At 36.5% G+C, this 288,358-nt stretch overlaps 3 protein-coding genes and 1 long non-coding RNA gene across 26 annotated transcripts; 3 read left to right on the top strand and 1 right to left on the bottom strand.

Moving 5' to 3' along the window:
- The first annotated feature begins 40,865 nt into the window (after nt 1-40,865).
- Nucleotides 40,866-42,786, top strand: LOC137488229 (uncharacterized). Its single transcript, XR_015515204.1, has 4 exons — nt 40,866-40,947; nt 41,620-41,677; nt 41,793-41,855; nt 41,969-42,786. It is a non-coding gene; the product is annotated as an uncharacterized LOC137488229 (long non-coding RNA).
- Nucleotides 42,787-86,166: 43,380 nt separating this feature from the next.
- On the top strand, nt 86,167-205,329 carry dmxl2 (Dmx-like 2). 11 transcript variants are annotated; one of them, NM_001441446.1, is given in 46 exon segments: nt 86,167-86,576; nt 106,745-106,870; nt 109,029-109,100; nt 109,367-109,445; nt 111,410-111,557; nt 111,990-112,056; nt 113,442-113,614; nt 116,683-116,860; nt 119,228-119,402; nt 121,304-121,507; nt 121,908-122,170; nt 124,385-125,090; nt 128,065-128,186; nt 128,306-128,395; nt 130,524-130,635; nt 130,721-130,840; nt 133,348-133,578; nt 135,211-136,905; nt 143,247-143,357; nt 144,013-144,182; nt 147,236-147,333; nt 147,468-147,633; nt 149,703-149,967; nt 151,420-152,183; nt 155,492-155,782; nt 155,889-156,080; nt 157,698-157,774; nt 157,884-158,014; nt 160,105-160,353; nt 162,733-162,783; nt 171,944-172,137; nt 172,306-172,439; nt 177,056-177,141; nt 177,235-177,436; nt 179,157-179,274; nt 181,652-181,717; nt 182,139-182,225; nt 184,438-184,559; nt 184,645-184,783; nt 190,208-190,268; nt 192,040-192,167; nt 194,827-194,904; nt 197,663-197,754; nt 197,839-197,891; nt 200,617-200,834; nt 203,723-205,329. In NM_001441446.1, coding segments are annotated over 46 exon segments (9,201 nt in total). In that variant the 5' UTR covers nt 86,167-86,489; the 3' UTR covers nt 203,933-205,329.
- On the bottom strand, nt 205,079-225,028 carry gldn (gliomedin). 3 transcript variants are annotated; one of them, XR_015514438.1, is made up of 11 exons: nt 224,294-225,028; nt 222,397-222,448; nt 222,281-222,307; nt 221,931-222,029; nt 220,079-220,189; nt 219,497-219,625; nt 217,181-217,246; nt 216,970-217,095; nt 215,045-215,195; nt 208,009-212,891; nt 205,079-207,345 (listed from the first exon to the last, which is right to left on the bottom strand). XR_015514438.1 is itself a non-coding variant. In XM_087292618.1 (10 exons), the coding sequence occupies exons 1-10, from the start codon at nt 224,741-224,743 to the stop codon at nt 212,408-212,410; spliced, it is 1,695 nt and encodes a 564-aa protein (XP_087148744.1). In that variant the 5' UTR covers nt 224,744-225,028; the 3' UTR covers nt 205,368-212,407.
- cyp19a1a (cytochrome P450, family 19, subfamily A, polypeptide 1a) lies at nt 224,610-254,025 on the top strand. 11 transcript variants are annotated; one of them, XM_087291518.1, is made up of 11 exons: nt 224,610-225,097; nt 238,000-238,184; nt 238,313-238,510; nt 242,644-242,794; nt 243,718-243,872; nt 245,875-246,051; nt 248,051-248,165; nt 250,134-250,245; nt 250,429-250,591; nt 252,997-253,238; nt 253,571-254,024. In XM_087291518.1, the coding sequence occupies exons 3-11, from the start codon at nt 238,336-238,338 to the stop codon at nt 253,802-253,804; spliced, it is 1,524 nt and encodes a 507-aa protein (XP_087147644.1). In that variant the 5' UTR covers nt 224,610-225,097; nt 238,000-238,184; nt 238,313-238,335; the 3' UTR covers nt 253,805-254,024.
- The last annotated feature ends 34,333 nt before the right edge of the window (nt 254,026-288,358 follow it).

Genomic DNA, 288,358 nt, shown 5'->3' with positions numbered 1-288,358 from the left:
GAAGTTCTCTGTTCATTCTAGTACACTCTCTGCCAAGAGCTGGCGGGTGAGCATGAACCCCAGGTGAGAGTATAGTGCATGTCAGACAGTTCATCTGCTGGATGATCTCATCTCAATATAGTTGTTAAATGTGATATTGAATTCATCTTGTTGTTTGAATGCATCTTGTTGAGTGCAAAGATAAGCTAATATATTAATTTATGTAACCACGTACACTGATTCTGCACATTGACTTGCTTACCTTTATCATATAAATGTATTGTACGTTATACTGTTATAATGGCCATTATTGATTATTAAAACTGATATTCTGCAAAAGAGACGGGGTAAAGTTTGTTCTTTTCAAAGAAAATGAAAGGAAACAGTTATATTTAGGCCCTGTTTTGTTTTAAATATGCAGAGTGAAGAGGATGCTCATATAAATATGCAGCTACACGAGGCTGTTTGGTGTCTGTTAATCATAATATCAAAATGAAACAAATTTGAATTATATTGTGTTTTGATTGTTTAGATAGTGAAACAGCAAGCAGGATGAGGTGAATTAGGTTATAAAGTACACTGTTCCCTTTGAAGATTTACCCATGCATTAGCAGGCAGTTTTTGTTATGTTTTTTATTGAATATAGGCTGAGTGAATAGTGTATTGAATGAGCTAAATTGCCTGTAGTGTATGAATGTGTGAATGAGTTTGTATGGGTGATTTCCAATATTGGATTGTGGCTGGAAAGGCATCTGCTGCATAAAACATGCTGGAATAGTTGGCAGTTCATTCCACTGCAGCAACCCTTGATAAATAAGGGACTTATGCGAAGAAAAATAAATGAATGAATAGTGTATTTTTTAGAACTCAACAAATATCTTTATGGACAGTATACAGAAATTAAATTGAGATTAAAGTCTGTATTTATTTATTTCATATATATGGCTTTTGTGTTTTATAAAATATGAGTTGATAAAAATATTGGACGTGCATAGATAGATAGCATTTTGATTGAATGTAGTGGGCCGCTCTGGCCCAAAATGCCAGGGCCGTTTTTTTGCCCCAGTCCAGCCCTGTATATATATATATATATATATATATATATATATATATATATATATATATATATATATATATATATATATATATATATATATATATATATATATATATATATATATATATATATACTGTATATATATATACTGTATGTATGTATATATATATATATATATATATATATATATATATATATATATATATATATATATATATATATATATATATATATATAAATAAACCATAATATTACATCACAAATTAATGCATAATGTGACCAAGTATTCCTGTTTTTCTGACAACATTTGTAGTGTTTGGTTGACTCATGCTTATTTCAAGTACTGCATGCAATGGTCACATTTATCATTGTCCAGGTATTTAATAAGTTGATTTTGTACCTGGTTTTTCCTTGCATGTCTTTCAGACATTTAATCATTGGTCATTGTCGATTTATGAATTTTGTTATAACTTAAATGGAGTTTCAAGAGTTCACACTTAGCTGATAATTGATTATAAGGATTGTTTGGCATGCTGTCCCGGGAGAGAGCCTTGAGCTCTTAAGATCCTCGAGCCCGGGGCTCCCTCCTGTTTGCAAGGCGAGAGGGGAGTTTGAGCTCAGGTAAATCTTGAGAACTCCTCTGTTGTAGTAGCTGATGAAGAGATAGTGATTGCTCTTGAGAGATAACTACTAGGAGCATGTCTATGGTGCCGATTTAGATAAGTCAATTAACAGTTGCGTGTTTTTGGATGGTGGGAGGAAACCGGGGAACCTGGGGGAAACCCACGTGAGCACAGGGAGAACATGTAAACTCCGCACAAAAACGTCAACTGGCTTGGGAAGGACTAGAACCAGTGACATTCTTGCTGTGAGGCAACAGTGCTAACCACTGGGCCACCGTGTCACCCATCTAGGAAAGGAGGAGGAGTAGAGGTGGAAGGGGGGATTCTTCAAAACGAAGATGGCTGTCATATGGAACTTAGGGTATTTATAGTATATAGCTTAGGAATCCTCTGATTAGTGAATCATAAATTGAATAATGCTGGACTGGCTGCAAGCAATCATAAGCACGTGATCCTCTCGAAATTAGTTTATGAATAAACTTCACTTAATAGCAATTAATCTAGTTTAAGAATCACCCGATAAGCATTTGGAAAACTGAAAAATATTTTAATGTCATTTTAGTAAACATGCATGTTGTGTTTTTGAATTTTGTCATGAAAAATGTTTTTTTTTAATCATTATTATTAAAGGGCTCCTATTTTTACCTCTTTTACAAGATGAATGATAAGTGGCTCTAGAATGTGTCTGTAAAGTTTCAGCTCATAATCCCCATCAGATCCTTCATTATACAATGCTGAAAATGCCAATTTGGGGGTCAGAGGATAGGGTAGCTTTTCACAGGCATTTTTGTAGCCTGTCCCTTTAAATGCAAATGAGCTGGTTCTCCCTGCCCATATATGTCAATACCGCCGTCACATGTGTACAGTGCTCCCAGGACTAATGTCATTCAACTGCACTAGTGAAGACCAAAGCCAAAAACTTTTGTGCTAAACAAGGAACATTATTAATGATAATAGATAAACACAAACTCTTTATCGGCGATGCCCATGCAGTCACTTATCCATCAATAGAGAAAAGTGATGTAAAATTATAATTTTCGTAATCTAAAAAATATTTGCATACTGACCACCGGGGAAAACTCCCCATCATAGATATATCTATATATGTGTATAAATCTCTGGCTCTGGATGGCCATTCCTCCACTGCACCTTGGTCCTGTATTTATTGCCTACCGCAGATAAGACAAAAAACAGAATCCCAAAAAATAAAGCGAACGAGTTCATAACGTGACGAGAATGCGGTGAAATCCGAAAACGGGTTCAAATTCAGACGAGGGCTTTTCTTTTTCTGGACAGCTTTTGTAAATCGTCGCTTGGGTTTAGGGAAGAAGGAGGAGGAGGAGGGTGGCTGGGTCGGCCGATTGGTCAGCTGCCCAGTCAATTGTTCAGTCAGTCAGTCGTACAGATAGTCACTCGACAGCGGCCTCTGGCGGCTTTTTACGTGAGAACAGCACGGGCGCGAACGGCGCGCACTAGCGAGAGGCATTAGAGATGCGAAAAAGCATGCACAGCGGCCTCTCGTGGATTCGCGAAAACAAAAACTGCACAAATACGTACCTCCCAGGGCTACGTTTCCAGAATGAGCCTGGGTTGGATCTATTTTAACGTAAGGAAATTTTTAAAAAGCCACTTCTTGCGTTTTTATTACACTAATATGACGGTGTACAAATTATACCTACACAGAGTTCTGTCCAAAAAGCTTCCAAAAATGCATCATAGGTGCGCTTTTAGTAAATTAACTATGTGCATAATTATAAAAATTTTAATTATAAAAATTAAAGTCAACTTAACAGTTTCAAGTTACACAGGGTGACTCACTTTTAATTAAAGTCAATCTGTCACTTTTTAGGCATGGGGTATACTCAATTTATAAGGTAATAATTGCATTTTAATAATAATTTGCCTTTATTGTCAATGTGCACTTTTTAAAATAGAGATTTGAAATGTTTTACAACTAAAGTTTGAAGTACACGTCGAGTGCACATTTAATATAATTGACACTTTTCTTTTATTTTCCTACAAAGGGGTGTAGGATCATATTATCTCCTTCTTTCTCTCTCCTGTCTGGGTTAGCTCTGAAAGGCTCTCGTGTGTCATGTCAGATTTGCTGTGTGGATGTGAAGGACTAATGCTTTGGTCAAAAGGTGGGGACCTCATCCTGACCTCTGGAGGCCCGTCTCAATGAAATCTCTCAGGACAACTTAATATGACTGAAAGCTGCTCGCTGACAGGATAGAAACTACCATAGACACTTTTGAAAAAAAATATCATAGTTGTTTTTTGTATGCAAGCACTATTTTCTTATACTGGTTTGAACATAACCCTAATTTCAAACAAGAATTTGTGTTATTTTTGTATTTTCTTTGGATGGTGCTTAACAAGTGCATAGAAATACCCTGGAAACCAACTGTAGCACATTGTCATATGGTTGAAGAGTTTTTCAAAGGCAAAACTACTGTCTTTATTACTTAAATAAATTATAATTTGTTTGTTATGTTGCACTGGCCACTTTATTAGGTACACCTTACAAGTACCGGGTTGGACCCGCTTTTGCCTTCATAACTGCTTTGATCCTTCATGGCATAGATTCAACAAGGTACTGGAAATATTTCTCAGAGCTTCTGGTCCACACTGACAGGATCGCATCACACGATTGCTGCAGATTTGTCGGCTGCACATCCATATTGCGACTCTCCTGTTATATCACATCCCAAAGGTGCTCTATTGGATTGAGGTCTGGTGACTGTGGAGGCCATTTGAGTACTGTGAACTCATTGTCTCTTTTTCGGACCGTTATCTGTAAACCCTAGAGATGGTTGTGCATGGGAATCCTAGTGGATCTGCAGTTTCAAAGTCACTTAAATCACCTTTCTTCCCCATTCTGATGCTCTGTTTGAACTGCAGCAGATTGTCTTGACCATGTCTACATGCCTAAATGCATTGAGTTGCTGCCATGTGATTGGCTGATTATAAATTTCCATTAACAAGCAGTTGGTGTACCTAATAAAGTGGCCGGTAAGGTAGGCAAACATAGTAATGTGTGTTTGACAATTTTTATTTCTTAGCTGAAAGTAGACTGAGGTAAATGCAGGCCACAATTAAATTTAAATGAAGCTTCTGTTTGAATACAGCTAAATCTCTTTCTCTCTCAATTTTTCATTACCAGCTAACTGTATTTTGCCAAATAACTCCAAATAAAGTGTTTTTGACTTAGCTCAAGACAAAGAAAAATCGAATACTAAATTAAGTTACACCGCACAATAATTCAGCTAAATAACAATGATAAAACATTTGACATAAATAAAGATGAAAATCGGCGTCTCTCTCTGTTTCTGTCTCTTGTTTGCCCAGAGGTGGGTCAGATGATGGATGATCTTTCAGCAGTCTTTCTTTTAATCAATGCACACTCGCTGTCTGAGTGGTCTGTAATGACAGACAGCCTCGCACACACATACATAGTCGTCATACGCAGCCGCTGGAATGCATTAGAGGTTTTAACCTGGACCCCTGTGAAAGTGGAGAGGTCGACAAGTCTTGACAGGAGAATAAGATAATTAGCAGTGAGGGCTGCAACTTCAGACAATAACATTATACAGGCGAAAGCCAGAGAGTACATTACTGGTATATAAATTCTCAGGATTGTGTTTATCAAATTATAAATAAATAAATGAACAAACAAATAAAAATGTGTGTGTTAATTAACTTTTTTTCATTAGTGGAGCAGAAATCTTATTCATTTGTAATTTATAAAATGCTAGTCAATGACTATCTGCGCATTAAGTGGCATAACAACAAAGGCAAATAAAAATAGCTGTGGGTCTTGATAAGAGTGGAAGTTGCTGAGAATTTATTTTCAGTATGCTGGATGTCCTTTTTATTTAATTTAATCCCTAGTAGCAAATTTACTGTCAAAGGGGCTAATGCCGAATACCCAAGCAAATTGTCAGATCTTAATTGAAGATTACCAAAACAAACATTTTTTTTGTGTGTGTAATTACTTGCGCTGATTAATTGTGAGTTATGAATAATGAAAAATGAATAAACTTCACTTAATAGCAATTAACGTTAAATTAAACGTTTACTTAAAATAAGTGAGTAAACCCATTTTAATTTGGAACTTTAAGTTGATATGACTTATGCACATATTTAATTTTTTTTCAAACTTGAAAGGCAACAGGTACCCACTTTTTAAAATAAAGCCTAAAAATTCAAAAAATAGGTTTACTCACTAATATAAAGTTAAGTCAACTAATCATTTTTACAGTGCACAAATGTTTGGCTTGAGAGCTTTTTTTTTTTCATTTTCCTTTTGTATAAGTTGGTTATGCAAAAACATCACAAACACACACACCAACAAAAAAACTGCATAGTTCATAAGTAGCTTGTGCACCAGCTGTGCTCAACAGATCAACACTATTGAAAATAAACGATAAAGTATTTCTGTCCGCAAAATCTCCCTGAAATTTCGTTTGCAACCACAGCTTTAGCTTTAAATGCGTATTGATGATTTTCTGATGAATAAGCCAGTAAAAGGGTTTGTTTCCCCAGTTGTTCCTCGTGTTCTGAGTCAGCTGAGGCCAGATCAATGGCGCTCAGCAGCACTTAGAGAGATGCAGCCCTCCTAACATGAGCCGACCGGAGGAAAGATTGATCATGGTCATTTATCCGAGCGGAGGCGTGTCGTCCCACCGGCCTTCACGTTTAACATCCTCTGTGCTGCTTTAAACTGGCCAGTTGCCATGGTAGCTAATGAGGAGCCGACTGATGAAGTGGAGCAGTCGCCGCCGCAGATTCTTTACCAGGGTAAGATAAAGCTAATGCTGTTAGCATCGAAACTGCAGGCTGAGCCCACTCATCAAACAGACATTCCCAACTTTCTCTCGCTCTAATCCAAAATGAGGAATGAAAATGTCTTTATGTGGTTTATGGCTGTAAAGTTCCCACTCGAACCCTGCTGTTCTGTACACTTTAAAATAACCCTTTATAAACCCCAATGAAATCTGTTTTATTTATTTTTTTCAGTCACAAGTACAGTTCTCACTATTATACTACACTGTAAAAAGACAGCAAATATTTTTATGCTGCTTATTTTAACATGTTAATCAGGTGTGTATACAAAGTTTAACTTCATAATTTACGTCACTTTGATTGATGTGATTTGATATTGATACTAGAAAATAATTTAAATTAACTAAAACATTAAAGGCAGCAGGATTTTTTATAGTCTATATACTGTACTATTAACTAACCTTTGACTTGACCTCCTAATTCACTGCTTATTAATAGTTATTATTGAAGCAATAGTAATGTAGGTTTAGTTATAAGATCATGCAGTATATATCATGCAGACTATATACTTTATAAATACTGATAAACACCCGACCTCTTAGTAAAAATAGTACTTAAAAGTTTATTTTTAAATTCCTATTTATATATTTTTATATATTTAACTGAACTTAAAGTTAAAATAGTTAAAAGTTAAAATATATTTTTATGCTTTAATTTATGAACTACTTTGATGTCAATTTATGAAGAATTTAAACATTTAAATATTAGGAATGTTGCAATGTTTCGTGTTTTCCACAAACTAAACTACTAACTAAAATTAAAGTTTTATTTGAAACTTTTATTTTGACAGGCTCATTATATAACAGTAGCTTCCCTCCCCTAGTATTCATTCATTCTTTCATTCATTCATTCATTCATTCATTCATTCATTCATTCATTCATTCATTCATTTTCTTTCGCTTCTTGAGAGCCTTGCTTTTTGGCTCAGCCTCTTCTTCACCACAGCGTGGTACATCGACCACATTACTGCTGCTGCTACACCGATCCGAGGCTGCTACTGTCCATCAGTGGTCGCATTTCAGTCACAGACGCTTTGAGAGCCTTCATGACTGAATGAATGAAATATCTGTTTTCCTCAAAGGCTACAGGTTAAATGACCAAAACAAAGACAGACGTTCTGGCACGCAATTCACATTTTCAAAGCAGAATATCTGACTTCAGCATTGTTTTTCAGATAAACAAGAATGTTCACTTAGCATGTTTCTTAAATATCTTATTGTAATATCTTATAAATATATTATTGTAAAGCATCCTGTAGACAATATGAATTTAAAAGAGAGAAGTCATTTATGCTGAGCACTACACAAAATATGTGCTTTTCCTTTTTTTAGTTTTTTAGAAAAAAACCTTCTGTTAATTGACCTGTTTTGTTCTATCACACTCACTTTTTCATTAAACTTTTTTTTTAAATGTGGCTCCCTATGTTTCGAGCAGAATCACATACTCTCTGATGTTAAATGAACATTATTAATAACCTTGATGGGAACTGCACCTTCACAATATAGTGTGTCTGTTCAGATCTCTAATTAATCGGGTACTTTAAGTAGGACTAGCTGCTTTTAGTCGAGCTATTATCGGTATTATTTCCATAAAGAGGCACATTAAGCCAGTCATTGTCCAGCTCTAATCAGAAGAGTGAACGGAACTATAATTAATGTAATTATTTTAGCCACTTGTCATTATTTGCTTTGAGAGCTTTTATGTTCTGTTTCATTCTCCTCAATGTAAACAGTTTGCTTTTAATGGAATATCTTTGTCTGTTGTGCTGCAGATGCAAGATCTGGAAGTTAAATAAAGCCTGTTTTAAATTACATATAGGACAATTTAGGAACTTGAGATTGTACAGATTTTACTGCAAAAAATGACACAAATATTAAACATCTTTATTTCGTTAACAAGTATAAAGCCTAATAAGACACTTTTGTCATTACCTTGTTAGAAGTGCAAACGTTGCTAATATAAATTAAGGTTTTGTGTTCGCAAATCACTGTAAAAAAACAACATGGCAAAAAGACATGACAAACAAAAGTTTATTATTATTATTGTTATTATTTTAACTAATTAACTAGTTTATCCAATTTCAACAAATTTTTTTTTACTTTTATAAGGTTCAACAAAATATTTTTAGTCAGTCTGACTAATGTGTCACAATCAGGAGCAAGACGAGGGACAACAAGGGTAAGGATCCAATTGCTGGTTTAATAAGATTATTTGTTAAGGCAAACCGGAGTAGCTGCTACATAAAGGATAATCCAAAAACATAGACAAAACAGGCATAAGGTAGGGATGGCTGACCTGAAACTGATGCTTTGACAGTGTCGAGATCTCAAAGCGCAAGTCTTTCGAAGAACTGCACAAAAGCATGTTCCGAATCACCCAGATCACTTGACTAAGGTGATTCGAAAAACTCTTGTTATGTGACTAAAGAGATTCAAAGCATCGGTCATTTCACAAGTGTTTCGAAACCTGACGAATCTGAGTTTGACTGACAGGGTCGGAGAAAAATCTCTGTCTTATGTAGGCTAATGGACAACGCAAGTGCACAGAGGAACTGTGCTGCAAATGGCCCAAGTTCGAATCTCAACTTGTACAAATACTCTGAAATTCTAACTTGATGTATTTTAATAATGTAACTTTTTTATGACCAAAACAAGACATATTTATTCACAGTGTTCATTCAGATGTCAGACCAATGTTAAAACAAAACATGTTACACGAACAGAGCATTTAAAAATTAGCATATTTAGCGGCATCACCCTGGATTCAAACCCGGTGCCTCTGCATGTTATTCAGGAATTCTAACCGCTTCAATAAATCACTTGAAACCTCGACTTGAAACCTGACTCGACTTGAAACCTATTGTATAGAACAATACAATAAAAAATGACCACTAGGTGTCACTGTAGAGACAGGTTTCAAAACATTTCCATGCTTTGACACATTCGCGTCAAATGTTTCAGTGTTTCATGAAGCCTCGCTTTGCCCACCACTAGCATAAGGTCAAAATAGGCGGCAAAAGGATCAAACGGTAAACAATGCCAAGGTCAAAGATACTAAGGATGGCTGGCGTAAAACTAACGTTTCGACACAGTGTCGAGATCCCGAAGCGCAAAAAACACTGCACCGAAGCAAAATTCGAAACACCCAGGTCACGTTACTAAAGTGTTTCGAAACACCTGGTCACATGACTAAAGCAATTCAAAGCATTGATCATTTCAGAAGTATTACGAGACCTGGCTAATCTGCATTTGTCTCATAAAGCCTAGTGGACCATGCGTGTGCATGTTGTTACTGTGCTTCAAATACCTTTGGGTTCAAATCTTTACTTGTACAAATACTCTGAAATCATGATTTTATGTATTTTAATAATGTTACTGTTTTATGGTGTAGTCTAGATAGGATACAGCTGCGGATATGCCATAAATTTAGCATAATTTTTGTAACACTGTACAACAATAATTAATATTTTTACAGTACTGTGATAGTTGGGTTTAGTGTTACTGTAGACGTTAATAAAATAAAATTGGAAATTTAATGAATAATATAAATATTTCTTGTTTACTTCTGGCCACAACCGTGTCTGATCTAGCAACAGCCCTGTTTTATGACCACAACAAGACATATTTATTCACAAAGTGTTTATTCAGATGTCAGACCAATGTTGAAACAAAACGATACAAGAACAAAGCATTTCAAACTGATATTAAGCATTTCGAAATAGCTGTATAAGCCTGGATTCAAACCCACTATCCCTGCATAGTGGTCAAGAACCCTCACCGCTCCACTAAATCACTTAAGGTCTACAAAGTGGGGTTTAATACCTGAATTTGCAAACTATTCTTTGCTGAAGCTATTCCAGTGCAATTCATAAAAATGACCACTAGGTGTAACTGTAGAGATGGGTTTCGAAATGTTTCGAAGCTTCAACACATTTACTTCGACTGTTTCAGTATTTCATGAAACCTCGCTTTTCCCACTACTAAAAAATACAAACAGGCCAAGCAAATAAATGTCAGGACAATGCAACATACATGCATGATGGACATATAAATTGTCTGAATGATCAGTGATCACAAGTCTCAGCAGTGTGTGTCTCATCAGCTGTAATCAGCAACTGGTGTGTTCGACATGGCCTGGTGGGATTTGTAGTTCCATAAGACATGTAGATCGCTAGCGATCTGTCAGGAGTGGATCCCTGTTGATTAAGACAGTTAGTTGGAATAACTCAAAATATAATTTGATTCAACTAAACAATTAAAGGCAATTGTATTTTTTTACAGTGCATGTTTTTCTTTATGTCAATGCGATTTTTAAAATGTATTTAGGCCTTTGTTTGAAATATCTAACTTTCTAAGAATGAATTGTGTAGTTTCCCAAGAAATATTAAGTGAATTTGTGTAAATCCTACTGATTATTTGGGGTTGCTAGCAGGGACGGACTTAGTGATTAGGGGGCCCTAGCATTTGTGAAAAATAAACTGAATGTAAAAAAAAAAAAATGCCAGGCACACATATATATATATATATATATATATATATATATATATATATATATATATATATATATATATATATATATATATATATATATATATAAAAGATGCACAGTAATCTGTCCTGGCTAAAGGTCTCAGATCATCAGGTAACTACACATAAATGGTTAATCTCCCATTAAAGCCATGTTATTGTAAAAATTGATAATTAAACCATATTAACAAAAATAACTGTAAGCAAAAGCAAGCAGGTAAAAAAAAAAAAAACTGTTTAACGAAAGGATGGTCACACGGACATAGTTAATGTTAGGCCTGTTAATAATCTGGTAAAAAATAATTGAAATAAAAGCAGTGACCGCTGCTGCTTATATATATAGGGAGCGTGCGTGTAATACATGTACAACAGCCGTGCGCAGCACATTACCCATACGCACGAGTAATCATCCTCTCATTCGGTATTTACCTGCGTTCTTTTGCTCGTGTGAAGTTATTTTTGTTAGTCATACTGCTTCTCGATTCTAAGATCACATTTGCACGAATATTGTGACATCTTTATTGTAGAACCCTGCTTTTAAGAAAACTACAATTTAAAAATTATTTTCAACCAGCCAAAGTGGTCAATGGGAGTGTCTGTCTTACCCACCACAGCAGAAATCTACCCGCATTTGGCAGGTTGGCTGGTGTTAAGGTCAAGCCCTGTATATATGTATATAATTATAAACAAAGAATATGTTGTTAATTTAAAAAGATAATCACTCAACTAAAGCTAAACTGTTAATTAAGTAGTTCCTGCAGTTAAGGTCTACTGAATCTCTGCTATAAATAGCTGGCACTGAATGTGTGCAATTGACTTCATCCAAATGACCTCATAAAGATAATAAAATCACCTTTGCTGGCTTGCGTCTGGATAAATCAGCTGTAATTGGAGAGAACTTCCCTCACAAACCATCTGGAATGACCAGAGCAGATAGACGATGTTTGCTGTTGTGTATTATGTTGTATTCATTTAGAGGCCTTTGTGTAACATGCTCTGTTGACAACGCTGTGTTCTCTCTGTGCTTCACATCATGCAAACAGATAAGAGACCGGCTTTGCTATTGTTCTATTGTTCACCGCAAAAGCAGTTTAAGTCACGTTGTCTTTGATAAAACTTCAAAGAAGACATCATCCCCATCAAAGAGAGTGGTACGATCCGCCCTGACCTCCTCTCCATGTGAGCTGACCCCACGGAAGACAAAATCCCACCTCCAGACGGGGGGCACTGTTGCGCCTGGCATTTCCTGAACCCTCTCTGTCAGCAGAAACGATGGAAAATTGAAGCTAAATGTCAGATTTTTTTCTAGTGGAGAAAAGGCTACGATTTGCTTCATCAATGAAGTAGGCCATGGCTTGCGTGAGGGACCAGATCTCGTTCTGAATGTCACCGTCTACAGCTTTAATCTTTGGGGGAAGAAGTAGTACAGTGACTAGACAGACTCTGACTAGACTGTCTGACTTTTATCTAGCCAACACACCTTCACATATACATAAAATAAATAGTATTAACTGCTATTGGCCAGAGGGCTAATTAAAAAAAAAATATATATATATTCTCCATTCAAATCTTAAATGTAATGTTCACATTAAACTGAAACGCAAACAAATCTATGCCCACAATCAATTCAAACATCTTTTTCTATATGTTTTGAATTATAATACACATTGAGAGATGTTTTTGTCCAGAAAAAAAAGGTTGTTGTTTTTTTTAAGACCTTTTAAAGTCTTCATTCACCCAAAACAAATGAAATCATGCAAGAGAACCAACATAAATGTAAACCAAATGAAGTGGTTCGAGAGCTGGACCATTCATTCATTTATTCATTCATTCATTCGTTCGTTTTCTTTTCAGCTTAGTCTTACCACAGCGGAATGAACCGCCAACTTATCCAGCATATGTTTTATGCAGCGGATGCCCTTCCAGCTGCAACCCATCTCTGGGAAACATCTATACACACCATTCACCCATTCACACTCATACACTACGGACAATTTAGCCTACCTAATTCACCTGTACCGCATGTCTCTGGACACCCAGAGGAAGCACCCAGAGGAAACCCACGCGAATGTACGGAGAACATGAAAACTCCACACAGAAATGCCAACTGACCCAGCCGCGGCTTGAAACAGCGACCTTCTTGCTGTGAGGCGACAGCACTACCTACTGCACCAACGCGTTGCCCAGAGCTGGACCGAGTCCTCTTTATTTCTATAACACTTTTACAATGTCAGTTGTCAAAGCAGCTTAACGCAGATTAAGAAAAGAGAATAAAAAGCCAGGGTGAGTAGGTAGTGCTGGAAGGGCATCCACTGCGTAAAAACTTGCTGGTTAAGTTGGCGATTCATTCCGCTGTGGCGACCCCAGATGAATAAAGGGACTAAGCCGAAAAGAAAATGAATGTATGAATGAAAAAAAAGCCACAGCAATAATTCAAATTGTGGAACATTTAAGCATATCAGGCAGGCAGAAGAGTAGTGGTAGAATTCTGGTGTAGGTCTTGTTAAGTTAAAACTAATTCCCTATCCAGTATAAAGCTGAACTGAAGCCGTGGCCTAATGGTCAGAGAATTGGACTTGCAATCCAAAGGTCACAGGTACAAGCAGGGATTGTTGGTGGATATTCTCACCTCAATGCCACAGCTGAGATGATTCCCTTGAGCATGGCACGGAACCCCCAACTGCTCCCTGGGTGTGTGTTCATGGTTGTAAGTGCCTTTTCACCCAGCGACTACAACAGGGAAGTACTCTCAGTTAGGACTCACAAGTAAGTTTTATCTCTTTGAAGACAAGGAATAAGACGGAGCGAGACCGGAGTAAGAATCCAAGAGCACAGATAAACCGATCTCAATCAATGAAACCCATTCAATTTTCCAACAAGGCGTAGCAGGAGCAGGGAAGCCCGGCTGCAACTCGGAATAGTCAGCTAACCTGTCTAAATTTCACCCCACATCCACCACTGCACACACACTTTAATGGAAATCGTCGACTGAAGCCCATACAGTGCTATAGGGTTACTTCCACAAGTATCAGGGCTCACATCTGCAAGTTCTCACACACCCACTTGTGTCTATTACTGTGAAGCAAACTTGCCACAAAGTAGACAATACCAGCACCACTCTAATCCGACTCAACAAACAAAAAGGTAACAAAAAGGAGCATGCCATAGAAAGGGGAATGCCTGGAAGAGAAGAGTGCAAAATTAACAGGACACCATACCCATCATAATAGTGCTTAAATAGCGCTCGCACTTCATTGGTCTACCAATCACACGCCAACCAAACCCCAAAATATTCACCTTGCCACACAAATTTTATTGCTGAAGTTTAGTTCAGGGGTGTGTTTCTGAAAACCATTAACCAAGAAATCATTGAAAATCATTAGCCAAGTAGGGTCGCAAGTGTCCTTGTTACAATTATAGTTGCACATATAGCATCGATTAGATACTTTGGTGGACTGTTAAGAGAAAGGCCCAGGTGGTGATGATAAGACAAGAGACCCTGGTGAAGCAATTGTGGTGGAGTAAAGAAAGTGACAACTAATGATTTATGTTGGGGAATTTCTCCTCCCAACATTTATGTTTGTATTCAACAAGGGTGTCATAAATTTTGTCCACAACTGCGTGATTGTACACAGTGGCATCCCAACCTATGCATAAAGTATAACATGTACAGTAAATATACCGATTGTAAAAACTATGACTGTTTTGTTAACATACAGCTTACTGTGCAGCACACAGATTCTATCATATTTTCTTGTTCTTTATGCTTTTTTGTTTGTTTTCAGTGGATGATAGCACAAACTATATTTTCTTGTCATCTGTCTTTGTCTGACGCTAATGAAATGGTCTGCTGATTCATATTCCCTTTTCATGCTCCTAGAGCATTTTAATTAGGTTTTTCTTTGGGCTTCATTTTTTTCAGTGCCTTGATTGGATGGTCTGAGTGATGTTTGTGCTAGATTCATCAGGGGACTGGTGTTTGTTTAAAAACAGATTTAGTCAGTTTATAGCTGAGCCAGGCTCCTTTTTTAGGATGTTCTGATTGCAGCATTTTTAAAGAAAACCTGTCCATTTATTTAGGATGTTTCCATGCTGGCCCCTGCAAAAAACAATGCATATAAAGTTTTTTTGAACATTAATTTTGGATAGAAACATGCGTAAGCAAATACATAACGTAACTGTTTAATATGTTAAAGACAATGATGTCAGGACTAGCAAACTGCAATCAAGTGCTGTTTTTTTTTTTATAAAACTACAGTAATGTGAAAAAAATAAGTGCATCAGTTGAACAAATGAATTCGGACCATCTGAGAGATGAGTTGAAGGTGGAGTAAGAAAAAAAAATAGAACACTAAAAACTGGACTGATATCAAAAGTTAAAGGTGCAGTGTAAGTTTGACACCCAGGGGTTGAACTAGGTATTGCACACCTGGTTCAAAACACACACAAACGCAAGTTGCCAGATTGACGACATCAACAGCAGTGTGCCTGCCTGACTGTCAACCCTAACAGCTGATTTAAGGTTGATTTAAACCGTGTTCTAAATAAAAGCAATGGCGCACAATAGAAGGCTTCCATATTAAAAGGAGTTTTTGATCTAACCAACACCTGATATTTACAACAGAAAACCAAGACAGTGATCTCCTTAGGTACACCTCATGAGCTTTATTCAGTGTTAAATGCTAATAATGTGAGTTTGAATGCCATTTAACTAGACCTTATTACCCATACTACTAAAATCAGCAGTAGATAGTTTACCTCAGATCTTAAAAAATAAAATTAACTGATTGAAATTGAATTTTAGACCTGTTACAAATGTTACAAGTGCAAACCAACACATATCTGATTCAGCATGTATGTATAATAATGTAAAAGAGGTTTAATATGTATTAATTAGATTATAAACTTTCCCATTTCGTTGGCGTGCAGTGAGTGTACTATTATGTGCTTTTGAATGGCTGTATTTAAATTTCTGTTGTGTTTCGTCCAATAAAAACAGCCAAATTGCTTATAGCCGCACATCTCGTCATGTAGCGTGTTGTCATGACACAGGATTACTATGTAACCTGCTCACCTAATGTTTACGTTTGTAATATTTTTATTATTAGTAACGTTTTAAAATAAGGTTCATTAGTTAATGCATTTACTAACATGGACTAATAAAAAACAACGCATGTACAGAATTTATTAATCATAATTGAACATTTACTAATGCATTATTGATATCCAAGTCCATGCATGTTAACATTAGTAAATGCACCATGAGTTAACATGAACTAACAATGAACAACTGTATTTTCATTAACTAACGTTAACTAACATAAACAAATACAGTAGTAGATGTATTGTTCATTATTTGTTCATGTTAGTAAATGCATTAATTAACATTAACTAATGAACCTTATTGTAAAGTGTGACCATACTATTTGCTAATTAATAATCACCGCATGTGGAACTCTGAATCTGCGTCTCATTTCAGAGTCTGCTACTGTCCACCAGAGATCACATTTCGCACACTTTGAAAGCCTTCCTGACTGAATTAATCAAATACTCTGCACCAAGACAACCCTGGGAGCTGAAATATAATGGGCTACACTGGCATTGGACTGGTTGGACCAAAACAAATACATTCCGGCACGTAACAAACATTTTTAAAGCAGAATATCTGACTTTAGCATTGTTTTATAGATAAGCATGTTCACTTAGCATCTTACTTAAATATTTGCAAACATATTATGTAATTTTTATGCTTTAGAAGAGTCAAGAACGTACATACAGCACCTTTAAACACATGGACTGAACACATTCCCTTAGACACAGATAGAAAGCTACAAAGGTCCTGATTTGCACATACAGAATTTAAAAAAAAAGGCATTTATAATACTAAATTTAATTATTTGATTGGTTAATTGATTGATTGATCATTTCTGATTGACCTTCAACACTAAATTAAAGGTTTTGACTAATTTCAGAATTTTTTTAAATCAGTAAATACCTTGTTTGTTCAGTCTATCTACTTAAAAAGCATCTGGCTTTGCAGTTCTGCGAAACAGAGGTCTGTTTTTTGCCCCTTGTTTGTTAATGTGCCTTATTTTCCAATTTGCACTGAATAAAAGTCATTAGCAGGATGAGCATTAGCGCTAGTCCTAAATGATTGACAAGCCTGCTGTTTATACTCCGATATGAACGAGAGAGGATACAATTATGAAGTTAGTTTTTTTTGTGCAGCACTCATCTCTATGTGAGCGTGTTGTTTTTAATTAGCAGGTATGGCAATCTGAGCCTTATCTGGCCAGCAGAGACATTAGCAGTGACGTCAGCTGAGTGTAGTCATTAACATTCACTCAACAGCTGTCAGCCGTGCCAGAGGAAGAAACAAACTCCAAACAAATGTATTTTTTTATAGTGTGATATAGTTTGTGAGAGCATTTAGAGAAGAAGATAAAAGCTGCGTTCACATCGTCTTGTAATTACTGTAATTTCAGGAAGACAGCACATGACGTTTTACTCAGAGCTGTTCATGTTTTTTTGGATAATTTACTAGTCAGAGTTTTGTAATTATAATAAATATAATGACATAAATGTAGTGATTACTAAGGCCAGATGGAATCCGCGGACGTTTTTTGCTATTTCTGCTGAGAATGTTGGTAAAGGTCTGCAGATTTCTGATTATTTTTTTTACTTTTATTTAATGTTTAAAATGCAAATCCAATTTGATTCACTTTATTTGGTAAATAAAGCAAGTTTGTCATATAATATATCTAGAAAAGACAGAAAATATTACTTTGCAAACTGCATTGTACATAAATCAGATAAACATTTTCACATTAGTCAATAATATTATTGCAATTAAGTAAAAAACTGAATATATCTAGATTTACTCACATTTACTCATGTAAATGAACAGAATTAATGATGGGCTAAAAATCTGCGGAATTCTGCGCGCCGGATTCCGGGTGGGCCTAGTGATTACTTTAGTATTTTAACTGGCAGCTTCTTTTCATAAATGCTGATTGCTGGCATTACTCACTTCGGTCATGTTTTATTCTTGTTTTGTGGCAGAGTTCATGCACTACTCATGTCTTGTCAATAACATGTCTCTTGTCTTCGTTCTGAATGTGCGGTCTTGGATGAGTAACACATTCTTGTCTTTGTAGCGAGCAAGTGCGCGCTCCCGAGGAGAGCTGTTTCGTTCTTAGCTCTTCAGTCAAGTTCGTTCTTGTTTCAGTTGGTGCTGGGATCGAAACACGCATGCCGCAAGTGTGTGTACAGTAGGTGTTTTATTTATTATGTCTTGTGTTCAGTCTTGTGTTGGTGTTGTGTAGAGGTTGTGGTTTTGTGTTCTCATCATAATACTTTCATCGTAATCATATTTTGTCTTTATTTCTATAGCGCTTTACAATATAGATTGTGTCAAAGTAGCTTAACATTGAAGTTCTAGTAAATTTAAATGGTGTCAGTCCAGTTTTCAGAGTTAAAGTTCAGTTTAGTTCAGTTCAGTGTGGTTTAATTTTCACTGCTGAAAGTCCAAACACTGAAGAGTAAATCCATCAAGTTGATATGGATTTAGCGTGGAACAAACTTCCCAAATTGACCAAAGTGAAAGAAAAAACCTTGAGAGAAACCAGGCTCAGTTGGGCATGACCAATTCTCCTCTGGTCAAACTTCTTGTGCAAAGCTGCAGTCTAGATGTCGGAGGTTGAAGAGCCCTGGACAATCCAATGTGAAAGTGAGAAGCTGAAGTTGTGAGTAGGTCACCAGCTGGTGTTCAGACTGGCCCACGGGCTCAGACTTGTCTCCTACTGGCTCTTTTCAGGAATCAGTCTCATGCTCTCCACTCCTCCATGACCAACAAAGCACCTGCTCAGGATACGGCCTGGTCCAGGATAATGGAAACCTCGGGAACAAAAAAAAAAAAAAACAGACTAACACATGAGTAGGTTGAAGTTCAAATTATATTGTGTCTTAGTAAGTGTTCCTGGCTTCTGTTGCCCTGAATAAAGCTGCGGTCACAATGGGCTTTTTCTCCCATAGACTTCCATTTCACTTTCATACGCACGCGAATGCGTCAGACCGGAAACGCAGAGTCTTGCGTCAAATTTCACAGGTTGCTGCGGTGCAAAGTTCAAGCTTGGTGAACTCTGATCTGCGAAATTGCATCACTTGACTGCATGAGACCAATCGAGGATCAAAACATGACCTCTCTGGACACAAATTTAGAACATGGAGAAATCCCTAACTCTGACTGGTTTCTTCTGTATCTGTTTTACTTATATCTGTGAGACTAGATTCATTTATTGGCTAACATTGTTCCTAATGTATGTAATCTGACCTTCCACCAAGTTACCTTTACATGGACACACACACACACACACACACACACACACACACACACACACACACACCTAACAGTACCTGACTATATTGTTTTTTTTTTGTTTTTTTTTGTTTTTTTATTGTTGTTTTGTTATGGTTTTTTGTTGATGTTTTTTGTATTTGTATGATCCCAATTTATGTACCTTTTTGCATATTCTAAAAAAAAAAAAAAAAAAAAACATGGAGAAATCGCTCGCTTTTTTAAATGTTGCATAAGCTTGTTTAATCTCGCCCCTTTTCGCAGCACGCTAGTGTGATTGCAGCTTAATGCATAGTAGCAATTCTTAAGAGGATTTGGATTTTAAAAGCATTTGTGTTTACACATAGCTTGTGTCTCTTTGTGCCATGGGCTTTCCTGTCTATTGTCCCTCCCATCTTGTTAACCTATTATTCGTTAATTCTGTTGACCTGTTTGTTTCTTAATTAGTTCTCCTTATATATCTCTCATGTCTGGTGTCCTGTGCCAGTTTGTCATCATTCTTCCTGAGTTTCTAGTCTTGTTGTGTCTTGTCCAGTCCTGATCTGCCCTGCCAGTCCAGTCAAGTTTTGTTTTTTTTTTTATGTTTTTTTCCCCCTCTGGGTTGTTTTTGCTGTAATTAGTTTTTTTTTTTTTAATTAATAACCCCCTCTTTATTTATGCTGCACTTGAGCCCTCTTCTTCTCCCTATCCCAACCTTGACAAATGCTACATGACCATTGAACATATTCTCTTGTGCAGCTAAACTCTTCAACTAAAATTGTAATATAATATAATATAGGGGTGAGGTGACACGGTGGCGCTGTAAATAGTGCTGTCGCCTCACAGCAGGAAGGTCGCTGGTTCAAGCCTCGGCTGCGCCAGTTGGAATTTCTGTGTGGAGTTTGGTTGTCTCCCCACATTTGCGTGGGTTTCCTCCGGTGCAAAGACATGTGGTACAGGCAATGTGGGTAAACTAAATTGTCAGTGGTGTATGAGTGTGAATGAGTGTGTATGGTTGTTTCCCACTGATGGGTTGCAGTTGGAAGGGCATCTGCTGCATAATAAAGCATATGCTGGATAATAAGTTGGTGGTTCAATCCACTGTGGCGACCCCAAATTAAAAAGGGTACTCAGTCAAAAAGAAAATGAATGAATGAATGATACAGGGGTAGCACAGTGACTCAGTGGTTAGCACTGTAGCCTCACAGCAAGAAGGTTGTTGGTTCGGGTCTCAGCTGGGCCAGTTGGCGTTTCTGTGTGGAGTTTACATATTCTCCCAGTGCTGGGTTTCCTCTGGGTGCTCCGGTTTCCCCCAAAGTTCAAAAACAATATGATAAATATAATGTAATATAATAAATATAATATAATGTAACATCATATAATAATAGTCACAGTTCAGTAGGTCCAGGAACTACAGTGTTCCTTTTGCCAAAAGCTGTGTGCTTGTGTTTTTAAAAGTGCAGGATGTCAATACAAAAAAAAAAAAACAGGGGTTATCTTCACCCCTCCTCTCTGTTCTTCCACCTTCATTAGAGGGTAATTAGATCAATGATTGTTTTTGTTCTTCTCTGCAGTGTCTACATGTCACCCGCCAGTCTGTCTTTCTCCAGAGCTCTGAGATCTGCTCTTTACCTGCCTCAGACACACACACACTAGCTTAAGAGAGGGAATGATTGCAAGGGGTAGAGAGCTGATGAAAGACGCACATCGGGGAGACAAAAGAGCGATCGATCCATCGTCTCCTTTCCGTTCTAGTGAATTCAGTCGCCTGGCGTCTCCAGATCTGATGAAGAGGAGACAAATGTCAAGACACAAAGCAAAACGTCCCCTGGGAGCCTGGAAACGCAAAGACATCCACCCTGTTCCCCATTTTCCCTCCTGACTCCTCATTTTAAACAGGAATTATGTATTGATTTGAAAGCCCAATGGAACCACAGCAAAGATACCCACTGACAAATGTAATCAAAACCCTCACTTTCCATTGCTAAATTACTGTTTCATAGACTATACAAACCTCCTTTATGATGAAATAATCACGATAAAGCACTTTTGTTGTTGCTCGAGAAGAGGCTTTGATTTGTAAATGAAAGAGATCTTTTATTTCTTAAATAGCAAAACAAATTCTGTTTACCCCTTTAAGGAACCAGGCAAGATGCTAATCTTGTGTAATGGAGAGTATTTGTCCATCGAGAGGAAAAATATTTGCATAAAATCATTTCCATATTTTCTTTTGTTTCCAAGGAATTTGCAGATTGGGATCGCTCTGTTGGTTTATCGCCTCTAATCTTTCAAACTCTGCTGTGTTTGCATGTTCTTTAGTCACAGAAATGTAAATTGCATATTTGCAGCTAAAAATGAATGAAAATGAAATATGGCAGTAGTAATCTGTACAGTCTCCTATGCAAATTATGAGAATATCAGAATTGATGAATGACATATCATTGTTTTTGTGTGCATTTTAGTGTATTTTGTGTTTGTGTTGTATCTCTCCTAATGAATTTGTTAAGAATATACTACTTTACTACAATAAAATGTACCATATTCTCTTATTTCTTACTAATTTAAAACAAAAATTAAACAATTATTATTTTAAATCTTGTTCTTATCAATATTCATTCATTCATTTTCTTTTTGGCTTTTATTATTAATTCAGGGTCACCACAGCGCATCCACATGTTTTACGCAGCGGATGCCCTTCCAGCTGCAACCCATCTCTGGGAAACATCCACACACACATTCACACACACACTATAGACAATTTAGCCAACCCAATTCACCTGCACCACATGTCTTTGGACTGTGGGGGAAACCGGAGCACCCGGAGGAAACCTACCTGAAAGCAGGGAGAACATGCAAACTCCACACAGAAACGGCAACTGAGCTGAGGTTCGAATCAGCGACCGAGCAACCTTCTTGCTGTGAGGCGACAGCACTACCTACTGCGCCACTGCCTCGCCCATAAATCCAGATCATCCACAGTTTAAAAATTTTATACTGTTTAGTATTCATCTTCCTGCATGTCCATTGAATGTAGATTAAGAATAACAATATAAGAGATACTCTTCTATACCTAGATCTTTGGTTAGACCAGGAGAGCCCAAACTCGATCCTGGAAGGTCAGTGTCTGCAGAGTTTAGCTCCAACTTATCTTACCAAACCTGCCAGAACATTTCTAGCAAGGCTACTAAGAGCTAGATTAGCTAGTCCAGGTGTATCTGATTAGGGTTTATTCTAAACCAGGGGTGTCCAAACTCATTCCTGGAGGACTGATGTCCTGCATATATTAGTTCCAACCCCCAATTAAATACACCTGAACCAGCTAACCAAGCTATTTAGGTATACTAGAAACTTCCATTCAGGTGTGTTGAAGGAAGATGGAGCTAAACTATACAGGATACCGGCCCTCCAGGACCAAGATTGGACACCACTGATCTTAACTATGCTGGACACTGGCTCTTCAGGACTGAGTTTGGCCACCCCTGGGTTAGACTTATAAGGTGGGAAAACCAACTGTTGAAGTAAATGAGGTTAAACAGAATTCCTTTTGGTCAGAAGGTGGTTATTGATGGCTCACTGGTGCTCCCATGCTTATCACCCAAAAGGTATTATTGAAAAAATTAACTTGAGGAATTCTCTCTATGATAATTAAGCTCTTTGTTAAAAAAACGAGCATAGAGCACAATTGTGAAATGAAGTGGAAGTTGGGTTGAGGCAGACTTTTTTTTACAACTATGTGTATTTGCAGCAGATCATATGCACCCTACTCTTAGCGTACGAACAGGCACAGCCATTTGAATCTTTTTGGCTCAAGACTTCTGGTCTCATTCACTTCCATTTATTTTTAAACGTTAAAAAGAGCTCCTTTTGCTGCTTGATGTTGCAAACTGATATTTTATTATCATATGATTCTGCTTTGTCTGTATAATCATGTAAACACTTGTTTGTAGAGCAAGTAGTTTGACTGTTTTCTGCCGGTTAGTATTCCAAGTCATTTCTCCCATAGGCAGCTGAATCGGAAGTTCTAAAACTTTTCTTCTCTGCAGGAAGGTAGATCTCCAGGAACAGGGTTTGGAACCCCTCTCCTATAGCATACATGACACATTCTACATATTAAATGTGCAAAAACATTTAACACTCTTCTTCTTGTTCACCTAAAATGGTAAATTATGTTATTAATTACCTCGTGTTGTTCCAATCCCCTAAGAACTTTGTTTATCTTTGGAACATTTACTTTTACTGTGCGACTTGTTAACTCGGGTATATCTGGGCAGCGTGTCTCTTGTCTCGTGTCAGTTCGTTATTTCTCTGCTGATCTTTCTGTTTGTGTTTAAGACTGGCGTGGAGTCCCTTTCTGAGACCTAGCTTCTCGGTTCCCTGTCTGTTTTCCTGATTCTCGATAGAGTCGGATACATAGCTTGTTTTTGTTTGTTTATTTTTCCAGTGTGGACTTTGTGATACTATATTGACTGCGTCAATAAAGTATTTTTACTTGCATTTGGGTCCTTCCATTACTTACACTCGATCACAACAGACCCTCCATAGACTAAACAGTCAGAAGGCATTAAAAGACTTGAAAGGAAACCAAAGGCACTGTCAAACTGTGACTTTATTCACCAATGTCTTCCATATCAAATCAGAGAGTGTGTTGACTATGCACTGCAGCTGGCAAACACTACGTTTGAATGTATCACTGGTGACTCTAATGTAATCGCAAAATGTCAAACTGCCCACAGCAATTGTGCACCCTGATTATCTGACAAGGGAGATAAAATATAGGTAAACAATGTCATATATACAGTCCATCTAAAATGGTTTTAAAGCTTTGTATGGTAGTTTATCAACTAAGGTCACATAAAATGTTTTGGCGATGTATTTGCTTCTTTTTTTTAACTATGAACATTTCAGGAACATTGCTGTCTAGGAAGAAACACAGAGCTTTTACATTTAATCTAAGATATCTTAATTTGTGTTTTGAAAGATGAAGGAAGGTCTCAGGTGATTGGAACTAAATGAAGGTGAGTATTTAATAGCAGAAACTGTATTTTCAGATGAACTAACCCTTTAACATCACAGTTGCAAATGCGTTGGTGATGCAAATGTATTCGTCATGACGGTACAGAAGACAGAACCAAAGTTGAAACAAGGTGTCAGGCATTTCATAAATCCTATTCCTGTGCTATATGGTAGAAATAGCAGTCGCAGAGAAAAATAGTGCCTCACATTCATGCTAACAAAGCAAAACGCATCTAAACTCACACACAATCTTACAGTTCTGGTTGAGTGCATCCAGAGAGAGAAGCACCAAAGTTTCTTCGGTGTTCCTTAAGGGTGAGTAGAGGTCATTCTCCTTAATCTAGTGTGACATGCTGCTTAATGGAGACGCCTGCCTCATGAATATGTAGATATATACCTGTGTGTGTGTGCGTGTGTTTGAGTGCTGTGTGCATGTAAATAACTTAGCATTATGTACCAGCTGGACACACACAAACACCCATGAGGACACAGGACCATCTCACGCAGATCAAAAACTAATAAGATGGCATCCCAACAGACCAACACATATGAGTCTTTAATTTCACACGTGTGTGCGCCTGTTTAAAATGATCGCTCGCGATTATCTATGGATTACGCACCAGTGCCCAGGACCACCAGAGAGGAAATCCAGAATACATTCATACTTTTGACAGACAGCAGCTGTGGTCCTGCATCACACTGAATATTAAGCATTAGAATGAAGCTTTTGTGTCATGATTACAGTAGCTGGGTTTCCTTCACCCTTGTGTTAATGCACCGCTTAGTATTGCATGAGAAATGAGTGATGAAAATAATATTCATTCATTTTCTTTTTGGCTTAGTCCCTTTATTAATCAGGGGTCGCCACAGCCGATTGAACTGCCAACTTATCCAGCATATGGATCAGATGCCCTTCCAGATGCAACCCATCACTGGGAAACACCCATACACTATCATTCACACACATACACTACAGACAATTTAGCTTACCCAATTCACCTGTAGCGCATGTCTTTGGACTTGTAGGGGAAACCGGAGCACCTGGGGGAAACCCACACAAACACAGGGAGAACATGCAAACTCCACACAGAAATGCCAACTGACCCAGCCGAGGCTCAAACCAGCAACCCTCTTGCTGTGAGGCGACAGTGCTACCCACTGCGCCACCGAAATATCACATTTTTAATTAAAATCTTCAAATTGCAAAGAAGCTTTTAGACTTTCTTGAGATACTTAATGCGAATAATGGAAGATAGAAAAGGATTGCTGAATAAACCATGATGTAGCATACACATGACTAATCTGCATGTTAAGATGTAACATATGGAATACTGTTTTAAATCCAAACTGCTACTCATTTGAGTTGAGAAATAATCACTTTTTTTGTGAACATCTTACAAAAAGCATGGCGTACACTACAGTCTCTGGATTTGCAGCATCATAGACCCCAATATTTTAGCAATGTTTAAAATGTACCACTTGCTGGCCATCTGATATTAAGCATGCATGTGTATTCTGTGATAGTGATTAATAATATATTACGGCACTTTGTGAGTGTTTTTTAGAAGCATTTGTTGAGCCTTCTCATATATACAGATAGAGCATTTAGAGGCTGAATATGCATAATGTGACATCCGACTTAACAACAGTATGTTTGCTTTGTTTTCTGTTGGTTACTAGTTTACCAAAACTGCTATCAGCCACTCTAACAACTTGAAATAAACACACCTAATTTGCATTTGGAATATTATTTTTTTTTTTGCCAACTTTTTTAATTTTTATTTCTTCATATTAGTATGAAATCCCAGCTAATAACACGAAGGCCCAATCCCCATTCTATTTATGTATCCCTACCCCTACCCTTTCCCCTTCCCCTTGGCCCTTGAAACAGAATGTGAAGGGGAAGGGCTTCAAAGTTTAACCTTAAGAAATGCAACACCACTATAGCACCTCCACACGTCATCATATGCTATCACAATCTCTTGTTTCATAGGATCGACGATGTCAACTGCTGTAGTTATTCCAGCTGCGTACTATTTGCATTCTTTTGGTATTTATCTTCAGGAAATCACTAAAGGCAACGATATCATGCTATCATAATCAAATAATGTGGCAATAAGATCGTAACTGTACTATGCATTTACATTGTGGCCATATTCATCAATGTAAACACACAAAAACAACATTAACATTATACCAGACACTGTAAAAAGGTCATTCCCAGCCACAACACTTTTCTGACAGGGTATTCGACTGGGTATTGAGATTGGGCCTTCTTCTTGAGGACTGGACAATCTTTAAAGTGTATACGTCTCTGAAAGGTTGCTGGAAGTCAGTCAAAAAGACTGATAAATATTTGATGTATGTACATATTTGTTTCTTTAGTTTTTTCTTCTTATTGCTGGATTTGATTGTGAACTAAGACGGATTGTTTTCCTCTCCATATGCATTAGACACCTTCTTAAAAGCCTCTCATACTTCTTAGAAAACATTGTTTAACTCTGAGTGTGCTCCACACAGGTGAATGGGCGTGGTAGACTACGTGTAGGACATACTCTCTTCTTCCTGTCTGCTCTGAGGGAATGGAAAATAAACTCTAATGTAAAAAATAAATTACTCTCTGACAATTTTTGTAAATTGCTTTAGATAAACGCACAATTTAAATGTGAAGTATATACTATTGTATTGGAGGCCAGCTAGCAAAGTCTTATTTCTGCTCTGAGCTGGGACCAAACTAGTGATTCTTTGCATGGGAGTCAGTTGCTCTAAGAAGGAGGCTAAAGACCATGGCCTGGGGGGTAACACGTGGGGGCTCGTCCGGGATGGAAGTGAGGTTTAGGGCGATGAGTGTAACGAAGGCCAGTTAAGGAAGTGCTTTGCGGGTAAACCTCACTCCTCTGACCTCAAAAGTTGCTTTAGCGACAGACGCTAGAGGCCTTGTCTATAGCCTCCTTGTTAGAGCAACTGACTCCCATGCAAACAATCACCGGATCAATCCTAGCTCAGAGCCGGGGTGGGTGCAGTAGAACCAGTGGGTTACACTGTTATATTACTTTTTGGGCCTCTCTGCTTACTTCCGCAGCACATTCAGCTTATAACCCATTCACAATCTCAACTATTTTCCCAAAACTGTTGTTTCATTGTGTCCAAATTTGCTATTTTAAGTCATTATATAAGGGATGGCCAACCCTGTTCCTGGAGAGCCACCTTCCTGCAGATTTCAGTTGCAACCCATATCAAACACACCTGCCTGTAATTATCACGTGGTGTTCAGGTCCTAATTAATTGGTTCAGGTGTGTTTGATATGGGTAGCAACTGAAATCTACAGGAAGGAGGCTCTCCAGGAACAGGGTTGGCCACCTCTGCACTATATCAACAATCAAGTAATATTGAGACTATTTGTTTTCAGTGATTGCTCTGCAGTAAAGCCATTCAACCAATTTGAAGTTTTGCTGATAATATTGTTTCATTCAATGTACATAGTAATTATGAGTGAATTATTTTGTCATTGTTATATTGCTAGTATGTACTGTAATTTCTATAAGTTGTATGTTTTTAGCTTGACTAGCTCTGTTTCCTTCTCTGAAAGGTACAATCCAAGCATCAACCATTTCTCTACCCCATGCTGAGAGCATCAAACTTTGATGGATTCTTCAGAGGAGCATTTTGTTAAGAAAAGCTGTCGATGAAATTTTAATCTTACAGCGTAAGAGTGTAGCTCGCAGAGAGAGAGAGATTCATTCTATAATAAAATGGTTGTGTCTGAACGCCTTTTAAAACACCGCTTCCGAGTTATAACATATAGGACTGAAATGAACACTTGCTATGTCAGTTGCACTTTTACCAGATATTCAGCAGCAGGATAAATGATTAAATGTGTGGTTGCCCAATGCATTTTTTATTCATGATATGAAATTATGTGCAGGCTTAGATGCTTATAAATGCATAGCATAGCTTAGGACGGGTCCTGACATGGAAGCTGCGAGTGAACACATGGTGGAGATGAAATGACATATACAGTATGTTCAAGCGCCGGGTGACTGTTTACCCTGACCTCGCATAAGACTTCAAACTATTGCTATGAATATTGCAGATGGGCTATTTTTCCATTTTCCACCTGGCTGCTTGACCCTGAGGAATAAGTACCAAAAAGTGCTTGATTCGGATGCTTTTTTTTTTTCTTTCATTCCATCTGAAACCTTTCTTCGTCAGACCTTGCTGTGCAGTTGTGCTTAATAATTCTGAGTGGTTGTTGCTGTGTCCATTTTTCCATCAGTGGCCTCCCAGAATTGCTTCAAACTCTCATGAAAAATATAAAGTGTAAAATCAAGGAGATGTTTTTTTTTTTTTTCTTTCCACTTAACGTATTGAAAATCGCATTGGTTTTTACATGTCTTCTGGATACGTATCAAGGTGTTCTTTGAAGTGTTGCTTTCCCGAAGTACATGTTTTATTATTAAAGCTATACCGTACACATTTGAAGCTTACAAAAGTGGTCAATATTTTACTAAAATATATATCTAGCATCACATGTCATCATATATGTTCTAATAAATTGTAAATTGAAAGGTCATTGCTTAGTACTAGGCATGGGCTGGTATAAGAGTTTGACGGTATGATAACCTTGGAAAAAAATATCACGGTTTCACGGTACCATGGTATTGTGATCACTGCTCACAAATATATTCTTTTTATATACAATTCTTTTTTATTCTTTTTTGAACACAATATATTTCATTTTGAGAAACATTTATATATTTTGGAGCAGTAAACATCAGTGTGAATAATTCAAATGAATCACTGACTTCTGTTGTCTTCATTAGTTTCAAAACACAGATTTCTTCACAATTTAAAATGGTATCTTTGGATATCTTTTCTGCTAGATATACTGATTTTCAAAAAAAAAAAAAAAAAAAACATTTTTAAAAATCTTTACATTTACTGTAAGACAGTATAGCAGAAAACTGGTGGTTTTAAAACCCTGGGCTCCAATACCCAGCACAATGCGACGCAAGGCATGATGCAAATGTTGTTTGCTAGTTTCAGCTTGACGCAAGTGTCATTTTGATGTTTTGCACCACGCTGTTTAAATAGCGAATGCTTTTGTACTCATATGCGCACCCATAGGCGTTCTGGTCTAAAAAAGAAGGTGTGTTAAGGCGCATTGCTGGTGCTTTGCTATTTTGAGGATTTAAAATAGACCGCTCAACAGACCAGCTTAGAGGAGGTCTAAAGTTCAGCAGAGCACGTCTGTTGTGCGCCTCGCTTAAACATTGCTTAATACACACAGGGTGTACAGCAATACACAAATATCTTTACAAATAAAAAAAGAATTAAAGGAATAAAATGTCACAAAAATTATTATTTTCTACATAAATATAAAAACAACTACCTTCATACCTTCTTCATCTCTGGGGGCTTTTTCAGTTTATTCATGACAACTTGCTTTTGTATAATATTATTATTATTATCTGTATTATTTATTATATGCATATTTATATTAGTTTTATTAAAAACAAGCTTAGATTTGTCCACTTGTCAGATTTTGGATCATATAGGCCGGGCATAGCATGTGTATTTGGATATAACTCAGTTTTTGGCCACACTTTGTTATTATTGTTCATTTATTTGTTTGCTGAAAATTAGAAGTGAATTTAGAAAAAGTTTTGAAACAAATATTTGTGCTTAACAAACATAATTAATTATGTATTAGCTAATGAATGCCTTTGCGTACAACACGTTTCCTTATCCACAGAAGAGAGTGAAAGTGAAAGTAAAGGAGGCTCATCTCTCATTCTCATGCTGTAGATGGTCTGTTTAACTGTTTTCTTGCTAGTGAAGCGCTTTGTTTTTCCACTTATAAAGTGTGTCTTAAAGGGAATGGGAGATGAGACTCTGATTGGTTTATTCTCAAAACACACCTATAACTTATTAAGAGAATAAGCTCAACCCTTTTAGACCATGTGCCACGGCGCAAAGTGGATTCTTCTTTCCTTAAAATAACAAAAGTGGATTCAGACACACCCTTAATGCTTTTGCACTTTGGATTCGCACCGAGATAGTTAAAATAGAGCCCCTTGACTTTTCCAATAACACTAAACCACAGTAAACATTGACAATGGTTATCATACCATGACTACATATTACTATTTAAAGTAGAGCTACACGATTAATCAAATGTGGTTTTCATGCACATTTTGTCAGTAAAGTAACAGGGTCTTAGTTCACCGACAAAAAACAAAAAAATTAAATTTTATTGGTGCAATCCTAAATTTGAAGATACTCATTCTGTGTTATCATCACTTCTTTGTAACCTATGGCTCTTTGTTGCTGCTACACCTGAAAATATCACATTTAATACCATGAGTTTATTTTAATCTCACTTCAAAATATCAGTCAAGTGTCTGAAATGAATCCTCTGAGTTTCTCTGTCGCAGATTCATCGTTTGAACCACACTAGTTTTAACGTAAAACACCCATTATGATGCTTTAAACTGGAAGGAGTTACAACTTCTTTAGAGAAGAACTCCATAATTTCTTTATGCAAATTCTATTGTTTTACCCAAAAACGCATTTAAAAAAAAACTCTAATATTAGTTTTGGTAAAAACATGCACTCGCTTTCCATATTAATTAGAATATCTGTAAATGGCACATATAGGGAGTATGTTTCCTTTACAAATATTATTGAGAATATTACATATCCTATTCTAAATCATAAAATCTTACAATCTTAAAAACTTTAAAAGCTAACATGTATTCTAATAGCATATATAAATCATATAAATAAAAAAATAAACAATTTAAAAAATATTAAGGCTATTTAATAAAAAAAAATAATTTAATATTTATTAGGAAATGAAAAAATCCAACTTTAATAATAATATTATTAATATTAATGATGATGATTATTATTATTATTAAGTAGGAAATTGTTTATTTATTTATTTATATATATTTTTTTAAGTCTAATTTTACAATTTGACACATGCAAACCACAGCAGAAATGTTCTAATCAACAGGCCCATGTCATATGCAGTACAGATACTTAATAAATAACCCACTATAATTTAAAATCATTAATGTATGCTGTGCTTTTTTTTTTTTTTTTTTTTTTTTTTTGCTTTGTTTTCACAAGCTTTGGAGACGTAACATAAATTCTGCTTTTAAATAAAAGATCACTTATAGCTTTCATCATGAGGCTGTGTTCAAAAAGACATCAATGTTTTCAAAGTGCACTGCGAAGGGAGCACAACTATAAATATGAAGTTTGCTTAAACTGAACTTTAAAAATACTTTGAAAGCAAATTACACCCAAGAGTGATGACTTTACTGCTTTTTTTATTTTTAATCATTCCAAGTTTAAATGTTAGAAGGTTCTAAATGAATAGGGCATAGGGGGGATAAGTGGGAATAGAACACAACCAAGAACCATGTTTCTAACTACAGCTATAGAGGTGGAATTGCAAGCATACAAGTTAGCGGCGCAGTTTGCGAATGTTCATTGGAACGATGGATTTGGGAAACGGCAAATCAACGAACTATGTTTGTAACGACGGAACTTCCGACCTTAGTTGAATAACAATGTTTTTTTGGGAAACGCACCTCTGATTGGATTTTCTCTGACCAGCTACAATCAATCATATCACGTGTTTGTCTCAAAATTAGTTGATAAAACGACACTTAGTTTAGCATATCCACTTTTTTATATACATAAACGAACAACAAATCAAAAAGGACAGATGGAGAACCAACAGATAGACAAGAGTAAAAAATAGGCAATGCTATTTTTGGAGGATCAAGTGTTGACGAAGCAGATGTGTCTTCAGCTGTTTCTTAAAAATGGCCAAAGACAGCAGCTCACAAGGAGTCAGGCAAGTGATTCCACCAGCAGGGAGCAATAAAGGTGAAAGTCCTTGCAATTGATTTTGTGCCCCTTTGGGACGAAACCACAAAGCGACATTCAGCAGCAGATCACATAAAGCCTGAAGTAGGGGGTTCAGGTGAAGGGGTGCAGAGCCAGTGGGTTGTATTTAAGCAAATGATAGCACCTTGAATCTGATGTGAGCCAGTGTGCATTAATGAATAAAGATGTGATTTTTTTGTTGTTTGTTTGTTTTTTTTTTTTTTTTTGGCTTGTTAAAGACCAGTCTTGCTGACGTATTTTGGGAAAAAAAGTATGGGAATTGTTTTCAATGTTTTATTACACACACACACACACACACACACACACACACACACACACACACACACACACACACACACACACACACACACACACACAAAAAATTAAGTGGAATAACAAAAATGTGTGGCACAGTGGCTTAGTGGTTAGCACTGTCGCCTCACAGCAAGAAGGTCACTGGTTCAAGTCCTGGCTAGGCCAGTTGGCATTTCTGCTTGGAGTTTGCATGTTCTTCTCATGTTCGCATGGGTTTCCTCCAGGTGCTCTGGTTTTCCTCACAGTCTAAAGACATGTGCTATTGGTGAATTGGGTAACAACTAAATTGGCCGTTGTGAATGAGTGTGTATGAGTGTTTCCTATTACTGGGTTGCAGCTGAAAGGGCATCCACTGTGTAAAACATATGTCGGAAAAGTTGGCAGTTCGTTCCACCATGGTGACCCCTGATAAATAAGAGACAAAGCCAAAGGAAAATTAATAAATGAAAAACAAAAATAGTATTTAATGATTGAAGAATTATGATATGTTAAAAAACACTACACTATAAAACCTTAAAATGTATAATATTTCTGTTATCATTTACCTATTACATATTATATAATAACAAGGGTACAAAAATTATCAAACAAAATGTATAACTTTATGGAAGGGCCTCACAAAGATAGCTGTACAGATATGTGTGTGTAGCCCCTGAGGGCTCACCCTGATCAGTGAGGGATGGTTAGACTGTTCTGAGAAATTATTCTCTCTCTCTCTCTCTCTCTCTCTCTCATGAATTACTCCTACATAACCGTTTCCAGCTGTATCTTTAAGTTTCCCACTATTTATTTACAACCACTAATTTAAATGCACTTTAGGATTCCACTGGGTCATGCGCTTTTATTGGCAGAGTCAGAGAGAATTAATGAAGCAATGTTGTGTAGGAACATATGGCTGTCTTTTAGTTTATGTCACCTAATGACTGTGCACAACCTGCGCATATGTCTTTGTGTTTCTTTGTCGGGCAAATTCAGAGATGACAAATTATTAATTCATTCATTCATTTCTTTGTGGGCTTAGTCACTTTATTAATCTGGGGTCGCCACAGTGGAATGAACCGCCAACTTATCCAGCACATTTTTACACAGCAGATGCCCTTTCAGCCGCAACCCCTCTCTGGGAACGCTTATAAATTAGAATTAGAATAATGATGTGTTAAACTTTGCATTTTTTCAAAGACAAATTACAACGTACTCAAAAAGAAAGATTTCTTCTTGAAAGATTTGTGTGTGTGTTTGTGCGTGTGTGTGTGTAAAAACCAAAGGGCTATACATATACATGTCATTTATGGTCATTAAGGTTTTATTGTTATTATTCTTATCCGGACGGAAACCACAATTTATGGCCCAATTTAAAAGCCTCATAAGGGATGATTGTTTCAACAATAACACTCCGTGAAACTGTGGCTCATAGTCTGTAGTGGTTGATTTAATAGAACTGCAGCAAATCCTGACTTCCGTTTTTTTTTTTTTTTTTAGGGCTTAGAAACAGGGTTTTGTTTGGAAGTAGTTATAAAAAGTGTAATTATATAGTGGGTTTTGGCTGGAGGCAGCAGGTTAATGTAAAGCAGAGAATGACCCTGACTTACCCAGCAATAAGTATTAACCCACCACCCAACCGCCCATCCATCCTCCAACCCAACTGCACCAATAAAACCCTCTAAAAATAGTCAGTGTGTGTGGGTCCACTGCAGTATTTATGTATGATTTTTTTAACCAACCCAATTTGAGTGCATGTGGTTGTGATCAAGAACAATTCATTGTGTGTGTGTGTTTACTACAATGTCAGTAGGGTTAAAATAATGGGCTCATGCAATATAATAAGTGAGAAACAGGGGTCATGAGAGGACTCAGAGTGTTGTGACCCAAGCAATGCGGTGTTTGCTCAGATTTGTGGAGTTTGTGCAAGTTAAGCAACAACATCAATATTGTTAGAATACCTTGGGTATGTCTACTGTGCATGTTTAAGAGTACAATTCACGCACAGTTGGGAAAAAATAGAGCATTCTGTATGCATATCCAGTGTAAAATAATAAAAAGAGGCAAATTCTCATTTTAAACAGCTAATTTGCTATTGGAAATATGTACACAAGTATTTTTTTTTTTTCAGATTATAACTTCTAATATTATATTAAAGGGCACTTATTTTACCCTTTTTACGAGATGTAAGATACGCCTTTGGTGTCTCCAGAAAGTGTCTGTAAAGTTTAATCTCAAAATACCTATCAGATAATTAATTATAGCCTCCAGAATCTGCCCATTTGGTGTCTGAGTATACCGTAGCTGTTTTTGTAGCCTGTGGCTTTAAATGCAAATGAGCTGCTTCTCCCTGCCCACTGTTCCCACATGTGTCTGCTTCACATCAGATAAACAGCAGTCAGTGACAAAGACAGACTCAGATATAGCTGAAATACAGCTCCTTAGTCAAAAATACTAATTAAGCTTATTTTATGTATTTGTGGTAGAGTTTATTCAAGCTTTTCTAAAATTATGAGTACCACACAAATGCTGTTTGCAGTACACACACATTTGTGTTTTTTCTGACATCATGCAGCCATTGTGATTATGTCGGTTAAGAATTTTACTGTCTAAATTACAAACACACTCTGCTTTGAATACTTTTTAAACTGAAAAAAAAAACATTAAAAAATCAATTGTAACATGTATTTTAATCCCAGATTATTTGCAAAAAAATGTTAAACATGTTATTATAGAAACATGGCGTCTGTCAATCAATTTAGTGGGCCAATTTACAGTTTACTCCTTCATCACATTGTGATGGGCCTCAAAATCACTGGGGTTTGGGTCCTATTTTAACATCAAATTTTTTTTATTTATTTATTTTTTTAAGAGACATGTTGGGTTGATATCACTCCAATATGACAGTGGACACACTAAATATTCACACACAGTTCTGTCCAAACAGCTTACAAAAGCTGATTTTCATTATAGGTGCCCTTTAAAATCAAAATAGCATCAAATAAAACTCAATTTAACAAACATGCTTACCAATTATGAGAAGGGTTCCATTGTGGCTGTCAGTTTATGTTATAATTGTACAACATATAGTAGCAGTAAAGTCTTTATAATCAGATTTTTTTTAATCCAGCTGCAACCCATCACTGGGAAACACCCATACACTCGCATTCACACTCATACACTACGGACAATTTAGCTTACCCAATTCACCTGTTCCACATGTCTTAGGACTGTGGGGGAAACCGGAGCACGCAGAGGGAAGCCACTTGAACGCGGGGAGAGCATGCAAACTCCACACAGAAATACCAACTGACCAGTGACCTTCTTGCTGTGCGGCGACAGCACTACCTATTGCGCCACCACATCGCCACATTTATGTTTATATTTATTATTTCTTATAGTGAATACCTTATTCGTTTCACATAAATAAAAGAAAACAAAAATCTTAAAAACAAATCTAAATATTCTGAATTTACCAAGTGACTCCCCAAAGAAAAACTGTATTAATTAAAACGATCTGCATCTGTTCTACATGAATGCAGAGTTGGCCTGAGGGTGGCGCCATGCTCACCCCTGAACCAACATCACACCTGTTTCAGCTTCATGGACACGATTAGCACTTGTCTTGTTTAATGCTTGAGCTCTCCTGAAGAATGTGAGTGATATTTTGGAACGCTCGATTCCTGTGTGTTAATGGCTTTAGAAAGGGGATTTATCTCAAACCATAACAGAGGCGTCGGATTGGATCTGCGTTTGGGAGAATCGTTTGATGTTCATTCTGCAGTGACACCAGGGATGAGGCTGTTCTCTCATCCATATCACCGCTGTGAGGTTTAAGACTGTGTCACACGCTATCAGAAGCTCTATAATTATCTGAAGAGTCTCTGATCCAAACGATGCCTCTCCGGGATCAATCCTCTCAAGAAACAAAAAAAAATGCTTTTTTATTCATTCTGCCTATTTTTTCATGATTTCCTCACTTTCTCTTATTGTGTGGAAGAGATTTGGCTATCAAGTAAAGAGACTTTTTTTATTCCTCTTGATACACCATTTCACAATGAAAAGTGAGATGAATAGAATGTAATCCAGGGTTTTCATTACAATACCTTTTGGGCTGCTTACAACAAACTGAGCAGTTTATATATATATATATATATATATATATATATATATATATATATATATATATATATATATATATATATATATATATATATATACAGATGCTTTTTTCAATTTTGAACACTTCTTGACAAATGTCCTCTTGACTTTTCAGTCATGTTAACTCTCAAGTATTTAAAACTATAGTCTAATATCTTTATATTTATAAACATAGCTCACAATTAAAACCTGTCAAGAAGAGGGAAGGCAACTTATCTACGAAACCCAGCAAAACAGAAAAGGCAGTTAAACAGAGCTACAAAGAGGAGGAACATGTGGCTAGTTCAGGTTCCTTGAAACCAGTGGGACTAGTGGCCTGGGTTGAACAGATTGTTAGGCCAGAGCAAGGGGTCAGAGTTTAGCGGTGGGTAAAGAAAGAGCAGTGGGTCAAGGTAAAGCAGGGAATCAGGGAAAATTTAGTCAAGCATCAATGCAGAAGGTAAAGTAAGAAGTCTAGATGGAAATTGGAGAAGGGAAACAAGGAAGAAACATTGAAGCAGGAAGCCCAAGTGGAAACAGTGGAGCAAGGAGCCCGAGAGGATACAGTGGAGCAGGGAGCCTGAGAGGATACAGTGGAGCAGGGAGCCTGAGAGGATACGGTGGAGCAGGAAGCTTGAGAGTATACAGTAGAGTAGGGAGCCCGAAAGGAAACAATAGAGCTTGGAGCTGGAGCAGGGAGCTGGGCTAGAGCCTGCAGATACTGAGGACAGGGTAGACCCGTGGAGCAAACGGTCAGGATGGAGCAGGAGCTGACCTGGCAATGTGACCAGACATCACGAGTATAGCCCATAAATGTGTCAAAAACATGATGGTCATGAGGCCATTTTAATTGTGCCATTGGAACAAATGTAATTTTTCATTAAAATGCCTCATTAAAAGTGTAATTATGCTGTATAAATAATTATAAAGAGCATCATTCAAATTTAATGGCACATTAATGACAAATTTAGCTTGTACCACTGTAGTTGAGGTCAAAAAATATAATAAATATATTAATAATGCTGTCATAAAATCCCTGACATATTTATTATGGCTTTATGACAATCATGTTTATGCCAGATTTATTACATGTTTTGTTTTCTTGGTTATGTCCAGCTGTCATGACAAAAATAAAAACAGCTTGTGATGTAGTTGTTCAAGTCAAGTTGTCACAACAATGTCATCTTTTTATTTAAAATTTTATAACTGCAAATGACAATTAACAACAGTTATAAGCATGCATGAAATCTCATTCACATTCATGTCATGTCATGTGATGATTATAAAGGTTTCATGACAGTCCTATGAAGCAGAGTGTTACCCTTTTATTTAACCTGTTCTATGTGATTTTGATTGTCTCTGTGTTCGGCTGATCTGTCTCAGTATTGATTCTCTGGTGTTTATCTCTCTGCGAGGTTCAGTCTGTCTATGTGATTGTTTGATATGAGCCATCTGACAGGTCCAGTTCAGTGTCACTGTTGAATTATAGAGCGGTGGAAAAAAACGTAGATATACCAGATCGGCTGGTTACTGACGGACAGTCGCCTTACACCCTGCCTGGCAAGATGGGATATTTGTCAGACTGACAGAAATATCACTATCAACTTTTCCTCATCATATCGATTCCATTACACATTACTGTGCTGTGTAACTCCATGGGGCCGACAGGTGTGAGCTCCAAACCGCATCATTGATTCTTGAGCTGTTTAGCCTGTGTTAAATATTTGATTTGAGTCAAAGCTTGAGATCCCATGGCCCAAAACCGGCTCTTAATGAGAGGGAATTATTCAAAAGCAACCGAGAAAAGAGCAGGTAGACAGTGAGATAGAGTGAGGGGCGATGCTGAAAGAATTGCCAGATGCGCACGATTCCTTGCATCATATTTTGTGTTTGTTTTTGGGTGAATGGAAAAATGGGTTTGACTCAAACTAAACATAACACAAGACCATTGTTTTTTTTCTGATATGATTGTTAAAACTGGACATAAAAGCCTATAAAAACCAATATGCGTACTTAAAAATGTGATTATATATTTTTGAATGATACACACTCCACAAATAAGTTCAAACTGTATGTCTCCTTTGAATTCTTTTAATTATAAATGTGTACCAACCACTAAGACTGTTGCATGTGTGCACTAAAGACTTTTTAACATGCATATTTACAGTACATACATTGAAAAATGTAATTCTGAAAAGCTTTTTTTTTTTTAAGTATGATATCCACATTTCAAAAACATTTCAAAGCTGCATTTTATGTATGTGTGTATTCCCTCCCACAGCCACCAGCAAAGGCAAGAGAAGACCATTTTGTTGGCAGCCACATCATCACAGATTGGACTCAACATCTGCACAGAGAAGACCAAGATTCTTAAGATCAACTCCAGCTGCAACAATCCAGTAACCCTGAATGGAAGTTACTGGAGGAGGTACACTCTTTTACCTACCTGGGCAGACCAGCAGGGTGGAACATATACAGACGTTAAGTCAAGAATCTGCAAAGCAAGAACCGTATTCACCCAAATCAAGAACATCTGAGCTTTAAGAGAACTTACTTTACATCCAAGACCCATCTGTTCAAGTCAGTATTGTTGTACAAGGTCGAAACCTGGAGGATAACCAAAACTACCACCCGAGTAATCCAGACATTCATCAACACTTGTCTCAAAAAGATTCTACACATTCGCTGGCCCGACTAGATTAGTAACACTGACCTATGGGGAAGGACCTGTCAACCCCCAATAGAAGCAGAGATCTGGCACACCCTACGCGAACCACCATCAAGCATCACCGCACAGGTTCTCATATGGAATCCTACTGGATTCTACTGGATGCTACTCACTGCACCACCGTCACTCCCCTCTTTTAAAAGATTGATTAAAATGCAAGTTTTATACATATAATAGCTGTATTAAAATTTGTATTATTTTTAGAGTATTATGTTGTTTGGTGTAATTTTGAAGTGTATTTTGGTGTAAACTTCCTCAAAATATATAATTGCATAATTACATGGTAATAACCCTGTAATAGCATGATAATAACAAAGCGACATGTTGAATTGAAATGTTCAGATTCAGTTATTTATAAAAAGTTATCCATCAGCTACGTCAAATTTGATTCGTTGAAAATATATTTATCACTGTTCTAAAAGTTTACATTCAATGTAAAAAAAAAAGCTTTGGCATTTTTATTATTATTTTTAATATTTGGGATATTGGAGTTATTTGGAAGTATATGTGTTTTTTTTTATATACACCATATTGCCATATTGGCAACGCAGTGGCGCAGTAGGTAGTGCTGTCGCCTCAGAGCAAGAAGGTTGCTAGTTCAAGCCTCGGCTGGGTCAGTTGGCATTTCTGTGTGGAGTTTACATGTACTTCCTGCGTTCGCGTGGGTTTCCTCCAGGTGCTCAGTTTTACCCAAGGTCCAAAGACATGTGGTACAGGTGAATTGGGTAGGCTAAATTGTCCGTAGTGTATGAGTGTGTATGGATGTTTCCCAGAGATGTGTTGCAGCTGGAAGGGCATCCCCTTCGTAAAACATATACTGGATAAGTTCACGATTCATTCCGCTGTGGCGACCCCAGATTAATAAAGGGACTAAGCCGAAAGAAAATGAATAAATGAATATTACCATATTATATACACTATATTTGGAGGGGTGGTGAATCATGCAATCTTTATTCAGATTTATTTACAGTGTTAGAGAGTGGAATTCTCAAGCAAATAATAGACCAGGGATATAAAACAATGTGCATGTGTGGCAAACAGTTTTGTTCTTCAAACAAATGGCAATTTAGAGTAGAACTGACAAAGTAAATAAGGTGTCATGATGCTTATCATGGAATACATATACAAATATTTCTAACCCGGGTTTATTATTGATATGTACCCCTATATACATTTTTGGAGATCACAAAACACATGCGTGGAGGTACATTTTTTTGCAGTTCTTGTTTTCGCAAATCCACCAGAGGCCACTGTGTTTGCTTTTTCAGATCTCAAACTTCTTATGTGAATGACATTCGTGCCTGTTGTTTTAGAGTAAATCCACCAGAGCATTGGAGTAATATCTGCACATGCGCAGTTTCAAAACAACACAGGAAGTAAGAAGATTCAAACCACAACGATCACTCTCTGCTCGGCGCCATATTATGGGAATCAAAAGATGAAGATTACAGTACAAATTGCGAACGTGCACAAAGCTTTCCCCAATGTGGACACACAGGTGAGATTTTTTTTTACTTTTTATGTATTTATACTGAGGCTGTGACAACATTTGAATCATAAATGTACTCTCTTGTAATACTCTGTTGTGTTTGTGTATAGTATTGCTATGAAATTGCCATGTTCCCTGTGTCTTTTCCACATTATAGACAGATAAATGTTTAGTTTGTTTTGCATTCCTGTGAAATTTTATACTTGGTATATATTAACTCCCCCAAAATAAAGTTGCAAACGTTGGTAGTAAGGAATAGTCATGTTAGAATAGTCTAAGCTTTTCACTCATCATAGCACACGTGCTGCTGATAATGTGACAATAAAAGTGATTTGATTTTTATTTGATTTGATAATCTTTATTTTAAATGAGTGTCAAGCGGTTTGTCGAGTTTGAATGCCAGTTTTGATAACTTACATAATATTAATTAAAATGTGGTGTTGGCACATTGTTATTTATTATTTAATTGTATTCAAGCCTGTTAACTTAAAAAAAAAATCTTGACAAGCATATGTGACACTTAAATAGGATGGCATCTAGCATGATGACATATTTAATGTAAGCTTATTTGTTTGGTCATCTAACACGTTTAAATTTTTAAGTTTAGTAGTTTGCTATTTATATTATTATATTTTATTATTTTAAATTTTTGCTCACTCACATCTATTTTCTCCCTCACAGGTTTACAGCTCAACCTCTAAAGTCCCATATCTGGCTGAGGAGACTGTGGATCATCCAGGTACTATGCCTTTAGATGCCTATACACACATTAAAATGATGTACAGTAAAAATTACAAGTAATTTTAACTACTAATTATTTAGTAAATTACTAATTGTCATTTCATGTTATTTAGAACATCACCAGTGGAAAAAAGGTGTGAATGCATCCTCAAAGCCCCTAAGTGAGGGAGTACATGGTAAGCTATTTTATTTTATTTTTTAAAACATTTTGTATTTTCCTCTTAAACCAATTCCTCCTTTCTCCTTTGATCTGTTGGTAAATTTTAATTTTTTTACCTGACTTTTTTAGGATGCTGGGCATGATGAAGCGCAAACCTTGATGTGCAACACCACCTTATGAATCTACAGTTACATTAACATTTAGCAGACTCTTTTGTCTAAAGTGACTTACAATTGAGGACACATTCAGCAAATCAACAAGAAGAGGCGATACACCCAAGATGTGCTAATTATACAAAAAATTTTAAGAATTAAGAATGCTTCTACATGTGGTTTGTCAAGCCCACACACCTGTGTGAAGCAAACTTCATGCACAATGTTTTGTTTTTTGTTTTTTAGATATAGGGAGTGGTTGTAAGAAAGTGTCTGGTGCAAATGTGCATAAATGGTGCAAGTGTCAGAGAGATGAATGTGTGTAGCTATTGCATGTTCTGTGATGGTTGGTCTAATTTATGGTGTAATGCTGATCGTGTTACTTTGCTTTAAAATGTTAATCTTTCTTTGAACAACTGAAGTGTTATCTGCTTTTTCAGTGTAAAGAAGGTACAGTATAGTTTACAAAAGAAGACTTAATTTTTCTAAGTATATTTTTGATAAATCATTTAAAGGCAGAATATTATTTTTGAATGTTTTTTGTAATATATGAAAAGTATTATTTTGAAAAGTGTATTTTATGATGTTTTTGTAAGCATATTTTTAAAATCATTTATTGTTTTCAATTTATTTCATACTTGTATTACTATTATTTTAATAGTATTAATATTTTAACTTATTGTAAAAAGTGAAGATACAGATAAAGACAGTATTTGGATTTTGACAATCATTTTATTGCTGGAAAATGTGTAAATCTGTAAAAATGCTATTGAATAAACTCAATGAAACGGAAAATGCTTTTTTATTTCGTTAAACATAACAATATCAATTTTAGAATAATTGAACTTAAATAACTACATTGATTAAAGCTAAATTACAAATGTTACGTTGATTGAACTAAACAACATTACATTACCTTTATGTAACTAACTTAAGTTCACTAAAATTAATATTCTTTCTTAAAGGTAACTTAACTCGGTTACGTGGAACCAGTGGACAAAAAAAAGTTAATTAACGCCAACATATCATTTTTTTGAGTGCTGTAAGCATTTGTTTAAAAAAAATAACAGCTATCATAACATTATTTATCAATATGTGGACCTTTTTAGAGTCTCGGAAGCTATGAAAATGAAAAGTGTAAAACAGGAAATACAATAGGACCATTGTTATTGTTTACATCCCTCACAATAGTCTAAGGTAAATTGGGTAAACTATATTGGCCGTAGTGTATGAGTGTGTTTGTGTGTGTGTAAATGTGAGAGTGTATGCGTGTTTCCCAGAGTTTTTTTTTTTTCTTACAACACAAGTTCAGCTTTTAACACCTATACTTTCACACACATTGAAGAAAGCGGTTTGTGTTGCATAAAGCAGTTTGTCTTTGTCGGACCGCCGCATTGATTTGCTTTGTTGAAGATGTGATTAGATAGATGTCCATAAACGCTGCCGTACACCGAGAAGGACATCAGATATCAGCCTCTCAGCTCATTTCCATATTAATACCCAAAAGCCGGGGGTCGTTTCCTCTGTACCTGCTTTAATGAGAGGTCAGTGAGGACACATTATCTTTGACAAAACCATACTGACATTTCCTCCTGTCTGCAAAAGCACTCGAGCAAAAGAGCTCTCGGAGAAACCCACGACTTTCCATTCATCTGAATTCAGAAGTGGCCTCTGCAATCCATCGTGAATGATAAATCTAATGGCACACATCATAAATATGTTTAATGTCTGGAGAGATTATGCAGCACGTCTGTATTAATGCAGTACAAGTTGACACGGTGTTACTCTTCTGTGGTTTGTGAGAGTCTGTGTGATGAAACGCAGGTCGTGTACAGACATCATTAAAATGTCATATTGACCACAGAGCTGGTTCTTACACACACACAAACACATAAAAGGTTTTTGTGTTTCTTCGAAATGAGCTGCAACAACATATATCTTGATTTTTGGGGGGTATAACTTAAGTGTTTTATGTTCGATCCACTTAAATTTGTAAAAAACAAACAATAAGTTAACTTAATTCTTTCATGTTGTCTCCAAACTAATCGAATAATTTGATTTAACAAATTTACAACATAGACTCTTTGTGAAAATGTACCCCTGTATACATTTCTGGAGAGTGCGAATTATGTAGTCAGAGCTATAAATAGCTGCATTTCGTCTTTAAAACGAATGCTACGGAGTGGTATGACACCCCCCAGAGCTTCTGTTTCTTTTTGCACTACAACCTAACTGTTTACCTCCATGTGGCGTTTCCAATGTTACCTGTTTGCCCAGTAGATTGCCACATACTTCGGCAGAATTTAGATGCAGAGGAGCTGACCACGAAGTCTGGTGAAGAATGGTTCCAGAAAGCAGGTAAAACAAAAACAAAAGGCAAAAAACTAAATAAACAAGTAAATAACAGGATGAGAATGCGGTAAAATCTGAAAATGTGGTAAAAACCAGGCAGTAGTGAGGGCTTTTGATTTTCTGGATTGCTTTTGAAAACACTGTTGGTTGAGTTTAGGCAAGGGGGTGGGTAATGGTATTGGTTGGTCAGTTAGTCAACTGACAGCGGCCTCTAGTGGATTTACGTGAGAACAGCAGGTGTGAATGGCACTTGCGAGAGAAATTTGAGATCTTAAAAAACAAACACAGCAGCCTTAGGTGGATTTGCAAAAACTGGAAAAAAAAAAAAAAAAACATATTTAATAATCTCCAGAAATGTATTCAGGGGTACATGTCAATAACGTACCTGAGTACAAATGTTCCATAAACATATTTTATAAATTTACTACTATAAATATGTAAAACAAAAATTGTTTAGTAATGTGCATTGCTACGAACTTAATTTGAACAACTTTAAAAGTTTACATGAACCGGAAGTTGCTGAGAGTTCAATCAGTATGTTGATGTACTTCCAACTGAAATATTGAAAAGGGGCAGGGCTTTCTTTATACACATCATTCCCTCATAGCAAACTATTGGTAAGAGAGGCTTGGTTAAGAACATTGTGCGTGAATCTGTCAAACTGACAAAAACAGATAAAGATGCAATGGCAAATGTTCAAATGTTTGTACAGATTAATAGTTCATCAAACGAGTAACAATGTTTGCTAGCAAAATTAACATTGTAAATTTTGATGAACAAATTTTTTAGTTTTAGTTTAAAATTTTTTAAATAGTTGTATCTCAGCCAAACAAACCCAACAATCCTAACAAACTATATCATACCTATTATCACACCTGTTTTTCCTGTGAGTCTCCCATATTTCACACACATCTACCGCCACCCTCCCGTTTTCTCATTACTTTTGAAAAATTCCTGTAATTCCACTTTGCAAACCACCATTGTTTTGGCGTGTTAGTTGCAGTGCACCAGAGGTGGGACCAAGTCATTGTTTGGCAAGTCACAAGTAAGTCTCAATTCATTGCCCTCAAGTCCCGAGTCAAGTCCCGAGTCAAGACAGGCAAGTCCCGAGTCAAGTCCCGAGTCAAAGGCAACAAGTCTCAAGTCAAGTCCAAAGTCCTGCAGTTTGATTTTCGAGTCTTTTCGAGTCTTTTTAACAGAAAAATAAAATATATACAGATTAGGTATGGTTGTAAGATCTGTATTAATTAAACAAACCTTTTTTTATTAAAGAACATTGCTTAGATATATAAAAATACAAATGCGATTTTCTGAAAAAGTACTGAACAGTGCTGCGCCTCGTCTCCACAGCATAATGCACAAGAACGAGTTCCACCAAAAAAAGACTCCATTTTGCCTCACATCACACAGAAATTGCAGGTCTACTGCTGTCTAATTCATTAAGTTTAGTTGTGCTATGTTATGTCTTCGGTGATCAACTTGTGATTAACCAAAATTACATAACCTCAATGTGGTAGCAGTAGACCAACTCCTGTATATGCTGCAAAGTTAAATTGAGTGAAATTGGAATTTTGTCAATTGAATCTGGTGTGTGCTAAAGAGATGGAGTTGCAAATCCGTCTAGCAGCAATGTAAAATGGTAGCACATATTGTTAATGAAGTAGGCTACTTCATACAAACAATAAAGTTGTTTTCTTCACATAACGTTGAAGAGCTTTGCTCTCTACCTTGTGTGATGCTCGTGCACGGATTTCCTCTGTTTGTGGACAAAACTGATTGCGAGTTCTCAAATTTTCTCTCGCTCTCAAATATGCACTGCTCACACACAAATTTTCTTGAGCGCTCTCAGAGATTATATGCAGACTCACAATTTGTGTCGTGTTCCCTCTTCCTTTCATGCTTTTTGATATGATTCATATTGCTGCACTGTTTAATAACAATAACCAAAATACTAAAATAGACTTATATATTAAATGTTTAATCTAATAAACCATAACATTTTTGGTTGTTTTATATGATGAGATATTTTCAGTTTCAAACACTTAAAGACAGAGAATAGACCAGTGGTGCCCCCCTGAAAATTTGCTTAAGGGGGGCCAGAAGAGGCCAGCTACGTCAGTGGCACCAATCAATCCACAATAATTTAGTGGCTGCTATTTATTTATTGAAATATTGCATTGTATTGCATTTATGTAAGTAGATTTAAATAAATAATGTCAACAGCAAAATCATATCGGGTTGGCCACAGGGGTGGCTAGAGTTTACACAGGGGTAACACCCCTTGTAAAGGGGTTTACACCACTATAAGGCACCCCTGGAATAGATGTTGGATGTAAAGAATACATTTTATTTTAAAAGCATTTAAACAAAAACTAATGCAAGCAGAAATGTAACTGTGATAAAAATAAGGAAACACTTGATAAGGTATTATAGCCTACTGTACTATTCACTCTTCAAATAAATCTCACTATCAATCTCATTTTATCATGGCAGCTAAAATAAAGTAAACTAGTGTCTGCTGGCTTCCACTTTACTGATGAGATTGTGGAGGACATTTTCCATGTCATCCTCTTCATTTTGAGGAAAGCTGTGCCACAGGGCCCCTGAACACGTATATTGGCATGTACTGTGTTTTGAACAGTAGCCTACTACAGTAAAGAACTTCAATTGATCAGTTGTGGTAATACTATAGTTGCTATGGTAACACAAGTGTAATATAAACAAATTACCCAGTGCTGTATTTTACAATATAGGGTATTTTATACTACAAATCACTACACTTTAATGTAGTAAAACTACACTTTGTATTATTTTATCTGTTCACTATTGGTAATACTACTGTATTATGAAGCATTAATTAACAAGTCGTAAATAATACTAGCCTAAAACATAAGTATAATACAAGTATACAACAAGTATAATACTCAAAAACACTAGAATTTATTAAAGAATTTACCTTAACCTTTTAGTTTTTTGTGTATTGTTAATAAATAGTAAAGCAAGAAAGAAACCATATCAACATTCTTGGAATAACCCTTCGCTAAGCTTCGCCCTCCTTAGTTACTGTTGCTACGCCTGTCAAGCTTTCATGCCTGGCACATCTCTTACAGTGTGTATGTGCTGGTGTCAGACATTCCCAAGGATTTAATTAGTCATTTTTGGCAAACAGGTGAGATATCTGAGAAAGCCAGACAAAAGAGGACTGCAGTATACATTACAGGGGTATATTCACAACATAATAGCAACTGATTAGAAAATAATTTGATCAAAATTGAAGCAAGGTTAGCCTAGCCACCTCATACGCTGAACATTCAACAGCATAGTTCATGCACAGCAGGAGAGGTGAAATTATAAAATAATCTAATAACCTAAGAAACTGATGGATTTGTGCCGAATATTAGCATCATTGACCCATAACAGTGTACAGTACCTATTACTGTCAGCATGTTTGTGTGCTCTTTATCCAGTTTTTATTCAAATTTGCAGTTAAGTGGAAGAAAAAAATTGAAATGCACATTAAAGTATAAATAACAGAAGTGAACAAATAGATTTTTCCTACCAGCAAATATTAGTGTATGTATTTATATGCGTTACAATAGCGAGGGTTTAAACTAAGCAGTGCTCACAGAGTTCAACGCTAAGGATTTTTTCTACTGGCCCAATCGGGCCAGTGGTTCTGATTTTTACTTGCCCAGCCCAAATTTTCACTGGCCCCACCAAAAAAAAAAAGAAGTTAATCGCTATTTGAATGTGCGTGTGTGTGTGTGTGTGTGTGTGTGTGTGTGTGTGTGTGTATACACACACACACACACACACACACACACAGTTGATTTCAGAATTATTAGTCCCCCTAAATTATTAACACCCCTGTTTATTTTTTTCCCCAATTTCTATTTAACAGAGAACAGATTTTCTCAGCACATTTCTAAACATAATAGTTTTAATAACTTATCTCTAATAACTGATTTATTTTATCTTTGTCATGATGACTGTAAATAATATTTTACTAGATATTCTTCAAGACACTTCTATACAGCTTAAAGTGACATTTAAAGGCTTAACTAGGGTAATTAGGTTAACTAGGCAGGTTAGGGTAATTAGGCAAGTTATTGTATAATGATGGTTTGTTCTGTAGACAGTCTGAAAAACAATTAGCTTAAGAGGCTAATAAATTTTTACCTTAAAATGGTTGAAAAAATGTTTTTATTCTAGCCTAAATAAAACAAATAAGATTTTGTTCAGAGGAAAAAATATTATCAGACAAAATATCAACATTTTTTTGCTTTGTTAAAAATCATTTAGGAAATATTTTAAAAAGAAAAAAACAAAAAACAAAAGGGGGCTAATAAATCTGTATATATATTTACGGTAATTTTTAAAATGTTTAAGGAAAACTATTCAGTTCATCAAGGCTATATTTATAAATGTAAAAAGGTGTAATTGTTAAATATTTATTAAAATTTTAAATAACTGCTTTGTTATTGTATTTAGTTTCAAATAAAATAATTACTCCAGACATTATTGATTTTATAACTATTACCATTAATAAATATAATAATAATTAATATTAGTGATTTCTGAAGGATCATGTGACTGGAGTAATGAAGCTGAAATCTCATCTTTAGAATCACTGGAATAAATGAATAAATTAAATGATAAACTACTTTTGAACAATTATTTTATAGTGCAACATTTCACAATTTGTATTTATGATGAAATAATTGCAGCCTTGGTGAGCAGAAGAAGCTTATTTTAACATATTTAATCACACTGACCCCAAACTTTTGTGTATTGTGTATAGAATATTTTATAAGTGAAAATGTGCACTTTAATTTTAACAACCCACAGATCGTCACCAAATACAAATCGAGGTCAGACTTTCTCATATATACAGAGCCTCATTTCAATTGTCAGGTAGAAATCGATCAATTGAATTAATCAATCTATTAAAGAAACGTTGACTATAATTCTGTATTTTAGGCTTAAATTATAGAGAGACATAGCAGATAAACCGATACTGCATCAGATCAATGTAAATCTTTCTTTCAAGCTGTCAGTGCGGAAATGAACAAAACAACAGGCCTAATACAACATTTTATACGATTAAAATATGGAAAAATTAACAGATAGTAATTTCGGTCAATTTTCCTGACGGATAAACCGAGATCAGGCTGGATAAACAGCTCTCGGTAATATTTCAGCATGCTTTCACTTTCGCATTTACCGGTAAGAATGACATCTCGCCCTGCTCATCATTCCCTCTTCATATAGCCGTATATATGGCTATTACACGATCATGATACACTGTGATATAGCCTGGGTCGTTAGTTCGTTGCATTGTTTTGTTTTCTCGCTACAATCGATACGCTCAATAGGACAGAGACCGCGTCTTATTCAGGCGATCTTGGACTGATTGATTTGGCGCGGAAGCGAGCGCAACTGCTGGATATATGCTAAAAAAACGCGCTAACGGGTGAAACGAGACAGCTTCCGAAACAAACGTCTATGTGTGAAAGCACCGTAAGATTGTATTTGCACACAATTGACAGACAGTCGCAGCACGCAGCTCTGGCTCGATCTGGCAGGCAAAAAGGCAGCAGCTGGCCCGATCGAGCCAGTAACATTTTGTTCACTGGCCCGAGTGTCTCGCACGCTGGCCCCGGGCTACGGGCAGTCCTTATTGTCGAGCCCTGGCTCATAATATCGAGTGGAAAAAAGAAAAAGACCGCTGGGAAGCATAACCTGCTTTGTTTTTTTGTTTTTTTTTTTGTTTTTTTTTAAAGAAACAGTTTAGATCTGTTTAGGATAAGAGGAATGTGAGTTGTTGCCACCTATCATTGAATGTGAATATCGAAAACAAAACCAACTTAGCTTAACTCCTTTACAGCCCCTCACACAGCTTGATCCACGCTGGCATTTCTCCTCTTGGGCTTTGGTTTTGAAAAGGGAAAAGATCCCACCACCCAGTCCAAACTTTTAGGATAGCGGGTGTCAGATTTGCACAATCCAATTGCGCAACGATTTGGCTTGTTTCCCTCGCTCGAAAGCTTGACAGAGCCTCTGCCCGTAGCTACGATTGGTAAGCCGCGATTGGTGGGTGGCGGTTTTTGGGCGTGGCTTAGCGAAGGGTCAGTTTAACAGGATCCCGTGAGAGCAAAAGCACTAAAGGTATGAGACGCCATCGTAAACAAAAGTCAAGCGAACGCAAAGAGACTGAATGCACGAGAGAGAGAGAGAGAGAGAGAGAGAGAGAGAGAGAGAGAGAGAGAGCGAGTATTGGCTCGATCTCAAGTTCAAATTCAAATTCTCTCTGCCTTCGCTTGACTTTTGTCCGCTCCGGCGCCTCATAGTAGTCACGTTGGATACTGTCGAATCAAAACAATCTACCGTGCTTCGATTGGACGTCATGCCGAAAGCGCGCATGCTCACACACGCGCGCGCGCATGCTGTCACACACACGCACACATAAACGGGGAGAGAGAGAGAGCGGTCCATGTCAACATACTTTTTTATCGTTGGGCGTTTCATGGGAAGCAGCAAGTCTTTACAAGTCAATAGGGGCAAGTCCTAGTCAAAGTCCAAGTCATTTATGTTCAAGTCCAAGTCGAGTTGCAAGTCTTTTTATATTTTGTCAAGTCGAGTCTAAAGTCATCAAATTCATGACTCGAGTCTGACTCGAGTCCAAGTCACATGACTCGAGTCCACACCTCTGCAGTGCACTATGCAATAAGCTATTGTAAACAAGCTAATGTAAACTAGATAAGTAATATTTTAATCACTAATATAGCAGATTCATGGAAAGTTACATCGGTAATAAGCTAACTAATTTAAACTTATTTATGAATGAGTCTGCATCAACTATACCAAAGAGAATCACCAAAGAGAACAAAGCACCCTGCTTACTGGAGTTCAAGATTAATTGAGCTGCAGCGACACACCTGACTCGTATCTGTAGCTGAGATGAACTGGGAAAGCAGGCAGTGGGCCAAACCACTATGAGGAAGGCAAAAGGAGACAGTTTCTAAATGCATTTTTGCGTTTGTTTTTGTTCTACTTACACAATTATTTTAAGTATACATAGCTATATTTTGTATCCCTGGAAGGGATTTACACCACATCCCCATGCTCCTCAACTTTGGTACAGCATCCAGTCCCCTACTGAAAAAAACTGCTTAAACCAGCCTAGGCTTGTTGGCTGGTTTTAGCTGGTCGACAAGCCTGGTTTAAGAGGGCCATTTCCAGGCTGGTTTCCAGTCATTTCCAGCCTGGGGCCTCATGTACGAAAACTTGCGTGGAAATCATACTAAAACATTGCGTACGCACAAAGCTGTAAATGTGCGTACGCAGAAAAAAAATTAAGATGTATGAAACACTGCGTACGCCGAATCCCACGCATATTCTTTTGTACATCTGAATGAACGTGAAACTGAGCGCAACATGCACGAGCACAAAACCCCTCCCTGCCTCCTCCCCCGTATGAATATGCTAATGACTTTACTTTGACAAAACCCAACGAAAAAGCAATGGCAAAAGCAAGTGAAAAGAGAAACTTTGAACAGAATGTGAATTGGAGGTGCTGCTTTCGGAGGTATACCGGAGAAAAGCGGTGTTATTTGCAAGTTTGTTCTCCGGAATTAACAACAAAAGAAAAAAATAGAGTGGGAGATTTTAGCTGATGCGGTTGACACAGTTGGGTCTGAACATCGCAGGAGTGAATTAGAAAAGAAATAGTGTGGTTTATATGTGTAAAATGTTGCAGAAACCTTAACAGTCTCAGTGGCGCAGCTCGTAAAACGCATGTCATCATGTTTTGACACGTTCAAGCATGAATTTGGTTCGAATCCAGCATCTTATGAACTCTTTCTTCTTTTTTTCCCCCGCTACATATCAGATTTTGCCAACTATTTATCAGGAGAAAAACAAGTAGGAATCATCAATAAGTTTGTGCATCATATTTTATTTGCACATTTATTGAATGGAAATGCTTCTGATTCACGCATCCAAATTCATCTTCAGATAGTGTCTTTATAACAATGTGCATGCGGTAGATAGCTCAGATTACATTGGGAAAATAGGCGACCGCTGCAAATTGTGCTTTAATGTTTGGCTGGTCATAACTGTATGGTATGGAAACCTTATATACCTGCTAGATGAACCCGTCTCATACAGCTGCCATTGCACGGCTCAAAGACACTTTGTAGAGTGCAATTTAACCTGCCTCTAGGAGTTGCCAATGAAAATAAAACCGACTAGCACAAAAAAATGTGCGTACGCCAGCCATAAAGCAGGCGTGGAGCAGCGCACATTCCCACGTTCAGTTCATCGTTAGTAAATCCAAACGTGAGCGATTCTGAGCGTGAAACCTGGCGTACGCAAAGTTTTTGTGCGTACGTAGCGTTGATACATGAGGCCCCTGGTCTGGGGGATGACCAGCTAAAACCAGTTTTGTCCAGCTTAAACCAGGCTGGTCAAGTTGGTTTTAGATAGATTCAGGCTGGAAATGGCTAGAAACCAGCCTTGAAATGGCCAAAATCCTTCTAAAACCTGGCTGGTCAACCAGCTAAAACCAGCCAACAAGCCTAGGCTTTCTTTTTTCAGTCTAAAAAACATCTTCACACTTTTGCTATAAAAACACTAATGCACCATGTGCATTACGGATGTAATCTCCGTAAAGTCAGCTCTTGTCAGAGCAATTGGAGCTGCAAATAATCAAATAATCCAGTTAGTGTGGTTTGTCTTATTAATAGTGTGTATATATATATATATATATATATATATATATATATATATATATATATATATATATATATATATATATATATATATATATATATATATATATATATATAATTATTTTATTTTTATTTTTTTGCATATAAACACGTCTGTGACAGTAGCTTTTTCACTGTGCTGACAGTTTATGTGCATCGTATTCTTCTGTTCTTCTGTTAGTGTATGTAAACGTCTTTTTGCAGTATTTGCACAGTTTGTCTGGGGCACTTCATCGCTGTCATTTTACTCTGCCGCTCCACCTCTTGCTCACCGCTTATGTGCAGGTAAAGCAAGATTGCGCCTGTAAACACAGCGCCCCCTCTGTTCAAAACATGTATCGGGATTCATTCAACATTTCAACTGGTATGAATCATCACATATTTTAATCGATTTTCAACCGGCTCACGGTGAATTGTTACATCCCTGCTTACTTATTGTTAATATTTTATTAACTTTTTATTTCAAGCCATTTTTCAGGTTTTCTTGAGTTGAAGGAAAGAGTCTCAGTCTATAGAAAAGGGCACCCAATTTGTTAAATTCAGCGCTAGATTTTTTTACATTATGGCAGTATAAATTTATAAAATTAGTTTTATAAACATGAATTTTCTTCTATTCGATGTAAATGCTTTGAAATGCTTTGAAATCTGGTAAATCTTTACATATTGTACAGTCAATCTTATTCTTACCAAGACCCTTCAGCTCAGAGAAGAAGCAATATTTAGGTGAGAGTAAATCTTTTGCGCAAGTTTTTTTTTTGTTTGTTTTCACAAAAACACTGTACGATCATGAGTTTATTAGAGATGAGAGATTGACAAGCTGTGTGAAATGAAGAGATGCGCACATTGAGCTCTTTATCTCTATGACAGAACTGTTATTGTGATGGATTTGCATGTGTGTGTGTGTGTGTGTGTGTGTGTGTGTGTGTGTGTGTGTGTGTGTGTGTGTGTGTGTGTGTTTTATTTATTTATTTACTCATTCTCCTCTCCAGTAGTTTGAAGGAAAGCAGAAGACCGGCAGAAATGAATAATGATACTGTCAAAACAATAAAAAAAGAGAAAATCCCCATCCAGCACCACCAATTCAGCGGCTGGGTTCAGTGTTTACAAACACACAATATCCACTATCAACAGATAGAAGAATATGAGCAGAGCAATTGATTATTATGGTCTACTTTTAGGACCTCAGAGGTTATTTTTACCCAGAAGAAGCGTGTTGAGCCGGATATAACCGAGCTGGAGGATTTTCATGTTATAAAGGACTCCCTCTTTATCTTATCAAGGCCAGACAGAATAAGCTGTGCTGTCTAAGTGTGTGTGCGTGTTGTATTACCCTCTGACAAATAGGTGCTAAATCACTCTATAAACTTTTGATTGGTTAATTAATTATCAAATAAACACATTAAATGATTGAACAAATGAACTAACCGAGCCTTTAATGAACAACAAGAGGTTATGATGAGCGCAGGTTTGGGTTTACAGTTTAATGTGTGTGTGTGCCAATTTAACCGTACCTAAAGGACACATTTGTAACCAGAATGTATTTCCTTTTTTTAAAGATATGCACCAATGCACTAATAGTAAATGTAGCATGAGGTAAATGTAGCATTAGCTGACACGTACACAATCTGTTTCATCCATTTCTGTTTGATCGAGACTTTAATATCAATATTTTTACATCTTACTTCCCTTCCTGATTTCCATATGCTTCTTGTGAGCAGGAATTACTATTATTGAATTATTTGTTTGTTTGTCCAGAAATCGTAAATTTGTCTCTTTTCATATATTGCAAATTGCTTTGATCAAAGTGTCTAATAAATAACTTAATATAAATTTATCGAGCTTAACAAAACACTAAAATCTCAGAATAATGTATGTAGCTCAGGGGCGTTGCTAAGATCGAAAGGGATAAGGGGCTTTTTTAAGACACTCTCTATACAACTTAAAGTGACATTTAAAGGCTTAACTAGGTTGATTAGGTTAACCAGGCAGGTTAGGGTAATTAGGCAAGGTATTGTATAACGATGGTTTGTTCTATAGACTATCGAAAAAATATAGCTTAAAGGGGCTAATCATTTCAACCTTAAAATGGCTTTAAAAACATTAAAAACTGCTTTTATTCTAGCTGAAATAAAACAAAAAGGACTTCCTCCAGAAGAAAAAATATTATCAGACATACTGTGAAAATTTCCTTGCTCTGTTAAACATCATTTGCAAAATTAAAAAAAAATATTAATAATCAAAGGAGGGCTAATAATTCTGACTTTAACTGTATATTGAGCTGCCCCAAAATATTATTCATTCATTCATTCATTCATTTTCTTTTCGGTTTAGTCCCTTTATTAACAAGTTGTCACCACAACAGAATGAACTTATGTTTTACAAAGCAGATGAACCAGTGACCTGTGAGGTGATAGCGCTACCCACTATGCCACCATGTCATCTCTGTTATTATTATTATTATTATTATTATTATATTATAACCTTTATTTTACCAGGAAAAAAGCACACTGAGATTAAAATCTTTTTTTACAAGAGCGTACAGTTCACATGGGTTTAATAAAAAATAACATAAAAGCAAAAATAACTATAATTTGTCCGTCAAAATGCACATACAGTGACAATTAAAACTAGTCAGAACATCTACAGTACATAAGTATAACAACACCATGAGCTAAAGAGCTAAACTCTCCCATTTGATTTATTTCATTCATACTCAAAGCTAGAGGGCGCACTTGCACAGATACTCCACAAACCAGATAAAAGGATTAATAAAACTAAACATGCACTGAATAGAAGCAATGTAAAAATGTACATCTTGACCATTAGAGAAGTTGTAATGGCTAACATACATCACATGTACATTTCTTGACCACATTACAGACTTGACGTCCTGTGGAAATTTCGTTTTTGGGCATGTTATTTCCTACCTGTACTCTTTCCTAATTTGTCTATGAAGTCTCTTGATCAACCCAAGGCGACCTTTTTGCTGTGAGGCGATTGTGCTAGCCACTGTGCCCATCTTATAACATAAAATAACAATTTCCGTGTCGTTTATTTATGATAAGAATTCTCATCAGTTCATATAGATGAGTTGTTGAGAATATAATGACATTGTTACAGACCATTTTGAGGGATGTAAACAAAAACAATGGTCCATACAACGCATTTCCTGTTCTACATTTTTCATTTCTATAGCTTCTAAGAATCCAAAAAGAGCCACATATTGATAAAAAAAATTATTTTAGCTGATTTAACTTGAAGTTATGATTCAATTGCCTCTTGTTGCAGTAATAAAATAGTTTGATAACAAGCAGGAAATGTCCATGGGCCAAATGACATGACCACATTGAAATGGTCTATTCATTCATTCATTCATTGAACTGCTAATGAACTGCCAGCTTATCCAGCACATGTTTACGCAGCGGATGCCCTTCCAGCTGCAACCCATTATTGGGAAATACTCATACACTCTTATTCACATTCATACACTGCGGACAATTTAAGCTTACCCAATTCACCTGGGGCTTCATTTATCAACGCTGTGTATGCACAAAAACTTTGCGTAGGCCAGATTTTACGCTCGCGTTTGGATTTACCAACAATGAAATGAACGTGAGAATGTGTCCATGCCAACTTCATGTCTGGTGTTCGTGCATTTCTTGCGTGTGTCTGTTTCATTTCCATTAGCAACTCCTAGAGGCAATAATGTTAAACTGCTCACTGCAAAGTATCTTTGAGCAGTGCAATGGCAGCTGTATCGGGATCATCCGCATAGCAGGTATATAAGGTTTCCATACCATGCAGTTGACCAGCAAAACATTAAAATGCAATTTGCAGCGGTCGCCGGTTTGCCCAATCTAATCAGAGCGATTGACTGCACGAACATTGCTATAAAGGCGCCATCTGAAGACGAATTTGCATACGTGAATCGGAAACATTTCCATTCAATAAATGTGCAAATAAAATATGATGCTCAAATGCTCTTAACATATTACACACACTTGTTAATGATTTCTGCTCGTCTTCCTCGTGATGAAGATTAGGCAAAATCTGATATGTAGTGGGGGCAAAAAGAAGAATGAGTTCATCAGATGCTAGATTTGAACCTGGTTTATGATCAATCGCGTCGAAACATGATGCCATGCGCTTTACAAGTTATGCCACTCACGCTGCTACAGACAGTACAAAAATTTTACACCTTTACATCGGACCATTTCTTTTTTAATTTTTACCATTTCTTTTTTAATTTACTCACAGTGCGATGTTCAGACCCCACTGCGTTAACCGCGTCAACTAAACTCATTCATTCATTAATTTTCTTGTCGGCTTAGTCCCTTTATTAATCCGGGGTCACCACAGCGGAATGAACTGCCAACTTATCCAGCAAGTTTTTACGCAGCAGATGCTCTTCCAGCTGCAACCCATTTCTGGGAAACATCCACACACACATTCACACACACACTCATACACTGCGGACAATTTAGCCTACTCAATTCACCTGTACCGCATGTCTTTGGACTGTGGGGGAAACCGGAGCACCCGGAGGAAACCCACTCGAATGCAAGGAGAACATGCAAACTCCACACAGAAATGCCAACTGAGTGGAGGCTCGAACCAGCGACCTTCTTGCTGTGAGGCGACAGCACTACCTACTGCAGCTACCACAGCTTTGCCGTCAGCTAAACTCTCCCACTCTATTTTTTTTTTCTTTTGTTATTAATTCCGGAGGACAAACTTGCAAATAACACCATTTTTCTCCGGTCTACCTCTGAAAGGAGCAACTCCAATTCACATTCTGTTTAAAGCTTCACTTCTTGCGTGCTTTTGCCATTGCTTTTTCGTTTGGTTTTGCCAAAGTAGAGTCATTACCATTTTTCTTAAAGGGAGGAGGCAAGGAGGGGTTTTGCGCTTGTGCACGTGCACTCATTTTTACGTTAATTCGGATGTATAAAGAGAATATGTGTGGAATTCTGCGTACGCAGTGTTTCATACCTCTGAATTTTTTACTGCGTACGCACATTTACAGCTTTGTGCATACGCAATGTTTTAGTATGAATTCAACACAAATCTTCTTACATGAGGCTCCTGAACCGCATGTCTTTGGACTGTGGGGGGAAACCGAAGCACCCTAAGGAAACCCATGCAAATGCGGGGAGAACATGCAAACTCTAAACAGAAATGCCAACTGACCTAGCCGAGGCTCGAACCAGCGACCTTCTTGCTGTGAGGCGACAGCACTACCTACTGCACCACTGCGTTGCCTGAAATGTTCCATTCACTCTTTTACTCCCTTTGTATGCAATAACAATATACTTTTTTTTTTTGCTGTTCAAAACATGCTGCCTTTTTTCTGTTGAACACAAAATTACAAATTTAGCAGAAATAATAGCATGAAAGAAAAGCTTAAAACATGCTGCAAACATCTTTTGTGTTTCACAGAAAAAAAAAGAAATAAAAAATGTATGGATTTGGAATAACATGAGGGTGAAGAAATGATTACAAGCATCTTTTATCCAATTTTTAGGGTGAATTAGTTTTATTCATTGAGAGTTTGTGTTGGGTTTTGCTGCCCTCTATCTGTTACCCATGCATGTTATTCTTTATTCAAAACAGCAGCTAAAGACACACAAAGTTGCACAATCCTTCACGGTTGGCATGGCATTTTTAAACTGGAGATCAATAAGGTGCCACCGGCTGCTGAAATGTAACTTTGGAAGGGAACCATTGCACATACCAATTACCAAAGGAGCCAATTCTGCCCTTTTTTCAGAAAATCCCTCCATCTCCACCTGAATTGCGGTGACAGGGCCTTTATTTCTTTTCAAGTCAAAACAAATTCCTGTGTCACCGCTTTGACTGTTATCACTGTAATATATTGCTGTTTAATGTTAATGTATGCGTTCCAACCCGCGGCTCTTACGGGGCCGTGGGGCCCCGTTTATCTCTGCTGTCTCTCTATTGCTATTGTGTGAATTCTGTGGGGCAGAGATAAGCCATCTTGTGGGTCTGTTGGTAAGATTTAGGGGCACACAATTCAACAGGAATGAGAGATCTAGCTGGTATTTAAAGACTGAAATGACACAGCTTACTGAAATGCCTTCACAGACTAAACAACCATAAAAAACAAACACAAACAGCTAAAATCAAACTACTGCAATGAACAAATCAATCATTTCAACAGGTAAGAACAGGACTATGAATTTAAAAAATCATTTCATTTCTGATCTTAAAAACAAAATAACAACTTTAAAATGCCTTGACCTAAAAATAAATAAACAATACATGTAATCTCAATTATAATCAACAACCAATACATACGCTGTCATACTGGCAACTCCTGTGTAAAAGCTGTGCACTTGTAATAGACCTAATATACAGTATGTACACTCACTGGCCACTTTATTAGGTACACTTGCTCGTTAACACAAATTTCTGACCAGCCAATGACATGGCAGCAAGTCAGTGCATTTAGGCATGTATACAGTCAAGACGATCTGCAGCAGTTCAAACAGAGCATCAGAATGGGGAAGAAAGGTGATTTAAGTTACTTTGAATGTGGCATGGTTGTTGGTGCCAGACGAGCTGGTCTGAGTATTTCAGAAACTGCTGATCTACTGGGATTTTCACGCAGAACCATCTCCAGGATTTACAAAGAATGGTCCGAAAAAGAGAAAAAAATCCAGTGATAGACAGTTTTGTAGGCACAAATGCCTTGTTGCTGTCAGAGGTCAGAGGAGAATGGCCATACTAGTTCGAGCAACAGTAACTCAAATAACCACTCGTTACAACCAAGATTTGCAGAAGAGCATCTCTGAAAACGTCAAACCTTGTGGCGGATGGGCTACAGCAGCAGAAGACCACACTGGTTCATCTCCTGTCAGCTAAGAACAGGAGACTGAGGCTACAATTCGCACAGTCTCACCAAAATTGAACAGAAGATTGGGAAAATGTTGCCTAGTTTGGTAAGTCTCGATTGGTGGGGTTAGAATTTGGTGTCAACAACATGAAAGCATGAAGCCTGCCTGCCTTGTATCAACGGTTTAAGCCGGTGATGGTGGTGTAATAGTGTGAGGGATATTTGCTTGGCACACTTTGGGCCTATTAGTACCAACTGAGCATTGTGTCAATGCCACAGCCTACCTGAGTATTGTTGCTGACCATGCCCATCCCTTTATGACCACAGTGTACCCATCTTCTGAAGGCTACTTCCAGCAGGATAATGCGCCATGTCAAAGTGTGAATCCTCTCAGACTGGTTTCTTGAACATGACAGTTCAGTGAACTCAAATGGCCTCCACAGACACCAGAGCTCAATGTGGAGGAACAGGAGACTCGCATCATGGATGTGCAGCTAATAAATCTGCATAACAAAATATAAAATAGTTTTAAAATAATATAAAAAAGTTTTAAAACATTTAATAAAGTCGATTTTTATAGTTTTTTGTAATACTGTTTTGAAATACCACATTTTTAGAAAGCAAATTTAGAAAATACTTTTTATGTTTATAATTTTGTTGTATTCAAGTTTTACTAATCTTTTTCTAGACTTTATTTCCATATTTTACACAAGGGCAGCTAAAAAAAAACTCCTCTAAGTGTTCAAGAAACTGCCACCAACAAAATGATGAGCATCACAAGTGTGTGTAGGTGCATGTGTTTCAGAGAACAGCATAGGCCTGCGTAAGGGGAAGAAATGCACAATAGCATATGGCAGGTTCATTTCCTCTTGTGTGTGCGTGCATGTGTTGGTGTGTGTGTGAGTGTGTGTGTGTTATAAATGGACAGATTGTGTCTACATAAAGCCACAGAGGATTCTGTAGTGGCCACGTTTCCTCTAAGTTTCAGGCAACAACATGCTATATTCACAACAACAAACAATCCGTTCATTAAGCACATATCATTTAATGAACCGAGCATTCATAAACAACTGTACATTCATCAACACTATAAACGGTAATAACCAACTGTGAGCACTCATTAATAACTGCAAAATACATCCATAACCATTTTTACATACACTATATATTGTGTAATAGAGAGAGAGAGAGAGAGAGAGAGAGAGAGAGAGAGAGAGAGAGAGAGAGAGAGAGAGAGAGATTCAAATTCATTGTTGAACTACATCTCATTGGTTACCTCTGTTTCGCAGGCTGAGAAATGTTGCTTAGATGGTGTAAGTTCGCCCTCTGGTGGTCTATTGGACATAAAACAACTTGGATCTGAACAAGGGTCAGTTCTTTTTTAAAGATTTGATGATCTGTATTATAAAAGTAAATTCGTGAGATATGCGTGGGATACTATTTTGGAGATTCTGAAATGTATAAACCGACCAATTGTTATATTTAATACTGTATGCATTGATTTAAATGTATATGTTTTAAAGTCGCCCTGGACCGCAAATTGAGATTTCATTTTTTAAGCTTTCTATTCATGTCTTTTGTTTAAGATAGGACAATCGAAATACAATTATTTAATCATCTGAAATGTGAGGGTTTAAATAAATCTATATATTCAGATTTTTTTTTAAGTTGTATAAATTAAATAGCAATGCATATTAGTTCTACTAATAAAAATGTATGTTTTGATAGATTCACAGAAAGAAATTTAGAAAATGTCTTCATGGAACGTGATCATTATTTTAATGATTTTTGGCGTAACATAAAAAGTGATTATTTTGATTTCTAAAATGCATTTTTGGTTATTTTCCAAAAAAAAATAAATAAATAAATATATATATATATATATATCAGTGCAACATATGGGTCATATATATATATATATATATATATATATATATATATATATATATATATATATATATATATATATATATATATATATCTTGGAAATTTAACATTCTATCTGCGTTCTGAATGATTTTGAGATAATGAGCTTTAAAGTATTTGCATTTCATAGCAAACAGTATGTGTGTACCATTTGTTTTTTAAATCAAAGCGTTAAAATGCAAACAACTTATAAAAAAAAACATCCCATAAAGTGAATATCTTGTCATTTAATAAGAATATGTCAATAACTCAATTTTGACAAAAATGTCAGAGAGAACTTTCTAGTGACTATATATATAGGCCTATTGAACGAGATATCTAAGCCTACTGAAAATACTGTCTGGAAATGTGTTATGTAATCATAACTATCAGTTTTCCCAAGCTGTTATTATTAGTTTAAATTTAATACATCGTGGGGTTTCAGGTTCTAGTGTTTGCACCATGGCACTGGTCCACAGAGAAACCTAAATAAAAAATAAGCAACATCTCACTCTATTTTCAGCAGCTTTTAACACGGTCTCCTCACTCAGAACCAGTGCTCTTAAAGACAAAACTAGGTCATATACCCTGAAAATGGATGACTTCCAACATATTATTTAACTGAGGAAAACAACGTAAGCAAAATCTTCCTTCTTCTTTTAGACAAACTTTGTTGTATTCCCAGTTCTGTTCCACCATATCCTAAATCTTCTGAGGTAATAGGTCATGTTTCAATCAAAAACTATAAGTTTAACTTTTAAAGGAATTTAAGCTTTATAAGCATATTCATGAATAAAGACAAGTTAACATCATTTATCTTGTCCACTTTTTACTAGTCAGAATTTATTTAGTCCATTTTAGACTTTGTTCTTATTTTGTGACTATGTCAACCAGCTTTCATTAAAGCATTAGTAGAGTTTTTAGGTCAGGATTAGATTTAGGTTAGTAGAATAGTATAGCTGGCAGCTGCAAAGTTACTTAGTAGAATGTTTGTTGGGGGACCATAAAAATAAAGTATTAGCAGACAATCTAAAGATGCTCCAATGAGTATTAGTTGACGTATAGTTGCAAAGTTACTTACAGTTAATATAAAGTCAAAGGTCTATCTAAATAAAATGTCTTTTCAATAAGGTGTGAATGCATCTTATGTTAGTGCCCACACCAACAGTAAAACTTTATTAGTTTTTATCATTTGTGGTGTTATTCACAGTGCAGCAAGACCAAGTATGGAAAAATAAGTCAAATTGTTGCAAATCATGTCATTTTTGAATTCATATTGATTAAAGACTTCAGTATGCTTCATTCATTCAATTCATTAATTCATTTTCATTCAGCTTAAGCAGCGATTTTGTGATTTTGTCTAAATAAAATCTTGACTGATTTTGTGATGGCATACAGTTGAACGGAAGCGCAACCCAGGTTACTGACAAATCAAAAGTTCTTTCGCATACTCCCGCATATACCATTATGTGCAAGATTACACGTTCCATCACGATCAATCATGCTGTGATGTCTACGACAAGCGTTATTTCCCAAAGAAGTCACAAGTGGTATAACAATATTTCTTATCTTAATTAAAAAAAGTTTTTTAATCTTATTTCAATCTCATTATATATACAGTCAATAAACGCAGGGGCACATCCAGACAACATAGCGAGAGTTCAGACAAAGGTTCAGTATAACAACTATCTATCCAAAACAGATCAAGATACACAGGGGCAAATCCAGAAGAAATGGTGAGAAGGCAGGCAAAAGTTCAAGGCAACAATAAGCAGTTCAAAACAGAGCAAGAGGGTAAAGACAGATAATGTAGTTGATCAAGTCAGGCAGGGTCACACAAAGGCAGGCAGTCATGAAAGTCTCTTGGAAATGCTTGGTAAGGCAGTTGAACTGGCAACAGGGTATATGCCGAAGCATGCTAATAGGACTTTTAATTTGCCAGTAACCTGGGTTAATCGTTTCCAGCGAACTGTATGCCATTGCAAAATCGGTGCGTTTAAGGTCTGTTTTCTTTAAAAATCAGCGATCTCCACTGGCTGAGTGATATCCGATATAAAGTGGGACTCAGATTGTACAAGAAGCACAGCATTAAATTACATTTTCCCCGCCATGTCTTTATAATATGAGCATTTATTTTACCCCAGTATATTCAATGGAGCTTCTGCGCTAACCTGCCGATTCTGACGGTTCTGCTGATTCAGTAGTCGGGCGAGGGCTCCCCCTGCTGGCATGGCACTACAGTTTCATATATAAGGCATACAAGATACTGGTGAACTACTATGCAGAATAAATAAACTAAAGCACTGGCAGGAAAAAAAAGGGGGAGAGAAGCTGAAAGTAACACAAATATGCTATATAATTACTATACAGAATATACAAACTCCCAGTGATGGGTTGCAGCTGGAAGGGCATTCACTATGTAAAACATATCCTGGATAAGTTGTGGTTCATTTCCCTGTGGCAACCCCAGATTAATAAAGGGACTACGCTGAAAATAAAATGAATGAATGAACGAATGAATGAATGAATAATTTTAATGTATCTTTTGTTGGTCACAGCGAAATAAACCACCAACTATTCCGGCATATGTTTTACACAGCGGATGCCCATCCTCAACCCAGTACCAGGAAACATTTATACACACTCATTCACAATTTACGGCCAAGTTAATTCATTCAATTCACCTATAGTGCATTTCTTTGGATTGTAGGGGAAATAAAAGCTCAAAGATGAAATCCACGCGAACACGGGAAAAATATACAAATTCAACACAGAAATGCAAACTTGGCCAGCCGGGACTTGAACCAGTGATCTTTCTGCTATGAGGTGACAGTGCTAACCACTGAGCCACAATACCGCCTTCAGTCAAAGTTCTTTTTATTGTTTAAGGACAAAAAAGTTTAAAAAGTATGAGTGCCAGTACACATTTCTTGAACACTCCAACACCTTTGTGCTGCAGTAGGCAGGTTTGTAAATGTGTCACTCTGCATGTGTGTACCCCTAAACACAATAACAACAACATTAACATCTGGCAAAAAGACTTCACTATGCGAAACATCATTGTGGCACTTCTATTTGGCTTAAACAGACACCAAATGGTACAACATGTAAACATATAAAAAATTTGGCATGACATGGTGTGCTTCTTTTTTGGTGTGAGACCCCAACTGAGTCCTTAAAATCTCTCTGTGAGTAATCGTACAGTTGTGGATACATCTGTAACAGCTTTGCTGCACAACTCTCTAAAGCAGCGGAGTCCAAACTTGGTCCTCGAGGGCCGGTGTCCTGCAAATTTTAATTCCAACCCCAATTAAACACACCTGAACCAGCTAATCAAGCTAGGTATACTAGAAACTTCCAGGCAGGTGTGTTAAGGTAAGTTAGAGCTAAACTATGCAGGACACCGGCCCTCCAGGACTGAGTTTGGACACCATTGCTCTAGAGTATTCATAAGGTTAGTGTTGTTGTTTTAAATGTTGTTCTACTGTCTGTCCACTGTGGAATGTGAAACAATATGGGGGAAAGGAATCAAACATCAAAGAAGGCGGAGTCCCAGAACACTTACACTGATTGCATAATCACCACTGATTAATGGTTACTCAAAGGTGTCAAAGGAGCCAAAACATACTCATGAACTCATGTTGTAAAGTTTGCTATGATTAGCACATGTATTAACTTATTATTAGTTCATAATAGTCATGTTTAGTTAATACATCATTATTCATGCACTGTTAGTGTAAAGTGTTACCGTTACAGCAAAATAAAACATAAATTAACTTGATCATGCAACTTCTGAATCTTTGTTTCAAGACATCAGTAAAACATAGACATAGTTTGAATTGGTTGTAGTGCATTTTGAGTGGTTGTGGCCTTGAAAGTTTAATCAGTGAAGTATTTCCTAATTCCTTGACATTTGACAGAGGACTTTTATCTTAGGTGAGCAATGGTCAAATTGCAGCACAGTTAAGGTGAAATAAGGTGCTATAAAATACAGCTCATGTTAGCTAGTACAAGGACTGTCAGTACTCTTTTCCACAAACCTGTAATGAGCAGCAGTCATAGCAAATCTCAGTAGATGAAGGCATCAGGCCAAATCCAGACAGAGACATGCAAGACTGGATATAGATTGCTAAGAAACTAGAAATCTTCTGCCATCTGTGCATGTCAACATGGAGCCTTTCAAGTGGCTGTTTAGAAATGCTCTTTATGGGCAAAAATCCACAAGAGCAGCAGTAGGGTTGTAAAAATCCTCTTTATTTTCTCAATTTCTCAAAATTTAAAGTATATATTCTGTAAAAATACAAAAGTATACAAAGGAAATATATTTACATGTGTTTTTATATTTCAGATGAAGCCAAAGTCATTCCACTAAGGTAACATGAAGACGAAAAGTGTTTAGTCCCATTAGCACAGTAATTTTCCCTTTATCAAGGAGGAATTCACGTTTAATAATCTAACAATCTATATTGTTTGCAAATATTTGAGAAATGTAGCAATTACAACTTGCTACGAGTTTTATTTATACTACTGACCTTCATACCATATAGAACGTACTTTTCTAGCAGCCGAGTAGTACATTTTGTCTTCCTGTTTTCCTTAGTGTAATGACTTTGGTTGAATTTGAAATTGCCTACTACTTAGTAGGTACTACATTTGATTTAGAACTCGTACATACTATATGTGGCCTTTTGTTATCATCACGTGATCTACCCTCATCAGTTGTGCAGCTTCACTCCCATTTATGAATTCTCTCATGTTACATCAAGGGATAGCGTAGTCTCCATCAAATGCACACTTCAGAATCTCGCCGGAAGTAGTAGATCAACCGTGAACTTCTCGCATACTGTTTTTCAAATTCTATAAATTCTGACATACTACTCGGCTTGCATACTGTTTTTAGCGTACTATATAGTCATACTATATAAGTATGTGATTTCGAACGCACCTAGAGAGACTGTTTTGGTTGTATTGGCTGCAGATGTTGTGTAATCAGAGTCTTGTTCATGAGTATCAGCTGTCAGGTGCAAAAGATTCTGGGATGTGTAGTCCGGGTGAACATTGGAGTAATTGAAGAGCCCTCTGATGGGTCTTGTGGTTACTATCATTGATAATCCTGACATTGATAACTGTTTTACTAAATCTGCATACAAAATACTTCATCACTAATATTATAGAGCTTCCCATTATTCTGATAATACACCACTGCAATGTAGTATTGTTTTTCTTTATTTATAATCATGAAAATGAACATTATCAACATTCAACTAAGATTATCCTAATATCTTAAAAGTGACAAATTGACTTTACTTAAATTTTTTTTACTTCATTTGTTTTATTATGCACATAGTTAATTCATTTAACTTTAAGGCAACTCGTTTACTAAATGATAAAGTTTACTTAAAAAAATAAAAATAAAGTCAACTTATCACTTTTTACAGTGAGTTCATTTTATTAAATGGGAAACATTTCTGGAAAATGAGCTCAAGGCTGCTAAAAAATGGAGATGACTGTGGACGTAGCTTGTGGGGAAGTTGGGTTAATGCATCTAAAAGATACCCAAACAAACAATATTGTCAAGCCCAAAGCTGCCCATAATTCAATCCCAGAGCCATAAGTAGATCTCTAGGTAAAAGATATGTAATCCATCTTGCTATTTACTGTAGATGCCCTGCAATTCAGATGTCATTCAGAATTATTCATTCCCTGTTTTGCTCACCTGTCATTTCCTCAGCTTGTTCTCCTCACCTCTTCAGGTTGTAGATGAATCTTTCTATAGTGTGCATATAGTGTGCTGGAGTAAACTTTGAAAGGTTGATGCACTGTACCCCATCATCTTCTTTTTGCTTCAACATGAAAAGAAAAGTCATAAAGGTTTAGAACCAAATGAGGGTGAGTGAATGAGTCCATTTTCATTTTATGAGGGGACTAGTCTTTTAATATTGACAGCAGGTGATAAATAATGTAGCATCTGCTGCACAATATGATATTTCAGACACAGCAGTCTAATAGCATGCTGCTAAGCTAATGACAATGTATAAAAGTGAGCAAAATATACACAGAAATGTACAGTTTCAATTAGATTAGGGTTATCAGATGTTGTTTTTATTGTCACAACTCCAACTGGAGCTATTTTATGTTCAAAATATCTAGAAAAAAATGCCAACATGTTGGTTGTCGATGCAGTCATGTAGTGCTAGTTTTCACCAACAGATGGAGCTGCAAGCTACACTGATTACTTGGTCTCCTTGCAAAACATGAGCTTAACATGTGGAGTATGTGGAACACATCACGTGAAACGCACATGGAAATGATTTTGCAATATTTTCATGTGAAACACTTGTGATTAGATGTTTCTCAGATGTTCTCATATGATTGCATAAGTGAGGATCATGTAATTGTTTTTCTCCAACTATCACACAAGGCTACTTTATCCATTAACAATATATATTTACATTGTTTATCAAAAGAAGTTCAGTTTCCCGCTGTAGTCACATACTAATTATTCATGTTTAATGTACCATGTTAAGAAATGCATTGATATATTGTTCGCTGATATCTATATAGTAGGTATTTGGCTTATGGGTGTGAAAAATCTATCTAGAAACTGTTTTACAGGCCCATTTATATTCCTAGAAATTTGCCCTAGAATACAAGCTCAGTTTTACCTTATTTGGAAGAATCTGTAATATTAATAAGCTGTGCTCTCACACTGTCGGATAATGTCTCCACTACAGTATTTGCACAGCGTGCTGCACTTTGAAGTACATACTGTATGTGAAAAATAATCATACTCCAGTGATATAATCATACAAGCTGAGATTCCTTGTCAAATGACAATTGTTTTAACTCAAGTGGAGAAGGGGTTGACATTAGGAGCAAGTGAGCTATAGGTACCACAACTAAGTCTGCTACTCTATGAATAAAATATAGACTATTCAATTAAAGCACTGTTTGCATGTCCACTATAATATAATATGAATAGTGTGCAAGATTTGTGTGAAGTACATTCTTGATTAATAGGATTGAATGATATATGTTAACATTTCAGCTTAGGCATCACGGTGGTGCAGCGGGTAGCATGATTGCCTCACAGCAAGAAGGTCGCTGGTTCATTCCTCGACTGGGTCAGTTGGCATTTCTGTGTGGAGTTTGCATGTTCTCCCTGAGTTGACGTGGGTTTCCTCCGGGTGCTCCTGTTTCCCCAACAGTCCAAGACATGCGCTATAGGTAAATTGGGTGACTTAAATTGGCCGTAGTAGTGTATGAGTGTGAATTTGAGCTGCACGATTCTGGCTAAAATGAGAATCGCGATTGTTTTGCCTAAAATAAAGGTCACGACTTTCTCACGATTCTGTAGATGTAAAAAAAAGGTTAATATGAGTGGGCTATTTGTATTGTTATTCTCAAACATGTGGTAAAACAGCATTAGGCTTTGTGTAGCAGTACTGTTGGTTAAAATGCTAAATTTTGTATAGACTTGGAATGGTGGACTTGAACAGACTTTAGATTTGTCCTTGTCATTATTGCTGATGGTAATTCTGTTGTTGAATTATTGTGTTTGAGACGTATGCTTACAATCTGTAATTTTCTGCTTAAAATCTGTCACTGACGTGATTTTCATGAATACAAAAGACTGGGTGGGTATTTTTGCATTTTGACAGGTTTTGGATACTTTTTGGGCAGAAATCAGTCAGCTACATTCATTCAGAGGCGCTCGCACGTCCGCCCTTTCTTCCTCCCTGTGGTAACAGCTGACGGTCAGCTCACTGACGGCCTCTGAATGTGACTTTGCGGTCGCAAATACATTACATGAAGACAGAAAAGACATTTTGAGGTGAATTATATCTTGTAAATACAGCATGTGACTCTATCAACACCTTTTGGAGGTGTCGACGTCGCTGAACAACGTATGTAAAACAATGTGAAGGCTTGTGCGGCCACCATTGCTTCTCACCTGATCTTGAAAATATGATTGACAGAATCGTAGAAATCCTGAATTCAGATCGTCTAGGGGGTCAAATCGAGATTGCGATCTTTTTATGATTAATCGTGCAGCTCTAGTGTGAATGAATGAGAGTGTATAATGTTTTATAGTGATGGGTTGCAGCTGAAAGGGCATCCCCTGCGTAAAACATATGCTGGATAAGTTGGAGGTTCATTCCGCTGTGGTGACCGCAGATTAATAAAGGGACTAAGCTGAATAGAAAATGAATGAATGAACATTTAAGCTAAATAATTACACTTCCACAATTCAATTTTTTGAAAGGTTACAGTTCAAATGCAAAGATTTTTGTTAAAATAATCTGTAGTTTGCTATTTGCAATAATTACTATGTACAATTCTATTGTCATTGTTGCAGAATCCAATAATACAGATTTATTCATAGTGTCACACTCACCAGCAATCTAGCCTGTGCAGATTACTGGAGAACTATACATCTGGCAATTTAATAAACTACACCTTCCATCATGCACCTCACACACACCAGTTCCTGATTCCCCCTGATTACACACACTTAGCTGTAAGCTCATGTTAGACTAATTAGATAGATTTAGATCAGAAAGGTTTTCTTGGCTATTTCTCAATTCCAAGAACGCTGAGAACAAATTTGCGTTCTTGTAGAGACTGGTCTTGCTAAGTTACCTCGGAAGAACAAACTCGGGAGACTGCGAGAACAGAGAACGCGCAATGTGAGAAATGAGAAGTTGTGTTTTCTCCTGGGTGTTCCTGATGGTCAAAAAACCTACACATGTTTTTAATGGAATATGATTTAAACTTTACAGCAATCATACGGTTTATTGTTTTTCCCCTTTTTACAATATATACTATGTATGAAATCTTTACAAATATACGTTGCACAATACAAATAAAACTAATTTTCATACGAATTTCAGAAAATACTAAACTTTGGCGGTTGATGATGATGTTACAGAAGGACGCAAGAACGCTGAAGAACACATATTTAGAAGCAGCCCTTGTCTTCTTGAGTTTTTGACCTTTGCTTGTTTTACTGTTTATGTTGTTATGCTGCATGTCCTGACCATTTGCCTGTACTCTGACCACGCTTTTGTGTTTTCTGCATGCTCCTGTCTGTCTCTGTTTTGACTTTTGCCTGCCTATTTAGATTAATAAAGCTGCACGTGGATCCTCACCTCCATTGTCCAGCGCCCCTCAGTTACAGAAGACTTACCACACAAATGATTCCAGCAAGAATATAGATTATGTGTCTCGACCAGGAAGACCAGTCAATTGAGGAATATGTGGAGGACTTTGTTCAGGTAGCGAACTTAACTGCTATGAATGATTTATGTTTAAATATCTTTTTCCAGGGTGGGCTGTCTAAACCATTATATTGCAACACACTGCTGCACAAACCCCACTGAACTTTGGAGCAGTATAAAGATTTAACACTGAAACTGTCGGGAACTGCATTCTCAGGTGGGGCTGTGGAAGAAAAAAACCCTAAATGTGTCTTTTAGGAGGGGATAGTTTGTGTTGGGGGGGCAAAGAAGAGAAAACTGCTCAGACCCTCCTTCACTACCAGAGCTGCCAGACCCTCCGTCAATGTCAGAGCCATTGATGCTGCTGCTAGATCCCTCTGAATCCTCTGAATGGCAGCGCCAGTTCCCTCTGAATTACCCGATTGGAAGGTGCTAAATCCTCTTGAAGTCCCTCAAATGGCAGGCGCCAGATCCTCCCAAATCCCACGAATGGCTACCAGAGCTGCCACTTGAGTCCCACGAATGGCTACCAGAGCCGTGTGACTTCCCAGTGCCGCGAGTACCATGTGACTTCCCAGTGCCACCAGAGCCATCTGACCTCCCAGAGCTGCTAAAGCCCTATGACTTGTAAGAGCTGCCAGAGCCACATGACTTCCCAGAGCCATCAGAGCCATGAGACTTATCAAAGCCTCCCTACCCACTGGGGTTTTCTGAACTGTCAGTGCCTATTGACCCTAAGCCTCCTGACCCACTGGCGTTGTCTGAACCGCTGGTGCATCCTGAACCTGAGCTTCCTAACCCACTGGGGTTGTCTTATCCGCCAGTCCCTCCTGACCCAAAACTTTCTGTCTCACTGAGCTTGTCTGTACTGCCAGTGCCTACTCAAATCTGCCGCAGCTCCATGCTCCAGGCCCTCCACATTTCCACTAGCCTATGCAGATTGCTAGAGAACTACACATCTGCCAATTTATTGAACTACAACTCCCATCATTTACCTCACAAACACCAGTTTCTGATGCCCCTGATTACACACACACAGCTGGAAGCTCATGATGGACTAATCAGATGGACCAAAAAAACAGCACACATACACATCATTGTTGAGTCTTGTTATACTGTAAGTGAGCATTACGATGTGGTTTCCTTGTCTTCTCTTGCCATGTTTTTACCTTTGTACTGTTTACTTTGTTTTGCCGCCTGTCCCGTCTGTATTCTGACCATGCTTTTGGATTAACTCATGCTCCTGTCTGTCCCTTTTTTGACCTTTGTCTGCCTGACTATTCTGATTAATAAAGCTGCATGTGGATCCTCATCTCCTCTAACATCAGTTAGAGAAGACTTATGTCTGAACCACCATTGCTTTCTGAACCAGAGCCTCCTAACCCACTGGGTTTGTTTGAACCCCCAGTGCCTCTGGAAATAGAGCTTACTGACAAACTCTGGTTATCTGAACCGTCACTGCCTCCTGAACATGAGCCTCTTGACCCACTGGGGTTGTCTTATCTGCCAGTCCCTCCTGACCCAGAACCTTCTGCCTCATTTGGGTTATCTGCCAGTGCCTGCTGAACCACAGCCCCCAAATCTGCCACAACTCCAGGTCCTCCGCATCTCCACACTACAGGTCCTCTGCAGTTCCACACTCCAGGCTCACCTCTGCTGCATGGACCCCCCCCCACTTTAAAGGGGAGGGGGTGGGCTCTGTCACGATCACCAGCAATCTAGCCTGTGCAGATTCCTTGTCTTGTCTTGTCGTGTTTTTTAAACCTTCGCTTTATTTTACTGTTTGCGTTGTTTTGCCCCTCCCAATCATTTGCCTGTATTTAGACCACGCTTTTGGATTATCTGCATGCTCCTGTCTGTTCCTGTTTTGACCTTTGCCTGCCTTACTATTCTGATTACGGATCACCTCTGTTGTACCCTGACTTCCTTGTTACACATAGTTTGACACCTATTCAAGAAAATACCTATTTCCACAGCTTTAATTTCTTTAACTTTTGCTATATTTACCATGTTGGTTTGTTTAATCATCAGAATATGATAACAGCTAACATAAAATCAAAACTCTTCTCAACTCCAGAATATTGGAGTTGTTTTAGTATTGCATTCTGGGAATAAAGCAAACTGACCAATCGTTTTTAAGCCAGTATACATTTTTCTGTCTTATTGTAACATCCTGTACATTTAAAGTCAACTTATTTTGCCTACAAAGTTTCCTTATTTCCTTTTTTAGCAGAGATAATAAGCCCTTACTCGGTTTGATTGCATGTCTAAGACGAGACATATGTTTCTAATCAAGTAGCACCAACAGGTTTGATTATAACCTGTAAATAATTCAGACTGTGTTATGGGAAACAAACAGCCGCCACAAAACCTCTAAGTTTAATGCAGTTCTTGGCCAAACTAGTTTACTGTAGACTTTCTAGCAGCGTTTATCACCCTTGTAGGGAGCATCAAGGGGTAAGAATTAGCCTTGCTTTGAGTACATATTCAACCATTAAAGTATTTATTGGGCATACGAATGCTGAATTCTCTGGCAGCCCATCTGTTTTCCCTTAAGCACTTCTAAAACGAGAGAGAGAGAGAGAGAGAGAGAGAGAGAGAGAGAGAGAGAGAGAGTCAGTCTTCATATTATTGCTCTTTTTTTATCTGACTGATGTGACCTGGGATTTGATGAGAGTTATGAGAGCAGGGTTTTCCTCATTTCTATGGAGTCAGATCAGTCTCAAAAATAATATGTTTACAAAATTAAATTCATACATGCACAACACAGTTCACATTTACGAAATAAAATTTGTACATTCAAAACACACTTCAAATGTAAAACACAATTTGTTAATTCACAAGTAAAATGCATAAATATTCGCGCAAATGAAGCGGATTTTTGTAGTTATGATTTGTGCTATAAATTTACAAATTGGATTTGTGTATTTATGTCTTGCATTTTTAATTAAGGGAAGCGCAGTGGGTAGCGCTGTCGCCCAAGAAACAACCCCTGCAATTCATCAAAATTCTGCTAGTCCTGGCTCCATAATAAAGCAAATTTCCATTGAGCCCACTGTTAAAAATGGCCAACTTTACAGCAGAAAAAAAAGGTTTACAGCCTGGTACAAAGAACGATTTTGGTTCATATACCTAATATTACCCTTCATGACAACTGTGAGGGGGTGAATTTTATTTATAACTCATCCGTTTAATTTATATTAAGTCTGCATAATTAAGGGCGGGGTCACTCGAGTCACTTAACCTCAGCTGATTCCGGCTGATTAGCTGCTGAACACGCCATATACATCGTATTTATGTTTTGTTTTATGTGGCTTTACACAGTCACTTGCCTTTTGGAACTATTTCATACAATTATAAGATGATATGGCATGCTGTGTGCACTTAATTGTGCTCACAAACCATTCAAGTGGCCTCCATTTCCCAGGTGAGTGAAATTATATACTTGTATACAAAATCTATAAATGTATTTGTTTTATTTAAAATAATTTATCAATCTGACAGATTGATTAGCTGTACGCTACAGAACAGTCATCTGAAATGTTGTCATACAGTTTTATGCCTGGAATTCATCAATAGCCTTGCATTTACTAACATATACTATATTTGAAGTTTTGGAAGTAACTCACATTTTCCTCCTGTAGAAAAACATCTTAAGAACAATGCTTAGTGGCTCAATGTAATACAACAGTGTGTTTAAAAGACTAAACACTTTATTGATATAGTGTTCAACCAAGCACATGTGGTCAGAACACAAACGAGTCGCAGGTATTAAGCTGCGGTCACACTGGGCTTTTCCTCCCATAGACTTTCATTCATTCACACGCGAATGTGTCAGACCGGAAATGCAGTATCATGCGTTAAGTTTCGTAGGTTGCTGCGGTGCAAAGTTCAAGCTTGGGGAACTCTGACCTGCGAAATCGCATCACTTGACTGCGTGAGACCAACCGAGGATCAAAACGTGACCTATCTGGGCAGAAATTTAAAACATGGAGCAATCGCTCACTTTTTTTAATGCTTAATTATCTTGTTTACCGCACAGCAGAATATAGCATACTCAAACTCTAATGTGACCGCAGCTTTAAGCGTTTCTCCCAAGAAAAGCCTGTCTGAGTTAAATGTTAGCAGGTGTCTGTAGCTTCACCTCTTTGCCCTTGTTTGGTATCCCCCGGTCGGTGCAATGATGCACAAACAAAATAGCGATGGTTGGCCACGCCTGCTCGTAGCTGCTTTAGCGTTCTTCACAAACCTCTGGGTGACGTAACAGATACTACGTCTGTATCTTTTACAGTCTATGCCTTTTGCCTTACAGCAAGAAGGTCGCTGTTTCAAGCCTCTGCTGGGTCAGTTGGCATTTCTATGTGGAGTTTGCATGTCCAAATTAATCGGATTTGTATACTTATGAATTGTGTTTTGAAATTTATGAATATGATTTGTGTATTTATAAATTATGTTGAAAATGCATGAATTGGATTTGTGTATTTAAGAATTGTGTTATAAATTTATGAATTGGATTTGTGTATTTATGAATTATGTTTCTAAATTAATGAACTGGATTTGTATGTTTATGGATTGTGTTTTTAGATTTGTGCAAAATTTAGAATTTTTTAATTATATTTGTGTATTTATAAGTTTTTGAAATGGATTCGTGTATTTCTGGGTTGTGTTTCGAAATTTACAAATTGATTTGTGTATTTATGAATTGTGACTGCATGGTGGCGCAGTGGGTAGCACGTTTATGTGTGGAGTTTGCATGTTCTCCCCATGTTTGCGTGGGTTTCCTCCAAGTGCACTGGTTTCCCCCATAAGTGCAAAGACGTGGTACAGTTGAATTGGAGAGGCTAAATTGTCCGTAGTGTGTGAATGAGTGTGCATGGATGTTTCCCAATGATGGGTTGCAGCTGGAAGAGCATCCGCTGCATGTACGTAACATATGCAGGATAAGTTGGCGGTTTATTCCGTTGCGGCGACCCCAGACTAATAAAGAGACTAAGCCGAAAAGAAAATGAATAAATTAGTATTTATAAATTGTGTTTAAATGTATGAATTGAATTTGAATATTTATGAATTGTGCTATAAATTTTACATATTAGATTTGTGTATTTATGAATTTACAAATAGGTTTTCGCACAGTGGCTTGGTGTTTAGCACTGTCGCCACACAGCAAGAAGGTCGCTGTTGGCATTTCTGTGTTGAATTTGTATGTTTTTTCCGTGACAGTGTGGGTTTACTCCAGGTGCTCCAGTTCCCCCACTGTTCAAGGACAGGTGATATTGGTCAATTGAATAAACTAAATTTGCAGTAGTATATGAGTGTATGTTGGTGCTTCCCTGTACTGGGTTGCAGCTGCAAGGGCATCCAATATGCTGGATAAGATGACCCTGAGGAATAAAGGGACTAAGCCGAAATGAGACTGATCTGGCTCCATACATTTCTGTCCCCAGCCTAACAGCACAGATCTAATTTGACCACAGGAAGGGGGGGATGATTCTGTTTTGTTGTGTTTATGACAGATGAGCAGGTGAGAGGGCAGGAAATAAATCGTCTAAATTAGAAAACAACTCAACAGGCAGAGCAAACACACACACACAAACACAGAGGGACGCGATGCAGAACATGGCTGGAATACAAAAGGGAATCAGGGCTCAAATAAAATCACAATAAGGGGACATGAGGATAGAAGACATAATAAAAGAAAACCATAAACCGTGTCCAAATGAAAGCATGCACAAGGAAACGTTGACTGCTCTGAGGTAATTGCACTTTTGTAGCTCTGGAGAGTCTGATCACTATGTTTTAATTTAAGTATCAGATTTTTTTTGTCTTATTCTAAAATTCTCTTTACCTTCCTTCCATCACCTTTACAATATTCAAACCTTTATGTGGTTCTTTCTTCTGTTGGACACAAACACAGTAATATATATACAGTTTAAGTCAGAATTATTAGCCCCCCTGTGATTTATTTTTTTAAATATTATTATTATTTTTTAATTATTAAATGATCCCAAATTATGTTCAACAGAGCAAGGACATTTTCACAGTATGTCTGACAAGGTTTTTTTCTTCTGGAGAAAGTCTTATTTGTTTTATTTCGGCTAGAATAAAAGCAGTTTTAATTTTTTTTATGAACCAGTTTAAGATCAAATTGATTAGCCACTAGTTAACCTAGTTAAGCATTTAAATGTCACTTTAAGCCGTATAGAAGTGTTTAAAATATCTAGTAAAGTATTATTTACTGTCATCATGGCAAAGATAAAATAAATCAGTTATTAGAAATGAGTTATTAAAACTATTATGCTAAATGTGTTGATATATATATATATATATATATATATATATATATATATATAATTAATATAAAATAAATAATATATAATAATATAATTATATTATAATATTATATTGTTATATTAATAATAATATAATAAATAATAACTGTAATATTGTATTTTATATTATTTGTTTTTCCTTCAATGGAAGTCCATGGTTACAGCTTTTAAAATAATATATATTCAAATTAGTTCATCTTTATTTCTATAGCGCTTTTACAATGTAGATTTGTGTCAAAGCAGCTTAACATAGATGTTCTAGTAAATTGAAACGATGTCAGTCCAGTTTTCAGGGTTGAAGTTCAGTTTAGTTTGTGTTAGTGTGGTTTAATTTTCACTGCTGAAAGTCCAAACACTGAAGAGCAAATCCATCGATGTGCATCAATCCACAAGTCCTAAACCAAACAAGCCAGTGGTGACAGCGGCGAGGAACAAAACTTCACCAATTGACAAAAGTGAAGGAAAAAAAAAAAACTTGAGAGAAACCAGGCTCAGTTGGGCATAACCATTTCTCCTCTGGCTAAACCTCTTATGCAGAGCTACAGTCTAGGTGCAGTAGGCTGGAGAACACTGGATGTCCATCGTGGAGAAGCTGCAGGTGTGAGTAGGTCACCGGTGGGTGTTCAGGCTGGCCCATTGGTCCTCGTGGTTAAACCTTATAGGGATGTTTTCACCCTGTAGTGCTGTTCAATCTTAATTTGGCAATTTCTTTTTCACTGTTTTTCAACAACTAGAATGATTTTTTGTTGACAAAACTTGCTTTGACACATATTTTGGGAACATTTATTGATTATTTTCAAAAACTCAATGCACTGTGGGCAAATGTACTGCCCTTTAGGCTATTTTAATAGCAATTTAATAAAAGCAGTATGAGGACTTTATGGTTGTTTATGAGCGTGAAAAGTGGCGGATCTGTTCAGCAAAATATTTGACTGTGTGTCACTGTATATCAAACAACTAAAACGATGTAACTAAAGAAATCTCCACTGTGCTAAACGAAAGCGCTATCTGAACAGCGCATCATTGATGACGCATGCGTGCTCAGGCCTTAATGTAATGTGAACCATCGGGGGAGACGGGAGGGGGGACAAGCGTGCTTCGGCCTGTTTCAAGGCAACTGTACATAGTATGAGTACGCCCTAAGTCTCTATTTCAGAGGTCGCCAAAACAGAATGAATCTCTAACTATTCCATCCAGTTCTAACCCCTGAGCTATACCAAGCCATCTAAATAAAACTCATTCAGACAGTAAAGCTTTTACACATGAAATAATAGGGTTTCATAATCACGTTTCAGAAAGATACCGTGTTAAAAAAACAATAAGGTCAAAAGATACAGTCATGTAGGGTGAAAATAGACCTGCACAGGAAAGTGAATGTCATGAAATGCCACTTCAGAACAAACAGATGAACAAAGTGTGAAATAAAACTAAGAGTGGCTGTTTGTGTGATGTGCCATCAAACCGCATTATGCTAAAACATGCTAGGTTTTCATCAACAGTCATCAGCAGTACGTTTTCATCAACCCAAAAAAAATAAATAATCCATTGTCTCATTGGAGCACCGAAAGCCAACCTCACAATCCCATCTGATTTCTGCCTTTGTGTGTGCACTGGGTGAGTAGATTAGATTAGATGACTTTAGTTTAGATGGGCTTCTCTACACCAACTGTACGAGATTAAATCAGGCTAGAGTTAATCAGTTATTCTCAGTCATACAGAGTTTATTTACCCCAATGCCTTCAGTAAAGACGACATCAGCTGACAGAAACAAGGATCTCAGTTCATAATGGTTTAAAGAAAAATTCCATAGTAGTCGTTGTGTTGTTTTACTCCCATTCATATATTATTTCCAGAAATGTATAAAGTACTAGAGACCCAAACTTAAGTAAAAGTACAAAAAAGTCAAAAAAGTGACTTGAGTAGAAGTTGAAGTGATCTTTAAGCACTATACTTAAGTGGAAGTACTAAAGTATTCAACATTTTTTGTACTTAAGTATGCAAGCAGTTTATTTCAAAATTTACTACTAAAATACTGAAAGTAAAAGTACAAGTGTTGTGTAATGTAGTTATCAACCCCAGGTATAGTATGATAAGTGTGAAAACGGGATTAACGATGACCCATGATTCCATTTATCTAGGGTTTAGGATAAACAAGGATTAGCAATTTCAAGTGTGAAACACCCTTGTGTGATTTTGAAAACACTGATAGGCTTAATAAAAGATTAATTGAGAAACCAAACCAGACATAGGTGAACACAATCAATTACCAATGAGTAACCAGGGGAAACATGACCTGAAGCTCTTTTCACATGCTATCAGAAGCTTTCCTCCATTTTGTGATTATGTAATAGTAGAATTTACTGCAAGCAATTGCCACAATTGTCGCAGATTTAGATTGTTATAATACAAATTGCGTTATACAGATGAAGTCAGAATTATTAGACCCCCTCTGATTTTTTCTTTTTTTAAATATTTCCCAAATGATGTTTACCAGAGCAAGGAAATTTTTACAGTATGTTTGATAATATTTTTTCTTCTAGAGAAAGTCTTGTTTTTTTTATTTTGGCTAGAAAACATTTTAAAGTCAAAATTATTAGCCCCTTTAAGCTTAAATTTATCCCGATAGTCTACAGAACAAACCATCGTTATACAATAACTTGCCTAATCACCCTAACCTGCCTACACTGCAAAAAATGCTATTCTTGTTTAGATTTTTTGTCTTGTTTCTAGTCTAAATATCTAAAATTTCTCATATCAAGAAGAATTTTCTTGACGAGCAAAACATATTGTCTTGTTTTGAGAAATAATATGCCAATATTAAATGAGTTTTTCCTTAAAACAAGCAAAATAATCTGCCAATGGGGTAAGCAAATTAATCTTGTTTTTTCTTTTGACGTAAGATTATTTTGCTTACCCCATTGGCAGATTATTTTGCTTGTTTTAAGGAAAAACTCACTTAATATTGGCATATTATTTCTCAAAACAAGAAAATATGTTGTGCTTGTGTAGAAAATTCTTCTTGATTTAGGAATTTTTAGATATTTGGACTAGAAACAAGACAAAAAATGTAAGTAAGAAAAGCATTTTTTGCAGTGTAGTTAACCTAGTTAAGCCTTTAAATGTCACTTTAAGCTGTATAGAAGTGTCTTAAAAAACATCTAGTAAAATATTATTTACTGTCATCATGGCAAAGATAAAATAAATCAGTTATTAGAGGTAAGTTATTAAAACTACTATGTTTAGAAATGTTGAAAAAAATCTCTCCATCAAACAGAAATGGGGGAAAAAATAAACAGGGGGGCTAATAATTCTGACTTACACTGTATTTTTGACAATATTTTCGAGAAAAAAAAATTGAGTAGTATTTTAAACATAACCCATTTTCTCTGTTCACTTTATCTTATGTTTTCAGATCATCCTAACATGCCTCTTTATGATTTTAAAGACATCCCATGTCGCTGTCACACAAACATTAGCCATTCATTTCAATTCGACATCTGTAAAAGTTCTGAAGTAAACTGATTTTCTGCATTGAATGGGCTCAATAAAGACTTCAGAAGATGAAAACTGTGCTTTTTCACACAAATACAGCCTGAAGTGCAACATGGCATTTACCAGCAATGGATTGTGAATAAGAATATAATTTAAAAGGAGAGAATGAGACGCTTATAAAATACTGCCATACCAGAGGACAAATGTGTGTGTGTGTGTGTGAGTGTGTAAAGGAATCCCCTGTGTCAAAAGACCAAGGGTGATGTTTGCTGTTGGCTGTAGCACATGACTGTCACTTCCTGTTAGTGTCATCCCAATGATTATATACTGTAAAACACACAGATCTACACGAGCTCACACATAAACATACAGCGCATCAGAACAGCCGATTTTCACACATCTATAAATAAGCTGCATTGGTGTTAAAACAATGTCCGTGTGTTGAACGATTGGTAAAATCTGATAATCCTTTATCATACAAGCTACTAGCAAACTAAGCTACATTCTTGCATTTGCAGATCCATTCACATCTTCCTGCACATCCCCACAAGTCAATGTTCAACCCAGATAAGCTATGGGTATAGTAGCTGTTTGGGCAGTGGAGTTTACGAGAGAGGATGTTTTGTTCGTGAGTGACCTCTGAACATACAATCTGGGACGCACACATGCAGACCACATGATCATGAGCCCCTGGTCAGTGAATCAGTAAAGACTGGACAAGTGTGTGTGTGTGGGTGTGTGTGTGTGATGCTCTAGCCTTTGCTGCAGGTGTTTTCCTGTCAGTGCATATGGACATTTACACAAAGCACAGATCAGAGACGGTTCCTATTAAAACCTGCTTAGTCACCGTGATGTCTTGTGTAACAAGTTTTTAATTAAATAAAATGAATATCATTTTGGGGGAAAAATTACACATTTGTTGTTATTGTTCTCATTCTCAATAATCAAAAAAGTCAAATACACTTATTACATATTTTGAATCATATAATATTTTGAATATCATACTATGGCAAGCCGTTTTGACATTTAATCTATAACCCGCACTAGTATCTATTTTCATGTTACTAGTGCTTATTTTTTAGATATCTTTTCCATTAAGTACAAGAACTTACTCATTAGATACTAGTGCTTATTTATTAGATACTAGTGCATATTGTTTAGATACTAGTGGTTTTTAAAAATATACTAGTGCTGATTTATTAGAGTTATTTTTATTAGATACTAGTGCTTATTTATTAGATACTAGTGCTTATTCTTTGGATGCTAGTGCCTATTCTTTAAACACTAGTGCTGACTCATTAGATACTAGTTCATTTTATTAGATACTAGTACTTACTCATTAGATACTAGTGCCTATTCTTTAGATACTAGTGTGTATTCTTTAGATACTAGTGGTTTTTAAAAATATAGACTCATTAGATACTAGTTATTTTTATTAGATTCTAGTACTTACTCATTCGATACTAGTGCTTATTGGTTAGATACTAGTGGCTATTCTTTATATACTAGAGGTTTTTAAAAATATACTAGCACTTACTCATTAGATACTAGTGCTTATTAGATATTAGTGCCTATTGTTTAGATACTAGTGCTTATTATTTAGATGCCTAATCTTTAGATAATAGTGCTTATTATTTAGATGCCTATTCTTTAGACAATAGTGCTTATTATTTAGATACTAGTGCATATTTTTCAAAAGAAAAAAAAAACCTTCACACATCCATTCCAAAACACAGGTAAATTGTGACACAATTAACCAGAAATAACCTAAGCTTTAGCATTCATGCAGCTGCTTTGTTCTAGAGACATCCAAAGGCAGAATCGCGAACCACAGCTAAATGTTGACACATTTGACTACATTACAAATTGTGTGGATGGATAGGTGTTGTACAACTTCGATGAAAACATACGGAGGAACAATTTCGCATGTCGAGATGTACATTATATGTGTGTGTGGTGTCGCTCACACTTTACGTGCACACGTGTCAAGCAACTGAAGCAGAGCTTAAAGGTAAACAAACAGCGGTTTATCATAAGTATTTTATTGATAATTTTTTACGCCGTTGGCATTACGAAGGAACATAGAAACGTTATGACTAACATCTAGCAGCTGAATGTGTCTGGAAAAATATTCAAAAGCTTTTATTTTCACAAAAAGCACAGATGTGAATGCGTCCAAATGTTTTCCTTTTGCGTCCACACAGAGCAGCATTACGCAGGTTATTGTAATGTTACGACTTCTCTTCTTTCCGGAAAATTGCCAGAACGAATTTACCATTATTTTCAAAAAGAGCCTGGTTACACATGACCCCTTTCTGGAAAATTGCCGGTAGTTTTCCAGAAAGGCCTGTATGTGTAAAAAGGGCTAATGTCAGGGACTAACAGGGATTATAAATGTTGTTGTTTAAAATCAAAAATATAATAAAACTTTAACTGTGAAATATTATAATTCAAAACAGTTTTCTTGTTGAATGTAGTTTAATATGTATTTATTCCCATGATTTAAAGCTGAACATCATTGCTCCTGTCTCCATGTACATGATCCTACAGAAAATATTTTAATAATTGACAATCTGCTGCTCAAGAAAAAATAATTATTTTTCATTCATTTTATTTTTGGCTTAGTCCCTTTATTAATCTGGGGTCGCCACAACGGAATGAACCGCCAACTTATCCAGCATATGTTTTACGCAGTGGATGCCCTTCCAGCTGCAACCCATCACTGGGAAATATTATATTATTATTATTATTATTATTATTTCCCCAGTGATGGGTCTGTGATCCGCTGCGTAAAACATATGCTGGAAAAGTTGGTGGTTCATTCCGCTGTGTCGACCCTAGATTAATAAAGATACTAAACCAAATATAAAATTAATAAATGAATGAATAATAATATTATATTATTATTACTATAATATTATTATTATTACTATATTATCATTATTTATTATTATTATTATTATTATTGTTATTGTTATTATTATTGTCAGTGTTAAAAACAGTTGGGCTGCTTTCTATTTAAAAAAAGAAAAGAAAAAGAACTGGGACAGGAACATTTAAAAAAAAATGTATTGATACTTCAAACGTATTAGTAATGTATTTACTTTTGTTCAAAGAAAAGACTTCTTCAAAACAATTTTAAAAATTCATCTCATATTTGAGTTCTGATGTGGATTTTTACTTGGTACCATTTTTAATTGATCATTTGAGCCAAGTGGGATACTGAGTGTTAAATAATGTTGTGAATTTCATATAAAAAATCTCATTTACTAATGTTACTTTGCCATGTTTAATTGTAATATTGAACATGTATTTTTAATGGTATATATGGGCGCTACAAGATAACCTAAATATTTTATTATATTATACAGTTGAAGTCAGAATTATTAAACCTTCTGAATTATTAGCTTCCCTGTTTATTTTTTCTCAATTTCTGTTTAACATAAAGATTTTTTTTCAACACATTTCTAAACTTAATAATTTTAATAACTCATTTCTAGTAATTGATTTATTTTATCTTTGCCATGATGACAATGCAGAATATTTGACTAGATATTTTTCAAGATACTTTTATACAGCTTAAAATGACATTTAAAGGCTTAACTAGGTTCATTAGTTGAACTAGGCAGGTTATGGTAATTAGGTAAGTTATTGTATAATGATGGTTGGTTCTGTAGATTATTGAAAAAAATAGCTTAAAGGGGCTAATAATTTTGACTTTAAAATATATATATTTTTTAATTAAAAACTGTTTTTATTCTAGCTGAAATAAAACAAATAAGACTTTCTCCAGAAGAAAAAAATATTATCAGACATACTGTGAACATTTCCTTGGTCTGTTAAACATCATTTGGGAAATATTTAAAAAAGAAAACAATATCAAAGGGGGGCTAATAATTCTGATTTCAACTGTATATTGTTTTGGATGTCAAATAATATGGCATGGAATGTAGGCTATTACATCTACTACTATTATTAACTGCTTATGTGATTATTAATACCACTTCTCTTTAGCATCTTTACGAGTTTGTTGTAGGTCTGTCCACCATTTGTAAGTGCATTTGAATTAAAGTATATGCTAAATTAATAAATGTAGAAATAATATGTATTTTAAATAGCCTATCATATATTGTTGAGATCCATCAAACAATCGCTGTCAAAATTTACTGTTATCTATAAAGACTGTCAGCTATTTTTTTATGACTGTGATTTGCCATATGTGTTCTAAGAAGTAAAGTAGGCTAATGTAATTTATGTAGGAAATGTAGCCTAATAAAGCAGCATATGTTAATAATTCTAATTCCTGTAACGTCATTTACTATTCCTAATGTTTTATAAAGAATGCCATGTAATAGCATATATTACAATGCCATATAATGTTGTGAATGGCATGTATTATTATGAATGTCACGTAGACTGAAATGCTATGGGGATAGACAGCGAAACATACGCCATTTTATAATTTGGGAATGCAGTTTACTATTACACTAACAGCTTATGTTTTCAATGTATGGACTGTCAATGGTGTACATGCCGTGTAACATTATGAACGAACGTCATGTAATATTATGAATGTCATGTAATATGTTTTCAGACCACACCAACCTGGCGCGTGGAGGGGTGTTGGGATTCCCTACGCGTGAATAGCTGTAGCGCTGAATGTAAATAAGGCGTCAAGTCCTCCAGGACTGTGTGAAATCCTACCCAATAATTGAATGTCTTTATTATTCACCTGATCCCCGTGTGATCTTTATTGAACGGGACGCACCGAACACCCCCGCATTTCTCCTTCCTCACCCTCGCCGCTCACCGATCAATGACCGCGTGCAGCAGACGCGTCATGCTCGTGCGCGCGCCAGGAAAACATGGAAGCGCTTTAAAGGCCCTAGATGTAGACACACTAGAACGACACATTCAAACTGAAATGGCTCATGAATCCGGTGTTTGTGTTCCGTCCTCAGCAATTTTATAATGAGTTCAACCACTTTTTAAAGACACACTTAAGTGAAAACTACTTTTGTGATTGTAATATAGCGCTTGTAAAATAATAGAAATCAATGAATGTACATTCTCATATATAAATAGTATATATATATATATATATATATATATATATATATATATATATATATATATAATTACATTATTATTAATATTATTACTATTATTAAGCCAACCAAAAAACTGGCATCTAGTTTTGTAGTACATCTACATTCTAGCTGTCATGAGGTCGCGCGCACGAGAAGCACGAGCGTCGCTGCGGTGATCGTGCCGCGCGCTCCAGTCTCAGCAGCAGCAGCAGCAGCGGGAGGAGAAACGTATAATCCGCTCGTTAATGTTGACAGCGACGTGACACGAGCGAATTTAACCGGTCTGTTCAGGAAACGGGACACCGTGACACATATTTGAGCAGAGCCCGTGTGACTTTAACCGCACGGGGTGTTTAGAGACGGATGAGCGGCTGCCAGGCCGGACGCGGGCGGATGGGATTCCCGGTCTAGATGGAGAGAAACCGAGCGGGCGGAGAAGCGTCGCTGCTGTAAATAATTCAACATCGGCGTGATCAACAAAAATGCATCTGCACCAGGTGCTGACGGGGGCCGTTAACCCAGGGGACTGCTGCTACTCCGTGGGAAGCGTCAACGACGTCCCGTTCACGGTGGGTGAGAAATCTAAACCTGCGCTTATTTTACGCTTGTACGTGATCGATGTTCAAGCGTGATGCGTGTGCATGCAACATCATCATCATCATCACCATCACCATCATCATCATCTCCACCATCATCATCCTCACGATGCGTGTTTAGGTTCAGTGTGCCATCTGTCATCCTCAAGGTTATCTCTGCGTTGTGTGTGTGCGTTTGTGTGTGTCCCTGCATAGATCAGGAGTGCACTGCGCGCACACACACTCCTTCGGTGTCTCTATCTATGCAAACTCTAATATGCACGATTGCATGACATGACGTGCAATGCTCATTCAAGATGATGATGATGATGGTGGTGGTGCAAGGCGCATGAAGAGTAATGTAACATCTTCATCTTACAACCTTAGTTTACTAGAAAGTATCTAGACAGCATCAGATCACGATGCCCAAAATGCTGCCTATGGAGGTTGTGTAGGTTGCGATCTAGGTTATGACACACTGCCATTGTGGTTGGATGTTGAGCCCATCAGCTGTGCACACAATGACGTCACGAGTACAGTCGACAGGCCAGAGTCTAGTGTGTAGACCTAATCTCTGTATGCTGTGCCCCATAAATGAACGTTAATTCAATCTTTATTTGAAGTAATACCACAAAAAATAGGTTTAGATCTCTGTAATTCATTTTATAGTTTTATAACCAAACATATTAAGGTGTATAATGCTGACATTTTTACATGATGAATGAAAAGTGCACCTAGATAGTTTGTAATGTAGACTAGTGTGAACATTAAACTGGCAATGGATATTCAAATGTGAAGCCTGCGTGTGTGTGAATGAATAGAGCTGTTTTGTTTACTACACATGCTCAAGCGCACTTGTTCATGGTGTGTTTAGCATTTGACCTCTCACTTTATGAGGACAGGAACGCATTAACTTCACCTCAAGAGACGCAACATGCATCAGAAAATACGGACAGCATTGCAGAATCCATCATAAAACACAATTCAACACATTTTAGAAAGCATATATTTGTATTAAGACTGCACGATATACGGTAGGAACAATCCGACATTGAGATATTTTGTTTAGCTGCGATGTGAATATAATTACACCAGGTGATTTGAATAGCTCTTTTATGGAATAATATCACTGTCATAAATAATTTTGTACGTAAGTAAAATTCGCATCTATAATTATAAAACCTTAAAGGAAAACGGAGTGTACCAAAATCTGCGATTAGAACAGACACAGATACACGTTTTCTTTGTTTGTATACGACTGATGAATTTGCGATAGGTATACTTTACAAACACGAAATAGGTTAAAACATAATGTTTTTTAAAACTTTAAATGAATAATAGTAATAATAATTTCAGGAAAGAAATACACAAAATCTCTGCAAAAATGCTTTTATTACTATTACACACATCTAAAAATGCTTAAAGAAGAAGCAATTTTTAGACAAGCAAAAATACTGTAAGATACTTGTAAGAAATAATATGGCAAAATTAAGCGATTTTGCTTTTGACATAGATCATTTTTTTCCAGTACTGGATTGCAGCTATAAGAAAAAACATATGCCGGAATAGTTCAACAATATATCGTTTCAGCATCGATATCACAATGTGCACATTCGCAATTGTCACATCACAAGATATGCAATATAGAGTCTGAATTATAGTGGACCAAGAGCTACAGAGTTGTATTTTATTTCTGTATTTATATGGAATCTATATGATTTATGCAAAAAAAAAAAAAAAAAAAAAAAAAATATATATATATATATATATATATATATATATATATATATATATATATATATAGAATAGAATATTTTTGTCTTGCTTCTTCTCCCAATGTTTAGATTTCAAAGTAAAAACATGATTATTACTTACCCCACTGGCAGACAATTTTACTTGTTTAAAGGAAAAACTCTGAATTTTGACTTCTTTATTCTGAAGTTGAAAACAGAACAGTATTTTTTACTTGATCTAAGAATATTTAGGTATTTGGATTAGAAATGAGACAAAGCAAAAGAAGAAATGCATGCTTTGCATTGTGATTATTTAATTTCTGTACCTGAAATCCGTGAGACTCCCCAGAAAACTGTCAAATAGTGCTATTCAAACTATCTTGTGAAACTGTATTCATATCGCAGAAAAATAAAATATTGCTATATCAAATTGCAGTGCAGCTCTAGTTAGGTGGTTCATTTTGCTGTGATAATCAGGTACTAAGCTGACATACAAATGAATGAATAAATATGATTGTTTTGCTTGTTTGAAGACAAAAACTCACTTAATTTTGACATATTATTTCTTAAAACAAGACTTTGTTTTTTCTCTGTCTAGAAAACGCTTCTTCATTTAAGAATTTTTACATATTTGGGCTAAAAATAAGACAAATCTATGTAAGGAAAGCATTGGTTTGCAGTGATGGAAGTAACAGGATGCTTGCTTTGCATGACATGCATTGGATGTAGCTGCATTTGAATGATCAGATGACCATATACATTACGGCTGCACGATATTGGAAAAAATGGACGTTGCAATATTTTATTTTTCTGCGATATACTTTATCTAAGACTTTATCCGTCTTTCGGATGAGACGTTAAACCGAGGTCCTGACTCCCTGTGGTCATTAAAAATCCCATGGCACTTCTCGTGAAAGAGCAGGGGTGTAACCCCGGTGTCCTGGCCAAAGTCCCTCTATCGGCCCTTACGATTATGGCCTCCCATTCATCCCCTTCCACCGAATTGGCTCTATCACTATCTCTCCACTCCACCAATAGCTGGTGTGTGGTGAGCGCACTGGCGCCGTTGTCCTGTGGCAGCCGTCGCATCATCCAAGTGGATGCTGCACACTGGTGGTGGTGTGGAGGGACCCCCCCCCCCCCCCCCAATAATTGTGAAGCGCTTTGGGTGTATGGCCATACACAATAAATGCGCTATATAAATACACATTACATTACATCTACAATTTCACTAAATGATTGAATAGCACTATTTGAAAAGGATGTATAGTCAAACTTTATTTTAAGGTTCAATTCTCGCCATTAGCAAGCCATTACCTTTGACAAGGGCCAGGCGGAATTTGCAGACACTTTTCGCTATTTCTGCGCAGAATTTTGTTGAAAATCCGTGGTTTTATGTGGAATGCTTTTAAGAGTATCATAACTAAAACCTTAATGAATGATGAAAAGTAATTAAACAAAAAAAGTAACACCTTTTTAACTTGTATTTATTGTCTACAATGCAAATCCAATTAGATCCATTTTATTTGGTAAACAAAGCAAGTGTCTCATATAATATATCTACTAAAAGACAGAAAATATCACTTTACAAACTATATTGTAAATAAATCATAAATATTTTCATATTCGTCAATTACATATCTGAAAATTAATTTATAAACTGAATAAATACAAATTTACACACATTTACACAAGTAAATAAACAGAATCAATGATGGGCTTTAAATCAGCGGAATTCTGCACGCGCAGATTCCGTGTGGGCCTAGTTATGACTTTTGCTTCAATATACTCCTAATTTGCTCCTTAATAGATATTAAGGTAGTTAAGGTTTTGGGTTAGCGATGTAGAAAAAGATCATACATAATATAGTTTATAAGTAGCCTACTAGTAAGCAGCCAATATCTCAATATGCATGCTAATAAGCAATAATGAAAATTTGTCCCTAAAGTGCTATCAAATGTGTTCATTTTGATTGATTTGGATGATTCTGTAGGGCAGTGAATCATGCATAAAATATAAAAAGTAAATGTGAGTATAGATTTTGCAACAAAGCAAAGATAAAAGTAAACAGTGCATGCATTATGGTTTGGTATGTAAATATAATAATTACATGCATATTGCATATCTATGCGATGTGACTATTGCGGATGTGTATATTGAGATATCGATGCTAAATCAATACAGTTCAAGTCAGAATTATAAGCCCTCTGTTTTTTTTTTTTTTCCCAATTTCTGTTTAACGGAGAGAAGATTTTTTTGAACACATTTCTAAACATAATAGTTTTAATAACTCATTTCTAATAACTGATTTATTGTACCTTTGCCATGATGACAGTACAAAATATTTTACTAGATATTTTTCAATAAACTTCTATACAGCTTAATAGGGGGCCTAATATTTTATGACTTCAACTGGATGTACTGTACTTTCTATTAATTAGCTTTTTTTTTAATAAAAAGGCAGAAATGTGATTCAGCAAACTGTTTGGCAGCTCTCCTCTCACACCATTTCAATTATCATGGCCATCATTAAAGACTGCAGTGATCAGTGCTTGCTTGTACATTACTGGCTTCTCCTAAATATCTGCTGTTAAACTATGTAGATGCTGATAAAGCAATCAGGCTTTGTCTTTTTAAGGTGAGGTGCACTTTGATTTGTCATAACGGCGGCTTCCAAACATAGGAAAAGAGAAGTGAAACGTGCCCTATTATCTGAAAATGTATCTGTGGTTTAACAGCGTTTCTCCATCAGAAAGTCCACACACACATGCTTTCACATGATTAGGTCAGTTTGGAGTGTTTAGGAGAGCAGTTTCTCTTTGGAAATGTTTGTCGTTGTCAGCTTGCGCAATAGCTGTGTTTTGGACTTGTATATGTTGTGGGGGGGGGGGGGGTGGGGGTGCTGGGGGATGTGCTGTAAATTCTTGGTGTAGAGTGAAACTTGTTGTCAAGGCTTTTGCTTTTAAGGTCTGCTGTTGTGCAACACCATATATTACACCCTCACCCTTTCATATTGTATATTTTCAGTGAGGCTGCATGCAGTAAACTGTTATATAGTGAAATATTGCTCTTTAAAAGAACATATTTTACAATATAATGTATTTCTTATGATTTCATGAGATATTATGCATTTTCATTGGCCACTTTCACTATTCAGTCTCATATTTTTATTTTAAAATAAATCTAAAATGCTTAATTTTCATTTTGATGGTCAATTATTATTAATGATTGGTAGTAATTTTGAAGCCTTTTCTGTCTAAATTATTGAAACCATCTGTTCGTTCGGAAATCTTTTATAATTGTAATATATTATAATTAGGACTGTGCAATATGATGATATATATCATATTGACAAAATAAAAAGTCTATAGTTTCATATTATGCTCAATTGTTTATTAGACAATTTTAAACTATTGTTTATCGTTTATTAGGTGCCGCAAAATACATCGTTTACGGTAATACTTTTTTATCATTTGGAGGAGCGCTATATTATTCCACTAAATGCAGAAATGAGAATAATAAGTAATAATAAGTACAATGTTTACTTTTAGCATATTGTTTAGCAATATTTTATGTTGGGCCTGTAATTGTTAGTTTTTAAAAGTTTCATATTTCATTAATATGTTTTTTTTTAATTCTATCTTGAACGTGCCCTGTTGTTCTAAATACAGTAATGCTGCGTTCACACCAGACATGGAACGCGCGTCAAGCGCGAGTGATTTACATGTTAAGTCAATGCAAACACGCGAATAGACATCCTGCGGCGCGATACGCGTGAATGGCGCAGCGCGAATGACGAGAATTGCGCGGTGCGCATGGCATGAATGGCATGGCGCGAATTGAGCATTTTGCGCGTTTCGCGCGAATCACTCGAGTTCAAAAATCTGAACTTCAGCGGACATTCGCGCCGCATTAACCAATCAGGAGCTTGCTCTTGTGGGGGCGTGATTGTCACGTATCGCCTGTTGTCGGTGTCCCAGGGGAAATCGCCCAGCAGACACCGACAAGAAGTTCATCAAACTGGGCTGGGCTCAGTCAGAAGCACTGCTAAAAACCTCCATCAGCCAGGTTCAGTTTCTGGAGGAGTCTATGAGCTTAAAGAGCTGGATGCACCTCTGAAAGGATCTAGTGGACTCAGACACGGCTCTAAACGTATGGACGCTGTTTATCATCCTTCATAAAGCACATAAACACTGTTATTTTCTTCATAAAATCCATGTTAGCCCTTTAGCTGTGAAGCTAAGGTCACGGGGCAGCCCTGCCCATCACGCGAATCAGCGTCTGTTCTGAAGTGAATTTGACACGCAAATGAAGTGAGGTTTGACGCGCGAATGAAGCGGGGTTTGACGCGCGAATGAAGCGAGTAACCTCAAATGTTCACGCGGCTATTTATGCGCGAATAGCGTGATTTCTAAGCACGATTTAGATCGACTTAGAAAATAATTTATCTTTTTAATAATAATTTGATCAGTTTTAGTTTGAAATTGAGGCGGAGCGGTGGCGCAGAAGGTAGTGCTGTTGCCTCACAGCAAGAAGGTCGCTGCCTCAGTTCGAGCCTCGGCTGGGTCAGTTGGCATTTCTGTGTAAAGCTTGCATGTTCTGCTTTCATTCGCGTAATGCAAATGTTTGTCATGTCACCCAGCCCAATTTTAATGCATTAGTAAATAAAAGTATTTTTATCAAGTTTTTTTAATTAATCCCTTTTATCAATTTCTACAAAATAATTAAGCACCAACATCAGTAAGAATAAAACAAGGTTGGATTCATTTACTCCAGCACTTGACTACTGCTGCTTGGGGATAAATGACAAATTAAAATCTGGTCTTAAAATCGTTCACATATAATCGTTCTGCAGCGTCCACTATAAAAAATACAGGGTTTCACGCAATCGATTTGTGTTGGGGAAACATGAAAGGAATTAAGTTAACTTGCTAGTCTTCACTAATTTAAGTATATTGAACATATTAAGCAATTAAGTTTTCTCAAAAACCACAAGAATTGCGTTGTTTCAGGTCATTTTAAATAAGTAGTTTGAACAAACAGCAAACATTTTTTTATTTTTTTGATTATTAGACTCTAAATTATTCATCGGTGTTGGACATCACTGAGGAAGGCTTTGTGCCGAAACGTCTGTTTGTCTGTTATCACCCGTAAAATGTAAGAAAAAGTAAGAATAAAAACAGTATGAAGCAATTGAGTGCGAATCATTACCTTCTTTTGAATAATAGTAACGATCAGATTAACGCACCAAACCAAAGAAGTAACTAAAAAAAAACGCAAGCGCGCAGGACAAACTTCAGTAACTCTGCATCGGTGTTGGACATGACATAAATTAAGCTGGATTTGATTAATCACACTGTCAGTTTTGGCTAAGAAAAGTTCCCGAATTAGCATGTTTTAAATCCATTGTATTATCGCAGCAGTAGAGTAAAGAAGCTTTGGACGACTCAGCATTAGGTTTGTGAAAGCTGTCAATCTCGCTCTCTGGGTGTCAATGCTTTTGGCTTCCTGCTTACCGCATCATTGTCAAGCTTGCACATGATACTGCAAAGAAGGAACTCTTTTTGTTTATCATTTCAGTTTCTGTCTTGCAGGAAAGAGTGGTGTTTGGGGCTTGTGTAGTGTGCGTTCTGTAGGAATGCTAGCTGTCATTAGACATGGCATAAAAATACACCCCAGCCTAGCGCGTCTGAATATGTTACGGTCACACACAGACTTTACTTAAGGCTGACACTCTCTCTTCCAATCCCGCAGATGCTTCATCCCCGCAGGCCTGCTGGGATCATTAGCCAGCAGGAGGCCTTTTGGGTTTTATTTGGGTGCTGTAACCTCACTGGAATATGATTACATCAACCGTTGTAACATTTGAGATCATGCTTGAATTATAAAATGTGCAGAATGCTTTGCCCGGACATGTTTATCACTGAACTGCTGACGCGTCTCATAACAAGCACTCGTGCTTCCGGGATCTTCCGGGATGAAGATAAGCAGTGCTATTGTTGTCTGTGGTCTATTAAAGGGCTAGTTCACTCAAGCATTAGAGGGATAGGTCAATCAAAAGTTATTTACTCACCCTTTGCTTGTTTCAAGCAGGTTTGGATAGCTTTCTTATGTGAAAAACAATGGACGATTTTTATTAAGAAAGCCTGAAACCTGTACACCATTGACATTTGTAGTTTTAGTTTATTATTATAGATGTCATAATGTGGTTAGTAGGGTTGGGTAGATAGATGATGCCATCGTCAATCGCCGATGGTCGATAGACATCACAATGCTGAGCCGGCATCGCGATCCTCCGCCCTGCCCCTATTGGAGCAATCCACTCACGAAAAATACACACTCAGGCCCCGTTTACATTAGTACTTCTTTTATTTTAGAACAAAAACAATCCACGTCCACACTAGCATTTCATTTAGCATTTCTGAAAAAACCTCTTTCCACACTATACCACTGAAAACGCACATCCCATGACCACACACACTGTCATGAGCTGCAGCGTACATACGCATCTGAGCTCCAGCAGTCAGCGGGTGCTTTGAGCACAAAACCCCCGAGAGCAGTGCACATCAGACAGTTTATCAAGGATGCATCGCTGGATCGCGTCTCACTGTAGTTGATATTTAATCAATCTTGTCTCTATCTAATGACTCTTTGGTCTTTTGAATCTATCAGGTAACGTGTCACAGTGTCGGTACACTGCTTCATTTTTTCGCTTTCACGCTTGTACTTAGTGATTTTAGCGAAAACCTCAGATACTGTTGGTTGGTTGCTGATGGTTGTGCACCTTTTTTACCAACCAAGTTTGTCGACGCTATTATAACGACACTGATCACTCTGCCTATTCATGCCAGAGTCCCGCAAAAAAAGTGATTGACGGGTGGGGATTTGTGTGTAACTTATCTTTATTTATTTGGTTATGAGTAAAACAAAGACCATGCTAGTCAGGTAGTTGAAAGGGTAGGCTACAAATAATAAATTTATTATATGAATAAATTAATTATTCATAAATAATAAATTCACCGCCGCCCATGATGACGATGTCATCGTCCATCGCGGTATTTTACATTAGACATCGTATGATGCCAAATTGGTCGACATCGCCCAACCCTAGTGGTTAGAGTTTAAATAGCTTTCAAAATATTGTGAAAATATCTTCTTTAGTGTTCAACGGAGGGAAGAAAAGTCTTGAAACTACACAAGGACATGTAAATGGTGAGCAAATTTTCTTTTTTTTGGCAAACTATCCCTTTAAAAACTATTCAAAAGTAATTTATTACTCTCCCTCATGCCATCTAAAAGCAAAATACTTTTATTCTTTAAAGCACAAATTAAGGCATTTGAAATGAATGAATGTGAATTGAGAGGCCTAATCTAGTCTCTTTTCATCATATAATTTACACATTCACACATTATAATCATTGGTCACCAAACAGTGCTTACAGATTTAGTCACAGAAGTTGCTTTCTTGATGCTTGCTTTCTCAGTCATACCAAATGCTCTTATTATATTATATTATATGATATTATATGATATTATATTATATTATATTATATTATATTATATTATATTATATTATATTATATTATATTATATTATATTATATTATATTATATATTACTATATATTATATTATATTATATTATTTATTATTATATATTATTATATATTACTATATATTACCATATATTATATTATATTTTATTATATTATATTATATTATATTATATTATATTATATTATATTATATTAAATTATATTATATTATATTATATTATATATTATATTATATTATATTATATTATATTATATTATATTTAATCATTTCCCAGTGTTGGGTTGCTGCTGGAAGGGCATCCCCTGCGTAAAACATATTGGGTAAGTTGTTGGTTCATTCCGCTGTGGCGACCCCAGATTAATAAAGAGACTAAGCAAAAAAGAAAATAAATGAATGATTATTATAAAAATTCTGTAAAAATTATAATATAATAAATGTTTAATAAATTGTAGTATATTTATTATGAGTTTGATCCTGAACTTGTTCTTCTGTTAGTGAATTTAAATTGTTTCAGGGAGTGTCCTTGTACATGAGATTACTAATTTGCATAATACACGCCCACACAAGCTCCATATAAGGGCTTTCCTCAAACTAAAACTAAAAAAATTTCAAAGTCAAATTACAAATTAAGAAGAGACCACAAAAGAATTTTAACATTAATGAAGGTTTTTATGTTAGATATGGAATAGGCACTGCTTTTTTGTTGAGACTTTTCAAATTAGAAAAGTAAAATATGCTTAGTCGCTTTTTCTGCAGAGTTAACTTCCAGCTGCAGGCGTATAGAGCGCTACGTCAAAAAACGATGCGTAACCGGCGAACACACAAGACTAGTGTAGGGCACATGAATACTGTGCAAAACCCTTGATACCAATAGAACACTACTTTAAAAAGATGCCTCTCATCGCAAAATAATGCATTCGGTGTGATTGGGGCTTGAACTGCCATTCATAACTTTCAGGGAACATATCTGTCCACTTTCTAAAGATGCAGTCACAGTTGGCATGCCTCCAAAGACAAGGTGCGACACAATAATTATCTTTTATATCTGTGTTTCTCAACCACATTCCTGGAGAACCACCAGCTCTGCACATTTTCCATGTCTCCTTAAACAAACACATTGGATTCAGATCATCAGCTCATTAGCAGAGACTGAAAGACCTTTAATGGGTGTGACTGACAAAAGCGACATGCAAAACATGCAGTGTTGGTGGTCCTCTGGGAATGTGGTTGAGAAACTGATTTATATAATGATAGAGCAGGTGATTGTTGTTTATTCTGTAATATACATTTTTAATGCCTAGTTACTTTTCATTCACACTTTAAATAACATATCTAAATATATGTAGGTTTTTTTTTTGTAATTGATTATAATGCCCTAGATGTTTAGGTGTGCATATAAATATGCTAATGTTATGAAAGCATAGTCATTGTTCTTAAAAATAGTATCATGAGATAAAATCACTTACCAAACCTGTCTTTACAAGATGGAATACGGTCTTTCGTTTTTACTTTTAGTTTGGCTTGTTGATTCCAGGAAGAGTTGAGCAGAAGCATAGGTCAAATTGTTTCCCAAATGTTTTCATTTTCCATAGATGATGCATAATCAGAAGAAAAGTACCCCCTATATACAGTTGAAGTCAAATATATATATATATATATATATACTTTTTTTATTTTTTATTTTTTTGCTGTAGAATTAGAATGTTATACACTCAGCGGCCACTTTATTATGTACACCTTGCTAGCACCAGCTTGGACCCTCTTTTGCCTTTAGAACTGCCTTAATTCTTTGTGGCATAGACTCAAAAAGGCACTGTAAATATTCCTCAGAGATTTCGGTCCATATTGATATGATGGCATAATGCTGCAGATTTGTCGGCTGCAAATCCATGATGCGAGTCTCCCATTTCACCACATCTCAAAGGTGCTCTATTGGATTGAGATCTGGTGACTGTGTAGGACATTTGAGTAAAGTGAACTCATTGTTACATTCAAGAAATCAGTCTGAGATGATTCACGCTTTATGACATGGCGCATTATCCTACTGGAAGTAGCCATCAGAAGATAGGCACACTGTGGTCATAAAGAAATTGACATGGTCAGCAACAATACTTAGGTAGTCTGTGGTGTTAATACAATGCTCAATTGGTGCTAATGGGCCCAAAGTGTGCCAAGAAAATATCCCCCACACCATTACACGACCACCACCAGCCTGAACCGTTGATACAAGGCAGGATGGATCCATGTTTTTATGTTGTTGATGCCATATTCAGACCCTACTATCCTATGTCACAGCAGACATGTTGTGTGTTCAGAGTACCTCGGTTGTAACGAGTGTTTTTTTGAGTTACTGTTGCCTGTCTATCGGCTCAACCTAGTCTGGCCATTCTCCTCTGACCTCTGGCATCAACAAGGCACTTCTGCCCATATAACTGACGCTCTGTGGATATTTTCTCTTTTTTTGGACCTTTCTCTGTAAACTCTGGACAGGTGTACCTAATAAAGTGGCCGGTGAGTGTACAATGACTTGCATAATTACCTTGGCAAATACCTTGCCTAGTTTACCTAAATTTAAAGTCTTTAAATGTCACTTTAAGCTGAATACTAGTGTCTTGAAAAATATCTAGTCAAATATTTTGCAATGTCTTCATGGCAAAGATAACAGAAATCAGTTATTAGAAATTATAAAGTAACGTTTATAAAATAAAGGTATGGTAAAAACAAACATATGGCACAACATCAATAATAATATTATGTGTAGGTCTACTGGTTTCTATACATAATTCTATTCTACTTTTAATAATTATGATGTTGAATTATTATGTTTGAGATATATGTTTGCAATCTGTCATATTAGACAATTTTATTCACTGGTAAAATCAGACATTTGCCATTAGATGATTATATTCAGATTATATTCAACAATATATAGGCTGGAGTAGTTATACTGACATTGCAAACATTCATTTTCATGCACAACTGTGTGTTCCCTATAAAAGAAAAAAATATATCGAATGCTTGTCATAATGATAACGCTATACTGCGATATGATCATTTAAATGAAGTGCACACTTTCGGTTTCATTTTGACTGCTAAATGCTGTTCATGCTTCGCGCGGGGCTCCCAAACGATCACTCTGTGCCACAAACTGAATATTATTTACAACTGTATTACCTGTTACTGTATTACCTGTTATGTGTGTGTGTGTGTGTGTGTGTGTATGTGTGTATATATATATATATATATACATATATATATATATATATATATATATATATATATATATATATATATACATATATATATATATATATATATATATATATATATATATATATATATATATATATATATATATATATATATATATATATATATATACATACATACATACATACATACATACATATATACATACATACATACATATATATATATATATATATATATATATATATATATATATATATATATATTATAATGAATTTTGCATGCTTCGATGTTTTAAGCTGGGGATATTCTATTAACCACTCGCTGTGTAGCTGGTGTTGGTGATAGTTTATCTGCTCTTGTTTGTATACTGATGAGCTATCTGAGCTCAGTATAGGGTGTAGCAAAGCTGATACTTTACAAATGAAGGTCTCTTAGTACTTTAACAGTGCTAGTATGTCAGTAGTCACTCACCATATTGCAGCAGACTAGCCCTTTATGAGCTTAAAGCGTTCAGCGGGACTAGTCTTGATCCCCAAAGGGTATTACAATCACTGCACACATGGCGGATCACTAGTGCTGACAGGCACGCAGAGCTGAATCAGGCAGGAGGAGTCCAGTTGTCTTCTCCCAGAGGATCATGTTCTCTCAGATTGATGAATGATGTCTTGCTCGAGTCGCGTTCAGTCTCTCAGTGCAGAGGGACATTAGTGATAGTTTGTTGTGCTGAACACACACACACACACACACACACACACACACACACACACACACACACACACTCACTCATGCATGCAGCACACCCACACTCACTAACACAAACACAAATTCATGCTCACTCACTCACTCACTCACTCACTCACTCACTCACTCACTCACTCACTCACTCACTCACTCACTCACTCACTCACTCACACCCTAACATGCACACGTATTCATACTCACTCACTCTCACACTCACTCATTCGCTCACACACAGACTCGCTCATTTACTCGCACACAAATTCACTCATTCACTTAAGCACGTGCGAGCAGCACACACATACACACTTATTCACAAATACATTCATATTTACACAGTCACACAGACTCATTCGCTTATTCACTCACACACCCATGCACGTACACACACATACTCACACATAGACTCATTCATTAACTCACACTCACTCACAATCATTGTGATCATTCACAGTCGCACATGAACACACTCACAGTTTACACAGAGAAAGACACACTTATTTACACACACACACACAAACACGTTCATACTCACTCACACACCTCTATCTCCGTCTCTGCTGCGTCAGATAAACAGCACAGTGACAGACATGAAGGAAGCAGACCTCACATAACGTTTGTGAGAAGTACTACTGTAGGAACTTCACCAATGGTTAGTTTATGTATGTGTTGGGGATTTAATTCAAGCCTTTCTGCAACGATGAGTTACACACAATGTTGTTACAAAGTTCATGCACACACACACAGCGGACGCACACATACACACATCTCACGTGTTAAACTTTGCATTGGTTTTGCATGGCAAATGTGACAGGATGCACGTTAATATACACTGCTTTATCGACATATTTTGTATAATGTACAAAAAAAACCTGATTTAACGTTCACAAACTGAGATTGAAGTGTTGTCTTTTAGAATTGTTTAAGAATTGACATGCGGCTGTGGTGATAAAGGCGGTAAAATTGCTGTAATTCATTACAAACATGTACTGTTTTAAAAACTTTTAAACTTGTAAAACTCATTCTTGATCATATTTGATGATGATTGATGATCACATAGAGCTGAACAGATCTTTTTATCCCGGTTGCCTTTGCGCACGTCCTGTCTTGTTGATATGATTATATGCGTTACTACTGAGACATGTTAATACGGTCAATTTTTTAATGATTTTAAAGCTGAAAATGAGTCCTGTTCTCTTGATGATGTGGCTGCGCATCAGGCCAGGATGAATGACCTAAAGTAGGCAAATATGTAAATTTGGAGGGCGTGGCCCGTGAGTCTTGTCACAGTTTGTTTTGTCTTCTGATTGGCCTATGATCCACTGGGGAAATTACACTCATGGAAATTACATGAGAACTTGGAAACAGTGGTGTCTGAGGCTCACCGTATTCCCATTTCTATATACTGATCTTTTATTATTCTACTATGCCTCGGTGTACCCAGAGTTTCATTATAGGGCACCTATAATAAATAATACATTTGTTATGATTGCAGCAATTTATAATTGTAAAAAAAAAAATAAAATAAAAGAACTGGTTGATGTTAGAATCTTATTGGAATTTTACATTCACACTGCTGATGGTGTGTGCATTTGCCCAGTCGGGTCTATAATGGGAACGAGTGTCATTTTGAGCTTGTTTGCTTTCAGTGCCTCTGTGCTCTCTTCCCATTAATAAGTCATAGAGAGGATGAGAACACAAACACACACAAGCGCACACACACTGCTCAGAACAACAGGTGCAGCTTTTGGGTCTTCAGTCTGGACTGACTAATGCCTTGTGGCAACTTGTAAGTGTGTGTGTGTGTGTGTGTGTGTGTGTGTCTGCATTAACACATTATACTACCACAAAAACAGTCATGCTAAGATATAAACAAGATTTTGTTCAAACTGAATTTAAATGTATGTTATGCACTGTATATTATGTTTTTTTTTTTTTTTGTATTCTGTCCAGGTTTGTTGTACAGTAATAAAGTTAAAACTTTGCAGAGATGAAGTCTTATTTAAAAATTGGCCTGTTTGTATGTTCTGTGATCAATTTTTATTTTACAGATTGAGCCTTTGAACAATTGATTATTACTTGCTTTTTACTTTAATCAAAGTGTTTGAGAACTAAAGTGTTCATCTCCCTCAAGATAGAACTGCCTGAAACAAGATACCAATAATTCCATTCTTCAGGGCTGGGAGATATCAAATATTTATCATGTTGATGTTGTTAATGTTTCATATCAATCAGTATGATTACCTTTAGATTTTTTATTTTATTTTTTTAAGCCCAGGTAAAAAAAAATGATGTGTTGTTGTAACCCAAAATTGGGTGAGATATGGACAAACAATGGGTAAATCTAAATCTGTAAATACAGTTAAATTAACCCTTGTGTGCTGTTGGGGATGATTTTGAGTCTTAATTTGGCCGCAGCTTTCTTTGTGCTTCACCGAATGGAATGATTTTTGGTAACAAATCTTATTTTGACACATAGTTTGGGAAACGCTTTGAAAACAAAAAAAAAAAAATTCTAATACACTCTGGGCAAATTGACTACCTTTTGTTATGTTTGTGATTGTTTTTGCTCCATTGACTTCCATAATATCATTTTTTGATTGCAATGCCATGGTAGTGTTGTGTAAGGATGCTATGCAAATCGGGGTAGTTCCAAATGTAGCTTTATTATCAGAATGGTCAATCAGGCAAGGGTCAAATACCAGCATAAACGGTGTAGTAGGCAATCCTGAAGCGAAATCCAAAAAACGGACAAAAGGTTCAGGGCATGCAGGAAAGGGTCAAAGCGCGATAATCAGTTCAAAAGTCAAAAACACTGACAACAGGAAACAAGGAAAACCGCTTTCGTAAGGACAGCAACAGCTTAACAATACTCAGCCCATGTGTGGTGAACAGAGGGGTTTCAATAGTCCAAATAATCAGTGTGAGCAGCTTCAGCTGTGAGTGTAATCAGTCTGGATCTGGGACCGGTTGTGTGTGTGTTTGTGTGTGTGTGTGTGTGTGTGTGTGTGTGTGTGTGTGTGTGTGTGTGTGTGTGTGTGTGTGTGTGTGTGTGTGTGTGGCATGACTGGGTGTTGCAGTCCATAACATGACAGATTTGTAGTTCCATGAGTGTGAATGTTTTCCAGCGACCTCTGGTGGTTAGCGATCGCTGGTAATCATGACAGGTAGCATATAATTGATTGTTGCTTTGTTTTCCCTGCTGGAAAGGAAATAGGTAAAATGTTAAATTTTGATCATCAGTTGCAGTGCAAAAAGCATAGTTTTTGTCCTCTATAAGCAATTATGTATAGAGTATATAGTGTGTGTGTGTGTGTGTGTGTGTGTGTGTGTGTGTGTGTGTGTGTGTGTGTGTGCGTGTGTGCGTATACCTTTGCACACTTACCAAATAGGCATCTCAGCTCTTAGAACATAGTAAACATGGTAAGTGCATTTATGCGCACACACCATAATCTGCTGTTTTACTGCATAGAACTCCACATAAAAGCCAGAAACATATCTGCACAGACCTATCTAAAGGGTCAATGCTAGCAAATGATGATCAACAGTAAAAATGACACATTTTACCTCTTTCCAACTGGAAAACTACTAAAAATCAAGAATGCATGATTATATGCTGTCTTGGCTTCACAATCAAAAAAAAAAAAATTCATTATAATGGAAGTCAATGGGGCAAAAACAGCCACAAACATAATGAAAGGGTAGCACGTTTGAACAGCACACAAGGGTTAACATAGAAGTTGGTTGATTTGGACAGCACCTTCAACACACTTAATGGCAGCAAATCTTTTGGCACTATATGAGTAATTTCGTGCAAATGTCGACCTTGCCATGAAAAAATTTGAAGTTTCACCAAAATACGGAAACCGTTTCTGGCTTTTTGGGTGAGCAAGTATTTCACAGTTCTTTAGAAATATCCAAAAATGCATCTGTCAATGTTTTCATACTATTCTATTTGATTTACCAAAGTCACACAAGTGGCATTTCACATCTGTCACATCCATAACGGAGAAATGTCACATACATAACGACACTTTTTCATCATAAATGTGAAAATATTAAATAAAATACAATCAATAAGTTTTGTTTTATAGTGAGCCAAGTCTTATCCTTTTATTATTGTTTCTTTCGGGTTATGCAGTTTAACTCACAGAATTTCTACAAAGTATGTTATGTACTGTAAACCAGCAGACTTTTTTTGTCACATCCATAACGCATGTTTATTTTCCTTATTTAAAGTACAAAAATGTTTACAGACTGATATCTTTCTGGTCCCATAACTCTGTGGTCAGTTGTTCTGGAAAATATAAACAAAAGTTTCAATATAATGTTAACATACTTTCTTTGCAAATTTATGTTTTGAGTTTTTACTGCCAATGTCACATCCATAACGCCGGAATTGCTCATATTATTCACATTTTGCGTGAATAATTTCTCAGACTTCTATTAACAGTAAGGGTATGTTGTATGTGGAACCGAGTGTGTGCAGTGGAACAGCGCTAGGAGGAAATTTAACAAAAAAAACAGGATGGATCAGTTAGCTTATTTAGATCATCAACTGGGCACATCTCTGACACATACAGTTGGAGGAGGACTCTCTCTCTCTTTCTTTCTTTCTCTCTCACTCTCTCTCTCTCTCTCTCTCTCTCTCTCACTCAATCTCCGTGTGTGTGTGGTGTGCGTGAATGTCTGTGTGCTGTTTATGTGCATTTCCATGCTCTGTTTATGTCCATAGTGGTGTTAACATTGCATTTTTTTTACCACAGTATTGTAAATTGTCACAACACATTGTGTTTAGATGGCACACAGTATAATTATGCATGTAGATGTACTGTATGCAGGCGTGTAAATATGGCCCTCCTGAGTCATTACACTCGCTGTCTCACTTATGTTTTGACACTCATTGCAACATTTGTGTTGTCTAAAAGCACTTTCACTTGAGCCAGCGTCAACATAGAAATGTCAACGTTTGAAAGCGAACTTTTAACGTAAAATAATAGCAATAGAACTAGAAAATAAGGAAGAGAAAACTGAATTTCCTGTTTGTTTGTTTTTAATGCTTCCCAGTTTACTGTTTGAGAGTTTGCTGTATTCATTTAGTAATAGTTACAAAAATACTATGAGCAATTATCACAATTCAAAATGGCACGCTTGTTTTAATTAATATAATATTCTGTTGAATTATTCTTTTATTTGTTCCTGTGGTGACAGTGAACATTTCTTCAGCCAATGAAGTCATCGGTGACTACGTTTATCAGTAATCAAATGATTTGCTTTAATCTGAAAAAGACAATAGCATGATTAAAGTGTTTACAAAAGTTTTCATGATGCAGTTTTACATGTTATAACACATAATTTGATTAACGTCATTGTGTTACCATGCTTTCCGCATTTCCTATGGAGTTTCATGTAATTTTGGGTGATTTATTTTTAATTTGTCGACTTTGACTGCAGTTTAGCACTTTCACTTTCATTCACGAACATTTCATGCATGCCTTTGTGACAAACAAAATATTAGTTTTGAACATGCACTGGTGGAAGAGTGTTGTTTTAATAGAATTTGATATTGTACGCTGTATATAAAAAAAAAGCTGTGTGTGTAGACTCCTGTCGCAAAATGTGGCGAAAATTCTACACGACGGTAATAGTTTTATTAAGGTGTTTACATGTCTGTACAGCACTTCAATAATGCAACTAAAATCGACATACTCCACATATCTTTATTCGATTTCTATTAAATTTGATTATGACTTTAATCGAATTTAAATTAATTAAAAAATGCTTTTTACATGGTTGAATCTTAATCAGAGTATTTTTCTTATCAGATTATTGGTGTTTCTGTAAATGTACTTGCTAACTATGTTTACATGGACATCATGTCACACATAGGACATGCGTTAGGGCTTCCCCTACCGTAATACACCTAAAACACGTAAAATACGGATTGCCGTAAAACACATCAATGGCAGGCATTTTCTCTCGTTAACTGTAAGAATTTATTAATTTGATGCACATCACAAATCAATTCAGTCACGTCCAGTGGCCGTCATCCTTAAACCAATCTCATCTCCACCTGTCTGTTTTATTGCTCCGTTTGCTCCAACTTTCTTTTGCAGTCTAAAGCACGTCGAATGCACAAAACGGCCAATTCGCGCTACAGGATGTCTATATCTCATCTTTGCTATGACTTCACATGACTTACGGTACAAGCTGAAAACTCCCCCTGCCCCCCGTCTGTGTAATGTAATGATTGTGAGGGCGCAGGTGAGATGTAATCACGTGTACTGCGCATGCAACGTCTAAAAGTCACTTAAAACACTTCATTGCTAACTAAAATGCATATAATTTGATTATATGGTTTAGAAGTTGGTGATGTAGGATATTATTAAAATTTTTCGCAATTATTTTGCATTTAATTAAGAGTTTTGCAAGATCGCAAAAATTTGCGTTTTTTTTTTTATTTTGCGTTGGATTCAGCGATCTCGGAATCGTGAAAATCTAGGGGGTCTGATTGCCTTGATCACATTAAAATAATGCAATTATTGGTGTCCATGTAAACAAACTCAGTGCCATATTACAGTGTGACACGACAACATGTTTTTTAGGTTACTTTAACATATTTTAATAAGTTAATTGGGTTTTTAACTTGCTCAAAATACCACACTTAAAAACATTTTATGTTGATGGCAGCAGTTTATTTTCATAAGACAGAAGTCATTCTAGTATGCTGATTTGTGCAATAAACACCAGACTTAATGCTTCAAAGTAATTCACATATAGAATAGTGATTCCTTTATTCGAATGCCTGATAAATGTTTATTGAATGTTGATAGATTTGTTGGCATGTTGATGAAGTGGATTGTTGCATTGTAATGAGAAGATTTTCTCTTAGTGAGCTTCTTTCTTTCTTTCTTTTTTTATAGGCTTATGGATCAGGCTGTGACATTGTGATCCTCGCCAGTGATTTCGAGTGTGTTCAGATTATTCCCGGAGCTCAGAATGGAAACATTCAGGTGGGCTGTGTGGAGTGCTCTCAGCAGCTCGGCAGGGTAAGACCAAATCTCTATTTCTTTGCCTTTACATTGCTTAGAGAAAACCTCTCATCTTCTAACTTTTTTAAATCTAGCAGTGCATCAATATTTTTGCCATTTTAGTTACTACTCCTTTATTCCTGAAATACTAACATGATCATATTGGCCCTTCTAGATTGCCTTGTGGACATTTTAATGGTGAAGAACCAACAAAATGCCAATATTGTAGCTGTGTGTATGTGTGTGTGTGTGTGTGTGTGTGCGTGCATGCGTGCGTGCGCTTGTGTGTGTGTGTGTGTGTGTGTGTGTGTGTGTGTGTGTGTGTGTGTGTGTGCGTGTGTACATGTGTGCCTAGTAGAAATCCCACCGCAATAGAGATTCTAGGCCAAAATTTTTATTCCAGATGCACTTGGTTGAAAAAACGAAACCAAAACTGCTTTGTAATGATTATTAATTGTTTTATAAAAAAAATAAACAACTTAATTTATACAGATTTTTAGAAACACCAGATCAGCGAATAAGTAAAGGCATAATTTTACCAGTGTTGCGATGACAGCACAGTGGTGCTATTGAAATCAGTATGAAAAAGTATACACTACAGCCATATCACCCTGCAGCCCAAGACCGGCTACTCACTAAAGCTAAGCAGGGCTGAGCCTGGTCAGTACCTGGATGGGAGACCACTAGGGAACACTAGGTTGCTGTTGGAAGTGGTCTTAGTGAGGCCAGCAGGGGGCGCTCAACCTGTGGTCTGCATAAGTCCTAATGCCCCAGTAAAAGTGAAGGGGACACTACACTGTCAGTGGGTGCCGCCTTTCGGATGGTTAAACCAAGGTCCTGACTCTCTGTGGTCATTAAAAATCCCATGGCACTTCTCGTGAAAAGCAGGGGTGTAACCCCGGTGTCCTGGCCAAAGTCCCTCTATCGGCCCTTACGATCATGGCCTCCCAATCATCCCCTTCCACCGAATTGCCTCCATCACTGTTTTTCCACTCCACCAACAGCTGGTGTGTGGTGAGCGCACTGGCGCCGTTGTCCTGTGGCTGCTGTCGCATCATCCAAGTGGATGCCGCACACTGGTGATGGTGTGGAGAGACCCCCCCCCCCATGATTGTGAAGCGCTTTGGGTGTATGGCCATACACAATAAATGCGCTACATAAATACACATTACATTACATTATGTCCAATAAGTAGAAACAGGCATGTTATTTGAGCTGACTTTGCTTTACCATCATGTGTGGAGTGTGGCACATATAAGGGAATATCCAGGAAGTAGAAAATTGAGCTCTTTTGACAGTAAATCATGCACAAATTTGTCAACGTTACACTCTGCTGTTCTTGTGCTTTGATCCACTCAGCAGCATGGCAGTGCAATTCATTGAAATGAATGAGTTTCATAGCTCAGTGTTTTCCGTGTCCAGTGTGAAAACCGCTTCAGACCATACAGTGACTATGGCTGGAGGAGGAGTGCAAGCCTGCTGAACACCACATATTAACAAAAAAACAGCAGAAATGCAATGTTTAGGAGTAAATGTAAAAAAGAAAAATATATTTAGTTTATCATATAAAAATATTTACTTCTGTAAGTGCTCTGAAAAACACTCAGGTTATGTCAATGTAACTTTCAGCTGGCTTATCTTTTTACTGTTACTACTACTAACACAGATCCAATTTGCTGATGCATGCATTTTATTTCACACACTTCAATGTTCATTTAAGACAATAAAAAGTGTGTTTACAAGGATGCCAAATTAATATGACTGTTGGTATATGATTTTTGCATGATTTGAAATGACCACCTGTGTCTAAATGGTTTATTAACCTTCTTTATCAAATTGGGTAATTGATATTTTGAAGTATTATTAAGTTCATTTTGAGTAAATGTGAAAATGTCTCCAGTGTTCAGATACCAACTGTTATTGTATAATGCACAGTGTTACTTACTAGCTTTACCAAATGGAGTTGCATTTTCGCCATCTGTTCCTGGATTGAAAAAAAAAGACAGTCTAAAACTCGCTCTAATCACTATGTCGGCCTAGTTTAGTGCTAAATCAAATTTATTTAAAAGCTAGGATGGAAAAGAGTAATGCAGAGGATGAAACAGATAAAATATGTCTGTTTTAATTTTTTTATGATGGCACTGCTCTTTTAAAATAGTGTTATTTTTGTTTTTAGATTGCTGCATCTTATGGAAATACTGTGTGTATTTTTGAACCAATTTCTTCCAATCCAAACAAACGTCACAAGGTAAGATTCCACTTTACCATGTTGCTTATGATGTGATGAGATTGTTATTATTATTATTATTATTATTATTTTTATTATTGTTGTTATTAAGATTTTGCTATATTTGGTGAATCATCCAATAATACAATTAAATATGTTTAAACAAATTGTCTTTTAAAGTAATTATATTTAAATATAAAAATATGATATTCAGTTTAAATTCATATTTAGTTTAATTCTTAAAATAACAAATCTTTTTATTTATTTATTTTTTCCTTTTTTTAAAGCAACTGAATTACCAATGGCAGAAGACTGGTCAGTTCTTCCTCAATGCTATAACCTACAATCTAGCCTGGGACCCCCAAGGTTTGTATAAAATATGAATGAGCTATATATATATATATATATATATTTTATCATGTTGCGTTTGCAGGATAATCAATGACCTGCTATTTAATAATGGAATATGTTGCTTCGCTTCTTATTGGGTGGTTATTTTCCTCCACATCTTCCATGTACAGTTCTTTCACACAAGGCAGGTCATTGATTATCTCTTAATATTATTAGGCTGTCTGGAATACTTAATTTTAATTGGTCAGTTGCAGCATCCCAAGGTTTGTTATTTTAAGTTAACCACTGCTAAATAACACAGGCTCATCTGGGAACTTTGAATCACCTTAACCATCAGTTAATACGTTCAAATCCATGTACTTGCATCCACATTGTTATGTATTTGCTTGTCCTTCACACCTTTATTTTTGACTATTTTTGACTGTTTGGTGCCACCCTGTGATGTAATAATATGTAGGTTAGTCTATGCTCTGTTCAGCCAGTTTAGTTTCTGACAGCTTTGTGTTTTTGACTGTTTGGCACCATCTTGTGAGTTAAAAATACCCAAGTTAGCATATGCTCTATCCAGTCAGTTTCTGTTCTGTCAGCTTTGCGTTTTCATTATTTGGCGCCATCTTGTGACCAAATAAGACATAGGTTAGTATATGCTCTATTCAGCTGGATTTGATCCTGTCAGCTTTGCATTTTTTTAGTGTTTAGGGCCATCTTGTGACTGAATAATACATAGGATCTTATATGCTCTATTCAGCTGGTTTTGTTTCTGTCAGCTTTGTGTTTTGACTCTTTGTCACCATCTTGTGACTGAATAATACATAGGTTAGTATATGCTCTATTCAGCCAGTTTCGATTATGTCAGCTTTGCTGTTTTAACTCTTTGGCGCCATCTTGTGATTAAATACTACATATGTTAGTATATGCTCTATTCAGCCAGTTTCGAATTGGTCACTTTTGTGTTTTAATCCTTTGGCGCCATCTTGGGACTGAATAATACATAGGTTAGTATATGCTCTATTACGCCGGTTTGGATTTTGTCAGCTTTGCATTTGTGACTGTTTGGCACCATCTTGTGACTGAATAATACATAGGTTAGTATATGCTCTAATACGCCGGTTTGGATTTTGTCAGCTTTGCATTTGTGACTGTTTGGCACCATCTTGTGACTGAATAATACATAGGTTAGTATATGCTCTATTCAGCCAGTTTCGATTCTGTCAGCTTTGCATTTTTGACTGTTTGGCACCATCTTGTAACTGAATATTGCATTGAATAGTATATGCTTTATTCAGGCAGTTTTCGATTGTGTCAGCTTTGCACTTTTTGACAGTTTGCCGCCATCTTGTGAATAAATAATACATAGGTAAGTATATGCTCAATTTAGCCAGTTCGATTCTGTCAGCTTTTTGACTGTTTGGCGAAATCTTGTGACTGAATAATACATAGATTAGTATATGCTCTATTTATCTGGTTTTGCTTGTCAGCTTTGCATTTTTGACTGTTTGATGCCATCTTGTGACTAAATAATACATAGCTAAGGATATGCTTTGTTCAGCTGGTTTTGATTTTGTCAGCTTTGTGTTTTTGACTCTTTGGTGCTGTCTAGTGACTGAGTAATAGATTGGTTAGTATATGCTTTATTTAGCCAATTTTGTTTCTGTCAGCTTTGCGTTTTTGACTCTTTGGCGCATCTTGTGACTGAATAATGCACAGGTTAGTGTGTACTCCATCAGCTGTTTTTCGTTTCTGTCAGTTTTGCAATTAATAGAATAATTAATAAACTATTATGCCTCAGAACATTGTTTTCTGTTTAATTAATTAATTAATTAATTTTTTTGTGGCAAGCAGCTGTGTAATAAGTGAGATAAAATACATTTGCATTCCCTTTAATCAAGTACAACAGACTTCCTGTCAGGCTTTATTTTGTGATAACAACCTCCTAGATGTACTTAATCCCTAACAAATTACATGTGTTTAATATGTAGGCAACCGTATCTTGGCGGCGACAGAGCGTTTGCAGCTCTGGGCTCCTCCAGCCAGTGACGCCCTGATAGAGGAAGAGGACAGTCAGCTGAATGATGACAGAGCTCTTGAACTCGTACTTAACGACTGGAAGTGTGTCTGGCAGTGCAAGTGAGTGTTCTTCCACCTCTGTCTGCATGCTAAATCTTTAATGCCGCCTGTCAGATTTACTGAACATGAAAACACATTTGAGGAATTAAACTACTTCAAATGCTCATACACTCATAAAAATGACTCTTGCTGTTTGTTCAAACTACTTATTTAACATTAGCTGAAAAAACGCAATTCTGTTTTTTTTGTGGTGAAAACTCAATTGTTTTATGTTTAATTTGCTTACATTTGTAAAACCTAATAACTGAACTTAATTCCTTTATGGTGCCCCAATACAAATCGATTGTGTAGAAACCATTTTTTTGCAGTGTGTCATGGGAAAAGTATAATTTTGCTATTTTTAAATTAGCGTAGAGCATATTTTATTTATTTATTCATTTATTTATTTTTACTAGTTTTTTTGTAAAATGTATCTCATGTGTTTTGTTTCAGGACTGCTGCTGCTATTCTCATCACTCAGTGGTCTCCAGATGGAGAATACTTTGCCACTATTGGAAAGGTACACAACATACACATGTCAGGTTTATACCTACAGTTTGATTGCTCATTGAAAATGATGTCTACCACTGTCTGTACCGCCACAGCACGGCAAACACATTAATAAAACTGGCGTTTCTTGTAACAGCCATTTGTGAAAGGTGGAGCAAAGTGTGAACTGACAGGAATTAGGCCCATTTAGGGGAGCAATATCTTCCCTAATATCTTAATATATGTCATGTTAAAACAAGTTGGTTGTTGTTAACGTTGCTGGAAAATGTTTTGGTCCAATACAGTAAGTCTTAATTAGGTCATCAGGTGTGTTTAAGTATTTTTAGTCGGACCAATATAGTGATGTGGCGTCACTGTGGTGAGGTGGGTAGCACAATTGCCTCACAGCAGGAAGGTCGCTGGATCGACCCTTGGCTGGGTCAGTTGGCGTTTCTGTGTGGAGTTTGCATGTTCTCCCCGTGTTTGCGTGGTTTTCCTCCAGGTGCTCCGGTTTCCCCTACAGTCCAAAGACATGCTGTTTAGGTGAATTAAATAGGCTAAATTGGCCATAGTGTATGTATGTGAATGCAAGAGTGTATGGGTGTTTCCCAGTGTTGGGTTGCAGCTGGAAGGGCATCTGCTGCGTAAAACATATGCTGGATAAGTTGGTGGTTCATTCCGCTGTGACGACCCCTGAATTATTAAAGGGACTGAGCCGAAAAGAAAATCAATGAATAAATATAGTGATGTATAAAAACATTTGGATTTTTGAATTTTTTTTATAGTACATTCTTACCAGATGCAGATGACTTGTGAATCGTGAGTTTCGTCAATGCAAAGACGCGATTAGACATCCTTTGGTGATATTTGTGCAGGAGGCACAAATGATGAGATTTGAGTGACTGACACGGCGTGAATTGAGCATTTTAGGCATTTGACTTGATTCGTGTGAATCACTTGATATGAAAAATTTTTAACTTTGGTTGACATTCGTGCCGCATTAACCAATCAGGAGTTTGCTCTGTTAAGGGCATGATTTTGATGTAGCGCTACTAAAGCTACTGGTTACTAAAATTCTTTAAAGCATTTTTTTTTGTTTACGAGAGCAAGGAAGTCAAACAGGGTTGAAGAGTAAATAAAGGATAAAAAAACAAGTCATTTTTGAGTGAACTGTTCATTTACAGTTCATAAGAACCGGAAACTGCGACTCAAAAAAATTTCTTTCAAAATTTAATTTTCATTTACTCAATTTTATCTTTAAAAAATTTGTGATTTGTATCTTATGTATTATTTTTTAAATGTTTTAAAAGTTTTCTCTGTTTTACCATCAAACTGTTGAAGCAATAAGATATAAACTCTCTCTTTCTCATACTCAGAACCAAAAATTTGTAATAAAAGAAGCATTTTCTCCCTCAGGATGACTGTCTGCTGAAAGTGTGGTATCCCACCACAGGATGGAAATCTGCCGTGGTCCTGCCAGATGTGACTGATAAAAAGGCCCCAGCTGTTCATTTCTCATTTGTCTATCTGGCTCATCCACGTACAGTCACAGGCTTTTCCTGGAGGAAAACCAGTAAATACATGCCCAAGTATGTCAAACACAGATTCCTTCACCCTGTTCAATAGCAACAACGCTTTAATTAGAAGATACACTGCTTTTTCTAGCATGGTAGATTCAACTTGTGTCTTGTCGCAGCTACAAGTATGCATGTATTCAGTTCAGTAATTATTATTTATTTATATATATAACCAATTCTATTTTGCATTATTAACACTGGACCTACCGGAATTCCATAACTACTTTTCTCCTTTTAAGACGTCATATTTACATTTAAAGCTTTTATTGAAATAATTATGCTTTACATGTCTGTTGTCATATTTTATGAAGTCGTTACTTTAAAAATACAGTATTTTTGGTTATGCAGCGTATAAATGTGTACGAGTTACAAGACCACCCACAAAGTTGCGCACCTCACCTTCACTACAAGCTGGAGAGCTTGATTGTTTGTTTTTACTGCGCCACTGAATATGTTGTTTTGAAAGACATGTCTAACTTAAATTCATTTTTTGCTGTCAGAAAGTTGTGTTAGGTAACTCTAACCCTGGGAAAAGTAACAGATGCTGAAATGCATGCTGTCATTTTGACTACTATGGTAAATCAAGATAGAATTACTTGGAACTCTTATTTTAATCCAATACAATGTTATGAAGGAATATACATACATTTAGTAAAAGGTTTTATTTAAAAAACAATTATGTCAAAAAAACATCTCTGCATTTATTGTGTTTTTAAAATAGAGGGTATATGCAGAAGTATACGGAAGAGCTTTTAATTTGTTTGTAGCCTGGGTCAAGCGCTTCCGGTGAACTGTATGCCATTACAAAATCAGCGTGTTTAAGGTCTGTTTTCTTTAAAAATCAGCGATCTCCACTTCGATATCCGATATAAAGTGGGTCTTAGATTGTACAAGAAGCACTGAATTAAATAAAATTTTTCCCCACCATGTCTTTAAAATAAATTTCCATAAATAGATGGAAAAAGTTTACCGGAAGTTTATCAGAATGGGAAGAAGCACTAGCTCTGCATATACCCTATTGAGCTTATAATGCAATATTTAGGATTTTTGTCCTCAAAATATCCTCAAACAAGTTAAAATGTTTTAATGGAAATTAAAATGTTACTGTTTTGTTTCAAAATATTTGAGTTCTATATTAAGAAAATGTATTAATTTTCACCACTACTGTATTGTTCCAAAAAAGAAATAATAATAATAAAGAAAAAAAATTAAAGGTGGTAAAAACTGGTAGCTCGTAATACACTACAAAACAACAAACACTATATGTGAGATTGTACCACAAATATTACTATATTTATTACTAAATAATAATATTGCCAAAAATATAATGCTGCAAAATCATTACAAAATATTAAGATAATATCATGTTCCATGAAGATAATTTGTAAAAATTTTTACTGCAAACATAAGTAAAAAAACTAAATTTTTGATTAGTAATATGCATTGCTAAGAACCTAATTTGGATGCCCTGAAGGCTATTTTTCTCAGTACCTAGATATTTTGAACCCACAGACTCCAAGTTTTCAAATATATACAGTGCATCCAGAAAGTATTCATAGCGCTTCACTTTTTTCACATTTTGTTATGTTACAGCCTTATTCCAAACTGGATTAAATTCATTTATTTCCTCAAAATTCTGCACACAAAACCCCATAATGACAATGAGAAGTTTTTTTTTTTTAATTGTTGCAAATTTATTAAAAATAAAAAACCTGAAAAAAATCACATGTACATCAGTATCCACAGCCTTTGCGCAATACTTTGTTGATGCACTTTTGTCAGCAATTACAGCCTCAAGTATTTTTGAATATGATGTCACAAGCTTGGCACACCTGTCTTTAGGAATTTTTGGCCATTCCTCTTTGCAGTACCTCTCAAGCTTTATCAGGTTGGATGGGAAGCGACGGTGTACAGACATTTTCAAATCTTTCCAGAGATGTTCAATAGGATTCAGGTCTGGGCTGTGGCTGGGCCAATCAAGGTCATTCCCCAAGTTGTTGTAACCTTCCCCAGCCTTGTGCCTAGAGACAATTCTGTCTCTGAGGTCTACAGACAATTCCTTTGTCTTCATGCTTGGTTTGTGCTTTGTCATGCACTGTCAACCCTGGGACCTTATATAGACAGGTGTATGCCTTTTTAAATCATGTCCAATCAACTGAATTCACAACAAGTGAACTCCAATTAAGCTGCTAAAACACCTCAAGAATGATCAGTGGAAACAGAATGTACCTGAGCTCAATTTAGAGCTTCACGGCAAGGGCTGTGAATACTGATGTACATGTGATTTTTCAGGTGTTTTATTTTTAATAAATTTGCAACAATTTCAAAAAATCTTTTTTCACTTCGTCATTATGGGGTATCGAGTGTAGAACTTTGAGGAAATAAATGAATTTAATCTATTTTGGAATAAGGCTGTAACATAAAAACAATGTGGAAAAAGTGAAGCGCTGTGAATACTTTCCGGATGAACTGTATATATGTATAACATTGTAAAGCTTATTTTTTTCAACTTTCTGATAATGCACAAATCTCAATTTCTGAAAATGCACTCAAGTGTCACAAATATTAAACAGAATCCAGAGAAGAAAATGATTAAATAATATACAGAAATTGTAAAAACAACCAAAATTACACAATATAAACAACATGTTTTATAATCGAAAACCAAAATAAAATGCGTGTGAAATGTACTACTGTACACAAATGCTCAAATCTCTCTCTCATTCCTAATAATAATAATAATCATACAGTATTTCATTTAGGATGCACTTTTATTAAACTTTTTATTTAAAAAAATATAAATAATAATCAAAATAGCACAAATCCAAATGTTTGTGTGCTTTGTGCATGTTTTACTTGCTTGGTATTAATTGCATCCTAAGTCTTTTGGAAATAAAAGTTATGGATGCAGCATGTTTCAGATTATAATGACAAAAACCAAAAGAGTGGCATGTTCTGAAATGAAAGGCATAATATAACTTCTTCTGCTGAGATTTAGCAGTGCAGGAAACACTGCTGCGCTTTTTAGCGTCACCGCCCACACTATGATTTCTCATTGTGCGTGTATGTGTGTGTCACAGGGGCTCAGTGTGTAACGTGTTGCTGACGTCCTGCGCGGATGGCATCTGTCGTCTGTGGAGTGAGACCCTCTTGCCGGAGGACAGTCTGTTGGGGGGGCAGATCTCAGAGAACAGCACCAGCTTCAGCTCCTCTCTGCCAAACATGGCTCAGAAAGACAAGATACAGCACGCTCTGGAGGTCAGCATGCAGAAACACACATGAAAATAAAACACTCACACAAACCTGAATTAAAGGGATAGTTCACCAAAAAAAAAAAATGTTTAGTTGTCTTTTTTTTAGTTCGTTCACTTGTTTCAAACCTTTATGAGTTTCTTTCTTCTTCTGAACAAAAAAGAAGATTCAATAAGAGTATTATTTATTGAGTTCCATAGTATTTGTTTTTTCCTTCTATGAAAGTCAATGGTTACAGGTTTTCAGCTTTTCTTCTTTTGTATTTTTCAGAAGTAAAAATGTAATAAAGGTTTGTAACCACTTGAAGATGAGTAAATAGTGAGTAAACGTTAATTTTTAGGTGAACTATCCCTTTAACCCTCTGGGGTCTGAGGGTGTTTTGGGGCTCTGGAGAAGTTTTGACATGCACTGACATTTGTGTTGTTTTCAGTATCTTAAAAACATATTAATGGCTAAATGGTGATAACACTGTAAACAGCACAAGTTGGGCTACAATAATACCTAAACAGAATGTTTGTATGTGTTTGTGTTTTTGAGAAAGAAACATTTATGCTTGGTTAGTGAAAAACAAAAATTTTGAAGTCACTGAAACAAGGCTGTGACACACACAGAGAACATTTGTGCACAAGACTTTTGAAAACTGGGTCTTATAGCCTAGTGTTTTTGCTTTAAAATGATATGAGAATCATCTTGTTCACTTGCTCACAGAAAACAATATAATGAATGAAAATTTCTAAGTCACTTTTTGAGCGAAAATGGTTTATGCGAGAAGGCATGAACTATCATTACTATGCAGTGAGTCACACCTGAAGACAAAGACCTGCATAATGAGCTGAATAATGAGCCTTCAAACAGGTGTGTGACTAAAAGGGAAGAGTTTCAAGAAGGAATCAGAGAAAAGTTTATATACTTTTTTGTTTGCAGTTTATTTAAAATATATTATTTACACGGTGCGCCCTCTCATTCACCCTGCGCAATAAAGTGCCCAAATATCTGAAATGACGACAGATAGATTTGATAGATTTAATGTAAGTAGAGCAATATAAACATTGCAAACATTGTAAGCTAAGCTTGGTAGATTCAAATATTGTTGTGTAAAAACATTGTGAAACATCAATATCTGTGCAGTTTCCATTACTATAAAAATAGGTATTATGAATTAATATAAATAAGGTATTGTTTTATATATTATATTTATCTTTTAAAAAATTGCTTAATTGGTAAATAAAATGGGGCGAAGCAGTGGCGCAGTAGGTAGTGCTGTCGCCTCACAGCAAAAAGGTCGCTGGGTCGCTGGTTCGAGCCTCGGCTCAGTTGGCGTTTCTGTGTGGAGTTTGCATGTTCTCCCTGTGGGTTTCCTCCGGGTCCTCCGGCTTCCCCCACAGTCCAAAGACATACGGAACAGGTGAATTGGGTGGGCTAAATTGTCCGTAGTGTATGTGTGTGTGTGTGTGTGTGTGTGTGTGTGTGTGTGTGTGTGTGGATGTTTCCCAGAGATGGGTTGCGGCTGGAAGGGCATCCGCTGCGTAAAAACTTGCTGGATAAGTTGGCGGTTCATTCCGCTGTGGCAACCCCAGATTAATAAAGGGACTAAGCCGACAAGAAAATGAACGAATGAGTGAATGAATGAATGAATGAATGAATGGTAAATAAAACAGAAGGTAGGCCTACTGGGCAAAAAAGGATGCCTCTCAGACACTTTTAGAAGCTGTCATTCATTCATTTCTTACCATATTTAAGGTCTTGGTCTCTTGTTTATCCTTTTAGCATCCAAGTGGGATAAAGGATCGACATTTTAACTCTGTCTTTCGTGAAATACAGTTGCAGTTTATGTAAAGTAAATCGGACTCATTCAAACAAACATTATGATTGCATGATACACTTCTGACTGCACATTGTGTTTTCTTTTTCTTATAATGCACAGAGTTTTAAGGTTAGAGACGTTTTCATTTGCCATTGACAGTTGGACAGTCTCATCCAATTCATCAAACTCTGTCTTTTAAAATCGGAAAGAGAATAAAACGATCTCCTCATAAAAGCCGGCATATTAGGCCGCCGCTACATTGAAAACATATGATTCGATTCGCACTTTTTATTGGTTTTCAGGATATAGCAGCTTTTGCTGTCAAAGGCGAGTGGCGTTTAGCGGCTTTTGCCAACAAACTGATATTTCTGAAAGCACTGACTCTGCGATTTAAATGATTTAAACCTAAACTGTTTGTTGATGGTATAGTAAGTGCCTAAAGCATTCACTTAATGTCAAGTGGTGTTTAGCGACTTATGCTTCTAAACTCTTGATATGTACATAAAATTCACGTTGGTCTGCTGTGTTTGAATTATGTGATTTGGTGAAAACTGTCTTTCTCCACGCAGTCTATCCACCACCTGAAGCACCTGCGCAGGGGCCGCAGAAGATCATCTGCTCTGGTGGCCCACACAGAGGTGCTGCCCAGTCAGCTGGGATCCCACGAAACCCACCGGCACATCTCACACCATGCCAACGCCCTCTGCCACTTCCACATTTCAGCCAGCATCAATCCCAACACAGGTGAAAATATGATTTAAAAAATGATCTATGGAAAATCTAAAACAGTTATATATATATATATAAATATACAGTTAAAATCAGAAGTATTAGCCCCCCTGAATTATTAGCTCCCCTATTTATTTTTTTCCCCGTTTTCTGTTTAACGGAGAGATTTTTTCAACACATTTCTAAACATAATAGTTTTAATAACTCATTTCTAATAACTGATTTATTTTATCTTTGCCAAAATGACAGTAAATAATATTTGACTACATATTTTTCAAGACACTTCTATACAGCTTAAAGTGACATTTATAGGCTAACTAGGAAGGTTAGGGTAATTAGGCAAGTTATTGTATAATGATGGTTTGTTCTATAGACTATCTAAAAAATATATAGCTTAAAGGGGCTAATAATTTTGTCCTTAAATTGGTGTTTAAAAAAATTAAAAACTGCTTTTATTCTAGCCGAAATAAAACAAATAAGACTTTCTCCAGAAGAAAAATATAGAATCAGATATACTGTGAAATATCCTTGCACTGTTAAACATAATTTGGGAAATATTTAAAAAAGAACAAAAAAAAATCATATATATATATACATACACACACACACATACAGTTGAGGTCAGAATTATTAGCCTGCCCCCCTTTGAATTTTTTTTCTTTTTTTTTATATTTCCAAAATGATGTTTACCAGAGCAACGAAATTTTCACAGTATGTCTGTTGATATTTTGTCTTATGGAGAAAGTCTTATTTGTTTTATTTCAGCTAGAATAAAAGCAGTTTTACACTTTTAAAAAGCCATTTCAAGGACAAAATTATTAGCCCCTTTAAGCATTTTTTTTCGATAGTCTACAGAACAAAACATCATTATACAATAACTTGCCTAATTACCATAACCTGAACAGTTAACCTAGTTAAGTCTTTAATTGTCACTTTAAGCTGTATAGAAGTGTCTTGAAAAATATCTAGTCAAATATTATTTACTGTCATCATGGCAAAGATAAAATAAATCAATGTGTTGAACAAACATTCCTACTGGGGGGGTGGGAGAAATTAACCGGGGGTGGGGGGGGGGGTTGTTGGTTATGTGGTTATGTCTGATTCCTGACGAATGTAAAATAAAACGGCAAAACAAGAATATCTTTATGACCTGTATCTCTGATTTTTTTTTTCCAGGATTTCCTGATTCACAAATATATCACATTTTTTGTTGGTTTAACTGTATTGCAAGTTATCTGAGCAGCACAGCCAAGCTAATTTCTTAATTTTAAAAACATGTTAAAGGCATTTTAATTATCCACAATCAAAATCCTCACATCGCACACCCCTCACTTATACCTTTAAAGTCAGAATTATTAGCCCCCGTATATATTTTCCTTAATTTCTGTTTGATGAAAATATTTTTTAACACATTTCTAAGCATAATAGTTTTAATAACTGATTTCCAATGACATGTTTATTTTATCTTTGCCTTGATGACAGTAAATAATATTTTACTAGATTTTTCAAGATACTAGTATTCAGATTGAAGTTTAATTTAAAGGCTTAACAGGGTTAATTAGGTTAAAGTTAGGATAATTTGGCAAGTCATTGTGTAACGATGGTTTTGTTCTGTAGACTATCGGAAAAAAAAATTGCTTAAGAGGGCTAATAATATTGACTTTAAAATGGTTTAAAAAATTTAAACTGCTTTTATTCTAGCCGAAATAAAACAAATAAAACTTTCTCCAAAAGAAAAGAAATATATAGGAAATACTGTGAAACAATCCTTGCTCTGTTAAAATAATTTGGGGAATATATAAAAAAGGAATAAGCAATTCACAGGAGTGCTAATAATTTTGTCTTCAACTGTCCTGTATGCATTTGCAAATAGACACACAAACGAACAGAAGTGTGATCTTTCTCTCTGCCATCAGATATCCCTGCAGCGCTGGCTGGATCAGGCCTGTTCTCTGAGGATGCCAGCGGAGGGTTTGTGGTTCACTGGCTGAATAATAAAGATCTGAGCTTTACCACTTCCATGGATCTGTTCATGCAACAGCTGCGCAAACTCTCTGAGCAGCACCTGGAACAAGCCACTGAGGACTTTGAACAGGAAGGAACGGCCAAATTTGACTTTGGTACTGCCTTAAAATAAACAAAAAATAGTGTACAGATTTGAAATGAAGTTACGGCATATCGTCCTAGCCATATCAGCCTAGAAAATAGGAACTTATGTCAATCTTAGTGCATGATGTAAAGAGTCAAAATAAATATGGATGTTTTAACTATGGTTATTTTTGAGCAAGATGCTAATGGTCTAATCTGATTCAATGATCTATGCTAAGCTAAGCTAAATCCAGAGATCAGCTGAATAGATTAAAAAATGGAAAAACCTAACTGTTTAACTCCTGGGGAGTTGTAAAATGAGCCTACTAACAGGCATGAGCTAAATTCATAGAGGTTTTTAACAGTATTTAAATTACTCACTGCTACACAATTCATGATATGTTTTGTTGTTGTTGTTGTTGTTGTTTTTAGATCTGGATGAGATGTCTGATAAGGGATCATCAGAGCATGAGGAGGGCGATCAGGAGGGCAGCACCAAGGCCTCTTCTCCTGGTTCGAGCAGCAGCGTTCCTCTGCCCTCTGTTCTGCTGGATCGGAAGCTTGAGACACTCATACTGGAATGGAACAAGAGTCCGGATATGCTTTTCACTATTCACCCACACGACGGGTCTTTCCTTGTCTGGCACGTCAAGTACCTGGATGAGTTCATACCTGGAATCTTCAGACAGGTTCAGGTAAGGCTGGGTTACAAAGTGTAAAAAATGGGGTTCGATTTTGCTGTGTGAGAGAGGTTTGTATGTGTTAGCCATGGTACGGCAGCAAAGTTTCTTGATTATTACGCCGGAATGAGAGCATAGTTTTGAGACATATCTGCCTACAAAATAGCAACCTTCTCAATTTAGTATTTAATGTAACTACAGAAGGGTCAAGCTGTAAATAGGAAAATGAACAAGACTCATTGATCATTTTTGATGCTAATAGTCTAATCTGATTCAATTGTCTATGCTAGGCTAAGCTAAAAATAATCCAACCAGACACAGAAATCGGCTTAATAGATTCATGGATAATTTTAAATCCAGGAGAGATGTAAAATTATCCTATGTAAAATTATTATTTTTCCTCAAAAAGTGGAGTGTTCCATTATGAACCAATTAAAACACTATTATACATAAAATAAAAAATAAACAAACTATTCAAATATGTCTTTTATTTGATAGTCACATAGTCATTTAAGAATCATGATTTTGACATCGCAACAATGGGCTCATTAAGATGCGGCCTCCCGTATTTGACAAAACATGAGTTGTAATTAATTTAGGTCAAGTATTAATAAGAGCCTCTAAAAAATGTTTTCAGGGTATCAACAAGACATCATTTTTTATTCTGCTTTCATTTAATTTGATACAATTTTAGGTTAAATTAGATTTTTACTTTGACAGCCCTGATATAGATTGTAGTATAATCCAGGCCGCTGACACCAGATAAGATATATCAAGTTGTTCAAAATAAATGAACCTGCCAGTATTGGCCAACATTAGCACTGTCAAGATGAACTTAAACGACAGACTATGGTCAGTGTTGTAATTTGTTGATGGATTACAAATAAATTCCATGTTAATAAATGAATTTTATATTGATAATAATATGTTAATAATTCTATGTTAATAACAAATACATAAATAAAATCAAATAACCTAAATAAATTCCATATTCTTAAAATAGAATAACAAATAAACAAATAAATTCCATGTTAATAACAAATATATTATATGTTAATAAATTAATTTGTTGTTAATGATAATTTGTTAATAACTACATGTTAATAACAAATAAATTCTGTGTTTATAACAAATAAATGAATAAAATACATTGAATAAAAAATTAATTAAAAAACTAAATAAATTCTAAAATATATAATAAATAAACAAATAAATTCCATATTAAAAAAAATATTTTAATAAATGAATTTATTGTTAATAATAATTAAATTTCATGTTAATAACAAATAAATTCCATGTGTAATAACAAATAAATTAATTAAACTAAAATTAAATTAAATATATTAAATTCATTTCAATTTCTAAAATATATAATAACAAATAAACTCTGTTAATAACAAATAAATACCATGCATTTCTTGTTAATAATAATTTGTTAATAAGTCCATGTTAATAACAAATAATTAAATTAAACAAATAAAATTAAAAAATTAATTAAATAAATTCCAAATTCTAAAATAAATATAACAAATAAACAAAAATTCCATGTTAATAACAAATAAATTCCATGTTAATAACAAATAAAGTAAATGAATTAAATAAAAACTTAATTAAAGAAACTAAATAAATTCCAAATTCAAAATATATAATAACAAATAAACAAATAAATTCCATGTTGATAACAAATAAATTACATATTAGTAAATGCATTTCTTGTTAATAATAATTTGTATATTTCATGTTACTAATAAAACAAAAGGTAATTAAAATAATATTTAATAAATTCCAAATTCTAAAAAAAAACAAATAAACAAATAAATTTCATGTTAATAATAAATAAACTCCATGTTAATCAATGAAATTCTTGTTAATAATAATTTGTTAATAATTCCATGTTAATAACAAATAAATACATTAAATAAATAAAATCTAAATTAAATTAAATTAATTACAAGTTCTAAAATAAATACTAACAAATTAACAAATTAATTCCATTTAAAAGCAATAAATTCAATGTTAACAAAAACAAATAATTTACACGTTGTTGTTAGAATTTTAAGGTCAAGAGTGGTTGTGTAAGCAACCAAAGGTATTTTTAAATATCGCTCACCCTATACTCTCTTTTCGTTGGTGATGACTATTAAAAACCTCATTTTGATGGACCATTTTTTGTTACTCGATTCAATTCAACACACAAACTGAATAAAACCTGTTTGTTTTCTCCTTCAGGTATCATTCTCGTCTCGTATCCCTGTCGCATTCCCCACGGGTGATGCAAACTCTCTCAGTAAGAACATCATGATGTACGCCTGTACGTTTATGGACCAGGACAGCTGCAGTGCTCTGGAGGAGAAGCGCAGCGAGCGTCGAGTTCCTCAGAGCGCATCAGCTTCTGCTGGTCTCAGCTCTCTCGGACACTCTCTCGCTGCTGTCATTGGCCCTGCTGTCATGATGGTGTCTAAACACGTAGACGGCTCCCTCAACCAATGGGCTGTGACCTTTGCTGAGAAGTCTGCCTTTTCCAATGTCCTCACGGTTTCGCACAAGTTCCGCTACTGCGGGCACCGTTTCCATCTCAATGACTTGGCTTGTCACACTGTACTTCCCTTACTTCTGACATCATCGCATCACAATGCACTGTTGACTCCGCCCTCTGGATCCGGAAGCATTGATGGAGATCTGATTGGGGGCGTGGCTCAACAGCCCACCAGGCCAATGAGAGGCATTCCTCGTAAACAGCTACGAAATGCAGCTACGCGTACTTTCCATGACCCAAATGCGATCTACAGTGAGCTGATTCTCTGGAGAGTGGATCACATTGGGCCACTGTCCTGCACAGGAGGGGTGTCCGAACTAGCAAGAATCAACTCTCTCCACACATCTGCATTCTCCAATGTGGCTTGGCTGCCTACACTCATCCCCAGCTCAGTGCTCGGTGAGTTTAATACCATTGCTGTTTCCATACCAACCTTAAAGAAACACTCATATTAAACTCACACTTTTTTTAGTTTAGCTTAGCATAAATAATTCAATCAGGCACAATGATATTACGCAGTCCCTGAAAATAGTCCCCAGTTAGCTAGCGAAGAGCTATGCAGGTAAACCTAACTCCTCTGACCTCTTAAGGTGATCTAGCAACAGACGCTAGAGGCCATGGTCTTTAGCCTCCTTGATAGAGCAACCGACTCCCATACATAGAATCAATGGTTCGATCTTAGCTCAGACTGGTTTGGTGCACTAGGACTGATGGGTTACACATGGGGGCTTGTCCGGGATGGGAGTGAGATTTAGGGGGTTGCGTGTAAAGAAGACCAGATAGTAAAGTGTAGTAAGACCGATTGGTTACATTTAGGGGCTCGGAGTAAAGTTTAGGGGGTTGAGTGTAACGAAGACTAGCTAGTGAAGTGCTGTGCAGGCAAACCTCATGCCTCTGACCTCTAAAGGTGTTCTAGCAACAGACACTAGAGGCCAAGTTCTTTAGCCTCCTTGATAGAGCAACCAACTCCCAAACAAAGAATTACCAGTTTGATCCCAGCTCAGACTGGTTTGGTGCACTATGACTGATGGGTTACATGTGGGGGCTTGTCCGGGACGGGAGTGAGATTTAGGGGGTTGAACGTAAAGAAGACCAGACAGTAAAGTGCTATGCAGGCAAACTTCACTCCTCTGACCTCTAAAGGTGCTGTAGCAACAGACACTAGAGGCCATGGTCTTTAGCCTCCTTAAAAGATCAACCGACTCCCATGCAAAGAATCGCCGGTTCGATCCCAGCTCAGGTTGGGTGCAGTTAGACCGATGGGTTACATGTGGGGGCTCGTGCGGGATGGGAGTGAGGATTAGCAGATTGAGTGTAATGAAGACCAGCTAGCGAAGGGCTATGCAGGCACACCTCATTCCTCTGACCTCTAAAGGTGATCTAGCAACAGACACTAGAGGCCATGGTCTTTAGCCTTCTTGATAGAGCAACCGACTCCCATACAAAGAATTGCTGGTTCGATCCCAGCACAGACTGGGTTGGGTGTAGTAGGACCGGTGGGTTACATGTACATCAGTTCTGCATTGTGCCTGATGCAGGATTGTTACTGCATATTGTCCAAGCTATATCAGCCTAGTAAATAGCAACGTCTCTTTTTAACTCGGCCTTAGTACACAATTTAACGATTCAAGCTTTAAATAGGAAAATCCGAATTCTTTGGTTATTTTTGAGCAAGATGGTCTAATCTGATTAAATGATCTATGCTAAGCTAAGATAAATGTGCTCCCACCAGATTTAGAGATCAGCTGAATGGATTAAAAAATGGAAAACTATTTAACTCTAGGCAAGTTGTAAAGTGAGATTATTTTCAAATATAGTGGAGTGCTTCTGTAATCAGCGGTTTCCAAACTCAGTCCTGGAGGACCGGTGTCCTGCAAAGTTTAGCTCCAACTCCAATTAGACACACCTGGACCAGCTAATCAAGCTCGTAGTAGGTAAACTAGAAACTTTCTGGCAGGTTGAAGTTGAAGCTCAACTCTGCAGGCCCTCCAGGATCAAGTTTGGACATAACTGCTGGAAAGTAAAGCTAGGTATACACTACGCTTGTTATCGATTAACATAAGCTGCGTCCCAAATGGCATACTTATGCACTATTCTACGCCATTTTGTAGTATAAATAGTGAAAGTAGTGTGTTCACACTGAAAACTCTAAAAATATTAAGTGCACTTTAATTACCCGGATAATGCACTCATTCAGCCGCTAAAATGAAGTGTGTAATGATGGACACTTCACGCACTCAACGACCACAGGTTTGCTTACGTAGCGAAAGGGGCGGAGCTATCGGACGCACATGTTGAGTAACTTTATTTATTTTGGATGGTGAAAGCAAAATTCTCCTACTAGAGTGATTATAGCGCCTCCCGATGGTGAACGTGGCAATACTCACGGCAGGTATTATTTGATAATTTGGTTGTTTATTTCACTGATTTGGCAACCGTCAAACGTCATCAGGGAAACGGTTTGAATTTCCGCTTAGTAAAAAAACATTAGTGTGCCATTTGGGACGATACTACATACATATACTATCCTGTTGAGTGTGTAAGTGCATAAGTACATAGTGCATGAGTGCATAGTGTATAGTGTGCCATTTGGGACGCAGCTACAGTAATAATAAAATAAAAAAAAACACCTAAAACCACTGCAGTACTTATAAACAACTAAGCAACTACCCAGAACACCCAAGAAACTTTGCCTGAACACCAAAGCAGCATCCAGCAGTGTTCCATTTTCTGAACCCCCTACCAACATCCCAGATAATACTTCCAGATTGTTATCCAAAATACTAATCGTAATGGGTACAAATTGAATTAGCCCCACACATGAACTACTAACTATCATATCAAACTGGTTTGCAATGCCATTTCATCCTCTCACAACAACTTAGAAACTGCCCAGCAATGCCCTAGCAGCTGCTTAGAACACTTTATAAACTCTTTAGGGACACTCTAATAATTAAGTGACCAGTTATTTCAAAGGTCGGACACTGAACACAGTGGCAACACCCGAGAAATCATCTGTACAACACAACATGTTAACTGCCTAGCGACGTTCTAGCTGCCTACCCACCAAAATCATGTCATCATCTAGCAAGAACATCTCAGATCTCAGTAACCTAGCAACAGCGCATCCCACCACCCAGAGCACCCTAGAAACTGCAAAGTTAGTACACTGAACACTTTACCACTGCCTAGCAACACACTTAAAACAACTCAAGAATGCTACATGTGTGCCACCCCTGGCAACTCCCTCCCGCATTGTGGAGAATTCAGCTTTCACTTATGTTTTTACCAGTAAGTGGACAGATGTTATGTAATGCTATTTATTAAGTTATTATTTTGTTGGGCTTAATAAAAGTGTTTGTGTTTGTGTTAGGAACATACTGTAACTCAGCAAGTGCATGCTTCGTGGCTTCTGATGGGAAAAACCTCCGCCTGTATCAGGCGGTGGTGGATGCCCGCAAACTACTGGATGAACTCTCCGACCCAGAGACCTCAGTAAGAGCCTTTTAGTCTAGATTGGATTAAAGTAATGTCATTATTTGCCAATAAACTGAAGATAAATGTCATCAGAGTTTATCTGATTGTTTATCTCTGATGGTTGGTTGTGCGTTTAGAAACTGGTGGGTGAGGTGTTCAACATTGTGAGTCAGCAGTCCACTGCCCGACCCGGCTGCATCATAGAGCTGGATGTCATTACTAACCAGGTGAGGTGTTCATCATTTTGTAAGTTTGGTTCAGCACATTTCTGTTTAAGAATGTTGTTGTATGCAATCAGTTACTTCAAAAAAAGTCATTACATACATCATTACTATTGTATTTAAAGTCTAAAAAGTCACTTAGCTACTTAAGTAATTTAATTACTAGACTTAGTACAAGATATACATATAAATCTCAATGCATAGATAATAGAAAATAACCTTTTTTTTCTTTTTAATTTGGTCAAACTGGATTTTTTCAGTTTCTTTTTAAAAAAAAAGTTGTTGTGTGGAATCTTTAAAAAGTAATTAATTATGACTAATTACATCATTACAATTGAATTTAAAGTCTAAAAAGTAACATAGTTACTCAGTAATTTAATTACTTAGAACAAAAAAATACACAAATCTTAATAAATAGACAATAGAATTTATTTCTAAATAAATCAAATTGGATTTTTTTCCATTTCTGTTAAAAATGTTGTTGCATGAAATCAGTTACTTCTAATAAGTAATTAATTACCACTAATTACATCATTTCAATTTTATGTAAAGTCTGAAAAGTTACTTAGTTACTCATAAGTAGACCCACACGGAATCTGTGCATGCAGAATTCCGCAGATTTTTTGCAAAATTACGCAGATTTTTAGCCCGTCATTAATTCTGTTTATTTACTTGAGTAAATGTGTATAAATCTATATTTATTCAGTTTTTAAATTAATTACAGTAATATTATTGACTAATATGAAGATGTTCATCTGATTTATTAATTACTAATTACTAATTCTTATTAATTAATTATTTTCTGTCTTTTAGTAGAAATGTTATTTGAGAGACTTGCTTTGTTTACCAAATAAAGTGAATCTAATTGAATTTGCATTTTAAACATTAAATAAAATTAAAAAGATATTATTTTTGATTTAATATATTACAGTTTTAGTTTTGACACTCCAAAATCATTCCGCAGAAATCCGCAGATTATTGCAAAATTCTCAGCAGAAATAGCAAAAAGCGTCCGCAGATTCCGTCTGACCCTGCTCATTAGGTAATTTAATTACTGAACTGTACAAAGAATACACACGTCAAACATTATTTTCTTTGTCCATTTCAATTCAAAAATGTTGTGGTGTGCAATCAGTTACTTCAAAAAGTAATTAATTACATCATTGCAATTGTATTTAAACTCTGAAAAGTAGTTACTCATTAAGTAATTTAATTACAGGACTTGGTAAAAAATACACACGAATATCAATGCATAGACGATAGAAATTCAAAACAGTTTTTTTACTTCAAAAAAGTAAATGAAACCACTAAGATAAACTTTTTTTTTTATTAAAGTGAAACAGATTTTTTTGTTTTGTTAAAAAACACTTTGTATGATACTGCTGATACTGCTTCTTCAACAGACATTTAACTGACTATAAAAAGCTTTCCAAGTACATGTCAACTTACACTAACCCTAACCCCAACCTAACCCAACCTAACTGTCTACTTATAATCTAATGAGAATTAGTTGGCATGTAGATGTACTTAAATGTAACTTAATTTCAACAAACTGACCATCAAAATAAAGTGACCAAAGTTCATTTTTATGTACATTTATCAAAATACAGAACATTTCAAATAAATGTTTCATATTCATTTTTCCATTTTTCACACCATAAAATGACATACTTTTAGAAAACATTTAATTTATATCTTTTTAAATAATTTTAACTAATGAATTTTTTTCTTAAGCACAGAAAAATTATATATATATATATATATATATATATATATATATATATATATATATATATATATATATATATATATAGATATATAGATATATATATATATAGATATATATATATATATACATACATATATATATATATATATATATATATATATATATATATATATATATATATATATATATATATATATTACTCTGCTTCTCTGAATTTATTGATTTATTTAGAACTGTGGAATATTTGTACAGTATTTACTGTTTACCTAAATATTTAAAGATTAAAGATTACCTAAACATTTAAAGTAATCCCTCATATTTTGAGCAGAAAATTTATTTAATTACAGTAACTAATCACACTCAACAATGTGTGCAGTATTATAATGTTCTGTTTGTGTTGCTCAGTGCGGCTCGAACACACAGCTGCTCCACGTATTCCAGGAGGATTTTATTTTGGGATACAAACCACACGAAGACATTCCAGATTTCAACATTAATAGTTTTCCCTCTGGAGAAGGTACAAAAAAAAGCTTTTCGTTCCCTTTGATATCCATTCCACACATTTTTTTTAGAACATTATATCTGGGTTGTCTTTGTTGTAGATTACCAGCCACCACCGTTCTCAGAGAAGTTCTATTTGGTGGTGATCGAGAAGGATGCTAATAGGAACTCAGTGTTACAGATGTGGCATCTTCATCTGCGCTCGGTGCAGGCGTGTGTGGGTGCGTATGAAGTGGGTTATTTGTGAAATGATGACACATCTGTCAGCGGATAGCATCTGAGAGGAAACTGTGAAGGGAGTCTCATGAATGGAAAGCTGATGCTGCCTCTAATGACTAATTTCCTTTTCAGAGATGGAAATAATTTACCAGGAAATGATTTCTTCATTTATCCATTGGGCATCAGAGCATATGAGCGAAGCAGCGTGTTGTGCCGTTCAGCTCTGTGCCACTGCGCTCCGCTCAATCGCTCATAGCCCAAGCCAATTCTCACACTCATGTCAAATTATTTTCTTTGTTATATCTCATTATCTCCGTAATAGCGTTTTACAATACATCTAAATTAAAGATAAAACCTCTAACTTTAAAGGGATAGTTCACCCATAAAATGAAAATTGACTCACCCTCAAGTGACTTCAAAAGCAAAAAAAGATATTTTGAAAAATGTTAAACCTGTAACTATTGACTTCCATAAAAAAACAAATAAAATGCAGGTTTCCAAGACTTTTCAAAATATCTTTATATATATTTAGGGGTTTTCAGCCTTATAATAATATAGGACAGTGGAGGTTTCAGACAGGAAAGCATTGGGAGCAGAGAGAGGGGAATGATCACCAACAGATCTCGAGCCGGCCGAGATTTCTTATTTTACAGCTCTTTGACACCGCTCCTTTTTATGGTGCATTCACACCAGATGCAAATGAAGCATCAAGCACAAGTGATTTACATGTTAAGTCAATGCAAAGATGCGAATAGACATCGTTCGGCACGATTCACGTAAATGAGGCGGTGCAAATGACGCGATTTGCGTGATTGAAGTGGTGCGAATTGAGCGGTGTGCGCATTTGATTAAGGTGTAAGATCTGAACTTTAGTGGACATTTACGGCGCATTAACCAATCAGGAACTTGCTCTAGTATGGGTGTGATTATAATGTAGTGACTGTTGTTGGTGTCTTGAGGGGAAATCCTTCTGTCTACATGGGACAATAGCCGGGGGCGCCGCTAGGGTGGGAGGAAATGAGGCCTACGCCGTATTAGAGCCTGCAGAAATACTATTAGGAGCCCACCAGAACCCCCCACTTCATTTTTGTCCACGGCACCACCCCCTGCCATGCCGCCCCTCCCCGCTTTTCACTTTCCTCCGCCCCAACACTCCGGCGCACTCTTCACTTTAGCACTTGACTCAAGGTTCCCAAGACTTAAAAATATCGTATTTTACAGCTCTTTGAAACTTCCCCTAAGATGCGAATAGACATCCTGCTTCAATATTCGCACAAATGAGGTGGTCCAAATGATGCAGTTTTCACAAATAAAGCGGCTGGACTTTTGCGGAAATTTGCTCCACGTTAACCAATCAGGAGCTTGCTCTAGTTTGACCATGTTGTAGCACCTGTTGTTGGTGTCTCGAGGGGAAATCCTCCTGCCTACATGGGACAACAGCCAGGGGCACCACTAGGGGGGATAAAGTTTGACTTACTCCGTTTTAGGGCCACCAGAGATACTATAAGGGGCCCACCAGAACCCCTGACTTCATTTTCATCCGCGACCCAAACCCCCCCCCCCCCCCCCCCCTTTTTTTTTTTTTTTTTTTGCCTTTTATCTTTTGAAAATGCTTTCAAACTGGGCTTGGCTCAGTCGGAAGTACTACGGAAAGCTTCAATCATGCAGGTATAGATTATGGGGGAGTTGATGAACTCTGAAAGGGTCTAGTGGCTCGGCGCTGAATGAATCTATGCTGTTTTTCAGCTTTCCTAAAGCATATGAAGCACAGGTTTTTAAATAAAATCCATGTTAGCAATAAAGCTAAAGTCACTGGGCAGACAAATGCCCCATCCATGATGTGAATCCTCATCTATTGCCAAGGGAATTTGACAGGCAAATTAAGCGAATTTGACGCGCAAATGAATTGAGTAAACTAAATGTTCATGCGTCTATTTATGCACGAATAGCGAGATTTATTCGCGCATGCTGCATCTAGTGTCCTCCAAGCACTCTTTTCAAAAGAGGGTGGAGCTACAAATGCCAATGTGTCAGCATAGGGGCAGACAGGCGGGGCTTCCCCCTCTAATGGTCTGTACAAAGGGAGAATGTTAATCAAAATGTTTCTGCAGACATTTTTATGAAGTGTGATTATAAAAAAGTTAATCAATATATATATATATGTTGCCACATAATGCTGTTTAACGTGAAATTTGCATAATAGGTCCTCTTTAATGCAATGTTAATTTACTCACAAAAAGCAAGTCAATGACTACTGATAGGTATGGCAGTCAAAAATAAAATTTAAGGCAGAACAAATTTACTGGTAATTGTTGACCTCTGCTTGCATGCTCTGTTTAGCATCAGTAAATTACTGTGTATTATACTATGTCAGTATGTTTGTAAATTAGAATATCTGTGCTATTAGTTATCTCTTTCTTTCTCTGGATCTGAGGTATAACTAGTATATCATGCATGTTAGTGATTAGTGTCATTATTGATAACTGTTACATTTTGCTGATTCCTACAGAAGAACCCGTAAATGACTACATGTTCCAGAACCAGCTGACGGTTCCTTTGAGTCAGACCAATGCTGACTCATCTCCTGATATCACTCCGGGTCACAGTCCACTGCCACGCTCCTCCTCCTCCGCCAACTTGCAGTCAGCGAGCAAACTCATCCTGAGCTCTAAACTGGTCTACAGTCAGCGACTAGACCTGCCTCCAGGGGTGGAGCTTATCAGAGCCACACCATCAGCTGGTATGATCATAAATATATACATGAGCAGCGAGCGATGGGAAGTTAATCATTTTACTGACTCGGACTTTTGAGTTTCGTTCATTGAGATGAACGAATAATTTTGTTCAATTTGACAAAATAATATTAAAATGTTATGAGTTCCTTCCAAACTAATCTGCAACTAGCCTAAACATTGATCAAACTACAAACAAGTCATAACTAGGATGCTATAAAAAAAGAGAGAATAATCATGTATTATTTACCTGGTCTTTTGTCTATGATTATGTCAGCTCACCTCTTTTGACAGGTTTTCAAATTTGAGTGGTTTATTCGTCACACTGACAGACCCCTATAAGCTTAACCAATGCACACAGTCTGAGCCTAAAGGAGCCATGATTAGTTCATCTTTCAAATCTTCTGGTTTTTGAGTCGTTCGTTCATCACGTGACAGCATGTAAAGAGAGATGACTGAAACCCGAGGACTCGAAAGATGTACAGATTAAATCTTTTTCTGGCTCTGAATGCATATGATTGGCTTCTGTCTTTCACGTGATGAACGAACGACTCAAACTCGATAGAAGACTCGGAAGAGAAACAAATTTTCTACTCCACCTGCACAAATGTTCACGTGCGCAAACGAACGAATCACTCCCTGAGAGAACTCATCGTTCTCGAGTCAAAATGAACGAATCGTTCAAGAATGACCCATCACTACAAGCAACAAACTATGAACTTGGCATATTTTAGGACAATAAAATAATATCTCTCATACTGTAGGCTAAATGTTTCATATATCGTCCAGCTCTAATAAAAAAGTATATTACTACATGCCATAGGACAAGATTCCAGCAACAAGCAATTTGGCTGTCTGCACCAGACGTGGCATGACAGAAACATTTGAATACTAAATCCATTCAGAGGTGCAGAATAGTGGACTGCACTCCCAACCAAATGTTTAGGTTTATTACAGGAGTGTCCAAACTTGGTCCTGGAGGGTCGGTATCCTGCAAAGTTTAGTTCCAACCTCAATCAGACACACCTGGGCTAGTTAATCAAGCTTTTACTAAGGTTCCTAGAAACATCCATCCAGGTGTTTTGAAGAAAGTTGGAGCTAAAATCTGCAGGACACCAGCCCTACTGGACCAAATTTGGGCACCCCTGCTCTATAATCGAATTTATTCATGTTAAACCTCTTTAACATTATTAAACGTACATGCTGAGTGATTGATGTTGTTGGTTTGCACCGAGTCAAAGTTCTTACATTCATTTTCAAACTGTATTTGCTAGTTTCTGAGGTAAAACTATCTGCTTTCGGCTTCAGTTAAGCAATAAATGTCATGTAAAACAGCATTCAAACTCACAAATTATTTTAACACTGAATAAACAAACAACCAACATCTGAGATGGTTATTGTCATAGTCATTGATGCTGTTCATTAACAGCTACGTCACAGCAATAAAAAAAAAAAAACATTTAGAAAAAATAGAAACAAAAACGTATTTTAACCTGGAAAAGATACCTTTTATCATGTTGCTTTGTTGCATGTCATGTAGTTAGTACACAGGGTTAGTGGGATTCAGTTTGAGTTTGACAGTATTGTGCTCTGTTGTTCAGCATCGTGTGGCTAACAAAATATCCTGTGCTCTTTTCAAGGTCACTTGAGCTCTTCATCTATCTATCCTGTGTGTTTGGCTCCATACCTGATTGTGACCACCTGTTCTGATGGACGTGTCAGGTTCTGGCACTGCAGGGTGGACATGGACTTATCAGCTCCACAACCCGAAGAGACACATTCATATCGGTGGGAGCACTGGAGCCTCCTGAAAGAAGAAGAGGACAATGACAGCTCAGTGTGTGTTGCGGGCCGACCTGTTGCAGTCAGTTGCTCCTACACAGGAAGACTTGCAATATCATTCAAACAGATATCACCCGCAAGCGAAGGTGGGCTGTCTCAGGACTTCTCCATGCTTGTATCGATCTATGAGTGCGAGTCGACGGGTGGCTCGGAGTGGGTTCTGGAACAGACGATTCACCTAGATGATTTTAGTAAACCTGCAAAAACACTAGATCCACGTGTGAGTGTCGATAGCAACTTGTTTGTTTATAGCAAGTCCGATCTGTTTGTAACCAAAGACAGCCCCAATATCAAGCACTTTGTGCACCTGGACTGGCTGTCTAAAGAAGATGGGTCACACATCCTGACGGTGGGGGTTGGATCCAACATTCTTATGTACGGCCGTATCTCAGGGATTGTGACCGAGCAGACAGGAGTAAAAGATGGTATGGCAGTCACCCTGCCTCTTGGAGGAAGTATAAAACAGGGAATTCGCTCTCGTTGGGTGCTTCTGAGGTCTGTGAACCTTGTCTCTTCTGTGGATGGGACTCCATCCCTACCAGTGTCTTTATCTTGGGTGCGTGATGGCATCCTGGTGGTGGGCATGGATTGTGAGATGCAGGTTTATGCACAATGGAGGCAGGAAGAGAAGCTGGGTGACTCTGAAGACAACAGCATCTCCTCCCCAGAAGGCATTGGAGGACGCACCGTGTCTGTTTCGCATGAGGGCAGAGCACGATCTAAGAGTGTCTTTGAAGGTAGTGCGGGAATTGACGATGCATTGCGTCCGCCAGCAGTGATTCAAGATGGTGGCTTGTTTGAGGCTGCCCATTCATTATCGCCCACTCTCCCGCAGTACCATCCAACTCAGCTGCTTGAGCTCATGGACCTTGGAAGGGTACGTCGAGCTAAGGCCATCTTGGCACATCTGGTCAAGTGCATTGCTGGAGAAGTTGCGGTGGTGAGGGATGTGGAAGCAGGTGAAGGTGGTGCCAGGAGGCATCTATCCCGAACCATCAGCGTGACTGGCAGCACAGCAAAAGACACAATAGTTGCCGGTCGAGATGGTGGACGAGATTATACTGAGATCAACTCCATTCCTCCACTTCCTCTATACGCCCTTCTGTCTGCAGACCAGGAAACATCCTATAAAGCAAAGTGGGGAAGGGGAGATGGAGAAGAAGTGGCTAAGACCGGTAAAGGGATGGATCGTGACATCCAGAAACAACCAGAGGATCACTATGCTGACCTCTTTCAGGTGCAGTCCGTCACCACTGATGATTTTGTGAGCTTTGCCACGGAAAAACCAGAGAAGAAGTCTCGTGTGATTAACCTGTCGCAGTATGGTCCCACATACTTTGGCCCCGAACATGCACAGGTGCTGTCTTCACATCTTATGCACTCCAGCTTACCAGGACTCACTCGCCTTGAGCAAATGTTCCTAGTGGCTCTTGCAGATACTGTGGCGACCACTAGTGCTGAAGTAGCAGGACCTACGGATAAGCAGTACACTGGTAAGTTAACTTCTTTTGAGCACTGTCGTCACTAGATGGAATTAGTAATGAGTTTTGCAGATTTACCCAAACAGGTCCAAACTGGGGGGGTCGGAGGGGGATGGCAGCCATGTTGCGTCAGACCACACACCAGCTAATTGGTGGAAAGGAGACAAATTATGATATAGGAATGGTTAAAAGGCCAAAATGGACAGAGGTCAGTGAGCAAATTTGGCCAGTGTGGTGGGGGTTAAACCGGTTTAAACCTGGGATTTTTAACGACCACAGAGAGTCAGGACCTCGGTTTAACGTCCCATCCAAAAGACATCGCTCACTGAGCAGTGTAGTGTCCCCATCAATATACTGGGGCGTTAAGACCCACACGAGTGCCTCCTGCTGGCCTTACTAACACCACTTCCGACAGCTACCTAGCTTTCCCATGTGGTCTCCCATCCAGGTACTCACCAGGCGCAGCCCTGCTTGGCTTCAATAGGTGACTATGTGAGAGCTGCAGAGAGCTAGCTGCTTGCAGTGTCTATGTCAAACTTCAGTTCCTGGAGGGCTTAGATTAGTGCCTGCTACAGTCAAGGTGCAAGGAGAAGGGTTTGGAGACTATAGGATAAATCAAGTGGCATATGTGTGCCTATATCAGGAGAGGGCAGGTTTTGTCCCGAAGAGCCACAGTCCTGCAGAATTGCATTCCAACTATAATCAAACACAGCGGCACAAACAAATAAATGTCTAAGGTCTATAAGTACTGGAAATCTACAGGCAGGACAGGTTTTATTCAATTAATTTATACATTGTATATATATATATATATATATATATATATATATATATATATATATATATATATATATATATATATATATATATATATGTATGTATATATGTATATATATATATATATATATGTATATATATATATATATATATATATATATATATATATATATATGTATGTATGTATGTATGTATGTATGTATGTATGTATGTATATATATATATATATATATATATATATATATATATATATATATATATATATATATATATATATGTATATATATATATATATATATATGTATGTATGTATGTATATATTAGGCTAGTGGTTCTAAACCATGTCCTGGAGGACCACCAGCGCTGCATGTTTTGGATGTCTCTTTGTCTGTCACACCCATTGCGAGTCTTTAAGTCTCTCCAAATGAGCTGATTATTATTTGAATTAGGTGTGTTTGGTTAAGGTGACATGGAAAATGTGCAGAGCTGGTGGTCCTCCAGGAATGTGCCTAAGAAACACTGTATAAAGCCGATGTCACATTTCACTTTTTGTGCCAGACTTCCATTTATATGAATACAGATGCGGCAGAACAGAAACACAAGCTCATGCAACAAGTTTCTCATGCATTGCAAAGCTAAAGCATGGTTCAAGCAACTCTGACCTGTGAAATTGCATTACATGATTGTGTGAGGCCAATAGTAGATCAAAACATGACCTCTCTGTACAGAAATTTAAAATATGGACCAATTGCTTGCTTTTATCAATGTCTAATCTTATTATTTATTCCCGTCCCTTTTCACAGGACTGTACTACTGAATTTCGCAAGCACAAACTTTAGTGTGACTGTGGCTTTAGGCTTCAATTCTTATTAAACATACTTGGTCAAGCTAGTTAAGTCCTTTTGGTTGTTTGAAACCTGCAGTTAAAACCTCAGCCACATTACAGATTAAGCATGTGGAATTCTGTCACATGGTGTTTCAAAAAGGGGTCAGGATTGAACAAGATAATGTGACACTGATAATAACGAGTGCTTGCTTCATATTTTACATTTTTGTACAGAGGTCATGTTTTGCTCTTCTATTGTTCTCAAGCATTCATGTGATGTGAATTTGCAGGCCATAGTTCACAAAGCTTGGACTTTTGAACGCAGCAACATGTGAATTTCCATTCTGCTGCATGCATACAGTATGAATGAAGTCAATGGGTCGAAAAGTGCAGCGTGACTTTAGCTTAAGTGTGTTGAAGCAGGGTTGGAACTACATTCTGGAGGAGTGCTGCCCTCTAGGAACTGAGTTTGACACCCTTGCTCTCATGACTTGTTTCCAGTGAGCAGTGTGTTTCAGTACGGTACAGTGTGATATGCATTTATTTTAACTTTTTATCATCAGAAATTAGGAATAATACCAAAATTGTCTATCACACATACCGCTTTTTTGTATCCTTTCATTGGGGTACCTAGCACAATAGTCCACTTTCTAAAGAGTGGTGTTGCCTACCTACATGTTTTACAGCAGGGGTGCTTAACCCTGTTCTTGGAGATCTACTTCCCCCCCACAGAGTTCAGCTCCAACCCTAATCAAACACAACTGAACCAACTAAAGCTGCAGTCATACTGGACTTTTCTCCCAATAGATGTCTCTCATTGTCTAGTCCCTAAATACGCTTGCTGCAAATCAGCAGTAATGGAAAAGTGTCTAGTAATGATAGCAGAGATGTTAGAATATAGGTGATGTTATGATGGGTTGTGGGCATATTTGTTTTGGTGCTTTGAAATATCAACATCATTTGGTAAAATGTGTTAGTGCACTTTTAACTGACAAAATCAGCCACATTGACCTATCTGTGCATAGTTTTTAAGATAGGAAAAAAAAAACTTTAAATTCAGGAAGACAAAATACAGATTTTATCTCTGTTAACATCAGTATCTTGTAAATATGATGTATTCATTGTGTTTGGTCACTGTATGCGTCATGAGTTAACAAGTACAAAATGTAAGAACCATAATAATCCTTCTTTTAACTAACCTTGATGTTATTATTTATTGTCAACATTAAACATATCAGGCTTTATCTATGTTACCTATAGCTCAGATTATTTTTATTTAGTCTTTATAATATAAAACCTTGACACAGTGCCCTGTTCCTGCTTATTCCTGCTAGATGGAGAAGGGTTCAGGGACTTTAGGATGAATCAAGTGGTATATGTGTGCCTGTACCAGGGATGGGGAGGTTTTGTCCTGAACAACCACCGTCCTGCAGAGCCTAATCAGGGTCTAAGGTCTACTAGAAAGCTACAGGCAGGAGAGTTTTTAATTCAGGATTATGGAGATATTTAAAATTGTGGATTTTGTTACATGTTTGGGCATACATTCATTCATTCATTCATTTTAGTCCCTTTATTAATCCGGGGTCGCCACAGCGGAATGAACAGCCAACTTATCCAGCAAGTTTTTATGCAGCGGATGCCCTTCCAGCCGCAACCCATCTCTGGGAAACATCCACACACACATTCAATCCTATGGCACTTCTTGTAAAGTGTAGGTATTTAACCCCGTCCTGTCCAAATTCTCTCCATTTGCCCTTACCCATCACAGCCTCCCTATCATCCCCATCCACTGAATTGGATCTATCACTGGCTGCACTGGCACCATTGTCCTGTGGCTGACATCGCATCATCCAAGTGGATGCTGCACACTGGTGGTGGTGTGTAGAAACCCCTACTCCCTTTACAAAATGAGCATTCATAACAAATAAACAAACGTAAATATCAATAGGAGTACTGTCGAGTGAGTTCTTACCTCCTTACCATCATACCAGCAGGGATCACAGCTGATTCGTGCTAGACGCGGTGGAGAAAACTCTGCCGACATGCTTGTTTCTGTGTCCAGAAGTAACGCTGTAACAGCTGATAGGAGAGGAAAAGTTACCTCACCCAAGCAGGTCAAAGGGCCACAGTGTGTGTGGGAGAGAGAGAGAGAGAGAAAGAGAGAAATGGAGTTTACTTTCATTTTCTCAATTGCAGTGAAATAGGGGTAAATTCAGTGTCAGTGAAGGACTGTTCAGCAAGGACACATACAGTGAATCGTGCAGAGTTAAGTAGTTGGAGTGTTTTAATTACTCGCGCTTGCGTGTTTCACCATAGTATTTTACCACGAAATAGCGCATATAAGATAAATTACGTCACTACGTAACAACCGGTTAAGATCTTTTACTGAATCGTTACCACATTGTCCACGTCTGCATTGCGGTGCATTGAAGAAACAATTAATTTTGACACCCCTTATATATATATATATATATATATATATATATATATATATATATATATATATATATATATATATATATATATATATATATATAACTCTAACCTCCACGATTCAATATGTACATGAAATTGCAGTTATTTGGTTTTGCATTCAAATTTAAAAATTATATTTTGCATTCTCTTCTATTGCTTTTACCTAATCTCTGGCTCTGTGAATGTTAAAATGCATGTCCATTTGCAGAAACTCAGCTCCCCATGAGTAAATGTCCCATCGGTGAGCACTAAAGTAGGAGATGGTTTCACGTGAAAAGTCCCTCATCTGAACAACTGAACGAAAGTTACAACATGCAGATTAAGTTCTACTTCTCAAAAACTCAGTTATGACCAACAGTTATGTCCACCTGTCTGACTTGACAGTCATTTGATCGGTTATGCCTTGGAAGATAAACATTCGGGAAATTGTATAGTCTATAACTTTCTCATTATGCTGTCTTAAAGTAAACACATCTTATTCCTGCTGTCTGTGTTTTTAATATTTATCAAACAACAAAAGATAATGAAATCATTCTGCTCTTGACTGAATCAGCTATCAGTAAGGGTTAACCTTTATGTAAATTATCCAGTGAAGATTATATACAGCAGTGTTTCCTCTAGGATTTTTTTCCAGCTGTGGCGGCAGACTCTGTTGAGCATTTTACACAGATCTACCAACTACATGTGGTGATATTTCATTGACAAATGTCGTGAGCGCAGTATTACAAGTGGAGATCGCATTCATGTAATACGAGCATGTCAATCTCTGAACTTGAGCGACGATTTCCTCTGTTCGTGCACAAAACTTCTTGCTCGTCCTCAAATATACGCTGCTCAATGCAAATTTTCGTCCTCAAATGCTCGTCCTTAAAAAACGCTAATGAAGTGCGATTAAGTGCATTTATGTAACGACTATATGTCTCCAACATTTATTAGATTTGCTATGAATATTTATGAATATCTCCAATAGACCTACAGAGCGACATTATTGCGCCCTGAAGTTAAGTGAAACGGCTATAAACTCCTGCAAGATGAAGTCATTGTATGCAAAACCATAGACCTTTATCTATAAATATAATATAATTATGGAAACTGTGTTCATCTTAATTGAAAGCTACGCCATGTTTGCTGGCCTCACGCATAACCCACCTGTCTGTCAGTCAGTCAGTACGTCACCTTAAAGGGTTAAACAAATAACGCACAGCACTACTGCGATTACAGAAAGGTTGCGATGTTAAAATTCACATACATTTGAATATGTTTTGGTGCAATTATAGCCTGCTATTTAAAAAGAGGACTGAATGTTTTGAATGAGAAGCTGTAATGTAGCCGTGGTGGGATGAATTTTGGTGTGGCATATTTTGGTATGTATGTGTGTATGTATGTATGTATGTATGTATGTATATATATATATATATATATATATATATATATATATATATATATATATATATATATATATATATATATATGTATGTATATATATGTATGTATGTATATATATATATATATATATATATATATATATATATATATATATATATATATATATATATATATATATATATATATACACACACACACACACACACACACACACACACACACACACATATACATACATTTTTTCTACATATCATACAGTAACAAACCGTAACTGAAGTCTGACCTGAATCGTATATATGTACACTATTGAGTGTAAATGGGTTGTACATTCATTATTGCAGTGCATTGTGGGATTGATTGAGTTCACTTTCGAATGCCCACTATGGCTTTAGACACTACTATAAGTGGTTGCTCCCTCAAATAGTGCAACTAATAGTAAATGGAGTTGATTTCAGATACAGCCTAAATACAAATTTAACAGGACTGTGGCTATTCAAAACCAAACTTGCCAACCTCTTTTGTTGTATATTGTAGTTCTAATTTACATCCGCTGCTAACAAACTTCAAATTCCAGCCCAAAGGTTCCTCCTAGAGCAAGCATTTTTTTAATTAGACTCTGAATAAATTTTAATATGCTGGATAGATGTTTAATTGGCTCAGGTGCGTTCAGAGTAATTATGTGATCCAGATTGTGTTTTGTTTAGGAGTGAGTCTGTCCTCTAAAAATAATGAACACTCTTTGATGACAGAGTCATATGACAGGGTAGCAATCACATATGATAATTCTGAAACAGATGCTTTGATGGTACTGTATGTACCTACAGCTAGGCAGTGGAAGTGCCTTTATAAAACAAATCAGAAGGCTACAAGGTTGTTTGTTTTTCTGCAGGTGGAGATGCTTTAGATGAGTGTGGTCTACGTTACCTGCTGGCCATGAGGTTGCATACCTGTCTGCTGAACTCCCTGCCCCCTCTTTACAGGATGCAGCTACTTCATCAGGGTAACACACACCATCACCTACATAACACATGAACACACCGCACACTCCCATCTGCATGTGAAAGCTTTTAAAACTACGGAACTGAATACCTTCAAATTTAAGCATTTTAAACTAGTTCTGACTTACTTTTCCCAGTTCACCATTAGAGTATGTCTTGCCAGACTTTTTATCTAGTTTGGATCTTAAAATCATTGAAACAAGAAGATTAGCTATAAATGAAATTTATAATTTATATTTCTGCAAGCGATATACTAAATCATGCTAATTTGTTCCAAAAAAACATTTGAACAATATGCTAAATCATCCTAACACCATGCTAGGTACATTCTGCCAATATATTTTTAAACAAGCTTGTTAGTATGTTGATTCATGCTAAAATCCTAACATTGTGTTAAACATGTTAGCAAAACATAACAAGCTACAACATTGTACCAATGGGCTAAAACCTGTTAGCAATTTGCTAATGCTAATTCCGACTTCTCTATTTCAGTTCACCATCAGTTTGTCTTGACAGACTTTTTGTTTAATCTAGTTTGGAACTTACATTAACTCCATGCTTAATGAAACTTTAACACACACGTTGTGTATGAAAGTATGTTTTAAGTTTACCTTCATAATATAGGATTACAAGTTAAAATGTTTTTTGGGTCTCCAGGTGTGTCCACGTGCCATTTTGCGTGGGCGTTCCACTCAGAAGCCGAGGAGGAGATGTTGAACATGATTCCTGCCATGCAGAGAGGAGACCCTCAGTGGTCTGAGCTCAGGGCAGTGGGTGTCGGATGGTGGATCAGAAACATTAATACACTGAGGCGAATGGTAGAGAAGGTAAGACCTTCAGAGGTACTGGCTGATAGCAGTGTACTCTGAGTTTTTAATACAGATGCTTCAAAATCTTTTTTCTTCTTTTTTTTTCTTTGTTGCTTCACTCTTACACTTTATTAAATTAATTTTCAATATACACTAAGCAGACACTTGATTAAATTTACCTTATTAGTACCGGGTTGGGCCCTCTTTTGCCTTCAGAACTGCCTTAATCCTTTGTGGCATAGATTGCAAGGTGTTGCTGTAGGTTTGTCGGCTGCACATCTATGATGCGAATCTCCCGTTCCCACCGCATGCCAAAGGTGCTGTTTTGGATTGAGATCTGGTGACTGTGGAGGCCATTTGGGTAGAGCTAATTTTATGATCAAATTTCAAGTTTGGTGGTCAATTTTGCATCATTTGAAAATGTGTGACTAATAGAATATTGATACCTTCAGCCTGACCTCTTGAATTACAGCAAAATAAACCTAAACTCATGCAGCATGACTTTAAAGTGGAGTAGAATGCATTTTATTTTGTTTTGTATTGGGTGTTTCGAATATAGCATTTCAGTGTGTGACTTCATATGACATCTGCTGCAGCTTGCATAGAAATTTTGTGTGCTCAAAATACTGGTGTGCCCGGGGCATAAGTCATATTTCTTTTTTGCTTTTTTTAGTATCTTTGTGGGGGCGCGTTTGATATGGAACAGTAATTAGGTCAACAAACCTGCAGCAACTTCATAGCTGCGCATTTGCTGAATAATTCCACATCATTGAGCGTTCATCACAGATCAGGATTAAACATTATACAGCATTAGACACTTCTCTGTATGATGTAACTGAAAGTCATATTAACACTATTTTGAGGGTATATGTACATAATACTGTGTTTGTCTGATTTTTGAGGAAATCCACACCATCTCAACCTCCATATCAACAACCTTAACACCTCTTCAACACCCACCCTACCTCTAGACCCATTTCTCCTTTTTCTTTTTTTCTTTTCAGACTTTTCTTCCTTTCTCTTTTCTCTCCTTAATTTTTGTCTTTCTAATTATTATAGATTATTTTCTTTTTTACATTTTAAGTTATTTATTTATTTATTTATTCCTTCATTTTATTTCATTTGTTGATTAATATATTTAATATTGATTATTATGAGTTTTTCTTTTCTTTTTTCCCTTTTTAAAACTTTTTTCCTTTTTTTAATGTTTCTTAATCCTTGCTCTATTTTTAATTCTCATGTATTATTTTCTTCCTTGCGTTTTATATTAATTTATGCAAATGTATTTATTTAAATGTATTCATTCATTTATTCATTTTTTTTTATTTTTTTTTTATTTTTTCAAACTTTTCTTTCTGTCTCATGTCTTTCTTAATCTTTGCTCTCTTTCAAATGATTAAATATATATATATATATATATATATATATATATATATATATATATATATATATATATATATTTTAATGTATTTATGAATTAATTAATTCATTCATTCATTCATTTTTTCTGTTTTCAAACTTTTCTTTCTCTCAATACTTTCCCTAATCTTTGCTCTTTCTAATTAGTATGTATTATTTTCTTTCTTGCATTTAAAATGTATCTATTTATTTATTGATTGATTGATTCATTAATTTGTTTATTTATTATTAGGATTTTTTTCTTTCTTTTTTCCTAGTTTTTTTAACTTTTCTTCCTTTATGTGTCTCTTAGTCTTTGCTGTCTTTATTATGCATTTTCTTTCTTGCATTTTAAATGTATTTATTTTTTTATTTACTTATTTATTTGTTTGTTTATTTATTCATTTATTATTATGATTACTTTTCTTTTTTCAAACTTTCTCTACTTAATCTTTGCTCTGTTTTTCTAATTGTTATAAAATATTTTCTATTTTGCATTTTGAATATTTATTTATTTATTGTTTATTTCTTCAATAATTAATTTATTATTATGATTTTTTCTTATCTTTTTTCAAACTTTTCTTCCTTTCTTATGTGTCCCTTAATCTTTCTAACTATTATATATTTTATATTGTTTTAACACATTTTAAACTGTTTTAAACTGTTTTTAATCATTTTTATTATTTGTTTTTTTTTTCTTATACTTGTCTTTTTTATTCTTGGTTATGCAAAGCACTTTGAATTTCCACTGTAAATGAAATGTTCTATATAAATAAACTTGCCTGCCTTATTTTCTTTCTTTCATTTTAAATTTATTTATTTATTTATTTATTTATTTATTTTATTCATTATTATTTATTTTATTCATTCATTTATTCAATAGTTCATTTATTATTTATTAGGAGTTTTTTCTTTATTTCTCCTTTCTCACTCAATCTTTGTTTTGAATTCTAATTATTATATATAATAATTATATAATCTAATTATTTTATCTATTTTTTGCATTTAAAATGTATTTATTTATTCATTTAATTCTTCATTTATTAATTAATTCATTTATTCAGTAATTCATTTATTATTCACTATTCTGATTTTTCTTTTCTTTTTAACCTTTTTCACTTTTCTTTTTCTAATTTCTCCCTCCTTTCCTCCCTTTCTCCTCTTTGCTCTGTCTTTCTAATTATTATATATTATTTTCTTTCTTGCATTTTAACTTCATTCATTCATTCATTCATTCATTCATTCATTTATTCATTTGTTCACTCATTTATTCATTCATTCATTTTTCTCTTTCTTTTCTCTCTCAATTAATTCTAAACGCATATAAATACTATAAATTATCTTCTTTAAATAACTCCCATATTATTGTTGTTATTCCTATCTCTTTTACCCCCTCTTCTTAATTCATCCTTTCCGAACTCAGAACATATACACGATATAGACATGTACATTTCATACCCATAACACGCCAACAACTACATGTAGATTTAATCTCAGTTTGTGCCTTTTGTTGAATCTTTTCACGTTTTTGTTAGTCCTGCTGTGTGTATGCAAAACTGCATCTTCTTTTCACCTTTGAAAAGTAGTCTTTGTTAAAAAGCAAACCAAAAGATCATTAAACAGCCTATAGTATAATGAACAAATAAATCATTTCTTCTCTTTTGTTTTGATAGGTAGCGAAAGCAGCGTTTCAGAGGAATAATGATCCGCTGGATGCAGCTCTCTTCTATCTGGCCATGAAGAAGAAGGCTGTTCTCTGGGGTCTCTTCAGGTGCTTTAATCTCTTTTATACAGTGTTATTTCTTTCCACATCGTTGCATCTAATACGATGAATTGCTGTGGGCTCTTTGCTAAAGGAGCTGTGAAATTTGCCTCGTGTTTATTTATGTATTGATTTGCACGTAGGTCTCTGCACGATGAGAAGATGACCCAGTTTTTCAGCCATAACTTCAGTGAGGATCGCTGGAGGAAGGCGGCTTTAAAGAACGCTTTCTCTCTCCTGGGAAAACAGCGCTTTGAGCAGTCGGCTGCTTTTTTCCTGCTCGCCGGCTCCCTGAAAGACGCCATTGAGGTTTGCGGCATCCTATTTTTTAACCATCCTGAAGATTCAGTCTCAGGAGAATGTAAATGTGTCTTGTTGACGTCTTGGATGTGGAGTCTGCTGTCTTTTTTTGACGTCATAGAGTGTGTGGTCGTCTGTGAAGAGAGGAGTGTGATTGAACAGCCCTGAGCGCTTCAGTTTAGTCTAAACATGGCTGATTAAGTCGCGTGATGGACATATGACAGCTTTAGTTTACCTTGGGCTGGATGTCTGACAGCACACAGTCAAAACACAGTGATAAAGCCACTTGTGAGAGATCAAGAAAATGCATAGATTTTTGGGGGGAAAATTAGATGGTTTGAGCTGTATTTATGAATATAAATTAGACTTGCTTGTGTTTTTAGGTTGGTTATGTTTTAAAAGGGTTGATAAAATGTCCTGTTAAATCGTGAATATTCATAGTTTGCCTACAAATAAAAGTGTGCAGGTAATTTATGTAACCTTAATATATTCAAGATGCAGTTATTTACTTCAGTAGAACAATAATATGTTTCATTTTGAAGAGTTGAACTTGGTGATTTGTAAAAACACATCCATGGTTTATGAATGTAAAGATGCAGGCTAAAAAAATGATTACAATAGAATTTACAGTGCACTGAGGTCTTAAAAAATCAAGAAAATTATAGTTTTTATTAATTTCTTATAAGAATTATGGTAATTGAAATCAATTTCATGATTTCAATCAATGAGATATGCTTTTTGATTACTAAAATTCTGGAAAAATTAAAAAGAAAATGAGGGGAGATATTTATGAAATAATAATAATAATAATAATAATAATAATAATATTAATAATAATAACTTAGGATAAAAAAGTTATAATTATAGGGCTTAGTTCACAGGTGTCAAACTCAGTTCCAAAAGGGCCGCAGCTCTCCACAGTTTAGTTCCAACCCTAATTAAACACACCTGATAAAACTAATAGAGTCCTTCAGGCTTGTTTGAAACCTACAGGTAAGTGTGTTGGAGCAGGGTTGGAACTAACCTGTGCAGGTCTTCGGCCCTCCAGGAATTGAGTTTGACACCCCTGGAGTTTGTGCTTTTTGTTTAGTTATTTCTTGTTTTTGTTAGTCCTGCTGTATGTATGCGATGCCATTTCCTCGTTTTGTACAATTTTCTTTTTTTCTTTTCCACTTCGAAAAACTGAATAAAAGTAAAATAAAAAAGGGATAAAGGAAAAAAAGAAATCAATTATAGGGCACTGTAATGTGTCCAGACATTTTACCATTGAGCTTTCAAGTAATTGATGTTGCTTTCGTATATATACAGGGCTCGAAAATGTGACTGTTTTTCTCATGCAGCTGCAACCAAAAGTTTGCATAGACTGTTTAAAAAGGCACATAACCATTAAAAAAGTCAGATGTTAATGAAATAATGAAAGAGATTTTTTTTTTTTTTTGAGAAATTGTTATAACTTTTCTTGAAAGTCAAGATAAGATTACAATAAGATTATTATGCCTCAGAAAAAGCTCAGATAGCGGTGTCAAGGTTTTGTAAGTTTCTGATTGGCCAATCTGTAGGGATACTGACCAAAAGGAAGACTGTATCGTTTTAAATATTTCATCAAAATACTTATACGAGATACTAATCGAAATATTGATTTTTTTGACACTACTAACTTGAGGTAACATTAACAGTGGAAGAGATGCATTTTTATATACCAAGATTGAAAACGTGTTACATCAACAATTGAATTACACATAGTTGTTGTCTGCATGTTATCTATTGGGGTGTTTTTGTAAATAATTCATTTCCTATAAAAAAAACACACACACAAATCAGTGTATTTTAAAAGCAATTAATAAAATACTGTTTGATTTTTTTTCTTTTCCCCACTATATAATAAAATAATTAGTCAAATAATAATATTAATATTATAGTATTGTAATAATTAAGCATTGCAGATCCAAAAATGCTTAATTGTTTTGTACTAAAATAAAGCTACAATAACAATTACTAATAATGTATTTGTTTTTCATATCTTCATAGTGAAATGTATGGAGATATGTTCTTGACAAGTGGATCTGTCTGTCTAATAGGTTTGCCTGGAGAAAATGGAGGATATCCAGCTTGCGATGATAGTGGCTCGATTGTATGAGGCTGATTATGAGAGCTCCTCCACCTGTCAGGGTATCCTGTACGAGAAAGTTCTGGGCTGCAACAGAGACGGTAGTGGATTCTCCTGTCCCAAACTGCACCCGGACCCCTTCCTGAGGAGCATTGCGTACTGGATCATGAAAGACTACACCAGAGCCCTGGACACACTGCTGGAACAGATTCACAAAGAGAATGATGAGAACCCTGGTGAGAGTCACTCACTTTTACACACGCGGCTTTTATTGCTTTAACCCTGAAAAGTCTAACATACAGTTGACAATACAATTATTAGCCCTTTCTTTTTTAAATATTGCCCAAATTATGGAAAATAAGGAAATTTTCCCAGTATGTCTGATAATATTTTTTCTCTTGGAAAAACGTTTTATTTGTTATATTTTGGCTAGAATAAAAGCAGTTTTTAACTTTTTTTAAAACCATTTTAAGGTCAAAATTAATAGCCCCCTTATCCATTATATATTTTTCAATTGTCAAACTATCATTATGCAATGGCTTGCCTAATTACTCTAACGTGCCTAATTAACCTAATTTACTTAGTTAAGCCTTTAAATGTCACTTCAAGCTGAAAACTAGTGTCTAGTATAATATCATGTTCTGTCATCATGGCAAAGATAAAAGAAATCGTGTTTTAAAAATCATTCTTATAAATATCGTAGTTTTGTGGAAACTAATATATTTTACTATTTAGGACTATTTGAAAAAAAAATATATCAGAGATAGACATATGTTTGCTATTTTGTAAATTTCTTTACTTTCATTCTTGGACAATTTATTGTGTCCATGATGAATAAAAGTAAAAACAATAAATAAATGAATTAATAAAGAAGACCAAAAGGTTTTAAGACTTATACTATGACTAATACTACTTCTAATAATAAATGTTTCTTGAGCAACAGATAATCATATCAGAACAATTTCTGAAGGATTACGTTACACGGAAGAATACATTAATGATGCTGGAAATTGTGCTTTAAATCACATGAATTAATTTTGTTTTAATCTACATTCAATAAGATAATAAGTTTATGTTTATACAGTAGGACAAAATTATTTTGTCATTAAAATGTCATTAAAACACAAGTATTGACACTTCTATTGAGAAATTTTAATTCCTGTAATTAATAACAATCAGATCAATAATTCATGATATAAATATGACAATCATGTTTATGACAGATTTATGACAAGTCTGTTGGTCAAGTTAAAATGACAAAGTGTTTCCAATTTATAAAAAAAAAATCATTCATTCATACATTGATTTTCTTGTCGGTTTAGTCCCTTTATTAATCTGGGGTCGCCACAGCGGAATGAACCGCCAACTTATCCAGCACGTTTTTATGCAGCGGATGCCCCTCCAGCCGCAACCCATCTCTGGGAAACATCCACAAACACTCATTCACACACACTCATACACTACGGACAATTTAGCCTACCCAATTCACCTGTACCGCATGTCTTTGGACTGTGGGGGAAACCAGACATCCGGAGGAAACCCACACGAACGCAGGGAGAACATGCAAACTTCACACAGAAATGCCAACTGAGCCCTTTAAATTTTTTTATTAATCTCAACATTTTACCGGTAGTGTGTTTATAATTTGTACCACATTTCTTCTAAAACACAGTTTCTCTTTCTTCCAGATGTGCTGGTGAAATCCTGCAATCCTGTGGTGTTTAGTTTCTATAACTACTTGCGCACACACCCCCTGATCATTCGCCGGCACTTTGCCAACACCGAAGCACCTGTAGCTGCAGTCGGTCCGACAACAGAACGCAACAGCGCCGATGAAATAAACCTGATCGAGAGAAAGCTCTTCTTCACCACTGCTAACGCTCACTTTAAGGTGGGCTGCCCACTTCTAGCCCTTGAAGTTTTATCTAAAATCCCCAAAGTCACTAAGAAAGCATCCTCTCTGAGTAAAGGCTCGTCTGTGGCCAACATCAGCGGCGTTCTGCCGCAAGAGAATGGAGGCAAAGCTTTAGATCTCGACTGGGGAACTCCTGCGATCCCCAGTCAAGCCTGGGGAGCCGACTCGTCCGCCGGGATGGATTGGAGTCAACCGTTGGTTAAAGTAGAGGATGAGAGCCTACAGTTGGACTGGGGAGATGATAAGGGGGAGGAGGAGGAAGATGAAGAAGGTGGACTGACCATGAAGAAACCAGAGGATGAGGAAGACAAAAAGCCGTCTAAATCAGCAGCTCTGCAGCATGAAGACTCGGCCGGCGAGTCGGAGGTGGATGTTATCGCTGAACAGCTCAAGTTTAGAGCCTGTTTGAAGATCCTCATGACGGAGCTGAGGACGCTGGCCACGGGTTATGAGGTGGATGGTGGAAAACTGCGATTTCAGCTCTACAACTGGCTGGAGAAAGAGATCGAGGCCATGCACCACATCTGCAACTATAAGGTTGGTGCTCAACGTTTCATTGCAAATATTAAAATGGCTCAGATTTTGAACACATTTAGAATTTTAGATGAAACAATAGAGAAGTAGCTTCCATAGAATATAATATTGTTCATTTTTGATGGTATTTATGTGTAGAGTATATCTTAAAGTTAGAATTAAGAAAGGGGGAAATGAAAATTCTGTTTTTATTAACACGGGTCAGATCTTATCATGAGAAATTCATCCTCTCAATAAGCCTGAAACTTTTGTGTAGTTTGCACAGACAAAAAATGGCATCATATTTTTGTAGTCAAATTAGTGTTTGGATTTCATATGACCTAATGTATGGCCTGCGGTAATATTCTTTGATTCTGCCCTATTGCAACCCAATAGAATAGAAGTTTTTAAAGTTGAAAGAGTCAAAGGAGTGTTGGGGCTCAAGGTAATATCTGTTAAATTAGTACAGTGCATCTGAAAAGTATTTATAGCGCTTCACTTTTTCCACATTTTTTAGTTACAGCCTTATTTCAAAATGGATTAAACTTATTTATTTCCTCAAAAATTCAACACACAATACCGCAAAGTGACATTGTGAAAAAAGTATATTTTTTTTTAATTGTTGCAATTTTATTAAAAATAAAAAAACTGAAAAATCAGATGTAAAGAAGTATTCACAGCCTTTGCGGTGAAGCTCTAAATAGAGCTCTGGTACATTCTGTCTCCACTGATCATTCTTGAGATGTTTCAGCAGCTTAATTGGAGTTCACCTGTGGTAAATGTAGTTTATTGGACCTGATTTAAAAAGTCATACACCTGTCTATATAAGGTGCCAGGGTTGACAGTGCATGTCAAAGCACAAACCAAGCATGAAGACAAAGGAATTGTCTGTAGATTTCCGAGACAGGATTGTCTCGAGGCACAAGGCTAGGGAAGGTTACAGAAAATTTTCTGCTGCTCTAAAAGTTCCAATGAGCTCAGTGGCCTCCATTATCCTTAAGTGGAAGATGTTTGAAACCACCAGGACTCTTCCTTGAGCTGGCCGGCTATCTAAGCTGAGTAATCAGGGGAGAAGGGCCTTAGTCAGGGAGGTGATCAATAACCTGATGGTCACTCTGTCTGAGCTCCAGCGTTCTTCTGTGGAGAGCGGAGAACCTTACAGAAGGCCAACCATCTGTGCAGCAATCCACCAATCATGCCTCTATAGTAGAGGGGCCAGACAGAAGCCTCTCCCCTTCTGGAATTTGTCAAAAGGCATCTGAAGGACTCTCAGACCAGAAGCAAAATACTCTGGTCTGATGAGACTAAAATTGAACTCTTTCGAGTGAATGCCAGGCGTGACGTTCGGAGAAAACAAGGCACCGCTCATCACCAGGCTAATACCATCCCTACAGTAAAGCATGGTGATGGCAGCATCATGCTGTGAGGATGTTTTTAACAGCAGCAGGAACTGGAAGACTAGTCAGGATAGAGGGAAAGATATACGTGTGTTTTTCAGTTTTTTTTTTTTTTTAACAACTTTGCAACAATTTCAAACTATTTTTTTTTTTTCACATTGTCATTATGGGGTATTGTGTGTAGAATTTTGAGGAAATAAATTAATTTAATCCATTTTGGAATAAGACTGTAACATAAAGACATGTGGAAAAAGTGAAGCGCTATGAATACTTTCCGGATGCACTGTACATACATGCATACATGCATAAACGTACAAATACAAAATATGAAATGTTTCCCATAGAGATGGTTTTTCAAGCCCTCTCACCTGCATTAAGTACACTCAGAAAATAACATTTTAATTATATCGTTGCCTTCTATGATTTCCTAAAAATAAACACTAAATAAAACTGGAATAACCACAGCAATTGCTGTCATCGAAGTAAGAGCTTGCGACAACATATGATGACGTGTTTGGGTGTTGTTGTGTTGTCCCATTTTTTTGGGGTAAAATTTGAAGCCCTTCCCCTCCACACTCTGTTTCATAGGCCTAGGGAATGGGTAGGGGTAAAAGTAGAAATGGAACTGGCCCTAAAAAAAGCACAGAAGTATTATGTAAAAATTTGTATGGTGCATATGGAGAGAAAATGAGCACGTCTCATGACTGTTTAAGCATTCCAAGCCAGTTTTAAGCAATCAGGCACAACCATTTATAATGTTTGTAACTTAAAGAAAGATTACTGAAGTCTATACAGTGTTAAATTCCATTTGATAATTCAATTTATGTACCTGAATACTTTTAGACCCCCAGAAACTATAAAGCACTATTTATTTTATTTGAATCTTTGCTACTGTCTTCATCAATGCTTGTAATTGGTTTGTTATATCTTAACCAGGGGCCTCATGTACGAAGACTTGCGTGAAATCATACTAAAGCATTGCGTACGCAGAAAAAAATTCAGATGTATGAAACACAGCGTACGAGGAATCACACGCATATTCTTTTGTACATCCAAATGAACGTGAAACTGAGCGCAACATGCACGAGTGCAAAACCCCTCCCTGCCTCCTATGCTAATGACTCTACTTTGGCAAAATCCAAAGAAAAAGCAATAGCAAGAGAGAAAAACGGAGTAGACCAGAGAAAAACTGTGTTATTTGCAAGTTTGTCCTCCAGAATTATTAACAAAAGGAAACAATAGAGTGGGAGAGTTTAACTAATGCGTTTAACACAGTTAAGTCTGAACATCGCACTGAGTGGATTAAAAAAAGAAATAGTGAGATGTATAAGTGCAAAATGTTGTAGGGGTGGCGTAGCTCGTGAAACGCATGCCAACATGTTTTGACACATTCGAGCTTGAACTCGGTTTAAATCCACCGTCTGATGAAGTCGTTCTTCTTATTCTTTCCTTCCTTTCAATTTAACACAACTGCCTCTAGGAGTCGCCAATGGAAATAAAACCGACATGCACAAAAAAATGTGCGTACGCCAGCCATGAAGCTGGCGTGGAGCTGCGCACATTCTCACGTTCATTTCATCGTTAGTAAATCCAAACGTGAGCGATTCTGAGCGTGAAACCTGGCATACGCAAAGTTTTTGTGCGTACGCAGCGTTGATACATGAGGCCCCAGATGTACAACAAAATTATCCCAATCGATCTAAAATGACTAATTCTTTCCAAATAGAGCCATTCAAGTCATCTTGTGAAATTTATACTTAATAACGCAATATGTATCGCAGAAAAGTACAATATCGCAATGTCAGTTTTTGTCTAATATTGTGCAGCCCTAATTTATTGGTTAATCAATGAATCAACTACTCATTATAGAATATGATTTAAATGTTCAATACGTTGGCCAACCCTGATCAATTCTGGATATTCTAACTCCCTAAGGTTGAAGGGAAAACGGCTGTAGGTCAGCTGGAGAAATGGGGCGGAGATGGATCCCTGGACCTGGAAGACTCACTGATTCGGGGTGAAGCAGGTGCATATGAGCGACACCAGATGGAGCGACGGCGGCTGCAGGCTAAACAGCTCCATGCAGAGCGGAGGAAAGCCTGGTTGAGGAAGAACCAGGCTCTGCTCAGAGTCTTTCTCAGTTACTGCAGTCTGCACGGGGCCAAGGGTGGAGGAGTGACATCAGTCAGGATGGAGCTACTCTTCCTGCTGCAGGAATCACAGCAAGTGAGTCCTCGCATGATGGTTAACATGCTGATTTATTTATACTCTCACACGGTCGAATGCTTAGTTCAGTGTGTTCTAATACAAATGATTGGCTGTGTGTCTTTAGGAAATGACAGTGAAGCAGCTTCAGTCTCCACTCCCCCTCCCCACCACTCTGCCCCTGCTGTCGGCCAGCATCGCTCCCACCAAGACCGTCATCGCAAACCCCGTCCTGCACCTCAGAAATCACATTCACGACATCCTCTTCACCATTGTTCAGATGGAGGCTCCACCACACCCAGACATACTGGACGACCGGGTAAAGCACACACTCACCAATAGAAACTGTGTGAAAAATGTAAATAGAACGTAAAGTCGACATGAACTGGAAGCTGCGACCATTTTTTTTTATTGTGACGCAGTTCCTAGAGAACTAAATATTAAATAAGAGAACAGTGGGCGTGGCTTGTTTTTTCTACTGCAAGCTGATTGGATGTAGTAAAGTAGGCATTTCATTCAGAAAGTTTGGGAAAAGGGTTTTAGAAGAGTCATTACAACCTAACAGACACCTCCTTCTCACTGTTTCTCTCGTTTGTTTTCAAAACTGAAAGTTTGAGGGGTGTGGCTTAGTTTGTAAGCCACGCCCACTACCACAGACTGACATAATCTTAGAATTAAATTTTAGAATTTAAACTTAGATTTTAATTTTAAATTACAAGACCAAACAGTTATTTTTTAATGATTTGCACAGACAAATTGTTTACCAGAAAAACTAGCAATATGAGCTAACAAAATCAATATGGTTAGTTTTGATTTCATTTGTACTTTAAAGGAATAGCAATGCAGCAATGCATTTTCTGGCAGAAGTCAGGATCTTTCTTGGTTTATTGTGGTCCCTGCAGTACAAAATACCCTCTTTTAGTTGCAAAATGCAGTCAAATAATTAAATAAATAATCAGATTTGTGATTTTTCTTTAACACATTCACATAAATGAGTCACCGGTGTTTTAGGAGTTTACACTGTTAAAATAAGCAGTTTTTTTTTTTTATAATTTCTTAATAATAATAGTTTATTATTGGGCTATATTTGTAAATACAGTCATGTAAAAGCATTTTTAATATTCAAGATGTTTTTAGGCTACTACAGAAAAAAAGGACTGTTTTCATTGTAACCAAACGTGTGTTTATTAAACTATTAATATTAAACTAATTTAGAGGGACCTTATGTGATTGACTGCTACTATAACGATGTGGGTGATGTACCTTTAGCTAGTCAGTCAAAAACTTTTCATTTGTCTTTCTGCAGTTAATGCACTTTTGAAAGACGTTTAGCCAGATTGCTGGCGTTTCTGCTTTTACAAGAAAACAACTTGTTGCGTTTGTTGCAACGGGCATTGTCAATGTCCACTCGGGAAATACAACCCGTTTGGTTCTCTCTGCCACTCCGCAATCTTACGAGCTGTGTGTGCGCACAAGTCTGTGTTGCCAGCTATGTGTGTGCGCTTAGCCGAGAACTGTAAAGGTTTTTATACTTGACACGCTCGCCGTTGTAGTATTGGGTGAAAGCACAAGCATTTCTCATGTGAGATTGCCAAATGTGCAGACGAATTAGAAAATGTTGATCAGTTAAACTATGCTACTGTACGTAATGTTTATTCAGCAATAATTCTCAAGTACCAATAGCAAAACCATTACCGTCAGAGCTAATCAGTTCTTCTGTGTTTTATAGTTTTTCCATCCTTATTCATAAATTATTCCCATTTTTATCTATGGTTATTGCAGTATGCGATTTTCACAGCATGTTTGAGTGTGGGCAAGTATAGAAAAAAACACTAGCATGGATAAAAAGCATTTTAAAAATAAACCACTGATCTCTGTCTGAATGAATATATACAAAGCTTGTCTGTGCTTCTACTAATGTGCATGTGTGTTTCAGGTGAATGCTTTACACACTCTTGCTGCTTCTCTGTCGGCTTGTATCTACCAATCGCTGTGTGACAGCCACAGTTACAGGTACACTGCTACTAATCAACTGCGCCTGTTTACCATTCTGTCAGCTTTACACACATGTACACTTACTGTCAAATACTCACACATTTCCTTCTGTTGTTTGTGTCTTCAGCAGTCAATCGGAGGCCAGTCAGTTCACTGGGATGGTGTATCAGGGACTGTTACTGAGCGACAGGCGTAGACTTCGCACTGAGAGTATTGAGGAACATGCAACTCCCACCTCTGCCCCTGCACAGTGGCCAGGTAACAAAACATCAGATCGAACTACACCGATTACACTTGCTGAAAAACTAAGCTAATCCTCATCATTCTGAGAGTTACTAAATGTGTCACTGGTGGTCCAGGTGGGGATGAAATAATATGGGAACATTACTAACTCTCACTGGCATCTGATTGCATGTTAACAGAATGTCCATCAATAAATGGAAATAAAATATATTTTGCCACTGAATACCTGCTACACAACAAAAAAAACAAAGTGAATGAATGAATGAATTACTGAATGAATGAATTAATGAATTAACAAATTAACGAATGGATTGATTGATTGATTGATTGATTGATTGATTGATTGATTGATTGATGGATTGATGGATGGATGGATGGATGGATGGATGGATGGATGGATGGATGGATGGATGGATTGATTGATTAACTGATGGCCTGAGAGCTGTAGTGATTGGGTGGATAAACAAAAGAATTGATCGGTTGATGGAAAATACTGCTGAATTGATGAATGAATAAAATAATTAATTAATTAATTAAATGATAGTCTGAGAGATGGAGTAATTGGGTAGATAAAAAAAATAATTGATGGTTGATGGAAAATACTGATAAATGGATGAATGAATGAACTAATGGTCTAAGAGATTGAGTAATTGGGTGGATAAACTAAAGAATTGATGGGTTGATGGAAAAATACTAATGAATGGATGGACAGATAAAGAGGTAATTGTGGATGGATGGTAAACTTTGTTGGATGAAAATGTGGATGCAAAGACAAATGCATGAATGGATGAATTAATGAACTGAATTAATGGATGGATGGAGTAGTGGATGCACATAAATATAAATAAACTCATAGGTGGAGAAAGAAAGAGTTAATTTTTTTATTAATTAGTTGGAAAGATGGGTCAATGAGTGACTTGATGCGTTGACAGAAGAAGGATGGATGGATGGATGGGTGGGTGGAAGGATGGATGGATGTATAGATGGATGGATGGGTGATTGGATGAATGCATGAACTGAATTCATGGATGAATGGATGGGTGAGTGAATGAATGAATAATTAACTGAACCCATGGATGGATGGATGGATGAAGCCAAGAATAGATAGGTAGACAGTAGATGGGTTCATGGAGGGACAGTCGAATGGATTGAATATGTTGGATAAACAAATGAATGTTGAGGTTGGAGTAGTGGATGCACATCAAAATGAATAAACTGATGGAGAAAGAAAGAAAGAAAGAAAGAAAGAAAGAAAGAAAGAAAGAAAGAAAGAAAGAAAGAAAGAAAGAAAGAAAGAAAGAAAGAGAAAGGTGGGTCGATGAGTGACTTGATGGGTTGACAGAAGATGGATGGTTGAAAATGTGTTGAATGGAAAGAATAATTTGCTGGATAAATGGATGAAAACATTAATTAATGTTTAGAAAGATGTATTGATTGGGTGGATGGATGGTCAGCCAGATAGATAATGGAGAGATTGGGTCATTAAATGGAGGATGGATGATAGATAAACTAATAGACTAAACATATGATGAATCGAATATTTAATTGATAGGTTAAAGGATGGAGCCAAGGTTAGAGGAGTGGCTAAATGGATGGATTATGGACAAATCAATAGATTGAGGAGAGAATGGATAGTAAGAGAATGTGATGGAGAAAGGTTTTGCTTGATTGACGAATGATGGGTTCGTAGACAGTTGTATAGATAAAATATGTTGGATGAACAAGTGAATGTGTAGATTAGAGGTTTTTTAGGCCAAAATTAAAGTGGTGATTATGGATGAATTATGGTTCATGCATAAACCGATAGATTGAGGAGAGGATGAATAGTAAGAAAATGGGATGGATGTAGAAAAAAGTCCATGGGTTGACAGAAAAAAGATGGATGACTGATAAATGAACAGGAGGGAATGGATGAATAGAACTGACAGATGGATGAAATGAAGTTGTAAACTGAAGGTCTGATGGCTGGACTGATGGATTGGTTGACAATCAGAAGGATAAATGGGTGGCTGACAGATAAACCATAGACTTATAGGTTGTTGTAAATAGAGAATACATGGGTGTATTAACTGTAATTAACTCTGTGTGTTCATTCTGATTCTCAGGTGTGTCGTCTCTGATCAGTCTGTTGGGATGTGCTCAGGGCGATGATTACGTGCGTCTGAACGTTATGCTGTGTGAGGCTGTGGTGGCCGTGTATCTCAGTCTGCTGATTCACGGTCTCGGCACACACTCTGGAAACGAGCTCTTCCGACTGGCCGCTCACCCACTGAACAACCGCATGTGGGCTGCTGTGTTTGGGGGCGGAGCCAAACTCATAGTCAAGCCCAAGCGGCCACCTGAAATCGCCCCAGGTAAGTTCCTCTCCCCATTCCTCTTTTATTTGTTAATGGTCGTGTCCTGTTGAATTAGGATTTCTTAAAAAAAATTTATGTTTCGGCTAGTTTTCCACATGCAAAGTAAAGTTGAAAATAGTCACTGGGTGCTCAAGCTGATAATCAGATTTCCTCCCTTGTCAGCTGCTCTCAAGGCAGCAGCGAGCGAGGGGTCAGAGGATGTAAAAGTCGCAGATTCTGACCCCCCGGCCATAACCGTCAATCAAGCACCGCCTCTCACGGAGGCTGGGAACAACAGTAACGTCACAGTGGAAATGGCACAGCCCGAGAGCTGTGAGTAAAGGAAACTTTCTCCACACAGGAACAGGAAATTAGATCTGTCAGATTTTGGAGTGCATTAAAATTATAAAGAAAATTATAAATGATAAACAAATTGCCTTAACTAAAACATATATTTATACATATGGAATATAAGAATATGGAATGTAAGGGCGTACTCACACTATGTATAGTTGCCTTGAAGCGGGCCAAAGCACACTTGTCTCTTCTCCCATCTCCCCCAACGGCCCGCACTCACATTACATTCAGGCCTGGACACGCTTACATCATTGATGATGCGCTGTTCAATAGACAAGCGCTCTCACTCAGCACAGTTGCTCAGCACAGTGGAGATCTCTTTATTTATATGCAGTGACACGCAGTCAAATATTTCGCTGAACAGATCTGCTATTTTTGGCACTCATAAACAACCATAAAGTCCTCGTGCTGCAGGTATTAAAAGGTTTGCTGAAGGTGCAACTGTTGTGAAGTGAGGGGTTTGCGTCTTTAATAAGCTACGACAGTTTGCGTTCATTGAACAGTAAGAATGATTAATGAATTCATATGAAACAATCCAGTAAAAGTCTCATCTTTAGTTTCGGGCTCAGACACGCTTTGCATTCACACTATAAGCATGCCACACCAAAGCCCAAGTATACTGCGCTCTGACACCCCTCTTCCAACCATGCCTGAGCCTAATTCAGTGCGCTCACACTCAAAACGATCCGGGAAAAGGTCTTGGGCACGTTCGGATAGCATAGTGTGAGTAGGCCCTAAGAATTGTACTCGCCTGGGAAACTGAGGCTACTTGAATGGTGTGTGAGCACAATGAAGTGCACACAGCATGCCATATCATCTGATAATTGTAGGAAATAATTTCAAAAGGCAACTGACTGTCTAAAGCCACATAAAAGAAAGCAGAACAATATATACTGAGTTCAGTGGCTAATCAGCTGAGGTGACATGACGTGACGGCGACAAGTGAGACCCAGCTGTCACTCAAGCGGCCACGCCCTTAATTATGCAGACTTAATGTAAAGAAAACAGATGAGTTATAAAAAAACTTCACCCCCTTACAGTTGTAATATTAGCTATACACACCAAAAGTTTTTTGTAGGCTATAAACACCTTTTTTTTTTTTGGCTATTTTAACATTGGCGTCAATAAAAATGTGCTTTATTTTGGAGCCAGGTCAAGCAGAATGCTGGTGAATTGCAGCTTCATTACTTCTGTAGTAGCTTCATGAGTGAGAGCGGGATGGTCCCGATTGGTTCCACACAAATCATTCATGTTTTCCCAACACAAATCAGTTTAGTTAACTTAATAGTTTTTACAAATTTAAGTGAACTGAACATTAAACACTTAAGTTGTCCCAAAGAAAAACTTAAGAATTATGTTGTTTTAACTCATTTTAAATAAGTAGTTTGAACAAGCAGCAAAAGTCTTATGTTTTCTCGTCTACAGTGATTGGCTAGAATAAGTAGAATTATCAGTCCTGTGATTCAATCAGATCTTGTATAAATAAAACTGCATCAGACAGACCGTTAATTGTTAACATACTGTTGTCAACTATATATTCAGAATAGAATAAACATAAATGTCATAAACTGTCTGTGCCATTAGCCTAGTGGTTAAGTGCGCCGACATATAGCACCATGGTGCTCACGGCGACCCGAGTTCGATTCCCAGCTCGAGGTCCTATGCCGACCCTTCCCCTCTCTCTGGTCCTAATACTTTCCTGTCTGTCATCCACTATCCTATCCCAATAAAAGGTGAAAAACCCCTAAAACATAAAAATAAATAAATAAAAAATTCTAATAAACACTCCAACAAATAAATTGCTTATTGTTCCTAAATGTAAGGTAATGTTCCTGTTAGTGTGTGGAGAAGTGCTGCGTGGGTTTGCTGTGATATTTGTTCCTCATGTGTTGCATTTCATCATTTCTTTACTTGATAATGTTCTGTGTGTGTGTGTGTGTTGTTTGTGATTTCGTCCAGCTTATTTTGTTTCTGTCACTGATTTGTGTGTCTCTCATCATCACATGTGTGTGTTTGTGTGTGTGTCTGTGACCATCACAGCCAATATGGAGTCAAACAAGCAGGCAGAGCTCCAATCTGAGAATAACGCAGGTACACACACTGTCTCCCTCCGCCTGTTTTTCTGTTCAGGCTTTTGACCTCTTTCAAACTCTAGATGTGGACGTGCGTCTGTGTATATATATATGTGTGTGTGTGATAGTCGACCTCCCTGCAGTGTGTGTGTAGAGTGCCTCAGGCTCAGGTGCACACCAGCTGTCTATGGTCAACATTTGCAAAGTTTGTTCTGTTCTCTTTCTGTCTGAACTGGTATGACCTTTAAAGAGGAATTTAAAGAAATGAAAAACACTCCTGTTTTTTTAAGAGATATGTCATGCAAAACATGTTCTGTTTTGAGCTCTGATGCCCTGTTTTGAAATCCTCTTAGTTGTAAGGCTACACCCATGTGATCAAAAGTATTGAGTGTAAATAAATATGTGTATAGACATCAGCTTTTCCTTCCACTAGTTGGCTAGTGGACCAAAGATGACACTGAAGCCTGAAGTGATGTAAAGGGATCTACTAATCACTTTATAAGGGGTTTAAAACACATTTATGAAGCAATAGTCTGTGAATCTATCCAGCTTCTAATGCTAAGAATAAATTATTTTATTTTTTTTAGAATCTTACTTCATAAAAAGAGTCTGCAGAAACACTTTGATTGACATTGTCCCTTTGTAAATGTCATCAAAGGGAAAAGTCCCACCCATTAGTGATGATCTCTCCCTTATTAGCATCAGACGTGGGTTTTGTTTTTGAATCTGCCTCTATGCTGACACATGGGCATCTGTAGCTCCACCCTATTTTGAAAAGAGCACAATCTCATTTAAATTTAAATTAATTTAAAGTGACAGTCATCAAAGTGCCACAATTAGGATCAAAACCTAAAAGGGACAGTTTCAAAGAGTTATTAAACATGTGGGGTATTTTGAGCTGAAACTTCACATTAGAGATCTGCGTGGAACTAAATTTTTAATCCTGCTCCCGCCCAAACCCGCCAAGTTTTAGTCCGAACCGACCGCTCCTGCTTATATTCAGCATCGTTTTGTCCTGCTGCCTGCCCCACCTTGTTTTCTACCCACCACGCCCGTTCCCGCTAATGGGGGTGGACAAAACCAAACAGCTATACAGAGTCCAGACAGCCTATAACAAGCTGTCTTTATAAACACACACATTAATAGACACACAGCATCAAGCAAGTGACTCACAGACAACATCACGCTCTCTCATTCCCACACATACACATAGACAGCACCAATCTCTCTCTCATTCCCACACATACACACACACACACACATAGGAAGCAACAAACAAGCTATGCATAGCATCACGCTCTTTCATTTACACACATAAGCGTGATCGCACGCTCAGGAGTCAACAGAGATATTGCTAGACCGCCCGCTCACGTTCAAATTACACTAGTTATGGACCGCTTCCGTGCTTTATTCAGTAAATTTATTCCCGCGCCACAAGAAATCTGGTTGGATCCCGCGGCTATGCAGGCCTCTACTTCACATACACACTCAAGGGACATCTAAAATCTATTTTACATTTTTGTAAAAGAGGCATGAGAGGTCCCATTTAATGAAACTCTACTGACATCATTTTGAAAGGCAAAAAGCATGCTTGTGGAAATGAGAGCTAAGGGGGAAAGACCTTAAGCACACAAATTTAAATACAAGTGGAAAAAAACTATTTTGTTTGCACTAAGGAAAGCTCTGAATTTAGGTCTTGCACAATATAATTAAAAATTTGTTTAGTTTTTTGGTTTTTCAATCTGTGACTTCATAGTTTCTTATTCTAAATATTTTTGTACTTATTAGATAGAGATTTTTTCAACACATTTCTAAACATATTAGTTTGTTCTGTAGACTAACAAAAAATATATAGCTTTAAGAGGCTAATTTTGACCTTAAAATGTTTTTTTAAAAATTAAAAACAGCTTTTATTAAGACTTTCTCCTGAAAAAAAAAATTCATTTTAAGAGTATTATTGAATAATATTCAAACGTACATGATTTATGTACAAAACAACGTGTAATGTTTATATTATTAAGTAATAAGCATTCTGTTTGTGTATTAAACGAGAGACTTCAGTTTTACTTACAGCGCTCAACATATATAAGTACACCTCTCACAAATCTATCTTTTAAATTCATATTTTTATTAGGAAGCTATGCAATATTATATTTGTGTATATACATTAGATTAGTCTGTACTCAAGCCAAATCTGGAGCTTATCTTACAAAATAAATCACGATAATAGTCCAAAAACTAGTACACCCAATTTTATGTTATATAAAATTATTAAATACAAAAAAAGGAAAAAAAAAAATCAAGAGAAGAATTTAGTTGAAATTTTGTAGGTTGTATTTTAGTTTTTGGCGATATTTTGCTTGAATTTAATTAAATTATCTTTCAATTTCTAAATATGTTTGGTAACTAAAATACTATTTTACTAAATATATTTGTTTAATAAATCCATTGTGTTTAAATGCTCCATTAACTATATTTACTGAGAAGTAGATAAAAATATTCATTTTTAAAATAGTGTGTACTCAATTATGCTGAGCACTGTATTAAACAAGTTCTAATTGGAATTGCATTGTAAACCTTAAATAAAAATGTAAGTATTTTTCAGCAAATCATTCTGAATAAGTCTGCAGAATTTAGACAATTCTATGCAGAAGTAGCAATAAAAAAAATAAAAAAAAACAGTCAGCACATTCTATCTGGCTCTGCTCATGAGTAACTGATTTAAAATGCTCGCAATGTGCAGAAAATGCATTAATGGTTACTCATGTGAACCAGATAATCAGCCTGCTCGCATCAGAGAATAAATAAGGCTTGATGATGTGGTGTGTTGTACTGTGTTCTGTGTGAACACTCACTCTGCTCATGCTCATTTATGAAAGTAACCTATATGTTTGCTCAAATCTGGCTCTGATGTATGGTTTAGAATCAGCTGTGGATCATACAGCACAAGCAGCAATAATCAGTTATCTAATGACAAACTTCAGCTCAGTATTCAACTCTACGCTAAATATCACCCACAGACCAAGCACACACACTGCTTAATCACAGGGGTTGGACAATGAAACTGAAATGCCTGGTTTCAGACCACAATAATCAATTAGTATGGTGTAGGGCCTTCCTTTGCTGCCAATACAGCATCAATTCTTCTTGGAAATGACAAATGCAAGTTCTGCACAGTGGCCACAGAGGGATTTTGAGCCACTCTCCTTGCAGAATAGTGGCCAGGTCACTACGTCATGCTTGTTTCCTGACTCGCTCCTCCAAATCACCCAAAAGTGGCTCAATAATATTTAAGTCTGGTGACTGTGGAGGCCATGGAAGATATTCAACTTCATGTTCATCAAACCAGTCTGTCAACAGTCTTGCTGTGTGCATGATGCATTATGATCCTGATACACTGCACTGCCTTCAGGATACAATGTTTAAACCATTGGGTGCACATGGTCCTCTAGAATGGTTCAGTAGTCCTTAGCTGTGACACACTCATCTAGCATAAGTATTGAGGCTAAGGAGTGCCATGATATTGCATCCCAAACCCCCAAATTCCATCACTGATCCTCCCCCAGCCTTCACTGTGGGCATGCAACAGTCTGGGTGGTACGCTTTTTTGGGGCTTCTCCACACCGTAACTCTCCCATTTGTGGGAAAGACAGTAAAGATGGGCCCAAGCTTTTCGCTGCTGGAACCATATCACCCATAATGTTTTGTACATTGAAATATTTTAAGCTAAACTGTGCTAGTACTCTGCTAAATAATCCTTTACATTCTGCTCTTACTAGTGGAATGTGCAATCAATGAGGATTGGCCACCAGGCTGGTCAGATTTATCCATGAAACTTCCAACTCTAAATTGGCCAATGTTTCAATTTCGTTGTCCAACCCCTGTATAGGTTACAGTCATGATATATGTAGCTTTAAAGCATTATAACCTATGATGTGCATGTCAAATATTACATTTTTTATAAGAGTAGGGATCTCACAGTGAGGAAATGTTCACTGGCTTGCCTTTTTACTTTTGCTGTTGTTTTTGTGGTCACACTCTGTGGGCGCAGTGAACACACATTTTACAAGACAAGATATCTGCAGGATCTCCCACACTATTTCACACCCTCCCTGCCAGTGTCTTGTTATAGAGGAAGTGAAATCTGTCTAGGAATAAGCAAAAGTGGACTCCTGCTGCGCCTTGCTGTTTTTGTGTTATATGCAGTGCATTGTAAAAACCCAACAGTCAACTTTATCAAATGAAATGAGTATAGTTTAGTCTCGACAAACAAGAAAAAAGAAAGGTATTGGAGAGGGCAATGCCTGAGCTGTGTGATTAACCCATTTTGTCTGGGTCCACTTACTCCCTGGAGTCCTCTGTGGTTCTCCTGGATTCTAGTTCTGGGTTCACTCTGGTCGGGGTTCTAGTCTGGGCAGTGGCGTTAGGTCACAAGCTTTTATAAGGATGGTTTTGTACCCACCCTCCAGTGCCGAATTGAGCAATATGAAGTTAACTCCCCTGAGGCATGTTTTATAGTCTTTGTTTCAAAGCGTAATGATTTGCAGAGGCATTCTGGGCGTAAACTGATGCGGAAATGTTCAAAGCTTCTTAAAATGTTAATATGTTGCATACGTATTTACATAAACAATCGTTCAGTACACCAAATTAGCTTTGCAATGACATCAAACATGAACCATCTATGATCTTGTTCAGCTGTGGTAGAGTTAAACATTGATTGCAGAAGCATTAAAACCATAATATTAATACGTGTGTTACAATCTTTTTAGGTCTAGGGATTGACCGCAACAGAAAATAAATGATTGGTGGTGGATGATGTGCAATGGCTGGAACGTAACAGAGAGAGAGAACTAGTCTTCTCAAACAGAATGGCTAAAAACTTAAACAAAATCAAAATCAAGAAAAAGAAGTTTTACATATAACAAAAAAAAAAAAAGAAAAAAACAGGGTAACAATTCAGAAGGGGCCAAGGCCAAAAAAAAAATAAATAAATAAAAAGACAAAAACAAGCTCCTAATGTAATCTCTTGCTAATCTGAAATAAAAGAAACAAAAATAGATAAACTAACTCCCTTTACTAACAAACAGGAGAAACCTGATTTCAAAAAAAATAAATAAATAAATACCTAGCTTCCAACTTAACCCTCAAAATAAACAAATCAACCAGACTAACTTCTCTTTGGGTGAATTATTAGATGTTAACAAGAAGATCATTGAAAGTAGAAGTTTGACTCCAATAGCTTCACCACACAGGAGCTATTTAAGTCAAATCAAATCTTTAAAGCTCTAATAAACAACAGGTCTGTATGTTGAGAAGAGCTCAGCCACTGCACATTCTTGCCACCATCCACACTGTTTTTTTCTTTTTCTTCGTTGATTTTTATTGGCGGTTGGCAAACAACTTTATGATGCATTTCCGCCATTTACTGGTTAGGAGTGTGGATCAGAATTGAATATATATATATATATATATATATATATATATATATATATATATTTATTTTTTTTTTTTTCCTTTTATACTTATTAATTTATATTCTATTATACAACCCAGTTTCTCTAAGAAACATTAATAAAGCTTTCAATTTACTATCTCCTACTCTACTACTTAACATACTATTAATATCTATATTTACCTTATTTTCCTCAATGTCTATCATATTCCTTTTCAACACTGGTTTGAAGTGCAGCTCAGGTTAAATACTCTCTCTTCTCTCCCAACAGCCAATCACTAGAAAGATCCAATGATCGCTACCAGGTGGACACAGTTACCTGCAGGGAGAAAGAGACACACAGAGAGAGAGAGAGAAAGAGAGAGAGAGAGAGAAAACACAAAGCACATTGTGCACACCAAAAGATACGTCTCAGGACGTAACAATGAGCTACAGGCTTGTTGCAAAACACCTGATCTTACATAAAGAGAATAAAAGTTTACAATAAAAGCATCAGTCTTAAGCAATGATATAAGTCCAGTTCTGAGCCTTCCTTTGTGTCGTAAATACCTTGGAATTGGATTACAACTGACCATCCAGTCTTTTACTGGGTAGGAGAAGTTGATAGTGTATTATTTGTTGAACAAAAGCTGAATAATTATGTGTCTGATCGGCCATATTCATTACAGCATCTGTATAATTCTTCAGTCAGGAGGGTATGAATAATAATCCATCGATTTTGTTTTCATACTTGTCGACTCTTGGCATTTCAGCAAGGTGTTGTTGGCAGCACTCAAAATGCAGATCTTTTGATCATCAACACAGTAAATTTAATCCGTCTGTTTCCCAACCGGATCTTTGTTCAAAGAGAAAAAAAAAACCACTCACTCCCACATACTCATAATGCAAGATTTTCTCTTTGAAGATGACTTCTGAAGGATGATGATGGTGCGTTGAGGTGATTCTGCTCTTCAGATGTGCCCTCCCTTACAGTCGAGATAAACATTCCACTCTATCAGAATCAAGGCGCCCTTCAGCTAAAAAGAAAACACGTCAACACAGAGATAGAAAGAATCTTTATAGACCAGACACCTGAAGAGATGAGATAATCAACTTTATGTGGAAGTTGCCTTTCATAACTGTGTTTGAAAAGGTCTAAAGTGTGTCTCACTATCTGTTTGTGTGTTTTGTCTGTGGGTTATTTACTGTATATCTCATAGCTGTGTCTGTGGTAGAGTCTACATCAGTGTTACTGACAAAGTTAATAGCTGATATAAAAAAGTTATAAATGACTATTAGTGATTACAAGCTGGTGACTGCACATTTTTCAACTATATATTAAGTGGAAAACAATTGAGGATATTCAGTGTTCATAATACTTCAGTATTTTAACAGTAGGGAAACGAATCACTCCATAACTCCCAGACACACTACTAGTTCTTATATTTTACTTTATATTATTTTATTTTTAATTTAATTTAATTTAATAGTTTTTATCCAATGTTTTATTTTATGTTTTTTTGTTTAATTGTATTTTATTTCATTTAATTTATTTTAATTTAATTACAATTTTTTTAGCTTACTTTAATTAATTTTAGTTTATTTTGATGTATTTTAGAACATTTTAATTAATTTATTAATTTATACATTTATTCAGGTTTGTGACAGTGTGTGCAATGAAAAATAACATGCAGGTTTTATAAAAACAAAACATAAAAAGTGAAACCAGATAATTTTAATTTTATAAAGGACTTTTTTTGTATTATTATTCATTTAATTTTATGTGTGACTTGTGAGAAAAAAAAAGCAAAAAAGTGTTCAACAAAATGTATCATTTAGATATACCAGATGAAGTCAAACCAGATAATGGGAAAGGTTTGTGTTGTTAATAGTGTGCTGTATCTTCTGTGTGCGTGTGCCGTTTGATATCATTCCTTACTCTGTATAAGATCACAAAGACTCTTTGAGCTTGAACCCAAACCAGCTGCATGACCTAAATTGAAGGATCACTTCTGTAAAAAAAAAAAACCTTAATCAAATAACGAACCACCTGTCTACAGTAAAGTTGTTTAATCATGACTTTCTCCTCTCGTTTTTGAATGTGTGTGTGTGTTCAGACATAATTCTTTCACAGTTTCTCTATATTCTTCTCTTGGATTTGTAATTCAGCGCTCTATTGGCATGACTTTTCCCATGTTCCAAAACATTTGCAAACACTTTTGGCTGTGTTTGGAATGGAGTTGTAATGTATTACTTACTACTTGCTGCACAGTTGATTGTGGATATTGTGGCAAGTGGTGCCAAGCTTTCATGTTTGAAAAGAAAATGCATGTTGCATTAAAAATTAAATTTTATTAACAACATAAAGTTGATATTTCTTCTAATTTGTTAAAGTAAAAACAAAAGGTCAAATTGAATGCATTGCATATTGAGTCATTTTCACTGTGTATTGTTGTATTGCTCATCATGGCCTATGCTGTAAACATATAACCCAGTTTATTGAGGATGTCTTGCAAGTACAAATTTAAGCACAGTTGTGTGGCAGTGGTGTGTGAACATAGCCAACATTTAATCATTTTAAAAAATCTATTCTAAAATAAATCTAGACCAAATTTGGCCTCAATCTCAATGTCGCAGCACCAGCTGTAATTATCAGACTTTCTAAATTCCTATTGTCTGATTTTGGTGCTCAAATTGTTACTTCCACTTCTTGTGTGGCTGTCTGCTTCAAAGATCTGATGAGTTCATTATTATTATTATTATTTTTCAGCTTAGTCCCTTTATTAGTCTGGGGTCACCACAGCGGAATAAACCGCCAACTTATCCAGCATATGTTTTACACAGTGAATGCCCTTACAGCTGCAACCCATCACTGGAAAACATCCATACACTCTCATTCACACTCATACACTACGGACAATTTACTTTACCCAATATACCTATAGCGCATGTCTTTGGACTTGTGGGGGAAACCAGAGCACCCGGAGGAAACCCACACGAACACAGGGAGAACATGCAAACTCCACACAGAAACGCCAACGCCAAGGCTTGAACCAGTGACCTTCTTGCTGTGAGGAAAACGTGCTATCCACTGCCTCTGGCATTTGCGGGCCATTTACCTAAATGCATTAAGATGCTGCCATGTGATTGGCTGATTAGATTTTGCATTTTAATTTGAAAATTAATGATTGAGGGTGACTTGGTCATGCAGTGGGTAGCACTGTCGCCTCACAGCAAAAAGGTTGCTGGTTTGAGCCTTGGCTGGGTTAGTTGGCATTTCAGTGTGGAGTTTGTATGTTCTCTCTGTGTTGGTGTGGGTTTCCCCCACAGTCCAAAGACATGCACTATAGGTGAATTGAATAAACTAAATTGGCTGTAGTGTATGTGTGGGTGTGAATGCAAGAGTGTATGGGTGTTTCCCAGAGCTGGGTTGAAGCTGGAAGGGCATTCGCTGCATAAAACATATGCTGGATAATTTGGTGGTTTATTCCACTGTGACGACCCCTGATTAATAAATGGACTAAGCCGAAAAGAAAATCAATGTATGAATGGATCTACCCAATGAGGAGCGAGACAGCCATACAGCAGATGATGTCATTTTAGTATTTTGTGTACACAGTACACATACTCCATGCTCCTTTCTTTCAGAAGTAGTAGGTGGTACGCCATTCCAAACATACTACTTTCTCTGTTTATTGCTCTGTAGGTAGTTTACAAATCTCTCATTCTCTGTTTCTCTCTCTTCCAGCGGTTCCTCCTCCAACTCCTCCCGCTGAGGATGTAGACCGTCAGCGGCGCAGGTTTAATATGCGCATGCTAGTCCCGGGACGCCCTGTTAAAGAGACTCCAGCCACACCTCCGCCCATTCCTGTAGAGCGGCCCACCTATAAGGAGAAGTTCATCCCACCCGAACTCAGCATGTGGGATTACTTTGTGGCCAAAGTGAGATCGCAACTTCTGCTTGTTTACATAGGATGAAGCGTTTTTTTTTTTTGTTTGTTTGTTTATTTTTTTCCCCTTTTAATGACATTTTGAAGGTATTAAATTTCAAGAAATACCTACTAAAGTGTTTCATTGATTCTTCTGTGTGTGTTTGTGTGTTTCCCCCAGCCTTTCCTTCCTCTTTCTGACAGCGGGGCGCTGTATGATTCGGATGAGAGCGGTGCTAGTGACAACGAGGATGATGATGATGCCTTCCTCTCTGACACCCAGATGACCGAACACTCCGACCCAAATTCCTACAGGTCAGATTAGGGGGTGTCTTATCATATGAAGTCATATTAAATGCATATTAAACTTTGTCATGCGTGCGGTTTGGGAGAAGAATGTAAAATAAAGTTGCTCAGACTTGAGGTCACGAAATGGTGGTTTGGGGTCTGTAAAGAAGCCTCCCTAAAAGTAAGAGTACGCCAGAATAAGTTTTGATTTATTTAATAATGATTATGGCTTAATATGATGATTTAAAGAGGGTTAATTAAGTCAATATTAACTTAGACATCACTTACATCTCATGTTAAGATGTGTGAGAAGTGGCGTTTGCAAGTTTCTGCTTTTGTTTTGTGCATTTGGCATGCTTATAAATGAGACCCCAGATGTACGGTTCACGGATTCTCCAAGTCACAAAAGTAGCTATTAATTACGTATGAGTTAATCAAACAATGTATTTATGCATTTAATCGCTCACTTTTCTGACACACAAGTGACACACTGCAAGCAGAGAGAATATTTATCTAATTTTTTGCACAACTTCAGAAGAAAACAACTCTCTTCTTTTTCATTTAAACTTTTATATTGCGTTCATGATAAACACACACATTTGTTAGCACACTGAATACAAACTACATTTTTAAATTCCAAAGTTCAAACCTGTGAGGCAGGCAATCAAGCTAAAAGTGAAAGCATTAGCTGATCGCACTCTCACACAAATATATATATGCAAATCACATATTTAAAATACAAGTTCATGTCTATCATATATCCATCAAAAGCCTCTGTTAATTGATTAAATGTAAGTGTTTAAATTAGGGCTGGGCGATAATTCGATAGCGATAATTATCACGATATAAAATTTTACAATAAAACTATAATGACTTTTAGTTTAATAATTGCTAGATAATAATTCCGCACTATGGGTAACATTGCGCAAGCATTTTTGCAGCCTGCATTTCCGGATGCCGCACGCCATACAAGTTTACAGCCAAACAGTGTTAGTTGTACTCAAAAAAGTACGAAAAAAAAGGGTAAAAAAGGTCAGAGTCAAAGACATTGTTGACAAGAAACGTCACTAGACCTCAGTCTTGAGCTACTGTGTACTGTAGCAACGTGCACTGCAAACTGCGCAGACGACTCGTGTCATCAACACCACAAGCCTCTTTCATCATTTAAAACACAAGTGTCAAACTCAGTTCCAAAAGGGCCGCAGCTCTGCTCAGTTTAGTTCCAACCCTAATTAAACACACCTGATCAAACTAATTGAGTCCTTCAGGCTTGATTGAAACCTACAGGTAAGTGTGTTGGAGCAGGGTTGGAACTAAACTGTGCAGGGCTTCGGCCCCAGTGGCGTAGCGGACGGGCCCGCAGGGCACGCACCGCGGGGGGGCCCCGCGTGATTAGGGGGCCCCGCGTCGTCGTGATTTTCAATAAACTGTTGGGAACAACTGTGGTCGGAACCAAAGTTCACACGTCTGTGTTCTCTGAACACCTCTCAAGCGGTGGACTACTTCATTCTGATTGCTTGCAGCCAATGTTGCCAACTTAGCGACTTTGTCACTATATTTAGCGACTTTTCAGACCCCCCTAGCGACAAATCTAGCGACTTTTTTGTGTGTTATTGGAGATTTTTTAGACTGTCATTTGTCCATACTGTACCGTCCCTACTCTTCTCAATGAGCTGCGTGTGATGCCGCCGGCCCCTCCCCCGCCTCACAGCACTGACAGGCGGCCCAGTCAGTCCTCGTACAGCAGCCTCTCCCACCTGCAGCCCGAGAGCAGATCACCCCTCTGCGTACCGACGACAAATAATTTAGCACAGGCAGTGTGAAGGTATTTCGCTTGTACAGTCAAACCGATCTATTTCTACTTTATTTTAACAATTTAATTGGACCGTTTATTCTTTTCTTGTTCACAATCACAGATATTTTAGTGACAGTTTCTGAACTTGTCTGAGTTTATTTCATATGAGAGATTACTGCACATTCACTAACGTTACACATCTATAATGATATACTGTATTCAAACAGCAATAAATTTAGTTAAATAAACATGCTTATATAAAGTGTAGTGCAATTATAAATACCCCTTTATTAACCATAGGCTGTTAAACAGAAACGGTAGAACGTGATGACGTCAGTGATATGCAAATTGACGTATGACCCCCCCCCCCCCCTTCATCAGGGGCCCCCGTCAGCGATCCCTGCAGGGGGGCCTCCGCATTTTGCGCTACGCCACTGTTCGGCCCTCCAGGAATTGAGTTTGACACCCCTGATTTAAAACAACACCACCCTTATAATAATGCTAAGACATGACAGACCTAAACAAGTGCTGGTAAACCAGGGCAACTACCCAGCAGAGTCTCATGTCATCATTTTTGAAAAGAAATTTTTGAAAACGAAAAGACTGACAAAAAATGTGACAGACATTACAATCTCAAACACATCTCAATCTCATCTCAATGAACACTTGATGCTTGCTCTACAAGCTGCATTCAGGATATTTACACTACAACATTTACACTAATAAAAAATAATATAATAAAGTAGCAAATTCAAACAAAACAAAAATTTGTTAAACTCGAGTAAGGGGACGATAGTGAAGCCAAATAAAAGAAAGAAATATAACAAAACATTTCTAATTTATGAGTAACCACTCTTACCTCGCTAAAAACTGATGAAAAGAAAAAAAGGTCCCTCAGGAAAGTGCGCTGCATTCTTCCCTATAGAATAAATATAAAGATGATGTTCATCATCTTACCTGATGTCTTTAACAATACATTATCTACGTGTTTGCAAAATGGAAGTCGTACGAGATCTTCCCTATTCACTTTACTCTGAGAAAAGAATTTGAGGAGATAGGGTAGCTCAATATTGTCGAGAAAGAGCCAAGCCAAAAAACAACATTCAAATCAAATAATTAAATATAAACAAAACTCACAAAATTTCTCAAAGTGGGCAAAAGTAATGCAAAATAATTTTACCCAAACGAAAGTTTAGCAAAAACAATGAAAATCATAATCATGTCAGCAAAATACACAAAAAACGAGATCAAAGAAAAAGGCGCCATCTCCGCCTCGCCTCCGATACGCGGTCAGCTGCAGACTGCAGTGAATGAGCGCTCGCTTGCACCGCGTGTCGTAGGAATAATTCTCCTCGCAAGGCGCTGCACTCGTGGAAATAAGCGATCTTGTTTCTCCCAGGACGATGGCAGATTTTCCTCTGAATTCTCTAACTGAAGCTTTGAACAGTAGGCTACTCTTGCACTTCCTCCATTATTGGGCTTCTCATATCTTCCCATTCTGCAAAGCCCACTCTCTGCTTTTGCGCTAATTCACTGCCATGTCCAGCTATACAACTGCAACCGACTTGCAATTAGCTAATTATAATGTATTTTTTTATTACCCGACCCTTGGTTTATTCGCAGCGCCCACAGATATAACCGCCTTATACGCATCACTAACAGGAGGCAAAAATACAACCTTTACGGCTACAACCATAACATTAATTTCAGACAAAAGTGCAATGTGTTTTACTGGTGAATATGTCATGTAAAAACACTGTACAGACACAGTATATGTATATTTTTTCATTAATTTAAATGGAAACCCATCTATCTAAATGAAAACTTAATCAAAAATGAGCATCACTATGTCTGTGTCTGCACAGAGATCAAGCTTCTCACCTGAGAATGTGGCCATTATGCTGTTTTTGAAGAAGAACTTAAAACTTAATTCTTTAAAACTTTATTCCAAATGCCCTTAGAGAGGACAAGCCTTTTTATCTTTCACTAGTCTACACTGCAGTTATTTATTTAATTTTAGTTTACTTAGTTAATATGGCTGCACTAAAGATAATAGTTTTTTTCTAATTATAGTCTATTTTGGAGGTATTTATTTAATTGTTGTTGTTTACTTAGGTGTCCTGATTGTACTAAAATGTGAAAACTGAAAATTCTGTGACCATTAACTCACCTTTACTTGTTCCAAACTGGATTTATTTATTTTTTTTCTGATGTTGAACAATAATATCCAACAACTTGTAATGTCTTTGGTTGTTGAAAACTTGAACAGTAAATGCTGAATTAAGATTGCTCTTTTGTTTATTATTTTATTATTATTTATATTGTCAAACAGCTAAAACATTTCACTAAGTTAGTTAAATCAGCTGAACAAAGCGATTGGCATACTGTAAATCTTGTAAGATTGATAGATATAAGGTTTTTATGTTTATCGTGATAAATATCGACATCGACTGATATTAAAAAAAATATTGTGATAATTTCTTTTGCCATATTGCCCATCTCTAGTTTAAATTTAACATATATATAAAAATAGATGTCATATATGTACGTTTATGCAACAAACATTTTAAAATTGCGAAAAATGGGTGTTTGTATATGAATATGAACAGTGTGAGGACCAAACAACATCTCCAGGTACTCCTTTAAGAACCAAAAACAATTATATGACCTGTTTTTTAGGTGCTTTCAGGATTTGACTGTTTGGTTATAAATTTTAAAGGCTATTTCATATTGATTGCATATACAAATTGTTTCTTGAATGTTGTCAGAGAGTTTATTAAACGCATTTTTATAATTATTTATTTTTCACTGATTGAGTGATGTTTCTGTGTGTCTGTGGGCTTTTTAGTTGGTCTCTGATCCGCCTGGTGATGATCAAACATGGCCTGCACAATGTCAAGACATTCCTGCCCCTGGCTGGACTGGACTTCACAGGTGCATTTAACACTAGCATCACCTCTATTAATATATGCAAGGCATGGTCAATTAAGCAGCGAGTTTCAATTTCCTCCATCTTTCCTGTCTTAGAACTACCAGTGACATCTCCACTCTGCAATGCTGTGCTGAAGACTTTGGAAAACTGGGAGCAGCTTCTCTTGGAAAAGATCAACAAGTTTGATGGCCCGCCACCAAACTACATCAACACCTACCCCACTGACCTTAGTGCAGGTGGGGGACCGGCTATACTCCGACACAAAGCCATGCTGGAGCCAGAGAACACACCGTTTAAGTGAGTACTTGCTCTGAATTGCAGTTAAACCATTTAATCATTAAAGAATTATATAAATGAAGAGTTTAGATGCAAAAACCTCTAAATGCTGTCTGAGGGGGCTTTCACATCTGTAGTTCGCTTAATTTGATCCGCACCAAGGGTAATAAATGATACATTGTTGCATCTTCTGCCGTCTTTGGCTCGTTTTCACACCACACCACACACGAACCAGTTGAAACTAACCAAAATGCACTCATCTGACAAAATCCACATCTCTCATTGGCCAGATGTTGTTGAACATATTTCCTAAACTGCTTATTGATTGGTCAGAATTCACGTGCGGGAAAATGCCAATGAACTCCCGCAAGTAAACAAACCGGCAGACACAAAATGTCACTTTTTATTATGGAGGGACGACTGCGCTGACTGATTTTATGCCTGCTTTGCACAGCGCATCGGCCTACGGCAGCTGAATTGGTCCAAAAGGCGCAGTACTTTTTGCGATTGGACCTGTTTTAGTACGAATCATATTCTCACCACAAACGAACCGCTCAAGGGTTCGTTTGAAAGCTTACCGCGACCACCTCTTCAAGCAGGTCTAGGTACGCTAATTTGGTCCGCTTTTGGTGCGCACTCGAGTACGATTGCTGCATTCTCACCTGCCCAAACGAACCGTACCTAAAGGGGAAACGAACTCTAGTGCGATTCAATCGAACTAAATAAGGAAGGTGTGAAAGCACCCTTAAATTTACCTCTAAATTTAGCATTTTTTTCTGGCTCCTGTGTGTATGTTCAGTAATATCACTGTTATGGCAAAAAAATTGTCCTTTTGCTGGTCTTTAAAGTAAAATATCTCAGCTTAAACAAAGGAGGCTGAGAAAAATGGTCATTTTTGACAGAAATTTCAGACGACACTAAGACGTTTTTGCATCTAAACTCTTTAAGTTATGCCTGTCACAATAATCAATATAATTAGGGGTGGGCTAATAGTTCACGAGGGCTAATAATTCTGACTACAACTGTATATTCACAAATAAACAGACATTTTAGAAGGACATTTATATACTACCTCACTTGTGTCAACATTTACAATAGGACATTCACTTATTTAACATCGAATTACAGAATCTAAATAACCTTAAGAATGATTTTTTCCTCTTGAAAATTTTTAGCTTTTCACATAATTATGCTGTTGTTCATTCATTCATTGATTCATTCATTTTTTTGTCGGCTTAGTCCCTTTATTAATCCGGGGTCGCCACAGCGGAATGAACCGCCAACTTATCCAGCAAGTTTTTACGCCGCGGATGCCCTTCCAGCTGCAACCCATCTCTGGGAAACATCCACACACACACATCCACACACTCATACACTACGGACAATTTAGCATACCCAATTCACCTGTACCGCATGTCTTTGGCCTGTGGGGGAAACTGGAGCACCCGGTGGAAACCCACGCGAACGCAGGGAGAACATGCAAACTCCACACAGAAACGCCAATTGAGCCAAAGATCGAACCAGCGACCTTCTTGCTGTGAGGCGACAGCACTACCTACTGCACCACTGTTTCGCCCATTATGCTGCTGTTTCATTATATAATCAGTGGCATAAAAGGATCTCAAAATGACAATAATACTGTTTTTCAAATTAATTCCTGTGACAAAATATCCCACAGAACAAAAATTCAGACCTAATATAAATATGTGTGCGACTATGATTTGTTTTGTTTTTCTCTCAGGTCAAAGCACCATCTGTCTTTCCCTGCTCGCCGTCTGTGGCATTTCTTGGTCAAACAGGAAGTGCTTCAGGAGACTATGATTCGGTACATCTTCACTAAGAAAAGGAAGCAGAGTGAGGTAAATACAGAAGCAGACACTGACAGAATAAATGGGTCAGGTCTAATGGCGGACTGAGATTTAAAGGGGCAGCGCATGTTACAAAATGAGATATATTAGATTGTAAAACAAGACCAGGTGATGAATGAAGTAGGCTAAGATTGATAAAAAGCAAGAAGTGAACAAAGTGTAATGGTTCAGAGTAACACTGTGTCCTAACTAAATGTAATAAGACAAAATACTAAACAATGTGGCTTTCTGCACCAGATGTGACATGACAGAAAAATGTAAGTACCAGAGCCATTCAGACTCACAGCATAATAAAAAAATAAAATGGTAAGGTTTGTAATCAAATTAATTCATATAAAACCTCTCTAATATTAATAAAAGTACAGGCTGAGTGGCTGATGTTGTTTGGATTTAATTAAGTCACAGTTCTAACATTGATTTTTTTTAACGTTATGTTTGCTAGTTATTTTATTTTTTAGATCTGAGGTAAACTATCTGCTGTAGCTTTTACAATGCTGTAAAAGATGCCTTTTTGTGTGTCGCAGTGTCACGTCATGTATAGTTAGGACATGGTGTCAAGCTCAGCTCACACTATCTGATTTCAGCCATTATTTGGTTGTCTGAGAAAAAAAAAAAATCCTAAATTATTTCTATTTAATTAAAACATGTTTACTGAGAGCAGATTAATAGCCGTTGAGATCAAATTTACCCAGTGTCAGAGGTTTTTAAGCACTTTTCTTTTCTTACGATGGGTGTCTAGTGAACTAATAAGAGTGTTGAATCTCATGACGCAATCATTGCAACTGCTTTAAACCACCTGGGGTATATGACAAAACAGGTCTTTTTTAGGTACAGAATAAGAGGAGCCAGAGTGAGGTAATTAAAGAGAGGAGGGAGACGATACAAAAGTAAGACAAGTAGTGGAGCTAGTGTAGTTTAATTAAGGAGGTGGAACCAAAGTTATGTGATGGACACATAAGCAAAATTTTATGGACAGAAAAAGGTCCATTGTCCATATTATACATAGAGCCATTACGGTTCGGTTTGCATTGCTGAATAACAGGAGGGTCAAAATACAATTAGCAATAAATACAATTAAATAAAAATTGGATGAAACAACAACAATATATTAATTTAACAATACAACATTCCAAAGTTATTTAGCAAAGTTTAAACAGTACTGTAATTTTATTTTACATAAAATTGCAAAGATTTATTTTTTACTTAATACAGTTTCATTTGTGCATCTTCAAATGAATAGAAATTAATAAAGTCATTTATTTTCTTTTGTTTCTGTTTAGAATATAACTGAGCCTATAATTGGCATTTTAAGGTATTTATAAAGCATAAATAGTCCTCACTTTAAATTAGGTCACAAATCTGGATGAAGTTGACTTAATAAAGCATGTATTAATATACAAATTAACTTTTAGTATATGTCTGAATAATAAAATCTAAATATAAATGTTAATTTGAATAGTTTACTAATCATTTAATTCCGTTTTCTGAATGATCTTAAAATAGCACCAACTATTCTTAAATAACTAGTTTGTAAATAATGCAATACCTAATTAAGTAATGAAAAAATAATCATTACCAAAGGATGAAAATACAATTATAGATTTACTTATAAATCAAGAATACAGCATTTGTAGCTGTATTTATAAACTGTTACTAACGTCTATTAATGTAGAGTTAGTTGAATCATAGTGTGTAGTTATTATAAGGTGTTACCAAAAGGTCTATTTTAAAGATTTATAAGCCCACCATAGTCAACCAACAATACACAACAATACAAACTGATATAAATCAAACAAAGGTATTGACTTAATTTGGTCCACTACTTGCTGTGACTTTGATTCAGTACATGGAAATGTCTGTACAGTGTCATGAGTCACAGAATCAGCACATTAAACATGATTCATTTACAGTTAAGTTGACATATTGTGTAATAATCAGAGAGTTTACAACAATTCTGATCATCAGTTATTGCTGAAATTATCTTTCCTATACTGTTGCCTTCTTTTATTAAAAAGCTGGCAGTCCCAACAAACAATAATTAAAACAACAGGCTTTGTTGTTGTTGTTTTAGTAAAATTCCAAAGCCCAAAATAGTAACAAATCAAACTAATATTAAAGAGAAACAGCTGTATAATAAATGAATATTGAAAGTAGCCATTGTAAATGTTAAGGGTAAGTACACAGATGCTGAGGGCAATATGCATGTAAACTCAAGACCATCTCTCTTATTCTGAGCTCAGATGAGATTCATTTTGCTCCTTGTTTCATTTGTATTTTTTTTCCTCCATCTGTTTGTCACTCGTGCATGTGTTTTGTGACGTTGGTGTTTGTTAATGTGTGTGCGTGTGTTGTGGTGTGTATTATGTAGTCTATAGATGATCATGTGGACCACCTCATACAAAACTACGTTACTGGAGCTCGCAAAGCCAGCAAGGTACTGAGACACAAAACGGGACTCGTCTTCTCTGTGAAACCCTCTCAAAGCTTTGGGCCTCTGTCCTCTGTTAACCTGCTGTGACCTCTCACACTCAGATACACACACATATGTCCTTCTCTTTCCTCACATCCCCTAACTCGTCTGGCTCGGCACTGCTCTTCCTCACTAACCGCCGATGGCGCTGAAAGCGGTTAGCCAATCAGATGGAACCGCTTCAGACACCTTGTTTAGAAGGTCAAGCAAATAACAGCGATTAAATCTTGTTTTGTCCTCTGAGGAGGTGTGTACATGGTCTCGACTGCATGTCAGCAATCTTCCTGCTACTGCTGCTGTTGGTGTGTGTGTGGATGTGATTGTGAGATGATGTCAAAAACAACAGTACTGACATGAGTGTGTCTTTGTGCATGTTGTTTTACAGGTGGAGGCTGATATGGGTTACCCCGGAGGAAAAGCCAAAGTCATCCACAAGGAATCAGACATCATCATGGCATTTGCCATTAACAAGGTTAGACCATTTCTAACTTTTAAAGGGCCCTTAAAAGATTTTTTTTTAGATGTTAGATTTAAGGATACCTTTAGGTTAGTGTGCTCCAAAACAGTGACAAAATTTGTGTTTAGAAATATACAAACTGATATTAACACCTTAAATTTGTCACTTCCGCCTAAATGGATCTTTTTTTTTCATGTCACCTTATATTTCAGTTTCTTATCAAATCTTGACTAATCAAATGCTCTCTAGTATCTGACATGCTCCACCCCCTTTAATATGCTTATTATTTACTTTTTTTTGATGCACTTGTTCTCAACAACTCTCACTGGCAAAGCCATTATAAGAACAACTTGTGATTGGTCGTTTTTGTTTTTTTTTTAAAGAGGAGGAGCTACTATGTTCTACCCTTTCTTTTTTTTTTCAGTTGAGATTAAAAAAATTGCACATTTCAAAGCACTTCAATGGACATTTAAAACTACAGAGTTGCTCTTCCAAAGCAAGCTTAAAATAATAAGGCGCATCCTAAATCGCATACATATGCAACATTCTAGAGCTGTGAGGCGAATGTGCTACCCACGGCGCCACCGTGCTGCCCCTTTTACCTGTTCTAAGTCTTTTTTTTCTTTAGTGAAATTCATTGTTTAATTTTTTTATTCGTACTTGCATTCTTCAATGACTGAAAACATTAATATTTGTACAAAATAACATAATTGATGATTTTCAGAACATTTTAACTGGCAAATTGTGGTAAATAATGGGTTGTCCATAAATGGGTTTCAGTTTTCTGCTGCGTTAACACCAGACGCGGAACGCGCGTCAAGCACAAGTGATTTACATGTTAAGTCAATGCAAACGCACGAATAGACATCCTGCGGCGCAAATGGTGCGACGTGAATTGCGCAAATGGCGCGATACGCACAAATTGAATGCGTTTTGCGCGTTCGAAATGCTTAACGCGTGAATCGTTTGAGTTCGAAAATCTGAACTTCAGCGGGTATTCGCGCCGCGTTTACCAGTTAGGAGTTTGCTCTTGTGGGGGCGTGATTGTGACGTTTCGCCTGTTGTCGGTGTCCCAGGGGAAATCCTCGAGCCGACACCGACAAAAAGTTCATCAAACTGGGCTCGGCTCAGTCAGAACCACCACTGAAAGCCTCCGTCATCCAGGTTCAGTTTCTGGAGGAGTTTATAAGCTGACAGAGCTGGATGCACCTCTGAAAATGTATCGATGCTAATTTTCAGCCTTCATAAAGCACATAAACACTGTTATTTTCTTCATAAAATCCATGTTAGCCATTTAGCAACAAAGCTAGAGTCACCGGGCAGACAGAGGCCCTGCCCATCACGCAAATCCGCGTCTGTTCTAAAGTAAATTTGATGCGCAAATGAAGCGGGGTTTGATGCGTGAATGAAGCAGGTAAACGCAAATGTTCACATGGTTATTTATGCGCGAATAGCACGATTTTCCTTTATCTTAGTCTCTATTTCAGAGGTCGCCACAGCGAAATGAACTATAAACTATTCCGGCATATGTTTTATGCAGCGGTTGCCCTTCTAACCAAATTACAGTATGGGGAAATACCCATACACACTCACATTCACACACACTCTCATACACTTTAGTTAATTTAGTTCACCTATACGCATGTCTTTAGACTGTGGGGGAGGAAACCCAAGCCAACACTGGGAGAACATCCAAACTCCACACAGAAATGCCAGCTGGCCCAGCCGGAACTCAAACCATCGACCTTCTTGCTGTGAGGTGACAGTGCTAACCACTGAGCCACCATGACGCCGGGTTTCAGTTTTAATCTCTTTTTCTTTTTCATGTTATTTTCAATTCAAGTTTTTATTTTCACAAAAAATTGTTTCAAAGCAGCTTTACAAAAGGCACACACTATTGCATTACAATCAAAATCAGTTAAGGCTATTAGTTACCATAACTTTATTAGTTACTAAGAATTTGAACTAATTAACTAGTAACTAAAAGTAAACAGTAAAACAGTAACCAGTTAAAGTTATTATATACATGTAAACATAATTAACCTGCAGTTATATACTATGTAGGTGATGTCTATGTGTACATGTTGAATGAAGTGTATTAAGTGCATGTGTTTTTGAGAATAGTCTGATTTGCTTATTTTATACTTTCAATTTTTTTTTACTCTTGTCTTGGATCGCATATAAAGTGGTCGTTTCTTTCAACTGGTGTTTGTGTTCTTTCTCTTAGGCTAACACTAATGAAATAGTGCTGGCGTCCACTCATGATGTTCAGGAAGTGGATGTGTCCACACTGGTCGCAGCTCAGCCATACACCTGGATCGGAGAGGACTTTGACAAGGAGTCCCGCAGGTTTGTCACCTGTCTGCGTGTGTTTAATTCATTCACCTCACAGATGTGAAGCGACTGCTATGAGCATCTTGTTTTATCTGTGTAGCTCTGATGATGTCGACTACCGCTCGTCTCACACCAACATCGCCCAGGCCAGCACTGGTCCCTTTGCCCCCCAACAGATGGCAGCGTCCTCCTCCATGCCCTGGCTGGGAACCGGGCAGACCAGCATGGGAGCCAGTGTGGTATGTACATCAGTTTGCATTACAGTGCGACATATGAGAAATTGGAAAACAGTCCTGGTTACTTTGGGTTTAAATGTACACAACTCCACAAAAAAAAAAAAAAAAAAAAAAAAATATATATATATATATATATATATATATATATATATATATATATATATATATATATATATATATATATATATATATGTATATATATGTATATATATATATATATATATATATATGTATATATATGTATATATATATATATATATATATATATATATATATATATATATATATGTGTATATATATATATATATATATATATATATATATATATATATATATATATGTGTATATATATATATATATATATATATATATATATATATATATATATATATGTATATATATATATATATATATATATATATATATATGTATATGTATATATATATATATATATATATATATATATATATATATATATATATATATATATATATATATATATATATATATATATATTTCTTCTTTTTATAAAGATGTTATATAATGTTTAAATCTTTAATAGGTAAGTGAATAGATAAACAGATAAATCTTGTTTTGTTCTGATGTCATTTCTATTAGATTTAGAAGCAAATGTTGTCATTTAGAGTGTAAATACTATAGATGGCATGTTTTGCCAAGATAAAATTTTTCCATATTAGTATTCATTTATAAAGAACGTTATGCAAATGTTTTAAAGAAAGCATCATTTGGTGAAATATCAGATTTTTCAGTTGCAACTTTTTTTTTTTTTTTTTTGTTGAATTATCCATTTCTGCAAGCAAATAATAATAAAAAAAAATTAAACACACTTAAAACTAAACTAATTTAACTTAAACACTTTCATACACTTAAACTAAATAAATTATTATATAATAATAAATTATATATATAATAATAGAATAGAATTATTAGCCCCCTTTGATTTAGTTTCTTTTTTAAATATTTCCCAAATTATGTTTAACAGAGCAAGGAAATTTTCACAGTATGTCTGATAATATTTTTTTCTTATGGAAAAAGTTGTATTTGTTTTATTTCAGCAAAAATAAAAGCATTTCTTAATTTTTAAACACCATTTTAAAGGTCAAAATTTTTAGCCCTTTTAAGTTTTTGTATTCTTTTATAGTCTACAGAACAAACCATTGTTGTACAATAACTTGCCCAATTACCCTAAACTGCCTAGTTAACCTAATTAATCTAGTTAAGCCTTTAAAAGTCACTTCAAGCTCTTGAAAAATATCTAGTAAATTATTATTTACTGTCATCATGGCGAAGATAAAATAAATCAGTTATTAGAAATGAGTAATTAAAACTACTATGTTTAGAAATGTGTTGAAAAAATCTCTCCGTTAAACAGAAATTGGGGAAAAAAATAAACGGGGGCTAATAATTCAAGGGGTCTAATAATTCTGACTTCAACTGTATATACAGTTGAATCTAATCTAATCTAATATACGTATTTTGAAAAAAATGTTATCAGATGTTTTTAGAATATTGCAAATAATAACATTTTACTCAAACCTGTTGTTGACATGACGTTTATGTTTAACTGTCACACATGACAAAAAGGAATTGAATTAGTATTTTCATAATTTAAAATGCAGTAAATGGTTAAATCTTTTTGTCTTCGATGTACCTCATTATTATTTTTTTGGCTGTCTCAAGCATAGTTCAATAAATTACAGCTCTTATAAATAAAAAAGAAAATGGAAAAATCGTAAAAATAAATACTTCAGGCCTTTTTTTTTTTACAAGTGGCTATTTTAAATATAAATGGAAAAAAAGTTAATCCATGTATTTCTGAAAACATATTTAGTGAAACATTTTGTCATTACATTTTGTCATTACATTTTGTGATGCATTTTGTCACTGAAAACCATGTTCTCGGATGTGACACTATATGCTAGTTTTTAAATTGCCAATTTCACTGAAAACACATCACATTTAAGATCATGTGACAGAAGCCCCCTATTAAGTTTTTATCTCAGATTACCATTTTGGAACCACTATAAAAAATTTAGTTTTGTTGTCCTTTGGTTTGGCAAACCTATTTATTCTTTAGCCATGAAAAATATATATATTTTTCAGAATTCCCTGTAAAAATAAATGGCACTATATAAAGATGAGTTTCTAACAATGACCGTCTCCATTTAACATCTAACAATGATCTCACACCATTTATACATTATTAAGACATGCTTTTCTTTATTTTTTTGAGGTCACCCCATAGGATGTTTTTACAGAACAGTTCAGCAAAAAGAACTGATAAAGTTGTTAGTTACTCCTTATATTTTCTGAAACATATGACTTCAAACTACATAAATATAAAAAATATATATTTAAAAAAATAGTATTTTATAAAACAAAACTGCCTATTTGTCAACTACCCACCTAACATATTCAGGGAAGCTGAGATTTATTCTTTTTTTTTTCCATATATAGACAGGCAGTCTACTATATAGACTGACATTTTCTTGCTTCCACTAAATCACAATTTTCAAATCATTCTGAGATTGCAAGGATTTGTTTATAAACCTTCAATATAACTGTCATTACATTAAAAACATAAGAACTCCCTAAACTTTATTCATGGTCCAACTGACTATAGTCTGTAAAATAAAAAGTAAAAAAAAAAAAAAAACTCCAGCATCTGTAAGTAGACAGACAATGAAGCACGTACGTGATGGTCCCATTCCCACAGATGAAGAGCAGCTACTGAGTGTTTTGTTTTGGCTGTTATCAGCAGAACACAAACAGTGAGTCTTGGTCTCAACACAGCTCTTGATGAGTCTGTATTGAGCTGATAAGAGCGTTTATGGAGGTAGTGGAGTAAACCGCAGACAGTCCGAGCGACCCAAGGTGCAGACCTGCGTCATCACCTCAACTCTGTTCTCATTCACAGCTGATAAACCGAACATAGTGAAGAAGCTTCTTGCAGACTACTTTGCCAAGCTAAATGCTACTGATTAACATGATTAACTCAACTCATGATTAAGAGACAAATATACAACAAAAGTTCTTATTTTATTCAATTGACTCTGATTGATGCACATGTGAAATGACTGAAATGTGAGCTTGTGCATCCCAAAGTTAAAGTTTGCTAAGCTCTCTGACCTGTGGGTTTGTACAATGTGAAGGCATGTTGACGAATTGTCAAATTGCACAATTTTTTATACACAAAGGTTTTGTGAAACAAATGCCTGAATTCAACACAGTGACCATAGCCCCTTACACACATACAGACCTTTCCGGAAAATTGGCAGTAATTTTCCGGAAAGGTCTGCATGTGTGAACAGGCCCTCTTTAAAAATACAGGTAAATTCGTTCTGGCTATTTTCCGGAAAGAGAAGTTGTAACATTACCGGTAATATGCCGGAATGCTGCGGTGTGTGAACATAGAAGGAAGATTGCCGGAAAGAGCACGAGCACGTCTAGAACGTGCTGTCGCGAGACGTCTACTTTAGCCAATCAGTACAGTCAGACGCATTCACGTCCGCGCGGTTTATGAAAATAAAAGCCTTTGAATATTTTTCCAGACACATTTAGCTGCTAGATGTTAATCAGATAAAGTTTAAATGTTCCTTATTAATGCCAACTTTGTAAATAATTATAGATAAGATGCTTATGATAAGCCGTTGTTTGTTTACCTTCAAGGTCATCTTCCTTCAGTTTCTTGTCGCGTGTCGCGAAAGTGTTCCTCCATATATTTTCATCGAAGTTGTTTACAATACTTATTCATCCACAGAGTTTGTAATGTAGTCAATTGTTTACAAATACAAGTGTAGCTGTTTAGAGGTAATTTCTGGTTGATGATGACAGAATTTACCGTTTTTTTGGAATGGATGTGTGAATAGTCTTTTCCGGAAACATTCCAAAAATGTCCTCACCTGTGTGAACAGCGCTTTTTTTTAATTTACCGGTAAAGTCGTTCCGGAAATTTTACGGATATGTACCAGTATCACTGTGTGAAAGGGGCTATTTGTCTCCTTAATTTTTTTTGCCTTTATCCCTTAGATGCGTACGATCACACTGGTGTCATTAGAATGTTCAGTAAATAAGATTTATTTTAGGTTTCAGACATTTAAATATGTGTAAGAACTAGCAAATCAATATTTATGGTTTGTAAAATACACACTGATGTCTAGGTAAATTAAATTGTACTCAGTATTATAGTGTTTTTTATTTACATGCAGATACACTGTTAAGGTAAATATAAAGTTTACTGGTAATACTTTAGTTTAGGCCAAAATTCATGCCATTAACTACTAGCTTATTACCTGCCTATTATTAAGATATGAACTGTTCATTAGTAGTTATAAAGTAAGATCTAATTCTGTGTCCCTAGTTGTACCCAAAACCCAATTTCTACCTTACTAACTATTAATAAACAGCGTATTAATAGTTTATTAAGCTAGTAGTGTTATGTAATGGTTTGTTAATACAATGAATTGTGACCTAAGCTAAAGTGTTACCAGTTTTTCTCTAAGTTAAACAGCCACTTGTATGTATTTTAGGTCAAATAGATGAATTAGCATGTTGTAAATCCAGCAGTTCTAATCGCTCCAGTGAAGTACAGACTGACTTGGCATCACCCACCAAAGATCAAATAATGGCATAACGATCATTTAAAAGCTGTTTAAATGACAAAGCATGTGTTCTCGCACATATTTAAGAGTCAGAATGTCAGCTATTTCTCAATATAATTAGGATTTTTAGCAATATTTGCAGAAAATGGAATAAAACAAATAAAAAATGCATAAATCAGGGGGACTGTGGTGTTTCACGTGATAAAACTGACATGTCGCCAAGGAGACTGTATGTGTTGTAAATAACGCCCCATTAAAAAAACTCATGCAGGGGTTGAGTGGAAGTATTTAAACCTTTGGTTAAAAATACATGAACAGAGTACTGTGCTGGGACAAATGTTTAGGGATCAGATGGTGTTGATATATGCCTATAGTTGTGTGGGCAACATTTGTATATTTACAGTATAACCACCTTAAAAAATGGGTGTCGCGTCTCGCGGGCTGTAAAGTTTGAAAAATGACTGCTTTAGATGATCGAAAAAAATATATAGCTTAAATGGAGCTAATAATTTTGACCTTAAAATGTTTTTTTTTCTTTTTTTTAATTAAAATTGCTTTTATTGAAGCCGAAATAAAACCAATAAGACTTTCTCCAGAAGAAAAAAAATATTATAAGACATTCTGTGAAAATTTCCTGACTCTGTTAAGCATCATTTGGGAAATATTTAAAAAAAAGAAAAAAAATTCAAAGGGGGGCGAATAATTCTGACTAAATGTTTGTCAAATCTGAAGAAACCGTTTGAATATCAGTGTTTTATGGGGGGTCGTGAAAATGATCTTTGTTAAACTGTGTCATTTCTCGCAGATCATGAAGAGGAACCTGAACAATGTGAAGAGGATGACGTCCCATCCTATCTATCAGTACTGTGAGTATTTCTTAGCAGGGACTTTGTAGTTGCCTTTTTATGGGATTAGATTTGTGCCAAATGAATCGAACAAAACCTGTCAAAATGCACACAAATAAATAAAACAAACAACATTTTTGTAAAACAAACAAAAATAAACAACAAACACAAATTAACAATCTCACTAACAAACTTACACTTAAGAGCTGGGGTGAAGTGTTCTTCAGGCTCAGTAGCTTCAGAAAGTGGCTGTTTCTCAATTCCAAGAATGCAGAGAACAGAGCTGCGTTCTTGTGAAGACCGGTCTTGACAGGTGTCCGCGTAGAAACGAACTGAGGAAACCACGAGAACAGAGAACGCGTCCTTTCCTTTTTGATGGAAAACTATTTAAACATTACAGCATTCATACAACGATTTACTGTTTTTCCCCCTTTTCAAAATATAAACTCTAAATAAAAATATTACAAATATACGTTGCACAATATAAATAAAACAGATTTTAATATGAATTTCAGCAAACAAACACCCTTAATGTGTTTATTCCTTTGTTAAGATGTTTGTGGTAATATTTATATTCACAGTTTCATTTACGAAAACTTCTGAGTTAAATAAGTGATATCTCTGAACTTGAATAATGAATCTTAATAAAATATTGCGCTTCCCACCTCAAGTCATAATGACTTCTGGGACTTCTAGAGCGAGATCGGTGCTCAAGTCTGCATCGGTGCGTCCTCGATATCAAGAACACCTCTGGGAAGTTTCACGCGTCCTCTGTTTTTGCGGTCTTGAGTATTGGAACTGAACTTTGGCAACTGATGATGACGTTACACAAGAACACGAGGACGCAAGACCGCTGAATAACGCACACTGAGAAACAGCCAGTGTTTATACCCATACCACTCAGGCAGGCTCGTAACGATTAGCAGCTGGGAGCTAATTAACCTTAAAGCAGGACAGAGAGAGAGAAGCAGGTTGGAGCACAACACAATATGCAACACAACTACACATAGGCTGCGTCCGAAACCGCCTACTACTCAGTAGGTACTGCATTTGAATTTAAACGTACTACTCGGCCGTTAGAAAAGTACGTTCTAGACAGTATTAATGTAAAAAGTATGAATGGAATTCAGACGTACTACATCCGCCATTTTGTCATGGTCACATGACCTACCTGCATCAATTGCGTCGCTTTACTCCCATCCATGAATTCGCTCGCGGGGCATCATGGGATAGCGCAGCATGCATGGGATGCACACTCTAGAATCAAGCTGGAAGTAGTAAGTCATCTGGGTACTTCTCGCATACTGATTTTCGAATTCTATGAATTCGGAAATACGACTCGGTTCGCATACTGATTTTAGCGTGCTATATAGTATGGAAGTATGCGGTTTCAGACGCAGACATAAAGTTATGATTTGGCTGTAACACTGTCATAATTAAGCATAATTTACATAATAGCATTAGCATATATTGGAATTTACAATAATGCATAATAAATGCATAATATAACTAATGTTTTTCAATAAATTAATAATAAATTTCTAAAGTATAACAAAACATTAGAATAAAATATGGTCACTTTTAAAATATGAGTAAAAAGTAATATAATACAATTACATACTAAGCAGACAAACAATAAAAAAAAAACATATTAACGTTTATTAAAACATTTCTACTTGGACCTACTTATTCACTACCTTGAGAACTAGGGTACTGATTGAGACGCACCCTTTGGATTTGGATGAATATCCTGTTTGACTTGTTTATGTTTGTTTTTGTTTTTGTTTTTCAGATATGACTGGAGCTCAGGATGGTAGTGTGCGAATGTTTGAGTGGAATCGTCCACAGCAGCTCATCTGCTTCCGGCAGGCTGGAAACGCTCGAGTCACTCGCCTCTACTTCAACTCACAGGGCAACAAGGTATTAACACATTGAACATCAGAATTATCCAACTTCATTACCTTTTTTATTCCTCACTACATGCTGTTCAATCGTTGAGGTCAAGATTTGAAATGAATTCTTCTATTTAGCAAAGGATGCATTGAATTCATTAGAAGTTACACTGAAGGCATTTATAATGGCTTCTGTAATAGATCGTTTGTCTTATTCGGTGGAAATAATTATTGAACACGTCACCATTTTTCTCAGAAAACAAATTTCTAAAGGTGCTGTTGATTTAAAAAAAATAAAAATAAAATCACCAGATGTTGGTAACAACCAAAGAATTCCATACATGCAAAGAAAATAAAACTAATTTGTTCACAAATGAAGTTGTGTAATAAAATGAAATGACACTGAAAAAGTATTGAACATGAAGGGAGGTGTAGAAAGGCAGTGAAAGCCCAGACAGCAGCTGAAATCTCTCTAGTTTGAAGGCTGTAGAAAGAAAATAAAACTGTAGCTGTAGTAAGCTCCTCCTTACACTAGCACTTAATTCTCTGAACAGTTCTTTGCATAATTAGCACTTCTTATGTGTGTTGCCTTTTCTTGTTGAATCACTGAATGTCTCTTCAATATTAGGTTGCTTTGGATAAAAGTGTCTGCTAAATGACTAAATGCGAATGTATAATGTTACAGATATTTTTTGTTTTAAATAAAATCTGCTCATTTAAACTTTATATTCTTAAAGGTTCCGCAAAAAGTGAATAACATTTTTAATATGACACAACATTGATGATATACTACAGTGCATCTGGAAGTGCATGTTACAGCCTTATTCCAAAATGGATTAAATGCATTTATTTCCTCAAAATTCTACACACAATACCCCATAATGACAATGTTAATAAAGATTTTTTTGAAATCATTGCAAATTTACATAAAAAAAAAAAAAACTGAAAATCACATGTAGATAAGTATTCACAGCCTTTGCTCAATACTTTGTTGATGCACCTTTGGCAGCAATTACAGCCTCAAGTCGTTTTGAATATGATGTCACAAGCTTGGCACTCCTGTCTTTGGCAATTTTTGGCCATTCCTCTTTGCAGAACCTCTCAAGCTCTATCAGGTTGAAAGGGAAGCGACGGTGTAAAGCCATTTTCAGCTCCCTCCAGAGATGTTTAACAGGATTCAGGTCTGGGCTCTGGCTGGGCCACTCAAGGACATTTACAGAGTTGTTGCCAATCCATTGATATTTTGGCGGTGTGCTTTGGGTCATTGTCCCTCTGGAAGTTGAACCGTCACCCCAGTATGAGGTCAAGAGCACTCTGAAGCAGGTTTTCATTCAGGATGTCTCTGTACATTGCTGCATTCATCTTTCCCTCTATCCTGACTAGTCTTCCAGTTCCTGCTGCTGAAAAACATCCCCACAGCATGATGCTGCCACCACCATGCTTCACTGTAGGGTTGGTATTAGCCTGGTGATGAGCGGTGCCTTCTCCAAACATAATGCCTGGCATTCACTCCAAAGAGTTAAATTTTAGTCCCATCAGACCAGAGAGTTTTGTTTCTTGGGGTCTGAGAGTCCTTCAGATGCTTTTTTGCAAATTCCAGATGGGCAATGGTTTCCGTGTGGCCCCTCTACCATACAGATCTGATTGGTGGATTGCTGCACAGATGGTTGTCCTTCTGTGAGGTTCTCTTCTCTCCACAGAAGAACGCTGTAGCTTAGACAGGGTGACCATCGGGTTATTGATCACCTCCCTGACCCTTCTCTCCTGATTACTCAGCTTATATGGCCGGCCAGCTGTAGGAAAAGTCCTGGTGGTTCCGAACATCTTCTACTTACGGATTATGGAGGCCACTGTGGTCATTGGAACTTTCAGAGCTGTAGAATTTTTTTGTAACCTTCCCCAGGCTTGTGCCTTGAGACAATCCTGTTTCCGAGGTCTATAAACAATTCCTTTGTCTTCATGCTTAGTTTGTGCTTTGACATGCACTGTCAACCCTGGGACCTTATATAGACAGGTGTATGCCTTTTCAAATCATGTCCAATAAACTGAATTTACCACAGGTGAACTCCAATTTAGGCTGCTGAAACGTCACAAGAATGATCCGTGGAAACGGAATGTACCTGAGCTCAATTTCAAGGCTGTGAATACTGATGTACATGTGATTTTTCAGGTGTTTTATTTTTAATAAATTTGCAACAATTTTTTTTGTTTTCAATTTCAATCTTTTTTTCACATTGTCAATATGGAGTATTGTTTATCAAATTTTGAGGAAAAAAATAAATGTAATCAATTTTGGAATAAGGCTGTAACAAAAAAATGTGGAAAAGGTGAAGCGCTATGAATACTTTCTGGATGCAGTGTATGCATTTATTGAGCTATTCAAATAAATTACAGCTACTTGATAACAAAAGATGACAACAACAAATAGATTAAACATGTTTTAGACTACATTTACTGAAAATACAAAAATAAAAATGTATATTATCCACTGGACAATGTTTTGACCTCAGATTACGTTTACTGATGTACAATAGAATTGATGTCCGTGATATTATGTAATGAGTCCAGTACAGCAGTACATCTGTTCACCATAGCTCATCCTGTTGTCTCCTCTGTGCTCTGTTTGACTCATTATGCAATCTGCTGCTGAAAATACTAAATTTGTCCACTCATTTGAAACTCTGCAGTGTGGCGTTGCAGATGGTGAGGGATTTTTGAGCCTCTGGCAAGTCAATCAAACCTCCTCAAACCCAAAGCCCTATTTGGTAAGACTCTTGTTTTTGTATCACACAGCTATTACTGACAGTCAATGATGTTTAAATTAAATTGATATTAAAACAATAATCTAAGGCCATAAATAAGAATGACTGCATTGTATGACAGGCTGCTTTTTCTAAATGTTCACAGTGAATTTAATTTTTAAGAGTAACACAAGTTATTCTACTTTATTCTTGCAAATAACATTGCCAGAAAGCTTTTCAAATTAATAGAGCTCTCTAATATAATTTTACTTACAAATCAAAATAGAGAGATCAATTAGATTTACAATGTTTTACAGTAACAACAATATAATGTAATGTAATGTAATGCAATATATTACACTCAACTGCCACTTCATTAGGTACATCTTACTAGTACCGGGTTGGACCCCCTTATGATTCAGCAAGGTACTGGAAATATTCCTCAGAAATTTTGGTCGATACTGACATTATAGCATCACGCAGTTCCTGCAATTTTGTCTGCTGCACATCCAAGATGCGAATCTCCCATTCCACCATGTCCCAAAGGTGCTTTATTGGATTACGAACTAGTGACTGTGGAGGCCATTTGAGTACAGTGAACTCATTGTCAAGAAACCAGTCTGAGATGATTCGTGCTTTATGACATGGCGCGTTATCCTGCTGGAAGTAGCCATCAGAAGATGGGTTCACTGTGGTCATAAAGGGATGGACATGGTCAGTATCAAAACTGCTGCCATGTGATTGGCTGATTAGAAATTAGCGTTAATAAAGTGACCAGTGAGTGTATAATATAATACAATACAATAAAACATAACATAATATGATATAACATAATAATACTTTACACATTCCATGTATTTACTATAATAATTACAATTATGCATAATTACATATACACTAACCCTAAACCTAATCCACATTCTAATCCCAACCATATAGTAAGTACATGTAATAAATTAATATTACTCAATATTTAAATGAATAGTCACACTGTAGCTACATCGCCTTAAAATAAAGCGTATATTAAATAGCACTGCTTAGCAGTACATATTACAAATAGTACATATTATATGTAAAAATATTTTGGGTTATGCTTTATTTTAATGCACAATTCACACTATTAACAAACCATTAGCTAAGACTTTTAGCTCAATAAACTACTAATTAGCTGCTTATCAGTAGTCAGTAAGGGGTTTAGTGGGTTTTGGTATTGGGTAGGATTAGGCATGCAGAGTAAGATCCTACTGTACATAAAGTGATAATAAATAGTTCATATTTTAATAAAAGGCAGCTACAATAGTATAATATGATATATATTGCAACACCTCCTCTCCTTGAATTAGGATCACTCTGAGGGGTTCTACAGAAATTTGGCTGACTGAATAAACACTCTCTCGAAACAAATTATAGCAAGCGTAAACTTTCTTTTATTTTACCCAGATGCGTATTGTTTTATCATCAAACTGAAAAAAGAATCAATCACAAAAAAAAACAAGACTCTTTTTTTTTTTAAGTTAGAATCTAAATAGTCTTTCTGAATAAAGTCAGTGATCACTTATCGTTCAAAGCACTTGAGAGCAATGCAATGATTCCTTTCGATGCCCTGTCACTCGTTAGGAAAGCACCCGATATTGTATGAAGAAAAGCCATCCTTCAACAAACAGCGCTCCGTGTCCGCAATACTCAAATGTCTCAACCGTTGCCGTCTGTCTCATGAGAGGAAGTTGCTCCCCGAGTTGGATGAGCTTAGTATTGCTTAATTTCATTTCATTTTCTTTTTGGCTTGGTCCCTTTATTAATCCGGGGTCGCCACAGCGGAATGAACCGTCAAAGTACAGTTTTGATGCAGCGGATGCCCTTCCAGCTGCAACCCATCTCTAGGAAACATCCACACACACTCATTCACACTCACACACTACGGACAATTTAGCCTACCCAATTCACCTGTACCGCATGTCTTTGGACTGTGGGGGAAACCGGAGCACCCGGAGGAAACCCAAGCAAAATGTCAACTGACCCAGCCAAGGCTCGAACCAGCAACCTTCTTGCTATGAGGCGACAGCACTAACTACTGCACCACTGCATCGCCAGTATTGCTTAATCTCCCTGTGAAATCAACAAGCAAACAGTTTGACGTATAAGGATAGCAAAAAATTAAACAGTCTTTTCTAAAACAAACAAAAATGACATAAGTAACTGCTTATCCCAACACATCAGATAAAGACACATATACTTACAATGGAGCAACAGTTCTTAACATAGGACTGAAATTGCATGCCGGTAGTGGAAGTGATACCATGCAGTGTACACTCTACCAAACACTCACTCTTACTCTATGGTAAGCTGCTCTTTATGAAGGCACATATCCACATATCGCCCCGCGGAGGTCGGAAGCAGTATTACTACATGTCAACATACTAATTTTACCATGCCAAACAATACACCATGCAAAAAAAAAATAATAATAAAATAAATAATTCGGAAAATGATAACAGTAACATTATCTAACTGTTACAATATAATAGTATAATAATTATAATACTACAGTATTTATGTTATAGTATAATATAATATATCATAATATATAATATAATATAATACAATATAATATAATATAATATCATATAATATCATATAATATAGTCCAATAGTAATCGCTGTGAATTGTTACTTATTGTTATCATTGAAATCAAAAAAATACAATTAGAATTGAATTACAGGTTTCTCTAATTCAGTGCTACTGTATGATATCAAAATACGCTTGTGTGTGTGTTTGTCTCAGAGCTGGCAGTGTCACAGTAAAAGCTGTGGTGATTTTGCCTTCATCACGTCCTCTAGTCTGATCGCCACAGCGGGACAGTCCAACGATGGCAGGTCAGTTGAATGCTTTATCTTGTCATCACATAGAAACAAACTGTTCATAGTGTTTTTAAAGAAGTGTTTCTCTTTGTTCCACAGAAATGTCTGTTTATGGGACACACTGATCGCTCCTAGTAACTCCATGATACACTGTGAGTTCACAGACAGAGCAAGATATTGAAAAGAAAATAGCGAAACAATTGATTAACATAGACTATTATAATATTTCTGTTCTTTATACATGATGTGTGTGCGTTTGTGTGTGGTGGATGTGTATAGGCCTATATCAGCCCTCCTGTGGATTTTTTATTTTCAAATATTTCCAAATGATTAGTAACAGAGCAAGGAATTTTACACAGTATTTCCTATAATATTTTATCTTATTTGTTTTATTTCGGCTAGAATAAAAGCAGTGTTAATTTTTTTAAAGCCATTTTATGGTCAAGATTATTAGCCCTTTTAAGCATTTTTTTCCAATGGTCTTCAGAACAAACCATCATTATACAATGACCTGCCTAATTACCCTAATGCTGAGTTCAGATTTCATGATTTTAGCCCCGATTGTTGACTCACTGACAGGTTTTGAGAAACCACAGACAAATGCCTGAAATCACAGGCAAATCTGTGCTAATTTACACGATTAACAATCACACAGTGTGAACTATCAAAGACTCGATTTGAGAAAATCGCAGATGAGTGCGATTTAAATCATGCCATGTAAAACTAGTTCTGACTGAAAATAACATCATAGCTTGCCTACAGCCAATGAGAGAGCAGCATCCTCTAGTATGGGTATCTATTGGCCAGCGGGAGTTTGGGAAAGAAGTTAAAAGAGCTTCTTTTCAGTCTATTCGTACGCAAGAAATGAAGGAAAAACTAGTGGAATTTTGGCACCCGTGTCTGTTTGACGTGTCATCTGAACAATATCTCTTATAGCAATTCTCTTTTATGCACCTGACACTTTATCAAAACTCCCATCTTACAAGAACTCAATAAGGAAAACAATTTTTACTATAAATGTACTACAATCATGCTGCACTGCTTATTACCTCTCTTGCACAATCTATCCTGCACAAGATTGTTCAATCTCATGTAAAAGTACTTGCCTGTCTTTGATGTATTGTCTGAACATTTTTTTTTAGAGTGTATGTTAGTTATGCATAGGTTTTTATAGTAGCTCTTATGTCCAGTGTTGTGTTTGTAATTATGATTAATCTATGTAGAACCGTTGTCCTGCATGACACGACATTTTGTTCCTCTGTATGTCTACACATGTAGCGGAATGACAATAAAGCTCGACTTGACTTGACTTGATAACCAGGTCGAAAAAGAAAAAAAAAGTTTAAGAGAAATCGCTAATTCCCTTTAAAACGCAGGTGAGCAAAATAAGCACATTTTCTGCCCCACTAAAGGCTTCTTTCTCGCATTGTTACTTTTTGTGTGTTTGGTTTTGAGATGTAGTTTTGCGGACTGAGACAGAGTTGTCGGCGATTCTCCTATTGTAAAGTCATGCTGTGTGAAACCCTCTGTCGCCGATCCATCCTACAGTGTAAACACAGCAGCGACGGAACGCTAGCCTAGCTAGTCATGCAGTGTGAAAACATCTGTGACACGACTATTTTAAAAAATTGTGCAGTCTGAACTCGGCATAACTTGCCTAATTAACCTAGTTAAGCCTTTAAATGTCACTTTAAGTTAAATACTAGCATTCTAAAAATATCTAGTCAAACATTATGTACTGTCTTCATGACAAAGAAAAGAAATCAGTTATTAGAAATTAATTATTAAAACTATTATGTTTAGAAATGTGTTGAAAAAGTCTGAAACAGAAATTGGGGAAAGGTATATAAGGGGGCTAATAAATCTGACTTCAACTCTAATTCTAAAAACAAAGTAAATGTCTAAATACTGTGACATAGCATTAAGGTAACAATATAATGCTGTGTGCACACCAGACGCGGAACGCGCGGATAAATCGTGATATTCGCACGTAAATAGCTGCGTGAACATTTGCGGTTACTCGCTTCATTCGCGCGTCAAACCCAGCTTCATTCGCGTGTCAAATTCACTTCAGAACAGTCGCGTGATGGGCAGGGCTTCTGTCTGCCCTGTGACTCTAGCTTCATAGCTAAAGGGCTAACATGGATTTTATGAAGAAAATAACAGTGTTTATGTAATTTATAAAGGATGATAAACAGCGTCGATACGTTTAGAGCGGTGTCTGAGTCCACTACAGCCTTTCAGAGGTGCATCCAGCTTTTTAAGCTCATAGACTCCCCAGAAACTGAACCTGGCTGATGGAGGTTTTCAGTGGTGCTTGTGACTGAGCCCAGCCCAGTTTGATGAACTTCTTGTCGGTGTCTGCTGGGCGATTTCCCCTGGAACACAGACAACAGGTGATGCGTCACAATCACACCCCCACAAGAGCAAGCTCCTGATTGGTTAAAGCGGCGCGAATGTTCGCTGAAGTTCAGATTTTCGAACTCGAGTGATTTGGGCGAAACGCGTATTAAGCTCGTCAAACGCGCAAAACGCTCAATTCGCGCCACGCCATTCGCGCCATGCGCACCGCTCAATTCTCGTCATTCGCGCCGCGCCATTCGCGCGTATCACATTGACTTAACATATAAATCACTCGCGCTTGACGCGTGTTCCGCGTCTGGTGTGAACGCAGCATAACAGGTAGTCTAAAAATTGCTACTGTTAGTGCTAATAATTGCTAGCATTACTTTTGAAAGGAGCTGATTTTTTGAAGTAGGGGCCCATTACTAAAAAATTGCTTTATTAATATCTGAATTTACAGTTTTAGTGTCTTTAAAAAAATAAAAAAGCTCTGCAGATACTCTGGTTTTAATGCCGTATTTTCTCTGTGTCCAGCCTTCCAGTGTCATGAGAATGGTGCGACCGTTCTTCAGTACGCTCCTAAGCAGCAGTTGATCATCACGGGCGGCAGGAAGGGATTCGTCTGTGTTTTTGACATCCGTCAGCGGCAACTGCTGAACACATTCCAGGCACACGATTCGGCCATCAAAGCCCTGGCCATGGACTCCAGTGAGGACTTTTTTGTCACTGGTTCGGCTGAAGGGAACATGAAGGTATATTTCTCTAGAAACACCTTAAGGCTAATTTATACTTCTGCATCAAGCGCACGCGTATCCTAAGACGCAGCCTACTCGTGGACGCATAGCCCTCGTCGAGGCCGTCGGCAACACTGACACGCACCTCTCAAAAGATGTAACTACGCGTCACAATGACGCATAGCGCAAGCTCTGTGATTGGAGGCTTGGAAGCACTGACGAGTGTGGGTGGGACAGAGAGCTGCGTGAGTCTGTTGGAGCGACTGTTAACAAGTGTCAACTGTTTACAAGGAGGTCCGAAAGGAGACCGTTGCTTTGTGTTTACCTTATGTTTAAAGTTGTTGCACGTCCGCCGGTTCCTGCCTTAAAATGAGCAAGTTTGAGCTACTTGTACATTAAGGAAGCATTCAGAAAAAACAAAACACCAGCGAAGAAACTCGACAGAGGAACAAAAACACCTACTTCCAGCTAGCAGTTTAGAAGTGTTATTGCAGAGCTACAGAAACAGCGCACAGAAGTATGAATGCACAGCTCCGCGCGTTGCATGCCCCGTGGGTCACGCCGATGGCTTGACGCAGAAGTATAAACCAGGCTCTATGTGGCTGATAAGATCATTTAGGCCAGGGGTGTCAAACTCAGTTCGGCAGCTCTGCACAGTTTAGTTCCAACCTTAATTAAACACTCCCGATCAAACTATTAGAATACTTCAGGCTTGTTTGAAACTTACAGGTAAGTGTGTTTGAGCAGGCTTAAGGCTGATTTATACTTCTGCGTCAAACGCCGGTGTATGCTACAGCGCTGACGCATAGCCCTTCGCTGTGGCCGTCGGCGTGGCTGACGTGCACCTCTCAAAAATTGTAACTACACGTCGCAACGACGCGTAGCGCAAGCTCTGTGATTGGTCGGCTTGGTAGCGTTGACGAGTCTGGGCGGGACCGAGAGCCTTGCGAATGGCGCAAGCTGGACGCGAGCCCAATGGAACGATTGTTTACAAGTGTGGAGTCCCGTGAAGGAGCTCCTGATGGAAAGTTTTGTTGTTGCACGTCCGCCAGTTCCTGCCTCAAAATGAGCGAGTTTGAGCCACTTGTACATCCCGGAAGTGTTCAGGAAAAGCAAAACACCGGCGAAGAAACTCGACACAGAGGAACATTTACACCTCACTGCCTATCTGTGCACAATTTGTTCCTCTTTGTATTAATAGTATGCTCACACTAAAACAAACAACACTTAAAGTGTGGGCTTTTCACATTTGCACTTCATACTCTCAACTGTTTAATTTTTGTTCATCTTCGGAACACAAATGAATATATGTTATATGAAATCTGACAGCTCTCTCATCCTCAATTGACAGCAACGATCACAAAGCATTCAAAGACATTTCTGAATGTACAGAAAGGGAACCAAAAAATTATCAAAACATCTCATGTCACTTCAGTGGTTCTGTTGTAATCATGCAAAGCTCTATGAATACTTCTGTGCACCTAGAAAAACCCAAAGAGATTCTTAAGTTCAAGTTGATTAAATTGACTACTTTGAAGCAATGAGTGACATTTGAATGGGAAATTAATTTAGTTTATGACAAGTAATGCTGTTTTGTTGATAATGCCAACCTGTATCAAGACAATGCTAAGACACTGACAAGTTGGCTTGGTTATGTCAAAAACACCAAGTTGTCATGTGTTTGTTTGTCAAGTCGCCATAACAAAGGCATTTCAAACAATGTCACCTTTGCATTCTAAGCTAATAACACTTAATGACAGTTGTCATAAGCATACATAAAATCTGCTGATATTCATGGAGTGTCATGATACACTGTAAAAGTGTTGGGTTCCAGACAACTCCTTCATGTTGTCCCAACACAAATCCAATAAGTTCACTTTCAGTCACGATTATTTTTACAAATTTAAGTTGATTGAACATAAAACAATAAATTTGTCTTGAAAAAAAACTCATTTTGAATAAGTAGTATGAACAAGCAGCACTCACATTGTAAAAAAAAGCTACAACAAAGGAACAACAAAGATGAGTTAAGTTATTAGGGCGGCACGATTAATCAAAGAAAGGTCACGATCTCGATTCAACCCTACAAAGTGAATACAAAACCAACTTCACCTCAGTAAAGCAGGCATGGCAGAACAGCATTATTTACTTATGTTTTGTTGTTGAACTAAATAAAAATCTACATTAATAATGCTGTAAAAGAACCTTATGAAACTGAAATTAGTCACCCATTTGTAACAACACAATCTACATCAGCTTTGCGTGACTAAAATAGTTTTAAAACATAACATTACTTGTCCAAAATAATCCAGCCATGCTGTCATCCTTCCTCCAGCATGCAAAAGTAACTTTAATATTGATTCAGGATTTTAAAAAGTTTGAATTCAGAATTTGACTTTACCGCTGTGTCTCGTGTGCACATGAACGCGTAGCGCGCATGCACACATGCACGTGCCAGAGGCAGATCTGCATAAACAGAGATGCGCAGTTGTACAAATCTGCATTTGACAGACAGTTTGGGCTACTTATCAGAATTCCGGGATTTATCGGCCTGACAATATTTAAATGGATGAACTTTTTTTTAGTCTTATGCCTTACCCAGAATATAAAAATACATATAAATACATTTAGATCATTTACATCAATCATTACTATTAAACTGTGAAGAGACTTTCAACCAGCACAACAAAAAATGTTTTTGTTGACAATCACCTACTTTACCTTTAAGTTAACTTATTAGTTCTTACAAATTTAAGTGGATTGAATATAAAACATTTAAGTTTCCCCCAAAAAACTCTGTATGAGTGTATGATTATTAAGCTGTCTTGAGCACCCATTCAAGTAAAATATGACCTAAAATAAGATTCCTGAACACAGCTAATAATAGTATTTCTGCTCCTTCTCAGGTCTGGAAGTTGGCAGGTCATGGCCTCATGCACTCATTCAGCACCGAACACGCCAAACAGTCCATATTCCGCAACATTGGGGCCGGCGTGATGCAGATTGAAACCTGCCCAGGAAATCGGATCTTCACCTGCGGTGCCGACGGAACCCTGAAGATGAGGGTCCTTCCCGACCGCTACAACATTCCGGCCAGTATATTCCAGATCCTCTAACAGCGGAGCAGCCCCCGGAACACTTAACGCTTTCATCGACACCTCTGCGTTTCCTTAGCTGTGAATCGTAAAACCGGTAACAAATATCTCGCACCTCGCCCCACGAAAAAAAAAAAAAACACGCCGAGGTCCCTCGATTACTGAACGATCGACTCCGGTTAACGAGAATCCGGATAACGTGTTGGTAGGAAAAGCCGTATGCATGAGCTGTTTGAGTCATCGCACTCCATTCCCAGGTTATTGGTCGTGCTCTTGTAAAAGTGCTCAAAGCTCCATTTTTAGGTGTGTATGTGTGTGTCTTCATTTTGTGCCCATTTTAGCATCGAAAAATACCAGCACTGTGCTTCTGCTCTCAGTGTAAGTCCAGTTGTTGGGGTTTTTGTTTTTACTGTACGTTTTCTCCTTGGCTGCTAATGTATTTGCGGAGTGTAAAATGGCACAGTACCCTGGTGGCCCGGCGGTTCGTCACGGCCCCAGAGACACAACCCTTTCCCTGCCACACACACACACACTCAAACACACACACAGACACACACAAGTGCGCACGCTGCTGTCGACACGCAAACATTCCACGCGAGACAATGGCGCTTGCTCCTGGAAATGACGTATTTCACTTCTTCGTCCGTCAGAGCCCTCAAAAATCCTCACTTCTAACTGAAATGGTTTTGTTTTTGCACAAAATATTTGTTTGTTCGTTTGTTTTTCCGTTTCGTTCGTTCTTTTACCAAAACGTGTCGTATTTATATTTACCTTTTAGGAATGTAAGGTATGTTTTAGATGTCTGGGATCAAAGTGCAACACTGAATAGCTTTGTGTTTTATTTATTTACATATTTATTTTTTCATGTTTTATCTCTTCTAAATATTTGCACTCAGATCTGGGGAAACAATACCAGTCTCGTGTGGTAAAAGCTCTATTAGAGGAAACTGTTATTTACAAATGAATGTCTGGCTGTGTGTGGCCGAGTAGTTACAAAGTGGAAATAGTTTTAAACGAATAAATATATATATATATAAATATAAATATATATATAAATGAAATATTACAATAGCTTGTACAAACACAATAATGCTTTTACTTTATTTTTTTTTTATTTGATCTTAACTGCTGGAATAGTCGTATCTTTGGTTTGACGTACACGTGGTATTTATTAAATCATATTTGTGTTTCTGTCTGATTTGCTGGGCACCATGTCAACTGTACGTACTTTTAAATGTTCAAACCGATGGTCTGATGTGTATTTATTGAACAGCCTGATCCGTCTGCGTGTGTGAAAAATGCAAACACCTCCCCCAAAAACACTGGTTGATATTTCCCTGAAGGAAACAACAGGTAGTTCTGTCATGGTCAAAGTTTTACCTTTGTAAGTTGAATAAATTCTTTTTATTTGAATTAAACCAGTTTCTCTTTCGCTCTCTTGACTCACGCACATTTCTTTGGGATTTTAGACACATTTCAGGTTTTATTTCAGGAATGGCATATACACATACATGCGGCGTAAATCAAATAATATCTGACTTGTACATATTAACAGTGTGTGATTGATTCTCATGTTGAGTTCATGAATACATTTTGATATATTTTTTAAACTTACCACAAATCTTTAAAATGACTTTCTGTTGGACAACAAAATAACTATAAATCATATAATAATCATAATATAAACGATAAACGATGCACTATTATTAAGGTTTGTGAAGATAGTATTGATATTACAAGTAAGGAAGAAAGAACAAGTAAGAGAATTAGGAATAAGAGATAATATTTGCATAACATTCCAACAAAATATTAGCCAAAAAAAAAAGAAAAATGCAGCGTAAAAAGTAAAAATGGCACAAATAAATAAATAAATATAGTAGCCCACAATGCATTTGAAGACAACTTTGAATGGTAACACATTAAAACAACTACCAAATACAAGTGACATTTATACAAATGACTTTGTTTTCCATGAAAATGTGAGAAAAAAATACAAATTCTATTAAGTACTTTTAACATTAAAAACTTTTAGTAGCACCATTTTAGGTTTGAAGCTGATATTAAAGGGGTGGTCCACTACAATGTCATATTTTAAACTTTAGTTGATGTGTAATGTAGATGTGTAAACATAAACAACATCTCTGAATGTGATACACTCAAAGTTCAATGCAAATGAGACACTGGCTTTTACAGAGTAAGCTTAGCAAAGTCTACAATAAACAAAGTTTGGGGACTACAAAAAAAATATCTGCGCTAGTTAGATCACAAGCGATTTAGGTTAAGCGCATTCACCATGCGTAGACACTCCGCGCAGAATCATGGCATGACCAGAGGTGCTGTAATGTTATAGCAGAGAAAGCTAAAATGCCGTCCAAATGCTGCTATTTCCGCAGAGCGCGTTTTGTTTCTGTATTTGGGCTTCCAAGGGACACGACAGAAAGAGAACAGTGCTTACAGTTTAATTGTAATTATGTTCCAGAGAACTATAAAATATATATAGCTAGCATTCGACAAAGGACAGCTTTCAGAATCTCTCCCAGTTCAGTGCTGAATTCAGCTAAAAACTCCTCCAACTGACGAAGCTGTGGACTGTGAGTCTCAACCTGTGAGTATTTTTATTTGTTAAAATTTATCATTTAAATGCATAGTATCTAGCGGTAACAGTATGTTGTAGCGAGGATGTAAACAAGGATGGAAACAACAGGAACATTTATGGATGCTTTTAGTGTCTCTCTATACGCCCGCTTTCCGTGTGTTCTACATCTCAAATAATAAACTCGCAAAAGATATTTGAACGTTTCCTAATAGTTAAAGATGCTTATTCCGAATATGTGAAATACACTTGTCAGATTTTATTTTAGAGAGCAGGCGTGAGGTTAAGCTGTGTACTCTTCATTTTCTGACAGATTTAGCTACTGTTTACACGGCACAAAACTGCATGCTTGTAGAGCTGTGACGTGGTGACATGGAGCCGATCCACGAATCACAGCACATTATGTTAGCCGACCAATCAGAGCCTCTTGAGGGTGGGCCTTTCAGAAAAACTGGGAAATATGACAGTGGTTTTCATGTTAGCTGAATAGCTGTATATAATCGAAGTAAGATGTATGAAAAAATACTGTGATTTTCTACAAGTGAAGCATGAGCTTGCTTTGCATCTCATAAACAACCAATCCTTAAAAACACTATGGACCACCCCTTTAAAAATTTGCAGAGATGTGATTTGGGGAGGGGGTGTTGTAATTATACATTCTAATGTGTATGATGGACTTAATCTGATGCAAATAAAACTGAATCTGGTCTGTGTTTCACTGTATTTCCTATTTAGGCTTTTAGAAACTATAGATGTGTTAATACCAGAAATAAATATATTTAATTTAAACGATCCAACCCGCGGAAATAATTGTGATTAAGTTGTCACGTAGACACATAACCTGCCAACACTCCCGTTTTTTTCTGGGAGTCTCCCATATTTCAGACTCATCTACCCCCACCCTCCTGTTTTTTTTTTTTATTCCAGGAAAACTCCCATAACTCCACCCATCCACTCTTTTTGGGACAGCCTATAACACTCCCTGGTCGTCAACTTTGGTATAGTATCCGATCGCTGCCGATTCCGGTAATTTCAGAGACAAATGTTGGCAGGTATGCACATTACTGTTTCCACCTCGCATTAACACGCATTTAAGTGAAGTTTATTTATAAATGAAGTTTCACAAACTAATTTCGAGAGGAGCTCGTGATATGATTGACTGCAGCTGGCCACTCATCTACACTCATTGGCTAGCCAATCGGATTGATCCAAACTCACTATAAGTAACCTAGCTAAGAACTACTCCCTTATCTTCGTTTTCCGAAGAAACCCCCTATACACCCCTTCTCCTCCTTTCCTCTTTTGCCGAGGGGAGCTCTCGAGAACACCTGACCTCGTACTCCCCTCACATGCTTTATGGACCTGGCGGGAGCCCTGGGCTCAACTATCTCCGAGCTCAGGGTTCTCTTCCGGGACAGCATGCCAAACCTGCTAACTTGCTAACAAGTTGTCAAACAGTATCTAAGTGCGAACTCTTGAAACTAATTTCGAGAGGATTGCGTGCTTGTGATTGTTCACAGCTGGTCCCACATCAGCTTACGATTAATTCACCAATCAGATGATTCCTAACTCACTATAAATATAAGTTTCTTATCTCAGTATCTTTGTCTTAAAGGACACCCCCACCTACCCCTACTCCCCCTCTTTTTAGATGGGCAACACAGTGGCCCAATAATTAGAAAGAATGTCTCTGGTTATAGTCTATACTAAACCAGTCGACAATTTTGTGTGGAGTTTGCTTGTTCTTCCCATGTTTACATGGGTTTCCCCCAGATTCTCCTGTTTTCTCCCACAGTCCAAAATACATGCAACCTAAGTAAATTGAACATACCATCAAGCTCTTAGCAAGCCGCATATCTCTCCTTAGCCATCCATATATCTGTCAATTAGCCAGAAATAAGTTGCGGGAGTTCATCGCGTATCGATATCTACCTGAGCTCAAACTCCCTTCTTGCCCTGCTAACAGGAGGGAGCCCAGGGCTCGAGGATCGTATAAGCTCAGGGCTCTCTCCTGGGACAGCATGCCAAACAAGCTTTATTATCAATCATCTAAGTGTGAACTCCTGAAATGCACCTAATACGATCCTTACACACAAAAGCAATCCAATTAAATGTGTTTTCTTTGGAGGTGATTGTCAAGTTCACAATGTTTTCAGCCCGTTTACACCTGTATTTAGTGTCGCCTACTTGTTTTGGGGTTTACAAAACTGCATCCAATACCCATATAAACGAGCTCCAATATTTAAAGGTAGATTAAGTGTCCAAACACAGCACAGTTTTATCAAATGTTATTTGCTTTACAAATTTCTGTGTAGTAATAGCAAAAAAAGTCAGCAGATTCTGCCTGACCCTAGTCAAGACTTTGGTTCACTGTCCTATAAACACAAAGAAACTCACTCAGTCATCCATCAAAATGGGTAAAACCAAATAACAGATCTGTGTGATTTGCAGCAAAATGTAGTAAATCAGTCTGAAAGAGGACTGGTGACTATCTTTATCACTGTTGGGAGGATGATTTGAGTACCCTAAAATGTCCAACAATCACAGCTGGAGAATTGCAGACATTATTTAGATTTTTGGGTCAGTGTTTGAAGTGGTTTCAAGAATTAAAATAAGCATACACTACCAGACAAAAGTCTTGCCATCGATCCCAGTTGTAAGAGCAACAAATACTAACTTGACTTCTAGTTGATCATTTGGAAAAGTGGCAGAAGGTAGATTTTTTTTTTTTTTTGATGGATCATCTGTAAAACTGCATCCCAATCATCACAAATACTGCAGAAGACTGATTGGAACCCCAATGGACCCAAGATTCTCACAGAAATCAGTCAAGTTTGGTGAAGGAAAAGGTTTGGGGTTACATTCAGTATGGTGGTATGCGAGAGATCTGATGTGAGAACATCAACAGCCTGAGGTGTCAAGATATTTGTGCTGCCCATTACATTTCAAACCACAGGAAAGGGCAAATTCTTCAGCAGGATAGCGCTCCTTCTCATACTTCAAAGTTCCTCAAAGCAAAAGGGTCAAGGTGCTCCAGGATTGGCCAGCCCAGTCACCAAACATGAAAATTATTGAGCATGTCTGGGGTAAGATGAAGGTGGAGGCATTGAAGATGAATTCAAAGAATCTTGAACTTTGGGAATCCTGCAAGAACGCTTTCTTTGCCATTTCAGATGACTTTATTAATAAGCTATTTGAGTCACTGCAGAAATATATGGATGCAGTTGTCCAAGCTCATGGGAGTCATATATAATATTAATTCTTTCTCCACTGCAACATGACTTTAAATTCTATACTGTACGTTATTTCTGTTAAGTGACAAGACTTTTGTCTAAGCAGAGTCAGCCCTTACCGTCCTGATTAAATAATTAAAAATCAAGGCATGATCATGTTTTATTTTGGTAAAACAAGTGTAATCTAGAGGTCTTTGCCTTTCATATAAGCCACTTCTGATTTTAAATGATCAACTAGAATTCAAGCTATTACTTGTTGTTCCTAAAACTTGGATAAGAGACAAGACATTTGTCAGGTAATGTATACTTCTATCTAGCTTAGTGTTAGCTCACCCAAAAGTTTCAATTGGTATTAATTACTCACCCTCATGTCATTCCAAACTCCTCAGACCTCAGTTTGTCTTCGGAACACAAATTAAGATATGTCAGATGAAATCTGAGAGCTCTCCCATCTACCATAGTAATTTTCCAGACTCATTCAAAGTCCAGAAAGGTAACAAAATTTCATCAAAACAAGCTACAAGAATACCTTTGTCCACACATACAGTAAAACCAAAAATAAATACTTTATTCAGCAGTTTCTTCTCGGTGTGAGTGTATTTCGCACATTAATGTATTACACCTACTTTCATGATCGCAGCTCTGATGTATCTGTGCATGTGCTTTGTGAAGTTTATTTTTAAACTTATTTCGAAAGGATCACGTGCTCATGATTGACCACAGCTAGTCCACAGTTGCCAATTCATGATTCACCAATCAAACAATTTCTAACTCACCATAAATAACCGAAGTTCCATACCACAAACATCTTCGTTTTGAGGAATTCCTCATTCCACCCCTTCTCCTCCTCCTTTTCTAGATTGGCTGGCAGGGCAGCCCAGTGGTTTGCACTGTTGCCTTACAGCAAAAATGTCACTAGTTCTAGTCCTTAACAGGCCAGCCAACGTTTTTGTTTACATGTTCTCCTCATGCTCTCATTAGTTTTTCCCGGTTTCCACCCACCATCCAAAATAAATCGGCACTATAGACGTGTTCCTAGTGAGAAGTTATCTCTTCATACCAATCCCTAAGTGCTCATTAGCTACAAACAGCAGGGAAGTTCTCGAGATCAACCTGAGTTCAAACTTCCCTCTCGCTCTGCAAATGGGAGGGAGCCCCAGGCTTGAGGATCTTATGAGCTCAGGGCTCTCTCCTTGGAGTATTCCAAACAAGCTTTATAAACAATCATCAGCTGAGTGAACTCTTGAAGTTTCAAACAAAGGAAGTCACGCAATGTTTGTGAACATGAGCCTATTGTGACACTGAGGAAAAGAAAAAGTTGATAAAAAAAAAAAAAGTTTAAGTGCGCACAAAAAAAAAAAACATATTTGTAGCTCAGAAGGGGTAAACTAGGCCCACAGGCCATATGCAGCCCACTGGACACCTTCATCTGCTGGCTCTCAAGGGAGTTTTTAAAATACTCCTTCTGAGTGAAGGTTTGGTTTCATAATTAGTAAGTTGATGATGCAATACAAGATAACGCTGTTTGATGGCAGTATAGCATGCTTTAAAGTGGGGCTGCAACAACGAATTGATTAAATCGCTAAAAATCGATTACTAAAAGCGTTGGCAATGTATTTCATAATCGATTTGTTGTGTCGCGCGACACGGCAAGGTTCTACTTTTGTTCCGTTTTGAATTGAGGACTGTAAAGTCCCTGGTGCTGATGTTTTACTCGTTATCCAGCTTGACATACACGACAAATTAGCGTTAGCTCATTTATCTTTACGCCCCATTCACACAAGGCGTCAGCTTCAGCGCTTTACATTCACTTTGAATAAGTGACGTCAGGCGTTGCCGAACTGCATTGTGGATCCGTCGGCGCCGCTTCAGAGGCGTTGCTTGCTGCAAAAGTTGGGACTTGCTTAACTTTTCAAGCGCCAACGGAAGCGTCAGCCAATCAGATCGCTGTATGCAAATACACCAGCTCAGATAGTGGCCTATTCTTACTAATTTCATTGGCTGAAGCTGCTATGACGATCGCATCAGCCCCAACTTCGGACAAGCCCTCTGTCAAGCATTGACGCTGAAGCCCCATGTGAATGTGGCAACTGAGAAAATCAAACTGAGTTTTGGCGTGGTGTCTGGCGCTCAGCCAGAGAGAGCTCGCGCTGAGCAGAGCTATCAGTAAGGGACCATTGGAAAATTGCTTTTTTTTTTTTTTCGAAAACACAACCAACTTAACCCTGCTGAGAAAGACGTGTCATATTATTACAATTATGCAGCGTTTTAACCGTCTAATGCTTAATTTATGTTTTAGACATGTTTGCAAAACTTGATATAACCCTCTGGTTTAAAGAGTTTGTCCACCTCTGTCGTAGCTTGAAAATATTCAGATTGAACGACTAAAGGCCGTATGATCTGTTTTGAGGATGTTTTTTGGTACCTTTCTTGACTTTAAACAAATCAGCAACCTTGCTGTCTATGGAGGATGAGGGAGCTCTCAGATTTCACCTGCAATATCTTAATTTGTCTTCTGTTGACGAATGAATCTGTAAAGAATTTGGGATGACATGAGGGTGAGTAAATAAAAAAAGAAAAATTGGGTGGAGTAACCGTTCAAGAAACTTAAGTTTGTTTGTTTGTTAATTAATGGAGACTGTAACCAACAATAAACACAAATGATCGCCGTTATTTGACAGATTCTTGATTGCTATCAGAAAGGAACTGGACTTGGTATGACTTGACGTAGCTGCTGTCCCAGATGTAGAGATGTTTGTCTCTGGGATTGTATGAAATCATGGACAGAACCCCTCCAGGAGCCCTGAGATCCAGACTGGCACTAACCGGCTTCTCCTTGAGGAGGTCGAAGGCATACGTCACCTTGGTGTCTTTGGTATCTGTGACGTAGAGGATCCCGCATGCGATAAACACACTGCCGGCTTTGGTTCTGGGGTAAGTGGTGTTGATGTAGGTGCTGACGGAGAAGGTTTTCTCGTCCAGTCGCGCGACCATGAGGCTGTCGTCAATGTTTGAGGCAAATACGATCCACATGCCGTTCTCATCCGCTGCCAGTTTGAAGTAGGTCTTTGAGTTTTGGAGTAAGTAGGACAGATTATGATAGAGGGCGTTCTCAATGCTCAGCACGTGTAAGATCTTCGTTTGAAGGTCAAACCTGGGAAAAGTGGAGAATAGAATATGTTACAGGAGGATTCAGGGTTCATACAGAAGTCATAATTTGGCAATGCCTAATGGTAATTCCTATCTTGCATTTTGCAGGGTTCCCACGCTTCAAGTACTTGAATTTCAGACAAATGAATTCAAGGCCTGGAAAGTACTTAAAAACAAACATAGGTCCTTGAAAGTGCTTGAATTTAAAGTTTATGGTGTTATTTCAACAATTATACTGTGGTGCTTTCAAAAAAAAAAAAAAAAGAGAGAAAAACTCACAAAAAAAAACTTAATTAAAAAAGGAATTCTTAATTTAACCCTTTTGTGCACTGTTGAAATGTACTTCCCTTTTGATATGTTAGGGATGAAAACATCCACTGAATTAAATTTGCAGTAAAATTGCATCAGATAAATATATTTTTTCAGTCTGTTAATCAAACTCCATCCTGATCAAAACTACTTAATTGTTTAGAAAATGACAAGATTTTAACTCTTTGATTGCCAAATTCACAAATATTGTAACTAATTTGGTGAAAAAAAAAACACACACATACAAAATGATGTATTTTTAATATAAAAAAAAGTAATTGTGGACTGGATTTTTGGACTGGTCTTGGACATGTGAATGATTAGTAAGAACACTGTCTTTAGTGCATTGTTAGTTTTTTGTTTTTTTTCTCCCTAATTTACTGTTGGGGACTGTATTTGCCTCATTGACTTTCATTATAACCACATTTTATTGTGTATAAATACACAGACTTTGTTTTTGTTTACTCCATGTAGGTCTAAGAGCTAAGATGCATATTTTGATTTTCTCAGACACATCAAGGTAAGTAGGGCCGTGCACAGGGGAGTGGCCCCTGATCCTCTGAGAGTCTGTGCACGGGCGTGAAGGTAAGTGCATAATGGTCACTCTTACAGACACACTTTAATTTGCTGTTATACTCCATATAAAAACCAGAAACCAAGTTTTTTTGTTTGTTTTTTTTGCACAGGCCTATCAAAAGGGTTAATGATGATAAACTGATGATCAACAGTAAATATTACTAATTATTTATCTCCTCCTAACAATTAAAAATGCATGATTATATGGTGTCGTGGTGTGTCCATTTGTTTATAATGGAAGTCAATGGGGCAAAAACAGCCTTCAACAGTGAAAATTATGGGGAAAAAACGAAAAGAATCAAAAACAATGTATCAAATTCAATGTTGTTTTTACATGTCCAAGAGTGATAAAAGGAAAAAATAATCCAGTCCACAATTACTTTTTATATTGAAAATGCATCATTTTGTGTGTGTTTTTTTTACCAAATCAGTGACATCATTTGTGAATTTGACAATTAAAGAGTTAAAATCCTGTACATTTTCTAAGCAATTTAGTAGTTTTGATTAGGACTAACGTTGATTATCAGATTCATGGCAAAAATTATCTGATGCATTTTTACAGCAGTTTAGTGGATGTTTTTATCTCAAACATAACAAAAGGATAGTAAATTTGCCCAGTTTTTTTTTTTTTTTTTTTTTTATTCAAAGCATTTCAAAATATGTCAAAATTAGGTTTGTCAACCAAATATCATTCTGCTTACAGAAACACAGAAAAAGTTATGACCGAATTAAGACTCAAAATCACCCCAGAGTAGATGAAAACTTCCCCAACAGAACATAAGGGTTAAAACTCCTAAATTCAAATCGGATACATGACAAATAATGCGTTTATCAATACTTCAAAAACCACTGTTGAATTTTACCAGTATAATGAATTCAACTAGTTGGTTTAAAGTTCTTTGAACATGACTTTACCACAGTCAAGATTTTTAAAAATGACATTTAAACCATCATCGTGACATTTTCATGTAAATATTAAGTGTAAATGAAATGTATAGTCCTATAAGATCTTTTTTTAAAAAAATGTTTTTATTTTTTACGATTTTTGCATTTATTTGAACATTCTGGTCGTACAGTTCCTAGTTGTTTGAATATTTTTAGACTTCATAATCTAACAATTGCACAATTAACGTTAAATGAACAGCATTTATTTAATGTGTTATAATTTCAAGCTATCATTTCGTTTCACACACACAATGAAATAATATAGATATTAGTTCTGAAGTAACGTTTTTGAATTGGCAACCAAATTTCGCTCAGCTTTAACCATACTTGGCAATATTGGAAGTTCCAGCGATGTGGTAGAATATGGAGCCATTATGGACAGCATGTCCACAACCCTGGAAAAACCTCCGGACATCAATGGATTCACTGCTGCTGTTCTGGAAGGCTGCGATACTGTTGTACTCTTTTATTAAGCGACCTGAAAAAAAGAATATAGGAAGATAAAATTGAGAAAACTGTAAAATGATGAAAAAACTGTGTTCCAGGTACAGTATAATAATAAAAAAATACTACTACTACTACCACCACCAGTAATAATAATAATAATAATAACAACAACAACAACAGCATTTGATGTCAAATATCACAGAAAATTATTTTGAAATATTATATTTTAAGGAATAAAAACCTTTCTAAAATGTTAATAAAATGCATTAATTTGCATATATCTAGCAAATCAATATGAATATAGGATGAAGTCAAGTTCAAATCTTGTTTTTATTGATTTATTTTAATTCCCAAAATCAGAAAAATTCGGGACAGTATGAAAAAAGCTAATAAAAAAAGTGATTTCTAAATTTACCTTGAGTAGTATTTCATTGCAGACAGTACAATAGCGCATTATTTAAAGTGTTCCTCGAGATTTTTATTGGGTTTTTTGTTTGTTTGTTTGTTTGTTTTTGCCAAAATAAACATCCAATTTTGAATCATCCTAGAACTAAAAATCCAATTGTGGTTCTTACAACACGTTTCAAAAAAAGTTTAAACAGTAAAGCATTTACCACTTTATAATGTTGTCATTCTTTTTCACAACACTTAAAAGACTGAAGATACCAAGTGATGAAGTGTTTCAGGTTTAATTTTGTCCCATTCTTCCTTCAAGTCTTAAGATGGGCAACAATGCCACACATTCTTTACTAGAGACAGGTCGGGACTGCAGGCAGGCCAGTCAAGTACCTCTGTCAAGTACCTCCGTAGCTAGGACTTCGTAATGTGTGCTCCAAAATCTCTATGTACTTCTCAGCATTAATGGTGCCATTAAAGAAGTGCAAGTTACCTTTGCTAAGGAGACTGACACAACCCCATACCATGACAGACCCTCGCTTTTGGATTTGTTGCTGGTAACTGTCTGGATGATCCTTTTCTTCTTTGGTCTAATATACTGATTACACATTTCCTCCCAGAAATGTATACATTGTCATCCCAGATGCCTCCGAGCCCAGAGAAGTTGACTGTGCTTTTGGACACTGTTAACATAGGGTTTCCTTTTGGCAGAGTACAGTTTTAACTGGCATTTTTGGATGTAACTACGTCTTGTGGTACTTGACAAAGTAGTCCTGAGCCCATGTAGTGATATCGCTTATAGATGAATGACAATTCTTGATGCTTAGGGATCGGAGATCATGGTAGTTCAGCTTAGGCTTCCATCCTTGTCCTTTACGGACTGAAATTCCTCCACATCTCTTGAATCTTTTAATTATGTTCTACACTGCTGAAGGTGAAATATCCAAATGTCTCCCTATCTTCATTTGAGTAACTTTTTTTTAAATATATATTTCAATCATTTTCTCGCATATTCGTTGTGAACTGGCAATCCTCATGCCATCTTTGCTCATAACGAACTAGACATTTTTTGGATGCTGCTTATGTACCATATCATAATTACAATCATCTGGTGACATCACCTGTTCTAAATCAAATCATTTAACAAATGTACCTGATTAATAGCCCTAAACTTTTCTTGGGATATGTTGCATGTCTGAATGACAGGAAATAATGTACATTTACAAATTAAATGAAGTAGACCAGACAAAATGAAGTTAATAATATGGAAATAAAAAAACTATAGAAAGCCAATAAGGCCAAAAACTGTTTTATTTTTTCCTTGTAGTGACTTGACTTGGGAATGAAGCATTCTGCTTAGCATTAGCCATTCCATATGAGAGTAAATGTGCCCTTCCAGTTTTCAATACCTGAGAAATGTTCCGCTACCCAGATCTTCTCATCATCATGAGCTGCAGTGTCCATCATCCACGCTCCAAACGTGCTGCTCGTCTTCATCAGATGTCTGGGGTTCTGCACTGACTTTATAACACAGTCTAACCAAACACAAACACACTGTCAGAGATGCAGCTTATTAGGGGCTGTATGTAGTTATGAGGATAAGTGTAGGACATTTGGTACCATTTGTCTTCCACGATGCTAGCTTCTGGCTAAGGGTGTCGTCGTTTGGGACGGAGTTAAGGTGACCTAAAGATGAATAAATGGCTATATCAAAATATTACACGTTATGTTGCATATGGTGTAATATTATGCCTCTGTATTTATTTTAAAATTGTCTGCATGTGATCTCTTTACACCAGGTTTTAAACAGCAGTGCTATTAAAAATAAGAATGTAATTTATGTCATACGGTGCTGAGTTAAAAGCTTATTTGACTGACTGAATAAAGATATTCTGGAAGAAATAAGGACTTTTTATTTGTTATTTTTATCAACCGTTTAGTTAGGTCTAATTCAGGAATGAAGCAGCATGATAATATTAGCATAAATTTATTTGACCAGATTTAAATAAGGTTTGAAGAGGGAGGGAGATAGATTGAGCTGAATTTATTTATTTATTTTTTTCCCCCCCAAGAGTTTGCCCTTAGCTGATGATTGATTATGGAGTTTGTTTGGCATGCTGTCCTGGGAGAGAGCCCTGAACTTGAGAGAGCCTCAAGCTCCCCCCATTGCAGGGCAAGAGGGGAATCTGAGTTCAGGTAGGTCTCGAGAACTCCCCTGGTTGATGATGCTGGAAGTAGATTAATGCTATAAAGTGTCTATGCTGTCAATTTAGATGTCAATTTACTTATGTTACATGTTTTTGGTCTGTGGGAGGAAATCAGAGAGCCCAGTGAAAACCCACACTGCCCTGATAAGGAAATCAGAGGAGTAAGGGTGGAAAAGGGGATTCTTCAAGACGAAAATGGCTGAAGTAAGATACTCTGGTTATTTATAGTGGTTAAGGAGTCATCTGATTGGTAAATCAGTGTTAGCTAATGTGGACCAGGTGTTATCAATCATAAGCACGTGCTCCTCTCGAAATTAGTTAAAAAATAAACTTCACTTAGTTGTAAGCTGTTTCATTCCTATAATTTGTGGGTCAAATGCTGTTGGCTCTTGAATGTTTCTTTGTGTTTTTTACATGCTTTTACCAATATATAAAGTTGCACCTCAATGGTGTGAGCACACATTGATAAGTATGCTTCATAACATATCATAAAAAACGGTATCTTTCTGGACAAACTTGTTGCCCTTGCATTTTGGTTACTTGAATCATGTCAAAGTCCCTTTAAGGCTAGTCATTTTACTCTGCGGCCATCTTTAAAACGCCTCTTGGGCATTCTGTCTGAATGGGGAAACATCAAATTTGCAAAGCTTACAGTAACATTACATATTTGGAATCACTAATCAATTTAAACAACCATTGTTACAAACATTTTGTTTCTAATGTTCGAATCAAACTAAATCAACATTTCTTTTAGATTGGCCAAGCTACTGCGCATGTTCACTTAAAAGGAACGAGATGATGACCCAACCTAATTTATGGCCATTCTACACATTACTATCCTCTGTATAATGCTTCATCAGATTTTGATACTCTTCTGAAGTAATCCACAACTTGGTCTGAATGGCGAATCTCCTGCAGAAATGACAGTGACTGCTTGTTAACAAGTTTGTGAACGTTTGAGTAGTTGCTGTCATGTGAAGAACTGTACGTCGCAGTGGTTTCAAAGAGATTACAAAACCAAAAAAAGACTTTTGTTTTAAAGTGCACTTGGTTCATTTAAATGTACAGATCTTAAGCTTTATGTGGATATATTTCTTAAGTCTGTGAAGCAAGTATTCACTGATATTCCAATACATTTTTTGACCAAATGAACTGTCTTTAAAGTGCTTGTTTGTGCCGAGCTTCTCCTTGGAGAAACATCAGTCTATAGTGATCGATGATTGGCTCCCGTACTAGTAGGCGGGGCTTTAATCACCATATTGACCATTACACTTTTCCCCATTCAAAACTAAACGAGTGACATGTTTTGTGTATTCTAATGTTGTTCCAGTTTAAACAACTTAGTATTCATGTTGTCAGGTTTTTAAGACGCCATGATTTCATAAAACTAACTTATATAATATTTGTAGGAAAATAGTGGTTATATACTGTATATTGACGTGGTTACAAAGTTTCGTATAGTCAACAGAATATCTAAAGGGGACTAAATATATATATATATATATATATATTTTTTTTTTTTTTTTTTTATTACAGCTTAAAGAAATTCTGTATTGCAAGTATTTATAAAACTAATTGAGCCAAATACTACTTATAATTGTAATTTACAAATGCCATTACATTTAAATGTATATTTTTAATGAATCTAAATTTGATTATGAGATTTCTTTTTTTTAAATGACTTGGCATGATTTATCTCTTTCATTATTTTCAGACCCAGCTCACTCACCCACAGACTCCTTCCCGATAGGAAGATGTGCCCTGTGGCTCCTGTGTCTCGGTGGCCCCTGAGGCCCAGGAGGTCCTGGAGGACCAGGCGGACCTGGGGGGCCCGATGGTCCCATTGGTCCAGGGGGACCTGTGGATGAAAGCAGAAGCTCATCACATTTACATTGTTGCCATCAATGGATTTGCAAGATCTTTAGAAATGACAGAAATGTAAAAAAAATTACACAATTAATTATTATTATTTTTCAGGGTTCACCACAGCAGAAAAAAACAGTAACTATTCCCGCATATATTTTACGCAGAGGATGCCCTTTCAGCTGCAACACAGTACTGGGAAACACCTATACACTCTCACATTCACACAATCTAAAAACATACAAACTCTACAGAGGAATGCCAACTGGCCCAGCCGGGACTCAAACAATCAACCTTCTTGCTGTGAGGCGATCGTGCTAATCACTGAGCCACCATGCCAACTACAAAAGAATTTATGAAAAGATTCTCAGTTATGCAGGAGATGTGTTATAGAAGCAGCTTTTAGGTATTTAAGGCCTTTTGGCTGTGACTAAAGTCTAATAATTACCTTCTATGATAACATCATTTGAAGGTTCACCCTGTTCTCCAGGTGGTCCTGGTGGTCCAGGATATCCTGGCTCTCCTTTCTCTCCAGGCTCACCCTTCTCACCTGAAGGACCTGCCACAGGTACAGAAAAGCACAAAATCAATCATTCACAGCTCTTAGTGACATTAATTTGATTAATTTAGACATAAATAAAACAATAAGTTACTGTAAAGTGGGTCGCCTTTGCGCCATGCTGCACCACGATGTGCCATGCAGTGTCATGCATTTTAGAATTGTAAAATAAGATTTCAATCACAGTACACACAATAACACCACAAGTCAGCAGATGTTCGCGGCACCCAGCTACATCTTAGGACACTGTTTCATATTAAATAACATGCAAATGTACATGTCAGGTGAGCGTTACGTGCGCGGAGTGACGTAATGCTCTGCACAGCACATCAAGTGTGTGACCCCCTTAATAGTTAGGTTTAGGGTTGGTGTAGGTATAAACATTAATATAACAATAGGTTACAATAAGGATTAGGTTTAGGGTTAGTGTACAGTGTAGACATTAATGAAACTAAGTTACTGTATGGGTTAGGTTTAGGGTTGGGTAGGTGTAGACATTAATAAAATAATAGGTTACTGTTTATAAGTTTTAGGGTTGGGACTCTCACATGGTCGCCCACTGAAGCTAAGCAAAGCTGCGCCCGGACAGTACCTGGATGGGAGACTACATGGGAAAGCTAGGTTGTTGCCAGAAGTGGTGTTAGTGAGGCCAGCAGGGGGCACCCAACCTGTGGTCTGTGTGGGTCCTAATGCCCCAGGATAGTGACGGGGACTCTGCTCAGATACTGCTCAGTGAGCGCCGTTTTTTGGATGAGACGTTAAAACGAGGTCCTGACTCTCTGTGGTTTTGAAAAATCCCAGGTCCTTCAAAAAAAAGAGTAGGGGTTTCACCCCAGCATCCAGGCCTAATTTGCCCACTGGCCTCTGTCCATTATGGCCTCCTAACCCTCTCATATCATAATTGGCTTCATGACTCTGTCTCTGCTCCACCAATCAGCTGGTGTGTGGTCTGTCGCAAAATGGCTGCCATTGCGTCATCCAGGTGGATGCTGCACACTGGTGGTGGATAAGGAGACTCTCCCCTATTTGTAAAGTGCTTTGAGTGGCAAGAAAAATGCTATATATAATTTTAAGGAATTATTATTATTATTTTAAATAAAACAATAGGTTACTGTAAGGGTTAGCATTAGGGTTGGTGTAGGTGTAAACATTAATAAAACAACAAGTATAGACATTAATAAAACAACAAGTTACTGTAAGGGTTAGATTTAGGATTGAGGATGGTATAGACATTAATAAAACACAATAAATGTAATTTTAGGATTGGGGTAGGTGTACAGTGACTAAATCATTCAAAAGTTCCAGGAGGTTTACAAAGGCCATTTAAATCTCAAGTCACACCCATTTGGAGCTGACTTCTGCCTCTTATATCAAATTTCTCACCACATAAAAGCAAATGTATGCAGCCATTTGTATACTATTCAAAGATTTTTGAGTTATTCCTTCATCATGTTATGAAGAATTTCATTGAGTTCCTTGATAATTGATCTGCTAAATGATGCTTCAGGAATGTTCGTGGGCTCAGGACAGAGCAGTCAGTCAGCTGTAATCATGAATTCTACTTTATTCAGAAGCAGCTCTCAGATTTGCTCTGAATCCCGCTGGGGCTGAAGTAGGAAGAAAAATTCTCTCTCTTCCTTCAATGTTCAAGAAGAGGTTTGAAAGGGGGACATGTTCCTTTAAAGAGCTTTTTGACTGTACTCATTCATGTGTATGATGGCTGGATTTTCCACGTTCTGACCTCTTTTTCCTCGTTTTCCATGTGCTCCAGGCTCTCCTGGCAACCCTGGAATTCCATCTGTTCCATTATAGCCTGGCATTCCATCCACACCCGGTATACCTGCAATTTCATAAAGCGAAGTTGTTTAATTAAGTCACAATTTAAACACTTAACAACATTTATTTCAAATATTTCATACAATTAATCTTGTCATTTTTGTTTTAATTTTTCCAATATTTCCAATAATTCTATCTATCTATCTATCTATCTATCTATCTATCTATCTATCTATCTATCTATCTATCTATCTATCTATCTATCTATCTATCTATCTATCTATACAGTATACATTTGAATAATTGATTTCCTACCTGCAATTCCTGGTGGTCCTGGTGGTCCTGTGGAAGCCAAAAAATAAACCAAACAGTAAACTTGATTTTATAAGTATATTCTGAAAATAAATATGACAACCGATTCTGATACTCACCAGTCAGACAGACTCCTTTAGTACTGTTGCAAATATCCAGCAAAATTTTAACCTGAAAAAAAAATAATAATAAATTATTTATATATATATATATATATATATATATATATATATATATATATATATATATATAGTTTTTTTTTCGTCATTAAATTATCTAAAATAATCCAGTAATGTAATATAACCAACCATGCATTCATTTGTTTACTGTAAAAAAATCCATTATTTTACTTTTTTTCTGGCAGATAGCGACCGTTAAATTGCAGGCATTTACCGTAAAATAACAGACAGTAAATGACTGTAATTTAACTGTCACAATCATCAGCGATCTATCCTTGCAGATTGCTGGTATTCATAGGGGTCACTATAAGGACTACAAATCCGCCGGTATATGGACTACAAGTTCCAGTCATGCACCACACACACTCACACCGGTTCCTGATATTGAATGATTGCAAACACACAGCCGGAGGATTGTCAAAAACTAATTACAAGGACTTTATATACAGTTCACACACTCACACATCTGGGCTGAGTCTTGTTATACTGTCACTGTAAACATTACAATGCGATTCCCTTGCCTTGCTTTGTAGTGTTTTTGACCCTTGCCTTGTTTAGTTTTTTACATTGTATGCTGCCTGCCTTTTGACCATGACTCTGGTATACATCTGTTTGCTCCTGTGTTGACTGTTGCTTGCCTGACCATTCTGTTTAATAAACCTGCGTTTGGATCCGCACTCCCTCGTCATCTTCCACTTCACATTACAGAAGACTCAGCAACGTGTGTGTGTGTGTGTTTGAGAGGTGTATAAGTACTCTGTGTAATTAGTCCTGAACAGCTTCAGCTGTGTCTGTTTGCAATCACGGGGATCAAGACCAGGTGTGTAAGTGGTGCATGACTGGATATGTAGTTCCTTGCAGATTTGTAGTTTTTAAGCGATCTGCATAGGCTAGATCGCTGGTGACTGTGACTGTGACATTAACGTCTGTTATTTTTCGGAACATGTCTGTAATTCAATGTCCCTTATTTTATGGACCACAGCTTTAGAAAAAAAAAAAAAGTTTTTACAGAGTAGGCATAATGTATGACTTTAGCTTTATATTATGCATTAATTATGTATAAATCATCATAGAAACATTAAAAATTTCAATTAGTCATTAAATGTGTATTGTTCGAAATACAATTAAAAATGTTTATTGTTCTAAATACGCTAAAAATCCAAAATCAAATAAAAAGTGCTCCGGGGTAGATAATGTGTTGGTGCTCTTTGGGTAAGGGATTCATCAGAATAAACAGCAAAAGTCAGTTCAAGGCACTCGAAAAATGTGGAAAAAAAATATTAAAAAGCCGTTATTTAAATGGTTAATTCTTAAAACTGCTAGATTTAAGTAATAGCCATGTCAATAAAGGCTTTTTAATATTTTATCCACATTTTTCGAGTGGCTTGGCCTGACTTTTGCCATAAATAAATTCTTTCATTGAAAAAAAAGTCTTTAGAGGGTGTCATCTACAATTTATTCAAATTATTATAAAACATTTTTATTAAAATATATATATTAAAACAATTAAATATACAAATATAAAAATACTGTTTTAATCAGGGAGGAAAAATAAAATTACAATAATTTTTTTTACATTTGTATAATTACAATAACATGGCACATTTTTTAACTAATAACCAATAATAATATTTTTGTTAAAGAAATTCAGGCATAAAACAGTTGTGAACTATAAAAATTGGAGGGAAAAATGGCACATTAATCTATAAACTTACTATACTGTTTATAACTAAAGTTACTGGACAGGAGTTACTGTTGTCAACATTTTATTTACAATTTCCTTTAGGAAAAGAACACGCATCAATAGATCATTGATATCATAGAGTGAGTTTCTTACTGGCACCATGGAGTATGTCATCATCATCATCATTCCATCTTTTTCCTCGGTTTTGTGCTGGTAAACTGGTCCAGGCGGCTGCTGAAACGAGTACTGGAAATCACTCAGGACTTCCTCTCCAACGCTTCCCTCGTGCTCCTCAAAGGGCCGCGTCCCTCGGTGCTGCCGGCGTCGCTTGTTCCTTGAGTATTGATACTCTGCTTCATCTTCATTCACCTGCGTCATAAACTCTACCACGGAGCTCTGAGAGATCTCCACCATCTGCCTCTCCACCTCAATCAGCTGCGCCCACAAATCCCTCTGCTGTACCAGGAGTAGAACCAGGCCGGCACAGTTGATCACCGTCAATATACAAACGCTATACAGCATCCAGCGGAACTGCCAGGACATCCGGCCACCGCACTGCCTGAAGCCTCCGGTTCTTCTCAACTCAGCCAGTGGATCCAGCATTCTCAGAAATTCAAAAGTGTGTCCTGAAAACCACCAGAATAACAATACTTTTCAAAAATAAAGGCTGAAAAAAGAAGCGTCTAGAGTATTTCCCCAAAATAAAGATGAAAGAGGACAATCAGAGTCTGTCTGTGCGCAACTGAGGGCTGCTGGAGAAGAAACCCCCCGCTTGTGCAGTCACCTGATTTATATGCAGTAGAGTCCATTCTTCAGCATGACCGTGGGCTGACCAGCATAATCCACATCTACACCAGCAGCCAATGATGTGGAAGAACACCAGACATGCTGAGAGACACAGCAAGATTTTTGTAAACATTTCTCCAAAGCCAAGGGGTCTCTAAACGTCTAAATTTGGTAACACTTTACTTTAGGTCACAATTCATGCTATTAAATACTGATTTATTACCTACCTATTATTAAGATATTAACTGTTCATTAGCATTTGATCTTAATCTGCATCCCTTATCCTACCCAAAACCTGGTAACACTTATGTTGGTAACAGTTACCTGGTAACAGTTATGTAACAGTTCACTGTGTTAACAAACAATTAACTAACACTACTAGCTTAACAAACTACTAATTAGCTGTTTATTAATACTGTAGTTAGTAATATAGAAGTTAAGTTTCAGATTGTGGTAGGATTAGGGATGCAGAATAAGATCATACAACCCCAAATCTGAAAAACGTGTGGACAGTATGGAAACGCAAATAAAAAAAGAAAGTGATTTCTGAATTGACTTGCATTTTGTTGCAGACAAAACAACAAACATTATTTAATGTGTTCCTCATGATTTATTTTTTAAATTAACACGTATTCCAATTTTGGTTCTTGCAACACATTTCAAAAAAGTTGGAACAGTAAAACCACTTTGTAATGTCTTAGTAATGTCTTTGCAATGCTATTCCTTTTCACAACACTTAAAAGATATTTAGGGACTGAAGACACCAAGTGATGAAGTGTTTCAGGTGTAATTTTGTCCCATTCTTCCTGCAAACAAGTCTTAAGGTGGGCAACAGTGCAGGTTGTTGCATTTTGCGCTTCAAAATGTGCCGCACATTCTCAATTGGAAACAGGTCGGGACTGCAGGCAGGCCATAAAGGAAGTGTATTCTCTTCCTCTGCAGTCAGGACTTTGTAATGTTTGCAGAATGTGGTTTTGCATTTGTTTTGCATTGTCTTGTTGTGATATACATGAGCATCCCTGGATAAGAAGGCATAATATTGTGCTCTAAAATCTCTCTGGAATTTTCAGCCTTAATGGTGCCTTCACAGAAGTGTGGAATGAACCACCAATTACTCTGGCAAATCTTTTATGCAACAGATGTCCTTCCAATCACAATTTAGCACTGAGTGCACACTACGGCCAAGTCCCAATTCTATTTTTGTACCCCTTTCCCTTGAACCTTAAAACAGAGTGTGAAGGTAAAGGGCTTCAAAACGTACACCTAAGAAATGGGACACCAATACAGCATCTGCACACGTCATCATATGTAATCTCTTACTACATATGAGATTGATGATTATTATGTTATTCCAGTTGCGTTATTGTTTTAGTATTTATCTTTAAGAAATCACTGAAGGCATATACCATGTTATCATAAAGATATCATGTGTCAATGAGCTCGTAACTACTGTGCATTTACACGGTGGCCATAAACACACCAAAAACAACATTAACATTATACTAAACACTGTAAAAAGGTAATTCCCAGTCACCAGACTTTTCTGACAAAATAATCGAGGATCATCGAGTGGCAGATGTAAAAGTATGTTGTGGGAATGCTAAGGAGATATTATTATGCATTATAAATAGCAAAATTTAACGAACGCCATTATAAATATATTAAAACATGTGCTTGTTCGTTGTAAAAATTCCTAACAATGACAAAAAATACTACTTTGTGGATCTCTTTACTTCCGGGTGCATCGATCCTGCCATTGTGGCTGGTGTATTCTGGGAAATTTTCTTACCCCTTGGTTTCAAGTGTGGTCCTGAAAAATCTTTGTTATGTTCCTTTATTTAGAGTGTATGTAAACTTCTGGTTTTAACTGTAGATATAGATAATTGTAGAAATCACATTTTAAGACATTTTTTTTTGTAAATAGTAAAATAGTTTTAAAAAATTATATAAATTAAACTTATGCAATCTGCACTCAGGAATAAAAGTACAAAGACTGTCACGGTGGATGGGATACAAAAGCATACTATTTATGGAACCAGCTTTAGTATAATTTGTGTATGATAATAGACATGCACATAGCTTATTCAACAGTTTTTTAAAGGAATAATAATATATGCAGTCATGTACATGTTTTGACAGCTGATATGACAGCCTGATCTCACGAGAAAACGTAAGTATTTTAAGTTTTGGCAGTTTAGTGGCTAATTCGTACGAATTCGTACGAGTTCAGTCGTAAGAAATTGTACGATTTTAAAAAGGAGGCGTGGCACCTAACCCCACCCCTAAACCCAACCGTCATTGGGGGATACGCAAATCGTACTAAAATGTACGAATTAGATCGTACGAATTTGTACGAATTAGCCACTAAATGAAAAAGTTACGAATTGCCGTGAGATTGTGTTGGATATGATGGTGATTTGATGCTTCGCAAAATTTGCAGACACCTTTACTGATATCAAAATACTTTTTTGATAGATAATTAATTTAAACAGCCAGTTATTCCTTATGCTGATTAAGAAACGTGAATGGTCCTAGGCTACTATAATACAGAAAATTAGCTATATGTAAACTAAATAAATAAATACTCTCGCTATTGAAAGTGTAAAGCTTGCAGCTCACAACAAATGTGGAAAGTTATTGTGTATCATATTTAACAAACCGTTTACTACAATTTTTTTTTCTCAGATGGATAATTAAATATTATTCAGATGATGTCATTAAGCTGATGTGCCGTCAGCCAATCGTTGCATTGCTGATCATTATTTCGATGATCGATAGATCTGTCCTTCACAAAACACAACACACACAGCGATGTCAGATCAGTTCATCCAGACATTTTAATCTGATTCATGAACTTGTTTCAAAAAACAAATTAGCCAGAGATCATTTATCAAGATTAAAAGATCCAGGATCTGCCAAATCATCTTAAATCGTTAAGTGAGGTACAAAGAATGAACCCCTGGATGACAAGCCCTTCCTTTTCATGTATGTGTATCTGAAAAGTACAACATAAAGTAACATATGTCAGATTTGCTCAAATTTACACATCACCCTCTAGTGGATTTGTCTTCTGAAATGTGCACCAAAATATAGCCTGTATATATCTGTATACATCTAAACTAATGCATTTTAGTTTTTGTAAAAAAAATAAAATAAAAAAAAAAGTAGGCTTAGGCATGTATTGCTAATAAGTCTGTGTGTGTAGCCAAAATTTTAGAGGACACAATTTAAAAGCATAATTATATATGAACTAGTGTAACAGCAGACAAAACTACTGACAAGAGAATTTATTCGGCTCTAAGGTGATTTTGTGAACACGTCAGAGTAAGTAAATGTCAGCAGCTGAAAGAGCCGAGACCCTTAAGCGAATTCAGATTGGTTGTTGAGTTTAAGGCCTGGCATATAATTCTTATATTACCCATATCAATCAACATGACCCACTTATGTAGTTTTAATTCAGACTTTGATCTGATGATACTGATAGCACAGTACTCTTTTTGGAACAGTCTGCCCTTTTCTATGCTTACATAATAATGAAAAACTCAGCCTAAATGGAAATGGCAGGTACTGCCAGTACTGGCTGGACAATAATAATATTAAGAATTAATATATTCCTGTCATACACAATCACAGGATATGAAAATATGAGAATCCCCTCTAATACATGCTGGTAGTGTACATGCTGAATAAAGCAGTGAAGTCTGCTGTGTTTTGTGGTCTTCTGGCCTGCAGCTGTAGGTCATTGCTGAATAAAACAGACTCGCTGGGCTACAGGCTCCATGGTTGGGTTTGTGTGATCACGCAAGAACAAGGTATCAGGGTTGAGTAGTGTCTGTACTGTACTGAGCATGTACTTATCCCGGAGGTCATATCAGTTCAGTCAGGTTCCCTCATCTCTTTAAGTATATAGTGAGTTGAGTCCAGCTTCACTGATGAACATGGCGCCACCTTCCACAGGTCTAATTGGCTTTAACCTTAAACCTGTTTTACGCTCAGCTTCTTTTAAGGTCGGTTAGGTTCTTCTGCAATAGTGTTATAATTCACCTGAAACTGTTAAAAATAGTCAGCAGATTAGCAAAAATTATTTGAACAGTATAGGTGCTCTTGAACTTGTATATTGTTTCTTCAGTTAAAGATTGCTTGTATTACAATGACATTGATAACAGCACATACATTTTGTTACAAAACTAGAACCAATATAAAGCAGTCAGTTTGTGTTGTGTTAGTGTTATGATGAGGGCATAGCAACAGAGGTGAAGTTCCAATTGTAGTTTTATTGAGATGAATGGTCTAGCAGACAGGGATCAAAACAGCAGAAACAACATCAAAGGTACCTAGCAGGCACAGGACGTCAACATGACATCAAACTGATGTGGTACCCCAATGTCGTGGGGACGTTGCATTTTTTTGGAAATACAAATTGGGTTGACGTCAATGTCCAACATCCAATCTAAAATCAACCAAATATCAAAGTCTAATGATGTTACAGCTTGAGATTGTGTGGATATTATCACTATGACGTCTATCAGATGGTGGATTTTGGTTGCCCTACCTGACGAATAAATGTCAGTATTTGATGTCAACACAACTAAAATTACCCAAATATCAACGTCATCCACTGGGATAGAGCGCTGAGTGCACAGGTGGACAGGTGACCAGAATTTGAATCTTGATTGGCACAGAAAGGCACAAACAGTTTTTTGGATGTCAAACCCAAATTTTGAATGTCTGTAGTTGCTTCATTCTGGATTCGAACTGTCTGCATACCTGTCAGGAACACAGTAATTCACTTGATTTCTAAAGTCTGAAACTATGGAGATTTAAAGTATGGGCAACGCAGTGGCGCAGTAGGTAGTGCTGTCGCCTCACAGCAAGAAGGTCACTGGTTTGAGCCTTGACTGGGTCAGTTGGCTTTTCTGTGTGGAGTTTGCATGTTCTCCCTTCGTTTGTGTGGGTTTTCTCCGGGTGCTCTGGTTTTCCCCAATCCAAATGGTCAGTCCAAAGACATGCAGTACAGGTGAATTGGGTAGGCTAAATTGTTCATAGTGTGAGTGTGCAGGAGCGTGTATGGATGTTTCCCAGAGATGGGTTGCAACTGGAAGGGCATCTGCTGCGTAAAACATGTACTGAATAAGTTGCCGGTTCATTCCGCTGTGTCGACCCCAGATTAAAAAAAGGCACTAAACTGTAAAGAAAATGTATAAATTAATGAACTAGAAAAAATCTTCAAATGACAAACTCAACAGGACTGGCAAATATATATATGAATATTTTCACATGCTCTACTGATGCCATTAAAACGTTGACACCAACAGAAGATTTTAATTGTAGTCACATAGCTTTTTTCTTTTTCTTTTTTTTTTTCTTGAGATTAGTATTATTATATTTTTGAAATTTAAGAAAATCAAATTTGATTGTCTTTAAAGCAATCTACTTTGCTGGAAAAAAGTCCTTTCTGATCAGGAGCAGATGTACTGATGAAATCACGTAAATTTGTACCAATTCGTATGAATTCGGTCATACAAAAATGTACAATTTTAAAAAGGAGGTGTGGTCCCCATCCCCGCCCCTAAACCCAAACATCATTGGGGGGAAAAACAAATTGTGGAGGACAGAGGGCCTGAAACAGAGCTCTGAGGCACATCGCACTTGAACTTTTATAGAGACATTTACATTTACATTCAGTTATTTAGCAGACGCTTTTATCCAAAGCGACTTACAAATGAGGACAATGAAAGCAATTTACACAACTATAAGAGCAACAATAAATAAGTGCTGTAGGCAAGTTTCAGGTGTGTAAAGAAAGTGTAAGAAGCAAAACATTAGTATTTTTTTATGTAGTTAGTGGAGGAGTCAGAGAGGGAATTGCATATTAGTAAGGAAAGTGGAAACTAAATAGTTGAGTTTTTTTGTTGTTTTTTGAAGACAGTGAGTGACTCTGCCGTTCTGATGCAGTTAGGGAGTTCATTCCACCAACTGGGCAGATTGAGCGCGAGAGTTCGGGAAAGTGATTTCTTCCCTCTTAGGGATGGAACCACGAGGCGACGTTCATTCACAGAACTTAAGTTTCTGGAGGGCCTATAAATCTGCAGAAGTGAGAGCAGATAAGAAGCCAGAAATTGCTTTGTAAGCAAACATCAGAGCTTTAAATTTGAGCAACAACTGGCAGCCAGTGCAAACGGATAAGTAGCGGAGTGACATGTGCTCTTTTAGGTTCATTAAAGACCACTTGTGCTGCTGCGTTCTGAAGTATCTGAAGAGGTTTGATAGAGCTTGCTGGGAGCCCGGCTAGTAGAGAGTTGCAATAGTCCAGTCTGGAGAGAACAAGAGCTTGAACAAGGAGTTGAGCTGCATGTTCAGATAGGAAGGGTCGGATCTTTCTGATGTTGTAGAGTGCGAATCTGCATCGATCGAGCAGTTCTAGAGATGTGGTCAGAGAAGTTTAGCTGGTCATCAATCGTTACTACAAGGCTTTTTCCCATTTGCCCCATCCATCTGGATTGAAAAGTTATGATGTAGAGTCGGGTTGGCAGAAACAGGTCTCCATTTACACACAAAAAATAGGCAATAACCTATGAAAATTAAATAATAATAATAATAGAAAACATAATGAAAATGTCTACGAGACAAATCCAGAAAAAGTAGAAATAATTATTTAACCATGTCAACTAAACAATACTTGCACCATGTGTAAGACTTTTACATAACAAGACAAGACCACAGAGGGGTCAGTCGAGTGGACATTGGACTGTGCTCAGTGAAGGGAAGTGGTTTGGCTTCTGTCCCTGTGTGTTGTCTCAAACATTGCTGTTATTCTCTGTTACTTGGCTCTCCCCATGAGAAAATGAACAAACCTCCACCCACAAGTCATACAGAATTAGACATAACCATCCCAGAGATCAGCACACATTGTGTGTGATGAGCTGCCATCAGTAATTAAGTTTAGGAACAATAAAAAAAAAATAAAAAAAAACATTATTGAAATGTTTGTCATAATTATGAAAAATTAAACAGAATATTTGTACTTCTTTTTTAACTATTATTTTTCACAAAATGCATTTGCTGTGAACACAACGTAAACCTTTCTTACAAAGGAAGGACCCACCGGCAGCATAATATACAGTAAGTGCGCTATAAATTTAATATGTCTGACAGTACCCACAATTCCCTTCCTTGTGGCTTTCTGCCCACAGTTTGCTACAAGGGACAAACAACTTATTTGACGAATTATGAAACTCTAGGACCACAAAGGCCGTATTGATGTGACGACATATTTAAGTGACGCAGTTTCCAGTGTGCAGAGGAACACTTTGTTCTGCGATGAATTAAAGATGCCTTGTTTTTTTCTAAGAAAGACATTCCAGCAACAAATATGTCATGTGTGATGTTGAGAAGTTTATATCAGGACCACCCGGAGATTCTGACATTCAAGGAAATTCCCTTTCCACCTCCAGTCTTTACTATAACTTATAGTACAAAAAAATTAAAATAATAACAATCTACTTTTAGTTGAAAAGAGACATGAACTGGCATTCAAATGTCACAGACACCTGAGGCATATTTGAAGGTCATCCAGTACCATAACAAAAAATAGTAACACATGTATTTGTAATGCAAAACATTTTGCCTTTTAAGGAGATATAATGCTGCGTATCATCTGTATAATCATAAAAATGAATTCCCTGCTTCCTTATGACATTCCAGAATTACAAAGCGCCTAAAACAGCGCCTTGTGGCACACCTTGATCACAATTTGCTCTTTACAAACAGACAAGTAGGCTTTTGGTAGCCCAATATTGTTTTTTTTAATACAAAATAAATATCTAGATCTAAATAAAACATCTAACTAACTACCCAGAGGTTTAACCATAAAGTCACTATGAAATACTGACTTCTACAAATCTGCATTGTAATTCCTCCACATCATAATTATGAATTTAAATAAAAGGAAAATGAGGAAAGAAAACTCCTAAAGGGAACCTATTTTATGCATTTTACAGTATGCAAGATAAGCCTTTGGTGTCTCTAGACTGTGTCTGTAAAGTTTCAGCTCTAAATACACATCATCTTATCACAATGCTGGAGAAATTGTGAAGTAGGGGACTATGTTCACATATTTTAGGAATGTCCCAAAATACAAGCGTATTGTTAAAAGGGAGATTAGTAAAGTATTAGGATACGACATATCAATGCACACAGTATTTTATTTTTATTTTTTGCTTGATGGCTTCCCCTCTGAGCAGTTCAGCAAGTCTCACCTATTTGCACTATATGTATTATTAATAACAGCTAGGAAGATAATTCCAGTGAAGTGGGTGAAGACCAGCTGACCTACTATGACAGAATGGACACAGACGCTGAAACAGATATACAGTTGTCAAAATTATTAGCCCCCCTGTTTATTTTTTCCCCTAATTTCTGTTTATCAGAGAGAAGATTTTTTTTAAAATACATTTCTAAACATAATAGTGTAATAACTCATTTCTAATAACTGATTTATTTTATCTTTGCCGTGATGACAGTAAATTATATTTTACTAGATATTTTTCAAGACACTTTTATACAGTTTAAAGTAACATTTAAAGGCTTAAGTCAGTTGATTAGGTTAACTAGGCGGGTTAGGGAAACTAGGCAAGTTATTGTACAACAATGGTTTGTTCTGTAGACTATCAAACAAATATAGCTTAAAGGGGCTAATAATTCTGACCTTAAAATGGATTAAAAAAAAACTGCTTTTATTCTAGCCGAAATAAAACAAATAAGACTTTCTCCAGAAGAAAAGAAAATAATTAAAAAAGAAAAAAAAATCAAAGGGGGGCTATTCATTCTGACTTCAACTGTATATATTTAAAAACATGACTACAGATTTGCAGTCAAAATATTTTCCAACAGACCTGGGCATTAATCAAAACATACTGACTGGATCCTTGAAATGCGTTCTCAGGGGCTTTGTTGTAGTTATTGCCTTTATATTGAAGTTTATTTATCATTATTTTATATTATCAGTGATATGTTCTGTATGAGATATCAAGGTTGTAAAATGAAGGTACCATACACACTCACCTCTTGGCGCACGTAATGCTGCATTCATCTGCCCTGACTGTGCCCAAAGATGTCAGACTATTTCCATAAATTCTTTGGTGAAGAAAGTAGGCGTTTAGTGAATTCACAATGTCTCTGAATCTGATAGAATCACACAAAGAGGGCAAACTGAAGACACAAATTAGCTTTTGTGCTCTCTGTAACAATTTGTTTTTGTTTTAAATTGAATGGTGAAAAACATTCAAATTCCTAAATAATCTTGATGCTTTAAGACAGAATGCATAAAAAAAGAAGGGGAACAAATGATGACAAGATACATGTGGTACATCGGGTAATATTTTACTTTGTGTCCACAATGAAGTATATAAATATGTATTTTTTTATTATAATGCATTATAGTGGTAAATGTGTCTGAACTGCCTATAATGTATTTATTTATTTATTTATTTATTTATTTTAAGAAATAAACGTAATAATGGATTTGTGGCATGTTTTTTTTTTTTTTTTTTTTTATTCCATGTCATGTTTTGCATTACCTAATGGTATAAGTCAGGTAAGTAAAATAAGTAGGCAAAATTTATTTGGTCACACTTTATTTTATTTTATTTTAATTCTCGAAATTTTCAAAGCATAAACCAAGACCTTTAGCTCAACAAAGTACTAATTTGCTACTGTTTGCTAATTTCTATCAAACTACTAAACACTAAAAAAATGAATTTTGCTGCTTGTTCAAACTACCTATTTAAAATGGGTTAAAACAACACAATTATTTTGTGTTTTTTTATTTCATTTAAACTTAATGGTAATATGTTAAATCCACTTAAATATGTAAAAACGATTAAATTAATCGATTTGTGTTGGGACAAAATAAAGTAATTGTGTGAAACGCGTTTTTTTTTTACTGTGTAGTTGTGTTAAGGTATTGGGTGTAGGATTAGGGATGTAGAATTAGATACTTTATAATTACTAATAAGTGGCCAATACCTTAATAATAGGCAGTTAATAAGCCAGTAGGTAACAGTGGAAATTGGTACATAAACCAAAGTGTTACCATTCGTTTATACTGTATAGTACATCTAACATTAAGTGATATACAATTTACACACTATTTCACATAAATATATCTGTGACATGGCATAATGAGGGAGCTACTCAATGAACTGTTGAAAATATTGAAAATATTTAAATTCTGTTTCACAAAAAGTTACACAAAATATTAAATCACACACTTTACATCCATTTAAAATCACTTTTGTAAATGTATTTTAAAGCAGACTCCAAAATGGAGGCTTGACTTTGATCAATAAACATCCATTTTAGAAAAACAAAACTTAAAAATGCCTTTTACAGTACAGGATTGTCAGTGACGAAGCAGATCCACAGTTGAAGGCAGAATAATTAGCCCTTGTTAATTATTATCCGCCCTGTGTATTTCTGTTTAACGGAGAGAAGATTTTTTTCAACACATTTCTTAAGATAATAGTTTTAAGAACTAATTTCTAATAACAGATTTTTCCTTATCTTTGCCATTATGACAGTACATAATATTTTAGATATTTTTCAAGATACTAGTATTTAGCTTAAAGTGTGATTTAAAGGCCTAACTAGTTAGGTTAACTTGGTGAGTTCGTTGTATAACAATGGTTTCAAATTTTTTTTGCTTATATATAATGTAGGTCACACTTTACAATAAGGTTCATTAGTTAATGCTAAGTAATGCATTTACTAACATGAACAAACATTGAACAATACATTTACTACAGTATTTATTAATGTTAATAAACGTTAGTTAATGAAAATAGAATAATAGTGACCTTAAAATGGTTTAAAAACTAGCCAAAATAAAACAGATAAGACTTTCTTCAGAAGAAAAAAACATTACAGGAAATGTGAACATTTCAACAGAGGATTACTGTGAAAACATATAGCCGTATACATTTCTGAAGAGCATGAATTATGTAGCCAGAGCTACGTATGGCTGCATTTCCTCTTTAAAACGAACAATCCAGGGTGGTATGATGCTGACGATAGATTTTGTTTTTTTTTTACTCTTCCAGCTGACTGCTTACCTACGTGTGGGCGGCTTTTCTGCTGTTACCAGTTTGCCCAGTAGCTTGCCATGTCCATCGGTGGACTTTAGACAAAGAGAGGAGTTGACTGTGACGAAAGGGTTTGAGTCTGGTAAAGAATGGTTCCAGAAAGCAGCTAAAACCAAAACAAAAGGCAAAATTTATTTAGACAAGTACAGTTAAAACCGGAAGTTTACATACACTGCATAAAAAGGCACATAACCATTTAAAAAAAGTCAGATGTTAATGTAAACTTTTTCTCTTTTAGGTAAGTCAGGGTAATCAAATTTGTTTCTGTTATGCTTAATATCAGAATAATGAGAGAGATATTTTTGAGAAATTGTTATAACTTTTCTTGAAAGTCAAGTTTACATACAATAAGATTATTATGCCTCTGAAAAAGCTCAGATGATGTTGTTACAACTGTAGAATAGTATTAAAGGAAAACCTCAAACACACAGCTTCCTTGTGTGGCAACATGGGAAAATCTACAAGCCAGAATCAACAAAAAAGCCAGATTAAAATTAGCTAAATTGCACAGGGAAAAAGACACATTTTTGGAGACATGTCCTGTGGTCTGATGGAACTAAGATTGAACTGGTGGGCCATAATGATCTGTGTTACATTTGGAGGACAAAGGGGAAAGCTTACAAGCCTAGGAACACCATCCCAACTGTGAAGTATGAGGGCAGCAGCATCATCTTGTGAGGCTGTTTTACTGCGGGAGGGACTGGTCCACTTCACAGCATAGATGGCATCATGGACAAAGAACATTATGTTGAAATACTGAGTCAACATATCAAGACATCAGCCAGGAAATTACAACTTGGCCACAAATGGGTCTTTCAAACAGACCATGACCCTAAGCATACTGCCAAATTAGTTCAAATATGCTTTAAGGACAACAGAGTGAATGTTTTAGAGTGGCCATCACAAAGCCCTGATCTCAATCCTATAGAAATTTGTAGGCAGCTTCTGTGAGCAAGACAGCCAACAAATCTGACTCAATTACACAGTTCTGTCAGGAGGAATGGGCCAAAATTCCTTTTAGCTATTGTGAGAAGCTTGTGGAAGGACACCCAAAACATTTGACCAAAGTTAAACAGTTTAAAAGCAAAGCTAAAAAAATACATCTAACAAGGACATGTATGTAAACTTTTGACTGTCTAAAAAATTCTATCATTATTCTGGCATTTAGCAAATGTAATTAATTTAGGTAATCCTAACAGACCCAAAATAGTAAAGATTTAGTATGATTTACCATCAGAAATTTCTTTAAAAAAAAGTTATGTTCCTTTTTTAAAGTGTATGAAAATTTGTGGATTCAACTGTAAATAACAGGGTGAAAATGTGGTAAAAACTAAAACTGTAGTAAAAATGAGGCAAGGCCTTTTTTGGATTGCTTTTGAAAACACTGTTGCTAAGGTTTAGGGAAGGGGTTAATCGGATCAATTGGTGCTTTTGAAAACACTATTGGTTGGGTTTAGGGTAAGGAATGGGGGGGGGGGGTCAATTAGTCATTCAGTCAGTCAGTCGGTCAGTCGACAGCAGCCTCAGGTGGATTTATGCCAGAATAGTAGGTATGTATGTCACTCATTTGAGAGATCAGAAAAGGCACACACAGCAGTGGATTCTCAAAAACAAAAACTGCAAAAACTTATTTCTCCTAGGATGTATTATGCAATATCCAGAAATGTATATAAAGGGTACATATCAATAATGAGCCTGGATTGGAAAATAAATCCTTGCTCTGTTAAACATCATTTAAGAAATATTTGAAAAAGGGAAAAAAATTAAATAAAATCACAGGAGGGCTAATCATTTTGACTTCAACTGGATATAATGTGAGCAGCTTGTGAATGAATCTGCATTGCATTTACTGTAAAGCTTAACAGTCAAATGATAAATGAACATGATAAATGAAGGTGCATCAAAATAAGGACACTTTTTGTTTGTTTGTAGGCCTGATGTTTTCTCATTTGACTGCTGTAGAATAACTCGAGGACGTGCCGCAGATGTCTAATATCCTTTCAAGTCTTTGAAGTCCTGATGAAAACCCAGAGATGACTTGCACACAGCTGAGGGTTTGAGTGTCATGGTAAATGTTTTGGAAACTCGACGCTGAAGGACACAAAGGAGCACACAAGGTTACGCAGCGTTTTTATTTTGACTTTTGAATTATCCTGATTGAGTCCCATGCAGCTGCTGGGATATAAAAGTGTACGTCTGCAGTTCAGAGGCTTTAGACTTGCTTCTTAATCCGTTCTTATGGCAGGTGATCTGCTCCAGCCCTGTGGAATGAAGCCGGTGCGTCTCGGCGAGGCTGTGGTGGATCTTCTTATCCAAAGGGCTCATAACGGCACTGAAAGGGCTCAGGACAATGCGTGTGGAGCTACAGCTACAATACTGCTGCTGCTACTCTGCCTGCTGCTGGCCATCAGACACCATCGACCACACAAATCACACATTCCAGGTCAGTTGGATTTGTTTCAGACGTTTTTTACGTTCTTATTTTGCAGATTGTTGTTTTTTTTAAATACACACAATGTAAAAAGTAATACCTACTGTAGAGATAATTTATATTTGTAAATTACTCAAGCCGGTAAACCTACTTTCATTGTTACAGGTAACTTATTTACATGTTGCTATTTGTAACCTGTACGTATTTTAATTAAGTTTTAAGAAATGAACCTAATCATATGTCAATAAAAGGATTTAAATTATTTTCTGGGGTTACAATCATTTATGCACCCATTTTAAGTCTATTTAACTGTGGTAACCTGTAAAAAATGTGCTAAGTTAGATTAAGTAACAAATCACACCATTTTCTACTGGTTGCCTATTAATAAAATAATAACTGTTTATTAGCACTTATATAGTATGATTTTATTTGATATATCTAATTCTATCTAATACCTAAACCCAACTACAACCTATTAATAAGCAGCAAATTCGTAGTTTATTGAGCTAGAAGTCTTAGTTAATGGTATGTTAATGTACATTAGGATACCATGTGACCAAAAATAATATAGCAATGTATAGTTAATAATGGTGTTGTGGAAAAAATACCATTTTACAATCTTAAATATATATATTTTTAAGTACCTACATGAGTTACTTTGATACTTTTTAGGGATAAAGTGTGTTATTTTTATTTTTTTGCTTTTTAAAAGAGTAAGACAGGTTTATAATTGTAATATATTACTTTTTTACCCATATATTATAGTGTTTTTTAAGCTATACTATAGTAAAGTATTTATATATTATAGAGGGTATATATTATAGTATTTAAACTTTGTTATTGAATGCTGCAGGACACTGTAGTATTAACTAAACTGAACTAATAAGCTGTAATAAATACTGTATTGTACTTCAGGTTTTTATTATAGTAAACTGGGGTTTATTAAAACAGAATAAACCCTATAGTTGTGGAAATCTATGGTATTGGGTTAAATTAATATTTTTATTCATTTCTCAGTGAATACAGGCAAATTATTTTGGGGCATTTACGCAAATCAGATTTATTAGACAGTTATATTTATTAAAATAGTCACAAAACATAATTAGAAATGGAAAGATAATACAATTACATTCAAGCAAAATATTGCAAAAATAAATTACTATTTCAACAAAATTTTTCTTTTGCTTCTCTTGATTTTTCCTCTTTTTAAAATGTATATTTAATATTTTTCTATAACATAAATTTTGGGTGTACTTGTTTTTGGAATGTTATCGTAAGTTATTTTGTTAGATAAGCTCCAGATTTGGCTTCAGTACTGACTAATCTATTGTATATGCACAAATATAATACTGTATATTGTATAGATTTGTGAGGGTGTACTTATATATTCTGAGCACTGTGTGTGTAAATATTATATGTCTATTTATTTGGATAGCTCACACAGAACTTTAGTTTAAAAAAATCTGTCATCCGTTCATTAGTCACATACCTGTTTGAGTTTTTTTGTTCTGTCAAACGCAAAATAAGTTATTTAGAAAACTATTGGAAACCTGTCAATATTTTCAAGTCAAAGTCAATGGTTACAAAATAAAAAAAAACTCATAAAGCTTTAAAACCACTTGAGGGTGAGTAAAATAATGACATTTACTATGACATTTACTACTGACTATGACATTTCCATTTCCATAGTTTTTGTATTGCAATGGCAACAACGCTATTACCACAACTGATTACTTAAATTATTTTACTATTTTATGGTTCAAAAACGTTATTTATAACAAGTATTTAAATTACTATTTTATTTTTCTTCATGTGGGAACATTCTATTGTTTTTAGACTCATATGTTTCTTTGGACCACAAAAACTTAAGTGCATGAGTTTATTTGTGAGAATAATGTAATGTAAATGTAATGTAAATGTTTATCTTAAAAATCATTACAATATTAAGTAAATTCCATGAAGTAATTTTATAAACACCCTACTGTAAATATCTCAAAACTCAGTTTTTGGTTAGTAAAGTGCATTTATAAGGCCTACATTTGTACAACTTTAGAAGATTATTTTCTCAATATTAGGGTTTTAGAAATGTGGATTTTCAAATAGTTTTATCTCTGAGAATATGGTTCTATACTAACACACCACACCATACATCGGTTTATATTTATTCAGCTTTCAGGTGACCTATAATTCTCTCTCTCTATATATATAAAATATATTTGTAATTGGTTTTGTGGTTGGATCATCTTAAAAATGAAAATAAAAAACTCTTGTAAGTACATCTGTAAATACCCTTTGGCTATACCACTAAATTGGTCTCTAACATCACTTACATTATAGAGAGTTTTGGATATTTTTGTGGTGTCCTTGTTACCTTGTTTTCTATACTTACTATTGTATTACCAATAATTTGTGACAATTAAGCAATGCAATTAAGTCGAAACCTAAATGCAGTAAACTAATATTATCATAACAATATTAGTTACCATAACAAAGTGCATCCATGTTTTCCAATACAAAAATCTAAATAATAAAGTAAAAATATTTCAAGGCAGCATGTATAAAGTGGAAATGCATTGTCTGAAAATTCAAAACTGATGTTCAGTTGGTTAAATCTCCAATCATGTGGTGTTTTGGCTTTTTATCATTTGTTTGTGACAGTACTATCTACGTTTTGGGTTAGATAATATACAGTAGTCACATGCAATGCACAATTATTAAAAGAATAGTCTAAATTATGATTTGATTATTGCTGTAAATGTTCAAAGTAAAGGTTACAGATATCTGTGTGTGCATTCAATATTAATGCACCAAACTGGCATATACTGACATACTGTACAGTAAACATTATAATTAAAGATTATTGGTTGTTTTAACCTAAATTTGAGACAAATGTGGGAACACATTTACATACATTTACACACACACACACACACACACACACACACACACACACACACACACACACACACACACACACACACACACATATATATATCGGATACTCGTAGCAGTGCGAAATTAAAAAGCTGAGCAAGCATCTTTTAAACTTTAGATCTGTAGTGTCTCTGCTTTTTGCTGGTTATATGTGGGCGGAATAATACACAAAGGGTAAAGAGGCTTTACTGGTGCTGATATTACTTAAATATATCACGGCCATCAGCAACAATTTTTTAACATATTTTTGCTTTTGTTTTTTCCTATTTTTAAAAACTTGTATTTAATATTTTTCTATAACATATACATTTAGGTGTACTAGTTTTTGGACCGTAAGGTATTTTGTTAAATAAGCTCCAGATTTGATTTCAGTACTGACTAATCCAAATATTATATTGTATATTGTCCTAAAGAAAATATTAATTTAAAAAAAGAGATTTGTGAGGGGTGTACTTACATGAGCAGTGAATATACCGTATGAATTAATACAAATTCGGCATAAATGAACGCTCCACTTTTTTTGAAAATAGTCAAATTTTACAACTTCCTAGATATAAAAAAGTTGATTTTTAACATGGTTGAATCCATTCAGCCAATCAGGAGAATTTTTAGCTTAGCTTAGCATAGATAATTGAATCAGATTAGACCATTAGCATCTCACTCAAAATGACCAAGGAACTATACCCTTATTCTGGCGTAATAATCAAGGAACTTTGATGTCGCACCATGGCTGCAACAGGCACAATGATATTACTCAGTAAACACAAGCTGGAGACTTTTTATAGGCATTGTGTAATAACATTGTGCCTGCAGCAGCCATGGTGCGAAATCAAATTTCCTGAATTATTACACCAGAATGAGAATATTTTCTGAGCCATATCATATTTCTGACCCAGAAAAAAGCTACTTTAAATTTTCTGTCGGTCTTATTACATGTTGTATTTAGTCAAGCTTTTGAATATTTTTGAGCAAGATGCTAATGGTAATGATGCTAATGGGGGATTGTAAAAAGTAGAGTGTTCCTTTAAGGCAACACATTGCAACTTTCTGGAAGCCCCAGCGTCAGAATTCAAACTTAAAAGTCGTTTTACCACTTGATATAATTTTATAGGAACTTTATTTTAAGGTAAACAACTTACATAGTTCTGCTTTAAAATAGACTTTGATCAATGATGTCATGTCACTGACTTGCTAAAATGTGTTTCATTTAGGTCCTTCTTTCTTTTTTGGTCTGGGTCCTGTTGTCTCCTACTGTCGGTTCATCTGGTCTGGGATCGGGACTGCCAGCAACTACTACAACAGCAAGTATGGAGACATTGTGCGTGTCTGGATCAATGGTGAGGAAACTCTCATCTTGAGCAGGTGAGTCCAGAAACACACAAATACGCATCCACGCACGCACGCACACACACACACACAACACTCTTATGAAAAATAAAGACACTTTCAGATACTTTGAAAAACAGCACAAATTACATTGAAACAACATACTTAATAAAGGGACAGTTCATCTACCATCATTAGTCTTCATTAGTCACAAACCCGTTTCTTTATCTGTTCAACACAAAAGAAGATATTTTGAAGAATGTTGGAAACAGTTGACTTTGATTTATTTTTCCTTCTATAGAGGTCAATGATTACAGGTTTCTAACATTCTAACATTTTGTGTTGAATAGTTTTTGGGTGAACTATCCCTTTAAGTGCAAACTGAATTAAGTAAGAATGTATTATATATTATGAAATGCATTATTGTCATTAATAAATCTAAAGCTATCACCCCTCAAATTTTTATTTATTAATTGAACAGAACAGAACTTAGAGATTAAAAATTATTATATGAAATTTCATAATTTCTCAGCTGTCATTTCAAATACGGTTTTACTATTAGCTCTATACTGATAAGAATTTATGATAAATGAAACCATTTTTATGAAAATAATACTTATTTTAGCCCACTTCAGTTCAGTTCACTTCATGTTAACTAGGTTAATTAGGTTAACTAGGCAAGTCAGGGTAATTATCCATTGGACAACAGTGGTTTATTCTGCAGACAATCAACAACAACAACAAAAAGTAAGAAATTCCAGCCAAACTAACATAAATAAGACTTTTTCCAGAAGAAAAATATAATAGGAACTACTTGGAAAATAATAACAATTTCACAGTAGGGGTAATAATGTTGGCTGCAACTATATATTTATTACAGAATAATTCAAAGCAAATGAACCCAAATGTAGCTTGAATGCATTATTCTGATGCTTTTTGTATGTGTGTTTGTGTCACAGGTCGTCAGCTGTATATCACGTGTTAAGGAAGTCTTTGTACACTTCACGCTTTGGAAGTAAACTGGGTCTGCAGTGCATCGGGATGCATGAGCAGGGCATCATATTCAACTCAAATGTGGCTCTCTGGAAGAAAGTCCGTGCATTTTATGCTAAAGGTGGGCATTAATAAAATACGATTACATAAATATATTTAAAATATATTAGAATCTTTGGTGAATGTGAGCAAAAAAGCGGTGATAAAAAAGTATAAGTTCTTTATTCTTTTGAACTTTTGCTCAAAATATTAACGAAAGAAAGAAAGAAATGTATTTATTTATTTATTTAATAATTTATTTATTTATTTTTTAAACCCTTTCAAACTATTTGTGTTGATGTTAGATTGTAGTTTTAGAGGCTTTCTGACCCCAAGGCTTCATTAACTTCTGCAATTCTTTAGCTGTTACTTTTGTGGAGATTTTTTTGGCCACTCAAACCATCTTCCAAACAGTGCTTTAGAAAAAAAACAGACCTACTGTAGATCCTCTTTCTGTCTAAGATATAAAAATGTTGAGTCTTTTCCTATTTTCCTACAGCCAAATTTCCATTTTTTTTAAATCTCAACATTATATTTATGCATATCATCTGTTTTTTATTTATTGATTTTTATTTTGGCCTTTGTGCTTCTTCATTTTTCAGGGCCAAGCAAACATGAGGTCAAAGTTGATGATTTTATTTATTTATTTATTTATTTATTTATTTATTTATTTATTTATTTATTTATTTATTTATTTATTTATTTATTTGTTTGTTTGTTTGTTTGTTTGTTTGTTTGTTTGTTTGTTTTTTGTTCATTTAAAGTATAAAATATCAATGAGAACACACTTTAAAAAGTGTTTCATATATACAGTTGAAGGCAAAATTATTAGCCTCCTCTGAATATTTAATTTCTTTTCTATTATTTAACAAGTGATGTTGATAATAGATCATTTATAGATTTTTTTTTTTGGGGGGGGGGGGGGAAGTCTTTGCCTGAAATAACCATAACCTCCAGTTTTTAATTTATTTAAAAATAGTTGTAAAGTAAGCAATTATTATTATTATTATTATTATGATTATTAATATTATTAATAATAATAATTATTTTTATTTATTTTTTAATTAGCTACAGAACAAACCACTGTTTTTCAATGCCTTGTCTACAGTTGAAGTCAGAATTATTAACCCCCCTGAATTATTAGTTCCCCTGTTTATTTTTTTCCCCCAATTTCTGTTTAACGGAGAAAATATTGTCAACACATTTCTAATCATAATAGTTTTAATAGCTCATTTCAAATAGCTGATTTATTTTATCTTTGCCATGATGACAGTAAATAATACTTGACTAGATATTTTTCAAGACACTTCTATACAGCTTAAAGTGACATTTAAAGGCTTAAATAGGTTAGTTAGGTTAACTAGACATGATAGGATAATTAGGCAAGCTATTTTATGATGATGGTTTGTTCTGTAGACTATTGAATAAAAATATAGCTTAAAGGGGCTAATAATATTGACCTTAAAATGGTGTTTAAAAAAATTAAAAACAGCCAAAATAAAACAAACAAGACTTTCTCCAGAAGAAAAAATATTATCAGACATACTGTGAAAATTTCTTTGCTCGGTTAAACATCATTTGGGAAAAACTTAAAGAAAAAAAAATCATAATTCTGACTTCAACTTAGCCTTACCTGCCTATAGTTAAACTAATTAACCTAGTTAAGTCTTTAAACTGCACCTAAAGTTGAATAATACTGGTCTCTTGCGAAATAGCTAGTGAAATGTGTACTGTCATCATTGCAAAAATAAAATAAACTAGAAATAGAGTTATTAAAACTACAACAAAACCTTTCTGCAAAACAGCACTTGGGAAATACTTGAATAAAACAACAAATGGATGTTACAGGATGGTTAATCATTTAGCCTTTTTTCATTTTGACTGTATATAAAGCTGTTCTTTTTTTGTCATTGTTTGTTAAAAAATTTGAGCAAATTAGCAAAAGGTTAAAATAAAACAATTATTCTCTGCCTTCTTTGCTCAGATTTACCAAGGACAATGTACACTGTATCACAAATACTCTCTATCCAGGATTTGTATTGTTTTCTCTTGAATCATCTTGTTGTATTTGTGGTGTGTTCCAGCTCTCACAGGTCCAGGGCTTCAGAGGACTATGGAGATCTGCACCACCTCCACAAACTCTCACCTGGACGATTTGTCTCAGCTGACGGATGCTCAAGGACAGCTGGACATTCTTAACTTACTGCGATGCATCGTGGTGGACGTTTCCAACAGACTGTTTCTAGGAGTCCCGCTCAATGGTCAGTGCTGAGAAACACTTACAGTACAACAGCAACATTCAACAGCTTGGGAAGACATTAAGACCACAGTTTCTATATGGGATAGTTTCTGTGAAGGATAGTTCACTCAACAATATGCTGTCATCATTTACTCACCCGTTTTGTGTGATATTTATTTTAAATGCAATAGGAAATAAATAAAGGAATAATGTAATCATTTTACAATTGTTTAGAACACGATCACGAGGCAATTAATCACTTTTTGATTTAGTAGCTAATTGATGAGTAGTTATTTGACATACATTTCAGCATTTGTTAATTCCTCTATGACAGGGTGCCCAAACTTAGTCCTGGAGGTCTGGTGTCCTGCATAGTTTAGACTATAGTTTTATATAGTTTTTAAAACTAAAACGTATTAGTGTAAACGGGGTCTTAGATTTAACTTCAACAAGATACACCTGGGCTAGCTTATCAAGCTGTTAGTTAGCTTGCTAGAAATGCCCTGGCATTTGTGTTGACGACAATTTGGAGCTAAACTCTGCAGGACATCGGCCCTAAAGAACTGAATTTGGGCACCCCTGCTCTATGGCTCTATTTGGAATAGGGTTGGGGTTTATGTGCACACCTCCTTTTAAAAATAATATGAATTCATACAAATTAAATAATATGATTTTGTAAGAGTTACTTTTCTAGGAATACATAAAATTTTCTCATGATATCAGGCTGGAAAGCCATTGGGCTCTGTTTTAAGGATCCAGGCGCAAAGTCCAAAGCACAGGGCGCAAAAGCATTAAGGGCATGTCAGAATCCACCTTTGCTATTTTAAGATCAGAAAAATCCGCTTTGCGCTGTAGCGCATGGTCTAACAGGGTTGAGCTTAGTCTCTTAATAAGTTATAGCTGTGTTTTGAGAAAAACCAATAAGAGTTTCATCTCCCATTCCTTTTCAGAGTAAGTTGTGCCGCGCCTTAGCGCATTTGCTATTTACATGGCAGACTTTGTAAGTGGAAAAACTGATTGCTTTACTAGCAAGAAAACAGTTAAACAGAGCATCTAAAGGCGAGAATGAGAGATGAGCCTCCTCATTCTTTATTATAACTTTCACTCTCGCGGATAAGGAAACGGTGTTGCACGCACAGACATCCATTAGCCTATACATAATTCATTTCGTTTGTTAGGCGCAAAGATTTGTTTCAAAACTATTTCTAAATTCAGTTCTAATTTCCAGCAAACGAATAAATGAACAATAATAATGAAGTGTGTTCAAAAAAGAGAGTTATTTCCAAATACACATGCTGTGCCCCATATGGTCTAAAACCTGACAGGTGGACAAATCAAAGCTTGTATTTAATAAAACAAATATAAATATGGATATAATAAATAATACTGATAATAATGATAACATTATATAAAAGCAAATTGTTATGAATGAACTAAAAAGCCTCCCGAGATGAAGAAGGCATGGAGGCAGTGGTTTTTATATTTATGTAGGCTAGAAAATAATAATTTTTGTAATATTTTATTCCTTTAATTCTTTTTTATTTGTAAAGATATTTGTGTATTGCTGTACATCCTGTGTGTATTAAGCAATGTTTAAGCGAGGTGCACAACTAACTCGCTCTGCACTGGACTTTAGACCTCCTCTAAGTTGGTCTATTGAACAGTGTATTTTAGTTCCCCAAAATAGCAACACGCTAGCAATGCGCCTTAACATGCCTCCTTTTTTAGACCAGAAGGCCTGGGCGCACATATGAGTGCAAATGCATTTGCTATTTAAACAACATGCTGCAAAATGTCAAAACGACTCTTGTGCCAAGCTGAAACTAGCAAACAACAATTGCGCCGCATTGCGCCGGGTGTACGATAGGGCCCATTGTATTTTAACCCCAGTATCCTTTATGGAACCACTTGAGGGGGAGTAAATGGTGAGTAAATTGTAATTTTTGGGTGAACTATCCCTTTAAAAGTTGCCTGAATTTGTTAAATAATAAATATAAATGATTGTGTCTGTTGTGTTGCAGAGCACGATCTGCTTCAGAAGATTCATAAATACTTTGACACCTGGCAGACTGTATTAATCAAGCCTGATGTCTACTTCAGATTGGACTGGCTGCACAAAAAGCACAAAAGAGATGCGTAAGTTGATTTTGGAAATGCTTGCAAATACCATGGTTTATGAATATCGTAAGCACACAGTATTGTGATACTGGTAACACTACTGTAAAGATCATGAGTCAATTATCAAGTAAGCTTTAAAATGTTTTTAAAGGCTTTATAAAAATTGTAAAGGAAATTTACTTATTTTGCTTCACAAATTATGTTTAATCTAATCTGAAAATTCTTGTTTCTTTCTTCTGTTAAACACAAAGGAAGATATACTGGAAAAAGACATCGGTAACACTTTACAAAAAGGTTCATTAGTTAAAGCATTTACTAACATGAACTAATCATGAACAACACATGTACAGCATTTATTAATCATAATTGAACATTTACTATTGCATTATTAACATCCAAACTCATGCTTGTTAACATTAGTTAATGCACCATGAGTTAGCATGAACTCACAATGAACAACTGTATTTTCATTACTAATGTTTACTAACATGAACAAATACAGTAGTAAATGTATTGTTCATTGTATGTGCATATTAATAAATACATTAAGTAACTTTAACTAATGAACCTTATTGTAAAAGTGTGACCAAGACATCTATACAGTTTTCGCTTCTACTATGTCAATGGCAGTTATTTACAACATTCTTCAGAATATCTTGTTTTGTGTTCTACAGGAGACAGAAATCAATACTATTTAATAAAGAGTTTTAATAAGTAATGAGGATTATTATTATTATTTTTTACATTTTTGAGTAAACTATCCCTTTAAATCTGTTCATCCAATTGAAAAAAAATATTCAAAGATGATTCCTTGGATTTACAATTTTTTGTTACGTTAAGTGGCTGTAAACAAATTATTTGGGCTGAATTAAAACAAACAAATTAAGTTTAATATTTTGCATTTAATTTGGTTGTTAAAATTTAACACAAATTGTTGCAACAGTTTTGCAGACATTTTTTTTTCAATGTATAAAGTTATTGTGCCTCTTTGGAAGACTTTATATCAACTTATTTAATTTCTTTATGAACGTGTCAAAGTTTGGGGTGAACATCCAACCTCACGGCAATTTGCAACTTTTAAAATTAGTGGCTAATTTATATAAATTTGTACAATCTCATTCATACATTTCAGTATGGTTTGCTAATCCCCCAATGAGGGTTGGGTTTCGCAATGGGGTTTGAGGGCACGCCTTCTTTTAAAAATCTTAATGAATAAAAAATCATATGTGTTTTGTAAAATTAATTTATATGAATTCGTAAAAAAAATAGCCACTTTTCTGCCAATATGTAAAAAAGTTGCGTTTCCTCATGAGATTGGGCAGAAATACAGTTAAAGTAAGAATTAGTAATCCCCCAGAATTATTAGACCCTCTGTTTATTTATTTTTTTTCTACCACAATTTCTGTTTAATGGAGAAAAGGTTTTTTCAACACATTTCTTAACATAATAGTTTTAATAACTCATTTCTAATATCTGATTTATTTTATCTTTGTCACGATGACAGAAAATAAAATTTGACTAGATATTTTTCAAGACACTTTTATTTAGCTTAAAGTGACATTTAAAGGCTTCACTAGGTTAATTAGGATAACTAGGCAGGTTAGGGTAGTTAGGCAAGTTATTGTATAATAATGGTTTGTTCTGTAGACTATCAAAAATATAAAGCTTGAAGAAGCTAATCGTTTTGACCTTAATATGGTGTTTAAAAAATGTAAAACTGCTTTTATTCTAGCTGAAAATATAAAAAAAGACTTTCTCTAGAAGAAATAATATTATCAGACATACTGTGAAAATTTCCTTGCTCTGTTAAACATCATTTTGGGAAATATATAAAAAGGAAAAAAGTTCAAAGGGGGGCTAATACTTCTGACTTCATTTAAAATATGAGTGAAAGTCTAATGGATTTAGATAAAAATGTGACTAAATGATGACAATGATTGTAAAGCATGTTAATTTATAGTGTGTATGTGTGCTTGTGTGTTTTAGTCAGGAGTTGCAGGATGCCATCACAGCTCTGATCGAGCAGAAGAAAGTTCAACTGGCACACGCAGAGAAACTTGACCACCTCGACTTTACAGCAGAGCTGATATTTGCTCAGGTGAATGTGAAATGTGGTATTTCACACACACACACGCACACACACACACACACACACACACACACACACACACACACACACACACACACACACACACACACACACACACACAAACACACACACACACACACACACACATCTCTGAAACATGTAAAAGAATGACTGACCTGAATGTGTGTTTAGAGCCATGGAGAGCTGAGCGCAGAGAACGTCAGGCAGTGTGTGTTGGAGATGGTGATCGCGGCTCCAGACACTCTCTCCATCAGTCTGTTCTTCATGCTGCTGTTATTAAAACAAAATCCAGATGTCGAGTTAAAGATCCTGCAGGAAATGGACAGTGTTTTAGGTATGAGCACAACACTGCATTTATTTCTGTGTTTTTTGTACTTTTAAAAACAACTGTCACATTCAAATGTTTTTCAAAATTATATTTTCTTTTTGTAAAAAAAAAAAAAAAAAAAAAAAAAACCTAAAAAGAACTTGATGACTTTAAAATGACTAACAAACCATATGTGTACAATTGTGTAGTGTTTCTTCACATAAGGACACTGCCACCTACTGGTCGGGCATGAAATATTCAACATTTTTAGTAAATCATTGTGTAACACTTCAGTTTAAAGGTGCCATATTGGTTTAATAATTTCAATTGTTCTCTGATACCTACATAGTAGGTATACGCCTTAGGTAAGTTAAAAACAATCCCATATATATGCTCATTCATTACTCCATAAAATACCCATACTCATTTATTACTCCATAATTGACCCAATTTAGATAGGTGGTGAATATTAATGAGCTCTGCTATGGCATGCAGCTCTCACAGACAGACACACATAATATGATGTACACGTCTGAATTCCATTTACTGTATACTACTCACATTAATACTATGTACAGTAGAATGTACTTTCAAATGTTTGCAGTAAATTCAAAATCAAATGTAGTACCTCCTTGATTAGTAGAAGACTTCGGACACAACCTGTGTTTTCCTGATGACTCTGCTGCTTGTCAGCTCCTGATAAATGACCTCAGCTACATGCAAATGATGAGGGCGGGCCCCATGAGTCACGCAACAGTCGGTTTTGTGTTCTGATTGGCCTGGAGCTTTACACTCGTAGAATCTACATTAAAACAAGGAAACAATTATGTCTGAGGATCATGGTATGGACATTTCCATATACTGATGTCTTATTATTAGACTATGCCTTGATATAACCAGATTTTTATAGGGCACCTTTAATTACCGATTCTCACTATTAACAACTAGTGCCTCATTAGTAGGCCCACATGGAATCTACAAGCAGAATTCCGCAGATTTTCCTCAGAATTAAGCAGATTTCTGCAGATTTTTATCCAATCATTAATTCTGTTTATTTACTTGAGTAAATTTGTGTAAATCTAAATTTATTTAGTTTTTTAATTAATTGCAGTAATATTATCTACTAATATGAAAATGTTCATCTGATTTATGTACAATGCAGTTTGTAAAGTAATATTTTCTCTCTTTTAGTATATATATATATTATATGAGAGACCTGCTTTGTTTACCAAATAAAGTGAATCCTATTAGATTTGCAATTTAAACATTAAATAAAAGTTAAAAAGGTATTACTTTTTATTTCACTAAGTTTAGTTCAATTTAGTTAAATTAAATTTAGTTATGATACTCCCAAAATAATTCCGCAGAAATCCGCAGATTTTTACCAAAATTTTCAGCAGAAATAGCAAAAAATGTCCGCAGATTCCATCTGGCCCTTTTCATTGGTTCCCTAATAGTAGGCCCACACGGAATCTGCGCGCGAGATTTTCTGCAGATTTTTAGCCCGTCATTAATTCTGTTTATTAACTTGAGTAAATGTGTAAATCTAAATTTATTCAGCTTTTATTCCGTAATTTATTACTTTTTATTTCATATATTAAGGTTTTAGTTATGATACTCCGCTGGATACTCCGCAGGATACTCCGCAGAAATCTGCAGATTTTTACCAAAATTCTCCACAGAAATAGCAAAAAACGTCCGCAGATTCCGTCTGGCCCTGCCTATTAGTAAGATTTATTTGTACTTACTATTCTGCATGATCTTAGTCTGCACCCCCAATGCTACCCAATACCTAAACCTACTACCTTAATAAGCAGCAAATTATTTTTTAAACTCGAGTTTATAGAGAAAAAATGCATAGTTAGAAGTTTATTACTAGTCCAAAATTTACCTTGAAATTAATTGTGATCAATCCCTGACATGTAAACACAGTGTTGGTGTTCATTATTTATGCAAATCATTTACTCATCTCCAAAAATAGAACAAGCTCTTTGGAAATATCAGCGTTTGGACGGAATTTTTGCTTTCTCTGCTATAACATTACAGCGCCTCTGGCCACGCCCTGTTGCTGCGCAGGGTGTGTGCGTGTGGTGAATCTGTGTAACTTAATTGGCTTGTGATTTCACTACCCTGGATGTATTTTTTGTAGTCCCCAGATTTGTTTGCTGTAGGCTTTGCTAAGCTAACTCTGTAAAAGCCAGTGTCTCCTTTGCATTAAACTTTAAGCGTCTTACATTCAGATATGTGTTTAAGTTCACACAGCTACATTAGACATCAACTAAAGTTTAAAATATGATATCGGAGTGGAACCTGCCTTTAAAAAACATTTTGTTTTAAACATTCGAATTACAGAATTAGAATTGATCGGTTTAATTGTGTGGTGTTTTGCTTTAGCAAATTATTCAACACAATGTTCTGTTTGTGTTCTGTAGCTGGCCAGAGCCTCCAGCACTCGCATCTGTCCAAGCTGCAGATCCTGGAGAGTTTTATCAACGAGTCTCTACGTTTTCACCCGGTCGTGGACTTCACCATGCGGCGGGCGCTGGATGATGATGTCATCGAGGGCTACAACGTGAAGAAAGGAACAAACATCATACTGAATGTGGGTCGAATGCACAGATCCGAATTCTTCTCCAAACCCAATCAGTTCAGTCTTGACAACTTCCATAAAAATGTGAGTCTTCATTTTACCTTTGTTTACTTGTCATATTTCATAGTAATTAATACAAGAATGACAAAGATGACAGAGTGTATTTTCTACAGGTGGTTTGTCATGCCCACTCACCTGTTTGAAACTCACCTCATAAATGTACATAATTTTTTTCTTAAAATATGTTGAGTGATTGTAGGAAAGTGTCTCATGCAAATGTGTAAAATTGGGGCAAGTGTCAGTTAAAATAACAGGTGGTTTGTCACGACCACTCACCTGTTTGAGGCAAAAAATAAATAATATATTAACTGATTAATTAATTTCTTAACTAATCCATTTTCACGTTCTCTATGAAGGTTCCGAGTCGTTTCTTCCAGCCGTTCGGATCGGGTCCTCGGTCGTGTGTGGGGAAGCACATTGCCATGGTGATGATGAAGTCTATTCTGGTGGCTCTGCTGTCTCGTTTCTCCGTGTGTCCTATGAAGGCCTGTACAGTAGAAAACATCCCGCAAACCAACAACCTGTCGCAGCAGCCGGTGGAGGAGCCGTCCAGCCTCAGCGTGCAGCTTATCCTCAGAAACACTCTCTGATCCACACACACTCATTCGCCATCACATATTTATCTACTGCTTCTGCTTTTGGATATTTGTTGAAATGTGTACTTCAGTGTGAATGTAACATATTGCTTTGATGTATGATATTGTGATTGTCTGTTAATTTCTGTAACTAAATGTAACTATTATAATGTATGATTTTGTGACTTAATTTCTGTAACCTTTTTTTATTGTTAATAAAAGTATTCAAATTTGATGTATAGTGTTTTGATTGTTGTTTAATTGTCAATTGGACTGTTACTTTTTATGTTCATTTTAATGTTAGGTAGTTTTCAAAATGTGCATGTGCCACTTTCAAATAAAGTTACAGAAAATAACTAACTACAGATTATTAAGATTTTGATGTAAACTGGAGTTTTCAGATTTTCCATTTTCATTTCAGTGAGTTTTGACACGGTGTCTCAGTGGTTAGCACTGTCGCCTCACAGCAAGAAGGTCACTGGTTCTAGTCCCGGCTGGGTCAGTTGGCATTTCTGTGTGTTTGCATGTTCTCCCCATGTTCGTGTGGGTTTCCTCTGGGTGCTCCAATTTCCCCCACAGTCCAAAGATATGCGGTACAGGTGAATAGGGTAGGCTAAATTGTCCCTAGTGTATGAGTGTGTGTGTGGATGTTTCCCAGAGATGGGTTGCGGCTGGAAGGGCATCCGCTGAGTAAAAACTTGCTGGATAAGTTTGCGGTTCATTCCGCTGTGGCGACCCCAGATTAATAAAGGGACTAAGCCGACAAGAAAATGAATGAATGAATGAGTTGTTTTGTTATTTTGTCATTAGCTTTTAGCTTTAAGAGTTTATTGTTTTTTTTATGTCTATATGTCTTTTATTAGTTATTTTTCTTTTGGTATTTTCATATTTCAAGTGAAACTAAATTAAAATGGACTATAAATTAATTAAAGTAAAATTAAACTATAATTTTTCTAATACACATACTGGATGACAACTGAAAAAGATAATAAAATAAATACGTTTTTAGAAACATATAGGGCTCTATTTTATTGATCTAAGCGCAAAATCTAAAGCTCATGGTGCAAAAGCATTAAGGGCGTGTCCGAATCCACTTTTGCTATTTATCCTGGCGCATGGTCTAACAGGATTATGCTTATTCTCTTAATGAGTTATGGGTGTTTTTTGAGCATAACGTACGTTAAATCAATCAGAGTCTCATCAAAGATTTATTTCAAAACTGTTTCTAAATTCAGTTCTAACGAATAAATGAACAATATTAACAAAGTGGGGTAAAAAAAAAACTGTCATGTCCAAACATGCCTTATTCTTATACCCCGTATGGTGATGCACAGGGTCTCCAAAACCCGACAGGTGGACAAATCTAAATAAGTTTTTATTAAAACAAATACAAATATGCATATAATCAATAATACTGCTAATAAAAAATAACATTATACAAAAGCAAATTGACATGAATGAACTGAAAAAGGCCCACAACCTGAAGAAGGCATGAAGGCAGTGGTTTTTATATTTATGTAGAAAATAATAATTTTTGTAACATTTTAATCCTTAATTTTTTTTCATGTGTAAAGATACTAGTGTATTGCTGTACATCCGGTGTGTATTAAGCAATATGTAAACATTTGAACCTGCGCAGGCGCATAACTAACGTGGCCTATAAATAGCAACGCACCAACCATGCTCCTTAACACACTTTTAGACCAGCACACTGATAAGTCCACATTGTGGCGCAAATAGATTTGCTGTTTAAACAATGTGGCTCAAAACATTACAAAGTAACAAAATTACAGTTGCACCGGTCTAAAAATAGCAACAAATTGTGCCAAACACGCCTTGCACCTTATTGCACCTGGTGTATGTAAGGGCCTAAAGTGCTTTGTAAAAACACATTATATAAATACTTAAAACAATATTTTTATATTTTTGTATTTGTAAACTGTTAACCCATTTTTAAAATTGTATTTATTGTTTAATGCTTCATAATTATTGTAATTTTAATGTATTGTTTTAATAATTCATGATTATACATAATACATACAGTGCTCAGCAGAAATGATTACACCCTTTTTGAAATGAATATTTATATAAATTTCTCAGTGAATTAAGCCAATAATATTTGGTTTAAAAAAAAATAATAATTTTATTAACGAAGTTATATTCATTAAGAATATAACATAAGATTTTGGTCACCTAAAACTTGGGAAAAAAAGGATAATATATTTAAATTTAAACAAGTTTTCACAAAAAATGAAATAAAACAAATAATAATAATAATAATAATAATAATAATAAATAAATAAATATATATATATATATATATATATATATATATATATATATATATATATATATATATATATATATATATATATAAACGTTTCTCTTGACTTTTGACTTTCTTGACTTTCTTGAACTTTTATTTAATACATTTTTCTTAACAAATAAATTTGTCTGTACTCATTTTTTTGGACCGTAATCTTACATTTTTATAATAGAGGCAGCTTTGGTACTGCTAAATCTAATGTATATGCACAAATATTCATTCATTCATTTTCTTTTTGGCTTAGTCCCTTTATTACTTGAGGGTTGCCACAACTGCCATTTTATCCAGCATATGTTTAATGCAGCAGATGTCCTTCCAGCTGCAACCCACTGGGAAAATGCACAAATATATTATTGTAAAACATATAGAAAAATATACATTTAAAACATAGACATGTGAGAGGTGTACTCATATATATATATATATATATATATAAATAACAAATGAAACAGAAATGCTCAAAGTAAGGCCTGGGGGCCATGTTGGCCTATTGTAACCTTTGATTTGGCCCACCATCCCAACTTAGATGCCAATTTAGATGATCATTTTTAATTTGACGTAACATTTTTTGTTAATACAAGGTCCCTTTCATCGCTACTTGCATCTTATTTAGTTAATTCTATTTTGTTTCATTTTATTAACTAAAATTAAATGTTTCAAAAAAATCTTGTAAATGATTTCGATTTTTTTTTTTATAAATACTGTCATTCAACAGATAGAAGACTAGGCAGAAGACACTGGCAAGCTAGTAAAGGCAAAACCTAGCTTGATTCTGTTATAAATGAGATTGTTTTGTTTTTACTGTTCTAAGTTCTTTATAAAATGTAAAAGAAAATACTGTATTAGTTAATATAAAGCAATGCTTTTTTTAGTCATTTTAAACATTATTAAATAAATTAGGAATTTACTCATGGCAATTACATTTACCTTCGGCTCACTAGCCTCAATCAAGTTTGGTTTTTGGCCTTTCATAAGAAAAAGTTTGGGCACCCCTGCCCTAAAGTGTTCAGCTGAAATCCAATTTAAAGGCTGAACTATGTTAATTGGGTTAACAGAAAGTGTGGTTAATTAGGCAAGTCAATATGATTATATTATTATATTCCAGTCAAACTAAAAGAAAAAACCCGTCTTTCTCTAGAATAAACTGTACTGTAAACAATTCCTTTGCTCTGTTAAATACCATTTGGGAAATATTTGAAAAATAAGCTAATAATATTTCATTCAACTTTAGTCTTTTGTAGGTGTTCACCAGCAGAGGGCACTCTTACACCATTGTGAGCGCTGCATGTACTATAAATCAATCCACAAAAACTTCAATACTGTTTGATTTTAGTTGACTGAGCATTCAGAGCTGTCGAGTTTTTACTAAGTTCAGTGAACTCAAAACTAGTTGGAGTCAAAACAGATGCTCAGCAGCGCCCATTTGTACAGCTCCTGTATGTGTGTGTAGCTGGCAGGCATCATAAGGGGCTCAGGGTCGATTAGCTTTCAGGGGTCATTTCTTCCATATGGGGTCCATAAAGCCATCAGCCATCACATATAGGCCACGAACACACACACACACATCAACATACACACGCTACTGCTTAATATGTCACGAGCAGATGCAAAACAGTCGGGATTACCTTAAAGGGATAGTTAACCCAAAACAGAAAATTCTGTCAATTTACTTGTTCCAAACCTTTATGAGTTTCTTTCTTATTTTGAACACAAAGAAGATATTTTGAAACCTGTAACCATTCACTTCCATAGTATTAATATTAAGGAAATTGCTCAAAATATCAACTTTTGTGTGTGTTTTTTTTTTTTTTTTTTTTTGAGAAATAAACTCTTAAATGTTTGGAACCACCTAAGAGTGAGTAAATATTATAGACTGTAAAAAATATGAACGTAGTATATGTGACGCCACTCAAAGGTTTCTGAAGAGCGCAAATTAAGCCTACAAGTGGGCGTGGCCAACCGTCGCCATTTTCTTTGCCGACTGCACGAGCGTAGGTAACCAAAAATGGGCAAAGAGGCAGGACGTGAGCAGAGCTAAAGATGCCTGCTAGCATTTTGCTTTGTTTCTTTGGTAGAAACACTTAACACTTCATAACCTGCAATTCGTTTGTGTTCAGACCACATGTACTTGGTTGTATACTATATTAATAAAGTGTTTAATCTTTTCAAAACACTGTTGTAATACACTGAGCCACTAAACACAAATTACTTCCAAACACTTTAAATATAGTCTATGTTAATAAATGCAAGGCTATTTATGAAATAAAGGCTAAACACTGTATGACAACATTTCAGATGACTGTTCAAGAGTTTTCAAGAATAGGAATTTCACTCACCTGGGAAAAGGAGGTCACTTGAATGGTTTGTGAGTCACATTATCTGATAATTGTTAGAAATAGTCCCAAAAGGCAAATGACTGTGTAAAGCCACATAAAAGAAAACAAAAATACGATGTATTAATGTTGAGTTCAGCGACTAATCAATCGGAATCAGCTGAGGTCACATGATGGTGACTGGCTAAACCTAGCTGTCACTCAAGTAGCTATGCCCTTAATTAGCTAGCTCTCTGCAACTCTCACATGGTCGCCCACTGAAGCTAAGCAGGGCTGCGCCAGGTCAGTACCTGCATGGGAGACCACATGGGAAAGCTAAGTTGCTGCTGGAAGAGGTGTTATTGAAACCAGCAGGGGGTGCTCAAACTGCAGTCTGAGTGCATCCTAACCATTGACTGTAAAAAAATGAGAACGTAGTATTCTTGACGTCTCCCATAGGTTTCTGAAGAACGGAAATTAAACTACAAGTGGGCATGGCCAACCGTCGCCGCTTTGTTCGCACGTCATCACGCCAACCGAGGGTTACCAAAAAAGGGCAAAGAGGTAGCGTGTGAGCAGAGCTACAGACGCCTGCTAGCATTTTGCTTAGAGAGGCTTTTCTTTGGGAGAAACGCTTACTACTTCATTACGTGCAATTTGATTATGTTCTGACCACATGTGCTTGGTTATACACTATATCAATAAAGTGTTTAGTCTTTTAAAAACGCTGTTGTAATACATTCAGCCATTTAATATAACCTAATATAAACTAAACGGATTTTGAAAAATACACCCCCTCATGGTTGTTCAAAAATTGAAATATTAGCTGTATATGTCAAAATCATTCTTTGTACCAGGCTGTAAACATCTTTTTTTTCCTGCTGTAAAGTTGGTCATTTTAACATTGGGGTCAATAGAAATTTGCTCTATTATGGAGCCAGGCCTAGTGGAATTTCAATGAATTGCGGTTTAGTTACTTTCGTATTAAGCCTGCTTTATGCTTCTGCGTTGAGTGATTGAGGTGACCCTCTGCACATGCCTTGCGCTTTGTTGTGCATTTACACTTCTGTGCACTGTTTGTGTTGCTCTGCAATAACACTTCTAAACCACTAACTGGCAGTGAGATTTTTATGATTCTTTGTGTCGAGTTTCTTTGTGGTTTTTTTTTTTCTGAATGCTCCCTTAATGTACAAGTGGTTCAAACTTGCTCAATTCGAGGCAGAAACTGGCAGACGTGCAACAACTTTAATCATAAGGTAAACACAAAACAAACTTTTTCATGATTATTATTATAATAAAGATTATGCAGGTTGTAAACATGTTTTTATAAGTTGTATAAATGGCTAGTTAAGCATGGCAGTCTGTAAACATCTGGAGTCTCTGGAGCCAGCCCTCAAAGGCCAGTCAATAAATTGCAATTTCAGTTACTTCCACATTAGCTTCTCGAGTAAGAGCGGGACGCTGCCACTTGGTAAATAATAATTTTTAGGTTAATTGTTCTCTTTAGGAGTATATGGTATATTAAAATTGCAATGGTTGTTTTGATGGGCAGCACAGTGGCACAGTGGGTAGCGCTCTCACCTCACAGCAAGAAGGTCACTGGTTTGAGCCTCAGCGGGGTCAGTTGGCATTTCTGTGTGGAGTTTGCATGTTCTCCTCGTGTTTGCGTGGGTTCCTCTGGGTGCTCCGGTTTTCCCCCACAAGTACAAAGACATGCGCTATAGGTGAATTGAGTAAGCTAAATTGGTCATAGTGTATGTGTGTAAATTAGTGTGTATGGATGTTTTTTCCAGTGATGAGTGGCAGCTGAAAGGGCATCCGCTCCATAAAACATGTGCTGGATAAGTTAGCGGTTCATAGAGAGGGGTCTAGATGCAGACCTGGTGCAGTGCAATCTGAGCTGCATCCAATGCTTTTTAATAAGCTCACCTAACCACACCCCTAACCCTACCCGTCACCATGACGTCACTCACTCCATTTGAGTGCATTGTGTCTGACATTGCATTGCTAAGTGATGCAATCTCAACTTGCATCATAAAGGCTGCATCCAGATACTATTGGGTTCATTCCGCTGTGGCAACCCCAGATTAATAAAGGGACTAGTCTGAAAAGAAAATGAATGAATGAATGAATGGTTGTTTTGATGTATTATCATCATAATCCAGCTCTGTGAAACATATTCATACAGACGGTCTGAATCTGTACTGCTTATTGTTTTCTTTAAGAATCACTTAGAAGAACACGGAAATGAATATGACGCACGTCTCATTATTGCTGTAACCTGCTCATCTGCGTAAGTGACAGCCGGATGGCACTACAGACAAATACACATTGTTTTGCTGAAACAAAACACACACCTGTCTGATCCCGAGATCTGCATGTCAATGCTCCCGAAACAGGAAACAGGAAAACGTTAATCACCAAACACACTGGGATATTCATGCCTCAAGGAGCAGAAAAGCTAGAAATGAATATACAGAGAGAGAAATCTGAACTCCTATACTTATTTAAAGAGGACATGTCTGACTTTTGATTTTGTTGTTGGTGTTTCAGTGTAATAAACCGGTCACTGGTGCATCTCAGGAGACATTTTTTAAAAAGGACAATCTAGTAGCTTGCAAGTTTTCTGCAAGCAGATTTCACACTTTGTTCACGTGTCATTGCTCCGAACAGTGGTAACCAAATAAGGGCAAAGAGGCGGAGCATGAATGGAACTACAGGCGCCTGCTAGCATTTTGTTTAGACAGGCTTACAGTATCTTTGGGAGAAACGCTTATTTATTACCTGCGACTCTACCAGACATTTGTGTTCTAACTACATGTGATTGGTTGTATACTATAACAAGTGTTTAGTCTTTTAAAACACTGCTGTAATACATTGAGCCACTAAACTGTTCTTATGACATTTTTTTTTCTACTCTGCAAAAAATGCTTTTCTTACTTAGATTTTTTTGTCTTGTTTCTAGTCCAAACATCTAAAAGTTCTTAAATAATAACCTGCCAATGGGGTAAGCAAAATAATCTTCTCACAAATAAAAAAAAAAACTAAAATATTTTGCTGACTCCATTGGCAGATTATTTAGCTTGATTTGAGGAAAAGCTCACTTCATTTTGGCGTATTATTTCTTAAAACAAGACAATATGTTTTGCATGTCTAGAAAATGCTTCTTGATTTAAGAATTTGTAGATATTTGGACTAAAAACAAGACAAAAAAATCTAAGTTAGAAAAGCACTTTTTGCAGTGTACAAGGAGGAAAACGCAAATTACTTTCAAATACTGAGAGGTGATCATCACTTTTATATGTTCAAGTACATAGTGTGATAGCTGTAAATAGGTCGAATTTTACCCGAACACGACAGGAAAGTGTAAAGCAAAAAGAAGTTTTCCTGCGAATTTAAGGGTAAGCCTTTAAAAGTTGATTATCTTCCACAATGAGAATATCCCACAATGAGATGAAATCTGCAGATGTCATGCAAGACTGCTGCTTTCTCAGATAACTTTTACCAGACCAGATCAGTTTCCCTCTCAAAAACCAATCAGAGAGCAAACACATTTTAGCCGGACAGAAACAGAATTATCTGGTTTAACAGGAAGAAACTTTTAGATAAGATAAGCAGATGAAATGAAAACTGACTTCACTGAAAATGTAAAAATAAGCCTTGCACAAAACAATGAAACACTGCTGCTATTCGCTTCTCCACAAAATATGACACAGGGAAAGGTAAAGACCACTGTTTATGCTTCCACGTGTACATTTTTTTGACTATAACACAAATAATGGGTCTGAATTCGGTAAACTACCCAGTGGTGCAAATATTGGTGACGTGAAAAGAGTAGACAAAGGTGGCGGGGACTAGTCGGCCTTCGACAGCATAGAAGTTTCCATCTCTACACCACCTGCCTCCGACGGATCAGGCAGTAATCGCTGTGAAATTAATTCTTTATAAAGCACATCTTTTAATTCTTTTTTTGAAGCCTTATGTGGCACCACAATTTTAAAGAATTCTGCAATCTTAAATAAGTAATGTCTACGGCAGCGATCAAACTGTTCCATGCTCGGAGAAAAGGGTGAAGGCAGTCAAGTCAAAATCCATGTTAATACTATTCGCCACTCCCTCCCACACCAAAGAGAAAACAGCCAATCAAAGAATAAATAGAAATGACTTACCCACAGCGCGTCCACAAGAGGTTTCAAGATACATGTTTTTAGAGGTACAAACACAACGGACGAGCCCCCACTTTATGTTATGACCCTGGTCTCCAACATAAAAGAACTCCAGACAAATTAAATTCACTTTTATGACCCTTTGGAGTCGGGTGCGTTTCTTTTTTTTTCTTTTTTGTCATCACCCAAAATGTGAAGCCAACTACCTCAGAGAGGACCCACAGAAAAAAAGAAACAAAAAATACACTCTAACTAAACACCCAAGTGAAACTAACTACACTTAACAAAATAACAGAAATAAAAATACAAAATCGACCCCTACCTCCCTGACTATGTATAACAACAGGAGAAAATATTTACATAAAACAAAGTGTGGCGTCCAACCCTTACTGCTTCTCACCGTGTACAGAATTCAATATTTACAATATCAAAAAATAAAAAAAACAAAAAACAAAATAATAGGAGGGGGAAACACGGATGGATATACAACAAAGAGTCAAAATTTACACACCAACACGGGAAACACAATCAAAAATAACACTTAGCAACAAAATAGTTTTTATAGCACATGAAACGCAAAACAACACGCCAACCAAACATGCTCTCCCACCCCAAGCCAGATTTCCCTTTTTTAAAGGTCCCTCCAGTCATCTGCATGATTAGAGCGAGGCCTGCAGATGTAAAGAGAGGGAGAGAAAGAGGTTGTGTTCAAAATCGCATACGTCCATACTATATAGCACGCTAAAATTAGTATGCGAGCCGAGTAGTATGTCCGAATTCATAAATTTTGAAAATCAGTATGGGAGAAGTACCTAGATGACTTCCGGCTAAATTCTAAAGTGTGCATCCCATGATGCCCCGCAAGAGAATTATGAATGGGAGTGAAGCGATGCAACTGACACAGGGTGGTCATGTGACCATGACAAAATGGCGGATGTAGTACGTCCGAATTCCATTCATACTTTTCACATTCATACTGTATAGAACGTTCTTTTCTAACGGGCGAATAGTATGTTTAAATTCAAACGCAATACAATAGTAGTAGGCGGTTTCGGACACAGCCGCAGACATGCACACAGACACACACACCTCCCAACGCGACACTTTTTTGTTAAATAGGAAAACAATGCTATGTTTAAAGTGACTTAAATCATGTTTCTTTGCCAAGCCAATGGGCTAATTAACTTTTAATTAAATTTACAATGTTTTAATTAAACTTTACATGAACACCTCTCAAATCAGGATGTTTTAACAGCCCATTGTGATTCACAAGACACCTAAATACTGCAAACTGAAAGATACACTTATAGTACCTAAAGGTGCAATAAGCCTTCTGAAACTTTTTGTATTATGCTGGTTAAGAGTCTCATCCGGATAGCCATCATTAAATTAAGTAATCCAGATGTATTTATGTGTATTTTAAAATTCAGTGAAAGGTGTAAGACCAAGAAGAGATTGTCCAATCAAAATGTTCAGTCCAAACATTACAATAGGCTGTCTTACCTGCCCATCAAAATATTTAATTGCATACTTCGGTGTATCCTGTTCATGCAGAATGGATAATGCAATTGGTGCATACGCGAATGCAGTTCAGACAGTGAATAGCTAGCAAACATCAACAACCTACTGTTTTCTCTCCATGATGTTTTTTTGTAATGATGCAGTATACTATTTGTAACAATCTAAAGTTATATTGATCCAAAACAGTATTTAGGTTTACATTTATATACGTTTTTAAGACACTTGTGAATAGTTTTCCATGTATTTGTAATGCAAATAAAATGCACTTTAATCTCTAATCAAGACTGTAATGATATACATTAAACATACTTGATGTTGTTCCAATTTAGCACACAAACGTACACTAAAAGTTGTACTTTTGTAATGTTACAATTAAAATATACTTAGTACAAATTAGCTGTTATACAATAACACACTTCATGTTCGCTAATCATTAAAACATTTTACGTAACTGGTCTGGATGCAAGTATACTTACTGTAGCATGCTTTTTCACTTAAATAAGTTAAAGTAGGGTATTAAAGCAGATTAAATATTTTTACAATATGGTAATAGTAGAGAAATCCATTACTGGTGAGCATCTTGAGACAAATCAACGACACTGACATCCTGTATTTTTAGATCTGTCACTGCAAGTTATTTTCAGTTTAGACAGCTCAGACGTGCTGTTTAGTATTAGATTAGCCTTAAGCCTAGTCTCTGAAACTGGGGAAGGGTTACATTAAGTGAAAATATTGGCAACTTAATAAAATGAGTAAAAACACCAACAAAGCCAAGTAAGCTCAAAAAAAAAAAAAATAAATAAATAAATAAATAAAATAAAAATAACCTTGTTGAGTAACCTTAATTAAATGAAGTTTACAGTAAATTGAATTGGGTTATAGTCACCGACTTGGTCCCAGTCATTCCCCTCGCTGGCCAGCAGAGGTCATCATCATCGAACTTCTAACCATTTGGTCATCATCTTACACTGATAGCATGCACACCTGCAGCTCATCGAGTTGTTCACCCACGCTCACATATAAGCAGCACACACACACACACACTCACTCACTCACTCACTCACTCCCTCACTCCCTCACTCCCTCACTCACTCACTCACTCCCTCACTCACTCCCTCACTCCCTCACTCCCTCACTCACTCACTCACTCACTCACTCACACTCATTGTGAAGTCTTGTTCTGCCCTGGCTAACACTACTGAGCGGTTCTCTACCTTGCCTGCGTCCCCGTTGCTTACCCTGCTTTGATTATCGACCTCGTCCTGCCTGCCGCCTGCCTTGTACCTCCGCCTGCATACTGACTCTGATTCACACTGCCTGCCTTGAACTCTAGCCTGAACACTGACCTTGATACTCGCCGCCTGTCTCTGACCCATGCCTGCATACTCATCCTGTGTTTATCTGCTGCCAGCCCTTCGACTTAATACTACGGTGTTTGATGTGAGTTCGCACGCGCATTACATCTTGTTATTATAAAACTGTTTTTATTAAACATACTGCAAATGGATCCCTCTGTGTCAGCCACTTCGTTACAGTTATTTTAACTTGCCTAATTTTATCATTTAAGTTTGAAACAATTGACAAGTGATAACACAAAATAAATATGGAAAAAAAGAAATACGAAAAACATTAAACAGAGATGCAGTTGGTCAAAAAAATCTGGATGTTGAATTGTATGTACAGATTTGTTATAAATGGTTATACAGTGCTGTGTACAAATGCTAATGGAGAAAGTATGGCATTGTATATTGTTATAGAGTGCTGTGTACAAGTACACCAACCTGCTCTTGGACAAATGAGCTCTATGGACTACCTTGCATTGAAGTAGCCTGTTCACAGATTGAGGAAGAATTCACCTGGTTCAAGACCGCTTTCCATGCCTCCTGGTTAATGTCAATTCCAATGTTTGAGACTATGTGGTCCATAAATTATCAGAAGAAAACTGCAGATTGTAAAGTTCGTTTTATATTTGCACATTCGTTTAGTGATTACTTATGACTAGGGCCAGATGGATTTCTGCTGAATTATTTTGGGAGTATCCAGTGGAGTATCATAATTTACACTTTAATATATTAAATAAAAAGTAATAAATTACTGAATAAAAACTGAATAAATTCCAATTTAAACATTTACTCAAGTAAATAAACAGAATTTATAATGGGCTAAAAAAACTGCAGAATTCTGCGGAAAATCTGCAGAATTCTGTGTGACCAGATTACGTGTGGGCCTACTTATGACATGCTCCCTGTATTGTTTACCCTGGTACTTTGAATATTCGTTCTGAAATCCCATGTAAGTATGACTTGAAAACAACATTGGCACTATTTATTTGATTGTGAACAATATTGTACTTTGATAGTCATTGGCTGCTAATATAACTTAATTTATTTATAATTTGCAAAAAATATTTTTGTGAAATTATTTCCTCAATCATTTAACAATATTTTTAGAAGTATACATAATCAAAAATTTAATGTGTGTGTCAAGGAAAAACATCAGTATTGACTAAATATATTAAAACTTTTCTATCAGTACAAATCAAGAATAGTTAAGTGGAATATAAAAAGGTAGACTGAAAGTATACTTCCTTATTTTTAGTTTTAAAAAGGTATATTAATAGCACATTTTTCATAAGGGAAATGATCCTTCCAGAAATATAACCTGAGAAGTATATTTCTGGTTTGCCAGTGAGCTTGTTACCTTCTGCATGATTGATTAGCATTCATTTAGTCATTCAGTTCCTTCAGCTGTCTATTTCGGAGGTTGCCACAGCAGAATGAACCACCAACTATTCCAGCCAACTATTTTACGCAGCGGATACTCTTCCAGTTGTAATCTAGTATTAGAAAACACCTATACACACTATGGACAATTTAGCTTACCTAATTCACCTCTACCACATGTCTTTGGACTGTGGAGAAAACTGGAGCACCCGGAAGAAACCCACACGAACATGGGGAGCACATGGAAATTCCACACAGTCAGGATTTGGACCAGCTGTGATGCGATAGTGTTAACCACTGAGCCACTATGCCACCACAATTAACATGATTTAAGCATGTTAAAGATCTTCCAGAGTGTTCTGAAAGGAAAGTATTCAGATTAATGTAGCCTAAAATGGAACGTGACTGGCTAAACACTAATAATTGATGAAATCTTGCAGATGCTGAGTAGAAATATTTTCAGTTGTCAGCTAAATGACAGAATGAGACATACTGCATGTGTGTGATTTTATAATGTGATGGATATAAGGTGATGTACTGTAATGTGCAGAGTGTGCAAAGCGAAGCTCAGAGCAGGTACAGGTGAAAGAGGAGGATTACACAGAGAGGCAGAAATTCGTAATGCACACACACTCAAACACACAGACGCTGCACTTAGATGCTGGGCAACCATAAGCATTATTGCAAAGCACTCATCTATACATGTACACAAACACTGAGCTCGGCCTTGTCCCTTGACTCTTCTTTGTATTAATACAATGCTGCACTGATAAGTACTGCTGCTGAAATGTTAGCTCTGGTTACCATGGAGATCGTCGCCGCTGAATATCACAAATCCTTGAAATGTTTTTTTCTTGTATTCAGTTTCATTATGAAAACAAGAAATGAAAGCAGAATGTTTCCTGTAACCCTGAAACTCTTCTGCGCTTTAGATGTGTTTCTTGTAAAAGAGAAGTTTTAAACTGAAAACACCTTATAGTTCTCATTTTTGGTCTAATATCAAGGATTGGGGATACCAAGGCCTTTAAAATAAACAAAATTGTTTCTGAATTAATTGTTATAGTTAAGTAAACTATAGTACATCATTTTAATAAAATTTGTAAAAAATAATTGTAATAAATAGTTTGGTGTTTTTGAATCATTCTGAAGTCTGTTATACTGCATATGGGTTGTTGATGGGACGTTAAGTTTTCACTGTTACATATGACAAAAATGATTATTAGTATTGGCATCATTTATAATCAACATAGGCTAATTCTAAAAACGTAGCCATATATACATTTCTGGAGATCGCAAATGATGTAGCTGGAAGAACATATGGCTGCATTTTGTCTTTAAAATAAACACTACAGGGCGGTATGATGCCGTTCCTTTTCACGCTTACCAGCTGACCACATACCTCCACATGGATGGCTTTCCTGCTGCTACCAGTTTGTCCAGTAGCTCGACATGTATGTCGGTGGACTTGAGACTCAGAGAGGAGTTGTATTGGGAAACACCTAAAGCACGTAGCACGTCTTCGGACTGTGGTGGAAACCAGAGCACTGGAGGAAACCCACGCAAACACGAGGAGAACATGCAAACTCCATACATATACATATATATATATATATATATATATATATATATATATATATATATATATATATATATATATATATATATATTTAGGGTGGCACAGTACATTAAGGGTGCACGGTGGCACAGTGGGTAGCATGTTTGCTTCACAGCAAGAAGGTCACTGATCTTTTTTTTTTTTTTTTGCTCCAACTTGTCTAAACACACCTACATAGATGTTTCTAGAAAACCTAGTAAAAACTTGATTAGCTAGCCCAGGTGTGTCTGATTGGGGTGGGAACTAAACTTTGCAGCACACCGGCCCTCCAGGAGTTGGGCACCTTGATGTACAAAGCCATTTTTGTAAGTAGATTTTAATAATAATAATAATAATAATAATAATAATAATAATAATAATAATTTTAATAATAATAATAATAATATTTAAACAAATTTAATTTACAATCCATCAAACTAAACTTTTCACCAAATGAATTGAATAATTGCTGTTTGTAAATCGGTGGCCATTTGACAGGGAACAGGCTATTTCTTAACAAGCCACATCGATCATCATCTGCCAGCTGTTTCGGTCAGACAGAAAGATCGTGGTGGAAGCTGCATTGGGTTGTTTGTCATTTTTATACTTGCTTTCGCAAATATTCTCATGTTTCTTCCTCTTGCACACTACCTACCTCTACTCTGATCGCTGGCAGACTGGTGTCACTAAAATCTCTGTAATTGTGAACAAAAACAAGAAAACAATAAACAGTTTACACTGAAGAAGCAGATCGGTTTGACTAAACCAGGGAAATACCTCACACTCCCGGTGCTAAAACATTTGCCTTTGCTATGCAGAGAAATGATCTGCTCTCAGTGCTGCAAGTGTGAGAGATATCTGTGTGACACTGAGCCGCTTTTGAGTGCTCTAAGGCAGGGGAGAGGCCGACAGCATGACCTGCAGCTTGTTGCGAAGAGTAATGTTAGGAACGGTACAGCACGGACAAATAAGAGTCTCTAAAAATCTCTCCAGTAACACCTAAAAACATTCACTACTCACTTTTTTTGAAAATTTGGCACTAGGGGGGTCTGAAAAGTCACTAAGTTGGCAACACTGGCTGGCAACGTGAGTGTACTTGATTGAAGCACTTACACCTCGCGCATTTGCAGTATGGTAGGAATGTTCCATTATTCATGGAGGCCCCTGGTTTTTTAAAGTAGGCCTAATAACGTTAAAATTGTAACAGCTATAGACAGATTTTACAAAATACAGTAGAAAATGTACACAAGAGCTATATGATTAATATAGGCCTCTTGGAATTGGTTCAGGGCCCCTAATTCTTCGCTTATAGGTTAAGTCTGCCCCAGAGTTCAGTAAAAATTATTTTTAAAAATACAGTGAATGACAGTGACTGAGAGTAACCCCTTATATGTTCTCAAACATCAGACTTCAAATGACATAAATACATCTATTGTTTTCCAAAAACGTAAAATCTATTGTTTTACAAATTAATATTTACCGCCTATTTGTCAACTACCCATGTATTTTAGCATATACAACACTTTTCGTAAAGAATGCATACTTTATTATTAAATATATAATAAACTGTAATAAATACAGTAGTATACACTTATTTCATGTGGCCGTCATTTTAAAGAACGAAAGTGAGACTGTGGTGGGAAGAATCCCAGAAGTATAGAATCAGCACTGTAAACATTGCAACAACATGCTGTGTACTACAAACCTCTAGCTGTTGCTGTGACTTGAGAATGCAGAACTGGTGTAGACATAGTTTGAATATCATTCAGTTCAGTTTAATTTAACCAATTAAAGCAGATTAGGCATCAAACAAATTCACTATCTTATTTTTCTTTACTGTATCATTATGCTTAAGCGTCCTCCTAGGCTTCAGTATATGGCACCAGGTAGACACCATGAGGACACTTCTCTGCTTCAGCCTATGTAACCCAGTGAGCAATGAAACAATGCGGTCCTCTGTAGCACGTCCTAGTATTGTCTGTAATAGTGTTGTTCCGGTACTGAAATTTTAAATGCGTCCATTTCCCGCTAACATTTAAGTGCGCTGAGTGCGTTCTTAACCAGATGATTTGCCACAGTATTCTCCAGTACTCAACAGAAATGACGTGATTGGCCGTGAAGGTCATCTGTTCACCGCTCTTCACAGATTGTAAACAAAGACACACAGAGACTGAAGCGTTTTAAAGCCGTGAAGATCCATCGATATATCAGCGGATCGCTTGTCTGTGTTTGCTCTCGGTAAACATCAGTGAAGTTGAACTGATGACCTTTCACGGCCAATCACAGTCATTTCCATTGAGCATGTGAACACAATGGAAAATCAGCGCTGTTTAAGAACGCCATCACCAGTGTCTTAAATGTTATTGGTAAATTTACGTTTCTTTTTTATTTCAGTACCGAAATTAAATCGTAACAAATCTAATACATATTATATGAATTAGTTCATTAACTTGAGTTTGATAAATGGCATCTAAAACGTGTATTTGGGAAAAAATAACGATAGCTAACTAGTGTCATTTCCCTTAACTTAGCTGAAAATGAGGTCCAATATCCCTTTTTATTTTCACTATGCATTCCAAACGAACCTTCGGGTCACTCGGAAGGCGGTGAAAGTATGAAATTGTGTCACTTTCTCCTCGCTGCTAAGATATACAGCCAGGTACACAACATTCCTGTGTGACTCCAAGTGATACTTCCAGGTTTCTTCCCACCACAGCCTCGATTTCACTGTTTAAAATGGTGGCCGCGTGAAATCAGTCTATACATTCGATTCGAGTACTAGTAAACTGAGGTGTATTGTAGAAGCAATACTAGTATAATCACTAGAGTAATCAACAACTATATAACCCAACAGAGTAACTTGAGTACTTTATAATAGTATAGTTCAAAAACACTATGTTATTTACCACAAAGTACTATAGTATTTTTTACATGTGAGCTTGTTTGTCTTTTGTGGCAAAGACAAACAAGGACACTTTACTTTGTACTTACTCCAAGCAAAGAGAATAACTTTGCTCTTATTCAAATCAAACTGGCAGAGAAAAACAGAAAACCATTAGTTCTTTCATTCGGCGCGGGCATTTTTCCAGCTCTGAGATCACATCAAAGTAACATTTCACTTCAGATCTGGCTTTGGCGTCAGACAGATCAAATCCTCAAGACACACTGCGGTTTTAGAAAGGCTCTTATAAATACTAATCCCTCTGTTTCCGTGCAGAACTAACTAAGAACGACATCCTATACGTATTTCATTATTACTAATGCTATTATTTACGAGACCAGAGTCACAACCCTGTAGAAGCTATTTGTCTTCTAATTAAATCCATATATAAATTCTGGGAGCCGGTTATGTGATCTTCTGAAAGAAGAAAGTCCAGTCTCTATATAATGAAAACATAAATCCGTTCCATTTAGATATTCTAGCTAAAAGGCACATGAAACAAAATTTAAATAGGCATATATTTTTTGAAAATGTATTAAAGACACTCCACCTACACGTATCAATCAATTAATCAATAGCGCGAAAGGTATTATGGTTTTGATCTAAACATTTGTATAAGCAGATCCCAAATTTTATAGTATTCCTTAAATTTGCCCTTTATACTGTAGGTAATTCTTTCCAGTGCAATGTAATGTGTCAAATCTTTCAGCCAGTCGTGAATCAATGGATGGACTTTCTATGTTCTTCCAATAGAGTGCTATCAAACGCCTTGCAATAACAAGACACATGTCAATCATTTTAATTTGATAACCTGGTAATGACGAACTTAAAGGAAATAAACCCAAAGCACATATTTCAGGGGTAATTGGTTTTGAAATAATTGAGGAGAATAATGTTATTACGTTTTTACCAGAAAATATTAACCACCTCACATTCCCAGATACATTGTCCCTATATGTTTTTGGCATTTGAAACCAAATATCTGGGATGTTTGGGTTAAACTTGTTTAATTTTTCAGGTCTGTTATAAGTACGCATTGCCCAGTTATATTGGATCATTTTAAAACTAGTATTAAATGACAAGTTCTTGGCTTTAACAGATAAATGGCGCCATTCTACATCTTCTTCTTCTGATCCCAGCAGGCACTATACATATATACAGGCCTGGATTGGCTAATCGGGAGGACCGGGAGAATTCCCGGTGGGCCGGTCCGTTTTTTGGCCGCGAGGGCCGGTGTCCCTAGTTCCAGAATCGGTTGCTCTCAGCAGTCACACTTTTTAAAAATAATTTATTTATTTACTTGACCACAGCCTTCTTATTCATTATTTTACCGCAGCTCTGCTCTTTTTATCTATTTTTTTGTAGCCTCGTGAGCAGGATGCAGGTTAATGATGATATAACTAGATAAGTCACCATTCAACGTACAGCTGTTGTTGTACAGTGGTTAGTACGTTAGATTATGATGCGGCCAACCTGGGTTTGGTCCTTGTCTGAATAACAATTTTTTTTTTTTCATTTTTATTGTTAAGACATAATACTGTTAGGGTTGTTGAACATTTGAAGTTCTAAAAGAGCTGTTTTCTCAAAAAAAGACGTGATAGTGTAATTAGAAACTGAATTGGAAATAACCTTATTTTAATATAGTCAGTGGTGAACTGAGGTGGGCCGGTCTGAGGCTTGAAACTCCAGGGCTGAAAAAGAGTCCCACTCCGGCCCTGCATTTATATAAGCATTATAAGACATTAATATTAGGTTAGATTTAGGTCATGACGTCAGGTGACCAAAATGTAAGCCAGTGTCTAAGGACAACGTTATTTTTACGTTCAATAATGATGTCAAATTACGTTGATATTTGATTGATTTTAGTTTGTGTTGAAAAGTGAACAAAATCTAACATCTGACAGACGTCATAGTGGTAACGTCCACAACTTAAAGGTGTAACATGATTAGATGTTGATATTTGGTTGATTTTAGGTTGATTTTAGATTGGACATTGACGTTGACCTGACGTTGGGTTCTGACGTCAACCCAATTTTTATTTCCAATCAAAATCCAACGTCTCCTTGACATTGGGGTACAATGTCAACATGACGTCATGTTGATGTCCTGTGCCTGCAGGGGTGTTTCTTTAGAGCCATTGACCAATTTGCTATTAAACGATGAAATTAGGTACTATTTCTAGTCAAATTATTTTATACACCTGCCTGTGACCTACTCACACCTGCAGCTACTCCATGATGAACGTCCAGCTTTCTCCTGGTTTAGCCAGATGAGAAATGGTCATGTTCAACTGAGCCTGGTTTCTCTCAAGGTTTTTTCCATCACTTTCATCAATTGGTGAAGGTTGTACCTTACCACTGTCACCACTGACTTGCTTGGTTTGGGACTTGTGGAGCTGTGCATCAATGGATTTGCTCTTCAGTGTTTGGACTTTCAGCAGTGAAATTTTAACTAAACTGAACCGAACTAAAATGAAATCAACTCTGAAAACTGGACTGACAGTTTAAATTTACCAGAACTTAAGCTGCTTTGACACAATCTAACATTGTAAAAGCACAATATAAATAAAGGTAAAGTTGAACCGAATAGAACTGAACCAAATTAAATCTGCTAATTTTACTAATGCTAATCTTTTTATTCAAACAATTCTCTTGCAGTTGTAAGTTTCTTTATCTCTTGTCAGAGCAGCGGGATTGAAACTCCTAATTCTGATAAAGCCAAGAAATGGTCACAATGTTAAGAAAAGTCAATATTGTGAGATGTAAAATTAGATTTGGAGAACAAATACACATTCTTTACTCACAGAGTAAATATGTAAGAGTAATGTGTGTTTACTCACATATTCTTCACATTATTCTATACTTGCTGTTTTAACTACCATGTCTAGTCACATTATTTCATACTGTGAATATTTGGAAGCTTGTTGCCACCACTGAAAAAGTGGTGCTAATTTTGCTAATGATGATCTTTTTATTCAGATTTCTATATCTCTAGTTTCTATTTCACTTCTCAGAGCTGCAAGATTAAAACTCCCAATTCGCATAAAGCTTATACAAAAAATGGTCACAATGTTAGTCAATATTGTGAGAAATAAAATGATCAATCTGAGGAAAACAAACACATAGTCGTTACTCACAGAGTAAATACGAAAGAGTAATATGCGTTTACTCACATTATTTTACACCTGCTGTTTTTGACTACCATTTTTAGTCACATTATTTCATACTATTAATATTTGGAAGCTTGTTTCCACCACTGACAAATAAAATAACCAATGCTAACTTTGCTATTGCTAATCTTTTTAATCAAACAATTCCCTTGCAGTTGTAAGTTTCTATTACACTTGTCAGAGCAGCGGGATTGAAACTTCTAATTCTGATAAAGCCAATACAAGAAATGGTCACAATGTTAAGAAAAGTCATTGTTGTGAGATGTAAAATTAGATTTCTGAGGAAAACAAATACACATTCTTTACTCACAGAGTAAATATGTAAGAGTAATGTGTGTTTACTCACACATTCTTCACATTATTCTATTGACCTTATTCTAAAATGCGCCTGTTTTTCGTGATTGTTTCAGAACTTCCGATTCAGTCGCCTTTGGGAGAAATGACTAGGAATAGTAAACGGCCGAAAACGATCAAACTACTTGCTTTACAAACAAAGAATAGAATAAGCGAAGAATAAGTTGAATACTTGCTGTTTTAACTACCATGTCTAATCACATTATTTCATACTGTGAATATTTGGAAGCTTGTTGCCACCACTGAAAAAGAAAATAACCTACTGTATGCTAATTTCGCTAATGCTAATCTTTTTATTCAGACAATTCCCTTGCAGTTGTAAGTTTCTATTTCACTTGTCAGAGCTGCGAGATTGAAACTCCTAATTATGATAATGCTTATACAAGAAATGCTCACAATGTTAATCAGGAAATTGTTGTGAGATGTAAAAGTAGCATTCTAAGGAAAAAAAAAAAACTTACTTCAATCACATTTTCCACACAGACTGTTCTCTGAAAAGACGTTTTATATTTTGTGATAATTGTTTTATCTTTTTACACTCAATAATGTTCTCGTTTGATTTGGTGAGGTGTGACTGCCTTTTTAACCTCAGTTGAGAGAAAAAGAAAAACACATTCTGTGTAAGAGGCAGACAGGAACATAATGTGAGCCATCGGCTTCCTAAATTAAATAACCTGTAAAAGGAGTTCTATGAATAACCAGGAAAAATTAAATATAGTGTCAGTAATAGCAGTCGCACACCCGCATGCACACTCATTCATCATTTACCAGAAAAATCTGAAGCTTTTAGAGGCAGTCTGTGGTTTGCCTGAACTCAGAATTGCTCTGGCATTGCAGATTTTTTATTGTTTTTTTCTGATAGTGGGGTTTCAGGGAATGTATTTGGCAGTAACTTTCCTGAGCCGTGCTGTTCTCTCTGAGGTTTAATCTCAGAGTGAATTAGACAGCAATTAACTCCCATTAAAGTGTGGTTTCATCTCTCTTTGTCTCCCTGGCAGCTGCATTTGTGTGTGTGTGTGTGTGTGTGTGTGTGTGTGTGTGTGTGTGTGTGTGTGTGTGTCTATAATAGACTATATTTATGTGTACGGGATTAATGGTAATTAACACGAGGTAGTAACCCTGGCTAAGCTCGTAATGGAAAACTAGCATTATGCTTAATGCACAATACATACTGTATAGTAAAGAAGTGCGCACTCATGTTGCCACAATAAATCAAAATGAGACAGAGACAAAATGCCACCAGTCCCTCCTACCTCAACCAAGGGATATTAAAACATGTTTCTAGAGGGCCACTAGAATTCTATACAGCTTTGTGCAATAACTGTGTTATTTGCAACCCTAAATGTGCTTTAGTCTACATATATAAGCATAAAATACGTTGCTCAGGGTACGTTTCGCTACATGTTTCATATGACAAATTAACTAGAGGCCGCTGTCTACATTTTGGCAAATCTGAAATGCGTTACTTAGGGTAAGTTTTATTAACTTTCAGATAACAACGTCCTTGTACATATCCTCAAGAAGCGGGGTTTGTCATGCAGATCACCTAGCAAACCACTGACTTAAACCCTTCCCTAAATCCAACCATAGCCAATCATAAGAAAAAAGTGTACTACATCCATGTCATTTTACCTTTCTTTTCTGGATTTGAACCAAGTGCTTTGCATCACAAGTAAAATGCTGTACAAAGTGTGCAACCTAGCAAACTAACCATGTCAGGAAAGTTGGCTATATATACATACAGGTTAAGAAAACATATTTGATTACAATTCATCAGACACCATTGAGTAGTCTTGTGGTATTTATTCAGTATTATGCAAAGAACTGAATGAAAATAATCATCTATTCATTAATAAAATGTCTCTGTAAACTTCATTAATGTGTAGAGGAACAAAAGTTGTTGGTGTCATGCTTCCCTGTAGCTTTCAATTTACATACACTTTGAAACCTTAAAGTGAAAATCACTTAATGAAACAAGTTAGTTTAACTTATACTTTTAAAAAGTTACTTTTACTCAGTGAATATAGTTTTGGCTTACAGTGATCAAATAATTTTGTTTCAAAACTTAAATGGTTTGCCACAATCAGTTTCCTCAAACAGTTTGGGTAAACTTAGCTTACTGGATTTTACAGTGTAGAAACTCCAGTCACAAGTACATTTTTGTAGTTTCACAAATATGTAGGCTGCAGCACGTATTTCAACTGAGCCTCTGTTGGTTACTTCCCAAATTTCTATTTTCTTTAAAAATAAATCTCATGAGAAGTCATTTTAAAAATAATGATGAATGTTGGTATGTTTACATACAGTATATCATAGGCATCAAAGCAGACAGACTGTAGATGTGTTAAATAAACATTAATGCCAAAGACAGCCTCTTATTCTTGGAAGCAACCACCTATGACTTGTTTTATGATGTGTTTCTAAGAGGTTATAGAACATGAAAATGCTGAGGAGGAACTGCTGTTTCATGTCTAGATGTACGAGTAGACTTTTGTCGAGCAATGCAAGGCATGGGACCTCTTTTAGTCCCCAGGACCCATATACCCAAGAGAGCCAGCTTCTACAAATAAACGCATAGCCATTTCCTAATTTTAATAAATAGGTGACCAGTAAAATAAAACATTAAAACACACACACACACACACACACACACACACACACGCACACACACACACACGCACACACACACACACACACACACACACACACACACACACACACACACACACACACACACACACACACATATATATATATACAAAAACACTTTTAAACATGTTAAAAGTAAAGTGTTTAACAGTGCCTTCCAAAGATTATATATCCCTCTCTGAAGGCCACTTTAAAATAAAAACAATCATGGCCACCATAATGAAGTGTTGCTCAAATCCAAAGTGTATGAAATGGGAAATGGGCCCCTTTGAAGGGCCCTTTGTAATAAATGGTTTCAAAAGGTTGATCTGATTGACACTATGGGCCTCCATGACCCTTTAAACGGGGTAGTTTATAGGTGTTGCTCACTGCATTCCATTCAGAAGAGCTTATCCCTACGCCCCTAATCCATGGGTGTCAAACTCAATTCCTAGAGGGCCACAGCCCTACACAGTTTAGGCCCCGTTTACACTAGTGCGTTTTAGTTTTAAAACGGCGTTGTAGAATGAAAACGATCCGCGTCCACACTCGCGTTTTACACAGCGTTTCTGAACAGCTCTCCGTCCACACCAAAACGCTGAAAACGCACATCACGTGACCACACACACACTCTCGGGCGAGCGCTCCAGCATTTCTACCCAGATGAGAGCTCTGCTTGTTGGGCTGCTCATCAAGCATCTCCCGCTGGATCTAATCTCACTATATTTGCTAAACGTGATATTTCATTCATGTTGTTGTCTTTATCTAACGACATAGGCCAATTCCCTGACTTTGGTCATTGGAATCTATTAAGTTTCGGGTAACCTGTTTTGGCTGAGAGCAAAGATAAGTTAATGATTAATCCAGGTACATTGACTGATCGCTTGCCTTTATTTCCTACAATGTATAAACTTATTGTATGTTATACTTTTATAATTATCGATTATTAAAACTGATATTCAGCAAAAGAGAGGGTGCGTTTCGTATTTTCACTGAAATTGAAAGGAGGCAGGTGTTATTGGCTCTGTTTTGTTATAAATATCCACACAGTGAAGATGACGCTCATATATGCAGCACGACGCCTCAACATTTCTGCTGTCTGTTAAGTTTCTAATATTAAAAAGAAAATATGCAGTTCCTTAAATCATGTTTACATTTTATTGTTGAGAAAGTGAAACAACGTAGCCAAGGTGATGTGAATGAAGTTATAAAGTACACTGTTCCCTTTGAAGATTTACCCGTGTGCTCGGTATGTTTTCCATATCAAACTGAGAAGGGGGAGACTGCAGCTTTGATCAAACTTGCGAAGTCTGAACTGTGTGTGGGCTACTTAATATTGAGGAAAAGCCCCAATCAGATAGGCGAACGTTTGCAGCCCCGCCTCCGTTTTCAGATGTCTCCGTCTTTCCCCATCCACACTGAGACGGAGCAGCAGCGTTTTAGAATGAAAACGGCCTCTCCAGCGTTTTCAAAAAGCTCCGTTTTCGGCGCTCGAGAACTCCGGCGTAGTGTGGACGGATGGCGTAACCGTAGCAAAACTTATGCGTTTTCAAACTAAAACGCACTAGTGTAAACGGGGCCTTAGTTACAACCCAAACGGTGTGCGAAATTATGTTTAAACAGGATTAAACAAGATGATTAGAAGTTTTAAAAAAGTGAGCGATTGGTCCATATTCTGAGGTCCATATTCTGAGGTCATGTTATGATCTTCGATTGGTCTCACGCAGTCACATGATACAATTTCACAGGTAAGAGTTTACCAAGCTTAAACTTTGCAACGCAGCGAACTGCGAAACTTCACACAAGGTTGTGTTTTTGGTCTGTCGCATTCGTTTGCGTATGAATGGAGGTCAATGGGGAGAAAAGTGCAGTGTGACCGTGGCTTTACCTGACGGTTTCAAATAAGCCTGAAGGACTCAATTAGTTTGATCAAGTGTGTTTAATTAGGGTTAGAATTAAACTGTGCAGAGCTGTGGGCCTTCTAGAAACTGAGTTTGACACCCCTGCCCTAATCCTTTCGAAACTGTCACTCTGGAGGTTAAACCCTTTGAAGGGATTAGGGCATAGGGATAAGCAGTGGAAAGCAGTCTTGTGCTGATGATACACAGGGCAAAATTTTGAAGTAATGCTGCCAGGCAAATTTGGGAAATGATGCTGTGATTGGGCAACCAGGTGAGTTACAGGGCAACTAATTAGGGCAATGGGATACAGATACCCCTGCTGAAAAAAAAAATACAGCTTAAACCAGCCTAAGCTGGTTGGCTGGTTTTAGTTGGTTGACCAGCCTGGTTTTAGAGGGGTTTTGGCCACTTCGAGGCAGGTTTCCAGCCATTTCCACCCTGGTCTTAGCTGGTCAGGCTGAAAAATGACCAGCTAAAACCAGATAAAACAAGCTTGACCAGTCTGGTTTAAGCTGAACATAGCTGGTTTTGGCTGGGCTCCCAGCCTGGCTAGGCTAGTCAAGCTAGTATTAGCTGGTCATCTTCCAGCCTGACCAGCTAAGACCAGGCTGGAAATGTTCGGAAACCAGCCTGGAAGTGGTTAAAACCCCTCTAAAATCAGCCTGGTTGACCAGCTAAAACCAGCCTACCAGCCTGGGCTGGTTTAAGCTGTTTTTTTTTTTTTTGTTCACTAGGGTATTGTTGCCCATCCTCTTTAGGAACATAACCAAGTGATATCGCTCTGCAATACTGGCCAACAACATTGCTCAAAAAGTTGCCCTGTGTATCATCAGAATTAGTGTGTAAGCTGCTGGTGATGTACTGTATGCTGTTCCTGTTCCTAGTTTTAATTCTTGTTTGGTTACCCTGGTGTAGTTCTCATTTTATTATCATTCAATTTACCTGCTGGCTGCTTCACACTTCTCCTCTCGTCTTTGCCTAGTGCCTCAAAAGATTTATGAAGGGTTTTGGTTTATTTGTTTGCTTGTTTTTAATTGACGTTTCCATTAGCCACATGTTCAATTTGAGCAATGTGAATGGTAATGGTTTAGCTCCAGCTCTAATTAAACACACCTGAAGCAACCAATTAAAGTCTTCATTCTCTCCAGCAAAGTGTGTTGGAGTGGTTTGGAAGTAAACTCGGCTGAACACTGGTCTACCAGTAGAACACATGTGTCAAACTCAGTGTGTTGGAGCAGGGTTGGAACTAAACAGTGCAGGGCTTCGGCCCTCCAGGAATTGAGTTTGACACCCCTGCAGTAGAAGGATTGGACACCCTTGGTTCTGATAAGACATGGTAATGGAGAAGTAAACATGGTAAACCACAGTGTCACACATTTAAAAAAATATATATTGTCAATGACTTACACTTCATTTGTTCCAAATCTGTTTAGATTTCTTTTTTCTCTAGAACACAAATGCAAATTAAATTGGAGGATCCTGGAAACTGGTACTGACAATCCTGTGAAAATCAATGGTTACCAATTTTATATGTTCTTTCAACATTTCTTTAAGATCAATAAAAAAAGAAAGTCTAGCAGGTTTGGAACAAGTGTAAGGTGAATAAATCTTCACAGAATTTGATGGGTAAACTAGTCCTTAAGTGATTTCAGGCTGTTGCTGTTTTTGTCCATTTACATTCCTCAGTCTGCATTAATGGTTCATTAAAAGATTTCTGTTTTGATACGTTGTTGTTGAAAAATAAACTCTACAGTTAATAAGTGACTTCAATTGTCAGTTTTAGGAACAATATTAAAGGATGTAAAGTAAAAAAGTGAAAATGTCAGTAAAAGTTTACATTGTAATCCATGTAAATGCAAAAGAGATAAGGATCCGTAAATCATTAATTCTTTCATTTTCTTGTCGGCTTAGTCTCATTATTAATTCGGGGTCACCACAGCGGAATGAACCGCCAACTTATCCAGCAAGTTTTTACGCAGCAGATGCCCTTCCAGCCCTAACCCATCTCTGGGAAACATCCACACACAAATTCACACACACACACTCATACACTACGGACAATTTAGCCTACCCAATTCACCTGTACCGCATGTCTTTGGACTGTGGGGGAAACCGGAGCACCCGGAGGAAACCCACGCGAAGGCAGGGAGAACATGCAAACTCCACACAGAAACGCCAACTGAGCCAAGGTTTGATCCAGCGACCTTCTTGCTGTGAGGCGACAGCACTACCTACTGCACCACTGCCTCGCCTAAGATCCATAATGCAATCTAATAGCATAAACATAAATTAGCTAACTAGTTCAAATAATTGTTAACATTATTATTTACGAAAGATTAAAGCTGTAAGCAGCGATGAAAGGGACCTTGCACCCGGTATCACCACCACCCGCTGGCCTAAGGTTGACAAAGAACAATGGACAATAATAATTTAAGTTAATAAATATATAAAGCCCAGAGAAAATCACCAATCAATCATTCATTCATTTTTTTTTCGGCTTAGTCCCTTTATTAATTTGAGGTCGCCACAGCAGAATGAGCCGCCAACTTATCTGGCACATGTTTTACACAACGGATGCCCTTCCAGCTGCAACCCATCTCAGGGAAACATCCATACACACTCATACACTACGGACAATTTAGCCTACCTAATTCACCTATACCGCATGTCTGCTAAAACTCCCTTTATAAAGTGCCTGGAATAATTTTGATGTAGACTACATTACTCCAGGGCAGCAGGTGGCAGTGGTTGTTCTAACTGTTCTAAATACACTTTAATTGCAATAAATTACATCAACAATAGAAGTTTCCATGTCTTTAAATACACTGTACTTAACTTAGGTGAGGAAGGTAAGAAAGAGAATCCCCTCTCACCAACACAAAAGGGCAAATGTCAATCAGCATCACTGTACCACATTTGTAGCTCTGAAAACCCAACAGGGATGAACAACATGTTCCAGCAAATAACAGAAAAATGCCACGAATGATGAAAACCTGGTTTTGATTGGACAAAAACAAGAACATTTTCACGCGTAAACATCTTTACCATCAATCTTCAGCTGAACTTTACAGTGGAGTGGGTCGAGACGATTGACTGCTTCACTAGACTGAACCGGGACATAAATTGGAGTCAAAGAGAGAAAGTTCATGCCCATCTGTCTATTAAGATGTGACAGCTGACCACACACACCCTCAGCCTGAAGCTCCTGCACGCCATCTGCCACCACACTGACCCTGCTGAGAGCCACGAGCGATCAGACACTCCTGAAGGACAAACAGATCACAGGACAGACACCACGACAGCTGCATAGACAGACAGACAGAGGGAGGGATGCTTGTAAAGACTCAATTCTGTGAGTTTCACAACAGTCAGAACATACAGTAGTCAAAACCATAAGTAGCCATAAACAGGGTGCGAATTAAAGGGGGGGAGTGACCCCTAATTACTTGAAAACAAGATGTACGAGGGTCAGCCTTTAATAGTAAGAAATAGCTTTCTCTGATTTATATCTAAAATAATAATCAATAAAAATGTATGATATAAATATACATTTGATGTCCCCTTTAATGGTTTATACCATTGTGAATGCATAATCGGGCAATCAATGCTAGGAAAAATATCATTCAACATTCTGAAACTGGCAGTTGTAGAGCATCGATAGAATTTAAGTATTCACAAACACGTTTCTTGTGTTTATATCTGCATGTAATCTAAAAAAAAACCTACAGTAACCTCTAAAATAGTCACCAAATATCCGCCTTAACACTGAAAATGTATACATGTTATTTATAAATTAGAAGTAATTGAAATACATTTCTAAATATGACTCCAGGCAGAAAATTCAGCAGACAGATGTGTTTAAATAGTGTTGACTTCATAGTAGTATAAGATCAGGACTCAGTAGTTTTTTTTTTAAATAAATTGTTAATCAATCAATCAATCAATCAATCAATTGTCTATTCTCAATCAATTATTAAAGGAGAAAATGTTATGCTCAATATGAAGCCAATAGTTTGGGCTTATAGCTAAAAAGAAGCACAAGACCAAAAAATCAGTTGTTCAGTTAGTAGACACTTTTATTCACAGCGAATTACAAATGATAAGCATCGTAATCAATTTGGTTGAAAAAAACTGCATTCAAATTATTCAAATTATTTTACATGTCAGCTTAAGTTAAAAAGGGTAGGTTTTGCCATTTTTGATTGTCCATTTAGCCAAGTTCCGGGTCATTACTGCACTGTCTCTTTCTGACAGGAGCACTTTTAACTTAGCTTAGCATAAATCATTGAATCAAATTAGACCCTTCACATCTCTGACAAAAATAAAATTCAGTTTACAACTCACAAAACAAACATTTATATTTAAAGCAGAGCTTTTTGAACATGATGTAAATAATACTGACATTTTTATAATGAGTAGTACAGTTCAGTAGAGAACACTATCATACACACTTATTTCCAATTCCACTGTAAAATAGCGAACGTTCCTTACCGTTGACACTTTTTCCTAAAGGGCACTTTTGGACACAACCAAAAGAGTGAAGATGCGCCAACATGTCCAACAAGTCAGGGGAATGACAACACAGGAAGTGACATTAAATTATGCAGCCGAAACACGCACAATGATGATGTTTAGCATTAAACCATCAAAGTCCCTTTTAAGGAAAGTCTATTCATTCAGTGGCCATATTTGCAATGCTCCTGGGCAGTTCATCCAAGACCAAAATCTAAATGAATGAACGAATCCTGAAATCTGGAACACTGCTCCCTGAACTAACAATTCAATTACATATTCCAAATCAACAACATCTGTGTTCCTGTTCTGCTTTTGTTGTTGCTTAAGCACAACAAAGGTTTCAACACCAATGCCCTCTACAGTTTTTTTATGTTAACCAGAGGATGTGGTTATAAACACTGAAAGAACAGACAAATTTAAATAAATACTACAGGACGACACTGGAAATGACTATGATGTGATTTTAAGTCATTTCTATTTAAAAATCAACAGCGGTTGCCGTAATGACCAATTAAATCTGTACAAACCCCTCCCTTAGAGAACTGTGCGAGTGTATAAAGATTGACGATTGGCTATTCAGACCATATTGCCGGATTGCTCTCTTCACTGTGGCGGCCATACTGAGTGTTGCACTTTTCCTCATTCATAGTAATGCAAGTGAACTGTCTTTGTATCTCCATATAGTCTTTGAAACCATCCTCAAACAAAGCTTGTTGTTCTTATGACAACTAACCACATGCCAAGAGCCAAGAACATGATCTACCATATGTCCTCTATTATTGTTTACAAGGCCTTTTTCATGTTTCAACTAAATGTAAAGACGTTAAATGTAAATGGCCTGTATGGCTTTCTATTTCGAGCAACTTTCTGGCATATACCACATCTACCAAGCAAGGCTAGCAAGCAAGCCTGATCAGGGTGACCTGTACCGAACTACTGTACACTGTACTGTACTGAATCATACTGCTCAATGAAAAATAGGCATATTAATAAAGACACTTGTGCTATCTGAACTTCATTCATTCGTATTCCTTTCACTCTCTTAGTCTCTATTTCAGATGCCACCACAGCGTAATAAACTGCCAACTATTCCAGTATATGTTTTCCACAGTGAATGCCCTTCCAGCTGCAACCCAGTACTGGGAAGCACTCATACTTGAACTTTCCCAATGTATTTGCATAGGTTGGTGGGACCAGTATAGTAGCAAATGTTAAATATTTATTTAAAGGGACAAAGAACATCATTCATTCATTCATTTTCTTGTTGGCTTAGTCCCTTTATTAATCCGGGGTCGCCACAGCGGAATGAACCGCCAACTTATCCAGCACGTTTTTAAGCAGCGGATGCCCTTCCAGCCGCAACCCATCTCTGGGAAACACACACTCTCATTCACACATACACTCATACACTACAGACAATTTAGCCCACTCAATTGACCTGTACCGCATGTCTTTGGCCTGTAGGGAAACCGGAGCACCAGGAGGAAACCCACACGAACGCAGGGAGAACATGCAAACTCTGCACAGAAACGCCAACTGAGCCGAGGCTCGAACCAAAGACCCAGCGACCTTCTTGCTGTGAGGCGACAGCACTACCTGCGCCACTGCGTTGCTGACAAAGAACATGTTTTAATTAAAATTTAGGAGCTCAAAACCTAAGCTAAAAAGCTTAGCTCAAATCAAACATCAGCTATGCTCTAACATAACCACGAATAAGTTGTTTACATTCATTGTACTTTAAATGTTAGGAGCTTTGTATTGTAATGCTAATCTAAAAGACTCTTCAGACTCTGCTCTGGCTCTGGCGTTGATGTGTTTTGAAGGGGGCGTGGATTGGGAGACATTTAAAGAATGCTTTGAAAGCTAGCTTGCTGTTGTTAGCTTCAATAAAACTGCCTACCCCAATTTTAATAATTGTTTCTCCAGAGTAGTCACCCCAAACAACTGAGTCCTGACCTTCTGTAAAACCAGCCTGTGGAAAGAGTTATTACAAAGAGAGAAAAAATTCACAGCATGTCTGATAATATTTTTTCTTCTGCAGAAAAAGTCTTAATTGTTTTATTTCAGCTAGAATAAAAGCAGTTTTTAATAAAAAAAAACAATCCTTTTAAGGCCAAAATTATTAGCCCCTTGAAGCTATATTTATTTCGATAATCAACAGAACAAGCCATCGTTACACAGAGACTTGCTCAATTGCCGTTAACCTAAATACACCTTTAAATGTCACAACAGAATGTTAAACAGAAATTGGGGAAAAAATAAAGAGAGGGGGAAATAATTCTGACTTCATCTATATATATAAAATCTCACATTGTATATTGTTATGCATTTTCAAACTGAATGATACACAGAACAAACCAAAATGTAAATGGCCGAGGTGAGCAAAAGTTTGGAGTCTCTTGCATTACAGTCTTAACTTGAGGGGATGTCCAGAAACATTTCAACTCATAAAAACCTTTTGTTCTCTTCTTTCCAAGAACATTAAAAGATGTCCTTGCACTGTTCTCCTGACTATTTTTTAAAAGTGTAAAACGGATGAAAACTTGTGTGACCTTGTGCAGCGGTATTAAGAACAACTTTACAGCTTTTACAGAGAGGATGCTTTATGTCTTCTTTTTTCATCTTCTTCTACTTGACTTATAAAGTATGTTGACTTATATGTGTTGACTTATATGCCTCAGATATGGCACTGAAACCTAATTTTTGCTTTTACATTTAAGTAGCTATAAGCTATGCTTGCATAGCTTCCTGTACCATTATATATACAGGCCCTTTGGTTGTAGCTATTAAATAATGGTTTATTTTACTTTCAGAAGGACAGAAATCAATATCAGTTCAGGCTTATGATTTATGATTAATGCTGCAGGATAATTACATCATGCTACTTAGTGACTGAGAACTAGAGTTGGGCAAGTTACTTTTAAAATGCAATATATATTAGTTACAGTAATTTGGTTCAAGCCCCAGCTGGATCAGTTGGCATTTCTGTGTGGAGTTTGTATGTTCTCCCCATGTTCGGGTGGGTTTCTTCCGGGTTCTCCAGTTTCCCCCACAGTCTAAAGACATGCAGTACAGGTGAATTGAATTAGCTAAATTGGCCATAGAGTATGTGTGCGAATGCTGGAGTGTATGGTTATTTCCCAGTGTTGGGTTGCGGCTGGAAGGGCATCTGCTGTGTAAAACATATGCTGGATAAGTTGGCGGTTTATTCCGCTGTGGCGACTCCAGACTAATAAAGGGACAAATCCGAAAAGAAAATGAATGAATGAATGAAATATATTACTGTCTCATCCATTCGTTTTCTTTTAAGAGTTAAAGCAGAAAAAAGCAGGATTTGACCACTGTATTTATCGGTTTATCAAATCTCAAGCCATCATCAAAGATAATACCCAGATTTTTTACCCAAGACTTCACAGAAAAGCTTCTTTTACCAAGCTTAACTGTAGGTGCCCTGGAAGAATTTGATAGACCGAACACAGTTATTTCAGTTTTACTTTCATAAAAAATCTAGAATGTTAAAAGACAATCAGGCTTTCACATCCGACAAGCAAGACATAAGAGTCTCCGACCCACTTGAACTCGGTTTTTGGGGCAGGTAAATTTGAGTGTCATCTGTTTTCTATAAATAAAACCCAGTGGAGGCATACATAAGGACAACAAGAATAGGGCTAAAATAGATCCCAGGGGAACCCCACATGACCAAAAATGCTGCCTCAGATGAATCTCCATCAATGATGACTAGAAAACTGTGATTGAAATCCAATCCAGGACACTTTCATTCATCCCTACACAATGCTCCAAGCGGGCCAGCAAGATGGCATGGTCTACTATGTCAAACTCAGCACTCAGATCTGGGAGCACAAGATCTTATGATAATTTCTTTCATGACTGCATTTGCCAAGGAGTAGGCTACAAACCACAGTGCCATGTGTGTGACGAGGTTTATAGTCTAACCAGAGCCATATCACCCTGCAACCCAAGAATGGTTACTCACTGAAGATAAGCAGGGCTGAGCCTGGTCAGTACCTGGATGGGAGGCCACATGGGAAAACTAGGTTGCTGTTGGAAATGGTGTTAGTGAGGCCAGCAGGGGGTGCTTAAACTGCTGTCTGTGCTGGCCCTTACCCATCATGGCCTCCCATCATTTCCATCCACTGAATTGGCTCTATCTCCTCCACCTATAGCTTGTTTGTTGTGAGAGCTCTGGCGCTGTTGCCCTGTGGCTGCCATTGCATCATCCAAGTAGATGCAGCACACTGGTGGTGGTGTGGAGAGACCCCCTTCATGATTATGAAGCACTTTGGGTGTATGGACATGATATTTAAATACACACACATATGACTCCAATGGAATGTTTTTTTGGATGAGCAATGGCGGCTCATGGAGCCTCCCAATAGTTCCCGGAAATTAGCAATTACA

This window comes from Danio rerio, chromosome 18 (genome assembly GCF_052040795.2).
Source record: "Danio rerio strain M-AB ecotype USA chromosome 18, GRCz13ab, whole genome shotgun sequence".
In the NCBI taxonomy this organism is placed as follows: domain Eukaryota; kingdom Metazoa; phylum Chordata; class Actinopteri; order Cypriniformes; family Danionidae; genus Danio; species Danio rerio.
Note: the sequence above shows the minus strand (reverse complement) of the source record. Positions and strands in the feature narration are given on the sequence as shown.

What these genes read in the sequence shown, in the direction of transcription:
- dmxl2 (XM_087291666.1), top strand. Translation starts at nt 86,490, where the DNA reads ATGCATCTGCACCAGGTGCTGACGGGGGCCGTTAACCCAGGGGACTGC. An exon ending in AGAGAATGATGAGAACCCTG is followed by an intron (nt 149,968 to 151,419) that starts GTGAGAGTCACT and finishes TCTTTCTTCCAG; the next exon opens with ATGTGCTGGTGAAATCCTGC. An exon ending in TCCGACCCAAATTCCTACAG is followed by an intron (nt 172,440 to 177,055) that starts GTCAGATTAGGG and finishes TGGGCTTTTTAG; the next exon opens with TTGGTCTCTGATCCGCCTGG.
- gldn (XM_087292618.1), bottom strand. Translation starts at nt 224,743, where the DNA reads ATGCTGGATCCACTGGCTGAGTTGAGAAGAACCGGAGGCTTCAGGCAG. An exon ending in AGGACCACCAGGAATTGCAG is followed by an intron (nt 222,030 to 222,280) that starts GTAGGAAATCAA and finishes ATGAAATTGCAG; the next exon opens with GTATACCGGGTGTGGATGGA. An exon ending in TATCGGGAAGGAGTCTGTGG is followed by an intron (nt 217,247 to 219,496) that starts GTGAGTGAGCTG and finishes ATTCATCTTTAG; the next exon opens with GTCACCTTAACTCCGTCCCA.
- cyp19a1a (XM_087291518.1), top strand. Translation starts at nt 238,336, where the DNA reads ATGAAGCCGGTGCGTCTCGGCGAGGCTGTGGTGGATCTTCTTATCCAA. An exon ending in ACACAAATCACACATTCCAG is followed by an intron (nt 238,511 to 242,643) that starts GTCAGTTGGATT and finishes TGTTTCATTTAG; the next exon opens with GTCCTTCTTTCTTTTTTGGT. An exon ending in CAGAGCTGATATTTGCTCAG is followed by an intron (nt 250,246 to 250,428) that starts GTGAATGTGAAA and finishes ATGTGTGTTTAG; the next exon opens with AGCCATGGAGAGCTGAGCGC.